The sequence below is a fragment of the Macaca thibetana genome, chromosome 3, assembly GCF_024542745.1.
Source record: "Macaca thibetana thibetana isolate TM-01 chromosome 3, ASM2454274v1, whole genome shotgun sequence".
In the NCBI taxonomy this organism is placed as follows: Eukaryota; Metazoa; Chordata; class Mammalia; order Primates; family Cercopithecidae; genus Macaca; species Macaca thibetana.
Window position 1 is genome coordinate 153,393,329 of NC_065580.1, and position 284,971 is coordinate 153,678,299.

At 49.6% G+C, this 284,971-nt stretch overlaps 4 protein-coding genes and 1 long non-coding RNA gene across 14 annotated transcripts in view; 4 read left to right on the plus strand and 1 right to left on the minus strand.

The window, feature by feature from the left end:
- Positions 1–21,453: 21,453 nt before the first annotated feature.
- Positions 21,454–61,155, minus strand: RRP1B (ribosomal RNA processing 1B). Its single transcript, XM_050784421.1, has 16 exons — positions 60,901–61,155; positions 49,969–50,051; positions 47,223–47,280; positions 45,656–45,741; positions 44,600–44,661; positions 44,131–44,260; positions 42,673–42,737; positions 41,999–42,180; positions 34,482–34,576; positions 33,456–33,553; positions 32,311–32,330; positions 30,904–31,035; positions 29,581–30,305; positions 27,050–27,202; positions 25,987–26,050; positions 21,454–24,352 (listed from the first exon to the last, which is right to left on the minus strand). Exons 1-16 carry the CDS (start codon positions 61,028–61,030, stop codon positions 24,162–24,164), a joined length of 2,274 nt encoding a protein of 757 aa, XP_050640378.1. The 5' UTR covers positions 61,031–61,155; the 3' UTR covers positions 21,454–24,161.
- On the plus strand, positions 33,556–44,026 carry LOC126950678 (uncharacterized). Its single transcript, XR_007724257.1, has 3 exons — positions 33,556–33,757; positions 36,243–36,365; positions 43,931–44,026. It is a non-coding gene; the product is annotated as an uncharacterized LOC126950678 (long non-coding RNA).
- A 43-nt stretch (positions 61,156–61,198) lies between the features above and the next one.
- HSF2BP (heat shock transcription factor 2 binding protein) lies at positions 61,199–178,890 on the plus strand. Of its 2 annotated transcripts, none has more exons than XM_050784466.1 (9): positions 61,199–61,306; positions 62,369–62,635; positions 64,283–64,433; positions 72,879–72,982; positions 84,107–84,265; positions 87,780–87,912; positions 102,279–102,396; positions 123,629–123,732; positions 178,121–178,890. In XM_050784466.1, the coding sequence occupies exons 2-9, from the start codon at positions 62,600–62,602 to the stop codon at positions 178,327–178,329; spliced, it is 1,014 nt and encodes a 337-aa protein (XP_050640423.1). In that variant the 5' UTR covers positions 61,199–61,306; positions 62,369–62,599; the 3' UTR covers positions 178,330–178,890. The 2 variants fall into 2 exon arrangements, with proteins under 2 accessions (XP_050640423.1, XP_050640424.1); XM_050784467.1 differs by having other exon boundaries at positions 84,107–84,256.
- Positions 178,891–231,906: 53,016 nt separating this feature from the next.
- LOC126950672 (putative uncharacterized protein encoded by LINC00313) lies at positions 231,907–236,852 on the plus strand. 9 transcript variants are annotated; one of them, XR_007724243.1, is made up of 4 exons: positions 233,883–234,203; positions 234,898–235,107; positions 235,267–235,319; positions 235,622–236,852. XR_007724243.1 is itself a non-coding variant. In XM_050784541.1 (3 exons), exons 2-3 carry the CDS (start codon positions 233,516–233,518, stop codon positions 236,290–236,292), a joined length of 189 nt encoding a protein of 62 aa, XP_050640498.1. In that variant the 5' UTR covers positions 231,907–232,155; positions 233,501–233,515; the 3' UTR covers positions 236,293–236,852. The 9 variants fall into 9 exon arrangements, 1 of the variants encoding a protein (XP_050640498.1); XM_050784541.1 differs by lacking the exons at positions 233,883–234,203; positions 234,898–235,107; positions 235,267–235,319 and adding exons at positions 231,907–232,155; positions 233,501–233,586 and having other exon boundaries at positions 236,175–236,852; XR_007724242.1 differs by lacking the exon at positions 233,883–234,203 and having other exon boundaries at positions 235,089–235,160.
- Positions 236,853–282,692: 45,840 nt separating this feature from the next.
- Positions 282,693–284,971, plus strand: part of SIK1 (salt inducible kinase 1) — a 12,949-nt gene continuing 10,670 nt past the window's right edge. Inside the window, exons 1-3 of the mRNA XM_050784416.1 lie at positions 282,693–282,872; positions 283,679–283,848; positions 284,337–284,453. Coding sequence (XP_050640373.1) covers positions 283,693–283,848; positions 284,337–284,453 — 273 coding nt within the window. The 5' untranslated portion in view covers positions 282,693–282,872; positions 283,679–283,692. The remainder of the gene's footprint in view (positions 282,873–283,678; positions 283,849–284,336; positions 284,454–284,971) is intronic.

The following is a 284,971-nucleotide window of genomic DNA, read 5'->3' on the forward strand; positions in this document are numbered from 1 at the left end:
TTTTTTTAGTAGAGACGGGGTTTCACCGTGTTAACCAGGATGGTCTCGATCTCCTGACCTCGTGATCCGCCCGTCTCGGCCTCCCAAAGTGCTGGGATTACAGGCTTGAGCCACCGCGCCTGGCCGAAGGCTGTAACACTTTGTAAGAAATAAAGTCTCCTCTCCTTTCCCAAACTTATAGATTATGAAGTTAATAAACTAAGGAGAAGTCAGAGGTTACAGAGTCGGTGACAAGCAGTGCTGGGTGAGAGCCCCAGGAACCCACAGGGGCAGCACCAGCCACTGCCATTACTACCCTTTGCTCATCCTACTCTGTGAGTCTCTCGCCCTTGGGTCTTAGGAGCACCTGATGAATCTCTCTCTCTCTCTGCAGTGGATTTCATCCTTCTGCACTTTGATCCATCACCCGTGGTCCCCTCCCCATCCCCAGCCCCCGCCCTCCCATCCTATCACACCTTTGGTCCCAGGCACTAAGAGGAAAGAGCAGGGGAGACATGGAAGAGAGCTGACCAGCCTCCAGGCCCGTGGGCTCCAAGACCCTCCTTCTTGACAGAGGGCCCTGATCAAAACTCTAAAAATGACATTGTGGTGAGTACATTTTTGCCTGTGGTTTCTTGGGCTTTAGAAAGATCTAGTTGCCCATTCCCAGCTGTTGTGCAGATGGCCAGTGCCTGTGGTTCTCACAGTGGTCATTTTAGAGTCACCCAGGGAACTGGATACACACACCTAGGCCTAGCCCTGTCCTACCTCATTGAGCCTTGCCCTGAACTTCCTTTTAGCTCTGCAGGTGCTTCTGAGACCACCCAAGGGTGAAAGGCACTGTGTGGGCAGATGAGCTAATTTGCTGTTTTTATGAGCACATGTCAGTTGGCACTAATTATCAGTCCAAGAGCAAAGCTTTTTCCTTGATGACTCAGATAGTAAAGACCTTCTAGACACTATGAGTCTACTGAAAAGATGCCCAGTCCTGGCTAGCCAGGAGATGAATGGGATGCCCCACTTCGACTGGGTGGGCTGCCACCCCATCCTGTACCCCTAGGTCAGCCTTTCCAGGAAGAGGGCTCTGGAGGGGTGGCCCTCAGCTGGGTGGTGCCCAGGGAGGCTCCCCTAGGGAAGCTGGAGAGACCCAGAGCTGAGCTCTGCCTGGGGAGGCAAATGGATGGGGTCCCGGAGATAGTCAGAAAGTCATTCACTGAGAAAGAAAAGAGGGGACCCAAGAGAACTGACACCAAGCTTGTCTTCCACCAGAGCATTCCAGGCATGACCAGTTGAGTTACGGTGGCAACACAGTGTGCCCTCAAAGGACGGTGAACCTTGGAAAATGTCAACAAAAAGAGTCAAAGTCTGTAAAATATTGAAAGAAATTTATTCTAAGCCAAATATGAGTGACCATGGCCCATGACACTGAAATGGTAGAGTTCCCTGATCCCCCTTGTAGGATGTGCAACAGGGGTACAGCTTGTCTATTGAGCCACCATGCATGTTCAAACCCCTTACGGGAGGGGGAGCACACAGATGGGCAGGTGCAGGGGCAGGGGCGAGTGCCCCGGGTTCCAGCCCCACAGCAGCATCCAGGGGGTGTCTGTGACTGCTAAAGCCCAAGTGGGCATGGGTTACAGTGCACTCTTTAGTCATGCCATCTGCAGATGGCTTAAGTCTGAACCAGCCAGTGCCCTCTTGGTACCCAGGTCCTTGTCCAGCATCTAGGAAGAACCAGGTCACACACAGACTTGAAGGATGAATGTGGGGGTTTTATCGAGTGGTGGAGGTGGCTCTCAGCGGGATGGATGGGGAGCTGGAGAGGGGATGGAGTGGGAAGATGATCTTCCCTTGGAGTTTGGCCGTCCAGCGGCTGATTTCCTCTCTGACCATCCCCCAGCTGAACTCGTCTTGGTGTTCAGACACTCCTCTCTGCCCCACCATTCTGCTGTCCTGCTCTTCTGTTTGTCTCCTCGTGGGGATTTGGGGTTTATATGGGTAAGGACAGGGGGACATGGCAGACCAAAAGGCAACTTTTGGGTAAAACCAGGAATGCGTGTTCCCATTTAGGGCTGTGGGTTTCCAGACTTGAGGGTGGAGGCTTTCCCAGGGAACTGCCCTCTTCTACCCGGTATTTCCCTGTCTCCTATCTGTATCAACACGGGCCTCAGGAGGTCGAGAACATGTGCCAAGGTGGTCAGGGTGCAGCTTGGTTTTAGACATTTTAGGGAAACATGAAACTTCAATCAAATACATTTAAGAAATACATCAGTTTTGGGCTGGGCACGGTGGTTCACACCTGTAATCCCAGCACTCCAGCCTGGGCAACAGAGCAAGACTCCATCTCAAAAAAAAAAAAAAAAATTAACTGGGCGTGGTGGCGGGTGCCTGTAGTCCCAGCTACTTGGGAGGCTGAGGCAGGAGAATGGCGGGAACCCGGGAGGCAGAGCTTGCAGTGAACTAAGATTGCACCACTGCACTCCAGCCTGGGCAACAGAGCAAGACACCTCTCAAAAAAAAAAAAAAAAAAAAAAAGACCTGGTATCAATAGAAAGGAAGGTCTGCATTAAGATCAAGGATTGTAGAGACTGAAGCTCTTATTTGCAAAGAAAGTCTTCAGGTAGCAGACTTCAGAAAGAATGGGTTGTCACATGTTTCTTATCACACTTAAAGTCTGCATTGATGTTAATGCTGGAGAGGTAGAATAAGGCACATCCCATCCCCACTTCCCATCATGGCCTGAACCAGTCTCTCAGGTTAAATTTTCAGAGTTCCTTGGCTGAGGAGGAAGTCCGTTCAGATGGCTGGGGGGCCTCAGAATTTTATTTTTATTTTACATGACCCATGGTTATGTTGACCACATGTCATGTGATCAATACTTTTTTTAAAAACTAGCTTTTGCCTGGCATGGTGGCTCATGCCTATAATCCCAGCACTTTGGGAGGCTGAGGTGTGCAGAGCACGAGGTGAGGAGTTTGAGACCAGCCTGGCCAACATGGTGAAACCCCATCTCTACTAAAGATACAAAAAATTAGCTGGGTGTGGTGGTGTGTGCCTGTAATCCCACCTACTTGGGAGGCTGAGGCAGGAGAATTGGTTGAACCAGGGAGGCAGAGGTTGCAGTGAGCTGAGATCGTACCATTGCACTCTAGCCTGGGCAACAGGGTGAGACTCCATCTCTAAAAAAATAAAAATAAAAATAAAATAAAATAAAATAAATAAAAAAGTTTGCCTTCAGCCAGTGATAGTAGTTCATGGCTGCAATCCTAGAACTTTGGGAGGCTGAGGCAGAAGGATTGCTTAAGCCCAGTAATTTAAGACCAGCCTGGGCAATATAGTGACACCCCATCTCTGCTGGAAAAAAAAAAAATTAGCCAGGCGTGGTGGCACGGGCCTATGGTTCCAGCTACTTGGGAGGCTGATGCAGGAGAATCCCTTCAGCCCAGGAGACTGAGGTTGCAGTGAGCCATAACTGCGCCACTGTACTCCAGCCTGGGTGACAGAGCAAGACCCTGTCTCAAAAAATAAAATAAGGCCGGGCGCGGTGGCTCAAGCCTATAATCCCAGCACTTTGGGAGGCCGAGACGGGCGGATCACGAGGTCAGGAGATCGAGACCATTGTGGCTAACACGGTGAAACCCCGTCTCTACTAAAAAATACAAAAAACTAGGCCGGGCGCAGTGGCTCAAGCCTGTAATCCCAGCACTTTGGGAGGCCGAGACGGGCGGATCACGAGGTCAGGAGATCGAGACCATCCTGGCTAATATGGTGAAACCCCGTCTCTACTAAAAATACAAAAAACTAGCTGGGCGAGGTGGTGGGCGCCTGTAGTCCCAGCTACTCGGGAGGCTGAGGCAGGAGAATGGCGTAAACCCGGGAGGCGGAGCTTGCAGTGAGCTGAGATCCGGCCACTGCACTCCAGCCTGGGCGACAAAGCGAGACTCCGTCTCAAAAAAAATAAATAAATAAAAAATAAAATAAAATAAAATAAAATAAAATAAGGCCAGGCGCGGTGGCTCAAGCCTGTAATCCCAGCACTTTGGGAGGCCGAGACGGGCGGATCACGAGGTCAGGAGATCGAGACCATCCTGGCTGACATGGTGAAACCCCGTCTCTACTTTAAAAATACAAAAAACTAGCCGGGCGAGGTGGCGGCGCCTGTAGTCCCAGCTACTCGGGAGGCTGAGGCAGGAGAATGGCGTGAACCCGGAAGGCGGAGCTTGCAGTGAGCCGAGATTGCGCCACTGCACTCCAGCCTGGGTGACAGAGCGAGACTCCGTCTCAAAAAAAAAATAATAATAAAATAAAATAAAATAAAATGCAAAACAAAATAGAAAGCTTTCCGTTTGGACACAGGAATGGATATGTTACCAACCATGAGTTCCTGGGCTCTCAATGCAATGAAAATTGACAGGGGGCCAAAGGCTTCATTGGCATAAGGGAGGCAGCTCAAGGGAGAGAAAGAATCCCTGACTGAGTCCTAGAAAGGAACTGGTTGGGACTTTTTGTCAGGCAAAGGGTGGAAACTGATATCAGGGTAGGGTGTGCAGGCTGGGCTAGGGAAGGCCTCCGAGGGCTGGGACAGGCTGGTCAGCACGTTTGGTTGCAATGGTTATTTTGAGTCACAGGCCAGCTGGCTGTCTGACTGGGGCGGCAAGGCGGTAAATCTGTGGCTCAGCATTCCTTCCCAAGGTGGGGACCCTCTACAACCTTGGTTGATATTCTGGATCTTTTAAAGCCAGTTCCTGAAATTGTTTAAGTAAAAGGCCTAGTTAAATATTACAAGAGCACAGAAGAGCAATATAAATGGCTGTTTTCTTTGAACAACCAAAGTCTCAGGGTTAGCGAGTTTGGTGTCAAGCCAGGTAGTGGGGTGGGGTGTGTGATCCGTGCAAGGCATACACTGGAGAGAATGCTCGAGTGGGAGGTGAACTGAGCCAGCCCTGTCCCCACTCGTCTCAGGTATAACTGTGTAAATAAATGGCCGTTCACACCCTGGCAGCGAATGAAATCCCCTCGCCAGGAGACCACGCCCAGAGGATGTTTGAGCGACTGCTTCCCAGCACCACAGGGTTCCTTAATTACCATAAAGGATGTTAAAAGTCATTCAGGATTTGCTTTTGGCCAGAAGTTTGAGTGGTGTCTTCTCTTTTTTTTTTTTTTTTTGAGACGGAGTTTCGCTGTTGTTGCGCAGAGGCTGGAGTGCAATGGCGCCATCTTGGCTCACCGCAACTTCTGCCTCCTGGGTTCAAGTGATTCTCCTGCCTCAACCTCCTGAGTAGTCGGGATTATAGGCATGCGCCACCACACCTGGCTAATTTTTTTTTTTTTTTTTTTTTTTTTTGTATTTTTGGTAGAGATGGGGTTTCTCCATGTTGGCCAGGCTGCTCTCAAACTCCCGACCTCAGGTGAGCCACCTGCCTCGGCCTCTGAAAGTTCTGGGATTACAGGTGTGAGCCACTGCGCCCGACCCTGAGTACTGTCTTAGTTAGCTGGGGATGCTTTAAGAAAATGTCATAGCCTGAGTGGCTTTAAGCCAACAGAAAGTGTTTCTTGCTGTTCTGGAGGCGGAAAATCCAAGTTCAGGTGCCAGCCGATTCGGTCACTGGTGAGGGCCTCTTCCCGGTCCACAGATGCTGCCTTCCAGCGCTGTCTTCACAGAACCTCTTCTTCGTGTGTCCCGGGGTGAGGGTGCTTGTCTCTCCTCTTCTTCTGCCCAGGCTGGAGTGCAGTGGTGCAATCTCATCTCACTGCAACCTCTACCTCCCGGGTTCAAGCGATTCTCCTACCTCAGCCTCTTGAGTAGCTGGTACTACAGGCATCCACCACCACGCCTGGCTAATTTTAGTATTTTTTGTAGAGACAGTTTCACCATATTGGCCAGGCTGGTCTCGAACTCCTGACCTCAGGTGATCTGCCCACCTCAGCCTCCCAAAGTGCTGAGTGTAATTACAGGCGTGAGCCACCGCACTGGCCTCTCCTCTTCTTATAAGGACATGAATCCCATCCCGGGGGGCTCCACCCTCTGACTTCTGTTAAACCAGTCCCCTCCCAAAGGCCCCACCTCCAAATGCCACCATCACACTGGGGTTAGGCCTTCAACATATGAATTTTAGGGGGACACAGACACTCAGTCCATAACAGGTGAGCGCCTCTGCCAGACCAGCCTGTGAGCCCTGTGGCCAAACACCGTCAGAGCAGCACCCTGGGCTGGGTGCCCCTACTTCACTGGGGTGCTGCCACCTGGCCTAGGAGGAGTCTAGTTGGGCCTTTCTCCCATCAGCGTCACTTTGGCTCCGAGGAACATTGCATGTGAGTGGCTCTTACGGCTGAATTATGTCTTCCCTCCAAATGCGTATGTTGAAGTCCTAACCTCCAGCACCTCCGAGTGTGGCCTTATCTGGAAATAGGGTCTCTGCCGTTGTAATCACTTAAAGTGAGGTCATTAGGATGGACCGTCATCCAGCACGACTGGTGTCCTTATCAAAAGGAAGAAAATGTGGGCCAGGTGCAGTGACTCACACCTGTAATCCCAGCGTTTTGGGAGGCAGAGGCAGGCAGATCACCTGAGGTCAGGAGTTGGAGACCAGCCTGGCCAACATGCTGAAAACCCTGTCTCCACTAAAAATATATAAATCAGCTGGGCGTGGTGGTGCACGCTTTTAATCCCAGCCGCTCAGCAGGCTGAGGCAGGAGAATCGCTTGAACCCGGGAGGCAGAGGTTTCAGTGCGCCAAGATCATGCCACTGCACTCGAGCCTGGGCGACAGAGCGAAACTCCATCTCAAAAAAAAAAAAAAAAAAAAAAAAAAAGGTAAAAAAACAAAATGTGAAGACATGGGAAAAATCTACAAGCCAAGGACAGAGTCCTAGAACAGATTTTCACTCACAGCCCTCAGAAGGCACCAACCTTGCTGATGCCTTTATGTTATACTCTGGCCTCCAGAACCGTCAGAAAATGCATTTCTGTTGTTTAAACCACTCAGCAGTGGTACTTTCTTATGGCAGCCGCAGCAAACTCAACCTCCACCTCCCAGGTTCAAGTGATTCTCCTGCTTCAGCCTCCTAAGTAGCTGTGATTACAGGCACGTGCCACTACACCTGGCTAATTTTGTATTTTTAGTAGAGACAGGGTTTCACCATGTTGGTCAGGCTGGTCTCCAACTCCTGACCTCAGGTGATCTGCCCACCTCAGCCTCCCAAAGTTCTGGGATTACAGGCATGAGCCACTGTGCCTGGCCGGAATTTCTTACTACTGGCCTGACAGCAAGAAAAAAAATAACTTAGGCCGGGCGCGGTGGCTCACGCCTGTAATCCCAGCACTTTGGGAGGCCGAGGCGGGCGGATCACAAGGTCAGGAGATCGAGACCACGGTGAAACCCCATCTCTACTAAAAATACAAAAAATTAGCCGGGCGCGGTGGCGGGCGCCTGTAGTCCCAGCTACTCAGGAGGCTGAGGCAGGAGAATGGCGTAAACCCAGGAGGCGGAGCTTGCAGTGAGCCGAGATCACGACACTGCACTCCAGCCTGGGCGACAGAGCGAGACTCCGTCTCAAAAAAACAAAAAAAAAAAAAAAAAAAAAAAAATAACTTAAAATCAAGGACTTTTCTTAGATCCGTTAGAGCACTGAGGTCACATGACACATGCCACCCTTTAGATCTGGGGAGACAGGTGAGCAGAGTCACAGCCCAGATCTGCAGTGGGCGACACCCCTCTGGAGCCCGGAACTGGTGGGAACTTTTTTTTTTTTTTGAGACGGAGTCTTGCTCTGTCACCCAGGCTGGAGTGCAGTGGCCGGATCTCAGCTCACTGCAAGCTCCGCCTCCCGGGTTTACGCCATTCTCCTGCCTCAGCCTCCCGAGTAGCTGGGACTACAGGCATCCGCCACCTCGCCCGGCTAGTTTTTTGTATTTTTTAGTAGAGACAGGGTTTCACCATGTTAACCAGGATGGTCTCGATCTCCTGACCTCATGATCCGCCCGTCTCGGCCTCCCAAAGTGCTGGGATTACAGGCATGAGCCACCGCGCCCGGCACTGGTGGGAACTTTTAAACCATAACTGACAAGTTGCTGGAGGCTGCCCCTGGCTAGCCTGAGGGTTAAAACCCTCTGGGGGCCCAGCCTTGTAGAGGGGCACGCTTCCTTCCATACATTTTACCTGCTGAAGCCCCACCAGGTTCTAGCACAGAAGGGTGGAGAAAAATCCGCAGTGCTTGGGGAAGGGTAAGTAACTGCAGTTGGCCCTTGGTGCTCCCGAGTTTTGCATTCTCAGATTCAACCAGGATCAAAGCTATTCAGAGACCCCTCCCTCCCCTCCACCAGAATTCCAGGCAAAGGGCGGCCGGCAGGGCCAAAACACCACAAGGCTGGCTCTGCTGAGGCTGTCAGATGACCTTCTGGCCAATTACGACGGGCGGGTGGCCGGTGCGGGACTGGAGGAAGCCAATGCCGTATCACTGACGTCACTGCCTACGCCAAGCTTGTCCAACCTGCAGTGCAAGACAGCTTCGAATGTGGCCCAACACAAATTCATAAACTTTATTAAAAAATTTATGAGATTTTACTGTGATTTTTTTTTTAGTCCATTAGTATTATTAATGTTAGTGTATTCTATAGGTGGCTCAAGACACTTCTTCCAATGTGGGCCAGGGAAGCCAAAAGACTGGACACCCGTGGTCTACACCATCCTCAGCAGGGATGAGAAAAAGCAGGTACCGGCCACTGACCCAGAATCTGGCCCTGGCAGTGCTGGACTGGTGAGTTTCTCCAGTGGAATCCTGATGACTTGGACATCACCAAGTTTTCCATCCTCACAGATGTGGGTCCCAGACACTCTCATCAATGAGTCTGTGGACGTGGGAGTCTCCAAATACCCCGTACGTGTACATCCGGTATCAAGGTGAGGTCCGGAACTACAAGCCCCTCCAGGTAGTGGCCGCCTGTAGCCTTGACGTCTGTAACTTCCCCTTCGATGTCCGAGCTGCTCGCTGACCTTCAGCAGCCGCCCCACATCGTCCGTGAAATCAGCATCTCCCTGTGGCGCTTGCCAGAAAAGGGGAAGTTTGACAGGAGCGTCTTTACGAACCGGGGAGCATGGGAGCTGCTGGGGTGCCGCCCTGCTTCCCGGAGTTCATCGTGGAGTCAGTGCCTGCTGTGTAGGAGTGAGGTCCTGCGTGGTCATCGCCGGTGGCCGTCCTCTGTGTGGTCGGCCTGCTGCTGCCCCTCGTCTTCCTCACCGTCATGGACATCATGGGCTCCCACCTGGCCCCCGACAGTGGCGAGAGGTTCTCCTTCAAGATCACCCTCCTCTTGCGCTACCCAGTCTGCCCGATCCTTGTGCGCGACACACTGCCGGCCACGGCCATCAGCGCTCCCCTCAGGGGTGTCTGCTTTGTGGCGTGCATGGCTGTGCTGGTGATAAGTTTGGATGAGACCATCTTCATCTTGCCACTGGTGCACAAGCAAGACCTGTGGCCACGGCAGCGGCAGCAGTTCCTGTCTGGCTGTGTCACCGCGTTCTGGAGAGAATCGCCAGCTACTTTGTCTCAGGGAACAACGTTCCCGCAGGCTCCCAGCCACCTTCTGTTACCTGATAGAGTTGTCCAGGTTCTTGGCATGTTGAACAAAGAATTGAACAAAATGTGCAAAGTAACAAAAGAGCCAAGCCATGAAAGAGAAAGAAACAGGAGGAGCAAGGAAAGCACAGATTTACTGAAGACACTTCAGTGTGGGAGCAGGCTCAAGCAAGCGGCTCAGGTGCCTCTTCTTTAGGGTTTTGTTTTGTTTTGAGATGGAGTCTCTGTCACCGAGGCTGGAGTGCAGTGGCGCGATCTTGGCTCACTGCAAGCTCTGCCTCCCGGGTTCACGCCATTCTCCTGCCTCAGCCTCCCACGTAGCTGGGACTATGGGTGCATGCCACCACGCCCGGCTAACTTTTTGTATATTTAGTAGAGATGGGGTTTCACCGTGTTAGCCAGGAGGGCTCGGCCTCCCAAAGTGCTGGGATTACAGGCGTGAGCCACCGCGCCCAGCCTATCTTTTAAAGAATGTGGTGACTCAGGCAAGAGACATGGGCACCATGTGCTCCATCCTATTTTGTCTTCAAAGCATCTGTCTGGAGAGCCGCACAGTCAGAGCCAGGGGCTCTGTGACGTTTTGCAGGCAAGTGAGCACGCACGGCTCCTTCCGTCTGCTGCTTGTCTCTCAGATAACTCAAGACACCTCTAACCTTTATTTCTGTCTCAGGTAAGGGGCCGGGGGAGAAAACACTAAGAAATGTTTCTAAGGGTCACCGCCCAGGGAGCACTCCTTTTAACATTTCTTTTTTTTTTTTTTTGAGACGGAGTTTCGCTCTTTTTGCCCAGGCTAGAGTGCAATGGTGCGATCTCGGCTAACCGCAACCTCCGCCTCCTCGGTTCAAGCGATTCTCCTGCCTCAGCCTCCCGAGTAGCTAGCATTACAGGCATGCACCACCATGCCTGGCTAATTTTGTATTTTTAGTAGAGACGGCGTTTCTCCACGTTGGTCAGGCTGGTCTTGAACTCCCGACCTCAGGTGATCCACCCACCTCGGCCTCCCAATAGTGCTGGGATTACAGGCGTGAGCCACCGCACCCGGCCTCCTTTTAACATTTCTTACAAGGTTGGTCTACTGATAACAAATTCCCTGAGTGAGTTTTTGTTTGTTGAAGAACATTTTATTTCTCTCTCTCTTTTTTTGAGACAGAGTCTCACTCTGTTGCCCAGGCTGGAGTGCAGTAGTGTGATCTTGGCTCACTGCAACCTCCGCCTTCCAGGTTCAAGTGATTCTCCTGCCTCAGCCTCAGTAGCTGGGATTACAGGCGTGCGCCACCATGCCCAGCTAATTTTTGTATTTTTAGTAGAGACGGGGTTTCACCATGTTGGCCAGGCTGGTCTCGAACTCTTGACCTTGTGATCCGCCCACCTTGGCCTCCCAAAGTGTTGGGATTACAGTGTGAGCCACTGTGCCTGGCTGGCACTTTATTTTTTTATTTTTATTTTTTTGTTGTTGTTGAGACGGAGTCTTGCTCTGCCGCCCAGGCTGGAGTGCAGTGGCCAGATCTCAGCTCACTGCAAGCTCCGCCTCCCGGGTTTACGCCATTCTCCTGCCTCAGCCTCCTGAGTAGCTGGGACTACAGGCTCCCGCCACCTCGCCCGGCTAGTTTTTTGTATTTTTTTAGTAGAGATGGGGTTTCACTGTGTTCGCCAGGATGGTCTCGATCTCCTGACCTCGTGATCCGCCCGTCTCGGCCTCCCAAAGTGCTGGGATTACAGGCTTGAGCCACCGCGCCCGGCCGGCACTTTATTTTTTACACCTTTTTCGTATTTAGATACACAAGGGCCCACCGCTGTGTCACAGCGGCCCACAGTTTTTGGTGCAGTGACATGCTCTGCAGGTGTGTAGCCTGGGAGAAGCAGGTTACAGCACGGGGCCCAAGTGTGTCGCGGACTGTGCCAGCCAGGTTTGTGTGAGTGCACTCTGTGATGTCAGCACGACAGTAATATCGCCCGAGGGTGCATTTCTCAGGACAGGTCTCCTCACTAGGCAACCGTGACTGTGCTTGCTATAGCAGCCAGCACAAATCGTGACTGTACCAGCACAAATCAAGCCACTTCTGGGAAACTCCATCGCCAAATACCATCCCTCTGGGGATTAGGTTTCGACACAAGCATTTGGAGGCCTCAGACATTCGGCCTCTAACAGCCTCCACGTGGCAGGTCTGGGGGCCCTTCCAGGGCCAGAGCTGGGCAGGAAGGGGGAAGGGGGGAAGGGGGAAAGGCCTTCTGGCTGAAGGGTCCTCACAAAGAGGCCAAGGAGCGGGTCAACAGCGTGGAGGTTTGGGGAACTGAAGATAAGCCCGGGGGAGGTGGGGCTGTGACTGGGACTGAGCAGGCAGAGTGGGGACTTTGTCCAGCAGGTTCAGAAAAAGCTATCACACAGCACACACCTGGCTGCCACCCCTGCCCATGCCCATCTTACAGCGTTTTCATCAGCAGATTTCAGCACATAATCATTGAAGATAAAGTTGCCTACTCCACTGTGTTAAAAATAAATAGCACTGCCTGCAGTTGCTTGTGGGGAACAGAAGCAATGCCTCCTTTCACCCGCAGGGAGCCCGTGATGGGGCGGGGCTGAGCGTCAGGGCTGCGCCTCTCCTGAGTGCTCAAGGTCGGCGTGAACGATTTGCCAGGACGTGGCGCTGCGGTGGCGATCAGGGCCACTCGCGGAAGGTACGAATCGAGTAGGAATCAAATCCGGTAGCTGTCAGTTCAGTACATTTTCAACTTTTATTCTTAAAAACCTGGGTGGAGAAATAATGATAGGATTTAAAGATTGACGGACTGAAGGCTTAGTCACCAGGCAGTGACTAACGCCAGAAAGAGCTGCAGCAATTTTTAGACTGGGTTCAGAAAGGCACCGAGTCCTAGGAACAAAACGCCTGCACAGGGCCCTCGGGGAAAACACAGGGACTGAATCACAACAAGACGCAGGTGACTCACCGTTCTCTCCACCCAGACTCTACTGCCTAAAAGGGAATTGCAGCAGCATAATCTGCAGAGAAGGGGCTTCAGCTGCCGTCTGCGGACCCCCCCACACCCCCAGTCAATGCCACCTCCAGCCCCCAGGTAGGGCTGGCCTCCCTGCCTCAGCCCCCACCAGAAACCCAGGGCTGCCCTTTCCTGCAGCCGGGCCTGTCCTCCTGAGACAGCTGCCTGCTGGGCAGCGGCGGCGTGCTGGCCGTGGAGGCAATGTCTCTTCTGGCGTGTGCTCTGAAGAAGCAGTGGAGAGAAAGTCAGAGGCTGCAGTGTGCCAAACCCCAGGGGGCTGGCCCTGGAAGCCTGGGACGCCTGCAAGGGCCAAGTTAGTGGAGGTGAGGACAGAGGTCCTGACTGGCTTCCCAGCTCTTCTCAGAAGGAAAATGTGCCCTTGGAGATGACGTGGGTCAGAAAACGAGGTGGAGAGAGGCCGACACACTCTGGAAGCCTCCCTGTGTTCTTTTCCCCATTCTCCCTGGGCCCTCCCCACATCAACCAGAAGCCCGTCCTCCTCCACTCCTGCCCGCTGAGCTCTGGTGTGGGCCCTGGGCCCGCTGCCCTCCCGCCTCTGGTTGGTCTTGGCCTCTGACCCTTCCTGCCCCTGCTGCCTGGTGGGTGCCAGCCAGTGGCTCCTGAAGTGTGCACAGGACAAAGCCCAAACCCTCCCCACGGCCCCCACAGCCCTCCCTGGCTGGCCCACCTGCACCCTGGCTGCACTGGCTGTTCCCTCCTCTGTGCCTCACTCAGGTGCGGTTCCCTCTACTGAGATCCCCACCCCAACTTGTTCTCTGGACATACTTCCTCTCAGCTGTAGAATTGCCATGGCTAATATCATAGCTGCAACCACATGGGACTCCAGAGTGCCAGGCGACGTGGGCCATCAGCATACACGCCTGGTTTTGGAAACTTACTACAGAACAAAAGCCTGAAAAATATCTCAATACTTTTTCATATTAATTACATGTTGAAATTATATTTTGGAAATTATTTAAAAAGACTGACAGTTTTTTCTTTTTTTTGAGACGGAGTCTCGCTCTGTCGCCCAAGCTGGAGTGCAGTGGCCGGATCTCGGCTCACTGCAAGCTCAGCCTCCCAGGTTTACGCCATTCTCCTGCCTTAGCCTCCCGAGTAGCTGGGACTACAGGTGCCCGCCACCTCGCCCGGCTAGGTTTTTGTATTTTTTAGTAGAGATGGGGTTTCACCATATTAGCCAGGATGGTCTCGATCTCCTGACCTCATGATCTGCCCGTCTCGGCCTCCCAAAGTGCTGGGATTACAGGCTTGAGCCACCGCGCCCGGCCTCTTTTTCTCTTTTAAAAAAAACGTGTCTACAGCTGGGTGCAGTGGCTCACGCCTGTAATCCTAGCACTTTGGGAAGCCAAGGCGGGTGCATCACGAGGTCAGGAGATCGAGACTATCTTGGCCAACATGGTGAAACCCCGTCTCTACTAAAACACACACACAAAAATTAGCCAGGTGTGGTGGTATGCACCTGTAATCCCAGCTACTCAGGAGGCTGAGGCAGGGGGATCGCTGGAACCTGGGAGGCAGAGGTTGCAGTGAGCCGAGATCGCACCACTGCACTCCAGCCTGGCAACAGAGCAAGACTCAGTCTCAAAAACAAAACAAAACAAAAAGTGTGCAAGGAAATCGAAAATGACAGCTGTGGCTTGCATGGTGTTGCGGGTTCCTCCATCTCATCTCCTCTCTGGTCCCTGGACTCCAAGCAGTCCCTGTTATCTTTCTGGCCTGTATCCCAGTGCCTGGCATTGCCTGGGCACTCAGTGGGGGTGCCAAGCATGTTTATCAAAGAAGTACCTGGGACTCCTTGATCTTCACCCACCTTCAGTGAGTCAGTGTGTGGGTGCGTCCGAGGATGGAGCCCTCACCTGGCTGCAGCTGTTTGTGCATTTTTGGGGTTTTATTTTTTATTTTATGAGATAGGGTCTTGGTCTGTCACCCAGGCTGGAGTGTAGTGGTGTGATCTTGGCTCACTGCAACCTCTGCCTGCTGGGCTCAAGCAATCCTCCCGCCTTAGCTTCCCGAGGAGCTGGGACTACAGGTGCGCACCACCACGCCCAGCTAATTTTTTGTTATTTTTGGTAGAGTAGGGGTTTCACCATGTTGCCCAGGCTGGTCTAGAACTTCTGAGCTCAAGCGATCCGCCCTCCTCAGCCTCCCAGAGTGCTGGGATTGCAGGAGGAGCCACTGCGCCCGGCCGGCTGCAGCTGACGCATGTGAGTGTGCACGTGCGTGCTGGTCGGGGCACGGGGGGTGGGCGTTCTCCAGCTTTGCAGGCAGCCCCTCCTTTCCAGACTCCCTGGGAACTTCAAAGCAGGAATGGAACATTCAGAGGCAGCAGCAATGTCCTGGTTCCTGCAGGCTTTGTAGGCTCGGAAAACAAACCTAAATCCAGTCATGTTTCTGCATTCAGCGTCATGTTTTTAAACAAAACTTTGGCTTGGCTCATGTGTCATTTGTAGAAAAGGGGTATGGAGCTGGGGAGGTGGTACAATAATAGTTTATTCTCAGGCGCTGCACAAACCAGCCATGTGTCTGCTGCCTGCTGTGCTAACCCTGGAATTTGTTGATCTCTGGGGTCCTAGGTAGATCCACAGCGTAGAGACTAAAGTTAGATGACAATGTGCGCTTGCAAAGAAGCAGGAGCTCTGGGGAGTCTGCTGTGTCCCCACGGTGCCAGCTCAGCACCCTGGCTGGGTGAGAACAGGCCGTCTCAGGCTGCCCGCCTGGACACACAGGAAGACGCCAGCCCGTGTGCTGCCCTGAGCTGCACTAGGCCCCAGTCAGGGGAACCAGCCTGTGAGCTCTGGATTTGGGTCCTGAGGCTGGGCCGGGGGGTTATCCCTTCCCAGAGAAAGCTGGAAAGCTGAGGTTGGAGTTGTCATAGCAACCAGGCTGTCAATCACCTGGCTGAGCACCTGTCAGGGGTGTCGGATATCCAGGACTTCCCACACAGGGGTCCCTGTGACAGAGTGGACAGGCCACAACCCTGCTAGACCATCCCCAGTGCCATCAGAGGTAACCCACTGGGCTGTGGGGTCAAAGTGAGACACACTTTTCAAGAATACAATATTAGAAGAAATGAGGGGCAGACGCTCTGGAAGAGAAGCTTTAGACAAGAATCACTGCACGTCCTTGGTTATTTCCTGGTGAGGAAAAATGTTTTGAGAACAACTAGGGGGAAATTTGAACATGAACTTGTGTGACGATGTCCTTGATTTAAGTTGGTTTCCTATAACCATGGTGATGTAGTTACAGAGAGGAATGTCACCTGGTAATGCAGGCTGGAGTGTTTGAGGACAATGCCATGTTGTCCATAAATTTTTTTTTTTTTTTTTGAGATGGAGTCTCGCTCTGTCACCCAGGCTGGAGTACAGTGGCCGGATCTCAGCTCACTGCAAGCTCCGCCTCCCGGGTTTACGCCATTCTCCTGCCTCAGCCTCCCGAGTAGCTGGGACTACAGGCGCCCGCCACCACGCCCGGCTAATTTTTTGTATTTTTTTAGTAGAGACGGGGTTTCACCGTGTTAGCCCGGATGGTCTTGATCTCCTGACCTCGTGATCCGCCCGTCTCGGCCTCCCAAAGTGCTGGGATTACAGGCTTGAGCCACCGCGCCCGGCCGTTGTCCATAAATTTTTAAAATTTTTTCCTTTGAGACAGGGTCTCACTCTGTCGCCCAGGCTGGAGTGCAGTGGTGCAGTCATGGCTCGCTGCAGCCTTAACCTCCTGGGCTCAAGTGATCCTCCCACCTCAGCCTCCTGAGTAGCTGGGGCTATAGGCACGTGCCACCACGGCCAGCTAATTTTTGTATTTTTAGTAGAGACGGGTTTCAACATGTTGGCCAGGATGGTCTCGATCTCCTGATCTTGTGATCTGCTCGCCTCGGCCTCCCAAAGTGCTGGGATGACAGGCGTGAGCCACCGCACTTGGCCGGGAACGGGACCTTCTAAAACGAAACATGCACATCCTCTGTCAGCCCAGTCTCTCAGGAACCTGAGGGACATCCTTACACCGGGAGGGCAGGGGCGTGTTTGGCCAAACATTAATCCACACAGAGCACGAGTCCACACTCCTGAAATATTTAGAAACACAAAGTGCTGGCTGCCAGGTGCTGGCGGGAAGGGGAGCAGGGCTGACTGCTCAGTAAGTGCAGGCCTTCTCTTGGGGTGATGAAATGCCTGCCGTAGATGGAGGTGTGGTCTCACAACACTGTGAATATACTAAATGTTGGGGACCAGCCTCAAGACCACCCGTAGGGTACCTGAAGTCCAGTGGCAACAAAAGAATGAGAAAAGACAGGTTAAGAGTTCATAAAGGTGGGAGCCAGGGGGCCAGTTGCAAAATGGAGGCTGTGAAAGGCACCGAGCTCTGGTGTCCATGCTATTTATTGAGTACAATCACTTAGATCTAAGAAGCAGATGTTCAGGGCGAAACGGTATGTCACAGGCGTAATCTATAGCAATAGTGGTTTAAAGGAATCTCCTTTGTGCTCAAACAGCGTATCTTTAACTTATCAGAGAGTAGCTAGTGGGAGCGGCTCGGCTTAACCAGGAGCCTGCACGTCTGTCCACATTCCAGCGCTTTCTCCTTGAACACCGTGTTTACAGATAAGAGAGCGGGTCTCGCGGCCGGACGCGGTGGCTCAAGCCTGTAATCCCAGCACTTTGGGAGGCCGAGACGGGCGGATCATGAGGTCAGGAGATCGAGACCATCCTGGCTAACACGGTGAAACCCCGTCTCTACTAAAAAATACAAAAAACTAGCCGGGCGAGGTGGCGGGCGCCTGTAGTCCCAGTTACTTGGGAGGCTGAGGCAGGAGAATGGCGTGAACCCGGGAGGTGGAGCTTGCAGTGAGCTGAGATCCGGCCACTGCACTCCAGCCTGGGTGACAGAGCAAGACTCCGTCTCAAAAAAAAAAAAAAAAAAAAAAAAAAAAAAAAGAGAGAGCGGGTCTCGCTCTGAGCATGGGAACATGATGGCAACTAGGAGGCTTTCCTCCTCAGAGGCCTCTTGTGGCTTTCCACAACTTATTGTCCCATATTTTTATGGCCAGTTTATATAGGAACCCTACAGGCCCTTTTCCCAACACTAAATGCCACTAAACTGTACACTTTAAACAATGATTATGCCACTGGGCATGGCAGCTCACGCCTGTAACCCCAGCACTTTGGGAGGCTGAGGCGGGCAGATCACTTGAGGCCAGGAGTTCGAGACCAGCCTGGCCAACATGGCAAAACCCCGTCTCTACTAAAAATACAAAAATTAGCTGGGCGTAGTGGCACATGCCTGCAATCTCAGCTTCTTGGGAGGCCAAGGCACGAGAATTGCTTAAACCTGGGAGGTGGAAGTTGCAGTAAGCCAAGATCATACCACCTCACTCCAGCCTGCGTGACAAAGGCTGTCTCAGAAAATAAATTTAAAAAAAGTTATGTGAATTTCACTTCAATTTAAGAAAGGTTCTTGGCTTTTTTCTTTCAGCATTTTGAGTATCTCATCCCCGCCTTCAGCCTTTTTTTTTTTTTTTTTTTTTTTTTTTGAGACGGAGTCTCGCTCTGTCTCCCAGGCTGGAGTGCAGTGGCCGGATCTCAGCTCACTGCAAGCTCCGCCTCCCGGGTTCACGCCATTCTCCGGCCTCAGCCTCCCGAGTAGCTGGGACTACAGGCGCCCGCCACCTCGCCCAGCTAGTTTTTTGTATTTCTTAATAGAGACGGGGTTTCACCGTGTTAGCCAGGATGGTTTCGATCTCCTGACCTCGTGATCCGCCTGTCTCGGCCTCCCAAAGTGCTGGGATTACAGGCTTGAGCCACCGCGCCCGGCCTTTTTTTTTTTTTTCTGATGCGAAGTCAGAAAAAATACTTGAATCAGGTTTAAAAAAAATCTTAATCTTACTGGGGTTCTCTTGTGTGTGATGATGAGTCCTTCTTCTCTGGCTGCTTTGAGGTTTTGTCTTTCAACATTTTGGGTGTCATCATTTCAGCTGTGTTTGGGTGTTGGAGGGTGTGGAGTTACTTAGATGTGTGCCGTTTTTGATCAGTGTACACATCTAAGAAACTCCACACGCTCCAAGGAAGATAAACTTAAAGCTGGCAAGTTTTTGGCCATTGAGTATTTTTTCTCCTGCAGTGTGTGCGCTGGGGCATTTGGCGATCCTGCATTTCTGAGGCTCTGTTCATCAAGAAAATTTTTTTTTTTCAAAGCACATAATTTCTATTAATCTACAAGTTTGCTGATTCTTTCTTCTACTCCCTCAAATGTACAGTAACTGAAATAAAAACTTCACTAGAGGGACTCAAGTCTAGTGAAGTTTTGGTTTCTCTTACTGTGCTTTTTAACATCTATATCTCTATTTGGTTCTTTTTAAAAATACCTATTGGTATTATTTGATGAGACACTGTCATCATATTATCTTTCATTTATTTTTATTTTTGAGACGGGAGTTTCGCTCTTGTTGCCCAGGCTGGAATGCAGTGGTGCAATCTCAGCTCACTGTAACCTCTGCCTCCCAGGTTCACGTGATTTTCCTGCCTCAGCCTCCCTGGCTAATTTTTGTATTTTTATTTTATTTATTTTTTATTTATTTATTTATTTTTTTGAGACGGAGTCTCACTCTGTAGCCCAGGCTGGAGTGCAGTGGCCGGATCTCAGCTCACTGCAAGCTCTGCCTCCCGGGTTCACGCCATTCTCCGGCCTCAGCCTCCCAAGTAGCTGGGACTACAGGCGCCCGCCACCTCGCCCGGCTAGTTTTTTGTATTTCTTAGTAGAGACGGGGTTTCACCGTGTTAGCCAGGATGGTCTCGATCTCCTGACCTCGTGATCCACCCGTCTCGGCCTCCCAAAGTGCTGGGATTACAGGCTTGAGCCACCGTGCCTGGCCAATTTTTGTATTTTTAGTAGAGACGGGGTTTCATCATGTTGGCCAGGCTGGTGTTGAACTCCTGACCTCAAGTGATCCACCTGCCTTGTCCTCCCAAAGTGCAGGGATTACAGGCGTGAGCCACCGCGCCCGACCCCATCTTGTATTTCTTTAAATATGATTTCCTTCAGTGATGTGAACATATTAATAATGGCTGTTTGAAGTTTGTCTACTAAGATTGGCACCTGGGCACCCTCCAAGCCAGTGTCTATTGCCTCTGCTCCTTGTAAGTCTGCTAAGACCGGCGCCTGGGCACCCTCCAAGCCAGTGCCTGTTGCCTCTCTGCTGCTCCTTGTGTATGTGACACTCTTTTGTTTCCCTGAATGTCTTAACTTTGTTGAAAACTGGACATTTTTAATAATACAACAGATTTCCTTCTTTCCCTAGGGTTTTTTTCTTTTTTAAAGACAGGGTCTCATTTTGTCACCCAGGCTGGAGTGCAGTGGTATAATCATAGCTCACTGAAGCCTTGACCTCCCAGGGTCAAGCAATCCTCCTGCCTCAGCCCCCTAAGTAGCGGGGACTATAGGTGCACGCCACCACGCCTGGTTATTTGTATTTTTTTTTTTTTTTTTTTTGAGACGGAGTCTCGCCCTGTCGCCCAGGCTGGAGTGCAGTGGCGCAATCTCGGCTCACTGCGAGCTCCGCCTCCCAGGTTCACGCCATTCTCCTGCCTCAGCCTCCCGAGTAGCTGGGACCACAGGCGCCCGCCCCTGCGCCCGGCTAATTTTTTCTATTCTTAGTAGAGACGGGGTTTCACCATGGTCTCGATCTCCTGACCTTGTGATCCGCCCACCTCGGCCTCCCAAAGTGCTGGGATTACAGGCGTGAGCCACCACGCCCGGCCTGTATTTTTTTTTAAATGTAGAGACAGGGTTTTGCCATGTCGCCCAGGCTGGTCTCAAACTCCTGGACTCAAGCGACTTGCCCACCTAGGCCTCCCAAAGTGCTGAGATTACTGGCGTGAGCTGCCGCGCCCGGCCCAGGGGTTGTTTTTGTTTGCTTGCTTGTTCAGTGTGTGGACTTGTCTGGGATCCAAAGTACAGGTGGAAAAGTTGTTTCAGGGAACGTGTGCCTATAAAGACTGCACCATGCCTGTACTCTGCTTGCCCGACACTGACCACACCCACTGCCAACACCCAGAACAGGCTGTGTGCTGGGTACCAGCCCCCCCGTGCCCGCCTCACCCTAACTGCAGCCCCCTATGCCCGCATCACCCTAGCTGCAGTCACCCGTGCCCACCTCACCCTAGCTGCAGCCCCCCTGTGCCCACCTCACCCTGGCTGCAGCCCCCCTGTGCCCGCCTCACCCTGGCTGTAGCCCCCTGTGCCCGCCTCAGTTTCCGGGCTGCAGTGGGGGATCTCCACCCAGGACACTGGCACTTCTCCACTCCTCGTCACAAGCGCAGGCCTGTGGGTGATGTTTTAGACACAATGATGAGCATGTGTGTGCAGTCAGGCCTTCTTCAAGCACTCAGAGAAGATCCGCCGAGCAGTGCCCCACCGACTCTGGCAGCAGCAGATAGTGATGAAGAGAATGGTACCCACAGTCTTGTTTTCTTTTTTTTTTTTTTTTTTTTTTTTTTTTTTTGAGACGGAGTCTTGCTCTGTCACCCAGGCTGGAGTGCAGTGGCCGGATCTCAGCTCACTGCAATCTCCACCTCCCGGGTTCACGCCATTCTCCTGCCTCAGCCTCCCAAGTAGCTGGGACTACAGACGCCCGCCACCTCGCCGGGCTAGTTTTTTTTGTATTTTTAGTAGAGACGGGGTTTCACCGTGTTAGCCAGGATGGTCTCGATCTCCTGACCTCGTGATCCGCCCGTCTCGGCCTCCCAAAGTGCTGGGATTACAGGCTTGAGCCACCGCGCCCGGCCGACACAGTCTTGTTTTCAAACCCGACCAACACCTTCCGAACTCTGCTGCTCTGGAACAGCTCCCAGAGGCCTGTTTTTGGCGCATACTGAAAGTCAACATCAAACACAAATTGGAGGGCAAAGACTTTTTTTTTTAATTGGACTTGGCTTTGACGAGTACTGACAAACCCTGCAGACACTAGTACAATTTGATCGTAAACAAAGCCCTTGCCAGCACAGTCCAGCAAATTCGGAGAAAACACATACAAAAGTTAAAAGACAGCTCGATTTTATCGTCCTCCCAACACTTGCAACTGTTTCCAGATTTTCTGTGCAGTCTTCTTTGTGCTTTCAGTTCAGTCAAAATTAGAAAGGACAACAAACTTGTAAAGTCAGACGCCTAACTGTGCAAAACTGACCAGACCATGGAGAAGGGGGAGGCACCATTTTACAAAATATTATTAAGATCACCAGCATTAATTTAAATTATTTTCTTTTCTGGACTTCCAAGTCCACTTGGCAATTTTACTTAGGAAAATATCATGCTTAAATAGAAAACTGGTATTCTAAACACATTTTCTTTATGTGACATATTCTTGTGTGTCTATGTAATGAGAATTTTTAAAAAATTGTTTTCTTCCTGCTGTCAAAACTTCGGCATTAAAAATAAGGGACTGTAAACCTAGTTGACTTACCCATAAAAAGGAGTAAGTTCGGAGAATGAGAGAAGGACCAACAGAATCCAAGCACCCTGTCACTCCCAGCCCGGACCTCTCAGGCGTGGTTTTGACAGGAGGTGCGTTTATGGGGCATTCACTGGCTCCTCAGAATGGACAGATAATATAGAAATGCTAGGAAGAAACATTCCTGCAACAGTCTGCAGAACAAATGTGCCAGTTTTGCCTTAGAATGTCTTAAGACATCTCAGCAATGTTGGATCATATGGCCCCTTTGGCTATATGACCCATCTTTAAAGCTGAAATAAAAATTGTTAGAAAAATATTCTAGGAGGAATGAAACTAAAAAAAAAAAAAAAAAAAAAAAAGAAAAGTTAAAAATATGTGCTCACCTTAATTGTTTCACTGTGTCAGTTTTGGTTCTGAATGTGACGTGAGGATCCTATCCAATGCAGCTATTAAACCATGCAGCCACCACAGGTATGTCGTACGTAAGACCTCATTACAGTGACGATTTAACAGCACAAGTTAATTAATTTTTTCATGGCTCATCATGACAAAACGATTACAGAGTAGGCGAAGAACAGAGTGAGTGCTTTCTTCTCACCAGGGCCTTCATCAGTGAGTCAACTGCTCTTGACGCCAGCAAGTCAGTCTGATGTTCCCAGGTGAAACCCGCCCTTGGCTCCGTGAGCGAATGAGACCGAGGTAAACCCAATGCAGCTCTGCAACCCCAGGGACTGAAGCCACGTTGTCCAAAGCCATAGCTGGGACCTTGGAGAACCTGGGGCCCTCTGCTGGGAGGCAGCAGTGAAGGGGACTGGCCGGCTTTTGGTGAAAAACCGGGGCTCCTGTATGGGGCGCATAACGGGAGGCAGGCGGCTTTCACCTCCAGGCCTGAGCAGAGCGCGGCTGGCTGGGAGAGCAGCATGCCAGCCCAAACCGTGCGCCCGTGCCCTCTTGCTGCGCAGGCGGGAGCGGCGGGAGCTGCGGGAGCATGGAGAAGGCGCGCAGCCTTGGCGGCTCTCCTCAGCAGCCGCTCACTCTGAATCTGCAGCTTCTCCAGCTCTCAGGCCCAGGTCAGACGCTTTCTCAAACAGATCGAGCAATCGCTGCTCAAAAGAAGGCCTCATTTCTGTTTCCCCAACGAAAGCCTGAGTGCCTTCCGCCCGTGTTTGTCACGAATTTACAGGAGAATTGTCTAAACTCTTAAGCGCTCGCTTCCGCGTTTGAGAGGAAAGGTCGCGGAGCGGGAGCGCAGGCTCCAGATACACACGGCAGCCTCCAGGGAAGATGGGGAGCTGCCCTGGAGCCGGTCAGGCAGTGACTCGGCTGGAACGTGGACGGACAGAGAGAGAGACGCAAGGGCTTGGAGGAATGAGTGTGCTCCACGCGAGGACCTCAGCAGAGGGCTCAGCACGGGGCGGGGTCCTGGGTAAGAGCTGGGGGCTGCGCGGGCCTCCCGAGAAGACACTTTGGGCTTGCCGTAGAGGTAGGAAAACAGGGAGGGAAACCGGGTAGCGGGGAGGAGAAGAAAAAGCCCCCCGAACACAGAGCCTCTTCTTTCCTCACCCCTACCTGTCCACACCCCCAGCTGAGCACATGTAGAAAAACTATGGTATTGCTGATTCTGTTACAAGAATCTTCCCATCGGTAACCTGCCGAACACCCACAGAACATGGCAATCAAGCCCCACATGCTTTGAAAAGAAAACAGATTGTTCAGAGTAACAGAAACCAACTTAGTACAGCAAATACAGGAATGAGGACCAAATTCCGCAGAACTGGGAGCTCAACAGGAAGTGCAATTCCACCTCTCATGTACCAACAGCACTGACTGATTTAAAGTTCCGACCAACGCGCTCTCCTCAGCTTCAGGGAGGGTCTCACTTCCCACACCAACGGGAATCACTGAGGTTACCCAAAAATGTAAAATCCTGGAGAGCTCGAACACAAACATGGTTTGTAGCAAAAGATTCAACCAAGACGCCCGCAGCCGCTACAGAGGGGCCAGGACGCAGCAGCCCGCGGGCACGTTCAGAACCTCGTGCACACAACTTACGGGAACGTAGAAAACCATAAAAAAGGCCCCACATTCGGAAAGGTATAATTTATAGCGTATTCTGTACAAAAGCAGTCTTTTACAAGGGACTCTGCTGCCCCTCAGAAGAAATCCACAGCCCTGGGCCGTCTCCTCGCTGTGGCGGTCAAGGGCTTCTTGGCCACCAGGGGCGAGCTGGCGGGCGAGCTGGGGGTCTTCAGCACCCCGTGGAGGGGCCTCTGTTCAGGGTCGAAGGCCACTCGGGAAGGGCCCGTGGGACTGACCAAGATACTCTTGTCTGTCTTCTTGAATTCTGTCCCAAATGAGAGCAAGGCCCCATGTTAAGCAGGTCCAACAGCTGTCCCTCCAACAGCTCGGACAGTGTCCTGCCTGGGTGCCAACCCTGCCCGTTTGCTAGGACGAAGCAGGGCCATCTCAAGGCCCTGCAGACAGCAGGCCTGGGAGCCTTCTGAGGGAAGGAGGGCAGTGAGGCCATGTCCCCTGCCTCAACGCACCCTCCCAAGGCCGCCTGTACAGACCAAGCGGAGCTGCTGGTAGGGTGGCTCCTGGAAGGGTGAACATTGAGGGTGGGGGTGTTTTGGACAATGAGTGAACTAGGCATTTGAGTCTGGGACGAATCTGTGCTATGTGGAGCTGCAGGATTCGTCCTGCTCATCCAGTTGTAAAGGCTAGGTGAGCTCCTCAGGCTCTCTGAGAGTCTCTTTTCCCTAAACATACACGCTCACACACTTGTGCATGCACACGCACACACACACATACTGGCACATGTACACACACTCACACATACACACACACACAATTATTTGCAGTTCCCAACAAGAGTCAGGTCCTAAACTCGTTATAATACTTTTTTTTTTTTTTTTGCGATGATGGAGTCTCACCCAGTCTGTCACCCAGGCTGGAGTGCAGTGGCATGATCTCGGCTCACTGCAACCTCTGTCTCCTGGGTTCAAGCAATTCTCCTGCCTCAGCCTCTTGAGTAGCTGGGACTACAGGCTCTTGCCACGACGCCCAGCTAATTTTTATATTTTTAGTAGAGATGGGGTTTCACCATGTTGGCCAGGCTGGTCTGGAACTCCTGACCTCGTGATCCGCCCACCTTGGCGTCCCAAAGTGCTAGGATTACGGGCATGAGCCACTGCGCCTGGCCTATAATACTTTTTAAAACTTTGGTTTCCTTTGTAAAAGCAACTCGAATGGATGGCACCGATATGAAAAGTATCAAGATAGGGGTTACCCTTCTCCGTCCCCCAGGAAGCAAGTTGTTCCGAAGTTTCGCAGAGAGACAGCTACAGCTGATGGACCACTACAATCTCAAATGGCCTCTCTGTGGGACGGCTTTCAGTATTTAGAAAGACACTTGGGAGAACGGCTTTTTGGATCACGTCTCTCCGGGTAGCCTCTCTTAAGAGGTCCCAGGCAACTGGCTGCCCGCTCACCATTGGCACCCCACTCACAGCCCTTTGAGGACGAGGGACACACAGGTGCTTCCTTCTGACTCAGAAATGGGCAGTGAGGGGTGGGCTCGGTGGCTGATGTCTGTAATCCCAGCTCTTTAGGAGGCTGAGGCAGGCGGATCACCTGAGGTCAGGAGTTTGAGACCAGCCCGGCCGACATGGTGAAAAAAGACAAAAATTAGCTGGGCGTGATGGCATGCGCCTGTGATTCCAGCTACCTGGCAGGCTGAGGCAGGAGAATCGCTTGAACCCGGCGGGGGACGGAGGTTGCAGTGAGCCAAGATCTTGCCACTGCACTGCAGCCTGGTTGACAGAGCGGTGAGACTCTGTCTCAAAAAAAAAAAAGAAATGGGCAGTGAGGAGCTCGGACCCCACCTCTCTCCTCAGCGCCTGTGGAACCAGGCTGCGAGCCTCGCCAGGAGCCGCAGCTGTGCTCCAGAGAAACCTGCCGCCGGCAAAACCCACTTACCTGCAGTCATGTTTCTGTTCAGCCCGAAGGTGACTTTCTTGGAGCTGGACGGTGTCTTGTTTAGCTGCAGAAGAGAAATAACAGGAACAAAAGGAGTAATGCAAGTACAACAGAGGCACTTAATTTCCCTGTCAGGTTTTTTTGGAGAACCTGCCCTGGAGGGGACGTCGCCCACACTGCTGCTTACTGAGTGGCACATATAGGGAGAGGCCAAAGGGACCACGGCCAAGACTGAAACCAACCCTGCTGTCCGGCTTCACCACGACCGCCCTCTGTCTTTCCCAGTGTCCCACGCGCCTCCCCCAGCCCAGGGTCAGTGGTGCTGGCACTCTTGGCCCATCTGCTGCGGTCACAGCCTCATCACCACCACAGGGTTCTACGATCCAGGGAAGAAAGGCAACAGTGAAGATGCCTGAACTGTCCAGAAACAGTTCACCACTGAGAACCCATGAGGAAAAATGCCAAGGCTCCCCTGTCTTTGGCTGGAGAGTTCTCAAGTTCTAGCTTGAAGACTATGACATCGATGAGACGATGCCTACAATGGAATCTCACTTTAGTGGCCAATGGACACAGTTCCCAGCTTCTCGTGCACAAGGACTCCAAGCTATCTGCACATTCTAACCGCTCACCACAATCAACCATCTTCTTCCTACTCACATTCCCGGAAGCGGATCCAGCCTGCATTAGGAAGCACTTCCTCAAGTTCCTGCTCTGACCCACATTTCTAGAAGTGTGGACCTCCTGCTGCTGACCTGTACCACCTACGTATTAACACTGACATTTCACGAGAAAACTGGTTTCTGCAAACCCTGAGCTGGAAGCCCTGGGAGGCAGAATGTGTGGATCAGCCGTCCCTCAAAGTCCCCTTCCTGACTGCGATCCCTCAGGGTGGGTCCCAGACCACCCAGACCTCATGCTACCCTGGCTGTGGAACCTGTCTGCTGTGGGCAGGCTCAGAGGGCCACAGTGGGACTCCAGGCCTGGCATGGGAAGCACTGTCAGCTCAAGCCCATCTGTGCCCTTGTGGTGAAACGTGCTTTGTCACTCTGGGGAGGGTGCACACCTGGACGGCTGAGCCTGGGGGGTGGGTGGCAGGGCTGCTCTTGGCTCTTCTGAAGAACAGGGGCTTTGGTAAGAAGGGGGTGTCAAACTTCACAAAGTCGCTTTCTGCCCTCAGCTTCTGCTTCTTCAGGGAACTGAAAGTCCCACTGCTTCCCTATGTGAGCGAGGGGTGAGAAGCAGAGAGGAGGGGTCAGACAACAGAGCCTGCTGTGTTGCCCACACACACAGCAGGGGAAGGCCGAGCCCCACAGCGGATCCAGCCCACCCCAGAGCCTGCAGTTTTCTGCACTGCGCTTGCAGACAGCCCTTCCGTTCGGCAGAGCTCAGGCTTCACATACAACACGACCACCTATCATGGCACCATGCCAAGAGGGGCGATGAAAACGCCTTCTCAGAGTAAGGACCCACTTTTATCTTCATCTTCAAATTGAGGATTTCAGCCTTTCAAAGCCAATCTGTTAGAGAATAATTCACTCTCCCATTTGTAGCTGAATCGTCACTGCCCTGGCAGCCTGGTGTGGAGGGCAGTGATGCCCATATGGGGGCTGTGGGTCCCTCACAGGCAGGCCCAGGACACTCACTGGGTGTGCAGCGACTCACAGCCACCCAGAGAGAGACCGGGTCTCGTTCTGGGCTCTCAGACGTGTAGGAAACCCAGTGCCACTGATGACACACGGGTGGCTCTGGCAGGATCAAGTGTGCCGCCTGGAGGGCAGGGAAGCCTGAGGAGCTTCTCCTGTGTGCCTTCCCTCCGCCGGGAGAGGTGGCAGGGGAAAGCTTCCCTCGTCCCTGGGACTGACTGAGCAACACCCCATCCTCTTTACAACAAGCTGCCAGGGGCCTGAGAAGACGGCAAGAAAGGCAATATCTCTGGCCCTCTTGGTGAGGAAGCAGCACTGAGGGCATGAGGGACAGGCTGCAGTCCAGGGAGATGAAGGCACTGTGAGGAAGGAGAGACTCGAGGCTAGAAATGGGCCTCCTGCCGTCTGGCTCAGTGCACTGCTTCCCCTGGGTAAGGCTTTCCTGACCATAAACTAACTCACTAGCCACTTGCAGACACTGTTAGCCCCAAACCAGTACTTAACCAGGTCCACACGTGTCCACTTCAACAAAGGAGATGTCACAACCTCCGCAAAGCGGTGTTTGCAAAGCAAGATCTGACCAAGGTGTGCAAACTCTGTGAAGGGCAGTGTTACTTTCTGCTTTGCAGACCACAGGTCCCTGTCTCTACCGCTTGCCCCTGCCGCTGCAGTGTGAAAGTGGCCATGGACCTGCCCATACGAGTGCATGTGGCTTTGTTCCAGTGAAACTACGTTTGCTGGCCCTGGCCTGGAAGCCCAGTGCACCCACAGGTGGTGTGAAAAGCGGATCAGGGCCAAGCGCAGGGGCTCACACCTGTAATCCCAGCACTTTGGGAGGCCGAGGCTGGTGGACTGCTTGAGCCCAGCCTGGGCAACAAGGCAAAACGCCGTCTCTACAAAAATAACAAAAAATTAGCTGAGCATGGTGATGTTGTCTGTAATTCCAGCTACTTGGGAGGCTGAGGCAGAAGAATCACTTGAACCTGGGAGGTGGAGGTTGCAGTGAGCCGAGATTGTGCCACTGCACTCCAACCTGGGTGACAGAGCCAGACCCAAAACCAGATCAACAGCTTGGTTCCTCATTTCTATCTGGCTCTAGAGATCCAAGGGGAAGGAAAGTCTCTCCATTAAGAAGATAACTGGTCCGGCTAGTGAAGTTTCTTTGGCAGGGAAGTGGGGTGGTGGGGCGGGGAGCTAACAAAAGAAAAGAATATAGAAAAGAAGGTAAGTGAGGCAAGAGAATTTTGGGTTTCCTCTTTTGCCAAAGGGGCCTGGACTGGCCATGGGCTGATGAAGAAAACCAGACCCGCCTTCAACAGAGGCCTAGACTGGCCTGAACACGCTGGGGCAGCAGTGCCTGGCCCATGGTAACCTTCCCAGCTCAGAGCGGGCCCTCCCGAACCCAAACATGTGGTCTGGGGGAGTGAAGGTGACCGATGAGGAGAACCGAAGTACTGGTCACCTGTGATTTCCTCCTCAGTGAAGGCTGTTGTGAACATGCCCTAATCTTTTTTTTTTTTTTTTTTTTTTTGGCGGAGTCTCGCTCTGTCGCCCAGGCTGGAGTGCAGTGGCGCGATCTCGGCTCACTGCAAGCTCCGCCTCCCGGGTTCACGCCATTCTCCTGCCTCAGCCTCCCGAGTAGCTGGGACTACAGGAGCCCGCCACCGCGCCCGGCTAGTTTTTTGTATTTTTTAGTAGAGACGGGGTTTCACCGTGTTAGCCAGGATGGTCTCGATCTCTTGACCTCGTGATCCGCCCGTCTCGGCCTCCCAAAGTGCTGGGATTACAGGCTTGAGCCACCGCGCCCGGCCGAACATGCCCTATTCTAACTGCTGCTGAGTCCAGAGACCTGGCTGCCAGCCCCCACACTTCCTCTCAGTAGGCAGTGGAGCCCCCCGGACGCGTTTGAGCACCTCTGCGGCGAGCTGGCCTGCGGGTGCTCCCACCTTACCAGAGCCTGGGCTTGCCTGGCTTCGGACTCCAGCGCCCCGTTGTGCTCTACCAGGTCTGACATCGCTCTCATTTTCCTCCTCTTTTTCAAGCTTGCTGTTTTCTGGCTGGACAGGCCACAGAGCTCCAGGCTGCCAGGCCCTGCCTTCTTCTTCTGCAGCCTCCTGCACTGGGGCAGGGTGGTGTGGCTGTTCGCCCTCTCCGCGGGGCCTGTGGGAGGGCCTCCCTGCTGCAGTGGAGGCCAGGCAGGTGTGGACAGGCCACTGCCATTGACAGGGACAACTCCAAGCTTCCGCTTCCTTTTTAGGAGTTGGGCTCCACCTGTTGGGGACCCTCTAGGTCCCTGAGGATGACTGCCACTGGGGCCACTCTGAGACATGTCCTCTGGGGGCAACCCTGCTGATGCCGACATTTCCCTGTGGGCCCTTGGACTCTTCTTCCGCGGTCGTTTCCTTTTATTGTGCATGGGGATGGCTGGAGGATGCTCGGAGCCACTCTCCTCCCCGGTGCTGGACGTGGCCTCTGCGCCTGGCTCGGCCACACGTGCCTTCAGGGCTTTCGGCTCAGCGGCCTCAGACTCCCTGCCCCTGTTCTGTTCCAGGGACGGGGCTGCATCCCCTGGGCCTGGACTTTCAGGCTGCAGGTGGTGCTTCTTCTTCTTCTTCCTTCTTCTCTTTCGAAGACTGCTTTCACTGTCCTCTTCCTCTGCACAAAACACTCTGCTTCCTAAAAACACAGAAACCCATCAATAAGCCTCCCAGTGCCGGCTGGGCCAGAGTCCTGCTGGTGATTCTGAGACAGTATGATTGGCGGACACAATTTCCTGACATTCTACCACCAGGAGAGTTTCTGTCTCCCTTGAGGTACTCGGTGTGCCCACTACCTTTGTCGTCTGGTCCTACTTCCTCCACTCCCAACTGTGACTGGAAGCCCTCCTTTTGTCCATTTATAAACACACATAGAACTGAAATAGTCCGATTTCCACTAATTTTAGGGCTCAAAGGTAAAAACCATAGATCTAGACTGGTCATCAAACAGCTGCCCCCCTTGTGCTCCTTGCAGCTCCTGCTTCCCTGCAGAGGTGCCCTGGGGAGCAGGCGGACGTGAGCGGGGTGAGGTGGGGACACAGTTCCACCGAAACAGCAGAACACTTGGTAAACCACCTTTACCTCTCAGCCATTACAAACCGAAGCTTTGGGCTCTGCTAATGCTTTGTGACGGCATGAGCTCCAGTCTCTGATGCCTCCGTGGTGCACGCCGCTCCCCAAGGGCTCAGTCATGAGCCCTCAAGAGAAGGGCCCTTCTCTTCAGCTTCACAGCTTACCTTTCTCCTTTTCCAAGTTAGTTTTCTCTAAAAGTTTATTTCCTTTCTTCTTATGCTTTCCTTGACGGAGGATTTGGTCATCTTCATCAGCAGAAATGTCCTCCGCAAAACTCAGTTGAGATATACTGCTTCCTAGATGCCAGAGTGACACACTGTCAGCTTCCCCAGGCGCTCGAGAGTCTGCCCCAGGGGCCTAAGAGCCCCCTCCCAATTTCTGCCTCATCATGATCGTTCCTCACTGTTTCTCCCACCCAAACCTGAGCGCCGCTGACACAGGAATTACAGACTTAAAAAAGCTTTGTGGGTTTCTCAACCAAGGCAAGGCAAGGGATCACAAGCCCTCGGTGACACCCTCCATGGCTGGACTCTGGGGGCCTGGCTAATGTGGTCTCTGCATTCCAACCAGCTCACTGGTGCCCTTCCCAATTCCAAGTGTCCCTAGTGCATGAGGGGTATGGGGTGACTTCACTGACTTGTCCAAACGTAACAGCAAATGAAAGGGATCCTGAGAAATTACATTTTACCTTCACAGAGTATCCAATTAAAACCTTCCTAGGCCACTGCAAATCCATCTAGTTAAAACAATAAAAACCAAACCAAAACATCGCAGTATCCACACATGAGAGCAGTCTGCCCTCTCACTTTGGCGGTTAGGGGAGAGCCCAGGATAGGAAGGTGGGCAAGCTGCAGGGGGCCCTAGGCTTGTGTCACTTCCCATGGCTGTACTGTGGTATGACTAGGTAAGGGCTAGTCTTTCTTTCTTAAAAGCTGGGGTCTTGGCCGGGCGCGGTGGCTCAAGCCTGTAATCCCAGCACTTTGGGGGGCCGAGATGGGCGGATCATGAGGTCAGGAGATCGAGACCATCCTGGCTAACGCAGTGAAACGCCATCTCTACTAAAAAAAAATGCAAAAAACTAGCCGGGCGTGGTGGCAGGCGCCTGTCGTCTCAGCTACGCGGGAGGCTGAGGCAGGAGAATGGCGTAAACCCGGGAGGCGGAGCTTGTAGTGAGCTGAGATCCGGCCACTGCACTCCAGCCTGGGTGACAGAGTGAGACTCTGTCTCAAAAAAAAAAAAAAAAGTTGGGGTCTTGCTCTGTCACCAAGGCTGGAGTGCAGTGGCGTGATTACAACTTACTGTATCCTGGACCTCCTGGGCTCAAGTGATCCTCCCCTCTTAGCCTTCCAAGTGCTGGGACTACAGGCTCACGCCACCATGCCTGGCTAATTTTTTCATTTTTAGTAGATATGAGGCCTCGCTATTTTGCCTGGGCTAAGGACTATTATTTCTTATTAGAGGTTTTCAGTAAAGTTCTTTCAATCTCGTTTCTCAGCATTTGGCATCAACGCCCCCAGTGGGGTCCATATTCATGAAAAACACCGTGAATGATGATTCTCGGCGCACCTCACCTTCAGAGAGGTCTTGGAATCTAAAAATAAAAAATAAAAATAAAAAAAATTAAAAAAAAGTAACAAATGTTCATAAAGAAATCCCTTCTGTCTTCTGTAGACATATGTATTTAATTTTTAAAATACAAGCCATAGTTAAATATTTGTTAGTTCACGTTCTCCTCCAGGAGGGGAGGCTAGACAGGAAATTCCGTGAGGGAAAGGTGGTGCAATACAAAGGCCAAAAAGCTCAAGGCCAGTGCCGCCCTCGGTTACTGTCAATACCAGCAAGGACATGGCAGGCCAACGATGCACCTTGGCACACCCAAATCAAACTAAGAAATGCAATTTTTTGTTTCGGAAGGCAGAAGTAGCTTAGATCTCTGCTTCTGTTCAATTCTCCAGTGGAGAAAGGCAAAGCTGTGTTTTGCTTTACACAATTTTTGTGCATTAGAACAAACAAGCAGCATCGAAGCGCAGTGTGGGCAGGTGCACGGGGGAGGAGACACTGGATGGCAGGGACCTCGGGCAAGCTAGGACCACCCTGTGCCCTGGGAACCCAGCTGGGAAATGGGCAGAACTACAGGAGTTACTTTCTGGGGGCTTAACATTGGAATACTTGAATGTATGCAAAGTGCTCAGAGCAGTGCCCGGCTCCTAGAGTGTGATCAGACAGTTGTCACCGATGACAGCAAGCCACGCATGAGGCCCTCCGTGAATTCCAGGTCATCATGTCACTATGGTCAGAGTGATGTCAACACTGACAGCTGAATTAACTAACACTTTTGGCATAGCCACATGGGAGGGAGGGGAGAGGTAAAGAATTAACCCTATCTATCTCAGTAGCACACCAGCAGAAGACACCTAAATAGCAGCTTCACATCAGTTTCTGGTTGGTTCATTTCACACATGAATAGACTTCACATCACTCTAAGGCAGCTAAGAGATGAGTATGGCTGCACTGGAAGAATGGAACCTGAGGGGTGGGACTGCTGTTTCCATTAAGCTTTTCAGTTTACATGTGTCTATTACATTGCTATGCACAAATGCATTAAAGGACAAAAAAAGAAGAAAGAAAAAAGATAAGCATGCAGATGGCTTGTCCCACACCAGGAGATGGGAACTAAAGGAATGATGATGTCAGAACCCTCCCTCCAGTCACTGACTTCTTGATGAGTTTGGAGAGGCGCTTCCTGTTGAAGGGGGGCGTGTTCTTCCTGCTGGTCATTTCCAGGAGTCGATCAGCAACAGCCTTATAGTCAAACTAGGCAGGAAGAGAAACTAAACATAAGTCTGCAGCCAAACAACACTGCCTGACTTGGACATTTACATCTGCTAGTAAGAGAAGCCCCTACTGAAGCATTTGGCAACAGACAGGCTAAACAAGCGTATGCTGGGACTTGGCCACCAGGAGCACAAGCACTACCTTTGAAAAATGCGTGTTCTGTTTATTCTTGGGAGAAGCTGGGTAAGTAATTTTTTTTTTTTTTTTTTTTTTTTAATTGTGATAGAGTACCCACAACAAAATTTACCTGGGTGTGCTTTTTTTTTTTTTTTTTTTTTTTTTTTGAGGCGCAGTCTCTGTCACCCAGCCTGGAGTGCAGTGGCATGATCTCGGTTCACTGCAACCTCAGCCTCCCGGGTTCAAGTGATTCTCCTGCCTCAGCCTCCCGAGTAGCTGGGATTACAGGTGCGCGTGGCTGCGTTTTTGTATTTGTTTTTGAATTTGTAGTAGAGACGGGGTTTCACTGTGTTGGCCAGGCTGGTCTCAAACTCCTAACCTAAGGTGATCTGCCCACCTTGGTCTCCCAAAGTGCTGGGATTACAGGTGTGAGCCAGTGCACCCGGCCGGAGGGTGTGCTTCTTTTTAAACTGAAGCTAGATTTGCAATCTGTACTTGGCAAACTTTTTTTTATTTGACAAGTGCCACTAGAGCTGGCTCCGTGGTAGAGAACAGAGCAAAGCTTAGCCATTCAAAATAAGTGCTACTATCTCTTTCAAAACCCCATTGTATTTACATTTCCTTGCCTCCAATAAGGTTATTCTCAGGAAGGTGACATTTAGTGACTGAAGGGATTAAAAAGGAGTTTACACTTCAGGCCTTACAGCTTAACTAGCTGTGACCCTAATTCTGTAGTCAGGCTACTCCACAGCAAATCCATATTCTATAAAAAGCAACAACTGCCACCCACCTGGAGAAGGGGTCCTGTGTCCTCAAAGGTTCCGCAGTCATCTCTTCCTCTTTCATCACTGAGTCCATCTTTTCTGGAATGATTTTTGCCCAGTGCTGTCAAAATATACCCAGAGACCAAATTCTTGACATATCAAATACACAGAAGTGACTACTTCCACAGAAGCCACTGTCTAATTAGGTGTCTCTTAACAAAAAAGAAGGTTGGGCACGGTGGCTCACGCCTGTAATTCCAGCACCTTGGGAGTTGAGGTGGGTGGATCACTTGAGGCCAGGAATTCTACATCAGCCTGGGCAACACGGCGAAAACCCATCTCCACTAAAAATACAAAAACTAGCTGGGCGTGGTTGCGGGTGCCTGTAATCCCAGCTACTCAGGAGGCTGAGGCATGAGAATCGCTTGAACCCAGGAGGCAGGGGTTGCAGTGAGCCGAGATCGCGCCACTGCACTCCAGCCTGGGTGACAGCGAGACTCCGTCTCAAAAAAATATAAAACGAAAGAAAGGCCGGGCGCGGTGGCTCAAGCCTGTAATCCCAGCACTTTGGGAGGCCGAGACGGGCGGATCACGAGGTCAGGAGTTCGAGACCATCCTGGCTAACACGGTGAAACCCCGTCTCTACTAAAAAATACAAAAAACTAGCCGGGCGAGGTGGTGGGCGCCTGTAGTCCCGGCTACTCGGGAGGCTGAGGCAGGAGAATGGCGTAAAAACCCGGGAGGCGGAGCTTGCAGTGAGCTGAGATCCGGCCACTGCACTCCACCCTGGGCGACATAGCAAGACTCCGTCTCAAAAAAAAAAAAAAAAAAAAAAAAAAAAAAAAACGAAAGAAAATTTCTTTCAGGAGAAAAACTCTGCAAAGACATTTATAATTTCCCAGGACATTTTGATTGTTCAGGCTATGGGAATGGAAATAAGTCTGGGAAAAAGCACATGTTTTGCCTTTTGCACCCATAAAACCCCAATTCCCTGCTGCCTTCGATGATTCCCTCCCCCACACACTGTCCGGTTAGGACGAAGGCTGTGGTGAATGGGAAGCTCCTGTCCAGGGACGCAGGCAAGCGGATGGGACACTGTATCGCCCTGGACCACCAGGGGTAGGAGCATGGATGCAGGAGTCTGGCCCTAGTCTCAGGTCAGTTTAGGGCCTTGGTGAGAACCTGTCACAGCAGTACAGTCACTTCATGAGCATGCTTCAGGAAACACAAGTCAATATTAACGCAACTTTTAGCACTTAAAACATTCAGAGTGTTACAGCTTATGAAGAAGCAGATTAAACAGACTCAGGAGAACTCAAAATTATCTTAAACATGTACTGTTTCTGGAACCCTCTAAGCTTATTAGTGGTGTGGCATCAGGGCGAGGCCTGGGGAGGATGGGGCAGGTGCAGCACGCATTTGATGAACGTAACTGGGAGGGAACGTCTGGAACTGCACTCGGAAGAGAGTCTGTGTCCAGGTTAGGCTGACAGAAATGTGGGGAGCAGAGGGACCCAGAGACTACTCCCATGTGGTCCCATGACCACGTAACACTTGCTCCAGGTCCTTAGTCAACTCTGTTATCTACACCAAACTTAAAATCAGACTATTTCTTTTTTTATTATTTTGTTTTAGAGATGGGGGTCTCGTTATGTGGCCCAAGCTGGTCTCAAATTCCTGGGCTCAAGTGATCTTCCCATCTTGGCCTTCCAAAGTACTAGGATTATAGGCATGAGCCCCCACACCCAGACTAGACTATTTCTTTTATTCTTTCTTTTTTGAGACAGGGGCGCTGGTAGCTCTGTTGCCCAGGATGCAGTGCAGTGACATGATCATGATTCACGGCAGCCTCAACCTCCCAGGTTCAACTGATCCTCCCAGCTCAGCCTTCTGAGTAGCTGAGACCACAGGTATGTGCCACCATGCTTGGCTAATTGTAAAATTTTTATAGAGTCAGAGTCTTGTTATGTTGCCCAAGCTGGTCTCCAACTCCTAGGTTCAAGCGATCCTCCCACCTCAGGCTCCTAAAGTGCTGGGATTATGGGTGTGAGCCACCATGCCTGGCCAGAGTATTTTTTCTTTCTTTTAAAGATTCTTGGCTGGGCACAGTGGCTCACGCTTGTAATCCCAACACTTTGGGAAGCCCAGGCGGGTGGAATACCTGAGGTCGGGAGTTCGAGACCAGCCTGACCAACAGGGAGATACAAATTTTGCCGGGCATGGTATGGTGGTGCATGTCCGTAATCCCAGCTACTCAGGAGGCTGAGGCAGGAGAATCGCTTGAACCCGGGAGGCGGAGGTTGCAGTAAGCCGAGATTGCACCATTGCACTCCAGCCTGGGCGACAAGAACGAAACTCTGTCTCAAAAAAAAAAAAATAAATAAATAAATTTAATTCCTGAAATTACTTCCTGTTGACAAGGTCTAAAAATTAAAAAGAAAAAAAAAATAGATTCTTTATTCTATCTATCTAGCTATCTGTTTATTTATTTTTTGAGACAGGGTTTTGCTTGGTTGCCCAGGCTAGAGTGCAGTGGCACGATCTCAGCTCACTTCAGCCTCTGCTTCCTGGGTTCAAGTGATTCTCCCGCCTCAGCCTCCCAAGTAGCTGGAACTACAGGCACACGCTACCATACCTGGCTAATTTTTTTTTTTTTTTTTTTTTGGAGACGGAGTCTCGCTCTGTCGCCCAGGCTGGAGTGCAGTGGCCGGATCTCAGCTCACTGCAAGCTCCGCCTCCCGGGTTTACGCCATTCTCCTGCCTCAGCCTCCCGAGTAGCTGGGACTACAGGCGCCCACCACCTCGCCTGGCTAGTTTTTTTTTTTTGTATTTTTTAGTAGAGACAGGGTTTCACTGTGTTAGCCAGGATGGTCTCGATCTCCTGACCTCGTGATCCGCCCATCTTGGCCTCCCAAAGTGCTGGGATTACAGGCTTGAGCCACTGCGCCCGGCCACCTGGCTAATTTTTGTACTTTTTGGTAGAGACTTGGTTTCACCATGTTGGCCAGGCTGGTCTTGAACTCCTGACCTCAAGTTATCCAACTGCCTGGGCTTCCCAAAGTGCTGGGATTACAGGCCTGAGCCACTGCACCTGGCCAACCCTGTCTCTAAATAAATAAATAAAACATTTTGGTTTATTCTTCCAGATTTTTAAAAAGCACAAACAGTCCTAGCCAGAGCAATCACACAAAAGAAATAAATAAATGGCATCCAAACTGGTAACGAGGAAGTCAAAGTCGGTGTTTGCCGATGATACAATCATATACCTAGAAAACCCTAAAGACTCATCCGAAAAGCTCCTAGAACTGGTAAATGAATTCAGCAAAGTTTCAGGATACAAAATCAATGTACACGAATCAGTAGCACTGCTATACACCAACAACGACCAAGCTGAGAATCATATCAAGAACTCAATCCCTTCTTTTTTTTTTTTTTTTTTTTTTTTTGAGACGGAGTCTCGCTCTGTCGCCCAGGCTGGAGTGTAGTGGTGCGATCTCGGCTCACTGCAAGCTCCGCCTCCCGGGTTCATGCCATTCTCCTGCCTCAGCCTCCCAAGTAGCTGGGACTACAGGCGCCCGCCACCTCGCCCGGCTAGTTTTTTGTATTTTTTAGTAGAGACGGGGTTTCACCGTGTTAGCCAGGATGGTCTCGATCTCCTGACCTCGTGATCCGCCCATCTCGGCCTCCCAAAGTGCTGGGACTACAGGCTTGAGCCACCGCGCCCGGCCAAACTCAATCCCTTCTACAACAGCTGCAAAAAACCCCTCACCAAAACAACGACAACAAAAAACAAAACAAACAACAAAACCTCAAAAACCTTAGGAATATACCTAACCAAGGATGCAGAAGATCTCTACAGGAAAACTACAAAACACTGCTGAAAGAAGTCACTGATGACACAAACTAATGGAAACACAGAAGCACATCCCGTGCTCACGGATGGGTAGAATCAATATTGTGAAAACGACCACACTGGCAAAAGCAATCTACAGATTCAATGCAATTCCCATAAAAATATCATCATCGGCTGGGCGCGGTGGCTCACGCCTGTAATCCCAGCGCTTTGGGAGGCCGAGGCGGGCGGATCACAAGGTCAGGAGATCGAGACCACGGTGAAACCCCGTCTCTACTAAAAATACAAAAAAAAATTAGCCGGGCGCGGTTGTGGGCGCCTGTAGTCCCAGCTACTCGGGAGGCTGAGGCAGGAGAATGGCGTGAACCCGGGAGGCGGAGCTTGCAGTGAGCCGAGATCGCGCCACTGCACTCCAGCCTGGGCGACAGAGCGAGACTCCGTCTCAAAAAAAAAAAAAAAAAAAAAAAAAAAATCATCATCATTCTTCACAGAACTAGAAAAAACAATCCTAAAATTCATGTGGAACCAAAAAAGAGCCTGCATAGCCAAAGCAAGACTAAGCAAAAATAATAAATCTGGAGGCTGGGAGTAGTGGCTCATGCCTGTAATCCCAGCACTTTGGGAGGCTGAGGCTGGTGGATCACTTGAGGTCAGGAGTTCGAGATCAGCCTGGTCAGCATGGTGAAACCCTATCTCTACTAAAAATACAAAGACATATTAGCCAGGTGTGGTTGCGCCCACCTATAATTCCAGCTACTAGGGAGGTTGGGGCATGAGAATTGCTTGAACATGGGAGGCAGAGGCTGCAGTGAGCTGAGATCGCACCATTGCACTCCAGCCTGGCTGACACAGCAAGACTCTGTCCCCACCCTGCAAAAAAACAAAAAACCCAAAAAAACCCAGAGACATCAGAATACCCAATTTCAAACTATACTATAAAGCTATAGTCACCATAATGGCATGGTATTGGTACTGGTATAAAAACAGGCACATAGACCAATGGAACAGGAGAACCCAGAAATAAACCCAAATACTTACACTCAATCGATCTTCAACCAAGCAAACAAACACAAAGTGTAAGGAAAGGACACCCTATTCAAAAATGGTGCTGGGATAATTGTGAAGCCATATGTAGAAGAATGAAACTGGATCCTCATCTCTCACCTTACAGAAAAATCAGCTCGGCCGGGCGCGGTGGCTCATGCCTGTAATCCCAGCACTTTGAGAGGCTGAGGCGGGCGGATCACGAGGTCAGGAGTTTGAGACCATCCTGGTTAACACAGTGAAACCCCGTCTCTACTAAAAATACAAAAAATTAGCTGGGCGTGGTGGCGGGCGCCTGTAGTCCCAGCTACTTGGGAGGCTGAGGCAGGAGAATGGCGTGAACCCGGGAGGCGGAGCTTGCAGTGAGCCGAGATCGCGCCACTGCACTCCAGCCTGGGCAACAGAGTGAGACTCTGTCTCCAAAAAGAAAAATCCAAAAGCAAATGCAATGAAAACAAAAATAGATGGGACCTAATTAAATTAGAAATCTTCTGCACAGCAAAAGAAATAATCAGCAGAATAAAACAGAATGGGAGGAAATATTTGCCAATTATGCAGCCAACAAAGGACTAATATCCAGAATCTACAAGGAACTCAAACAAATCAGTAAGAAAAAAAAATCCCATCAAAAAGTGGGCTAAGGACATAAACAGACAATTCTCAAAAGAAGATATACAAATGGTCAACAGACATATGGAAATGCAAATGAAAAGCATAATGAGATACCACCTCACTCCAGCAAGAATGGCCATAATTAAAAAAATCAAAAAATAATAGATGTTGGTGGCTAGGCATGGTGGCTCATGCCTGTAATCCCTGCACTTTGGGAGGCAGAGGTGGGTGTATCACCTGAGGTCAGGAGTTTGAGACCAGCCTGGCCAACATGATGAAACCCATCTCTACTAAAATGCAAAAAATTAGCTGGGCCTGGTGGCAGGTGTCTGTAATCCCAGTTACTTAGGAGGCTGAGGCAGGAGAATCGCTTGAACCTGCGAGGTGGAGGTTGCAGTGAGCTGAGATGGCACCACTGCACTCCAGCCTGGGCAACAAGAAGCAAAACTCAGTCTCAAAAAAAAAAAAAAAAAAAAAAAAAAAAAAAAAAAAAAAAAAGATGTTGGCACAGATGTGGTGAAAAGGGAAGACTTTTACACTGCTGGTGGGAATGCAAACTAGTACAGCCACTATGGAAAACAGTATGGAGATTCCTTAAAGAACTAAAGGGAAATCTATCATTGATCCAGCAATTCCACTGCTGGGTATCTACCCAGAGGAAAAGAAGTCACTATATGAAAAAGACACTTGCACATGCATGTTTATAGCTGTGAAAACATGGAACCAGCCTGAATGTCCATTGATCAGTGAGCGGATAAAGAAAATGTGGTATATATACCGTGGAATACTACTCAGCCATAAAAAGGAATGAAATAATGGTATCCACAGCAACCTGGACAGAGTTGGAGACCATTATTCTAAGTGAAGTAACTCAGGAATGGAAAACCAGAACATTTTATGTTCTTACTTAAAAGTGGGAGCTAAGCTATGAGGATGCAAAGGCTGAAGAATGATACAATGGGCTTTGGGGACTCAGGGGAAGGGGTGGGAGGCGGGTGAGGGATAAAAGACTACACATTGGGTACAGTGTACACTGCTCGGGTGACGGGTGTACCAAAATCTCAGAAATCACCACTAAAGAACTTATCCATGTAACCCAAACCACCTGTTCCCCCTAAATTATCAAAATAAATAAAATAACCTTTTATGAAAAAAAAAATAAAAGCACAAAAATAAACGTTTAAAAACAAATCTGATGCACAACTATTATATAGCCATAATAATTAAAGAAAACCCAAACAACAAATCAGGCTCCTTCTCCATAAAGTTGGTGCTGCGCTTTAAAAAATACATATATATGTATATTAATATTCCTTCGGTCCTTAGTTTTTAGGAACTTTGCTTTCAAATGGTTATATAACACTTCAAAAGCAGGTAAACTGTGACCTAACCATTCCCCTCATTTTGTGCATTCAGGTAAAGCACTGAGAGTTTGGACAGGTCTGCAACTTCAAAAGCATATTCTACCTTAAGTCTGCAGACACAAAACAGTAGTAAGAACGATGCCAGTCCACAGTGGGCATGTAAACATCCCAAGAAAAAGAACCTTGAAGGAAGTCGTGAGTTGAGAAAGGACAGCCACAGAAACAAGCATACGTCCCTCGAGTAACCGGTAGGAATGAGGCCACGCTAAAGTGTTGAAATACGTCAAACAAAACAACAAAGCAAACAAAAAGCACCAGAAAGCACTAGCAGCGACAATGTAAAATCCTTGAGGACAGTCCTGAGATCCTGGGAGGTACAGAAAGCACTAGCAGTGACAATGGTAAAATCCTTGAGGAGAGTCCTGAGATCCTGGGAGGTACAGAAATGTGCGTATGCCACATGGGACAGGTCTCAGGTCTCCCTATAGCCCTGCTAGGCACCCTCCAGGCACAATGAACCCACCTCTGCTGCTTCTCTTGGGAAGGGCTGAGGCAGAGTCATCAACTCTAGGTTGCATTCAGTAAGATGCCAACAAATATATTAAGAACTGTTTGTCTGAGGAGGATTTTACCAGAAAGAAAGCTAGACTGACCAAGAACATCCTCCTACCTGTCTTCTTTTTACTGACAGCTCTTCTCATGGACACCTCATTTTCAGGTATCTCCTCAGCAGAGAGGTCACCATCGCCCACTTTTGTCTTCTGTTCCTCCATCGTCTCCTCAGGCACAAAAGGAGACTGATCTACGATAGCTTCGAAGACGCCCCGAGCTATGGTCTGCACCAGGGTGTGGCTGAGGGTAGAAGCACAGTGGAGAGCATGAGATTAGAACGAACGGCCTGGCCTTCTGGCTTCAGGAGCGCAGAGGGAAGCCCTGCACACACGGCTGTGGTCTGGAGTGGCCCCTACGGGCCAGCAAGCATCTTCGAGGAACTGCCTAAGTGCCACCTGACAGGCATGGGATGCCCAGCAGTCAGATCTTTGGGCGTGGGAGGGCATTCCTGGAATGAGTGAGTCAAATACTGAAGCTAGAAGAGCCAAATCACTGCTCAAAGCTTCGGCCGCCTTCTCCAGCTGCTCTCTGCTGTGAAGCACTGTCCTGGGTACCCGGTGCCAGGATGCATGATGGCAAGCAACTCCCCATGAGCAAGTGCCCGGAGCAGTGGGGACCAAGTGCCACGGAGCAGTGGGGACTAAGTGCCACGGAGCAGTGGGGACCAAGTGCCACGGAGCAGTGGGGACCAAGTGCCACGGAGCAGTGGGAACCAACACGAGGATCACTTACTCCTTAGTCTTCGCAGCGATCTTGCAGAATGGATCGATAAACTTGAGATTCTGATCTGCTAAAAGCTGTAGTTTAGAAAAAGGGAAAAATTGAGAACAGCCTTGCCCTTCTTGACATGTCCTTGAAAAAGGGACCATTCACATCTTTGACAAAGGTGGAGTTAGACCAAGCAATGCCTGTCTCACACAGCCCCAAGGAGCCCCTAGGGAATGTCACAGAAGCCGGGAGGCAGGCTGAAGATCGAGGCCGCCCTCCAGCTACTTGGTATCTCAGTGCAGTGGCTGGAGAAAGGCACCCAGCCCAACATGCACGATCCTATCCGCCCAACACATAGAACAAGGGTGACCAATCCTGTGACTTCCCCGAGCCACGCTGGAAGAATTGTCCTGGGCCACACATAAAATACACAAACATTGGCCGGGCGCGGTGGCTCAAGCCTGTAATCCCAGCACTTTGGGAGGCCGAGATGGGCGGATCACAAGGTCAGGAGATCGAGACCATCCTGGCTAACACGGTGAAACCCCGTCTCTACTAAGAAATACAAAAAAATAGCCGGGCGAGGTGGCGGGCGCCTGTAGTCCCAACTACTCGGGAGGCTGAGGCCAGAGAATGGCGTGAACTCGGGAGGCGGAGCTTGCAGTGAGCTGAGATCCGGCCACTGCACTCCAGCCTGGGCTACAGAGCGAGACTCCGTCTCAAAAAAAAAAAAAAAAAAACACACACAAACACTAACAATAGCTGATGAGCTAAAAATAAAATAAAATGGAAAAAAAAAAAGAAAAAAATCTCATAATATTTTAAGAAAGTTTATGAATTTGTGTTGGGCCACATTCAAAGCTGCCCTGGGCCCCATGCAGCTCTCAGGCGGCGGGCTGGACAAACCTGATATAGGACATACGTACACTTCCTCTACAAGAGGGGTCGCAGGGACAGTGCCTCCACGTGTGAGACAAAAGAATTATTGTTTTGAATATAACATATTTTCTTTTAACTCAAAAAAAGATACCTGTTCCCTGCAAAACATCTGTGAAAGAAAAGCAAAATCTGTGCATATTCCCACATCCAGAGAATCATTTGCATACTAAAAAATGTATGTTTCCTTTCCAGCCTTTTGTTTCTTTATGAGTATATACCTTAAAAATGTCTACCATTTGCATAGCTTTTCCTACGGCTTTATAAGCTCCCTAGATCCTGAGCACTCCCGTGTTAGTGAGTTCTTCATTGGAGTCTGTAGCTTGCTTTCAATTCTATTTTACAGGTAAGACGGTCATGTACATCCTCAGTGCACAAATCCCGCCCCACCAGCTGCTTAGGACACATTCCCGGACAGGACTGAAGCAATTCACACTGCTACAGTCGCTGGTCATGCAAAGTGCCACCGCACAGCAATTCACTGGCAACTACTGCAAACACTGGTGGCCCTCTCACCCCATGGGCAGCCTGTCGGCAGCTGCTTACCTCCTTCCCCCCAACTTTGGAGAGTTCATCCAGGTAAATATCAATGAAGTGGAATCTCACTCCATTAGGAGACTGACTCTCAGGACACAGGATCTCCTTCATCAGGACATCCAAGAAAACCTTGATTCGGCTAAAGAACCAAATACATGCTTCTGTTAATGACAGTACGCCAACACTTCTCACTTCCCAAAGAGAAACAAAAATACTCGGTCTGGTACCTACATAGCATAGCAATCAATGCAAGACTAAAATCATTTTACAAGGAAAAAAGCAATCACTTAAATCAGTATAAAATGTTAATTGTCATATATACTTAACTATTTTATGCCTTCTACTGGATTTCAATTCTCTGTAGGTAACAACGCATCGAGCTTCTCATGGTTTTCTACAAGTTCAGAAAACTTGACAGACACTGTACTACCTTTTAAGTTTTAAGGCTACCAGATGCTAACTCGAATAGTTTACTGACCTTTCTTCCCAGCCATTTCGCTTCAAGACTTCAAAGGACTGCCTCAGGACCAGACGAATCAGCTAAAGTTAGGCAATTTTTGTAAAAAAAAAAAAAAAAAAAAAGGAAAGGTAAGAAATATTTATCAGCTCAGCAGAATGAGGGGACCAATGAAATTGGTATGGCCTGGTTCCCAAAAGTAAAAAAACATTCACAACACTCATATTTAACTTCTAGATCAAAAAACATATTCAGAGCCAGGAGCAGTGGCTCACGCCTGTAACCCCAGCATTTTGGGAGGCTGAGGTGGGCAGATCATTTGAGGCCAGGAGTTCAAGACCACCCTGGCCAACATGGCAAACCCTCATCTCTACTAAAAATAGAAAAATTAGCCGGCCGTGGTGGTGGGTGTCTGTAGTCCCAGCTACTCAGGAGGCCGAGGCATGAGAATCACCGGAACCCAGGAGGTGGAGGTCGCAGTGAGCTGAGATCGCGCCACTGCACTCCAGCCTGGGGAACAGAGCGAGACAGACTCTATCTCAAAAAATACCCAACATATTCACTAACGCTCCCCAAACTCATCCTTAAGAGCTGCAAAAGCTAAAACAGAGAAGCTTTCCAGGACACATTCAAATTCTTCCTTCACACTAAGCCTGTGGCGTGTTTTGCTTCACACATAAACCTTTCCATTGCTTTTAAGATAAAGGACATTCTTTTCTTCCCCAGAGTTTTTTTTTTTTTTTTTTTTTTTTTTTTGAGACGGAGTCTCGCTCTGTCGCCCAGGCTGGAGTGCAGTGGCCGGATCTCAGCTCACTGCAAGCTCCGCCCCCCGGGTTCATGCCATTCTCCTGCCTCAGCCTCCCGAGTAGCTGGGACTACAGGCGTCTGCCACCTCGCCCGGCTAGTTTTTTGTATTTTTTAGTAGAGACGGGGTTTCACCATGTTAGCCAGGATGGTCTCGATCTCCTGACCTTGTGATCCGCCCGTCTCGGCTTCCCAAAGTGCTGGGATTACAGGCTTGAGCCACCGTGCCCGGCCCTTCCCCGGAGTTTTTGAAGTAACTGTGGCAGATCTTACCATATAGTATTTGTCCAGGCGCAGCCTGTCTATTCCTTTCCATTCTCGATTCATGGTTTGCCAAAAGGTCTGAATGAACAGGTGTTCTGCAGTGAACAAAAGGCTCTAAATACTTGACTTCCACATCAACATATTAACATATAGCAAGAAAATAATGAAGAGGAACAAACTAGCATTATTTATTATTCACTTTTCTCAGTAATTCTTGGGCAGCTAGAAAATGTTTGATAATTAAAAATACTCAATCATTTCTTTTACATTTATTTTTAAACATCACTTGGACTGTGTAGATCTTTTACTTTTTCATTTTTTAATTTTTGAGACAGGGTCCCACTCTGTGGCCCAGGCTGGAGTGCAATGGCGAGATCTCAGCTCATTGCAACCTCTGCCTCCTGGGTTCAAGTGATTCTCCTGCCTCAGCCTCCCGAGTAGCTGGGATTACAGGTGAGCACCACCACACCTGGCTAATCTTCGTATTTTTAGTAAAGACAGGTTTAACCATGTTGGCCAGGCTGGTCTCAAACTCCTAACCTCAGGTGATCCATCCACCTCGGCCTCCCAAAGTGCTGGGATTACAGGCATGAGCCACCGTGCCTGGCCTTGATCTTTTGCATTTAAATAAAAACAGAATAATAGGAAGGGCTGGCAACCTTGTAATGTTAGATTTGAATGTTCTCTGGAGCATTTTTCCTTTATCCACTGCAAAGCCACGTTCCTTTCAAAATAAAAAGATTCCTTGTTCTACTTCTAGTGACTCTTCCGACTGCATTGGTACCTAACAATCAGTCCAAAACCATTAATTCTGACACTTATGTAATCCATACAGAAACTCATATTTTTGTCTGATGAGAGGTGTCGTCTGGGTGAGCTACAGCACAAAGCACTCAATTTTTCTCTTCTGACCCACAAAACTGGCACTTTTTTATTCAAAAACAATTTTTGTTGAGTTTTTGGTTTTATTTCTTTTTGCCTAATTCTTTTTTTATCTGTGCAAATCCATTATACATCATATGTAGAATTTTGTTCAATGTGAGTCAGTCAATATTCAGAGCACCACTAGGGGCTGTTGAAATCATTAGGATGGTTTTCCGAAGAGCGTTACGCAGAACAAACAAAGTCTGCTGCCTTTTTCTTCCTTTGTAAGCAATCAATGCCTGACACAGAAGCGCCCTAACTCTTTTCTCTTTGGTTGAGACACCAGGAGCGGTGTCTTCTGTGTATTTATTTATTACCAGTGACGGCTCTGTTCTTGGGGAAGATGAACCTGGCATCCAGAGGTCACCATGGACCCTGCATCTGGCTCTCCAGGCTGCAAGTTAAAGTAACTCAGAATTTGAAGATTCTGGAGGATTGTTATTTCTAGAAGCATTTTCTGAAATCTCTGAGATGTCAAATCGATTCTCCCCAAGACACTTCGCCCTCTCACCAAGTCAATGACTAAGTTTATCACAGCTTTGAAAAACAGGAACGGCTTGTCCACTGACATCTACATAATACCGGCACAAGGTTCCCATTAAACTAGCAGTCGGAAAACTTGGAAGGAAGGAGAAGAAATAACAGGACTCACGAGCTGCTGAGTTGTTAACAGCATGGACTAGCTGTGCGATGGTGTTGGCGAGCTCTTCCTGCAGAGGCGGGGTTGGGGAGAAAAATGGGGGTTATCCTGGGCCAACATGAGATGCTCGTGCCGCGGCCTGCTTCCTCCTCCCACTTCTGCTGGCGGGAAGGTCTGCGCCTCTTGTCACTTCCACTAAGAAGTATGTATCTGAATATCTGAATTTTACCAAATGTGTGATTTCTAATGCTGATGGACTGTCATGCTAACTTGGTATGTCTGCAAGAACTGTGTTAAGCTACATGTTTAAAAAAGCATCTCTAGTTATCGGTTCAAATGAACTAGAAATGAAATAATTTAGTTATCAGTTCTTGGCTTTATAACTATATCTGGCCATGTGCGGTGGCTCACGCCTGTGATCCCAGTACTTTGGGAGGCCGAGGCAGGTGGATCACCTGAGGTCAGGAGTTCAAGACCAGCCTGACCAAGATGGCACCCCCACAGCTCTACTAAAACTTCAAAAATTAGCCAGGCGTGCTGGCGTGTGCCTCTAGTTCCAGCTACTCGGGAGGCTGGGACAGAATTGCTTGAACTCGGAGGTAGACAGTGAGCCAAGATCGCGCCATTGCACTCCAGCCTGGGCCACAGAGCGAGACTCTGTCTCAAAACAACAACAACTAAAAAACCCACATCTAAGCTGGGCATGGCAGCTCATGCCTGTAATGGGAGCCCGAGCACTTTGGCAGGCCAAGGCAGGCGGATCGCTCAAGTCCAGGAGTTCAACGCCAGCCTAGGCAACACAATGAGATCCAGTCTCTACAAAAAAATACAAAAATTAGCCAGGCATGGAGGTGTGCACCTGTAGTCCCAGCTACTCGGGTGGCTGAGGCAGGAGGATCAGCTGAGCAATAGGGAGGCTGGGGCTGTAGTGAGCCATGATTGTACCACTGCACATCAGCCTGGGCAACAGAGTGAGACTGTCAAAAACACAAAAACAAAAACAAAAACAGGCCAGGCGTGGTGGCTCACGCCTGTAATCCCAGCACTTTGGGAGGCCGAGGCGGGCGGATCACGAGGTCAGGAGATCGAGACCATCCTGACTAACACGGTGAAACCCCGTCTCTACTAAAAATACAAAAAATTAGCCGGGCATGGTGGCGAGCGCCTGTAATCCCAGCCACTGGGAGGCTGAGGCAGGAGAATGGCATGAACCCAGGAGGCGGAGCTTGCAGTGAGCCCAGATCGCACCACTGCACTCCTGCCTGGGCAACAGGGCGAGACTCCGTCTCAAAAAAAAAAAACCAAAAAAAAAAAAAAAAAAAAAAAAAAAAAAAACCAAAAAAACCCCAAAAACAAACAAAAAAACCACTTCACCATAATCCCAGAAATCCTGTGAAACACAAAGACAGCAAGGCAGACCCCACAGAGGTTAGATGCTGGGATGCTCACTGCACACCACGGGAAAGGCCTCCCCCGGCCTGGTCAGAGACAAGGTGGAATGTGAAGGTAAACCCAGCCTTCTGGGCTCTGTCCTGGGTGAAGGGGTCCCTGGAAACGCATGCCCTGCTGAGGTGCAGCAGGCTCACTCTGGGGAGATGCCCCCTGTTCCTGAGGTTTCGTGAGAAAAGCACACTCCTCATCGGTCTCACTCACACGGCACCCGGTCTGTTTTCCTTTGTGGGAGAATGAGGTTCCTGTCCGTTGGTTTTCTTCCTCCACTAAAGCTGTTGGTTGTTACTTTTGAATGTAATATAGAAATATTTTGCCCTGCTCCTACTCAAAATATGTTCAGTAAAATAAAAATAAATTAAAACAAGTTATTACGCAGCATGGGAGAAATGGCAAGGCTGCACATTAAAACCCAGAAAAGTAAAATCTCGCCCTGAGGACTTGTCATCTGCATCAGAGACCTGCAAGCACTTCTCCTCAAGGCTGGTTCTTCTACCTCAGGGGTGTCCAGTCTTTTGCCTCCTCTGAGCCACACTGGAAGAACTGTCTTGGGCCACACACAGAACACACTAACACTAATGATAGTGATGAGCTTAAAAAAAAAATCTCACAAGGTCCTAAGAAAGTTTACGAATTTGTGTGGGGCTGCATTCAAAGCCATCCTGGGCCGCATGTGGCCCGCGGGTGGACAAGCTTCCTCTACCTCTACAGAGGCAGATCTGATCTACGTTCATGGGTCAGAACAAAGCTTTTAAAAAGTGAAAGTCACTTCTTTAGTGTTGGCTTCGGTGGTGGGCTCAGCAGGCCCTGCAGAGAGAGACCGAGCCTGCTGCATGTTTGGATGACTGCGCAGGCACACTCAGCTTTAACAGGGAGGCTTTTGCGGAGCGCCTACCGCCTGCTCTCCGTGGAACCCGAAGCCCAGAGAAGCGGCTGCCTTGTCCTGGGTTTCACAGGGTCTTCACTAGTTAGTGCCCCTGTCATGCCATCCTTGACCACAAAAAATAAACTTACCAGAAGACAGAAACTTTAAGTAACGTAAAACCTAGCATGGAACCTATGAAATTTTACAGAGAAATAGTAAATTGACAATGAATGCACATCTTTCATTTTATTTGAAAAGACAATTCACCTAACTGTGTTGACACTGCATCCCTTTCTGTTTGGACAAGAGGTAAGAAAATGACTCCTTGAAGCACGACCGTCAGTGTGCGTCAGTGTATTGGGGGACTGGCACAGTGTGAGTGCTCAAGTCTCTTATCCAGCCACAGCAAGCACCAGGGAGCATGACAAAGGGAATGCACGTTACCTGTAGAAGGGGTTCATCCTGCACCCACATGCAGTAGAAGAGCCCCTTCCAGATTTTTAGAAGTTCTTCCTGACTGAAACCTCCTGGAAGGCAAAACAGCACAAACATCTTAAGAGTCTATGCATCTCCTTTCTAAAGTTTAGAAAGTGGTGAAGTACCACATACATTTTAATTCTCTTTCATTTGCACGTCTTTTTAAAAAATGGAAGCAAACATTTCCTTATTATTATAAAAGAAACACAAATAAATTACTATTGTACCTGCAGCTTTATCAGCTACAGGGTAGGGTGGCAGTGGTGGCCTGGCCTCAGCGTGAGGAAGCAAATGTCATCACAACACAAAATTCATGAACAAAGTGGCCACTTAGGAAATCAGCTCCCCCCAAGGCCCTCCCTGCCCACCACGTGCAGCCATCCTGCACACTGACATTTTCGCTGGTCTTGTGAAGTAAAACTGCAAATCTTACAAGAGATGCGGGGGATTTGCTCATATGAAGCCCCAGCAATGGGCAGCCCCACTTCCGAGGAACAGAAAACCAGCCAGGCTGAGGACACAGGAGCTCCGAACAGTACATCTGAAAGTCAAAGGCCTAGGAAAGGGCCTGGGGACACTGACACTACTTTGGAACATTTTTGCAAAAATGACTTTTTAAGGATCCTAGTATAAGGTCAAAAGTGGCTGCCTCCCAATCACCCTCCCTGTAATCGTGATCATTTACTGCAGCATCACCAGGGTTGGCTTTGTTCTGACTCTAGTTACTTAGGGATCTACCTCTGCTTTCATGATCTATGACTAAATGACCAGTCTCGTTCAGCCTTAGATCTCCTGAGTAGATCCCAGGTGTCATAAAGTAGTTGCTGACTGACATAAAGAATCACAAAATGATAAGGTAGGTGTACACTCTTGGAGTTTCCGAGCCTATGGACCATGAAATTAGAACACAAACAGAAACCTCAAGTCTTGATGTGTGTTACAAATGGTCTTTATGAGGATTTTACTAGGAGATCTTAGGAGAAATCTTTTGGAGCAACAAAGTGCTATAAATTAGATGAATGCAAACAAATATTTAGAATCAATGTGATCTTAATACTCCAAAAGATGCTTAAAAAGTGACAAAAAGGGTCGGGCACAGTGGCTCACGCCTGTAATCCCAGCACTTTGGGAGGCCGAGGCGGGCGGATCATGAGGTCAGAAGATTGAGACCATTCTGGCTAACACGGTGAAACCACATCTCTACTAAAAATAAAAAAAAAATTAGCCAGGCGTGATGGCGGGCACCTGTAGTCCTAGCTACTCCGGAGGCTGAGGCAGGAGAATGGCGTGAACCCAGGAGGCGGAGCTTGCAGTGAGCCAAGATTGCGCCACTGCACTCCAGCCTGGGTGACAGAGCGAGACTTTGTCTCTTAAAAAAAAAAAAAAAAGTGACAAAAAGACCTTTTTTGATGGACCAAAGTTTATTTAGTGTATTCAGAGTGCCTTTACCTTAATTTATAGGTATTGATTTCCACTTTACTAAGGGTCTTTCTCCCATCAACAATTTTATAATGGTACATTTCGATTCTTTTTTTTTTTTTTTTTTGGGACAGAATCTTGCTCTGTTGCCCAGGCTGGAGTGCTGTGGCACAATCTAGGCTCACTGCAACCTCCGCCTCCCGGGGTCAAGCAATTCTCCCGCCTCAGCCTCAAGAGTAGTTGGGATTACTGGCGTAAGCCACCACGCCCGGCCTGCATTTTGATTCTGATAGTTTTCCATGTAAAACCAAGATATCAGAAACTAACATAAAACTAGTTTATTAAAGTATATTTCCTTTCGCAGTTGGAAAGATGTACCAACTGGTTCTCTTGCCCTCTTGTTATGAACAAATCACGCCTGGGGATCCTCACATGGCTAATGTAAGTATGGTATGAGTGATAAACCCCACTAGAGCTGAGCCAACTGTGGTCATGATTGCAATAATTTTTTTTCTTGGTCACAGTGACCTGCACTTATATTTAATCATGTTCAAAGACCACATATATCCCCAGTGAATTAAAGGCTTTGGGCAAGATCATAAATGGCTTCATAAAACATTAGATGAAAAGATATCACCCAGGCGTGGCGGCTCACTTGTGCTTAGGAGTTTGAGACCAGCCTGGGCAACACAGCAAAACCCAGTCTCTACAACACTGTACTCCAGTTGGGCAACAGAGCAAGACCCTGTCTTAAACACACACACACACACACACACACCCCAACAACAAAACAAAAAATTGGCAGGGCATGGTGGCATGTGCCTGTAGTCCCAAGTACTCAGGTGGCTGAGGTGGGAGGATGACCTGAGCCCAGGAATTTGAGGCTGCAGTAAGCTATAATCGTGCCACTGCACTCCAACCTGGGCAACAGAGCAACTCTGTCTCACGAACAAACAAACAAACAAACAAACAAACAATATTAAGAAACTTGAAAATGGATGTGTCAGACCATCAACACCCAAACCCACTGACTGATCATTAACATGCACAGGCAATCACTCATCAGATGCCAGAGGTGGTGCCAACAGGAAGAACGCTGCACCAACCTGTGAAGTATTCTTACAAAAGTAAAACAAAACAAAAAAACAAAAACCCAACTGTGTCAAATCTTAACTATTTTTTTTTTTTTTTTTTTTTTGAGATGGAGTCTGGCTCTGTTGCCCAGGCTGGAGTGCAGTGGCCGGATCTCAGCTCACTGCAAGCCCCGCATCCCGGGTTCACGCCATTCTCCTGCCTCAGCCTCCCGAGTAGCTGGGAGTACAGGCGCCCGCCACCTCGCCCGGCTAATTTTTTTTTTTTTTTGAGACGGAGTCTCACTCTGCTGCCCAGGCTGGAGTGCAGTGGCCAGATCTCAGCTCACTGCAAGCTCCGCCTCCCGGGTTCACGCCATTCTCCTGCCTCAGCCTCCTGAGTAGCTGGGACTACAGGCGCCCGCCACCTCGCCTGGCTAGTTTTTTGTACTTTTTTTTTAGTAGAGACGGGGTTTCACCGTGTTAGCCAGGATGGTCTCGATCTCCCGACCTCGTGATCTGCCCGTCTCGGCCTCCCAAAGTGCTGGGATTACAGGCTTGAGCCACCGCGCCCGGCCGAATGCTAATTTTTTTTTGTATTTTTAGTAGAGATGGGGTTTCACCATGTTAGCCAGGATGGTCTCGATCTCCTGACCTCGTGATCCACTCGTCTCAGCCTCCCAAAGTGCTGGGATTACAGGCTTGAGCCACCGCGCCCGGCCAAATCTTAACTATTAATACTAGTTTATAGGAAATACAGGGGACAGAGGAACATGGTAAGTGAGACAACAGGATGCAGTCAACAAACCCCAAATATGTGAAACTCTACAAAGCATATGACCTATGTCCTCCAACAAATAAACTGTACAGAAAAAAAAAGATGTAAGAACTGTTAGAATTTAAGAGCGTCTTGGCAGACACATTAACCAAACGCAACGGGTGGTCCTCATTTGGATTGGTCATAAAAAACATTTGAGATGATGAGAAAAACTAAACAGATTGGATATTTCATGCTATTAAGGATTTTTTTTTTTTTTTTTGAGACAGTCTCACTCTGTCACCCAGGCTGGAGTGCAATGGCGCAACCTCGGCTCACTGTAACCTCTGCCGTCTGGGTTCAAGTGATTCTCCTGCCTCAGCCTCCCAAGTAGCTGGGATTACAGGGACCTGCCACCGCGCCCAGCTATGTTTTGTAGTTTTTAGTAGAGATGGGGTTTTGCCATGTTGGCCAGGATGGTCTCAGTCTCTTCATCTTGTGATCTGCCCGCCTTGGCCTCCCAAAGTGCTGGGATTGCAGGCGTGAACTACCACGCCTGGCTGCCACGCTAGTTTTAAGGGGGAAAGTGAAGCACAGCTTTGTGCAGAAGCTCAACTGCTGGTGCCAGAACTTTGTTTTTCTCCACTGCAACCTCTGCTGCCCCAAAGACTGTCTCTATTCTCAGACAGGATCCACTTGTGTTACAAGGTGGCTGGGAGCAGGTACAAACTGTGTGTTCTCTTCAAGTCCAGTAAGGAGAGAGCTAGAGACTCCTAAGGACTGAGCAAGAAGATTTTTACCTGCAGAGGGTCGCTTGGCTTTCCTTGAACCTGTCCTGTGGCCAACGGAATTCTGCTGACTTGGCGGAAGCCGCCTCCTCTCCATGTGGGGTAAGCCCCACCCAGACCACAGAGTCCCTCCACACCCTGCTTGAAGGTGGAGAGCCTTGGAGAGGAATCACAACGTAGCTGCCCAGCAAGGACAAGGAGTGCCCCGAGCCTGACCCCACACAGTCACCTGGGTCCTTTAAATCCTCTTTTTGTGTTTAAGTTGATTAACGCTCCTGCCCTTCCAGTTACATCATTGTCTTAGTCTGATGCATTGCTACAAAGGAATACCTGACGCTAAGAGGTTTATTTGGCTCAGGGCTCTGCAGGCTGTACAAGCATGGCTCCAGCATCTGCTTCCGGTGAGGACCTCAGGGAGCGTCCTGTCTTGGCTGGAGGGGAAGGGGAGTTGTCATGTCACATAGCAAGAGAGGAGGAAGGTGCCAGGCTCTTTAACAGTCAGATCCCATAGGAACTAGGAGTGAGCACTCACTTAATCCCAGGAGAATGGCACCAAGATTCTCCATGAGGCAGGAGAATTGCTGGAACCTGGGAGGTGGAGGTTTCAGTGAGCCAAGATCGCACCACTGCACTCCAGCCTGAGCGACACAGCGTGACTCCATCTCAAAAAATAAATAAACAAATAAATAAATAAAATAAAATAACTCTAGCGTGGTGTGGATGTTCTGTCAAGTTGCAACTGAAAGAGTCCTAATTAATAAAAACACGTTTATTGCAAAGAACCTTACCACCACCAAAGTGATATAATCACAAGCTTGTCTTGCTCCCTGCCTCCTGAATCCCAGGCTCTGAACCAGAGGGACTGATGCAACCTGTCTGATGTGCATCTTTCCAGATCTTTCCTGTGCATTTATTTACAGAACAGTTACATGTAGTGCAGAAAAGCACAGTTGTGTGTGTGACCTAAATGGCAAAATATTCTGTATTCTGGTCTTTCTCACTTAAAAACAGCACATTTATCTCCAGATGGTTTTGTAAGTAGACCATCGGGTCAAGCCAACGGTAAGTGATAATGTGGTCTGCCCAGTATCTACTATGGACAGCCCACACCTATAACAGGCAAAGGCACAGTATGATGTGCTACAGAGGCGTTCATAATGGAAAACAGTAGATTCTGACAGTGACAATAGACCCTGGACAGTGGGCAGCAAAGTGGGCTGGGTGAGTAATATGGGTTGGCTATGTCCCCACCCAAATCTCACCTTGAATTGTAATAATCCCCACATGTGGTGGGAGGGACCCAGTGGGAGGTAACTGAATCACGGGGATGGGTTTTTCTCATGCTGTTCTCATGAGAATGAATAAGTCTCATGAGATCTAACGGTTTTATAAAGGGGAGCTCTCCTGCACATACCCTCTCGCCTGGCTGCCATGGATGATGTGCCTTTGCTTTGCTTTTCCTTTGCTGTCTGCCATGATTGTGAGGCCTCCCCAGCCATGTAGAACTGTGAGTCCATTAAACCTCTTTCCTTTATAAAGTGCCCAGTATCCGGTATGTCTTTATTAGCAGCGTAAGAACAGGCTAATACAATGAGAAAAGATATTCTGATTGTCTCTTTTCTAGGAGGCAACAGAGTAGCACGGAAACAAACCTTAGCTCAGGCCCCAGCTTCCTACCAACAAGTGCCCAGTATCAGAAAACTGTCAACTGACTTTTGGGCCTCAGTTCTATCACCTATACTATATGAAAGATTTATCGTTAGGGTCAAGCCCAAGATGTGTGAAACACTGTAAGAATAAAGCACTATTCAGTTGGTGAGATATTACAATAATAATTGTCTTACTTTCTATTCCTAGGGTCTATTTACATTTTGTTCCCTTTTTTCTTTTTCTTTTTTTTTTTTTTTTTTGAGACGGAGTCTTGCTCTGTCGCCTAGGCTGGAGTGCAGTGGCGCAGTCTCGGCTCACTGCAAGCTCTGCCTCCCGGGTTAGCGCCATTCTCCTGCCTCAGCCTCCCGTGTTGCTGGGACTACAGGCGCCCGCCACTGTACCCGGCTAGTTTTTTTTTTTTTTTTTTTGTATTTTAAGTAGAGACGGGGTTTCACTGTGTTAGCCAGGATGGTCTCGATCTCCTGACCTCATGATCCGCCCGTCTCGGCCTCCCAAAGTGCTGGGATTACAGGCGTGAGCCACCGCGCCCGGCTCTTTTTCTTTTTTTTTGAGGTGGAGTTTTGCTCTTGTTGCCCAGGCTGCAGCGCAATGGTACGTTCTTGGTTCACTGCAACCTCCAACTCCTGGGTTCAAGCAATTCTCCTGCCTCAGCCTCCTGAGTAGCTGGGATTACAGGCATGTGCCACCACACCTGGCTAATTTTGTACTTTTAGTAGAGACGGGGTTTCTCCATGTTGATCAGGCTGGTCTTGAACTCCCAACCTCAGGTGATCCACCTGCCTTGGCCTCTTGAAGTGTTGGGATTACAGGCGTGAGCCACCACACCCCACATTATTTGGTTCCCTTTTAAAACATCTATTTTCCATTTATGTGTGTGTGTGTGTATGTGTATGTGTTCACTTAGGAATTTAATAAAAACAAGCCACCAATTTTTGAAGTATTCAAAGTAAAAGAGAGAAATACTCATTACTGAATTACTTTCAAAACTCTGAAAGGCAAAGTACATTATCTGAAGCAGTTTGGTTTCACCAGTCTTTTCTTCTCTATTTTCTTCTTGGGGCTAAATGACTGAAACTTAATACAATTACGTTTTTACAACAATACAATATAGGTTTAGTTATTTCAAAATGAATGAGGTAGGCCAGGTGCAGTGACTCACTCCTGTAATCCCAGCACTTTGGGAGGCCGAGGTGGGCAGATCACCTGAGGTCAGGAGTTCAAGAGCAGCCTGGCCAACATAGAGTGAAACCTCGTCTCTACTAAAAAAATACAAAAATTAGCTGGGCGTGGTGGTGCACGCCTGTAGTCCCAGCTACTTGGGAAGCTGAGGCAGGAGAATCGCTTGAACCTGGGAGGTGAAGGTTGCAGTGAGCCGAGGCTGTGCCACTGCACTCCAGCCTGGGCAACAGAGCAAGTCTCTGTCTCTCAAAAAAACAAAAACAAAGGCCGCGTGCGGTGTGGCTCACACTTGTAATCCCAGCACTTTGGGAGGCAGAGGCGGGCCGGATCGCGAGGTCAGGAGCTCAAGACCAGCCTGGCCAACATGGTGAAACCCTGTCTCTACTAAAATTACAAAAATTAGCCAGGCGTGGTGGTGGGTGCTCCCAGCTACTCAGGAGGGTGAGGCAGGAGAATCGCTTGAAACTGGAAGGTGGAGGTTGTAGTTAGCAGAGATCGCGCTATTGCACTCCAGCCTGGGTGAAAGCACGAAACTCTCTCTCAAAAAACAAACACACACAAAACAAATGAGGTGAACATCAAAGTGAGACATGTAGACATGTGAAATATCAGTAGGTTTTGAAATCAGCAAATCCAACAGCTACTCTCACCATGTAATGAGCCCAGGAGCCATTTTAGATGGGGGTAAAGTGTTATACTTGAACACGCCCCAGGGTCAGAACATCCACAACTCCTATTTATTATAACTCTTGGGCGGAGAGAACCCTAACCCCATCATTACAAAAAAACACTTTCTTACTGAATCGAATATAGCATTAACCATAAGATGTACTGTTATTTTGTATGTTGCCAAAAAGAAAGCAATGATGCAAATTAAATTGTCACCAGGTTGATTTTAGGATGCCTCTCCATTTTAGTTTAGTTTACTCCCTCTTTATTTTTAAAGTCGCAGAACTGGTAAGATAGGCAGGGACTGTTTTGTCCACTGCTATATTCCCAGTGCCAAGAGTAGCGTACATAATAGTACACGGTTGGCACTCCATAAATGTTTGCTAAATATATGAATGAATGAATGAATTGGGACAAATAAGCTCTTACGAATGAAAGCCATGGAGAGTGATCACTTTAGGACTGTGAGTACCTAACTTGAACAGTTAAAGCATGAGCTCAACATTCTGTTACTTAAAGTAATACAAAGATTTCCAATTTATTTTTAAAATTACAAAGGTATCTATTTATGTTGCTGCAGAACAGCTCATGTTTCAGGAAGAGTGAAATCTCAGATTTCCTTTAGGATGCCTAAGACAAGATGCAAAAAAGTTTGAGCCTGTCAATGGGAATCAAATGTCAGGCCAAGTTATTTCCAAATTTGTGTTTTAATTGTGGTGGGGCATAGCTGTGGCGGAGACCGTGTGTTTTCTTGTCCCATTATCACTGTCCATGACGTTCACGCTGCAGAGTTATTTTTTGAAGGCCCAGTGTACTCCATGCCATGTGGTGGTGAACAAGACGTACAAGACAAGAAACTCTGGGTGTGACAGGCACTAACCAGACAGGACTCTGGAGCACTGGTGTAAACTGGTCTTAGGCCCCCCGCGTAACCTCAGCATCTGCAAATCCTGGGCTGGCTCACCAAAGGGTTTGAGCAAAAGGCTCTGTCTAGGCTGTTTTAGCACCATAAGTATTGCTTCTTGTCTTCTACTTTTGTATAGGCCAAGACCTTTCATGGCTGCATGTACTCCCACTTCTGGCTAAGAAAACAGATGGAAGCTTACACTGTTTTGGGAGTAGAATGGCACATTGATAATTAAGCAGCAATGTAGCTAAGTGCTACAACAGAGACACAATGGATGTTTTAGACCCTGGAGGAGTAGGGCGAGATGCTAGGGGAGGCTTTTGAAGGAAGTGATACTGAACTGAATGCTGGGAGTGAAGAAGGTGTGGGATTCTTTGCAGAGTGAACAGGAGAAGCAAAGGCAGAGAGGTGAGAAATTGTGTGCTATACACCAAGATCCATGACTGGTTCTGTTGACAGAACATGAAGCAGTCACATGGGGCTTAGGGAGGAAGAGCACCTGAGGACAGATCATGACTTGCAGACACTGAATTTCAAAAAATATTGGTGATGTGGGATCAGATTTGTTTTAGGAAGATGACCCTGGGCTGGTCTGTGGAGGACAGATTCGGGGGGACACAAATGAAGTTAAGGAGACCAGTTAGGGAATATGCAGGTGCAGAAGTTTGGGTGAGATGCAAAGGGCCCACAGTCAGAGAATTTATTTCATCAGGAGGCGAAGGAGGGAGGACTGAGGGACACTGGATGTGGGCCAGGGGAAGAGGATGAGGAAGACAGAGGAGTCCAGGACAATCCCCTGCGTCCAGCTGGAATCCGAATGGCTGGTGGGAACTAGCAACCAAAAGAAGAGAAAACAGGTGGTAGAGGAGCAGCAGCAGACAACAGGCTTTCGGGGAAAGAAAATATGACGTTTTTTGGCATCCTGAGTGTGAGGTGCCAGGTAGAGAAGCCAGGCTAGCAAGGCACATCCCAGTTGCAAGTAGGAAAGGGCTGGGTCAACAATTTAGGTTTAGAAACCCCCAGCATATATGGACTACCTGGAACTGTGAGAGTAAACAAAATCTCTTAGGGACATCCCTAACAGAATCAAAGTCAGGAATTTTGGTCTTCATTCCTTTTTCTACCAGACTTCCCAGGAAAGTTTATTTTCTTTTTTTGGGTAGTCTGGTGATTTTTCTTAAAACAAACTGAGAATGTCAGTAATGGGGGAGATAATATCTGTTCTTTTAAGCAGATTCTAAATGTATTAGTACCATCAGTAACTAAATCAAACTTTATCTTAAAACCTCTGTCACACATTGTAGTTCATATCGTATGGGCTCACTCAAGAGTTTACAGAAAATATTCTTGGATCAGGTAAATGAAATCATTCAACAGCAGTGCCGTTAAAATCTACACTACAAAGCCCTGTGTGATCTGGCCACTGCCTACAATCTCCAACTTCATCTCATCACACTCTCCCCGCCCACCCACAACTTAATTGGTCTTTCAAACCACTCCTAGGGCACGTGAAGCTCTTTCCTGCCTCTGCATAGGCGCTTTCCGCTCATCTCTCTTCAGATTTCAGCTGAACATCACCCGAGAGGCCTTCCCAGAACAGTCTATCAAGAAGAGCAACCTCCTTCACTTCTTGCTATTACCTGGTTTTCTCTCTTTCTCTCTTTCTTTCTTTTTTTGAGACGGAGTTTCGCTCTTGTTGCCCAGGTTGGAGTGCAATCGTGCGATCTCGGCTCACCGCAACGTCCGCCTCCCAGGTTCAAGCGATTCTCCTGCCTCAGCCTCTCGAGTACTGAGATTACAGGCATGCGCCACCATGCCCGGCTAATTTTGTATTTTTAGTAGAGCCGGGGTTTCACCATGTTGGATTGGCCTGGCTGGTCTCGAACTCCCGACCTCCGGTCATCCGCCCGCCTCGGCTTCCCAAAGTGCTGGGATTACATGCGTGAGACACCGCGCCCGGCCTACTACCTGGTTTTCATTTCCTTTACTACACTTACACAAGGTCTACTTTATTTGCCTGTTTGCCTCCTTGCTTTATTACTAACAAATCCTCGAGAGTAGTGCTTCTGTCTTCTCTCCTCCAGCCCCGGCACGTAAAGGTGCTGGTCAAAGAAAGGCGGCAATCACCGACCGGACACCAGGGCAAATGAGGGCAGCCCAGTGATTCGAGATGCCGGCTGGGGAATCGGACCCATGTGGGTCTTTTTTCAGCTTTCCCGCTTACTGTGACTTTCACAAGTAACGGAACACCCTCAACCCGTTTCCTCAAGTGTAAAAAGGCACTAGACACAGCAAGAAGCGGTTCTGGCAGCGCGGAAACCTAAGCACACGCTGGGTGTCACGACAACACGTGGAAGCCGCGTTCCGTGCCAGGGCCCTGGCCCCAGCCCCGGCCCCCGGCCCGCCATGTGGCGCGGCTGACCGCCGCCGTGCGCCCACCTGTCTCCCTCTGCGTCTTCACGCTGATGTACTGGCGCAGCTTCTTCACCGCCCGGTCCCGAATGCCCTTCTCGCTGGACGCCAGCCGCTGGGCAAACTGGATCTCGGCCGGCTGCATGGCGGGGGCCATCGCGCCCGCTGGAGCATCCCCGGCCGCGCAACCCGCGGTGCAGCTGCCGCCAGCCGAGCGCCGCGGAGCAGCCAGCCGCCGTCCGCCAGGGCCTCGACTGCACAGAAGGCGGCGACGGCGCGCGGGTTGATGGCGTCACAAAGGCGCCGCGGCTCGCAGCGCGCTCTGGGAGTGAGCGCGGCCGTGGCCCTGGCAGCGGGCGGAGCGGCCCATCTCTTGTGCGAGTGGCGCCGGCGCTGCCTTTCGGTTGCCAAAATTCAGGCTGTACACGGCGAGGTTAGCCAGGGTTAGGACTTGGCCAGGAAGAGACGGACGGCTGTTTGTAAACGGTCTAGGATTTTTTGTTTTTGAGACAGGGTCTCCCTCTGTCGCCCAGGCTGGAGTGCAGGGGTGCGATCTTGGCGGTGATCTTGGCTCACTGCAGCCTCGACCACCCAGACTCAAGCGATCCTCCCATGTCGACCACCCAAGTAGCTGAGACTACAGGCGCGCGCTATCACGCCCCACTACTATTTATTTTTGTAGAGATGGGGTCTCGCTATGTTGTCCAGGCTGGTCTCAAACTCCTGGGCTTAAGCAATCCTCCCGCCTCGGCCTCCCTGAGCGCTGGGATTAAGGGATTGAACCACCGCGCCTGGCCACAGTCTAGGATCTTTAATCCCATTTAGCACACCCCGTTGAGCCAGCAGCTCACCTGCGATCTCCGTGGCACGGAGTTTTTAACTGTGGAGCCCCCGGGCCCCCGGGTGGAGTTGAGACTGGAAGGAAAGGCCGGCACTGGGGCCTGTTGAGCGGGTGAAGGGCTCACCTTCCGCCAGCGCCTGCAGAGGCTCGGGCAGGTCGGCGCGCCCCTTACTCTGGAGCCCTAGTGCCAGTGCTGGGGCACCCGCGCCGGCGTCCCGAAGCCTGGAGAGCACGCGCGCTTCCAGGGGAGTTGGGCAGGGCGGGCTGCTTGCTGACTCCAGAGAGGGAAGAAATCTTAGCTTTGGGTTCATCTAAAACCCAAGAACATCCTATATTTTGCGGACTCAGCGGGCGTGCCGGGGCAAGCTAATGGACTAGGTCACTCCACACGTAGCGGGGGTTATCTCAGTTGCTCCGCTCAGTTATGTGGGCGACCTCCCGAGGTGCCTGTTGACACAAAAATTCAACCCTTAACATAAAAGCGCCTGAATCCGAGCGAGGGAAGGCGAACCGCGGAGGCGAGGTTTCCAGCAAAGACTGCCAGTTTGAAACAGTCCCCCTTAGTGTAGCATTCCTCGCCAAACAGGAAAGGACTCATCCGATTTATTTTACTTGACACTTACATCAGGGGCTGACTTTCCTTCTGCTTTGCAGATAACCCCGGCTAAATTTAAAACCCCGGCTAAGCCAGAAGAGCCAAAGTGGGACCTCGCCAAGACCACTCCTTGCGCTCTCGGCCGAGAATACTGCGCAAATTCTGCGAGGTTTGAGCCTCGCGCCTCTCCGTTCCCGACCCCCGGCGTGGACACGTTCCCGCGCTTTCTGGCGTCAGGGGTCAGAGGGCACGCCGCCGCGCAGGAGAACGGAGCCGAGGCCGCGGCTGCTATGGGCGAAGCGGGCGGTGCTGAGAAGGCCTGCAGGGTCAGTGAGGAAGCCCTGCCCACCGCCAGCGTGTTTGAGCCGTCGCCATTCGCTCCCCTCAGGGCCGCTCCCAGTGCGCTCGGAGACGGCCTGCTGTCGTGTGCTTGGGGGAGGCCTGGAGACTTCCTCCCCGGACAGCGTGAGCTGGGCCGGAGCGGGGCGAAGACGTGGGTGGGAGGCGACTTTCGCCTCAAACCCACGCGGGGACCCGGTCTGTGAGGCTGCGCGCGGTGGGGGCACTCAATGGCGCCAAAGTGGGCATGGGAGCGTGGGATGGATGGTCACCTCTCTCTGCCCTGTGGAAGCCCAGTTCCCTTCCGAAGGCCCTGGCCCCGTGCTCCGGGACTTAGCGAGACAGCGTCAGTCTCAGAATCTGCCCTCCATCGATTTTTTATTTATTTTATTTTATTTTTTTTTGAGACGGAGTCTCGCTCTGTCGCCCAGGCTGGAGTGCAGTGGCCGGATCTCAGCTCACTGCACGCTCCGCCTCCCGGGTTCAAGCCATTCTCCTGCCTCAGCCTCCTGAGTAGCTGTGACTACAGGCGCCCGCTACCTCGCCCGGCTAGTTTTTTGTATTTTTTAGTAGAGACGGGGTTTCACCGTGTAGGCCAGGACGGTCTCGATCTCCTGACCTCGTGATCCGCCCGTCTCGGCCTCCCAAAGTGCTGGGATTACACTGCGCCCGGCCGCTCCATCGATTTTATAACTAACTGATTGCATGGGATGGAGAAGGCGCTTGGACTCTGGGGCCAGACCCGTGTTCACATCCTGCTTCCACTCCTTATTATTTGTGCTGCATTGAGAGTCACCAAGCTCCCGTGACTTAATTTCCATCTGGACGATCTTGGAGGCTTGGGGTGAATAGATGAGATCACGGGCAGAAGGCTTAGCAAACCCAGTGGGAAACCAGTCTAGATGACTTCCTTTTTCTCCTGATTAGTTTGGTGCTGCAATGATAAAAAGTTGCAGGCGTTTTCTTTGACTTTTAGGAATAGAGCTCTTGTATGACTTTCGTTTTTCGTGTTCTTGCTCTGTTGCCCAGACTGGAGGGCAGTGGCATGATCATAGCTCACTGCAGCCTCCAACTCCTGGACTCAAACCTTCTTCCCGCATCAGCCTGCTGAGTAGCTGGGATTACAGGTGCATGCCACCACGCCTGGCTAATTTTTGTATTTTTAGTAGAGATGGAGTTTCACCATGTTGGCCAGGCTGGTCTTGAACTCCTGATCTCAGGTGATCCACCCGCCTCGGCCTCCCAAAGTACTGGGATTACAGGCGTGAGCCATCGCGCCCGGCCTCCTGGGCACGTTTTCATATTTTTGTAGTGACAGGGTCTCTCTATGTTGCTCAGACTGGTGTTGAACTCCTGGCCTCCCAAATTCCTGGGATTTCAAGTGTAAGCCACCATGCCTGGCCTGTTTTCTCTTATTATTTCTAACGTGTGGCTCCCTTTTTGAAGGCTGAAGCTTCAGCTTTCAAAATGTTTACATATACATAAAATAGATCTATAGCAGAACATACAGTAGGTAGAGACATGATTTGAAATAACAATGAACATAAGAGGTGTGAAAGAAAAGCAGGTTGACTTGGGCTGTTTTTTTTTTTTTGTCATGTGAAGAGAAATAAAAGATCTGCTTGTTCTTTTAGCACATAGGTACTAAAGAGGAATTTGTTAAAGTCAGAAAGAAGGACCTGGAACGGCTGACAACTGAAGTGATGCAAATACGGGACTTCTTACCCAGAATACTAAATGGGGAGGTGCTGGAGAGCTTCCAGAAATTAAAGATTGTAGAAAAAAGTGAGTCTTCATTTTCAACAGTCATTGGTGGTAACAGTAATTTGTTCTAGCAGATTTACCTTAGGTAAATAATTGTAAACCAATTTTAAGGTACTCTTGCAGTCCTTGCGATGATACTTGGGAGAGTCTGATGACCTAAGAAAGGGAGGTTTCCTCAATGTAGTGACTTGGACATATGTAAGTTGGTATAAGTTGGTTGCCAGTTTCCTGAGCATCTATTATCAGCTTCTATTTCTCTCTCACTTTCTTCATTGGCAGAAGAATTTTATACTTTTGATAACTGAAAAGCTCTATTCTGAAAATTAAGTACTTACTGTCATAAGTCAAGGTTCTTGCCATCTGGAAACCTTGCATGGAGTTTACTTGTCAGTACAGATAGCTGGAATTGTGTTCATTTATCTTTAGGTAGATGGGTGAGCCAGTTTCTAGAACTGATTGAAATTTAGGCTTTCTGGTGTCCATTCAGACTTTTGAGATTTGAGCTGAGCCATTGTGTTGAATACCAGTTTAGGAGCCTATTGAAGTTCCTGGAGATATTCTGAGATTGTCTCAGCACTTGCCTGATTGAGGCCAAGTCACGATTAAATCAGCCTTTGACGGTTAAGGCCAATTTACTGCATGACATTTGGTTGTTAGCCCTCACTGTGTGCCCTCTAGAAAAGGTGCATCCAGGGGGCCCAGGTAGGTCTAGCACTCATCCAGACAAGAAGATAGGTCACCCCAAGAATATGAGTTTCTGGCATGTGCAAATGTGTCTGGTCAGTGGGCCAGCCATATCCAGTTAGAAGGGACAGTTCTCATGGTTACCGCAGTGCCTCGCCCTGTTTGTATTCTCTCCGAAGTCCTCGGATCCGTTCTTCTCTGCCCTGTGGTGTGCTCTGGGAGGTAGATTCCTGCAGACGGGATTTCCCTGGTTCCCTTGCTGGCTGCCAGTGGGGCTCACCAATGGAAGGTATTGCTGGGTGGAGAGAGAGGTTGGAGTGTTTCTTCCCGCTCCCACCCTGCTTTGCTACTGTTCTGTGGCAGTAGCTGCATCCCTCCAGAACAAATACTCCTGTCTAGAGGCCTCCTCCATAGTCCTAGCTCTTGCTGGACTCCAGGAATGCTGTTTTCTTCCCCTGCTGCTTTGGCTGTAGGGCTGTTGCTGGTCCCTGGGTACCTCAGTGTCTCTTGATGGTTCCGTTATCTCTGCTCTCCCCTCTGTAAGTGGTCCTTTCAGAAAAGTCTCAACATCTGAGTTGATTTCTCTTTCCCACTGGGACCCTGCCAGATGTATGCCATGTCATTGGTTGCCAAAATGTCAGGTCATTGACTTCTTACTTTCCCTAGTTTTGATTTCATGCTCATCCAGCAACTTTCTGAGATTAGTCATTCCTTGTGCATTTGTCTTCAGGAAAGGAAGATAAATAGGCACACACCAGTAGCGGTGCATGTTATAGTCTCACTGTAAATTAATAAACTGGCATTCTAAAAAGTACATCAGGGTCTCATGAGTTAGTTAACATGAATGTCTTTAGTGATCAGTCTCCCTGCCAAAATCAAACTTGAGTGAGGGCCACAAACAAATCTGTGGTCACTTGATCACGGTGGGACTTTGGGAGATCTTATCTCATAGTCCTGGCCTCCCCCAGGCTATAGAGTCACCTTTTCCCCCATAATCTCTCTGGCAATTCCTGCTTATTCCGCTTTGCTGAAATTTATCCTTCTGTTTAGCAGCCTTCAAATAGAGCTTGAGGCTCAGGCCTAGGCCCCCCTTCTTGCCTCACCCCATGGCTTCTCTCTAGGCAGTCTCATGTACACTCATAGCTTCAGTTACCATCCTGATGCCAGTGGCTGCTGGATTTAGTCTCTAGCCCAGAACTCTCCAAGCTCAAGGCCTTGTGCCTGACTCCTACTTGGCATTTCTTCCTGCTTATTTCATGATTATTTCAAATTCTAAATGTTTGCCCTAGCCTAATCAGTCTAAGGTCACCAGGAACAGACCCACAGTCTGACAGAGTGAGGTTTATGACTCTGCAATGAGGAAAACCATACCAGAACACCAAGAAACTGGGGGGGCATCTCAACGAAGAAGAAGATAGAGTTGTTATAGGACTTAGAGAGAGAGTGGTATTAGGTGAAGCATAAATGAAGCAAAATAGAACTGTGTCTAAAGGGATCATTATCAAGTCTGACTGTGAAGTGGACCCAGGTCCTGTTTCCTTGAAAACTACAAAGTTCAAATAGACGTGGAACATTGTTCTAGAAATCCCTTACTTGAAGCTCTGCAGTAGCTGGAAATAGGGTTCTTTTCTGTGTCACAGTGACTTAGATCCTGCAGGCAAGAGTGGGATCTTCTTTCTTGTGTAATTTCAAACAACCAAATTTCTGCGAGTCTGGTATTTTACAGAATCAGGCTTCTCGGTGAATAAGAAGTAGGCAGTCATTCAAAGAAGAGGCCGTTACGACACTTTACGGTTGCGTTGTCTTTGAGAGAGATTTTCTGTTAACTTGGCACCCGACTTTATCTGTGTGTGTTATTCCAGCCGGACAGAAGTCAGGACAGACTTTTGCTTTCTCGGTGCAGGCTAATGTTTACTTCCTGTTGTCATGTCTGCCTCATGCTATCCATCCTCTGCCCCTGTCTTACACTGGCCTGTCTCAGTCTCCTCAGAGCACCCCACCCAGACTAGAGACCCAGGAGTCTTCCTTGTTACCTGTCTCTCTTCCTCACCACTCCCCATGAAACCTGTCCACCGGTAAGTCTTGTGAGTGTTACTTCATGGATGCATCCTGAATCATCAGCCTGCGTCTGTCTCCACTGCTGTGTTCTGTCTTCCACTGGCAGTCTCCTCACTGCCACTCTCCAGTCACTCGGATACACCGTAGCCTGAGTAGTTTGTGACAGTTCAATCTGATGATGCTATTCACCTGCGTAAGTCTTCAGAAGCTTCTCTTTGTTTTTCGGATAAAGAACAATAACCTAAAAAACCCACCCAAACTCACTATCATCCAAAAACCTAAACAAAACCATGCTACAGCTTAAAAACCTTTATGTTACTGGGCACAGCCTTGGCCCAGAGTCGCTGCCTAATCTGACTACCTTGATGTGATCCATCTTCCTTTGAAATGTTGTCATGGTACCCTATGCTTCTCCTTCAGACACATGGTTTTATTTCCATTTTACTTTATAAGTTGTTGGGAGTGCAGGGCCCCTGATTTTGTCTATCATTATCTCCCTGGCTGATTATAGGGAGCACCCTACTGCATCTGCATGCCCTTCTTTCTTTCTCTCTTTTCCTTCCTTCCTTCTCCCTTCTCCCTTCCCTTCCCTCTCCCTCCCCTCTCCCTCCCTTCCCTCTCCCTCCTTTCCCTCTCCCTCCCTTCCCTCTCCCTTCCCTCCCTCTCCCTTCCCCCTCCCTCTCCCTTCCCCCTCCCTCTCCTTTCCCCCTCCCTCTCCCTTCCCTTTCCCTCTCCCGAGTAGCTGGGACTACAGGTGTGCACCATCATGCCCGGCTCATTTTTGTATTTAACATTTTTTTTCAAAAAAAAAAAAAGCAAACTCCCAAAAAACAAAAACAAACAAAAGGCCAGGTGCTGTCAGCACACCTGTAATCTCAGCTACTCTACTCAGGAGGCTGAGGCAAGAGAGTCGCTTGAGCCCGGGAGGCAGAAGTGACAGTGAGTCGAGATCGTGCCACTGTACTCTAGCCTGGGCAACAGAGGGAAGCTCCATCTCTAAAAAAAATTTTTTTTAAATTAAATAAATGATGAGCAAATGAGGCAAACAAAATGTTAATGGTAGGTAAGTCTGGGTAAAGAGATATATGGGCATTTTTTTTTCTGTATTAGTTTTTGTGAATTTGAAATTACTTCCAAATAAAAAGTTTAAATAACATTGTAAAATAGGGTATTAATTAAATGTTTATGAGACTGTAATTGTTCCCCGGGTACTGTTAGATTCTTAGCAGTAGGATTTGAAAACCACTGCACTATGTTATTTCTAAAGTGTTTGTAGGATATTTTGAGATTAATTTACAGAGTTTGATATGAGGTACCCCCATTTCAGTTCTGGGAAGAATTATTTGTAGTCTGTAGAAATAAGAACTTGAGAAATGTCCATGAAGAGTGGAACCAAAGAGTGAGCACCAAAAAAGGATTATTACTTTGACTCAGAGTTTATTGTGGCCCAAATGAAAGAACATCAAGAGTTTGTCACATCCATATCTTGGCAGGGAACAAAAGGAGTAAACAGTAAAGTGAAGAGATTAAAGTGTGATCAGGGTTCAGGGAACCAGTGCCTGGAGAAAGAAGCATCCAGGAACTGACGAGTGGAGCGCCATCGCCTCCCCTAGGTTGAAGGAGCAGGAGAAGGGAGAGAGGTACCAGACTTGGTGAGAGGCGTTGCTCTGGACAAGATGCTTGACAGCACCTGTGGCCTCACTCAGAAGGATGAAGCCCAGCAGGGAGGATGGAGTGGGGAGACAGGTCCCACCCTTAGTCATCTCCTCCTGTCCTCCAGTTTCCTGCAGGGCTGCTACTGCATCCAACAAGAAGCCATAGGACGAGGGAGCCCTGTTGCTATGGGACTTCACATCCGCCTCTTGGGGCACAGATCAGGGTGGAGATTATCTAGAACACAGGAAAGTAGAGAAAAAAACACTTGGGGAGCTTATGGACAGAGGAGGTGGAAAGGTGGTCAAGATGGAGGGGGAAGAGGCGTGTAGTGCTTGAATATCACCCCTGACCACCCTACTATTCATGTCATGTATGTGTGTCAGTGAATGGAAAGCAAAGTTCCCTGACTCTGGTTTGGGAAATCAACAGAATTAATTTGAGTTCAAGATTGATCTTAGTTTTTTTTTTTTTTTTTTTTTTTTTTTTTTTTTTAATGAGATGAAGTCTTGCTCTGTCGCCCAGGCTGAAGTGCAATGGCATGATCTTGGCTCACTGCAACATCCGCCTCCCAGGTTCAAGCAGTCCTCACAACTTAGCCTCCCGAGTAGCTGGGACTATAGGCATGTACCACCATGCTGGGCTAATTTTTGTATTTCTAGTAGAGATGGGGTTTCACCATGTTGTCTAGGCTGCTCTTGAACTCCCAACCTCACATACCAGGTGATAAAGAAATAGTAAGATAAATTGATGCCGTTTGTGCAGTTTTCTTTGATTAGTGTTTTAGAAACCCTTCTTTTCATTTCTAGCTTTCTGTACCCTCCCTGTGAATAAGTTGAGTATTAAGAGATACAGCCATTCTCATGTTATTAGACCTGTATTAAGAAATGATTATCAGCTGCTTGCAGCAGCTCACGCCTGTAATCTCAGCACTTTGGGAGGCCAAGATGGGCAGATCACTTGAGGTCAGGAGTTCAAGACTAGCCTGGCCAACATGGTGAAACCCATCTCTACTAAAAATACAAAAATTAGCCAGGCGTGGTGGCGGGTGCCTGTAGCCCTAGCGACTCAGGAGGCTGAGTTGGGAGGATCGCTTGAACCTGGGAGATGTTGGTTGCAGTGAGCTGAGATCGTGCCATCTCCCCACTGCACTCTAGCCTGGGCAACAGAGCAACTCCGTCTCAAAAAAAAAAATAAAATAAATAAAATAAATGTTGTTTCAGAAGATACATAGATGTTTTAATGGTCTATGATTTAGGTTGTTTGTAATATTCACTGTTCATATTATTTCTGTCTCTTGGGTTTAAAAAAATTACAAAAGTAATATATTCTTATTGTGTAAGAATGAGACATACAGATAACCAAAGTAGCTGTGTGTTTTTATTGGTTCAAAGATTAGCAGAAGGAATGTATAAAGAAGTGAAATAAATTTATGTGACAAATATTTTTGTATTGCCTACTATGTTCCATATAGACATTTGGAGGGTAGGCATAGAAGAAAACGTATGCAAATCCCTGCCTTCAGGGTGCTTTTAGGTAGCAGGCACACAGCGGGCCAAGTTGAAAATGCAAGGTCAGAGTTGTGTTCCAAGGCGGCAGCAATGTTCCCATCTGGCCACAAGGCGGCGGCCTCACACAGCAGAAGGGCACTTGCCACCTCCCCAGGATCCTAGCGTGGATGGGTGTGGCCTCCCTGACTGACCGGAATTCTGAGATTGCCTACCGTAGAGTCCTAGAGTCGGATGTTTTAACCCTGTCCTTTTGGTGTGTTAACTTACACTAGGGTTGCGTACAGCTGTCTAGAACAAGTGGTTATGAAATTACCATAATGCAAGAGAGCCCTTTTGGGTGGTCACAGTTAATTCCCACAGGTTTTTATACATAATAAGGCTTGTAGAGATTTCCTATCTCCTTTATCATGTTTGAGTAATATATAGTTTAATAGTAGAAGCCAAATTTAACAGTTAAATGCAAAGAAAAATTTTAAATCACAGAAATTTCGTCTTAGTTTTTCAGTTTGTTCTTTTTTGTCTATGACTGTAGGTGGTATTTCATATATGATGATTGTAGTGTGTATGTGTATAAATAATGTATTTCCATTTGACATTGTTACAAATAATACAAGTATGTAGTTTTTAAAGCATAGTGCTTGCTAGTTGATTTTTTTGGCCAGGATTAGGATAAAATCAAGAATTCCAGTAAAAGTCATTGTGGCATAATATTTCTTAAAAGAGCAGAAGATGAAACTGTGATTTGAGGGAGAGGATATAGTCCAATGGCACTTTGCTCTATTTCTGAGAAACACTTTTTTTTTTTTTGAGAGATGGGGTTCTTACCCTGGCTGGTCTCGAACTCCTGGCCTCAAGCGATCCTCCCACCTCGGCTTTCCAAAGCCCTGGAATTACACAGGCGTAAGCCACCGAGCCTGGCCCCTGAGAAACACATTTTATAAGAAGCTTTGCCAGCCAATTGTATACTGTTTAGCTGGTCTGAATATTTACTTTTAGGTTCTAATCTTTCTTCTGGGACAGGGTCTCTAGAAAATTTAGAGACTAGCTTTATTTCTTCCTTCCTTTATTAAAGTTTCCTTTAGGGCTTTGGGGATACACATGTGTTCTAAGCAGTCCCCATAAGTTTCTTATTCGGGCTTCCTCTTGTCCTCTCGGATCCCTAGATTCGAAAGCCCTACCCCTTCTCGTTTGTTTGCACATAATTGAGGAAGTGTTTGTGAGCTTTTTCTCCTCTAGGGTGGAGTAATGTTCCGTTTTCCAGGCGCCTGGCTCTTTGAGGCTTTCTCACTCATCCCAAGTGAGAGTATAAGAATGAGACAGATAAGCAGAGTTGCCTTGTGTTTTTCTCGGTTCAAGGATTAGGAGAGGGAATGTGTAAAGAAGTGAAATTCCTTCATGTGACAAATAATAGGTAGCTGCCTTCCATTACTCTTCATTTTTTTTGCTCTTTCACATTCCTGTGGATGGATTCCCTTGTTTGCTGTTGCTGGTCATGTGTTGCATGTTCATTTTATTTAATTGGTGATGAGAGACCAGGTTATTGCCCAGAAGTAGTTCTTAAAATGTGGGTCCCAGACAGGCAGCATGAGTCTTACCTGGGAACTTGTTAGAAATGTAAATTCTCAGGCTCACCTCAGGGGTTCCAAATTGGAAACTGTGGGTGGGACCCAGCCGACACTGTATTATCAGGTCCTCCAGGGATTCTGATGTACACTGAAGTTTGAGAATCACTGTCCTAAAGCATTGCTACTTTAATCAGAGAAGTTAGACCATTAGCTCTTAGCACCCTCAAATCTTGGTATATGTTGGCATAAAAACTGATGATTTCCTAGCTCTTGAGATCAAACACTTAAAACTTTGTATTATGTATTTGATTTTTTTGAATGTCAGTATTTCTGCAACATAATATTTTAAATTTAAAGTTGATAATGCTTTTGCTTGGTTTATTGACATGGATTTTTTTGAGATTTTTGTTGGTTGTTGTTGACTCATCAACTAAATGAATGTGGTGGAGAGGAAGTACTATGTAGTTCCCACTCTTTCACTGTAGCATTTTCTCTTTTTTATCACTGTTATTTCCCTCCTCCAGTGCCGACTACTGCAGTTGTTCCCATTGAGTCAGTCTGCCAGTGGGTGACACTAGCTTTGTGAATCAGCCTGTGCTGGCGCCGTGCACTCCCTGAGCTGCCTTCTGCTTTTCATGGAGTAGCGACAAGTCTGTGCCATGAGACAGTCGGGCTTCTCAGCTCTGCTTTCAATCCTTTAAATAACACATTTTCTTGAAGCCTTGAGTACTGTCTGGCAGTAAAGCGAAGCCTTAAAAACACAGAACAGAAAACCAAAGTCCTTTGTGCTATGGGCTAAAAACTGAGATGAATTTAGAGAACAAGACTTTTAGAATATTGATTATTCAAGAACAGGTTAGAAGTCAAGAAATGCAGATGTTCTTACCTAAGTAATTAGTGCATGTTTTAATAAGTCAAGACTGGGCAAAATAGGTGCTTAGGGAGAGATTAGTGACTTGAAATATCTTAAGAAGTTTTATGTCTCTTTCTCCTAGACCTGGAAAGGAAAGAGCAAGAACTAGAGCAGCTGAAAATGGATTGTGAGCACTTTAAAGCCCGCCTGGAAACCGTGCAGGCCGACAGCATAAGAGACAAGAAGGTACCATGCTTAGGGACAGGCTCTCACCATGCCAGAAAGTGGGATTGGTTTACAGCCTTTCACTTATGATAAGCAGTGGGTCTGAATTTTTTACTCTTAATCCTCAATAAATTGTATTTGTAAATGTGTGTATTCTGAGTGTGTTGGAATGTAGTTGAACAGATGGATTTTGTAAACATTTAACACATAGGTTATTCACTTGGTATGTTTTAACTTTTATGTTTAAAAATCTGCCCTACAACATAAAGGTTCATAATTATCTGAGTTCATTTTGTGTTGCTGTAACAAAATATCTGAGACTGAGTAACTTATACAGAAAAGAGGTTTATTTATGTCGAGATTTTGGTGGCTGGAAGGTTCAAGATTGGGCATCTTTTTCTGGTGAGGGCCTCAGGCTGCTTCAAATGATGACAGAAGGGGAGCGGGCTGTGTGACGAGATCACATGATGAGAGAAAGCAAGAGAGAGAAACTGAGGAAGCCAGACTCTTTACCAGCCTGCTCTCAGGGAAACTAATCCATTCCTGTGAGAGCAAGAACTCACTCACCCTCTAGAGAGCACATTAATCGATTCATGAGGAATCCACTCACATGACCCATACACCTCCCACTAGGCCCCACCTCTCAAGAGTGCCACATTGGGGATCAAATTTCAACATGGTTTAGATGGGGACAAACCACATCCAAACCATAGCAATAAGAATCTTGAGGGAAAAAAATGTACATAATATCTTATAGTTGGAGATAGGTGTATTAAATCAGAAGTACATGTAATTAATTTGGGGATTATTATATTTTAGCCAGTTATATTTTATATAAATATTAGATAAACTAATATTTCTTAAAAATTGCTTAACTTTTTGTGTGGCATAACTTCCTTTTCCATACAACTAGAAATATTCCGACACTATAAAATTTGGGGCCTGGATATATTTTTGTTTTGAATAATAATGGTACTAACAGGCCAAGTGCAGTGGCTCAAGCCTGTAATCCCAGCACTTTGTGAGGCCAGGGTGGGCAGTTCGCTTGCGGTCAGGAGTTCGAGACCAGCCTGGCCAACATGATCAAACCCGGTCTCTACTAAAAATACAAAAATTAGCCGGGCATAGTAGCAGGTGCCTGTAATCCCAGCTACTTGGGAGGCTGAGGCAGGAGAATTGCCTGAACCCGGGAGGTGGAGGTTGCAGTGAGCCGAAATCGTGCCACTGCACTCCAGCCTGGATGACAAAGCGAGACTCCATCTCAAAAAAAAAAAAAAAAAAAAAGAAGCCATTCGAGTAAATGCATACTGAGAAGGAAGAAACAGCCACGGTAAAGTAGCTTGAAATCACTAGGGTTTTGTTGCCCTGGAACTTTGACCTTAAAATGTGGGAATATTTCACCCAGCTATTCCCTATGTATAGTTAAAAATCTTGTTCAGTAGTCCAATTTAATACAGAGGGAAGCTCCTGCAAGGTGAATACAGAGAAGCTCCTGCAAGGTGCCTACAGAGGGAAGCACCTGCAAGGTGAATACAGAGGGAAGCCCCTGCAAGGTGAATACAGAGAAGCCCCTGCAAGGTGAATACAGAGAAGCCCCTGCAAGGTGAATACGGAGAAGCCCCTGCAAGGTAAATACAGAGGGAAGCCCCTGCAAGGTGCATACAGAGGGAAGCCCCTGCAAGGTGAATACAGAGAAGCCCCTGCAAGGTGCCTACAGAGGGAAGCACCTGCAAGGTGAATACAGAGAAGCCCCTGCAAGGTGAACACAGAGGGAAGCCCCTGCAAGGTGAATACAGAGAAGCCCCTGCAAGGTGAATACAGAGAAGCCCCTGCAAGGTGAATACAGAGGGAAGCCCCTGCAAGGTGAACACAGAGGGAAGCCCCTGCAAGGTGAATACAGAGAAGCCCTTGCAAGGTGAATACAGAGGGAGGCCCCTGCAAGGTGAATACAGAGGGAAGCCCCCTGCAAGGTGGATACAAGAGGGAAGCTCCTGCAAGGTGAACACAGAGGGAAGCCCCTGCAAGGTGAATACAGAGGGAGGCCCCTGCAAGGTGAATACAGAGGGAAGCCCCCTGCAAGGTGGATACAAGAGGGAAGCTCCTGCAAGGTGAATACAGAGAAGCTCCTGCAAGGTGAACACAGAGGGAAGCCCCTGCAAGGTGAACACAGAGGGAAGCCCCTGCAAGGTGAACACAGAGGGAAGCCCCTGCAAGGTGAACACAGAGAGAAGCCCCTGCAAGGTGAATACAGAGGGAAGCCCTTGCAAGGTGGACACAGAGGGAAGCTCCTGCAAGGTGAATACAGAGGGAGGCTCCTGCAAGGTTGCTGTAACAAGGCCATTTCTCTTCTAGCAGCTGCCTTATCTGTAGCCTTTGCTGTAGTCTCTGTCCAGGCCTGTACAGATCATAAGGAAGGACTCTAGAAACTTATTTTATTTTTTTTATTTTTTTTGAGTCAGGATCTTGCTCTATTGCCAGGCTGGAGTGTAGTGGTGCAATAATAGTTGCGGTAGCCTCGACCTCCTGGGCTTAAGCGATCCTCCTCCTTGACCTCCAGAGTGGCTGGGACTACAGAGATGTGCCATGACACCCAGCTAAATAAATTTAATTAATTAATAAATTTTTATTTTTTACAAGAACAATTCTATTGAAGTACAATTTTTAAAACAATTTTAAAAATTTTTTATAGAGATGGGGTCTCACTATGTTGCCCAGGTTGGTCTTGAACTCCTGGGCTCAAGTGATCCTCCTGCTTTGGGCCTCCCAAAGTGCTGGGATTACAGGCATGGGCCACTGCACCTGGCTCTGGAAACTTATAGAATTGAGGACCCAGGAAAGAATCCAGGGACTAGATCCTAAGTTAAATTATTGCTAGAAAGTACTTTTTTTTTTTTTTGAGACAGAGTCTTGCTCTGTCGTCCAGGCTGGAGAGCAGTGGCGCAATCTCAGCTCACCACAACCTCCACCACCTGGATAGCTGGGATTACAGGCGCATGCCACTACTCCTGGCTGATTTTTGTATCTTTTTAGTAGAGATGAGGTTTCGCCATGTTGGCCAGGCTGGTCTTGAACTCCTGACCTCAGGTGATCTGTCCACCCTGGCCTCCCAAAGTGCTGGGATTACAGGCGTGAGCCACTGTGCCTGGCTGCTAGTAAGTACTTCTGTATGAGTGAAAAATCACTAGGAAAAGGCATAAAGTATTGAGTTCAATATGTGAGAAAAGGTCAGAAACAAAGTATGGAACCAAAATCATAAAGTGTGATGTATGAGCAAGCAGCTTCCGAACCCCTAGAGAAAGGCTACTCAAACAAGGAAGACTTTGTTCCTGGCCATGGTGGAGATGTTTCCTCCACAGAGATTTTGTAGGGTCAGTGGAGGAGGTGCACTGGGTCTTGATACCTGCTTATGATGTGAGGAGGCTAGGCCAGGAAAGAGTCCTGGCAGTAGCAATGTTTGGACTCTCGAGGGAAAAGATCCCAGCTTCCTGGTGAAGGCAAAACAGTTGCAGAATATTGGCCAGGCGTGGTGGCTCATGCCTGTAATCCCAGCACTTTGGGAGGCCGAGGTAGGCGAATCACAAGGTCAGGAGATCGAGACCATCTTGGCTAACACAGTGAAACCCCGTCTCTACAAAAAAAAAAAAAAAAAAAAATATATATATATATATATATATATATATATATACACACACATACACACACACAAAATTAGCTGGGCGTGGTGGTGGGCACCTGTAGTCCCAGCTACTTGGGAGGCTGAGGCAGGAGAATGGCGTGAACCCGGAAGGCAGAGCTTACAGTGAGCCAAGAAACTTTTAAAAGAAAAATTGTGGTTAAGCTAAAATAAGAAATGAACTACAGAAAGATATTGAAGAAATCTTGGGAGTTTTGTGCTTGATAAACTTGTTATGTATGAGTATTCCATTAAACTGGAAAATATACCAGGGTTTGATTATTGTTTCTTTAAAACAGGATTATTGAGGTATATTTTGTACAACAACATTTTTTCCATTGTAATTGTATATATTGTAATTGTATAGTTTGATAGTTTTTAGTAAATTTATATGACTTTTTTTTTTTGGTTAAAATTTTTGGTCCAATCCCACTGGAAACAAAATAAATTTTTGTATATACTTACAGATTCACTAGAAGTTGCAAAAAGTCCAGGGAAGTTACCTATACCCTTCACCCAGTTTCCCCTAGTGGTGACATCTTGCGTAACTGTAGTAGAAGATAAAAACTAGGAAATTGGAATTGGTACAATTAACAGAGCTTTCAAGTTTCACTAGTTTTCACCTGCACTTCTTTGTATTTCATCATTCCTGTATGTACTCATTTGTGTGTGTACATATGTACATAATTCTGTGCAATTTTATGACATTTGTAGATTCATGTAGCTACGACCACACTCACAGAACTGTTCCATCACCATAAGGCTCCTTGGTGCTACCCCTTTATGGCCACATCCACCCCATTCCCTCTGCGTAGCCCCTGGCAATCACTAATACATTTTCCATCTCTCTAATTTTCTTATCTCAAGAATGTCATAACGTGGAATAACCTTTTGAGACTGACTTTTCCTTGAGACAGGGTCTCACTGTGTCACTCAGGCAGTGACATGCAGTGGCAAGATCATGGCTCGCTGCATCCTCAACCTCTTGGGCCTAAGCAATCCTCCCGTGTCAGCCTCCCAAGTAGCTAGGTCCACAGGCACATGCCACCATGCCCAGCTAATTTTTTTTTTTTTTTTTTTTTGAGACAGAGTCTCGCTCTGTCACCCAGGCTGGAGTGCAGTGGCCGGATCTCAGCTCACTGCAAGCTCCGCCTCCCGGGTTCACGCCATTCTCCGGCCTCAGCCTCCCAAGTAGCTGGGACTACAGGCGCCCGCCACCTCGCCCAGCTAGTTTTTTTTTTGTATTTCTTAATAGAGACGGGGTTTCACCGTGTTAGCCAGGATGGTCTCGATCTCCTGACCTCGTGATCCGCCCGTCTCGGCCTCCCAAAGTGCTGGGATTACAGGCTTGAGCCACCGCGCCCGGCCTGCCCAGCTAATTTTTAATTTTTTTGTGGAGACAGGTTCGCTATGTTGCTCAGGCTTGTCTTGAACCCCTGGGCTCAATTGATCCTTTGGCCTTGTCCTCCCAAAGTGCTGAGATTACAGGCATGAGCCAAGGGTGTCTGGCAGAGACTGACTTTCACTCAGATACATCCAAGTTGCATGTATTGTTAGTTTCTTTCTTTTTATTGCCTCATATTCCATGGTATGTATATGTTGCGATTTGTTTGCAATATGTTGCAATTCCTCCACTGAAAGAAGTTTGAATAGTTTCTACGTTTTTTTTTTTCTACTACTGATAAAGACACTAGTAACATCCATGTATAGGTTTTTGCGTGAATGTGTGTCTTTATTTTTGTGTGATAAATGCCTGAGAGTACAGTTACTGGGTTGTATGGTAAGTGGGCATTTAGTTTTGAAAGAAATTGCCAAATTGTTCTCCCGAGTGGCTGTACCATTTTATATTCTCACCAAAAATATATAAGTGATTCACTTTCTTCATGTCCTAACCAGCATTTGGTGTTATCTCTATTTTGAATCTTAGTCATTTTGATAGGTGTGTTTTGGTTTTAATTTGCATTTCCCTAATAGCTAATTATGTTGAACATCATTTCATGCATTTATTTTCTGTCTGTGTATTCTTTTTTATGAAATGTTTTTTTCATGTCTTTTATCCGTGTTCTAATTGGATTTTTTCCCTTTTCGCTTTTGCGTTTGAGCTCTTGATATATTCTAGACACAAGTCCTTTGCTGAATACATGTTTTGCAAGTCTTTTCTCCCAGTCTGTAGCTGCTCTTTTCATCTTCACAGCTTCTTTCAAAAAACAAATGTTTTAAATTTTGATGAAGTCCAATTTACTGATTTCTCCTTTTTATAGACTATTTTCTTGTTGTTATATCTAAGAATTTTTCACATAGCTCTAGGTCCCCACAATTTTCTCCTGTTCTTTTTTCTTAATAGTTTTATAGTTTTACATTTTGCATTTAAGTCTATGATTTATTTTGAGTTAATTTTTGTAGAAAGTATGAGGGTTAAGTCCAGGTTAATATTTTCTTCTTTGGCTTATCATTGTCCAGTTGCTTCAGCACTAATGCTCAAAAAGACTCTCCTTCGTTGAATTGCTTTGGCACCTTTGTCAAAATTCAGTCATACCGACCTGGGTCTGTTGTGGGTTCTCTACTCAGGTGCTTTGATCTGTTCCTCCACCAATGATACATTGTTTTGATTACTGTAGCGACATAGTAAGCCTTGACACTGGATAAAATGATTCTTCCCATTTCATTCCTCTGTTTCAGAGTTGCCTTAACTATTCTAGCTCCTTTGCTTTTCCACATACATTTTAGAGTCATCTTGTTTGTGTCTACAAAAGCCTTGCTGGAATTTTAATAGAAATTGTGGTGTATTTGTAGATCAGTTTGTAGAGAATTGATATCTTTACTATATTGAATCTTCCAATTCATAAACATAGCATGTCTCTCCTTTTCTTTAAGTTGTCTTTAATTTCTTTCATCAGCAGTTTATAATTATTTTCAGCATCTAGATTTGTGTTAGATTTTTACCTAGTTATTTTCAGCATAAACATTTGTATTAGATTTTTACCTAAGTATTTAATTTTATTTGGAGTAACTGTAAATGGTATTGTGTTTTTAATTTTGGTTTCCATTTTTTAGTTAGTACATAGAAATGTGATTGCTTTTTGTTTGTTTATCTTGTCCCCCAGGCTGCAGTGCAGTGGTGTGATCTCGGCTCACTACAACCTCCACCTCTCAGGTTCAGGCAATTCTCCTGCCTCAGCCTCTTGAGTAGCTGGAATTACAGGTGCACGCCTCCATGCCCGGGTAATTTTTGCATTTTTAGTGCAGACACGATTTCACCATGTTGGCCAGGCTGGTCTTGAACTCCTGACCTCCAGTGATCTGCCCGCCTTGGCCTCTCAGAGTGCTGGGATTACAGGCGTGAGCCACCGCGCCCAGCCCCTGTGGTCTTTTTGAACTCATTTATGACTTCTAGGAGTTCTTTTATAGATTTCTTGAGATTTTCTACGTGGACAGTCATGTCATCTACAAATAGGGGCTGTTCTAGTTCTTCATTCTGCTTTGTATACCTTTTATTTCTTCCTCTTGCCTTCTTGCATGGCCAGAACTTCCAGCACTATAGCACTGTGCTGAATAACAGTGGTGAGAGTAGATGTCTTTGCCTTATTCCTGATCTCAGGGGAAAGTATTCAGTCTTTTAGCATTAATTATGATTTTAGCTGTAGGTTTTTGCAGATGCATTTATAAAATTGAGAAAGTCGGCCGGGCGCGGTGGCTCAAGCCTGTAATCCCAGCACTTTGGGAGGCCGAGACGGGCGGATCACGAGGTCAGGAGATTGAGACCATCCTGGCTAACATGGTGAAACCCCGTCTCTACAAAAAAATACAAAAAACTAGCCGGGCGAGGTGGCAGGCGTCTGTAGTCCCAGCTACTCGGGAGACTGAGGCAGGAGAATGGCGTAAACCCGGGAGGCGGAGCTTGCAGTGAGCTGAGATCCAGCCACTGCACTCCAGCCTGGGCGACAGAGCGAGATTCCGTCTCAAAAAAAAAAAAAAAAAAAAAATGAGAAAGTTCCCCTCTATTCCTAGTTTGCTGAGTTCCTTTTTTCTTTTTTTTTTCTTTTTCCCCAGAGACAGGGCCTCACTCTGCAGCCCAGGCTGGAGTGCAGTAGTGTGATCATAGCTCACTGCAGCCTTGAACTCCTGAGCTCATAGGATCCAGTTGCCTGAACCTCCTGAGTCTATAGGCATATGCCACCATGGCCAGCTAATTTTTTTTTTTTTTTTTTTTTTTTTTTTTTTGAGTTTTTGTAGAGATAGGGTCTTACTGTGTTGCCAAGGCTGGTCTCTACCTCCTCTCTCTTGTCAAGTGAACCTCCCACCTTGGTTCCTTAAAGCGCTGGGATTACAGTCATGAGCCACTGGTCCTGACTGAGAATTTTTTTTTTTTTTTTTTTTTAATCATGAGTGATTGTTGGATTTTGTCCAATAAACTTTTAGAACATTTCCATCACATATCTGTTGCAGTTAGTCCGTGCTCTCTTGCACAGCCCCAGGCAAACACTGATTCACTTTCTGTCTCTTTAGATTTGCCTTTTCTGAATATTTTGTAGGAACAGAATTATATAATATGTAGTCTTTTGCATCTGGCATACTGTTCTGAAGGTTTATTCGTGTTATAGCATACATCATTTATTCTTTTTTATTGCAGAACAAGATTCCATTGGGTAGATGTATCACATTTTCTTCATCCATTCACCACTTGATGGCCGTTTAGATTGTTTGCAGTTTTCTTTTTTTCCTTTCTTTTTCTTTTTTATTTTATAGATATAGGGTTTCGCCATGTTGGCCAGGCTGGTCTCGAACTCCTGGCCCCAAGTGATCTGCTCGCCTTGGCCTTCCAAAGTGCTGGGATTACAGGTGTGAGCCACCTTGCCTGGCCTGTTCCAGTTTTTGACTGTTATGAATAATGCCACTACAAACATTTGTGTACAAGTTTTTCTGTGGTCATATGTTTTCATTTTTCTTTTCTTTCTTTTTTTTTTTTTTTTTTTTTTGAGACAGGATTTCGCTTGGTCACCCAGGCTGGAGTGCAGTGGTGTGATCTCCACTCACTGCAGCCTCCACCTCCCAGGTTCAAGCAATTCTTCTGCCTCAGCCTCCTGAGTAGCTGGGATTACAGGCGCGCGCCACCATGCCAGCTAATTTTTGTATTTTTAGTAGAGACAGGGTTTCACCATGTTTGTCAGGCTAGTTTTGAGCTCCTGACCTCAAGCAATCCACCTACCTCCACCTCCCAGAATGCTAGGATTACAGGTGTGAGCCACCACATCCGGCCCTGTGATTCATTTTGAATTAACTTTTTTTTGCATATGAATATTCAGTTGTTTTAGCATCAGTTGTTGAAAAGACTTTCCTTTTTCCATTGAATTGCATTGGCACCTTTGTTAAAATCAATTTTTTCAGTGTTTCACTGATCTATACGTCCATCTTTATACCAATGCCACACTGGTTCTATTTTGGTAGTTTTATAATTAGTTTGTTTTTTCCTCTAAATCAGGCACTGTTAGTCTTCTAACATTGTTCTTCTTTTTCAGACAATTTTTTAGATATTCTGAATCTTTTGCATTTCCATAGAAATTTTAGAATCAGATTATCACTTTGTACAGAAGTCGGCTGAGATTTTGATAGAGATTGTGTTGATCGGTTTGGGAAGAATTGACATCCTACCAATTTTTGAACATGGTATATCTATTTAGCCTCTTCTTTACTTTCTCTCAGTAATGCTGTGTAGTTTTCATTGTATAGGTCTTGCACTTTAAAAAATTATTCTTATTTTTGATGTTACTGGGAATGCTATGATTTTGAGTTTTTTTGTTTTTTTGTTTGTTTTTTTTATATTATTGTACTGTGTGTGGAACCCTGCATTGGGGAATATCCTCCTGCACCTACCAAATGTGACTGTAGTGAGGAAAGTCCTGCCTGGTTATTCTCAGTAGTCATTTTGTGGTCGTGCAGAAGAACCACCATACCCTGACTAATTGAGATGCAGACTGCTTAAGTTGTGAGAAAAGCTAGAATTCCAAAAGGAAGTGCTGTGACATAGTTTTCTTGATGTGTCACCATGATTTGTGTTCAGCTACATACACTGGAAGGATGAATCTAGGAGTCCAGATTGTTGTTATAATGAAGACATTAAAAACTCAGAGTTGACAGGTCACATGATGCAGTATTAGCATGTGCCAGAGGTTCAGTGGCCGTTTTTTTCTTAAATACATGTGTGTATATATGTATGAATGTGTATGAATCTCTGTGTGTCAAATGCATTGTCTCCAGGTAACTATGAGCGGGCCACCCTAATCCAAGTTACGAGGTCAACAGTATTGATTTGTGGCCCCAAAGCTCTCTCTTTCCTCCAGGGGGTGAAAAGCCCCCTCTATTTTTGTCTTGTATTCATCTCTGTAAAAGAAAATCTACAACATTTAATATACTTTAACTTTGTGGTTTATGTAACTCATTATATTTGGTATACATGAATTTGACTAGGGTTTTGTATTTTTCAGTTTTTGTCTTATTAAATCAGGAAATGCTATCACCTTTTGAGGGAATTTTAGGTACCTGGTGCTGGTGGTTGGAGAGGACAGAAAGCCCCACATCACTCCAGTAGTGCACTCAAGGTGAATCCTCCAAGTGTGCTTGTGTTGTTCAGGAGGGCCATCAGGATGGCCATTCCCCGTGTTTCCCCTGTGAAGAGAGCCATGGCGGAGACTTACCCAGCTACAGGTCACCTCAGACACTGCTGGTGGGAGAGTAGGAAACTCTTCCTAGCCTCCATCTTCTTGTTAGACTGGCACTGGCTTGCTGCACCAGGGCATGAATAGGACTCCCAGCCTTCACAATTCTTTTTGCCCCTCCTCCCATCTTTCCTACCTGGTCTTAGGTTTTAGGTTTTCTTTCCCTGTTTAGCTTCACAGATTATATTTTATGTTTACTGGCACTTGTGGCAATATTCTCATGAGGACTTAAGGATATGTTTATATAGAATGAGTTTTTCTAAAGTACTTTTTTTTACAAATCCTGATGTCCAAGTGCCTTTTATTTGGCGTCTGCCTCTGGCAGATGGTGTTTTTTCAGTGGAGTGAGCCATTTGGAGGAGGCAGTCTCCTGTCTTAGAAATGTTGCTCTCTGGGTAAACTGCTTTGTGAGGTTGTTTTTGTTCAGAAGCCTCGGTTGGTGCTGGTTCTGAGTATAGTCACTTGGGGCTTGAGATATTTCATGTAGTTACTTAAAGCAGATGAATTCAGCTCTGTGGGTTTATCAACCAGAATATAGTAGTATGTTCTTTCCTCAGATATTTCTCAGATGTTTTTGCCTTTGAAATTTCTTCTGTAGATATAGATTATGGCTCTCTTAGGACTGGCTTTCATTTGCAACTATTTTCTATAATTATACATGCATTTCTTTAATAAATACCTTTGTGAAAGAGGAAATGTAATAAAGATATGTCACGGTTGAATGCTATTATTTATTTTTCGATTTTGTTTTGCTTTCAGGAGAAACTGGCTCTTCGACAGCAGCTGAATGAAGCGAAGCAGCAACTTCTGCAGCAGGCAGAGTATTGTACAGAAATGGGAGCAGCAGCTTGTACCCTCTTGTGGGGCGTCTCCAGCAGCGAGGAAGTCGTCAAGGCCATTTTGGGAGGAGTAAGTATGGTCAGTGGGCTCTCTAGATATTGTTGATTAATGCTTGTATAACTTAGAGCATATAGCTTATTAAGGCATTTAAAGACTAAGTCCCTATCTTTCCATTTTCTTGTGTTCGTTCATCAGCTAGTTATTGAATACCTGTCGTATGTGGTTCATTGTAACCTGATGCAAAGTGAATGAAATAAGCCCCCTTCTCTCCAGGAGACCTTGTGGTATATGTGGACATATTACCACTTCAGTATTAATACTTTATATGTGTTTAATAAGATCAAAAGTGCTTTTATATATATTATCTCATGGTTAATATAGTATTTAATTTATTGAATATATGTCCTCTAACATATATACATGTATGTAGATGTGTGTGTTTGTACACACACACACGTACATATAGATGCAGTTGAACCTTGAGCAACATGGAGGTTAGGGGCGCTGACCTCCTGTGCAGTCGAAAACCACATAGAACTTTTGACTCTACGGTTGGCTGGAAGCCTTACTGATAAATAGTTGATTAACACATTTTTTGTATGTTAGATCATCATAAAGATCTTCACCCTCATCATCTTCAAATTGAGTACATTGAAGAGGAGGAGGAAGAGTTGTTGGGTTGGCCTTGCTGTCTAAGGGGTGGTAGAGGTGGAGGAGGTGGAAGGGGAGGCTGGAGTAGCAGACACACTCAGTGTAACTTTTACTGAAGAAAATTCTTGTGTAAGTGGACCTGTGCAGTTCAAACCCTTGTTTTCAAGGTTCAGCTCTGTGTGTGTGTGTGTGTGAGCGTGTGTGTGAGACTGTGTGTGTGAGCGTGTGTGTGTGACCGTGTGTGTGGGAGCATGTGTGTGTGACTGTGTGTGGGAGCATATGTGTGTGTGAGTGTGTGTGTGTGTGTGAGACCGTGTGTGTGGTAGCGTGTGTGTGAGAGACTGGAAGCCTGTGTGTGTGTGACCATGTATGAGGGTGTGTGCGTGAGCTTGTGTGTATGTGAATGTGTGTGTGTGGGTGTGTTTGTGGGAACGTGTGTGTGAGAGGACGTGTGTGTGTGTGGAGCGTGTATGTGTGTGAGGAGTGTGTGTGTGAGCGTGTGTGTGTGAGTGTGTGTGTGTGTGAGCGTGTGTCTGTGTGGGGGCATGTGTGGGAGCACCTGTGTGTGTGTGGGGAGCGTGTGTGTGTGTGTGTGTGGGGGGAGCATGTGTGTGTGTGAGACCATGTGTGTGTGTGGCCGTGTGTGTGGGAGCATGTGTATGGGAGTGTGTGGGCGTGTGTGTGTGGGAGCGTGTATGTGTGGGAGCATGTGTGTGGGGGAGCGTATGTGTGTTTGTGTATGTGGGAGCATATGTATGTGTGGGAGTGTGTGTGTGTGAGAGCATGTGTGGGTGGGTGGGAGTGTGTCGGAGAGCGTGTGTGTGGCGTGTGTGTGGGTGCGTGTCTGGGGGGGAGCCTGTGTGTGTGTGAGCATGCGCACGCACATGTATGCATGCGAGCGGGTGTTTATCAGGGAACTTCACGGAAGGGGATATATTTGAAATGGGCCTTGATGAATAGGTGGAAATGGCAGAAAGTGGGTGGGTTTGTTTTAGGACAGTGAGTACGTCAGTTGACACAGTGGAGAGTTAATGTAGTAGAGTAGTGGGGAGATAAAGCTTAGACGTAGGTTGGGATGTGACTTTGGGACTTTGAATACCGCGTTGATGATTCATCCTGTAGGTGGTAAGACTGGATTTTCCCTAAGGGTTTTTCAGTAAAAGAGTGATAGGATAAGAGCAGAATTTTAGGAAGATTCATCTGACAGTGAGTGAGGATGGATTAGGAGGTGGGGTTGTGGCACATCGGGTCTAGACAGGATGACCGATGAGGTGGTCATTCTGGCTGGTCTGGCTGGAGTAAGCTCGGCCCTCTGCAGGGGAGATGGGAAAGAAGGAACATGTATGAGAGCCATGGCAGTTGAGGCAGATGTGATGGCCGGGCAGAGTGTGTACCTGGAGGGGACAAGAGGAGCCAAAAAAGATTGGTGTTTGACTCTGGGAGCACGGCGTGATCATGACTGGAAATGAAGGTGAAGGGGGGATGTGTGGCAGGAAACCAGTGGGAAATTACTTACTGCTAATAGAAATAACAGTTGTGTTTGACTTTAGGTGGAAAGACTAAATGTGTTTTTAAAAGTTTGTTGAGCTTTATTAGGTTTAATTTACATACTGTAAGACTATAAATACACAATTTAGTGGTTTTTAGCAAATTTCTAGAGTTGCATTAACCATCACCACAACCCAGTTTTAGATTATTTGATCATCCATGAAGTTTTCTTGTATCATTTGTAAATGCAAATATTTCCATTTTTTTAACTGGGTTAAAATGTGCATTGGTTTTAAAATTCTTCTTCAGAACTCTAGCACCCCGAAGGAAGTATCACAAAGGTTCAAACCTGGAAATGCTTTTTGCCAAGTGATGAAGATTTAAACTACCAGAGGAGCTAGTCTTTATCTCTTCTACATGTTTCCATTAAGATTTTGTTTTTGAAAAAAATTATGCTAAAGGTTTGAACACCTCTGGTTTAATGCTCAGAACAAATAGACAGCATGTTTTTCTAGTATATTTTTAATTACATTTTGAGTGAATTCTTCCCATTTTCTTTCATTATCATGTACGTTTGTCCTGTTTCATGTATCTGCATATGAAGAGCCCACCAATCTTCAGGGTAGTTTTTGTTGCTCCTGCATGCCTCAAGCTGTTTTCTCTGTTCTTTTATTTTTATTATTTATTTATTTATTTATTTATTTGAGACGGAGTCTCGCTCTGTCGCCCAGGCTGGAGTGCAGTGGCCGGATCTCAGCTCACTGCAAGCTCCGCCTCCCGGGTTCACGCCATTCTCCTGCCTCAGCCTCCCGAGTAGCTGGGACTACAGGCACCCGCCACCACGCCTGGCTAATTTTTTATATTTTTAGTAGAGACGGGGTTTCATCGTGTTAGCCAGGATGTTCTCGATCTCCTGACCTCGTGATCCACCCGTCTTGGCCTCCCAAAGTGCTGGGATTACAGGCTTGAACCACCGTGCCCGGCCTCTCTGTTCTTTTAATGGGAACTTTTAATGAGGGAATAGATTTTTTTTTTTTTTTTTTTTTTTTTTTTTTTTTTTTTTGAGACGGAGTCTCACGCTGTTGCCCAGGCTGGAGTGCAGTGGCGCGATCTCGGCTCACTGCAAGCTCCGCCTCCCGGGTTCCCGCCATTCTCCTGCCTCAGCCTCCTGAGTAGCTGGGACTACAGGCGCCCGCCACCGCGCCCGGCTAATTTTTTGTATTTTTAGTAGAGACGGGGTTTCACTGTGGTCTCGATCTCCTGACCTTGTGATCCGCCCGCCTCGGCCTCCCAAAGTGCTGGGATTACAGGCTTGAGCCACCGCGCCCGGCCATGGGAATAGATTTTATAATATTCTATAATTAAAACTAGAATCTTCTGTATCCTGAACTTTTAAAATGTTTTCACACTGTGTCTGTAAAAGGATATGACACTTTGATTTCCAAACTTTCAGGATAAAGCTTTGAAGTTTTTCAGCATCACTGGTCAAACAATGGAGAGTTTTGTGAAGTCACTGGATGGTGATATCAAGGAGCTTGATTCGGATGAAAATCAGTTTGTTTTTGCTCTGGCTGGAATTGTAACAAGTAAGTGCAAGCATACCTTAGAGATATTGCATGTTTGGTTCCAGACCACTGCAATAAAGGAAATACTGCAATAACAAACGAGTCATATGAATTGTTTTGCTTTCCCAGTGTATATACAAATTATGTTTATACTATAGTCTGTTATATGTGCAATAGCATTATGTCTAATAAACAATGTACAAACTTTAATTAGAAAATTCTTTATTGCTGAAAATGCTAATGATCATCTGAGCCTTCAGCGAGTTACAAGTTTTTGCTGGTAGAGGGTCTTGCCGTGATATTGGTGACTGCTAACTGATCAAGGTGGTAGTTACTGAAGGTTGGGGTGGCTGTGGAAATTTCTTAAAATGAGGCAACAATGAAGTTTGCCACATCGATTAACTCTTCCTTTCATGTAAGATTTCTATGTAGCGTGTGATGCTATTTGATAGCATTTTTTCCACAGCAGAACATCTTTCAAAATTGGAGTCAGCCTTCTCAAACTTGTCAACTAGGTTTATGTAATATTTTGAATCCTTTGTTCTCATTTCAATGATGTCTTAGCATCTTCACCAAGAGTAGATTCCAACTCAAGAAACCACTTTCTTTGTTCTTCCATAAGAAGCAACTCATCAGTCGTTTCTGTCACCACGTCTGTAGTTACTTACTCACACTGAAGTCATGAACCCTTCAAAGTCATCCATGAGGATTGAAATCAACTTCTTGCAAACTCCTGTTAATGTTGTTATATTGACTTCCTCCCATGAATCATGAATATTCTTTTTTGTTTTTCTGTTTTTTTGAGATGGAATTTTCACTCTTGTTGCCCAGGCTGGAGTGCAATGGTACGATCTTGGCTCACGGCAACCTCTGCCTCCTTGGTTCAAGTGATTCTCCTGCCTCAGCCTCCTGAGTGGCTGGGATTACAGGCGTGTGCCACCATGCCCGGCTAATTTTCTATTTTTAGTGGAGATGGGGTTTCTCCATGTTGGCCAGGCTGGTCTCGAACTCCTGACCTTAGGTGATCCGCCTGCCTTAGCCTGCCAAAGTGCTGGGATTACAGGCGTGAGCCACTGCGCCCGGCCGAATCATTAATGTTCTTAATGGCATCTAGAATGGTGAATCTTTTTTAGAAGGTTTTCAGGTGACTTCATCCAGATCCATCAGAGGAATCACTGTTTATGGCAGCTGTAGCCTTATGAAATGTAGTTCTTAAAAAAATAGGACTTGAAAGTTGAAATTTCTTTTTGATGTATGAGCTGAAGAATAGATCTTGTTTTAGCAGGCATGAAGTCAACATTACTCTCTTTGCACCTCTCCGTCATGGCTCCTGATTGACCAGGTGCATTATCAATGAACAGTAGTATTTGGAACGAAGTCTTTTTTTCTGAGCAGTAGGTCTCAACAGTGGGCTTAAAATATTCAGAAAACCATGCTGTGAACAGGTGTGCTGTCATCCAGGCTTTGTTTTTCTATTTCTAGAGCATAGGCAAGAGTAGATTTAGCATAATTCTTAAGGGCTGTAGTATCTTCGGAATGGTTAAATGAGCATTGACTTTAAATGAGCATTGACTTCAATTAAAGTCACCAGCACCTTTTGCCCCTAACAAGAGAGTCAGCCTGTCTTTTGATACTTTAAAGTCAGGCATTGACTTTTCTGTAGCAGTGAAAGTCCTAGATGGCATCTTCTTCCAATAGAAAGCTATTTTGTCTACATTGAAAATCTCTTGTTTAGTGCAACCACCCTCGGCAATGATCTTAGCTAGATCTTCTGGATAACTTGTTGCAGCTTCTCCATCAGCACTTGCTGCTGCATGTTGTACCTTTATGTTATAGAGACAACTTTTTTCCTTAAACCTCATGAAGCAAGCTGTACTAGCTTTCAGCTTTCCTTCTGCAGCTTCCTCACCCCTGTCAGCCTTCATAGAATTGAAGAGCATTAGGGCTTTTCTCTGGATTAGGCTTTGGCTTAAGGGATTTTTGATGATTTTTGATCTTCTATCTAGAATACTTGGGCTTTCTCCATATCAGCAATAAGGCTGTTTTGCTTTCTTATCATTCATGTGTTCACTGGAATAGAGCTTTTAATTTCTATCAAGAACTTTGCAATTATAGTCGTAACTTGGCTGTTTGGTGCAAGAAGTCTTAACTTTCAGCAGGTCTCAGCTTTGGCCATGCCTTCTTCACTAAGCTTAATCATTTCTAGCTTTTTCTTTCAGACGTGTACCTCTTTCTTTTGCTTGAACATTTAGAGGTCATTGTAGGGTTATTAACTGACCTAATTTCAATATTGTTGTGTCTCAGGGAATAGCAAGGTCCTAGGAGAGGGAGAGAGATGGGAATGGCCAGTCATTGGAACAGTCAGAAGATTAGTAACATGTATTGATTAAATTTGCTGTCTTATGTGGGTGTGGTTCATGGTGCCCCAAAACAATTACAGTGGTAACATCAAAGATCACTGATCGTGGATGACCATAACAGATGTAATAATAATGAAAAGTTTAAACTATTGCAAGAATTACCAAAATGTGGCACAGAGGCATGAAGTAAGCACATACTGTTGGAAAAATGGCACCAACGGACTTGCTCAGTGCCGGGTTGCCACATTCCTTCAATTTGTAAAAAAACAGTGTCTGCAAAGCACAATAAAGCGAATGTAATAAAATGAAGTGTGCCTGTAATTCTTTTCAGCTATAGTGACTGTTGTAGAGACTGGTGTTTACAGTCAGGGTTGAGAGAGTGTAAACATCTCTGGAGTGTTTTCAGATATTAATGCTGGGGAGCACCCTGGAGAATCTGATTCCATAGATCTGGGATAGGTACCAATAGGTACCAGGTGTGTTTATTTTGGAAAATCACCCCAGGTGATTTTGATAAATATCAGTTATTAAGAATGAATGATCTGAAGGAAACAGATGAGTTTGCATGTTCTGCATAGTTACGTACCTTGACAGAAAAAAACAACTAAGTTTAGCTGCTTTTATTCAGAATCATAATTTTACTGTCTAGCTAGCTAAAGTAAAAGCTGTAAGCTAAGCGGAAACTGAGCTCTTTGCTATTGTTTTAGTATAATAATTATATAATCTCAAAAACCGAAATTGCCTCTTCAGCAAAATTCTCCTAAAAGATAATAAAGTAAACCTTTCCCTGAGAGTTATGATAAAATTCCATATCAGAACTATCATAAGGGATAAAGTCCAGGGACTAAATAATTTCTTAGTATAGAGGCCAGGCACAGTGGCTTATGCCTGTAATCCCAGCATTTTGGGAGGCTTGAGGTGAGTGGATCACTTAAAGTCAGGAGGAGTTCGGGAGCAGCCTGGCCAACATGGAGAAACCCTGTCTCTACTAAAAATACAAAAAAATTAGCCAGGCGTGGTGGTGGGCACCTGTAATCTGAGCTACTCGGGAGGCTGAGGCAAGAGAATCGCTTGAACCTGGGAGGTAGAGGTTGTAGTGAGCTGAGATCGCGCCACTGCACTCCAGCCTAGGTGACAGAGCAAGACTCCGTCTCAAAAAAAAAAAAAAAAAAAAAAAAATGGGTATAGAAAGGTGGAATGTACTAGTGAGTGTTGAGACTCTTTGTTCTGAAGTCAGTGAAATGGTTCAATACATTGCTGTGACTTATCAGCCTTAAATAATGAGATTCAGAAAATAAGACGAAGTACAGAGTTTATTTGTGCACAGAGCTTGACAGTGGCCACTCAGAAACACTGACTTCAAACCATTGGGGTCAGGGTTCCAAGGTGAAGAAGATTTCACTGATATAGGCAGAGACAGAGAAGTTCCAGCAGGATTAGAACATTTTCCATACAAGACCAGTGTGTGTGCCACAGTGATTTGACTGTTTACAGATTGCTACATTCCAAGGAGGGTTATCTGAGGAAGTCTTATTTCCAGCAGTGTGGTCTTAATTATTTACAGGAAAGAAAAAGACAGAATTTGCAGCTGCATAGCTACATTCCTCACAAGGGTTGGGATAATTTAAAGTCCCAACAGCTTTAAGTTTGAATTATTTAATTTCAGACTGTTTATATTTTACATTGATCTTTAATCTCTGCTTTATTATTATTTTCCCATGCTGTTCTTAAGAAAATCCTCTGCTGTTAAAGAGAGAGAAAATTTTATTTTCCTTATGGTATTATCCTTCTTTTATTGAAATCCTAATGGGGCAGGTCCTGTGTAGACATTTGTTTCTTAACCCCTTAAAACTTGATGATAGTTCTTGCGGGGCGGGTGCTGAGATCGTGATGTTTTCTGGCTCTTACTCCAGTGCAGGGCAGCATTCTGCACGTTCATCTTGGCACCTACAGTTGTAGCAGGCTTGCGTTGCCCTCCCTGTAAAACAATTGTTTGAAGGCTGTCTTTTAACAGAAGGCATTTGCAAATTTAATGATTTGCATTTTCTTCTCTTTGCAAGTGACCCCAAAGGCTTATGACCTATGCGACTTGTCGTTTTGCTGGTTGTGAATTTGAGCTGCCTGAATTGCTGGCTGGTGTGCTGGTGAGGCGGTGGACTGAGAGTGAAGCTGCTCTGTTGCCCAGCATTCAAGCTCAGCGTGGCTTTGTTTTCCTGTGCTTGTGGTGGTTTACATAGGCACTCTTAGGAAGAGTTGGATAGTGGGCACTTGTATTTGCACGTTAATGAATTTGACTGGGAAGAATGTTTTATTAAAGTGCTGATTTGCAGAGGCCTTGGGGGCTTATGAGTCTCAAATACCAAGACTGTTCTGTGGGGATAGGTAATAGAGACCATGGGTTAGCTGTCAAATGGATTCTTTTTAAAATTTTACATACAGTGAATTCATTCTTTAGTTGTTTTTTTTTTTTTTAACTTTTTGCCATTCTATAAATTTCTACAAAAGTGTACAGTCATTTACCTACCACAATTAGGTTGTGGAACTCCTATTCCTTCCCCCAGACTGCCTGCACCACATCTTTCTGTAGTCCAGTTCTCCACTCATCACCAGCCCAAGGCAACCACTGATTTTGTGATTTGTTCAATATTTTAGCTGGATTTTTTTTTTCTACCTTGTATGGTGTCCAGCGTATGCTCCAGGTGAGCAAGTGCTTGCTTCATGTATCTGCTTGGAGGCTGCTGCCTTTCCTTATTTTTCAGATTGGTTGGCTGATGTCCAGCCTTAGCTCTCTAGTATATTCAAGAAAACCTGTGATTTTGGTAAATTATCTCTCCCTCTGCCCCCGGAAAGAATGGGGTAGCTATCACCAGTTTTTCGTATCCTAAGCTGAAGCTGGAAATCAGGAATTTATGTAAACATTGAAATTGTTAAATTTCCACCCAACTGTAGTCACTTGTTTAGTGATAGGTTAGCGTAGTGCGGAGGAGGTTTGGCCCAGCAGATTTGCTTCCCAGGATGTCAGTTCTCTGGACATCTGCAAGGTGGTATAGTAACATCTGCTCTAATTACTTTACATATTGTGAATTTTCTACTGAACCGTGATGAACGATAGCACATTGACAGCAATGTGATTGTTTCCAGTAACTTGGAGAAGAGGGCAAATGAAGAGCATGAAAGAGATGGAAATCTTTACAATCCTGTGAAGATTAACTGCTTAACTTGCTAGTGAAAACTTTTCTAAATGGTTTCTCTGCTTTTCAGTGATTTGAAAATCATGATTGTATTCCTTGTCTGTGGTTCATGTATTCAAATAATATTAGATAATAACTGTAGCATCAAAATTACTTTTTGATGATTGATACTTTGGGGGCAGGACTGGATCCAGCTTAGTCTTCCAGGGACCTTCCTAGTTACAAAGTTACCAGCAGAGCACCTTCGTGTCAGTGACCATGGCTGTTCTTGGTCTGCCGATCCTTCCTCCTCCACACACTCACACCAACACGTGGAGGCAGTGTGGTGTGCAGAAAAGGCCAGGTGGGACTTGAGGCCCCATGTCCACTGCTGCTTCTGCCACTGACTAACCCTGTATTCTTGAATATATGACCTTCGGTTTTTGTGTTCTGAGAAGAGTCTGACACTAGATGACAATTATGGTATCCCTGTCCTAGAATTGTGTGACTCTGCCTGTGGAAGAATAAGGTGCCAGTTTTGACCTTCAACTTACTGGTCTTCTGTAGAGTCTAAGTCAGCAGTGAAGGGTCAATAAACAGGCATTTGGGTTGTTGCCACCTTTTGGCTGTTATGGATAATGCTGATATGAGCATTCGTATAGAAGTTTATGTGTGGATGTATGTTTCAGTTTTTCTTGGTATCTACCTTGGGGTCAGAATAGCAGGGTGTGGTAACTCTGTTTAGCTTTTTGAGGAACGGCTAGACAGGTTTCCACAGTGACTGTACCATTTTATGTGCTGGTGGCTGCCTTTCCCCATGTCTTCCGAACAGCCCATCTTTTTCTAGGTGTGCAGGAGTCCTTGTTGCCGTTTTTGGTTCTTTGAGCACCCATTTGTTTCTCATGTACCTTGAACTCTAGGAGAGATCATTAGCGTGGTCCTGGTTTCCCCATTGTGGTTGAACCTCCTGAAAGGTAAGGTTGGTTTGGAGAGAGTTGATTTACAACTTGAGCACTGATCAACATGATTTTTTCCTCTTTTTTTTGGAATCATCCGTTGAATCATCTGTCAGGACAATAGCTGAACAGAAACTTTTAAGACTCTAGGCAACAGGTAGCAAACAAATATAATTTGAGGCACTATAAGAAGGAAGACCGCTCTGGAACCTTGACCCAGGTGACTGCATCACCAGCCTGGTATTGACTCTGTACTTTTAACATAAGACCCTCTCAACAAACAGCATGAAGTCAGGCTTTTGTATGGGAGTGTCGTCTACAAGATCTCTTCTGGGCATGGACACTTGTTGGACTATGGAGATAACCTCGAGGCTCTCTGGCATCAGGCAGGTGTAATAAAGGGCTGGGGTGAGAGTATTACGTTGATGTACTGTCATGAGAAGGAAAAAGTAATGCTGCTTCATAATCAGTTGACTAGAAGAAAAGTGTCAGGTTCAATTAGCAACAGGGATTATCTGGTTTGTGGTGCCATTAGGTTTCAAGGTGATCTACTACGAGGCCTGAAGACTTTTTTGAGTGTAGCTGAGCTGCAGTGGCTCTGAGACAAGGCAGCTGTACATCCTGGCTCCTGGATCCAGGGACAGGCTGATGGGCAGTGGACTTTTCAGGTGTGCCCTGGAGCAGCATGGCTCACCCTTGACACCATAATTCTCTGTTTTGGGGCCTGTCCTATGCGTTGTAGGTTGTTTGGCATCATCCCTGGTCTCTCCCCATTAGAGGCATCCCCTAAGTGTGGCAGCCAAAAATGTCTCCAAATACTGCTTGGGGCAGAATCATCTCCCTTCCTCCTCCCATGCCACTTTGAGAACCACTGCCCCAGAGCATGGCATAATCTTTCATGTGTGTAGATGGAAAGATTTATGATAGTCTGGGATATTAGAGGCCGTCATTGAGAGGATTTTGAAAGCACCGAAGGTTTTTAGGTCTCCGTTTTCCATGGACGTGGTTCTTACGTTTTCAATGTAGTCTAATCATATAGCAGTCTTCGTAATTCAGAAAAATTGGATATCTATTATCTACAATATCCAATAAATCACAGAAGTTTTCTTAATTGTCTTTCAGTGATTGGTCTTGGAAAATTTGTAGTCTTTCCTTAGATAAGGTCCTTCCTTCTGTTGACAGAGTATAGATTCGATACAGGTCATTGTTCTGTGGAATTGGAGTTTTTCCTTAAAAACATGCTTCTTTTTAGGTAGCTCAGTGAGAAGATAAACACAGCGTTACAGGTTTCCAGATTAATGGAATGTAAGAAGAGATCATGTGTGTTTTAGGTGAGAATGACCCCATGGGGCTCTAGGTGTCCTTTGCATGGGTATAGCTGGGTTTAAGACTTGAGAGAAGTAGGCCTGGTGTGATGACTCACGCCTATAATCCCAGCAGTTTAGGAGGCCGAGGCAAGTGGATCACCTGAGGTTAGGAGTTTGAGACCAGCCTGACCAACATGGTGAAATCCCATCTCTACTAAAAATACAAAAATCAGCCAGGCGTAGTGGCGGGCGCCTGTAATCCCAGCTACTCAGGAGGCTGAAGCAGGAGAATCACTTGAACCTGGGAGGCAGAGGTTGCAGCGAGCCGAGATTGTGCCACTGCACTCCAACCTGGGTGACAGAGCGAGACTCCATCTTAAAAAAAAATACTTGAGAGAAGTAGAATAGAATTCCAGTGAGTGATATAACTTCCTGGGTAATCGTTGATTTTTCCAGGTAAAGGCAAATAAGTTTGCCATCTGTTTTTTTTTTTTTTTTTGAGACACAGTCTCACTCTGTCACCCAGGCTGGCATGCACCACCATGCCCAGCTAATTTTTGTATTTTTAATAGAGACGAGGTTTTGCCATGTTGGCCAGGCTGGTCTCAAACTCCTGACCTCAGGTGATCTGCCCACCTCTGCCTCCCAAAGTGCTGGGTTTACAGGCGTGAGCTACTGCGCCTTGCCAAGTTTGCCATCTTTATCGAATGGGACACTAAAGAAACCTGAGCACCACTCTATTCTGTAAAGAATTAGGCTTCAGGTGGGGTGAAGAGAGGATGGTGTTTGGGTAAGATATGACATTGAAGTGCAGAATGATTATTTTGCTGCTTGTTTGCAGATCTTGGACAAATCAATATCCCTGACCACTAGTTTTTTTTTTTTTTTTTTAACAGGTAATGTTAGGTGATTGCAGGGACTGGTAAAAGGAATGATTAGTCTTTTTTTTATTAAGCTGGTCACAGCTGGCCTAAGAGCTTCCATAGCTTTAGTTCTAGATGGTATCAAGGTAGTTCAGGCAAGCTGGGCATGGTGGTACATGCCTTTAGTCCCAGATACTCAGGAGGCTGAGGTGGGAGGACCACTTGAGCCCAGGAGTTCAATCCTACCTTGAGCTATGATTGCACTTGCATTCCAGCCTGGGCAACAGAGTGAGGCCCTGTCTCTTAACAATAACAACAAAGTAGTTTAGGTAAAGATGTAGAAGACTCCATCTGGACTCGTTTGGGCTTTGCTCCAGTTATTCGTGTATGTCCATAGAAAAGATTCTTTTCCTCGTAGGGATTCTGGGACCATAGTTAAATCTTCGGTTATTTCTTGAATCATACATAGTGTGGGCAAATTAACGTTCAGATCAGCTATACTTTGTATATTTGAGAATTTTCTGTAATTTCTTAAAATCATCTTTCTATAGTACCATTTATCTGCCAATTCCATTTGCAAAATAAATTTGTATCTATTAAATTTTGCAGGGGTTGTGTCCCGGAGAAGGAAGAAATATTCTTCTAATAACGGCCCAGAGTAACAGTTACAGGTTGGGAGAGATGAGTGGGATCTTGCTCTGTCACCCAGGCTGGAGTGCAGTGGTACAATTCTAGCTCACTGCAACCTTGATCTCCTGGGCTTAAGCAATGCTTCCACCTCAGCCTCCCGAGTAGGTAAGACTACAGGCGATCACCACAGTGCTTGGTTAATTTTTTATGTTTTTTGTAGAGATGGGATATTGCTATGTTGCTGAGGCTGTTCTTAAACTCCTGGCCCCAAGGCCCCTACCTCAGCTTCCCACAGTGTTGGGATTACAGGCATGAGCCACTGTGCCCAGCAGTTTGATTGTTTTAAGTTTCAATCTCTTTATTAAATTTCTCTGACAAATTTCTGAATTACTTTTCTATGTTGTCTTGGAAATCACCGAATTTCCTTAAAACTATTGTTTTGAATTCTTGGTCAGAGAGCTCACGTATTGCCATCCTGTTAGAGACAGTCACTGGTTCCTGGCTTTGTCTGTTTGGGGAGCCATGGTTCCCTGTTTCCTGTTGTTTCTTATGGGTATATGTCTATGTCTTTGCATTGAAAGAGTATTTATTCCAGTCTTGTCTGTCTGGGTTATTTTGGTTTTTATTGGATATGTTTTCTTAGAGATTCTTTGTAATTTACTTGTTGAATTTCTTCCTTTTTTTTCTGCAAGGTTGCTGCCTCTTTATAGGCACTAGATGGTGCCTTAAGCCCAGGTTTACCTTGGCTGTAGAAAACCATCAGAGTGTTGCCCATCCCGAATAGGGGAGGTCACAAAGAGGATAACCTGGCAGTGTGGAAATACTGGCAAGGTGTCTGTGCCCAGGGGACTTGTGGGACATACCTTGTACTGTGTGCATCTGCTGAACGACCGCTCTGATTTGGTGTCTTCTCTGGCCAAGTTACAGAGCAGAGTTTCCAGGGCTGGGAATGGTAGTTCTGCTTCCCCACTTTGCCTCTGGCTATCCTCAGGGATAGTTTCCCTTCAGGTACTTACAGTGCTTCCCGTGGGTTGAAGCAGGGACAGGTCTTCTGCCAAGGAACCTAAGATGGTGGGGACAGTAGTTGTTCACCTCCTTCTGACTTTTTCCAGTGTAGAAACTGAGTTGGGGAAATTTTCCTCACGCTTGGTGCTGGGCACATTATGGAGAGGGGTATCACAGATATGAAAGTCCAGTTGTCTTACTGTGTGTTCGGAGTTTTTTTCACTTGTCTGTTGCCATGGGAGCTGTCTGATCCTCATATTTGAGTTCCGGGATATTGCTGCTGATAATCTTGGAGCTACTGTATGTTGGTTTTTGGTTTTCTGTTGGGAAGCAGTGAAGCCAACTTACTTCTATGCCACCATTTGGAACCAGAAACTCCTGGTTGCCCATATTTTAATTGGGTTACTTTCCTTTCTGTTACTGAGTGGTGAGAAGTATTTGTAATATGCTAGTACCTTATCAGAGATAGGATTTTCAAATGCAGCCATACCTCAGAGATCCTGTAGGTTTGGTTCTAGATTACTGCAATAAAGCAAATAGCACAATAAAGTGAGTCACATGAATTTTTTGGTTTCCCAGCATATATAAAAGTTATGTTTACAGTGTACTTTAGTCTGTTAAGTATGAAATTAGCTAGGTGTGGTGGTGCAGACCTGTAGTCCCAGCTACTCAGGAGGTTGAGGGTGCAGTGAACTGTGATTGTGCCACTTCACTCCAGCCCGGGTGACAGAGTAAGATACAATCTCAAAAAAATGAAAAAAGAATTTTATAGGTTTAATTTTTTTTTTTTTGAGACGGAGTCTCGCTCTGTCGCCCAGGCTGGAGTGCAGTGGCGCGATCTTGACTCACTGCAAGCTCCACCTCCCGGGTTCACGCCATTCTCCTGCCTCAGCCTCCCGAGTAACTGGGACTACAGGCACCCACCACCATGCCCGGCTAATTTTTTTTTTTTTTTGTATTTTTAATAGAGACGGGGTTTCATTATATTAGCCAGGATGGTCTTGATCTCTTGACCTTGTGATCCTCCCGCCTTAGCCTCTCAAAGTGCTGGGATTACAGGCGTGAGCCACTGCTCCTAGCCAGCTTTAATTCTTATATTCAGATCTTAGATCCATTTTGAGTTAATATTTGTATATGGTATGTGGTAGGTATCCAACTTCCTTCCTTTGCATGTGGATATCCAGTTGTTTTAGCATCATTTATTCAAAAGATTATTGTTTTATCATTTTTCCATTGATTTGTCTTGGTACTTTTGTTGGAATTCAGTTGACCATAAATGTGAGGATTTATTTCTGTACTCTCAATTCTACCATTGATTTATATGACTATCATTCTGCCAATACCCTATTATTACTTTTATTGCTGAAAATAAGGTGAAATTATTACAGTCTAAAGCAAAAGTATCAGATATAGTACGTCTCAACTCTGTATATCCTTTTCAGCATAAATAATTGACACCAGAATCTTTTTTTTTTTAATGGGGTCTCACTCTAATCGCCCAGGCTGGAGTACAGTGGCGTGATCATAATTCACTGTAGCCTCAAGCCCCTGGGTTCAAGCAATCCTCCCACCTCAGCCTGGGTAGCTGGGACTATAGGCATGAGCCACTACACCTAGCTAATTTTTATTTATTTTTTTGTAGAGACAGGGTCTCACTATGTTGCCTAAGACTCATCTCAAACTTCTAGGTTCAAGTGATCCTCCTACCTTGGCCTCCAAAAGTATTGGGATTATAGGTGTGAGCCACTGTGCTTGGCCCAGATTCATTTCCTTTTTTTTTTTTTTGAGATTGAGTTTTGTTCTGTTGCCCAGGCTGGAGTGCAGTGGCACCATCTCGGCTCACTGCAACCTCCACCTCCTGGGTTCAAGTGATTCTTCTGCCTCAGCCTCCTAAGTAGCTGGGATTACAGGTGCATGCCACCACATTTGGCTAATTTTTGTATTTTTAGTAGAGACGGGGTTTCTCCGTGTTGGCCAGGCTGGTCTCAAACTCTTGACCTCAGGTGATCCACTGTCCTTGGCTTCCGAAAGTACTGGGATTACAGGTGGGAGCCACTGTACCTGGCCCCATTTCTTAAATTATGTAATTACTGTGCTAACCTCTAGAATTACCTATAAACACTTTTAATGAAAAATGAACCTAGAAAAACCATTTTAACAGAAAAATTAACTGGCAGTGTTTTAGTTTTGGTAGATGGTAACAAAGTCAATTCTATAGGCCTTGAATTGACTCACAGGCATTCTAGATAGATTAAATATCAGTAAGCAAAGTACAAATTACCATGTAAAACAAACAAATTCCAACAGATTGACAAGTACTGAAGCTGTCTGTGTAGGAATTTATTCACATTTATTTTACTTTGTAGTTCATGTTTTAGTGGTATTTAGTGAAATGCAGCATTGGCATTTGCAGTTACAATACTGGATATATGATACAGACTTCATTTACCAGTACATTTGTTGTGTTGGGCATTGTTGCTTGCTATTTTATATATATATATATATATATATTTTTTTTTTTTTTCTTCAGCGATGTATTAGTAATGTTTTTGTTTTCTGTTGCTGTGTAACAAACCTCCTCAAAATATAAAGTCTTAACATTTATTTTGCTCATGGGTCTGCAGTTTGGTCAGGCTTGGCAGGGACAGTTTGCTGCTCTCCAGCGTCTGGAGGTGTCTGCAGCGCTGCCCATTGGGAGCAGTGTAATTACTTGGTCTGGTCTTCAGGCCGATTTGCAGGGTCTCAGGCATGAGGAAATGGGATACTTGCTGATCCACAGTGGGACATAAAATTGAGAAAATAAGTTTTCTTCAAAATCAATTTTCTTTTTTTTTTTTTTTTTTTTTTTTTGAGATGGAGTCTCGCTCTGTCGCCCAGGCTGGAGTGCAGTGGCGCGATCTCGGCTCACTGCAAGCTCCGCCTCCCGGGTTCACGCCATTCTCCTGCCTCAGCCTCCCGAGTAGCTGGGACTACAGGCGCCCACAGCCGCGCCCGGCTAATTTTTTGTATTTTTAGTAGAGACGGGGTTTCACCGTGGTCTCGATCTCCTGACCTTGTGATCCGCCCGCCTCGGCCTCCCAAAGTGCTGGGATTACAGGCGTGAGCCACCGCGCCCGGCTTCAAAATCAATTTTCATACTATTTTTTGACTACATATAATTTCAGTTTTGTATCATGGCTAAAAGTTACTAGCAAATATAGATTGAATATTCTTTATCTGAAATGCCTGGGACCAGAAGTGTTTTGGATTTTGGAATACTTGCATTATACCTGCTGGTTCAACACTCTAATTCAAAAATCTGAAATCTGCAATGCTCTGTGAGCATGACCTTTGTGCATCTTTGTCAGTGCCCAAAAATTTTTAGATTTTGGAGCATTTTGGATTTTGGGTTTTCAGATTATGGATCTTATTAAAAGTGAATTTTCACATCCTCAGTCCCAGATAAGACAGTTAGCCCCCACCTTATGTTTGGACTCTGCCTGCCCACAGCTGGTTAATGCAGCACTCCGGAGCATAGTGACTGCAGACATGGTTAGATTCCAGGGCTCTGTTTCACTCTTTAGGTGCTTGCTAATTACAGTGCACATTACTTAATATTTCAGTAACTCTTATGGTTGTCAGTGATTCTTTCTGGGCTGTCACTTTTGTTATAATACTTTTTTTTTTTTTTGAGACAGAGCTTTGCTCTGTCACCCAGGCTGGAGTGCAGTGATGTGATCATGGCTCACTGCAGCCTCTACCTCCTGGGCTCAAGCAATCCTTCTGCCTCCACCTCCTGAAAAGCTAGGACTACAGGTGCACACACCATGCCCAGCTAATTTTTAAATTTTTTGTAGAGATAGGGTCTTGCTATGTTGCCCAGGCTGGTCTTGCACTTGTGGACTCAAGCAGTCCTCCCACCTCAGTCTCTCAAAATGTTGGGATTACAGGTGTGAATCATCATGCCTAGCAGTTTCATTTTTATATGTCTCATTGTCAGCTGTGTTTTCATTAGGTCTTTTGGAAGAAAAACAGCAACAAATATTCTGTTCTGCACAAAATTGTCTAGGTTCTGAAGTCATCTGATCTTGATGCTTTGTTTCATTTTCTGTTGCAGATGTTGCTGCCATAGCATGTGGTCGTGAATTCTTGGTTAATTCAAGCCGGGTGCTCTTGGACACCATATTGCAGCTTCTGGGAGACTTGAAGCCAGGACAGTGTACCAAACTCAAAGTGTATGGTGGATAATGTTAACAAGTTAATTCTATGTACATATTAATTAGACTATGCTGATTGGGCCTCTCTTCAAGTAAACACAGTTAATTTTGGTGGTAGTTCTAAATACTCGAAGAAATAAATTGACTGGAGAAGTTAAGGGAGTATACTGTCCCTTAAATAGCATTTTAGAAAATAAATTTAAGGAAGGAATGTTTTTACCTTAGAGCAATCAGTGAGTCCCAAATACTATTGCATGATACTTCGTGGTTATGTCAAAATGACTTTAAATAGGTATTTGTGGTGGTAGCACCCCACTTCCAGGTACTAAAATCTGTATTTGTTTTCTATTTTTTATGTAACAAATTATCACCAACTTGATGGCTAAAACACCACCATTTATTATTTCATAGTTTGGTAAGTCAGAAGTCTGAGTGGGGTTGAGAGTTTCTCTGCACAGGTCAAAAGTGAGGTGTTTTCCAGGGCGGGATCTTTTCAGAGACTCTGTGGGAGGAATCTACTTCTGGGCACTTTGAAGTTGCTGGCAGAGTCCAGTGTCTTGGTTTCTAGGACCAAGTTCCCTGTTTCCCGGCTGGCTGGTCAGCTGTGGGTCAGCTGCTGAGGCAGCTTGCATTGCTTCTCACAGGGGCCCCATCTTCACGCCACAGTCACTCATTGAATCCTTCCCACGTTTCCAGTCTCTGAGACTTCCTCTTCGTCTACCAGCAAGGTGAAACTCTCTCTGCTTTTATTCTTTTGTTAAAAAATTTACTTCAAGAAGGCAAAAACTCTGCTTCTTATAGATTTGTGTGTTTAGGCATACCTGGATAAACTCCTTTTGATAACTCTTGAGTCAGCGTACCTTAATTACATCTACAGAATCCCCCTTTCCAGGCAATGACATCATCAGCGTGTGGTAATTTATAGTCCCAGAGATTAGGGCAGGAAATCTTGGGGAGAGGGGCAGTGTAAGATTCTGCCACTCACACCGTTCGTTCTGAGTGTTGCCTTTGACTTCTTAGAGCATCTTTACGTTTTAATTTTTTTTTTTTTTTTTTTTAAAGAGACCGAGTCTCTACATACATTGCCCAGGCTGGCGTCAAACTCCTAGGCATTCAAGTAATCCTTCCACCTCAGCCTCCTGAGTAGCTGGGACTACAGGCATGTGCCACAATGCCCTGCTGTGGAGCACTTTTTAAAAGTAAGAGCTTCTGTCAAGTCTGTGCCAGGTGCTTCCGACATCTGTGTCATCCTGGCCGCGATGTCTCTTGGTTGTTTTTCCCATGTGAGTTTAGATTTTCCTGTTTCTTCATATGCCAAGTAATTTGGATTTATCCTGGACATTTATGTGATCACTGGTCTTGTTTAAATCCTTGGGAAATGCTGGTGTTTATATTTTCACAGGCAGTCAACCCCTTCGGGTCAGATTCCAGCCAGCCTTTTCTCTGTTTGCTTTGAGTGTGTTGTCCTGTTTTCAAAGAGTCTTTACAGTGCTATTGGAACTGCCCCTTGTGAGTGCCGCCCAGTGGCCAACAGTTAAGAGTCTTTCAGACGCTGTTTGTGATCAGATCCACACAGGCACAACTTGGGATGAGGCCAGGAATTTATAAACAACTTTGTGGGGTCACTTTTCTGAGCTGTTAACTCTCGGGTACATTTTAGTTGTCTGGGACTGCCTTTTTCAGTCCCCCACCTGCAATGCTGGGGTTTCATATACCCTGCTGTGTCTAAGTGCCCGCAACTGTGCCTTCATCCTGCCCTGCAGCAGGACTTGAGAAGCTCTTAGAGCTTTCAAGTGTAAGGAAAAGATGCCTTTCTCACAGCGTTTGAGTTACCTGGGGGATGCCCCCACTGCCACCGTGCTTGGTTGCTGCCAGGAGACTCCTTTCCCACTCCTTGAGCCTCACTAGAGACCTTCTTCTGGTGCTGTCTGTGTGGCTCAGGGCTACTTCTGGGTTTGGAGCTCCCTTGAGTCCAGGCCAAGGACACTAGAGGAAAAAGTGGTAAACTCACTGCTGGTTTAGTGGTTCTTAAAATTTTCATCATCTTCCCCTATCTGCCTGCTACTGTTTACTTTTCAGAGTCCTCAAATAGCTGCTTCATGTATTCTCTTTGGAATTTATAGCTGCGTTCAGTGGAAGCGAGAATGGAGGGTGTGTTCAGGCCATCTTATCCAGAACCAAGCTTTCTAGTCCATTTCAATATTTTGTACTAACAAATATATTTACATAAGTAATACATATATACATATATGCAATTTTTTTTTTTTTAAAGACAGAGTCTTGCTTTGTAACCCAGGCTGGAGCATAGTGGTGTGAACATGGCTGACTGCAGCCTTGACCTCTTAGGCTTAAGTTATCCTGCCAGCTCAGCCTCCTGAGTAGCTGGGACCATTGGTGCACGCCACTATGCCTGGCTAATTGTTAAATTAAAAAAAATTTTTTTTTTTTTTTTGAAATGGAGTCTCGCTCTGTCGCCTAGGCTGGAGTGTAGTGGCGCGATCTCGGCTCACTGCAGGCTCCGCCTTCCGGGTTCACGCTGTTCTCCTGCCTCAGCCTCCCGAGTAGCTGGGACTACAGGCGTCCACCACCACACCCGGCTAATTTTTTATTTTTATTTTTTTAGTAGAGATGGGGTTTCACTGTGTTAGGCAGGATGATCTTGATCTCCTGACCTTGTGATCCACCTGCCTTGGCCTCCCAAAGTGCTGGGATTACAGGGTGAGCCACCGCGCCTGGCCAAATTAAAAAAAATTTTTTTGTAGAGACTAGGTCTCTCCATGTGGCCCAGGCTGGCATGGAGGGTTTTGTTTGGGGGTATAATTTTACCAATTGCTTGTGGATCTAGTTCATTCCTTTTAAGTACCTTGCATCAAAGGAGATGTAATATTTGGATTATCCTTCCCTGACTTTAAGGTTTTACTTGACAAATATAATGCTGTAGTGAACATCCTTGATAAAGTATTTGCTAACCTGTCTGAGAGTTCCTCTAGGAGTTTTCCCAGAAGAAAGATTTGAGAAGTAGGACATGGACATTTTCAGTTTGATAAGATACTGCCAAACTGGTCACCATAGTGTACATTTCTACCTGCACCATGTCACTATTCATGTTTCCCACGTCCTTGTCAGCACTTCGCTATTTATTATATTCCTCTAAAGAAAAAAGAAAAAAAAAAAATATATATATGGAAAGAGGGAGAGGTGCGGGGGGAAGAAGGTGAGAGACCGGGTCTTGCTGTGTCACCCAGGCTGGAGTGCAGTGGTGCAATCATGGCTCACTGCAGCCCCGACCTCTGGGGCTCAAGTGATCCTCCCATCTGAGCCTCCTGAGTAACTGGGGTCCCGGCTACTTGGCATGCCACCATGCCCAGCTAACTTTTTTTTTTTTTTTTTTGAGACGTAGTCTCACTTTGTCATCCAGGCTGGAATCCAATGGCACGATCTCACTCACTGCAAGCTCCGCCTCCTGGGTTCCCACCATTCTCCTGCCTCAGCCTCCCGAGTAGCTGGGACTACAGGCGCCCGCCACCATGCCTGGCTAATTTTTTGTATTTTTAGTAGAGATGGGGTTTCATCATGTTAGCCGGGATGGTCTTGGTCTCCCGACCTTGTGATCCGCCCGCCTCGGCCTCCCAAAGTGCTGGGATTACAGGCGTGAACCACCGTGCCTGGACTTTTTTTTGTATTTTTTGTAGAGACAGGGTCTCATCTTGTTGCCCAGGCTGGTCTCAAACTCCTAAGCTCAAGTGATCCACCTACCTCGGCCTCCCAGAGTGCTGGGATTACGGCGTGAGCCACTGCACCTGGCCTTAAAGAGTATTTTTATCATCCGCCTATCATCTGTGTGTCTTTGTCCTTCTCTCCCTTCCTTCAGATTTAGATTGCCAGTGAGGTTGAGACTCTTCACATGTTTGTACCATTCCAGTTTTTCCTTTGAGTCGCCCGTCTGTGTCTTGTGCCCACTTTCCTGTTGGGCTGCATTTTTCTTAGTGATGTGCTGTAGTTGTGTGTTCTGGATACTAATCCATTGCCTCTTTTGTTTCTGTGGTCTGTACAAGGTCCATATTTATGGGCCAGCTAAAGTCCCCCCTTCAACTTCCAAGGTGAAGCTGTGTGTGAGGGCTGGGTCACTTCTAGCCTCTCTGGTTCCAGTCCCTAGGGCTTTGTGCCTTTGGGTCCTGCTGAGCTCTTGTTGATTTCAGTGGGAAATGGGGAGAATTGCCTTCTGAGCCATTCACTGACTTTCTTGGCAGTCTTCCATTTGGCCACTGAGCAAAGCCGCGTGTTTAGCCTCTATCCTGACTCGGGATCTCAGCATGCACCAGCCTGAGAGAGGCCTTCCCGCTGGGATCTTTGGCTGCCTTCCAACATGCTCATGGCTTGTTCCCTCTCACTCTCATCTCCAAGGCACTGTTCTCTCCTCTTTTCACCTCCCCCACTTCACTAACGCCCACCCTTGAGTCCTCTGGAGCCCCAGGACCTCCTTTCTCCTGCTATAAATCAGCCTCTTTTCTTCCTGGCCGCCCCCTGCCTTCGGTATAGCTTCTCGCTCTCTGGAGAACTATACTTTCACTGCCACTTTTGTGATCGAAGGTTACTAATTTTCAGCAGTTAGTACCTTAGACCCAGAGATAGGGGTTATTTTTTTCCTAGTTGCTCATTTTAAAAAAAAATTTTAATTTTAATTTTAAATTCACGGGGTACATGTGCAGGTTTGTTACAAGAGTATATCGCATGATGCCGAGGTTTGGGCTTCTATTGAATCTGTCACTCAGATAGTAAACATAGTACCCAATAGGAGGTTTTTCAGTCCTTGTTCCTCTCCCTCCCTCTCTCCTTTTGGAGTCTTCAATGTCTCTTGTTCCCATCTTTATGTCCATGTATACCAAGGGTTTAGCTCCCACTTACAAGTGAGAACATGCAATATTTGGTTTTCTACTTCTGGATTAATTCATTTAGAATAAATGTTGCTGCAAAGGACATGGTGTTGTTCTTTTTTTTTCTGCCTGTGTAGTATTCCATGACTTATATGTACCAGATTTTCTTTATCCAATCCACTATTGATGGACACCTCAGTTGATTCTATGCCTTTGCTATTTTTGTTTTGTTTAGTTTTGTTTTTGAGACAGGGTCTGGGTGTTCCATCCACACTGGAATGCAGTGGTGCTGTCTTATCTCACTGCAGTCTGAAACTCCTGGGCTCAAGCAGTCCTTCTGCCTCAGCCTCCCAAGTACCTGGGTGCCTGGGATTACAGGCATGTGACATAACACCTGGCTAATTTAAATTTTTTTTTTTTTTGGTAGTGATAGCGGTCTCACTTTCTTGCCCAGGCTAGTCTTGAACTCCTGGACTCAAGTGATCCTTTCACCCCAGCCTCCCAAAGTGCTGGGGTTTCAGGCATGAATCACCACTTATCTTTGCTATTGTGAGCAGTGTTGTGATAAACGTATAAGGGCAGGTGTCTTTTTGGTGGAACAATTTTATTTTCCTTTGGCTATTTACCAAGTAACGGGATTGCTGGGTTGAATGCTAGGTCTATTTTTAGTTCTTTGAGAAATCTCCAAACTGCTTTCCATAGGTGCTGAATTAATTTACATTCCCACCAACAGTGTATAAGAGTTCCTTTTTTTCCATAGTTTTGCCAACATGTTGTTTTTTGACTTTCTAATAAGAGCCATTCTGATTGTTGTGAGATGGTATCTCATTGTGGTTTTGATTTGCATTTCCCTGATGACTAGTGATGTTGGGCATTTGTTCTTTTTTTGTTGGCTGCTTATATGTCTTCTTTTAAGAAGTGTTTGTTCTTGCTCTTTGCCCGCTTTTTAATGAGGTTATGTGTTTTTTTCTTGTTGATTTGTTTAACTTAACTTCCCTATAGATTCTGGGTATTAGACTTTTGTTGGATCCATAGTTTGTGAATATTTTCTCCTATTCTGTAGGTTGTCTGTTTACTCTGTTGATAGTTTCTTTTGCTATGGAGAAGTTCTTTAGTTTAATTAGGTCCCAACTGTTAATTTTTGGTTTTTGTTGCAATTGCTTTTGAGGACTTAGTCAAATTCTTTGCCTAGCCCGATGTCCAGAAGACTATTTCCTAGATTTTGTTCTAGGACTTTTATAGTTTGAGGTCTTACATTTAAGTTCTTAATCCATCTTGAGTTAATTTTTATCTGTGGTTAGAGGTAGGGGTCCAGTTTCATTTGTATGCATATGGTTAGCCATTTTTCCCAGCACCATTTATTGAACAGGGAGTCCTTTCCTCATTGCTTATTTTTGTCAATTTTGTCAAAGATCAATTGGCTGTAGGTGTGCAGCTTTAATTTCTGGGTTCTGTATTCTGTTTCATTGGTCTATGTGTTTATTTTTGTACCAATGTCATGCTGTTTTAGTTTGTGTAGCCTGGTAGTATAGTTTGAAGATGGGCAATGTGATGGCTCTGGCTTTGTTCTTTTTTCTTAGGGTTGCTTTGGCTATTTGGGCTCTTTTTTGGTTCTATAAGAATTTTAGAAGAGTTTATTCTAATTCTATGAAAAATGATGTTGGCAATTGAATAGCAATAGCATTGAATCTGTAGATTGATTTGGGCAGTATGGACATTTTCATGATATTCATTCTTCTAGTCTATGAACATGGAATGTTTTTCCAGTTGTGCCATCTATGATACTTCTTTCAGCAGTGTTTCGTAGTTCTTCTTGAAGAGCTCTTTCACCTCCTTGGTTAGATGTATTCCTAGGTTATTTTTTTGTGTGTGGCTGTTGTAAATAGGATTGTGTTCTTGAGGATTGGCTCTCAGCTTGAACCTTTTTTTTTTTTTTTTTTTTTTTTTTTTTTGAGACAGGATCTCACTCTTTTACCCAGGCTATGGTGCAGTAGCATGACCACGACTCCCTGCAGCCTCGACCTCCTGATCTCAAGCGATTCTCCTGCCTGAGCATCCTGAGTAGCTGGGACTACAGGTGTGTGCCATCACACCTGACTAATTTCTGTATTTTTTTGTAGAGACAGGGTTTCGCCATGTTGCGCAGGGTGGTCTTGAACTCCTGAGCTCAAGTGATCTGCCTTCCTTGGCTCTTCCAAAAGTGCTGGGACTACGAGTGCGAGCCACCACACCTGGCCTTCAGTTCTGTGTTGAATAGGTGCGGTAAGAGTGGATATCTCTGTCTTATTCCAGTTCTTAGGGGAAGTGTTTCTTCTAGCTGCCCATTTTTATTTTTAATGAAATGTCCCAGAATGCTCTTTAAAAGGCTCTTTCTCTTCCAATCTCATACAAAAATTTTTCCTCCTTGAAAATTCAAGCAACCAGTTGGCTCTCTTCACATCCAGCCTTTCTCATCACTGCACTTTTCTGACCACCCAGGCATTTCCCTTGTTCACTGACTACTGGCTTGTTGGTGTCCCCCTCCCCATTTCCCGCTATCTTGAATGACTTGAACATGTTTAGGAGTGATTCATTCAACAATCTAATTTCAAGGTCACATGCCTTTCTCAGCTGCCAAGATTTGCTGTGCCCTTCACTGTGGCAATAGTCTGCCTTGGGCCAGACCCTGCACATGGTCATCACGTGGACTGTCTGGTAAACACTGCTCTAGCACTCAGGCAGTACCTCCTCTCCTCCCTGCCTCCTTTTCCTACCATTATTCCCTCTAAACTGCAAGACCTCCTGCTCCTCCTCCTTCCTCCTGCTGACACCATTGCCTCCATGGCCTCCCCTCCCACTAGCTCACCCAGCCCCAGTGTCCATTACATTTCCTGATGCTTTCAACCTTGGACCAGCCCAGCCATCCTCCTTCTCTGTTCCTACAGCTGGGGCTGCTTAGTGAGGTTTGGGAAGAAGCTTTCCTGTGTGCACGGACTCTTGTCATTTCTCCTGGTTTCCAGCACCTTGGGATCCTCCTCTATGTCCTTACTTATCTCCCACTCATTTCCATAGTGGTGGAGGCAGACCTCGGGTGTGACCCTCACGGCCTCCCTGCTCTGCTCTTCCTCTGCAGGTGGGTGTCCCAGCAGGCGGCTTTACTTCCTGCTGTACGGAGTCAAGGGTATGAGTGTGGCCACCTCAGCTTGGCCCTCCCTTGTTTATTCCACTCACCTTTGCTTTTTCCTTTTACATGTCAGAGGCACATATGGCCTGGATGTGTGTGTGTATGGTGTGGGTGTGGATGTGTGTATGTGGGGGGTGTTGGGGGGTTGGGATGTATTTTGTGTGTGGTGTATGTGTATGTGGGTGTTTTTTGGGGTGTCTGGTGTGTATGGTGTGTATGTGTTTGGGGCATGTTTATGGTGTGAGTGTGAGGGAATGTGTGTGGTGTGTGTGTGTATATGGTGGGGGAGGTGGGTGTCATGTGATGTGTGTGACTGTGGTGTGTCTGTATATGTGGGACTATGGGGGATTGGGATGTGTGTATTTTGTGTGTGGGGGGAGATGTGGATGTGGTGTGCTTGGTGTGTGTGGCTGTATGAGGGGGATGTGTGTGTGTGGTATGTGTATGTTGGGGGATGTTTGTGGTATGTATATATATGTGGAGGGTATGGGGTATGTGTGTGTGTGGAAGGTGTGTGGGGGGATATGTGTGGGCGTGTGTGGTGTGTGTGTGGTGTGTGGGTGTGGTGTGTGGGGGTGTGTGGGCTGCATATGTGGGGGTGTGTGTATGTGTGTTGGAGTGTGTGTGGGGTGTGTGTGGTGTGTGTGTTAGGTGGGTGATGTGTGTTTGTGGGCTCTGTCAGTCAAGGCTGGAGCAGTTGGTGCAGTCAGCTGGTGTGTTGTGTATGGTGTGTGGGGTGTGGTGTGTGTGTGATCTGTGGTGTGTGATGTGTGGTGTGTGTGTGGTGTGTGATGTGGGTGTGTGGTGTGTGGTGTGGGTGTGTGGGCTCTGTCAGGCAAGGCTGGGGCAGTTAGTGCAGTCAGCTGGTGTGTGTGTGGTGTATGTGGTCTGTGGTATGTGGTGTGTGTGTGTGTGGTGTGTGTGATGTGTGTGTGGTGTCTGGTGTGTGTGTGGTGTGTGATGTGTAGTGTGTGGTGTATGGTGTGTGGTGTGTGTGGCGTGTGTGTGATGTGTGGTGTGATGTGTGTGGTGTGCGATGTGTGTATGGTGTGTGGTGTGTGTGCAGTGTGTGTGGTGTGCACAGTGTGCAAGTGGTCTGCGTATGGTGTGTGTGTGGTGTGAGAGATGTGCGTGTGGTGTGTGTGTGTGCAGTGTGTGGTGTGTGTGGTGTGTGTATGGTGTGGGGTGTGGTATGTGTGTGGTGCAGTGTGTGGTGTGTGTGTGGTGTATGATTGTGTGTGGTGTATGATGTGTGTGTTGTGTGTGTGTGGTATGTGTGGTGTGTTTATGGTGGTCTGTGTGGTGTGTGGTGTATGATTGTGTGTGGTGTGGTGTGTGTGTGGTGTGTACGTATGGTGCACGTGCTGTGTGGTGTGTGTGTGGTGGGTGTGTTGTGTGTGTGGTGTGTGATGTGAGTGGTGTGTGGTGTGACCGGTGTGTGACTGGTGTGTGTGGCGTGGTGTGTGTGATGTGTGCGACAGGTGTGTGTAACGTGTGTGTGGCGTGGCGTGTGTGATGTGTGTGACGGGTGTGTGTGACTGGTGTGTGTGGTGTGGTGTGGAGTGTGTGCTGTGGGGTGTGTGTGTGTAATCTTCCTGCCTCTGTATTGAGCCTTCCTCTGGGATGTGCCCTGTTGCCTGTCACCTCTTGCTCCAGTATTTCTAGCACTCCTGCTCCACTGGCTCCTGTTCAGCCTTTTGTCTCCCAGGCCATGGCTGCCCTTTCAAACCACTAGCCACCCTGGGTTTATCATGACATGTTGCATTTTCCCAGAATGCAGAGCTGGCTCATGGTGTATTCCTTCTGCTTCCACCTGAAATCCCTGTGGGCCCTGTAGGTCAGTGGTGGATCAGACTCGATTCTGCCATTGGGCCACATGTCCATCTCTTTTGTGGCAAACACTCATAGGGTTGTACATGGGACAATGTTGCGACTCGGCCTCTGTGAGTTCTTTCAGTGGCATAGCCTCCCCAGCCATATGGTTTCAGGCTGTTGCTAGTTTATCTACCTTTTTAGTGAAGACCCTGTTTGTTACTCTCCAAATCTAGGAACTTCCAGCATATGGTGGCCAGACACACCAGCTGACCTTGGAGACCCCTCAAGGTGGTTGGTGCTGCTAGCAGGCTGGCTGGATTCTGTTTACTGTAGTGGTTGTAGCTTTTCAATCTTGACAGCCATACCTCACGGGTAATTTTCCCCATTCCCGTCAACCTCTCAGGTGTCTGCTGGAAATGGCCACTTGACAGAACTGTGTGCAGGGTGAGCTGTGTCAGCCAAGGCTGGGGCAGTTCAGTGCAGTCCGCTGGTGGCATGCCCCCGGCAGGGTCCTGTCTGTTTCTTCTCTGTGTATTTCTCCTTAGTCATTCAGCCATGGGATGACACATGTCAGGAGCGTCCCGCATCGTCACTGCCTCAGTCCATTTCCTTCCCCTCTGGCCACTGGTCACCCAGGCTTGTGCTCCCAGGGCCTGGTGTGGGCAGGATTTGTGCTGTGCCTGGACCTTGGATTGCAGGGGACCCTGAGTGCTGTCCTGGCACTGAGCTGCATGTGGAGGGCCCAAAGTCTCCTTTCTGTGGCTGTTTCTCCACTGCTGCCACGTGACACTGGCGTTTCCATTCGCCTTGACACTTGGTAACACTTAGGCAACTGCAATTATTATTATTTTTTATATTAGATTTGTGGATTTCTCCAGCCTTTAAAGTTTCCCTCCCTTTTTTTGTACTTCCTTATGGAGGCCAGGTTATTTTTTTTCCTCACTGCCCATGCTGCCTATGATTTTACCAGTCCTTGTTGAGTAGGCCATGAAAGGCCTTTTCACATCTTTGCTAGTGGCTCCTCAGGTCGGACCTGCTGGAGGTGTTATTGAAGGGGATGGCGGAAGGCCCAGAGTTTAAGGTGGTTCTTCACCTGGAGTGAGGAGAGAGGCCTCCAGGGCGGGAGCTACCCACATTCCTAAATGGTCACTTGGTTCTCAGGATGACGCTCTCCCTGGATTTGCAGTTGGGGTGCAGTGTCTATGACGAGACCACCTCTACTTTTACCAAGCCGAGGTAACTGACATAGTGGATTTCACTGTCAGGGGCCGGGGAGTATTTGGCCTGTGTGGGACAACAGTGGCTCAGCAAGGTTGTCTCATCCAGGCACAGGGTGGAGGGTTACAGAAATGCCTCTTGGAGTTTGGGCTCTATACGGTTCCTGTTTCTTTAAGTTACTATTGGTTTATCCTCGCCCAGCATCTTCCCCAGGTGTCACCAGTAGGATGTCATCAGTGTGAGGATGGCTTGTGAGAAGTTTCTGGGTTCTTTGTGCAGTTGACTTCAGAAGCAGCTGTGAGCTGTGTAGGAAAAGCAGCTCACCTCTGTGGGCAAATCAGGGTGATGGTATTGTCCCACCTCTCTGTGGAGTAGATGTGTGGCTGCATCTGCAGGGCGGAGCCACCCACAAGCTCCTGTTTTCCAAAGAATTCGTCTGGAATAGTCACAATGCAGATTGTATTTTTCAAAGATGCTTCCAGAAGTGTTTCCACAAAATGTCTTAAGACAACAGCAGCCTTTTAGAACTAAGTGTGGAGAGGAAGCTGTAAAGCTTGTACCACACTTTGTTCACTGGTTGCTTTGTCTGTCTGTCTCCCACTTCCTGTAAACTTCTGGAGAGCGTCGAGTCCAGGACAGAGAAAACGCTCAGTAAATGTTACATGATGAGTGAGAGCAAATCACCACTTTCTGGGTGTGGTTCTCCCTTGTTTGTTATTAAAAGTTCTACAGAACTTTTTTAATGTGCATTTTGGTGGCCCAGTCCCTTTTTCACATATGTATTGGCTGAAAAGAAATCTTCAAACATGATGGAGTTTCTAAACAGTTTCCAGTCAAAGCTTTAGTAATTCTAGATAGGAAAGTTATCATCAGGAATCTTGTAAGATAATTTTAAGACATTGCATTACCGTTAATTGTTCTGATGAAGGAAGTATGTTTTCAAGACAAACTCTATCTAGATAATGTTCAAATTCCTAAGTTTAGAGTCCTCATCATTTCCAGATATTAACAAAAGTCAATATCTGGAAGTCATATGGGGCCTGTGAACTAATGTGTATTATTTCCAGGTGGTACAGCTTTCAGCTGCAGTGTGCTTACCCGTCACTGAATTGGTCTCTGTTGAGTTATAAATTGGTAGATGGTACTGTGAACATCAGCTCTTCTGAAAGGCATTTTTGGGTTTTACCCTTTCTAGTTTGGTCATTCTGTGTACGTTAAAAAAAACTCGTATAACTAAGTCATTTGCTTATTTGGCCTTTTCAATAAGGAAAAGGCAAATAACCAAATACACAAATAGGTAAAAGAGAAAATCAGGCAATTTACAGAATAAAACACGCAGCAGCTTCATAAACACGAGAAAGATTCTTGCTCTCCATAGTAATCAGGGGAAAGCAAATTATAACCCATAAGATGCCTTTTCAGTGCCTCTCATTGAAAAAAATCACAGTCTGATGATTACAAGCTTCCGACTGGACGTGAAGCTACAGTGAAGCTTACACCTGTCCATGTGCTGCTGGAGGGTATGTGGAGCCAGCTGGCCTGCGTCTGTGGAGGCTATGTCTGCACATGCCGAGGACAGAGTCCCCGTCTGCGTGTGTACTTCAGAGAACGTTTTCCATAGGACACCGGGATGCTTGTACAGAAAATGTTATAGCAGTGGTGTTTATAATAGCACAAACTAGGAAGTTACCTAAATGTCCAGAAGCTGGAGAATAGATAAATAAATTGTGATTAGTTAAAAAGTTGGCATATATCAGTGGAAATAGGTTGGAGCTATAGAAATCAACATAAACGGATCTCGCCATGGTGTGGAAGGTTGCCTGCAGTATGCTGCTGTTGATGCAGACATACAAAGAAAAATGATTCTGCACCTAAAGTATTAGCACTGCATGGCTAGTTTAAATATCAGACATAGCTGTGGTTACACCTCCCTGAAGCACACCTTTGGGTAGCGTTCACAAAGGGAATTCAACTCTGGTTACAGGGTTTCTTTCTTAACCAGGGGGGTGAGTATTGTATTATTCTTTATCTCCTTTTGTATGTCTTCATTGTAACATAATATATACGAATTAACATACAGACATTTGAGGATGACATGGTAGAGACCACAGGTTTTTAGGTTCTAACTTGACTGAGGAAAGAGTCACAGAATCTAAGTCTGTTAGGTCATTAGTTACTGTATTCGGTCTAATGAAAAATTGGTAGGCCTCTTAAGTGTCTGTCAAGAATAATTTGGTCTAAAAATGTAGTATTGCTGTGCCAGTTGCTTTCTCAAATTACATGCAGTCTTTTGTAGGAATTTTATTACTTATTGTACTGTAGAATTACTTTATGGTGCTAATTTGGCTCTCTTAGGTTTTGGTCAGTTTAGCATGACTGACTGGCTTGTTTCTGGGCAGTGAACCTCACAGATACTACTTTTTCTTGCTTATTTTTATTGCTAGTTTGTTTTGAAGTACTGGGTGTGTTTATTCTGTTACTCGTAGGTTACAAGTTATATTTTCTTTCAAGATGAAGAATAAGGTGGTCAAGTTGTCACTTTTACCTTTAGTGACTCAGTTGTGTTGGCCTATGGAGGAGTGCTGTCTTGCTTTTCACACTTTGAGCTTGTTCAGCCCTGAGACCTTGTGTATTTAGGTAAAGAGAATTTGCTTTTTATTGAAGATGAGTTACTCGTGTTGCTTATGTAGCATTTCGAGTTCACCAGTACTTTTATTTTAGCCATCTTTTCAGTTCTTTTAAATGTCAGATGGATCTGAGATGATCGAGACTGCAGAGACTGGGAAGTTGCTCTTTTGGAGCCCATTAGCCCCATTTATAACAGGCTTTCTGCTGAGGTTTGTGGTAGGAAGCAGAATTTGCCTACTTTTTTTTTTGTCATTGGAAGGAAAAGCCTAACTCTTAGTACACTAGTTTGAGAAGTAACATTTTCTTTCTTTCTTTCTTTTTTTTTTTTTTTTTTTTGAGACTGAGTCTCACTTTATTGCCCAGGCTGGAGTGCAGTGGTGCCATCTTGGCTCACTGCAACCTCTGCCTCCCGAGTTCAAGTGATTCTCCTGCCTCAGCCTCCTATAGCTGGGACTACAGGAATGTGCCACCATGCCCAGCTAATTTTTGTGCTTTTAGTAGAGATGAGGTTTCACCATGTTGGCCAGGCTGGTCTCGAACTCCTGACCTCAAGTGATCTGCCCGCCTCAGCCTCCCAAAGTGCTGGGATTACAGACCTGAGCCACTGCACGTGGCCAAGAAATGACATTTAATATTTCAATACTAGAAGAGTAAAATGAATGGGCAGTCTCTTTAGACTTGATAATTGGAAACTCGATACACTATTTACAGATATTTTTGGTTGGAATAGAAATATTATATTAGACAAAACACTTGCATAAGAAACAGAATCTTTTGGGTTTATTTTTTTGCTAACTCTTGTGTGACCTAGTGTGACCCAGAAGTCTTTGGTCTTCTGTGAGATGTATCTTGGCAGTGACGTGAGGTCTCAGGTGGCGACATGGTTGTTGTAAGTATGTGTTTCGTTTTAGCTTCTTAAGGATAACTGATTTTGACCAAATATAAAAATGTAAAGACCTCTGCCAACTTGGGGGTTGTTTTTGCCACCTTAAATCTAAATGGCAGTCAGCAAAGAATTTCAACTGGCCATCTTTTCAGAAGGTTGCCCTACATTACAGTTATTACCAGATGCTAGCTTTGCTTTTTAAGACATACAAAAGATTGGTTTATCTTATTTTCATGCTGTAAGGCAGAGGTCAGCAGACTTTTTCCATAAAGTGTCAGACAGAAAATATTTTAGGCTCTTGGGGTCATATGATATCTGTTGCAGTGACTCAGTTCTGCTGTTACTGCCTGTGTGAAAGCAGCCGTGGGCAATATATTTAATTCTAAGGAATTCCACCTCTCTGGGTTTGTGATCTGAAGCAGGAAGTTTTCTCTTCTTGGAACACTGGATTCGACACCTCACTAAATTCTAGTTAAGGTCCTGAATTTTCCTCATGAACACTACATTTGAGTAGCCCTTACTACCTCATTAAACAGGTTACTAGTGAGTAGCTTTTGAATGCGTGTAAAAATTGTCAATGAAACTTGGAAGAACTTGCAGTGTGGCTTATTTTGTAGCCCGCTGGGATGCTGAGGACCTTGTTTTGAGAACTGAGCACCCTGCTCTGGAGGGTGCATGCATAGCTCTGTCTTTTCTGGCTCCATAGCATTGCCAGGGACTTTGAAAGTGCCCATGGTCAGCCAGGGACGGTGGCTCACACCTGTAATCCCAGTACTTTGGGAAGCCAAGGCAGGCGTGTCACCTGAGGTCAGGAGTTTGAGACCAGCCTGGCCAACATGGTGAAACCCTGTCTCTACTAAAAAAAAAAAGTACAGAAATTAGCCGGGTGTGGTGGCACAGGCCTGTAGTCCCAGCTACTCACGAGGCCGAGGCAGGAGAATTGCTGGAACCCGGGAGGCAGAGGTTGCAGGGAGCCAAGATTGCACCACTGCACTCCAGCCTGTCTGTCTCACTTGGCCACAGAGCGAGACCCTGTCTCAAAAAAAACAGCAACAGAAAAAGAAAGTGCCTATGGTCACATGGGAGAGAAGGAAGACCTTGGCTTTTATATATTTTGATCTTAATCACTGGCAGTTGATTCACTTTTCAGTAAAAAATTTGAGTCCTTATTGCATCCAGTCTTACTATACTAGTTTATGAGATGATAAAGACAAGGCCGGGAGCTTGCTTTTGACAAAATTTAGTGGGGAAACCAGAGATTTTAATAGAAAACTATAATAGAAATTTTCCATGGCACGCATGTGTTACATGTACCATAGTATGTTTAGTTAGTCCCTTAACAATGAACTTGGTCAGTGTTATGATTTTTTCCTTTTGCCTTAGGCTCCAGTATGTCTTGGCATGGCACTGTTAACCAGTTCCATCTTTATTTAAAAATTTGGACTGGGCACAGTGGCTTGTGCCTGTAATCCCAGCACTTTGGGAGGCTGACGTGGGAAAATTGCCTGAGGCCAAGAATTCAAGACCAGCGTTGGCAAGATGGCAAGACCTCATCTCTACAAAAAATTGAAAAATTAGCTGGGTATGGTGGCACGTGCCTGTAGTCTCAGCTACTCAGGAGGCTGAGGCAGGAGGATTGCTTGAGCCTAGGAATTCTAGGTGGCAGTGAACAATGACTGTGCCACTGCACTCCAGCCTGGGTGACAAAGTGAGACCCTAGCTGTAGGAAAAAAAAGTAAAACATTAAAGTTTTGCTTATTAGGGCATTTTTTATATATTTTTTAAAATATTGAATTACAGTTGTTAAAAAATATGGGCTACTGGGCATTTTGATACTCCCTTAAATTTACACCCAAAGCAAGTGGCTTACTCTCCTCATCCTAGCCGGCAGTGCTAGTTCAGTGTTTATTTGATAGCATGTGTAGTGGAGGTGGCAGAAGGTAGGTTGTGGGGGCTCTGGACTCTGTTATCTTTTCCTGAAGAGAATTATGTGTGTTCTAGCTGGTCGTCAGCTTTGCCTGACTCATACCTGAGCTCTGGCTCCCTGGACATGGTCTGAAGCAGAGCTGTGCCTCATTCCTCTGCCTTGCAGCTGTCCCTCTTTCTCTGCCTTACACTTGTGTCATTTAGAGGTCGGAACCTTAGAGGGTTTTCGTGCACCTTTAGTGCTCACTTGTTCTGAAACCCTCCTTTCTAGGTATCTTCTTCCCTTTCTTTCCACCCTGGTGACCCTGGACTCTGGTTTTACTTCTGAAACTGGGCATCCCCAGGTTTCTGATTGAGGGCTGGCTGCCTGGTGCTGTGTAGCCCTGCCTAAACCTCAATATATTTGCCCTCTTTATCTAAAAAAAATTCTTTTTTTTTTTTTTTGGGACAGGATACTGCTCTGTCACGCAGGCCGGAGTGCAGTGGCTGGCACCATCACAACCCTGCAGCCCTTGACGGCCCCGGGCTCAAGTGATTCTCTTGCCTCAGCCTTTCGGGTAGCTGAGACTATAGGCATGTGCCACCATGCCTGTCTAATGTTTTTTTTTCCTGTTGTTGTTTGTTTTTTAATGAAGTGATGGGATCTTTTTGTGTTGCCCAAGCTGGTTTTGAACTCCTGGGCTCAAGCAGTCTTCCCATATTGGCCTCCCAAAGTGCTGGGATTACAGGCATGAGCCACCCCTCTTCTTTCAAGGGGGCACTTCTCTTCATTTTCTGCCTGCCTTCGGCTGCTTTCCATTCCCCTTAAATGGTTCCTATATTTTGTTCAGAATTTGTGATTCTTACTAGTGGGACGGTTAGTCCAATGCAAGTTATTCTGCCATTGCTGCAGCTATTTTTTTCTGGAATAAGTATTTAAGGCTGTGTGTGTGTGTGTGTGTGTGTGTGTATTTCACTAGCATCACAAGTTTTATTTTTGTATATTCATTCTTGTTCAGTTGCCCAATTTTCCTCATAATTTCTTTGACTTACTCTTATAGAAGTGTACTTTTAATTTTCTTTTTTCGTTTTTTTTTTTTTTTTTTTTTTTTTTTTTGAGACAGAGCCTCCCTCTGTCACCCAGGCTGGAGTGCAGTGGCGCGATCTCAGCTCACTGCAAGCTCCGCTTCCCGGGTTTACGCCATTCTCCTGCCTCAGTCTCCCGAGTAGCTGGGACGACAGGCGCCCGCCAACGCACCCAGCTAATTTTTTGTATTTTTAGTAGAGACGGGGTTTCACCGTTTTGGCCCGGATCGTCTTGATCTCCTGACCTCATGATCCGCCCACCTCAGCCTCCCAAAGTGCCGGGATTACAGGCGTGAGCCATCGCGCCTGGCCACTTTTCTTTCTTTTAAAATTATTATTATTTTTAATTATTATTTTTGAGATAGGGTCTTGCTCTGTCACCCAGGCTGGAGTGTAGTAGCACTATCACAGCTCACTGCAGCCTTGACCTCCTGGGCTCAAGTGATCCTCCCACCTCATCTGCTCCAGTAGCTGGGACCACAGGGGTGTGCCATCACGCCCAGCTGTTTTTATATTTTTTGCAGAGACGGGGTCTTGCCATGTTGCCCAGGCTGGCCTCCAACTCTTGAACTCAAGCCATCTGCCCACCTCAGCCTCTGAAAGTGTGATTATAAGTGTGAGTCACTGCACTTAGTCTATTTTCTTTTCTGTTAATGTAGCTACCTCAGCCTTCTCTTTCTTCTTTTTTCATTAGTATTTGATATATCTTTTCCCATTCTTTTACTTTCAACTTTCCACAAACTTTTTTTTTTTAGAGTCTCACTCTGTTGCCCAGGCTGGAATGCACTGGTTCAATCTCGCTTCATTACAACCTCCGCCTCCTGCGTTCAAGAGATTCTCCTGCCTCAGCCTCCCTAGTAGTTGGGACTACAGGTGCACATCACCACATCTCGCTATTTTTTTCATATTTTTAGTAGAGACAGGGTTTTGCCACGTTGGCCAGGGTGGTCTTGAACTCCTGGCCTCAAGTAATCTGCCCGCCCTGGCCTCCCAAAGTGCTAGAATTACAGGTGTGAGCCACCACTCCTGGCCCCTTTCTGGAGACTTTTGTTTCAGGTGTGTTTCTTTGAAACAGTCCATGGTTGCATTTTGTTTTTCCTTTAACAATCTATAATCTATGCCTTTTAATAGGAATATCCTGTTCATTAACATTTGTGATTAATGAAGTAATTGGATTTATTTATTCTGTCATATTTTGTTTTTCTTTTTATTATGTTTTTTCTGTTATCTTTCCCTCCCTACTTCCCTTTCTCCCTCGCTTCCTGCCTTCTTCCCTTCCTCCCACCCTCTTTCTTCCTTCTGTCTCTCCCTTCTTCTTACTCTTTTTGTTCCTTTTTTATTCTTTCTTTCAACAAGGTCTTACTCTGTTATCTTTCTTTCAAAGTCACTAAGTTCTGAGTTCATTTTATTCTTCTAGTGTCTCGAAAGTTTACCCTTGTTTCTTTCAGTGATAGCCCCTGTTTTACAGCATGATTTGATGCATTTGGTATACGTGAAAGTAATTAACGTCTTTCTCACCTAAACAGTTGAAAGATCTTAGAATGCTCTAATATTTACATCCTGGATTACATGGATTCATGGACTGTATCTTAGCTCTGTTGAAAAGTTTCAGAAATCCCATAGAGTAGACATTTCAATGACTGCTTTTACCCCCCAGTGTTTACTTCTGTACACTCACATCCCTTTACTTACTCCCTCCTGGTATCTCAGAACATTCTTCTGACGTCATTTTCCTTTTTCCGAAGTCTGTCCTTCAAATTCTTTCACTTCAGATCTGTTTGTTTAAAAATGTCTGAGATTTTCTTTGACAGTATTTTTACCTCTTTTGTTGAAACTCTTTTTGCTGGGTTTACAATTCTGTGTATTATTTTCTCTTTATACTTGGTAGATATAGAGAGCCTAGCTTTTGGTGTAATTACTCTTTTATTGGTAATATATCCTTTCTCTCTGGCTGTTTTACAAAATTCGTCTTTAATTTTCTAAAGTTTGATTGTGATGTGTGTAGATTTGTATTTATTTTGTATCTTTCTTGAGATTTATTTGTGCCTCCTGAATCTGAGGGTTTATATTTACTCATTTCTGGAAAATATTTTTGAAATATTTTTTTCCTTCATTCTTTCTGTTCTTTCTTTGTGGACCGTATTTGGAAGAATACTGAACTTTTCATCTTCCTCTCCTTGTACTTTAACCTCTCTTTCATCTGTTTTTCTTTCTTGCTGTAGTTTCTTAAGGTCTATTTTTCTGTTTAGTATTTCTGCTTTTCCATGTGTCTAATTATCCTTGAGTTTTACATTTTAATTATTGTTTTCCTTTTTTGTAAATTCTGTTGTTATTTTTGAATTGGCTGGTCATTCATAATAGTAATCCTAGCTTCTTGATTATATTTTTACTTTCTTTTAAAATTATCTTCACCCATTAAACGTATCAGTTTTCTCTTCTGCAGTTGATACTTCTAGTATCTGAAAAATTTTTGGTTCTAGCCCTGTTATTGGTTCTTTGCGCTGGCTGTTACTCACCTGGTCTTCTTTTTCTCATGAGTCAGATTATGATTTTTGTTATGAACTCTCATTTGCTAGTATGTATTTGGGGGAATTATTTGAAGACCAGGTTGAGGATCCTTTCCTTTAATGTCCAGGAAGCTGGGGGAGCTTCTTTCCCACTCTGTTTTATGTTAGAATTACTGGCCTGGGGATTTTGAGGCCTGCCAGAAAGTGAATTCCTGCTAAGCTTGAAAGTTCTGTCTCTTCTGGTGTCTGCGGGGCCTGTGAACTGAATGCCCATGTCTCTCTGAGGCTTTTCCCTCTGTCCCTCTGCGTGAAGCCACTGTAACTGAAGCTCTGGTCTTTTGGAATCGTAGCATCTTTTGCACTTTCCTCTGAGATTTTGTGCTCTTACTTTGTTCCTGATCAGAGATGTTTTCCTTTCATTTCTTGCAAACTCATTCTTTATTTCAAAGGCTTTACAAAAATATTTGTCTAGCCTTTTTATTGCTCTGCAGTGTAAAGTGTTTGGGTTCTCTGTATTTTGCAGTATTTGCAGAAACCGAAGTCCTGTAGTTTCTGGCTTTCACTAGACTCTGCATTGCCAGCCATGGTTCAGTCCTGAAACAGCTTGTAAAGTCCTGTCCTATTCAGTAAACTGCTCTGTTGGTTTGAGGGATGGTTGGGTTGTAGTACTCTTCGTTCCCTGTACTGTGATTATGCAGTCCTGTGGCCTGACCTGGCTACCTGGATGTCATGTGTGATGTTCGTTGAATGAAAATATGTCATTAGGTTTTAGATGGCTGAATTGAACTTTGAGAGTACAGTACTCTTACAAATTGAGAGTAACCTCTTAATGCAGGATTGGTCATAAAAGAGATGAATCAATAAATATGGTTTGTGAAGTTTCCCGTGGGACCCTCTCTGCGTTCGAGACTCTTGATTATGTGAGCGTATGAAAGGCGGTATTATGTGATATCATTGCTGAAGTTTCCCATTTTCCTGTAGCCTCACATAGACAGATATTACTTCACATACGTTATATTACAATGCTCATTATCCAGATTGTAGAATTGGACATCTAAAATGTGAGGGAATAACTAAGTATGTTAAGTTCCTCTTAACTAGGAGATATGTTTAGGGTGAAATGTAGTGTGGATGGAGCATTCCAACACCTTTTTCTTTTACATTTCAGGCTGATGCTGATGTCCCTGTACAATGTAAGCATCAATTTGAAAGGCCTGAAATACATCAGCGAGAGTCCAGGATTCATCCCGTTGCTGTGGTGGCTTTTGAGTGGTAAGCAGGGTGGTTATCTCTACAGCTGCTTGTATGGTTTATGCAGTAGTCTTCCCTTATCCACGGGGGATACGTTCCAAGCTTCCTAGCAAGCTTCCTAGCAGATGCCTGAAACCAGAGATAGCACCAAACCCTCTATGTATACTGTATTTTTAAACATTCATACATCTGTATGATAAAGTTTAATTTATAATTAGGCATAGAGATTATCAACAACAATAAAATAGAACAATTATAATAATAAGCCAGCACCGCTACTCCTGTGCTTTAGGGCCATTATTAAGTAAAATGAGGGTTACTTGAACACCGTTGCTGTGGTACTACAGCAGTTGACCTGATAACCTAGATAGCTACTGAGTGACCTAAAGGGCGCATAGCATATGCTGGACAAAGGGATGATTCATGTCCCTGATGGGATGGAGTGGAATGGCAGCATGAGATTTCATCATACTATGCAGAATGGTTTGCAATTTAAAACTTAAGAATTGTTTATTTCTGGATTTTTCCATTTGGTATTTCCAGACCTTGGTTGACTGTGGCTAACTGAAACTGTGGAAAGTGAAACTACAGATAAGAGGGGCCTACTGTATACCTGTTCTTCTGTAGCTGAAGGAAATTTTTTTTGTTTGTTTGTTTGTTTTTTGAGACGGAGTCTCGCTTTGTCTCCCAGGCTGGAGTGCAGTGGCCGGATCTCAGCTCACTGGAAGCTCCGCCTCCCGGGTTCACGCCATTCTCCTGCCTCAGCCTCCCGAGTAGCTGGGACTACAGGCGCCCACCACCTCGCCCGACTAGTTTTTTGTATTTCTTAGTAGAGACGGGGTTTCACCATGTTAGCCAGGATGATCTCGATCTCCTGACCTCGTGATCCACCCGCCTCGGCCTCCCAAAGTGCTGGGATTACAGGCTTGAGCCACCGCGCCCGGCCTGCTGAAGGAAATTTTAAAGTATTAGAAAGTAGGATTGATTATAAGATGTTATTTCTTTTTAAAGAAGTCAAATTTTAGAAAATTCCTTGGTATGTTAGATTTACTCTAGTTCTGTTTCTGAAGTATTGCTTTCAATTTGGATATGATTTACTGGTGTCCCTACAACACAAAGAAAAATTGTCTTATAAAACAGCTGATAAACAGCATTAGCCTATCCCATTCTCTATTAACAGCACAGTACTATATGTGGATATGTGGCTCTATCAGATAAAATAGAAGACCCATTGTTAAATAAGTTGGGTAAAAAGAAATTGGAAAGACACCGCAGCTCTGAAGGGAAGTACACATGTAGAGTGTGTATGTGTTTTAAACTTTCTTTAAAAAGCTGTCTTTACTGCAACCTTTCCTCTTCACCCTGAACTACCACTCTAACCTAAAGTTCTGTCCCAATTTCATCATAATTTTTAACACTGTATGTTGTTTAATGAGTATATATTTGACCCATGTATAAAAATAAATTAATTTTCCTTATTTTTTCATAATTCAAATTAACCTCTAATTTTTAGAGTCAGTTCCATTTGGTGGTGATTGCTTTTTTAAAATAATAGCTTTATTGATATATAATCAACATGTAATAAGTTGCATATATTTAAAGTGAACAATTGATAAGTGTTGATATAAATGTCCACCTGTAAAATTATTATCACAATCAAGGTAATACACAAACCCATGACCTCCAAAGGCACTTTGTGCCCCTTCGTGGTCCCTCCTCCCTGCTCCTCTCCCTGCCTTCTGGAGAGAGACTTGCCTTCTTTCTGCGCTGTAGTTAGTTTTCATTTTCTTTGATTTTATATAAGTGGAATCATAGTTTGTATTCTTTTTTGCCGAGCTTCTTTCACTCAGCATAATTATTTTGAGATCCATCCATGTTGATTTTGAGATCCATCTGTGTGTCTATTAATAGTTCATTACTTTTTATTGCTAAATAATATTCCATGTTATGGATATACCACAATTGGTGTATTCATTCAGCTAGTGATGGGCATTTGGGTTGTCCCCAGCTTTTGACTACTGTTCATAAAGCTGCTGGGAGCATTCTTGTACACATCTTTGCATGGGCATATGCTTTTGTTTCTCTTGGGTAAATTCCTAGAAGTGGGATCTCTGGGACATGTGGTAGGTGCATGTTTTTATGAAACTGCCACCTTTTTCCAAAGTGCTTGTACCATCTTACATTCCCAGCAGCAGTGTGTTAATGTATGGTCATTCTCTTAAATTTTAGACATTCCAGTAGGGATACTGTGGTACTTCACTCTGGTTTTAATTTGTATTTTTGTTATAACTAATGATGTTGAGTACCTTCTCATGTTTTGCCATTCATGTAACTTCTTTGATGATAGCTGTTCATATATTTTACTTATTTTTTAAAAATTGCATAGATTCTTACTGAATATTGAGAGTTCTTTGTGTTTTCGGTTTGTGTCCTTTGACAAATGTGTTGGAAAAATAATTTTTCCCAGCTTGTGGCTTGTCTTTCATTCTCTTAAGAGCATCTTCTGAAGAGCAGAAGACCTATCTTAATTGTGATAAAGTTTATAATTCTTTTTCTTCGAAGAATCATGCTTTTGTTTTAGAAATTTTTTCCCAGATCAGTGTCACAAAGATTTTCTAATGTGTTTTCTCCTGGTAGCTTTATAGTTTTGCATTTCACATTTAGTTACATGATTCGTTTTTAATTGGTATCTGTTTGTGTGAGAGTTTTTTTGTTGTTGTTTTTATTTTTATTTTTTGGTTTGTTTTTTGCATAAAGTTTTCTATCTAGTTGATCCAGTACCATTTGTTTTGAAGACTTTATTCTCCAGGGAATTGCCTTTGCACCTTGTCGACAATCAGTTGACAATACATGTGAAGGTCATTTTGGATTCTGTTCTGTTCCAGTCATCTATTTTTGGATCATTATGCCAATACCATGCTTTATAATAAATCTTGATAGCTTTATAATAAATCTTAAAGTCAGGTAGTATAAATCCTCCAACTTTGTTCTTCTTTTTCAAGGTGGTTTTGGCTATTTTTAAACCTTTGGCCTTTCCATATGAATTTAAAAATCAGCTCGTCACTGGCTACCCAAAAGGAATCCTGTTGGAATTTTTATTGGGATTGTGTTGAGTCAACAGTTCATTTTGAGGGAGAATGGACACTTTAGCAATATTGAGACTTACAATCCATGAACACAAGTGTATATCTTCATTTATTTAGATATTGTCGAGACACAAGGGTCTGTCCTGTTTCTTCATGTGTTAAGAGCAGAGGAACTGACCTTTGTTTCTGGCTAGCTTTTAAAGGATGTGTGTATAGCAGACATCCTTAGAGGACAGAGATGCAGTTTCCTTCCAGAGCAAAAAGGGTACGTTTGTTTATATCTATCTAGTAAAGATAATGTTTCCCTCTAGGGCAAAGTTCAGCCAGAGCTTGGGGTTCCTCTCCTGTGACACAGCCACACAGCATGTGTGTGGCCTTGTGGAACTGGATCTTAAACTGGCATAAATGCTGCTGCTCTGGCTATGGCTGTTGCTGTAACAAGTTCTTAGTCTCAGACTCAAGAGTTTGTGTCTTCTGCCAGCGTCTGTAAGACTCTAGCATGCTAGCTTGTTAGCTTGCAAGTAGGGTAAAGCCCTAGACCTTCCATAGTTTGAGGGCAGGTCCAGGGGGCTATGCTTGTACTCCGTTGATAACACTTACCCACCAGGGTTGGATACTTGACCAGACAGCTTTTTTCCTCTCAAGAATCGTAGAATCAGAGGTGATTCCTAGACCTGACCTATAAGGTAACTATCCGAGCTGGCTGTTATGGGCCATGAGCCAGCAGACATTGCCAGTTTATGGGAGAGGATAATTAAATAAGAATACCTAGTACTTCTTGAGTACCAGTCATGGTTTTAAGTGCATTATGTTTGTTACATTTATGTCTCTCAGTACCCCGTAAGGTAAGTATTGTTTCTGTATCATAGATGAAGAAACTGAGGCACATAGAGGTGAGTAAGGCGCCAGGGTTATATAGCTATGGGGTGGCGGTGGTGGAGCTGGGATCTGAGACCCCGACTGCCTGGCTCCAGACCCTGTTTCCCAACCATTCTATAGGACTGCTGCTCAGCAGGACACATCTCCGGGGTGGAAGCCTTAGTGCTGGATGACTTCTTATTTTACTTTATTTTTTTTGAGATAGAGTTTCGTTGTTGCCCAGGCTGGAGTGCAGTGATGCAATCTCGGCTCACTGCAACTTCTGCCTCCTGGGTTCAAGCGATTCTCCTGCCTCAGCCTCCCAAGTAGCTGGAATTACAGGTGCCTGCCACTACACCTGACTAATTTTTGTAATTTTAGTAGAGACTGGGTTTCACCATGTTGGCCAGGCTGGTCTCAAACTCCTGACCTTAGGTGATCCACCCGCCTCGGCGTCTCAGAGTGCTGGGATTACAGGTGTGAGCCACTGTGCTGGGCCAGTGCTGGGTGACTTCTCATGTTTAGTTGACATTAGGTCTGGCTTTGCTTGACTTCTGAGTCAGTTGCCCTGAAACAATATGCCCGTCTCTACTTAGGCTAATTTGTACCCAGTAATCCTATTTTTTCATAGAAAGAGGAGTTGAGGCTAAATATTCTCGATGGCCCTTTTAGCTCTGGTCCTCTGGAAGTTTCTGGGGCTGAGTGAAAATTGTGATGAGTTTAATCTTAATTTATGCAGCTCTGTCTGTGGCAAGCAACCCAAGTTCCTGCCACTCATCAGAGATTGTGTTCTTTGACTCAGGTGGGCTTTTCCTGCTTAAGCTTTGGGTTATGGATAATATGAGGTGTTTGTTAAGTTGTGTTAATGCAATTTTTTTGCTTCTGGGACATCATCCCAGGCTTTCTTTTCCTTTCTTTCTTTTTTTTTTTTTTTTTGAGACAGAATTTCACTCTTGTTGCCCAGGCTGGAGTGCAATGGTGTGATCTCTGCTCACCACAACCTCCACCCCCCAGGGTCAAGCAATTCTCCTGCCTCAGCCTCCTGAGTAGCTGGGATTACAGGCACGCACCACCACGCCCGGCTAATTTTGTAGTTTTAGTAGAGAAGCGGTTTCTCCATGTTGGTCATGTTGGTCTTGAACTCCCGACCTCAGGTGATCTGCCCGCCTTAGCCTCCCAAAGTGCTGGGATTATAGGTGTGAGCCACCATGCCCAGCCATCCCAGGCTTTCTTATCCGTGAAGATAATTACTGGTTCTTTCAACACAGTGAGCACAGCCCAACCCTCATAAATTCATTTCTAGGTCGTCTTACTTTAGAATCATTTGTTCTAAAGTCAAACAAAACAAGATGTGTTTAAGCCTAGGATGTTTGACTCCTGAGTTATGTATGGGATTACTTTAAATTTTAAATGATAGAATTTCATATGTGTTTTAGAAGGTGAATATACAGTTTACTATAGAATAGGAAAATAGGAACAAAAATAGTGCTTGGTGGTGGTGCTGGTGGTAGTGGGACTGTTCTCAGAATCTAGACTGTTTTCAGAATCTAGAATCATAACTGCTTAGGACTGAGAGATAATTTGAAAACTGGCTTCCTCTATTCCTTTGCTTTTAGATAGATCTGGTTTATGAGAATATACTGGACAGATAAGAATCTCTTCTAATTTTTAAAAGATCGAGGAAAAGGAGAATTGTTTGAACCCAGGAGGCGGAGGTTGCAGTGAGCCAAGATCATGCCACTGTACTTCAGCCTGGGCAACAAGAGTGAAACTTCGTTTAAAAAAGATCAAGGAAAAAAAAGATCTCATTATCCTTTTCAGTAATCAGTTCCTACTTGTATCAATTTCTGTTAAGAAATTTGATATATTTTAATAAGAATATGAGCTTTGGACTCATTCGACCCAGATTTGAATTGCAGCTTTCCTGCTTGTGAACTTACCTAAACTTTTAGAATCCTCCTTTTCTGATCTATAAAATGAGAATTTCTACCTCAAAGATCTTAATGTATATTAAAATGCAATAGTGTTTAGGCCAACACCTAATGTCGTAGGTGTCACATAGGTGCTAGTTTTCCTCTTTTATTTCTAATCTAAATATCTCATGCTTTTGGGATAAAAGACTTGAAATGAAAAAAAGAAATCTCATGCTGCAGTGAAAGCTCATTTTCTTTTGTTTGCTTGCTCTAAAGGTGGCAGGTTACTTTCAAGTATCTAGACTTCTCTGATTCCGAGTATGAGACCAGTTGCTATTAATCATCCCTGACTAAATCGTCTTGTTTCCTTTAACCTTTGCTAGATTTCATTTGTCTTCCCTTTGTTCAGCTACATGGCTGGCTTTTTCCCAGGCTTTGTCCACATTCTTCACATTCCTCTTCAGCCACAGAACTGGCATAGAACTCTAGCAAATAGCCGATGAGAACAGAGTGTATCGAGATGGTGGCCACATGTTATGTAACTGTTAATGCAGACTAGTATTGTGATCACAGGAAACTGCACTTCCTACCATGTTTTCAATGCTAAAAAGGCAGATAGGCGGTTATTTCCATCTTACATCTATTTGGCTTGTCTGAGTAACACGAAGCATTGATCAGGTTCTACCAGATTTGTGTCTTCAACCCAGACCTCTGTCCCAAGCTCTAGCCTCATAGATTGAACTGTCTACTTGATATCTCCACATGAACATCTAATAAATGTTCACATTCAGTGTGTTCAGACTAAACCCCTAATCTTCCCTCACACCAAATTCTAATCTCTGTTGATTACAATTCTGTTTTTCTAGTGTCTCAGACTTTTAAAAAACCTTTGAATGATTCTTGACTCCTTTTAATCTCTTACACCTACGTTCAATTTGTTAGGAAGTCCTGATGGCTCTGCTTTCAAAACATCTCCAGAATCTAGAATCTGGTCATCAGCTAGCACTCCCACTGAGCGTTTCTTTCTTTCTTCTTTTTTTTTTTTTTTTCTGAGACAGAGTCTCGGTCAGTCACCCAGGCTGGAGTGCAGTGGCGTGATCTTGGCTCACTGCAACCCTCCGCCTCCTGGGTTCTAGCGATTCTCCTGTCTCAGCCCCCCAGTAGCTGGGATTACAGGTGCCCGCCACCACGCCCAGCTAATTTTCTCACCTGGTTTTGAGCCACCATCACCTTGGGTTGAGAGCTTCCTCTAAGTCTCCCTATGTTCCATCCTTCCAGGCCATGAATTGGGAGCCAGGGTTATGATAGAAAAATTCCTGACCACCTCTCCTTACTGAACATTCAAAATGCTGGGTGAGACGCAAAAAAATTTTTACTTATTTGATAGTGTCTTGCAGTGTCACCCAGGCTGGACTGTAGTGGAGTGATGCTAGCTTACTGTAAAGTCAAATTCCTGGGCTCACGGGATCCTCCTGCTCCAGCCTCCTGAGTAACTAGGACTACAGGCATGCACCACCATACTTGGCTAGTTTTTAAAACATTTTTGGTAGAGACGAGGTTTCACTGTGTTCCCCAGGCTGGTCTTGAACTCCTGGTCTCAAGTGATCCTCCTGCCTTGGCTTCCCAAAGTGCTGGGATTACAGGTGTGAGCCACTGTGCTTGGCCGCAAAAAAAAAACCAAAAAACTATCTATAAAATATATATTATATGCAATATATAATATGTAATATATATATTATATGTGGCATATATTACATGCAATATATGTGATATATGCAACATATATTAGATGTACTATATGTAATATATATTATATATAATATGATATACAGTATGTAATACATATTACATATATAATATATATAATAGATTACATGTGATATATATGCAATATATGTAATATATCACATGTAATATATGTAATATATATTATAATATGATATACAGTATGTAATACATATTACATATATAATATATATAATAGATTACATGTGATATATATGCAATATATGTAATATATCACATGTAATATACACACACACACATACCTAGAACATGAAAGTCAAGTGAAAGTGGGAGGACAGAGAGGTTAACAGAGAAATTAGCTTCTTGCTTTGAGGGTATTTTTCAAACTTGTCCTTTAGTTTCAGTGGCTCCCAGGGTGTGGGGAATAGGAGACGAAGCCCCGGTCCCACCCTCAGGTGAGTAGCCTGAGAGGAAACTCCCAAGGGTATTTCCCAACAGTGTAGGGGTAAACTGAAGATACTCGCTTAATCCTGAGGTTTTTTTAGGAAAATTGTTTTGACTTTTGGCATTGGGTGTAGTGGTGGAAAAATCTCTTCTGAGAATTAGTAGGCTGGTTTTCATGCAGGTTTGAAGCTTTTATTCAAACCACCTAGGTGGTCCCTAAGAGAGTTAATTTTTGTTATCAACTTGATTAGACTACGAGATGCCCAGACATTTGGCCAAACATTAACTCTGGGTATGTCTGTGAGGATGTTCTGGATAAGATTAACATTTGAACCAGGAGGCTGAGTAAAGCAGATTGCCTTCAGCTAGGTGTGTGGCTCTCATCCAGTCAGTTGGAGCCCCAATAGAATAAAAAGGCTGAATAAGCTTACTCTTTGAGGTGGGATGTGGGCCTTTTCCTGCCTTTGGGCTTAAACTGAAACACCACCTCTTGGGTCTTGAGCCTGCTGACTTTCACACTGGCACTACACATTGGCTGTCCTGAGTCTCCAGTGCATGGACTGCAGATACTAGGACTCCCTCATCTCCCTCTGCAGGCCCTCATCTCCCACAGCAGGCCCTTATCCCCCACAGCAGGCCCTCATCTCCCACAACAGGCCCTTATCCCCCACAGCAGGCCCTCATCTCCCACAGCAGGCCCTCATCTCCCTCAGCAGGCCCTCATCTCCCTCAGCAGGCCCTCATCTCCCTCACCAGACCTTCATCCCCCACAGCAGGCTCTCATCTCCCAGAGCAGGTCTTGATCTCCCTCAGCAGGCCCTCATCTCCCTCAGCAGGCCCTCATCTCCCTCAGCAGGCCCTCATCTCCCACAACAGGCCCTTATCCCCCACAGCAGGCCCTCATCTCCCACAGCAGGCCCTCATCTCCCTCAGCAGGCCCTCATCTCCCTCAGCAGGCCCTCATCCCCCACAGCAGGCTCTCATCCCCCACAACAGGCCCTTATCCCCCACAGCAGGCCCTCATCTACCACAACAGGCCCTTATCCCCCACAGTAGGCCCTCATCTACCTCCGCAAGCCTTCATCTCCCACAACAGGCCCTTATCCCCCACAGCAGGCCCTTATCCCCCACAGCAGGCCCTCATCTACCACAACAGGCCCTCATCTACGACAACAGGCCCTTATCCCCCACAGCAGGCCCTCATCTCCCACAACAGGCCCTTATCCCCCACAGCAGGCCCTCATCTACCACAACAGGCCCTTATCCCCCACAACAGGCCCTCATCTACCACAACAGGCCCTTATCCCCCACAGCAGGCCCTCATCTCCCACAACAGGCCCTTATCCCCCACAGCAGGCCCTCATCTACCACAACAGGCCCTTATCCCCCACAACAGGCCCTCATCTACCACAACAGGCCCTTATCCCCCACAGCAGGCCCTCATCTCCCACAACAGGCCCTTATCCCCCACAGCAGGCCCTCATCTACCACAACAGGCCCTTATCCCCCACAACAGGCCCTCATCTACCACAACAGGTCCTTATCCCCCACAGCAGGCCCTCATCTCCCTCAGCAGACCCTCATCTCCCACAGCAGGCCCTCATCTACCTCTGCAGGCCTTCATCTCCCACAGCAGGCCCTCATCTCCCACAACAGGCCCTCATCTCCCTCAGCAGGCTCCCATTTCCCTCAGCAGGCTCCCATTTCCCTCAGCAGGCCCCCCATCTCCCTCAGCAGGGCCCCCGTCTCCCTCAGCAGGCCCTCATCTCCCTCAGCAGGCCTTCATCCCCCACAGCAGGCTCTCATCTCCCAGATCAGATCTTGATCTCCCCCAGCAGGCCCTCATCTCCCTCAGCAGGCTCCCATTTCCCTCAGCAGGCTCTCATTTCCCTCAGCAGGCCCCCCATCTCCCTCAGCAGCCCCCCCGTCTCCCTCAGCAGGCCCTTCATCTCCCTCAGCAGGCTCTCATCTCCCTCAGCAGGCCCTTCATCTCCCTCAGCAGGCCCCCATCTCCCGCAACAGGCCCTCATCTCCCACAGCAGGCCCTCATCTCCCGCAAGAGGCCCTTATCCCCCACAGCAGGCTCTCATCTCCCATAACAGGCCCTTATCCCCTACAGCAGGCCCTCATCTCCCTCAGCAGGCCTTCATCTCCCAAAGCAAGCACTCATCCCCCACAGCAGGCTCTCATCTCCCAGAGCAGGTCTTGATCTCCCCCAGCAGGCCCTCATCTCCCGCAGGAGGCCCTCATCTTCCCCAGCAGGTCCTCATCTCCCTCTGCAGGCCCTCGTCTCCCTCAGCAGGCCCGCATCTCCCTCAGCAGGCCCCCCATCTCCCTCAGCAGGCCCCCCATCTCCCTCAGCAGGCCCCCATCTCCCTCAGCAGGCCCCCTCTCCCTCAGCAGGTCCCCCATCTCCCTCAGCAGGCCCCCTCTCCCTCAGCAGGCCCCCCATCTCCCTCAGCAGGCCCCCATCTCCCTCAGCAGGCCCTCATCTCCCTCAGCAGGCCTTCATCCCCCACAGCAGGCTCTCATCTCCCAGAGCAGGTCTTGATCTCCCTCAGCAGGCCCTCATCTCCCACAACAGGCCCTTATCCCCCACAACAGGCCCTCATCTACCACAACAGGCCCTCATCTACCACAACAGGCCCTTATCCCCCACAGTAGGCCCTCATCTACCTCCACAAGCCTTCATCTCCCACAGCAGGCCCTCATCTCCCACAACAGGCCCTTATCCCCCACAGCAGGCCCTCATCTACCACAACAGGCCCTTATCCCCCACAGCAGGCCCTCATCTATGACAACAGGCCCTTATCCCCCACAGCAGGCCCTCATCTCCCACAACAGGCCCTTATCCCCCACAGCAGGCCCTCATCTACCACAACAGGCCCTTATCCCCCACAACAGGTCCTTATCCCCCACAGCAGACCCTCATCTCCCTCAGCAGACCCTCATCTCCCACAGCAGGCCCTCATCTCCCTCAGCAGGCCCTCATCTCCCACAGCAGGCCCTCATCTCCCGCAGCAGGCCCTCATCTCCCACAACAGGCCCTCATCTACCACAACAGGCCCTCATCTCCCACAGCAGGCCCTCATCTACCTCTGCAGGCCTTCATCTCCCACAGCAGGCCCTCATCTCCCACAACAGGCCCTCATCTACCACAACAGGCCCTTATCCCCCACAACAGGCCCTCATCTACCACAACAGGCCCTCATCTCCCTCAGCAGGCCCTTCATCTCCCTCAGCAGGCCCCCATCTCCCACAACAGGCCCTCATCTCCCTCAGCAGGCTCCCATTTCCCTCAGCAGGCTCCCATTTCCCTCAGCAGGCCCCCCATCTCCCTCAGCAGGGCCCCCGTCTCCCTCAGCAGGCCCTCCCTCAGCAGGCCCTTCATCTCCCTCAGCAGGCCCTCATCTCCCTCAGCAGGCCCTTCATCTCCCTCAGCAGGCCCCCCATCTCCCGCAACAGGTCCTTATCCCCCACAGCAGGCCCCTCATCTCCCTCTCCCTCAGCAGGCCCCCCTCTCCCCCCCATCAACAGGCCCTCATCTCAGCAGGCCCCCATCTCCCTCAGCAGGCCCCCCCATCTCCCTCATCTCAGCAGGCCCCCCCTCATCTTCCCCAGCAGGTCCTCATCTCCCTCAGCAGGCCCAGGCCCGCATCTCCCTCTCCCCCAGCAGGCCCCCCATCTCCCTCAGCAGGCCCCATCTCCCTCAGCAGGCTCCCATTTCCCTCAGCAGGCCCTCTCTCCCTCAGCAGGCCCCCTCAGCAGGCCCCCCATCTCCCTCAGCAGGTCCCCCATCTCCCTCAGCAGGCCCCCTCTCCCTCAGCAGGCCCCACATCTCCCTCAGCAGGCCCCCATCTCCCTCAGCAGGCCCCCCTCTCCCTCAGCAGGCCCTCATCTCCCTCAGCAGGCCCTCATCTCCCTCAGCAGGCCCTCGTCTCCCACAACAGGCCCTTATCCCCCATAGCAGGCCCTCATCTCCCCTCACATCTCCTCAGCATCTCCCTCAGCAGGCCCCCATAGCAGGGCCCCCATCTCCCTCCAGGCCCTCATCAACAGGCCCTTATTCCACACAGCAGGCCCTCCATCTCCCTCAGCAGACCTTCATCCCCCACAGGAGGCCCTCATCTCCCTCAGTAGGCCTTCATCCCCCACAGCAGGCTCTCATCTCCCACAACAGGCCCCCATATCCCACAACAGGCCCTTATCCCCCTCAGCAGGCCCTTATCCCCCACCGCAGACCCTCATCCCCCACAGCAGGCCCTCATCTCCCTCAGCAGGCCTTCATCTCCCACAGCAAGCACTCATCCCCCACAGCAGGCTCTCATCTCCCAGATCAGTTCCTCATCTCCCTCAGCAGGCCCCCACTCCCTCAGCAGGCCCCCCATCTCCCTCAGCAGGCCCCCATCTCCCTCAGCAGGCCCCCCATCTCCCTCAGCAGGCCCCCCATCTCCCTCAGCAGGCCCTCATCTCCCTCAGCAGGCCCTTATCCCCCATAGCAGGCTCTCATCTCCCTCAACAGACCCTCATCTCCCTCAGCAGGCCCTCATCTCCCTCAAAGGCCCTCATCTCCCTCCGCAGACCCTCATCCTCCACAGCAGGCCCTCATCTCCCTCAGCAAGCCCTCATCTCCCTCGACAGACCCTCATCTCCCACAGCAGGCTCTCATTTCCCTCAACAGACCCTCATCTCCCACAGCAGGCTCTCATCTCCCTCAACAGGCCCTCATCTCCCTCCGCAGACCCTCATCCCCCACAGCATGCCCTCATCTCCCTCAGCAGGCCTTCATCCCCGACAGCAGGCCCTCATCTCCCACAACAGGCCCCCATCTCCCACAACAGGTTCTTATCCCACACAGCAGGCCCTCATCTCCCTAAGCAGGCCCCCCCATCTCCCTCAGCAGGCCTTCATCCCCGACAGCAGGCCCTCATCTCCCACAACAGGCCCTCATCTCCCACAACAGGTTCTTATCCCACACAGCAGGCCCTCATCTCCCTAAGCAGGCCCCCCCATCTCCCTCAGCAGGCCCTCATCTCCCACAACAGGCCCTTATTCCACACAGCAGGCCCTCCATCTCCCTCAGCAGACCCTCATCCCCCACAGGAGGCCCTCATCTCCCTCAGTAGGCCTTCATCCCCCACAGCAGGCTCTCATCTCCCACAACAGGCCCTCATCTCCCACAACAGGCCCCCATATCCCACAACAGGCCCTTATCCCCCTCAGCAGGCCCTTATCCCCCACAGCAGGCCCTTATCCCCCACAGCAGACCCTCATCCCCCACAGCAGGCCCTCATCTCCCTCAGCAGGCCTTCATCCCCGACAGCAGGCCCTCATCTCCCACAACAGGCCCCCATCTCCCACAACAGGTTCTTATCCCACACAGCAGGCCCTCATCTCCCTCAGCAGGCCCCCCCATCTCCCTCAGCAGGCCCTTCATCTCCCTCAGCAGGCCTTCATCCCCCACAACAGGCCCTCATCTCCCAGATCAGGTCTTGATCTCCCCCAGCAGGCCCTCATCTCCCTCAGCAGGACCTCATCTCCCACAACAGGCCCTTATCCCACACAGCAGGCCCTCCATCTCCCTCAGCAGGCCTTCATCCCCCACAACAGGCTCTCATCTCCCAGATCAGGTCTTGATATCCCCCAGCAGGCCCCCATCTCCCTCAGCAGGACCTCATCTCCCTCAGGCTCCCATCTCCCTCAGCAGGTCCCCACTCCCTCAGCAGGCCCCCATCTCCCTCAGCAGGCCCCCATCTCCCACAACAGGCCCTTATCCCACACAGCAGGCCCTCCATCTCCCTCAGCAGGCCTTCATCCCCCACAACAGGCTCTCATCTCCCAGATCAGGTCTTGATATCCCCCAGCAGGCCCCCATCTCCCTCAGCAGGACCTCATCTCCCTCAGGCTCCCATCTCCCTCAGCAGGTCCCCACTCCCTCAGCAGGCCCCCATCTCCCTCAGCAGGCGCCCATCTCCCTCAGCAGACCCCCATCTCCCTCAGCAGACCCTCATCCTCCACAGCAGGCCCTCATCTCCCTTAGCAGGCCTTCATCCCCCACAGCAGGCTCTCATCTCACAGAGCAGTTCTTGATCTCCCTCAGCAGGCCCTCATCTCCCGCAACAGGCCCTTATCCCCCACAGCAGGCCCCCATCCCCCACAGCAGGCCCCCATCTCCCACAATAGGCCCTCATCCCCCGCAACAGGCCCTTATCCCCCACAGCAGGCCCTCATCTCCCACAATAGGCCCTCATCCCCCACAGCAGGCCCTCATCTGCCTCAGCAGGCACTCATCCCCTACAGCAGGCTCTCATCTCCCAGAGCAGGTCTTGATTTCCCTCAGCCGGCCCTCATCTCCTGCAGTAGGTCCTCCATCTCCCTCAACAGGCCCTCATCTCCCTCAGCAGGCCCTCCACCTCCCTCAGCAGGCCCTCATCTCCCTCAGCAGGCCCCCCATCTCCCTCAGCAGGCCCTTCATCTCCCTCAGCAGGCCCTCATCTCCCGGAGCAGGTCTTCATCTCCTTCAGCAGGCCGTCATTTCCTGCAACAGGCCCTTCTGATCACTGGCCCAAGATGAGACTTGGCAGTGCCAGCTATGTAGCTGTGACCACAGTGGTGATTTTAGTGGTGGGTTTGTGCTCTGAGCTAGGCCAGAGTCTTTCTCCAGGAATTGTCTGACTTGAGCTGCTGAAGAACAGTGTTTTTTCCCCATTTTTGGGCCATGGAACTATTGAATGTGACTCTAGAGCTGCCTGTGGCCATGTTCCTGGCCACCTGGAGAAAATTTATCTGTGTTCTCAGTTGCTGATGCCAAGACATAAATGCTGACCTGAGATGCAGAGGAGCCCTATGGCTTGCAGTCAGCTTCATCCCTGCCCAGGCTGTGCTGTTTAGCTTTTCCTCAGATTTTGAGTTACTCCAGCATCTTTCATAAGTGACTCCTTTGATGTTTCTTTCTTTCTTTTTTTTTTTTTTGAGATGGAGTCTCACTCTGTCGCCAAGGCTGGAGTGCAGTGGCACGATCTTTGCTCACTGCAAGCTCCGCCTCCCAGGTTCACGCCATTCTCCTGCCTCAGCCTCCTGAGTAGCTGGGACTATAGGTACGCGCCACCACACCTGGCTAATTTTTTGTTTTTTTAGTAGAGATAGGGTTTCACCGTGTTAGCCAGAATGGTCTTAATCTCCTGACCTCGTGATCTGCCCGCCTTGGCCTCGCAAAGTGCTGGGATTACAGGTGTAAGCCACTGCGCCCGGCCCCCTTTTACCTTTCTTAAGCTAATTTAAGCATCATTTTCCTTCCCATGAGGGCAGTGTGCCCACTTGCCCAACTTTGATTCCACATATTTTCCATGGCACCAATTGCCTTTGATAATGGTATCTGAATCCCTTGAGTGTCTGGAATTTGGCTATATCACATAACAGAGAAAGGCCGAGGGGTTTAGTAACTAGTGAATATTCAGCAATGTGTTGTCATAATTCTTTTCAACCCAAGTACGTGGCATTGTCAGTGTATTGTATATGTTATGATTCTATTAAGCAACTTCTTTATTCCACGAGCTGTGGATGGCCATTTGATAGAAAAGCAAAATATTTAATATCAGATCTTCACCGACAAAGAATTTTACATGTAAATGTTTTATTATGTTGGTCAAGTGTTTCTCTTAATACTTTTGTATTAGCCCAGTGTTTAGTCTGTTAGTCTAAACACTGGGCTAATACTGTGAGCTAATACGAGATGTGATTTGTATCTTTTAAAAAATTTCTCAAACATTGTTATCTTGAAACTTGTCCTTCAGAAGGTCCAGTAGAACAAAGATGTCAGCCTTTCCACAAGAGAGTGCTGGGACTGTTTTCTTTGATTAATCAACGCTTACATGATAGCTTTAATAAGAAACATAATTTAAATGTTTGATTTTTCACTGTTGATATAATTGAGTGGTCAAATGGCCACTTTGTATGTCAAAGGATGTCAAAAAACATTTGGCTTGCATATGTCCAGTCCAAGCTGAGCGCAACTGAAACTTTACTGTAGTCTGGTCAGGATACAGTTAACTCATAGGCACGTTGAGAAAGGGGAGTGAGTTTACATGAAGATGAATTTAGTGTGTGACATGGTCAGTTTGATGTCATGGTAAAACAAAAATCCAAATGGAAATGTCTAAAAAGTAGTTGGAGACAAGAAGCTTAGAGTTCACAAGAAACTTGCTATTGACATGGGTTTGGGAGTCATTCTGAAAAAAAGTGACAAACAGAGAGACTGGCAGTGTAGGGAACATCACACAGCCAGGCTGGCAAAGAGGCCTGAGCAGAGGGATGGAGGGCTCATCAGAGCCCTGAGCTAGGAGACACAGGTCGAGGCATCAGAAGGCAGGCTGGCCCCTCTTCTCCTGTGTTCTGGTTTGTGGTTCTGGGTGAGTCCCTTCACTTCCGTGATATTCTGTCATCCACAAAATAGAGATAGAAACACTGTTCTTATCTCTATTTGGAACAGGGTGGCTGTGAGAATTTAGTGGAATAGCAAGTGGAAATGCTTTATACTTTTTAAGAAGAGGGACAAAAACCATTTCTTTGAGAAGAATACAATGGTTGTTAGAGTCAGAACTCAAAGAAAACAAGAATGAAGACAAGCCTTTGGCAACAGAGAATTATCAATGAACTCTGAAAAGGTTTCCCAGAGAGCACAGGGTCAGGCACAAGGGCGGCTTAGGAGGAATGGGCGGAGAAGAAAGAGGGGTGGGTAGTAAGGGTGATGCTGCTTTGGGGATTTGTTGGTGAAAGGAGAGTTTTGGGTGTTTGTATTAAGGGTAATCAGATTCTAATTTTCAGCATTTCAGTCTAAAATGAAAAATAAGAACAAGAGTTAACTATTTTACTTCAAAATACACTGTGACTTTCTTCATACTTTCTTGGGCTAGGAGTTCACTGTCCCCTGCAGTTCATCTTTAGACAGTGGCATCTGTGGCATCAAAGTAGGTTACTAAAAGGTAATGCTTGCTCCATTTTTGTTGTTTGTTTTACTATAAGCCACAAATATTGGAATAATTTTTACAATGATTCTTTCTGCATGAATTCTTCATTATTCTTTAAGAAAAGATGTCATCGAATGTTCTTCAGTAACTCATTGATGAAGGATCCGTGTGCTTAGGATTATTGTTCTTTGTGAGATTAGAAAACCACAGCTAATGAAATCTTCTGTATGGTTTGTAAGTCTTCCAGCTGTGCACACAGTCAACTGATGACAATCTTAGTTACATAATGTCTTGGAAACCCTTTCTATTCAGATGTCAAGGGAAATCCTTTAGGAGATGAAAATTGGGGAGTTAGCATTTGTCAAATATTTGTGGATTACGTTTCTTGGACACAAATATACCATATGTGTAAGTGCTAAAATTGTTAAGAAAAACTTGGACATCCTGAGCCCTGTCAAAGTCCTGATATCCCAGAGGCAGTCCCGGCCGGCTGGAAGGTACACAACTAGTCTTCTCTTCTGGCTCATGCCCCTCCTAAGCCAGAGTGCCCTGCCAGGCCACAGAGACCTGGGTGGAGCAGACTGCCATAGCCCTGGACAGTCACACAGCTTCAGCCCAGAAACAGCACAGGGTGGGGGCCCCAGCACCATCTCATCTGGGAGGCTGTGCGGGAGAGCTCTGCTTACATTCTCTGGGGCTGTAGGACCCTTCAGAGGCTTTCTTATAGTGTCAGGTGACAGCACGCTGAGGTTATCACCTATGTGTTGCGCAACACTGAGCCATCCATGAGAGAGTGGTGAAGGTGGTATGGTGCCTGAGCCCGTCACAGCATAGAGAAGGACCTATGTTGCCTTTCTTCATGATTGATTTGGTTGCATCTGTGTAGAATGGACACCATGAATGGCTTATCCCTCACCCTTTTTCCCTTTCTTCATTTCTAACAGAACCCCAACTTTATTCAGGGCTCCATCCTCTCTTTCTGGGTCGTATGGATCATATGACTCAGGGAAAGAGAAAGGGGTTTCAGAGAGAAAAAAAGAGAATGCACACAGACACACACATCCATCTCTAGGGAATCTGCATCCTCTAGGGAATCAGCATCACCCTTACTACCCGCCCCTCTTTCTTCTCTGCCCATTCCTCCTAAGCCGCCCTCGTGCCTGACCCTGTGCTCTATGGGAAACCTTTTCAGAGTTCATCAATTCTCTGTTGCCGAAGGCTTCTCTTCATTCTTGTTTTCTTTGAGTTCTGACTCTTAACAACCATTGTATTCTTCTCAAGGATTCTAATATGTGAGACAGGGTTGAAAATGAATGGTCTGAGCCAGCTAGCCATCTTACTGTGTGCCAGTGATGGGTTTAGGGTTCAAGGCATAAGGTTGTCAGTACATCGCATCCTTCTGCCAACAGTACATGGTCCATGTCACGCGTGTTCGTGTGAAGACAGTCCACCAAACAGGCTTTATGTGAGCATCAAGGCTGTTTATTTCACCTGGTTGCAGGCGGGCTGAGGCTGAAAAAGGAGTCAGCAAAGCGTGGTGGGATTATCATTAGTTCTTCCAGGTTTGGGATAGGTGGTGGAGTTAGGAGCAATTTTTTGTGGGCAGGGGGTGGATCTCACAAAGTACATTCTCAAGGGCGAGGAGAATATTACATACTGCCTTCTTAAGGGTGGGGGAATATCACAGAGTCCATTATCGCAAGGGCGGGGAGGGTGTATTGTCATAAGGTCAGTTGATCAGTTAGGGTGGGGCAGGAACAGATCACAATGGTGGAATGTCATCGGTTAAGGCAGGACCTGGCTACTTTCACTTCTTTTGTGGATCTTCACTTGCTTCAGGCCATCTGGATGTATACGTGCAGGTCACAGGGGATATGATGGCTTAGTTTGGGCTCAGAGGCCTGACGGTCCAGAGGTGGGTACATGACCTGAGTAGCTACATCTCCCGAGGGATCAGGGAGAGACTTCTTCGCTGGAGATGAATAAGGAAGCCTGTGGCCCTGAATGCCAGCCTTACAGTTGATGCTGTCGGGGCAAGCAGAGAACATAACCCAGGCCTTCCCTAACATAATCAAGACATTGGATACATCCCTGGACTTCTTGTTATAAAAAATAATACATGTGATTACATTTAAGCCACTTTGAGTTGCAGTTTTGTACTTTCAGCTGAAGTACTTTGTATTTTTAGTTGAAGTATTTTGACTGTTTCTGTAGTAATACAGTCACGAAGTGTCCTAAATCAATTCCAAGTTTCTTGATATGCAGAATAGAGGGAAATAAAGAAGGTGTGATAATTGGAGGTAACACCTTCATTTTCTTAAAAACATATCCTGCCAGCACCAACTTACTTGCTTTGCTTTTCTTAAAATATGAAGACACCAAATGCAAATAGAGAGGTGAACAGAGCCCCCCGCATGTGGTTGAGAAGTGGAGGTCGAGGGATGGGGTGCTGGAGTGCCAACCTGCATGTCAGCTGTGGGTTTGGGGCAAGCTCCTTGACCACCTGAAGAATGATGTTGCTGACATCACTTCAGAGCAATTATGAGAATTAAATTCATTGACCTACATAGAGCACCCAGTCCAGGCACTGGTGATAGGCTTAGGTTGAACCACATGAAATTGCTAGTATTTATTCATTTTAGACTTATGAAAATGACAATTTCACGTGGTTTAGCTGAATAATTTCTTTAATAATGATAGCTGTTATTAATAGTAAGTGAAATTGGGAATTGAGGATGTCCGTGAGCATAACCAAAGCATTAATTTAGCTTCAAATAATGTTTGGTGAAAGTTTTTAAAAACTGAAATTCTCCATGTTTCACCTCACTTTGCATGTTTTAAGACCTTAGTCAAAGAACCTACAAATTTAATTTTTCAAGACTATGCAGAGTATTTAATTCGTAGGAATATGGAAGGTTATAACTGTGTCATTCTTTAAAATGCTTAGTGTTACCAAGGCAAGCTTTTCATCGATGTGCTAGTGGAGGGTTGCCTTCTATATAGGGCTGTGCAGACTGTACATGACTGGCGCTTTGTCGTGAACAGCAGTGGAAGCAAACGTGAATATATCACATTCACTTGTGTATTTACTATGTGACAGCCCTGGACTAGAGCCTTTCCTTATGGGATTGGTGTAATCTTTATGCCAGACATATTTTATATGTGGGGACACTGAGGCTTAGTAGTGTAGAGGCTCTGTGTGACAACTAGTTATGACTAGTAAGAGGTGAAGATGACTTAAATTCATGGTTATAGACAAGTTTAAGGCTTGCAGACAATCAGGAAGTCACAAAACAAATAGGAAACCATTAACTTCTTTTACCCTTAGAAATTGAAGTCACTGAGGTCTTGGCCCAGGAGGATGGCCTCACATCTGAGATTGATATCATTACATACTATTGAATATGAGAATTGATGCCATTACATACTATTGAATATGAGAATTTGGAAATGACTTTTTTTTTTTTTTTTTTTTTTTTGAGACAAAGTCTTGCTCTGTCATCCAGGCTAGAGTGCAGTGGCACGATCTCAGCTCACTGCACCCTCTGCTTCCCGAGTTCAAGGGATTCTCCTGCCTCAGCCTCCTGAGTAGCTGGGATTACAGGCGCCCACCACTATGCCCGGCTAATTTTTGTATTTTCAGTAGAGATAGGGTTTCGCCATGTTGGCCAGGCTGATCTCAAACTCCTAGCCTCAGTGAGCCACCCACCCTAGCCTCGCAGAGTGCTGGGATTACAGGTGTGAGCCACTGCGCCTGTCTGACTTTTGAATGATATTTTAAATATTCTTAGCACTAATCTTGGCTATTCTTTTAACTATAAATAGGAAGAAAGCTAGCTTTAGGAGTTTTTTAGTCTATAGTGGGATCCTAACATTAGCTCACGCTGTTGTCCGGCTGGGTTTGTTAAGATGCACTTCCTATTTATTTGGCAGGATTACTTAACAGTAGTGTGTTTCATTTTCTTTTGGGCTAAAGACTTCCCTCCCAAAGTAAAAATGCAGTAATATGTGTGAAAGTAGTTTGTAAGTGGTAAATTGCTAGTCAAGTGTAAGTTATTTTTATCATCCTCTCCTTCTGGAAAGAATCAGGCCTTCAGAGGGTGCCGGCAGTTTGTCCCACAGTGTTAGGTATTGGCTCCCCACTTCTTGCAGTTGAATAGCTACAGTATCTTCTAAAGTTTTTAAAGGGAGTCTGAAAGCTTAGGTGGCGGGTGTAAATCTCTGTGACAGGTTTATGAGTTTTTCCACGGAGATGTGCAGGCTTCACAATAAATTGCCCTTGTTGTCCGCATGAAAGGATGAGGCTGCGTCACCCCGAAAGGTGAGCATGCTTGTGCGGCCCAGTGGAGCCTCGTGTTTTCTTATTCTGTAACTTTTGTGGCTGACTCAGTGCACCTGTTATCAGAACTGTGACATAAATATCCTGTAACATTTGAGAAATTCCAAACCCCGGAGGTCCAAACATTTTGAGTTCCATTTCTTAAAACAGGAAGAAGACATGAAGGAGCTGCCTGAAAAGCACAGCAGGAGCCCTGTGAGCAGCAGGAAGGGGAGGGAAGGGCCTACTGCTCCTGTGCCCTGGTCGCCTGTGCGCATGCGGTGAGCCCTGCGGGTTCTATCTGGCCTGGGAGTGGAAGGAAGCAGAGCCTGAGGCCCTGAGCTGTGTGTCCGCCGTGGCTTGTCCTGCTGGCACTTTTGAGCCATCCCCTCATTGGGAGAGAAGAGGAAGCAGCTGGGTTGACGGCACCCCCTGTCCCTAGGAGGCTGAGCCGTGAGGAAGCCATTGCAGAGGAGGGAAAAGCAAGATCAGCCTCAAGGACAGCTGCTCCCCACGGAGGGTGGCCCTGTGTGCTCTGGGGTCTCAGTGTGCATGGATGTTGGGGTTGGGGAGGACTGGGCCCCAGCTTTTACTGGAATTGAAAGAGGGCTTAAACTCAAAAAGAGGTTTAAGAACCATTGCTCCCAAGATAATCACCCAACGTGTAGATTTGCTGTCTTCAGAGGAGTCAGCTAGTGCATGGCAACTGATTGATTTTTTTATTGTTTCAAATTTAAGTGCTAAATCGAATAGTTACAGGTTGAAAGGGCGAGATGACATAGTTGTGCTGTTTTCCAGGGGAAGGCAGGATGCTGGCAGTCTGGTAAGAGATCCTGCTGGGCCTGTGGTCTGGCCTCCTCTCCCTGTGAGGGCCCCACGGTGGTCTTGGTCATGAAAGGCTGTCCCGGCCCTGCTCTCACAGAGTCTCATGGAGCAGAAGCCCGTTGATGGCTTGACCTCGAGGCTGCTTTGCTAGTGACTGGGATGCTCTTGTCCCATGTAGACAAGATGACTTCTTCCTAGTTTCCAGCGACTTAGCAAATGAAGCTACTCATCATGAGGTTGCCCCAAAAGGATGGGAATTGGGCAAAGTGGAAGGATGTGGGGAGCCAGATGCAGATGAGCCCCGAGGTGCCCAGCTGTCACCCTCCCCCAGCACAGTGCCCACTCCAATGATGGCCCCTTCCCGTGCTGTCCTCCACGCCCTCCCCCATGCTGCCAGGTTTCCCTTCAGTTCACAGGGCCTTCCCCCCAGGGCGCCACCAGCACAGTTTCTCTGTCCCCTGTGAGGGAGAGGGCAGAGACCGAGTCCTGGTCGTTGCCCTGTGCTCCGCTGTGACCCGGAGCTGGGGAAGTAGCAGTGTTTCATCTGCACTTATCACATGAACGAAGGGATTTTGGTCTGGCCTTCTGAAGGTTACAGCAGGGTCATTTTGATTGGAGTTTTGGGTAATTCAGGACTCTTCATATGTTACCGGTTGGATATCTAATTTATTTTCCAAGATTTCTAATTATGTACCTTCTAAGTTTGTGGGTTTTCCTAATTTCACTCTGAGATGGTAGCATCGTTGACAGGTTCTCAGGGGGAGCCTTGTGCTCCTCTGGGCTGTGCCTGTAGCTCTGTGAATGGAGCACCCCCACATGGGCCCACCACACAGCTGGCTCGGCGGTACAGCTGCAATGGGGAGTGGGCAGCGTCAGCCCCCCTGTCACACTGGGTAGCAGCAATGGAAAGGTGGCTTTTCGGTAGAGCTAGTAGGCTCTAGCCTTTCCCTTCACTCCCACCATGCAAGTCCAGTCAGGCCATGTGTCCTCTTTCTCCTGGCTGTTGTAACTTCCAGAATGTCTCCTGTGTCCTGCAGACTCTCACTGGGTCCAGACTGTGAGCATTTCTTGTTGAGTTACCATGGGATCTGTTGGTGGTTCCCTTGGCTTTGGTCCTAGTCGCTCTGATTCAGCCCTCTCTCTCCCCTGGCAGGGGAGCCAGGATCAGCCCTGCTTTTCTGACTCCAGAGCACCATGCTTGGCTCACCCATGCAGAGCCGTGGCAGCGGACAGCTGGGGGACACACGTTCTTTCATTCACTCACTCATGGGCTGATTCGTGGATTCACCAAACACTTAGTGCCTCGTAAGGACCAAGTGCGCCGCTAGTGTTGTAGAACAAGGGAAACTTCTTAACGCTCACAGATTTAACGTCTGTTCATTGGTGTACTCCAACCTAAGTGTGTTTTGTTATTGTTTAGCATTGTGAAAGTGGAATTGATTTGGGTCTAATCCAAGAGTTTTATAGCATAGAGAAGAAAAGTCAAAGATATCAAGAACATCTAAGCCCCGATGTCCAATTTATCCAAAGACTGGAACTTTTTCACTTTGCTAAACTTTCAAATATAGGAAAACGTGTGTGTGTTTCAGAGGGCTCTGACTCTGAAGACAGCTCATTGGAAAAGGCAGCATCTGCAGCTGTCATTTTTGCCAGACATCGTTGGTTAGTTTTCCAGCAGAGAGGAGAGAGCTCAGCAGCACTCGTCCTTGTCCTCTCAGACACCTGAGTGCCAGGGAGCAGCTCGAGAGGAGGCGTCGCTGCTGAAGCCCTGAGGGAGTTCTGTCCACTGGCTTTGTGGTGGGCCTTCCCTGTGTGCTCTTGTGCTGGGTGTAGGAAATGTGGGTGACTTCGCATGCTCCCTCTCTGCTGCACTGCACATCTCTGTTTCTCTCTCACCTGCTTTCCTGAGGGTGCGTCTTGCCCCAGGCTCCTGTCCACAGCAGGCCTCTTCTCCAAGGCTACGTGTTCTCTGGGCAGATCTTTCTCCCAAGCTCTGGGCTAGCACGTCCAGTGCCTGTGCCTTTCCTTCACGTGGATGTCCCACAGCGACCTCATACTCCCAGAGCTGGACGTGTTGTGTTTCCCCTGGGGCTCGCCCTGTGCTCTCTCTTCTACATCCTGGCTAATGGTGTCCCCTCTCCTCCCCCAGGCCTGGCCTTTCCCTTCACTCCCATCATGCGGGTCCAGTCAGGCCATGTGTCCTTTTGCTCCTGGCTGTTGTAACTTCCAGAATGTCTCCTGTGTCCTGCAGACTCTAACTGGGTCCAGACTGTGAGCATTTCCTGTTGGGCTACCAGGGGATCTGTTGGTGGTTCCCTCGACTTCGGGCCTAGTCACTCTGATTCAGCCCTCTCTCTCCCCGCCGTTTTGTTAGACCGATCTTTCACAGTCAGATCACATCACTGACATCCCTACTGAAAACCAGAAGGGGCTCTGATCAGAGTCCATGATCCGGCCTCCTCTGGCCTCACCCCTGGGCATCCTACACAGGCTGTGGTCACGCATGACCACATCCTCATCACCATGTCTCTCTGCTCACACTCCTCAGATCGCCTTGTTGGGTTTGGACTCAGAAAGGTGAGAGCTTTTCAGGAGAGAAACACTCAAAATGTGAATTTGAGAGAGCTCTATTTTGAGCTGTGATATGGAGCAGAATTGATTCCATCTTCAGGGTAGAGCATGAGCGTGGCAATGAATGGAGGAGGCTGAGCTGCCACACACTCCTACTGGCCTGTAGAAAGGGAAGGCAGAGTTGCTGAGGGGTTCGGAGTTGCTCAGTGAAGGGAGAGCCTGGAAAAGGAGGGGAAAACAAGACCAAGAGGCTGAGGACTGAGTAGAGGCCCCGAGAGCCAGTGTCCAGATGTCCGGGTTCCTTGAAGAAAGCAGAATCAGTGGCATCGTGGTGCTAGAAGCCATATTGAAGGAAGGCTAGGGATGACAAGCACGGAGGGAGGGCCCCGCGAGGTATGCAGTGGCAGCAGGCAGGAGGGAAATGACCCAGTGGCAGGGCAAAGCTGCGTGGACAGAGGGTGGAGGGGCTGCCCAGGTGTGAGTCAAAGCAGAGGGACTTCCACAGATGCTGTGGGGTGGGAGAGGCTTTGTGGACTTTGTGGGACAGCATTTGTATCTGGGTACCTCTGGAGGATTTCTGATCCAATTTGCAATAAAGAGAATGCTTATATGTCTTTGTTTTAAATATACACAAATAATTCAGTATACGTGACTAATCTAGCATATGTACATATATTTAAAGTGAGGGATATAAGTATTGCTTTGCCCTGCATTGTGTTACCACAATAAACAGAAACATATTTGCTGACACAAACTCTAATATTTAAAACGTATTCTCCACAAACTAAACTTCCCAGAAAACCAAACCAAAAGGTAATTCTTGAAAAGATAATTATTGCAGGCCATAAGTATGTGATAATCTGCATGGCCAAAGGAAGCAGAGTAGCCAATGAGAGCCCTAATAGTTACTATTAAATTTCTACCTGTTTTACGTGTATTATCCAATGTGCTATATAAAACTCTTTGAGATGGATGTACTTTGTATTATATTGACAAGGAAACAGGTTCAGAGAATGTAAAAGCTTTGCTTGCCAAGGCCAGTTAGTTAGGCAGTACCCCATTTGGCATTCATATCCTGGCCCCTGATCATAAACCCTCTACCTCAGCTTGTGTGTTTTCTCCTATGCCATGCCGAATTTATAAATTAAACCTACATTTAATTTGAAATGTAAAAATTATATATTGCCTTCATTTTAATAGATGATATACCATTCTGAGAATTCTGCTTGCCAGTGGTATTTCTGTTATGGTTACTGACATCTGCTTACTTTAATGTATTTTGACGTGTGGAAGTGGGACTAATCTGGTAGTGGCTCAGGCTCTGCATATGTATCAGGGCTGACCCATCTGCCGTGCAAGTGTGTTTTAGAAAAGGAGCAAATTCCTGGCTGGGCCAAGTAACACCTTTTCCACTTCTCCTCTGTGTGTGATCTGTTGTCTACAGTATCATGTTGAAAAAGTTGAGAAGCGATTTTGGAAAGAGGGAAGTGAGGAATCTGTTGCCAGAGTGTAATTGAGAAACAGATGAGCTAATGGAAGAAGCCAAGATGTTACATTCCATTATAAGGGAGTTTTAATTTACTGTAAAGGTTGAGGGAATAGCATCTTTTTGGAAAGAAAAAGTCAGAAATATAAAATAGCCTACTATATAAAGTTTTACGAGTCCATCTCATAATCATTTAAATGGGTAGATACTTTATGTTCCTAGACCTTCAAAAGCCAACTTGAAACCACTTCCCGGAGAGCCTTTTCAGATTTCACATCCTCAAGTTTGATCATTCCTTCTTCTGTATCCCATGGTGAATATTACAAATAGAGTCGTAGTTATACCTTCTGAAATGGTTTCATTGGAAAATCCCTTGCTGGGCCTGGTAGCTCATGCTTGTAATCCCAGCAGTTTGAGAGGCCGATGCAGGCGGATCACCTGAGGTCAGGAGTTCGAGACTAGCCTGGCCAACATGGTGAAACTCTGTCTCTACTAAAAATACCAAAATTAGCCAGGCGTGGTAGCGAGTGCCTGTAGTCGCAGCTACTCGGGAGGCTGAGGCAGGAGAATCGCTTGAACCCGGGATGCGGAGATTGCAGTGAGCTGAGATCATGCCACTACTGCACTCCAGCCTGGGCGACAGAGGGAGACTTGGTCTCAAAAAAAAAAAAAAAAAAAAAAAGAAAAGTCCCAACTAGGTAAGAAAGTAAGGATTCGGTAAGGGAGTAGTTGTGTTTCTTTTCTGTCTTCCACAAAATACGCTGAGGGAGCTTTGTGTCCCACCTTCAGACAATGCTGCTGAGCCAGGCAGGGGCTGAACCTGCCCTGGTCGGGGGTGGTGCCATGGGAGGGTGCACTTCAGCTTGGAGCACACTCACGAGAGTTAGTCTGCAGGGAGTGGGCCCGCCTGTTTATTACCATTGTTGTCGAGCTCCCAGCACTTGGGTGGGTCAGAATGCAGGGAGGGAAGCACCCCCATTTGTTGTAGTTGTCAGGCTCAGAAGTGAGCGAGACAGAGTTCTTTCCCTATGGAACTTATATTCAGGTAAGGGGACTTGACAGTAAACACATGTAATGGCATATATCATATAGTAATGCAAATAAAAATGGAGTGTCGTGAGGAACAGGCTAGAGAGTGTTGGGCGGAGCTGCTGTTTTGGATATTTGAGTGGATACCTGAATGAAGTGAAGGGCAGCCTGTGCCGAGATCTTTGAGCAGAGCATCACAGGCCAAGGGTGGCAGGGGAAGGGTCTGAGGCAGCTATGGGCAAAGGAATATTGTAGGAGTGACTAAAGGCCAGTGTTGCTGGAGGGGATAAAGAGGGAATTTCAGGAGTCGGGGCCAGAGGAATAGCTGGTGCTGGGAATCATCATGGTCTAGAAGGTATTTGTAGCCATGGCAGGGGACTGCATTGCTGAGGGAGTGATATGGGGCTGAGGATGAAGCTGTGGGGCCAGCATTTTCAGTGCAGATGAAGATGATGAGGGAGCACAGAACAGCCAGGTGAGGTCGGAGGAAAGCCAGGAAGATGCAGTGTCCTCCAGGGCTAAATGGAAATGGTGTTTCCACACGCAGCTAGGGACTGTCTTATGCTCCTGAGCTGGGCAGGTAAGCCTACAGGCGGGCAGGTGAGAGGGCCCAGCTGTGTGAGTGGGGCTCAAGGCAGCCACTTGGTCTCTTCACCTTCATTAGTGACTCATAAATGAAACTCACAGTAGCCAGCATGACTTTTATTTTTTATTTTATTTTTTTGAGATGGGGTCTCACTGTGTTGCCCAGGCTGGAGTGCAGTGGTGCGATCTTGGCTCGCTACAAACTCTGCCTCCTGGGTTCAAGCGATTCTTCTGTCTCAGCCTCCTGAGTACTTAGGACTATAGGCATGTGTCACCATGCCCGGCAAATTTTTTTTTTGTATTTTTAGTAGAGGCAGGGTTTCCGTATGTTGGCCAGGCTGGTCTCGAACTCCTGACCTCCTGGCCTCCCAAAGTGCTGGGATTATAGGCGTTGCACCGCTCCTGGCCACCAACGTGACTTTTAAGTAACACTCTCAGTCTTAGAATCCTGATGGGGAGGTGGTGTCAGAATCTAAGATGGTAACACTGATGTTTGTGTGTGGCTCACAGATTGAAGGCTATTCTAGGAGGAGTTCCAAAAATGTTCTGAATAATGACAGTATTTTGTGTGTACTTATCACACACACAGCTGAGTGCCTTGAAGGGGAGAGCAAACTTTGGTTTTCTGTGAGTTCTGGTACTCTGGTGAACGTGTAGTGCCCTGGAGACCTCCTAGGCCGTTTCCATTTCGGATGTTGGTCATCGGGCAGGACTCTGTGGAAGGAAGAGGCAGTTTTCCCAGCAAGGAAGGGATAGCCGCCAGCCCACACTCTCTTCTGCCGCATTGAATTATTGAGGGAGAGACCGGTTTTCTTCTGGATGGTGTTATTTTGTTTAGCAGATTCTTGATGAATATTTGATTTTGGTAGAGAGAAATTTTCTTCTGTAGAGGACTTTTCAGTTTATTATTACTTGTTCTCTTCATCCTTCTTAGTTCCACACAATGGCAACTACCTATTCTTTTTTTTTTTTTGAGAAGATTGGCTGGAATTCTTTTTGTAATCTCTAAATTCTTTTTTAAGAATTAGCTAGATAATTTTTCTCCAGGGAAGGGATTCTTTTGTTTTGCATAAGCGTGTCTTAATATATATGACTTTAAAAATCAAATTATGTTCTAATTGTAATTTAACATCTTTTTTTTATTATACTTTAAGTTCTAGGGTACATGTGCACAACGTGCAAGTTTGTCACATATGTATACATGTGCCATGTTAGTGTGCTGCACCCATTAACTCGTCATTTACATTAGGTATATTCCTAATTGTATCCCTCCCACCTCCCCCCACCCCACGACAGGCCCTGGTGTGTGATGTTCCCCACCCTTAACAGGGTCTTGTGGTTAGTACTTTTGTTAATTTGCCTTGAAATTGATCTGTTTTATCAAGCGCCCTTTTTATAGTTTAAATGTTTTCCAAGAACAGGCTGAAAGCACACCTGCTCTCCCATTTCCCATGCTTGTGTGTCAAGGATTATTGTCGATTTCCACAGGCATGTTGCCTTTTTGTGTTAGTTTCACTGTTTGTCAGCTCTTTTAGATAAGACAGGGTAAGGTGTTGAACCGTCCAGAACCTCATTGCAGATGGCAGCAGCAAGACCAGTGCACTTCGGTGAGGGTCACTCATAAAAAGAGCAGAAGTAAACATCATCTATGAAAGTATTATTCTTACATGATAGCACTAAATCTACTCAAATTGCTACTTTAATACAAAGGTTCCTATGGCAATATTAAATGTGAATCTTATTGGTTTTAATATTTAAAGCTCAATAACTTTTTTTTGGTTAGAGAATCAAATAATTAGTTTTGGTTGGTAATATGGTTTGGCTCTGTGTCCCCACCCAAATCTCATCTTGTAGCTCCCATAATTCCCATGTGTTGTGGGAGTGAACTGGTGGGAGATTATTAAATCATGGGGGCAGGTCTTTCCTGTGCTGTTCTCCTGATAGTGAATAAGTCTCATGAGGTCTGATGGTTTTAAAAATGGGAGTTTCCCTGCACAAGCTCTCTCTTTTCCTGCCGCCATCCATGTAAGATGTGACTTGCTCCTCCTTACCTCCTGCCATGATTGTGAGGCCTTCCCAGCCATGCATAACTTATAGTCCCTTAAACCTGTTTTTCAGCAGTGTGAAAATGGACTAATACAGTAAGTTGGTACCAGGAGTGGGGTGCTGCTGAAAAGATACCCAAAAATGTGGACGTGACTTTGGAACTGGGTTACAGGCAGATGTTGGAACAGTTTGGAGGGCTCAGAAGAAGACAGGAAAATGAGGGAAAATTTGGAACTTCCTAGAGACTTGGTGAATGGCCGTGACCAAAATGCTGATAACGATATGGACAGTAAAGTCTAGGCTGAGGTGGTCTCAGATGGAGATGAGGAACTTGTTGGGAACTGGAGCAAAGGTGACTCTTGTTATGTTTTAGCAAAGAGACTGGTGGCATTTTGCCCCTGCTTTAGAGGTCTGTGGAACTTTGAACTTGAGAGAGATGATTTAGGGTCTCCGGTGGAAGAAATTTCTAAGCAACAAAGCATTCAAGAGGTAACTTGGGTGCTGTTAAAGGCATTCAGTTTTATAAGGGAAGCAGACCATAAAAGTTTGGAAAATTTGCAGCCTGACAATGCGATAGAAAAGAAAATCCTATTTTCTGAGGAGAAATTCAGACCAGCTACAGAAATTTGCGTAAGTAACAAGGAGCTGAATGTTAAGCCCTAAGACAGTAGAGAAAATGTCTCCAGGCATGTCAGAGACTTTTGCAGCAGCCACTCCCATCATAGGCCTAGAGGCCTAGGAGGAAAAAGTGGTTTCGTGGGCCAGGCCCAGGGTCCCTGTGCTTTGTGCAGCCTAGGGACTCAGTGCTCTGTGTCACAGTCACTCCAACCATGGCTGAAAGGGGCCAGTACAGAGCTTGGGCCATGGCTTCAGAAGGTGCAAGCCTCAAGCCTTGGGTGCTTCCATGTGGTATTGAGCCTGTCAGTGCACAGAAGTCAACAATTGGGTTTTGGGAACCTCTGCCTAGATTTTAGAGGATGTGTGGAAATGCCAGATTATCCAGGCAGAAGTTTACTGCAGGGATGGGGCTCTCATGGAGAACCTCTGCTAGGGCAGTGCAGAAAGGAAATGTGGGGTCAGATCCCTCACACAGAGTCCCTACTGGGGCATTACCTAGGGGAACTGTGAGAAGTGTGCCACCATCCTTCAGACCCCAGAATGGTAGATCCACCGACAGCTTGCACCATGCACCTGGAAAAGCTGCAGACCCTCCACACCAGCCCATGAAAGCAGCCAGGAGAGGGGCTATACCTCACAAAGCCACAGGGGTGGAGCTACCCAAGGCCAGATGTGAAACATGGAATCAAAGGAGATCATTTTGGAACTTTAAGATTTGACTGCCTTGCTGGATTTTGGACTTGCATGGGGCCTGTAGCCCCTCTGTTTTGGCCAATTTCTCCCATTCAGAATGGCTATATTTACCCAATTCCTGTACCCCCATTGTATCTAGGAAGTAACTACCTTACTTTTGATTTTACAGGCTCGTAGGCAGAAGGGACTTGCCTTGTCGCAGATGAGACTTTGGACTGTGACTTTTGAGTTAATGCTGAAATGAGTTAAGACTTTAGGGGACTGTTGGGAAGGCATGATTGGTTTTGAAATGTGAAGACATGAGATTTTGGAGGGACCGGGGCAGAATGATATGGATTGACTCTGTGTCCCCACTCAAATCTCATCTTGTAGTTCCCATAATTCCTATGTGTTGTGGGAGGGAGCTGGTGGGAGATAATTGAATCATGGGGCGAGTCTTTCCTGTACTGTTCTCATGATAGTGAATAAGTCTCACAAGATCTGATGGTTTTAAAAATGGGAATTTCCCTGCACAAGGTCTCTCTTTGCGTGCTGCCATCCATGTAAGGTGTGACTTGTTCCTCCTTACCTTCCACCATATTGTGAGTCCTCCCTAGTCATGTGAAACTGTAAATCCATTAAACCTCTTTTTCTTCCCAGTCTTAGGTACGTCTTTATCAGGAACGTGAAAATGGACTAATATAGTTGGTTTATAAAAGTAGTTTTAAAAAATTCAATGGGATTTTTTTTCTTGACCCATTGAATTTTTTCTTCTTTACTGCAGAGAAGTATTGTAGAGATGTCCTTCATGTTGTTTCCAGAGTAACACACATTGATATTTATGTGTAAGAGCTGGTGGGTACGGTAATCATCTGAGAGAAATAATCAGATGTCAGTGTAGGGCAAGGGCAGCTGCCATCAGAAGAAACAACACTGTGAAAGGCCAAAAAGATTTATGAAGAACTTGACAGAAATAAGAGATTTTTTAAAATGCTTGCTGGTCACTTGGAACAAATAGCAGTGTACAAGGTGTGATTTGAATGAATACTTCTTAGATTGTAGTTGAGAACATTGGTGGCTTTCAGGATATTTTAAAATTATAGTTTGATGCTCAAGGCACCTATTTCTTTAGCTTAAAGGAAAAGAATCTGCAAGGAGCAGAGGAAAACCAAGTAGATTTTATTGTTTGACTGAGTGTGCTGTGGCAGATGACATGTAGCTTATTTCAAATATGTTTGGCATTGTTTATTTTTAGAATTTACCTGATATTAGATCTTAGTCTACTAGACAGTGTGGGAGCACGGCATTGATAGACAGCCTGGGCTGGCACACCCCATGAACAGTAGTCCCTGATGCAGGGTATGGACAGCAACTCCTACCTGACTGGGAAACTCCACGCACTCCACATGCATTAGGCCTCACTGTGTTGCAGGCACATCTCAATGGGTCCAGCCAACCCTGCTCACCACAGTGGTATGTGTTCAGGTGCAATGGCAGCCGGGAGTGTACACAGCACTGGTTTGGATCTGTGAGGGTTACTGCCTTACATAACTAGATTCAGACAGTACAAAGTACTTGATGAGATGATAGTTGTGATCATGAGCAGTTCTCAGTGCTTCCTCTGTGCTGAACCCTATTAGAGCACTTTCCACGCAGTAACTCGCCAGCCCTGCCAGGTCAGTGCTGATTCACCCAGGGAGCAAGTGGCAGAGCAGGATGTGAGCCCAGGCAGTGAGGATCCTGGTAGAGCCAGGAATCAGAGTGGACATGTCAGTAAGGGCTAGGATGGGTGGGCAGGGGTTGCTGAACCCTGTTGCCGAGTTCATGGGTCTGGGAACACGAGTGCAGTTGACCAGGAGATATGGGAAGGACTTCGGCAAATCTTTCTTTTTCTTTCTCCTTTCTTCTCTCTGTCCTCCCCTTCTATCATCCTTCTCTTCCTTTATCCTTCCCTTCATTCTGTTCTCAGACTTTTAAAATATATAATATTTTACATATTTATGGGGTGATATGTGATATTTTGTTGCACACATAGAATATATACTGATCAAGCTGATCAAGTCAGGGTATTTGGAGTATCCATCACCTTGAGTATTTATCATTTCTTTGTAATGAGAACATTTCACATTCTTCTAGCTACTTTGAAATACAGTATACATTGTTGTTAACTATCATCACTCTACTCTCAAACATTAGTACTTACACCTTCAATCTAACTGTGTTTGTGTTGACCAACGTCTCTCATCCCCCTTCAACCCACAGACCCTTCCCAGCCTCTGCTGTCAGTCACTCTACCTTCATGAGATCCCTTTTTAGTTTCCACATATGAGTGAGAACATGCAAAATTTGTCTTTCTGTGCCTGGCTTATTTCACTTAATGACCTGCAGTTCTATCCATGTTGCTGTAAATGACGTGATTTCATTCTTTTCTAAGCCTGAATAGTATCCCACTGTGTATATATACCACGTTTTCTTTATCCATTCACCTGTTGACAGACACTTGTAGGTTGACGCTCTTGGCTGTTATGAACAGTGCTGCAATAAACTTGGGGGTATCCCTTTAACATATTGATTACTTTTCCTTTGGATAAATATCCAGAAGTGGAATTGCTGGATCACATGGTAGTTCTATTTCCAGTTTGTTGAGAAATCTCGTACTGTTTTCCGTAGTAGCTATACTGATTTACATGCCTATCAACAATGTGTGAAAGTTCCCTTTTCTCCATATCCTCACCAGCATCTGTTTTTTGTCTTTTTAGTGATAGCCATTCTAACTGGGGTAAGATGATATCTCATTGTGATTTTGGTTTTCATTTCCCTGATGATTAGTGATATTGAGCATTTTTAATATACTTATTGGCCATTTGTATGGCTTATTTTGAGGAATAACTGTTCAAATCGTTTGCTCACTTTTTAATGGGATTATTTGTTCTTTTATTTGAGTTGAGTTCCTTTTAGATAGATACCCTTTCAGAGGAATAGTTTGAAAATATTTTCTCCCATTCAGCACATTGTCTCTTCATTCTGTTGTTTCTTTTGCTGTGCAGAAGGTTTTTAGTTCAATATCATCCCATTTATCTATTTTTGTTTGTTGTCTGTGCTTTCGAGGTCTTAGCCATAAAATATTTGCCTATACCAAATGTCCTGAAGTGTATTCCCTATATTTTCTTCTAGTAGTTTTTAGTTTTGGGTCTCTAACATTTAAGCTTTAATACATCTTTAGTTGCTTTTTAAATATTTGGTGAGAGATAGGGATCAAGTTTCATTCTTCTGCATATGGATATCCAATTTTCCCAGCACCGTTTATCAAAGAGACTGTCCTTTCCCCAAGGTATGTTCTTGGCATCTTTGTTGTAAATAGTCGGATTTATTTCTGGATTCTAGATTCTGTTCCATTGGTGTGTGTGTCTGTTTTTATACCAGTACCATGCTATTTTGGTTACTAAAGCTTTGTAATCTGTTTTGAAGTCAGGTAATACGATGCCTCCTGCTTTTATGTTTTCTTTTTTTTTTTTTTCTTCTCACAATTGCATTGGCTATTTGGATTCTTTTGGTTCCATGCAAATTTTAGATTTTTTTTTCAATTTCCGTGAAAAATGACATTGGTATTTTGATAGAGACTACATTGAATCTGTAGATGGCTTTGGGCAGTATGATGATTTTGATGCTATTAATTCTTCCAATCTTTGAACATGGGATGTCTTTTTGTTTGTGTCCTCCTATTCAGTTTCTTTCGTCAGTGTTTTGTCATTTTCCTTGTAGAGATCTTTCACCTCCTAGGATAAATTTATTCCTAGGTATTTTAATTTTTTGGTAGCTGTTGTAAATGCGATTTCATTCTTTATTTCTTTCTCAGCTTGTTCATTATTGGTATATAGAAACACCGCTGATTTTTGTATATTGATTTTGTATCCTGCAGCTTCACTGGATTTATCAGTTCTAACAGTTTTTTGGTGGACTCTTCAGATTTTTCTAGGTAGAAGATCATATCTTTAGCAAAGAAGGACAGTTTGACTTCTTTTCCAATTTTGCTGCCTTTTATTTGTTTATCTTGTCTATTGCTCTAAGACTTCCAGTACTGTGTTGGATAAGAGTGGTGAAAGTGGGCATCTTGTGTTGTTGCAGTTCTTGGGTGAAGGGATTTCAGCATTTCTCACTTAGTATGATGTTAGCTGTGGATTTGTCATATGTGGCTTTTATTTTGTTGAGGTATATTCCTTCTATCCTTAGTTTTTTAAAGGTTTTTATCATAAAAGGATGTTGAATTTTACCAAATGCTTTTTCAGCATCTGTTGAATGATCATATGGTTTTGTCCTTTGTTTTGTTGATGTAATGTATCATGTTTATTGATTTGCATATGTTGAGCCATCTTTGAATCCCTGGGATAAGTTCCATTTGATAATGTGTTATTTTTCTGATGTGCAGTTGGATTCAGTTTGCTAGTATTTTGTTGAGAATTTGTAAGTCTATATTCATTAGGAATGTTAGCCTATAAATTTCTTTTCCTTTCCTTTTCCTCTTCCTCTTCCCCTTCCCCTTCCCTTTCCTTTCCTTGTTGATGGAGTTTTGCTCTGTCACCCAGGCTGGAGTGTAGTGGTGCTATCTTGGCTCACTGCAACCTCCACCTTCCAGGTTCAAGCAGTTCTCCTGCCTCAGCCTTCCAAGTAGCTGGGATTACAGATGTGTGCCACCACACCCAGCTAATTTTTGTATTTTTAGTAGAGACGGGGTTTCACCATATTGGCCAGGCTGGTCTTGAATTCCTGACCTCATAATCCACCCGCCTCGGCCTCCCAAAGTGTTGGGATTACAGGCGTGAGCCACTGCGCCTGGCCTAGCATATAATTTTCTTTTTTTGTTGCATCCGTGTCTGGTTTTACTGTCAGGATAATGCTGACCTCATAGAGTGAGTTAGGGAGAATCCCTTTCTTTTCATTTTTTGGGAATGGTTTTAGGAGAATTGGTGTTAGTTCTTTAAAAGTTTGGTAGAATTTGGTAGTGAAGCTATCCAGTGTTGGACTTCATTGGGAGACTTTTTATTACTGATTCAATTTCATTTCTTGTTATTGATCTGTTCAGGTATTCTATTTCTTCCTGATTCAATCTAGTAGATTGGTAGATTGTATGTGCTTAGGAATTTATCCATTTCCTCTAGGTTTTCTAGGTTGTTAGTGTATAGTTGTTTATAATAGACTCTGGTGATCTTTTGTATTTCCATGGTATCAGTTGTAATGTGTTCTTTTTAATTTCTGATTTTGTTTATTTGTGTCTTCTCTTTCTTGGTTAGTCTAGGAAGTGCTTTATCAAGTTTATCTTGTCAAAAAAACAACTTTTTTTGTTTTGTTGATCCTTTGTGGGTTTTTCTTTTCTTTTTTTCTTTTTTCTTTTTTTTTGCTCTGATCTTTATTATTTGTTTCTGCTAATTTTGGGTTTGGTTGATTTTTGTTTTTCCAGTACCTCGAGGTGCACTGCTAGATTATTTATTTGAAATCATTCTACTTTTTTTTTTTTTTTTTTTTTTGAGACGGAGTCTCACTCTGTCGCCCAGGCTGGAGTGCAGTGGCCGGATCTCAGCTCACTGCAAGCTCCGCCTCCCGGGTTTACGCCATTCTCCTGCCTCAGCCTCCCGAGTAGCTGGGACTACAGGCGCCCGCCACCTTGCCTGGCTAGTTTTTTGTATTTTTTACTAGAGACGGGATTTCACCATGTTAGCCAGGATGGTCTTGATCTCCTGACCTTGTGATCCGCCCATCTCGGCCTCCCAAAGTGCTGGGATTACAGGCTTGAGCCACCGCGCCCGGCCGAAATCATTCTACTTTTTCTGATGTAGGCATTTGTTACTATAAACTTCCATCTTAGCATTGTTTTTGCTGTATTCTATAGGTTTTGGTATGTGTTTCAATTTTCATTTGTTTTCAAGACTTTTTAAAAATTTCCTTCTTAATTTCTTTCTTGACTCAGTGGTCAGTCAGGAGCATATTATTTAATTTTTATGCATTTGTAATTTCCAAAGTTCCTCTTGTTATTGATTTCTAGTTATATTCCACTGTGGTCTGAGAATAGACTTGATATGATTTTGATTTTCAAAAATTTGTTGTTGCTTGTTTTGTGTCCTAACATATGGTCTATCCTGGAGAATGTTCTATGTGCTAATGAGAAGAATGTGTATTCTGTAACTGTTGGATGAAATAGTTCTGTAACATCTGCTAGGCTTATTTGGTCTAATGTGCAGTTTCAATCCAATGTTTCTTTGTTAACTTTTTGTCTGGGTGGTCCAATGCCAAGAGTGGGGTGTTGAAGTCTTCAACTATTATTGTATTGGCTTCTGGCTTTCCCTTTAGATCTAATAGTATGTGCTCTATCTGGTGCTCTGGTGTTGGGTGCATATATGTTCAGAATTGTTATATCCTCTTGCTGAATTGATTTTTTAACATTATATAATGACCTTCTTTGTCTCTTTTTATAGTTTTTGACATAAAGTCTATTTTAACTCATATAAATAAAGCTACCTTTGCTTGTTTTTGGTGTTCATTCGTGTGGAATATCTTTTCTTTATCCCTTTGCTTTCAGTCTATATGTGTCTTTACAAGTGACATGAGTTACATGTAGGAAATACGTAGTTTCCTTTTCATTGGGGTCTGTTACTAGAGAGTTAGTATTTTTTAAAATTAATTCAGCTAGTCTATATCTTTTAAGTGGAGGAATCTAATCTGTTTATATTTAATTTTATTAGTGATAGGTAAGGACTTAACTCCTGTCATTTTGTTGTTTTGCAGTTGTTTTGTATAGTCTTTGTTTCCTTCTTCCTATCTTGTTTTTTATCATTGAGGTTTAGTGTGTTTTTTTAGTGAAATAAGGCTTGATTCTTTTCTCTTTCTCCCTTGTGTATCTGCTGTACCAGTATGTTTTATACTTTTGTGAGTTTTTAAGAGAGTGTTTATCATCTTTTCACTTTCAGATGTAGGATTTCCTTGAGCATTTCTTGTAAGGCCAGTCTAGTAGTGATGAATTCCTTTAAGTTTTTGCTTGTCTGGGAAAGACTTTATGTCTCCCTCATTTCTGAAGGATAGCTTTGCTGGGTATAATAATCTTGCCTGCCAATTTTTTTTTTTTTTTTTTTTTTTTTTTTTTTTTTTTTTTTTTGAGATGGAGTCTCACGCTGTTGCCCAGGCTGGAGTGCAGTGGCGCGATCTCGGCTCACTGCAAGCTCCGCCTCCCGGGTTCCCGCCATTCTCCTGCCTCAGCCTCCTGAGTAGCTGGGACTACAGGCGCTCGCCACCGCGCCCGGCTAATTTTTTGTATTTTTAGTAGAGACGGGGTTTCGCTGTGGTCTTGATCTCCTGACCTTGTGATCCGCCCGCCTCGGCCTCCCAAAGTGCTGGGATTACAGGCTTGAGCCACTGCGCCCGGCCTTGCCTGCCAATTTTATTCTGCCTTCACTTTGAATATTACATCCCCTTTTCTTCTGGTCTGTAAGGTTTTTGTGGAGAATTTTCTGCTAGTCTAATGAAGATTCCTTTTTATGTGACTTGCTGCTTTTATCTTGCTGCTTTTATAATTTTATCTTTGTGTTTGATTTTTGACAATTTGACTACAGTGTGCCTGGGGAATAATTTTTTTTTTTTTTTGGTTGAATCTATTTGGGGACCTTTAAACTTCCTGGACCTGGATGTCCATATGTCTTCCCAGACTTTTGAAGTTTTTCGCTATTATTTAAGTAGGATTTCTATACCTCTTCCCTTATCTGTCTTCTCCTTCTATAATTCTCATTATATGAAATTCATTTGCTTAATAGTGTCCCATAAGTCTTGTAGACTTTCTTCACTCTTTTTCCTTCTTATTTCTTTCTTTCTTTCTCCCCTCTTGACTGGGCAGTTTCAAGTCACCTGTCTTCATATTTAGAGATTCTTTCTTCTGCTTGATCAAGTCTGCTGTTGAAGCTCTCTATTGTATTTTAAATGCAATTCATTGAATTCTTCAGCTTCAGGATTTGTTTAGTACTTTCTTATGATTTCTGTCTTTTTGTTGAATTTCTTGTTTAGATCATGAATTCCAGATTTTGTTGAATTGTCTATATGTATTTTCTTATGTCTCATTGAATTTCCTTAAGATCATTTGGAATTTTTCTTTTTGGCAATTCACTGATTTTCTCTTTGTTGCAGTCTTCTGTTCCTAGAAAGTTATTATGTTCCTTTGGTGGTGTCCTATTTCCTTGCTTTTTGATGTTTCCTGTGTCCCTGCATTGGTATCTGTACATGTGGTAGAACAATTGCCTTTTCCAAATTTTCTAGCATGGTTTTTGTAGAGAGAGACTTTTACCTGCAGTTGGGTTTTAGTGTGCCGTTTAGTAAGGGTGTAGTGACTGTTTCTGGTTAGGTGCAGTGGTATAGTTTCCATGAACCTTTTTCAGCTGTGTTCAGCGTTAGCCTCAGTGGCCCAGGCTATAGAAGTTTGTTATAATGGTGGTGACAGTGTAAGTTGTCGATGTCCTTGGTATCAAGGACTTTTGGGGTCATCCTAGTCTCATTTTCCCTGCAATGGGGACACTTAGCTGAGGGGAATCCCTTTGATGTCAGCTCTGACATGGCCTACAAGCAGCTGCCCTGGTGCTGGGTTCCAGGTGTAGGTGCTTGTAATGGTTGCAGGGCTGGGTCACAACCCCTGTTGTGGCATGTGGGTCTTGGGGTACAGGTTTGCTTTCTACAGCAGGGTTGGGTGTAGGTGGCCCTCAGAGCCAGGATCTGTGACTCTGAGGCACCCTCTAGCAGCTTGGGCCCAGGGGGCCAGATTGTAACTATGACTCCACCCCAGGGGGCGGGGCAGGGTACAGCACTGGCCGAACTCTGAGGAAGAAGGGGTGCTCTAGGGGCTTGGGCCTAGGGAGCAGGGTGTGGCTGCAGTTCCGGAACCTAAGCCAACAGGTCCCAGGGGATGTGACACTGTGTAACGATGACTCAAGACCCTGGGATGGTGGGGCTTGTGAGTATCCCAGACTCTGTAAGGCCATGTGTGGCAGGAGAACGTACCCCAGAATGACAGAGCACAGTTGCCATTGGGGCCCTGAGGAGGGTGGGAAGCAGTGTATCCATGATTCCACTCTGTAGGGGGAGAGGTGTCTCAGCAGCTCACACTGGGGTTGGGGCTAGTTCAGCTCCAGGGAAACAGGCGATTGAGTTGTTTGGCCTGTAAGGTGGGATGTCTGGGTTCAGCTACTTCTGTTTCTCTGGGATGTAGGGCACTGCCTCAGCTCAGCCCTGGGGTGTGCAGCTGCTCCGCTCAGCCAGGGCTCTGATTCCCCTTGGGGTGGTTTGTTGCTTCCGCTCGGGCCTGAGGGACGGGACTGTCCTGGGTGGCCCAGGCATCATTTTCCTGGATGCAGAGTGCTTCTTCAACTTGGGTTCCAGGAGGTACAACTGCTCTGAGCAACCAAGGTATTGTTTTCCCCGAGGCAGTTTATGGCTTTAGCTCCAGCCTGAGGGGGCGAGAGCGGGTAGTGGAGTGGTCCCACCTTTGCTTGGCCCCACAGAGAAGGTGTAACAGCTGCCTGCAGCTTGGCTGGGGGATGTGGGGCCACTGGGCTGGGGTGGTTGGGCAGCGGGTTAGCCTCAGGGGTGAAGGGGAGCTGGGGCTGCTCCCCCAGGAACAAGACACTCCACGGTAGTTCCAGTTCCAGGAGGGCACCGCGAGGGCCATGGGGGCAGACACAGTGTCGATTCCTTCTCCGGTGGGAGCACCGCCGTGTGGCCTCCAGGCAGCTCGCTCCACCCTGGGCTTCGTGCCTGTGAGGACTGCAGGGGACCCCAAGGGTGAGGGTGGTGGGTGTCCACGGTGTTGGTGGGGGCTGCTGGGGTCCTCTTGATTACCTCCTCGCTGAAGGGAGATATTTTCCTGGCTTCTAGCTGACCCTGGTTAGGGGATGGGGTGGCAGGGTTCCGGCGTTTCCTTATGTTCTTTTTGTGACTCTCATGAATTTCTGGGCTCGCCAGGGTTTCCATCACTCCTCTAATGCACTTTAGCATTCTCCCTCAGTTGTTTCTCTTAACATGTAGTTGTGTATTCATTGTTCTGGCTATCTCTGTGAGGGGATGAGTGCCAGGCACTTCTAGTCGGCTATCTTGATGATGTTACCCAGATTGGGTAGTTTTGATTGTCCTATCTTCCAATTTATTGATTTATTTATTTTTAGTTTTTGCCTCTGTCCCCTCCATTTGGTCTTCACCAAGATTTTAATTTAAGTTATTTTACTTTTTCCGTTTTAATTTTTCCATTTTGGTTTTCTTTATATGTTGTTTTTTTCTCATTGGTTTCCAGCATAGTTGCTCACTAAAGAAATTTTATGAGGGCCGATTTAAAACCACCATAAATAATATCGGATAATGTGAACATCTGTGTCATCTCCGCTGGTGTCAGGCAGTTTTCTTTTTCATTTAAGTTGCCTCATGTGTCTTTAAACTCAAAGTTCAGCCATGACTATTGTAAATGTTCTCAGTCTCAAGTAATGAGGTTTTTCATGATTAGACCTGAGCTCTGTGTTATTCTCCTGCCTATGTTATGAGCAGAGTTTTGGTGCATATCAGCCATTGACATCCTTTTCATCTGTGTTCTCCTCAAAGGCTGTCACCCTGCTGCTGTGTTTTCCTTAGGATGATGTCCTCATGAGGTTGTTCCATTTGGGTTGTGCCCTTGACAGCATTTGTCTTATGGCTAAAGTGGCCTGTTTTATTTTACCCTTTCATGGGGCTCACCTAGCTATCTCTTCAGCTTGACTAGTGATTCGATTTGTCCAGAAATTTCCTTATCATTTGTATACCGTGCATCCCAACAGCCTTAGCCACATAAAATAAATCCTTTCTATTCATTTAGCAAATATTTACTGAGCCCTTACTGTAAGGTGGTGAACAACGCAGCCAATGTTCCGCTTTCATGAAGCTTTCAGCCTAAGGAAGAATACTTTTTTTTTTTTTTTTGAGACGGAGTCTCGCTCTGTCACCCAGGCTGGAGTGCAGTGGCCGGATCTCAGCTCACTGCAAGCTCCGCCTCCCCGGTTTATGCCATTCTCCTGCCTCAGCCTCCCGAGTAGCTGGGACTACAGGCACCCGCCACCTCGCCCGGCTAGTTTTTTGTATTTTTTAGTAGAGACGGGGTTTCACCGGGTTAGCCAGGATGGTCTTGATCTCCTGACCTCGTGATCCGCCCGCCTCGGCCTCCCAAAGTGCTGGGATTACAGGCTTGAGCCACCACGCCCGGCCTAAGGAAGAACACTTATTCCTATTTCATAGAATAATTATTATTGAGAGAACTAAAATAGGTTAATGGGCTTGACAGTGAGTGAGTGATAAGAGACGGCCTCTCTGAGGAGAGAATATGTAAGCTGAAATTTGATTCTTTTTTGGAATTTCCATTTCTGTTTATATTACACATCTGTTCTTGCATATTTTCTACTTTGCCATTAGAATTTGTTATATATTGAATAATATTCTCCCCCTCCCCACCCCCCGTTTATATGTTGAGGTTCTAACCCTCAGTCTCTCAGATTGTTAATGTATTTAGAGATAGAGCCTTTTCATTAAAGTAAAATTGGGCCATTAGGGTGGACCCTAGTCCAGTCAGACTGGTATCTTTATAGGAAGAGAAGATGAAGACACATGGAGAAACCCCAGGGGCCTGTGTGCCCAGAGGGACGGTCACATGAAGAGGCAGCAAGAGGGTGGCATCTGCAAGCCAAGGAGGGAGGTCTCAGAGGAAAGCAGGCCTTCTGAGAGCTTGATCTCAGACTTCCAACCTCTAGAGACTGTGAGAAAATAAATTCCTGTTGTTAAGCCACCCAGTTTGTGGTATTTTGTTATGGCAGGCTGGGCAAACTAATAGCCATTAACATATTAATCATAGTTATTTTAAGTTCCCTATCCGATACTTCTAAAATCTGACATCTCTGCAGCTGGTTCGGATGCTTAGCTTGTCTCATCAGACTGTGATTTTTCTTTCCTTTTAGAATGCCTTGCAATTTCTGGTTGAAAGCTGGACATGATTTATTGGGTAATGGGAACTGAGGAAAACAGGCCTTTAGTGTGAGGTGTTTTGGTAATCTGGCTAGGAGTTGGGCTGTGTTTACTGTAGGGGACAGAGGTTTTATACTCTTCTAGCATCCTTGTTTATGCTCCCCTGTTCCCTTTAGGTTTCCCTCAAATTCCTCCTTAGATAGAATTGGTGTCTTTCAGCTGTCTCAGCTGTAACCCCCTGTTTTAAAAATCCCTGTTGTGTGTTATTATGCTCTCTCATCTCTGTTGGTATGATTCAAAGTGTGTGTGGGGAGGAGAAGTATTTATCATCTCAGTCTTTTAGTGGGCCTGTGTCTCTGGGCTTTGATCTTCAAAAGTGTTTCTTAACCCCCTCTCCTGCTTAGGTAAGTCAGGGATGGCAGAGAGGCCTGGAGTGGGAGAAAAGCCCTTCCCTTTAGGTGAGATAAGGCTCTGGTGAGGCCTTTCCCTGGAAATAGGGTGTATTTGTAATGGCTGCTCTGCCTTTCCCCCTGTCAGAGCCATGAGGGAACTTTCTTGGCACTTTACTTTGAGAACCTCATGGGATTCCTAGAGACAAAATCCACAGAAATATGGGGGCCCCTTAAGGTCGTGACCCCCAGGAGTTCCTGATTCTCATGGTTGTCTACCCTCAGCTTCCAACAATTTGTCATTTAAATGTTCCCACCAGTATGACTACAGCAGCTTTCTCTCCAGGGAAGCAGATCTTGCTGTGACTCTCCGGATTTCATGGTGGCATGATTTCATGGTAATTCTGTGGCTTAATTTTTTGATGGGTCCAAGAAAAGTCATTGATTTGTTTGTTCTGCTTTTCTTAGTGTAAGGATTGAAGTGCTGATTTCTAAACTCTTTGCATTGTTGACAAAAAGTGTCAAACTCTGTAAAATATTTGAAGGGATTTATTCTGAGCTAATTATGAGTGACTGTGGCCTGTGACACAGCCCTCTGGAGGTCCTGAGAACATTCAGCTCAAGGTGGTTGGGGTATAGCTTGGTTTTAGGTATTTTAGGAAGGCCTGAGACATCAATCAAATATATTTAAGACTTACATTGGTTTAGTTTAGAAAGGTGGACAACCCAAAGCGGGGGCTTTCAAGCAATAGGTAAATTTAAACATTTTCTGGGTGACAATTGGTTGAGGTTGTCTGAAGACCTAGGATCAACAGAAAGGAATGTTCAGGTTAAAGATAAAGGATTGCGGAGACCAAGTTTTATTGTGCAGAGGAAGCCGTTAGATAGCAGACTTTAGAGAGAGCAGGTTGTAAATTGTTTTTTATCAGACCTAAAAGGGTACCTGGCTCTTAGTTGATTATCTCCTGGATCTGCAAAGAAATGAAGGAAAACAAAGTGGGAAGGGGATTCTCTGTAGAATGTGGATTTTTCCCACAAAAGACTTTGCAGGGCAATTTCAGGGCATGGCAAGGAAATATATTTTGGGGTTAAGTATTTTGTCCTTGTCTCATAATGTTATGCCAGAGTCAGAATGAAAAGTAAGTCACAGTACACAGGGTCAAATAAAACTCATCTGCTGAGAATCCATGGTTGGTAGGGCATGACTCCCCACACCCCTTGGGTAGGAATTTGGGCAAGATTAAAAAAATCAGAGCTTAGTCCTCAGCATGTGGGAGTTGGAATTGCTGCACTGCGTGAGATTTGAAAGGAGCAAGACATGTGAAGATTGGGGCAGGAACATTCTGGTTAAGAAAATGGAGAGCAGGCTGGCGCTCCTGGGGCATGGTGCAGATAGATGAGTGATGTGATGGGAGCGCTGGGAAGCAGCAGGGCTGGATCTGGCGGGGCTTCATCAGCCAGGACGAGGACTTGGGGCTCCATCCTGAGTGCAGTGAGGATCTGTGGGAGAGCAGGGAAGGTATATATTCTGATTTCTGTTTAAAAAGTTTAAAATACAAAAATTAGCTGGGTGTGGCGGCACATGCCTCTAGTCCCAGCTACTCGGGAGGCTGAGGCAAGAGAAATCACTTGAACCTGGGAGGCGGAGGTTGCAGTGAGCTGAGATCATGCCACTGCACTCCAGCCTGGGCAACAGAACCAGACTCTGTCTCAAACAGACAAGCAGTTGAATTCTGGCTGCAGCATGGCAGATGGATAGGGGTAGGAAGAGGCAAGAATGCAAGATTAAATAAGCATACCACCGAGAAGACTATTACAGTAGGGGAAGCAGAATAGCTTAGACTAGGGTGGTGGTTATGGGCTTAGGGCGTGTTGGGAGGTAGAGTTGATAAGATATGTTGTGAGAGGAGAAGAGATGAATCAATAACAATACCTGCGTCTTTGGGTGGGCAAATGGTAATGTTGTTTACTGAGATGGGGAAGATGAGGGACAAGCACAGAGATTCAGGAGTTGGGGGTTGGCCTTGTGAAACCTGAGTTGGCAGTACATTCCCAAGGGGAGTTGTCCAGGCAGGTTTTTGTGGCTATGAAGTCTGGAATTCCAGGGAAAGGCCGCAGTTGGAGACATGGTTTTGAGAGTCACTGGTAGATATATGGGATTTGAAGTCACGGAGTAGACGAAGTCACCTAAGGAGAGTAGAAAGATAAGGAAGCCTAGGACAGAGCCCTGGGCTAGCATCTAAAGGAGAAGTATAAGGAGGAAATGGCGAAGAAGGAGTTCTACGGAAGCCAAGAAAAGCCAGAGGAGTCAAGTGAGATGAAAGCTGAACAGTGGCAACATGGAAGACATTGGTGACCTTGAGAGAAGCTGTCTCAGGAGTGAGCAGATGGTAGCATGACTGAAGGGTGAAGGTGAGGTGGGGCGGTAGCAACAACAGACAACTCTTGGAATATTTCTGGGAAGGGAGTCAAAAACTGGGCAGAACTGGAGAACAGTCTGGGGTCAAGGAAGTTTTTTTTTTTTTTTTTTTTTTTTTTTGCCTTCTTGTTCTTTGAAGCTTGGAGGAATGGGCTTATGTTGCTGCTGGATGACTCCATGTTCCTAGGTCCTAGGGAGCATGGGGCATTGCCTCAGATGTGGCTGACATGCTCTGGAATCCATACGTGCTTTGGAGGTGGCCAGGGAGCCCACAGGAGGAGAGAATGCTCAGTGTGTGCCCTGAGAGCTTTGCCACTGTCAGGAAGCACCTGACAGGAACAAGTTTGATTGTATTTGACACATGCTAGCATTACCACAGAAAGTTTTAGCAACAGGTAAGAGGGAAAATCTGTACTCTCAACTTCTTTTTTCATACTTCCTATTGAAGTTTTCATCTCTGCTCTCAGGCATGTAATTTCTAAGACTACTGGTTGTTTTTTAATTGTCTTAAAAAATAGCATCCCATTCTTGTTTAACAGATGATATAGCTTCTTTTACCTCCTTGAGGAAGATATTAATAATAGTTTTTTAAAACTTTTCTTCTCACTGCACAATCTTTTCTTTGTCCTCCTTTTGTTCTTGTTTAAAATGATAGCCATCTATCTTTTTCTCAGGTGTCTGGCAATGTGTGGTTGTCTGGTCATGTTTAACAGTGGGGTTTATAATGCTGATTGGAAGCTGTGAGCATATGGGTGGAGCTTCTGAATTTTTCTGCAGTGTGAGCTGGTGCATCAATTAATTGGGAACCCATAGGTCAGTATCTTTGACTGTGTTGTCTTGGATTGTTCAGATTGTCCAGAGAAGACTCACCTACCTTTCTTTCTGGAGGGATGAAGGCCTATAAACTCTGGAAACAAAGTAGGGATAGAGGGAATGTCCTAGAGCTTGTAGGTATGTGTTTATCTAATCCATGTGTTTTCCAGACAGAACCTCCATCCTCAATTGTGCCTGATATTTCATCTCCAGAAATTCTTTAGAAAATAAATGTCCAGGCCGGGTGGGGTGGTTCACACCTATAATCCCAGCACTTTGGGAGGCCAGGGTGGGCGGATCACCTGAGGTCAGGAGTTCGAGACCAGCCTGGCCAACATGGCGAAACCCCGTCTCTACTAAAAATATAAAAATTAGCCGGGCATGGTGGCAGGTGCCTGTAATCCCAGCTACTCGGGATGCTGAGGCAGAAGAATCACTTGAACAGGGAGGCAGAGGTTGCAGTGAGCTGAGGTTGCGTCATTGCACTCCAGCCTGGGTGACGGAGTGAGACTCCATCTCACACACACAAAAAAAAAGAAAGAAAGAAATGTCCAGTCTCTACTAGGGAAGGGGCATTTGTCCAGAGGCAGGGAGTAGGGGAGAGAGTCCAAGGATCTAATTTCTTATTATTTTTATTTTTTAATTTTTTTTTTTTAAATTTTTGAGATGCAGTCTTACTCTGTCGCCCAGGCTGCAGTGCAATGGTGTGATCTCAGCTCACTGCAACCTCTGCCTCTGGGGTTCAAGTGATTCTCCTGCCTCAGCCTCCCAAGTAGCTGGGATTACAGGCGCCTGCCACGACACCTGGCTAATTTTTTTATTTTTAGTAGAGACAGGGTTTCACCATGTTTTTCAGGCTGGTCTCGAACTCCTGACCTTAGGTGATCTACCAACCTTGGCCTCGCAAAGTGCTGGGATTACAGGTGTGAGCCACCATGCCTGGCCACCTTCTTATTTTTAATATAAAGCCAGATTTGTTGAGTTATAATTTACATAGAACAAAATTCACTTGTTAGTAGACAGTTCTGTGAGTTGTGACATAAAACTGTCTCAGCATATAACTCATATGTTGAGTTACATGGTAAGTATGTGTTTAAATGTATAGGAAATTGCCGAATTGTTTTCTCAGGTGGTTGTACTATTTTATTTTATTATTTTATTTTTATTTTTATCATTTTATTTTATTTTATTTTATTTTTTAATTTTTGAGACAGAGTCTCGCTCTGTTGCCCAGGCTGGAGTGCAGTGGCACGATCTCAGCTCACTGCAACCTCCACCTCCCGAATTCAAATGATTCTCCTGCCTCAGCCTCCCAAGTAGCTGGGATTACAGGCGTGCACCACCACGCCCAGCTAATTTTTGTATTTTTAGTAGAGATGGGGTTTCGCCATGTAGGCCAGGCTGGTCTCAAGCTCCTGATCTCAGGTCATCTGCCCGCCTCGGCCTCCCAAAGTGTTGGGATTACAGGCGTAAGCCACTGCGCCTGGCGTGGCTGCACCATTTTAAATTTTCACCAGTAATCTATGAGCATTCCATTTGTTCCTCATTCTTGTCAACACTTGGTATTTTCAGGTTTTTATTTTTTAATTTTACCCATTCTAATAGGTGTGGATTTAATTTCCATTTTTCTAGTAGCCATGATGCTGAGCATCTTTTTGTGTGCTTGCCATTTATGTATCTCCTTTGGTGAAGTGTCTTTTCAAACACTTTGCCTATTTTTATTGGGCTCTTTTGTTGCTGAGTTTTCAGAGGTGTATGTGTATTCTGGATTCAGGTCCTTTATCAGATACGTATTTTGCAAATGTTTTGTCCTCATCTGGTGGCTTGGCTTTTCATTGTAACTATCTTTTGAAGAGCAGATTTTAAAAATTTTGGTGTGGTTAATACATTTTTTGGTTGTGTGGCTTATGCTTTTGGTTTTGTGTCTAGGAAATCTTTACCTAATTCAAGGTCACAAAGATTTTTCTCCTGTTGTCTTCTAGAAGTTTTAAAATTTGGGGTTTTACATTTAGGTCTGTTATTATTTTTTGTATAATTTTTGTATGTTAGGCAAGGTATAGATTGAAGTTCTTTGTTTTTGCATATGGATGTTCAATTTTTTCCAGTACCATTTGTTGTAAAGGTTATTCTTTCTTGATTGAATTGAATGTATACCTTCGTTGAGAGTTCACAAAGCTGTGGTTCATTTTTGGATCCTCTAACTTTATTTCACTTATCTCTTTGTCTGTCACTTGACCAGTACCACACTCTTGATGACTGTAAATGTTGAAATCTGGCACTGTGATTCCTCCAACATTTCTCTTTCTCTAAATTGTTTTGTCTGGCCTAGTTCCTTTGCTTTTCCAAATAAATTTGAGAATCACTTGTTGATTTCTGCTAAAATTTCAACTTGGATTTTGGTTGGCATTGCATTGATTATATAGATGAATTTGGGGAGATCTGACATTTTAACAATATTGAGTCTTCTACTCCATAAATATGGCATATTCTCTCCATTTGTATGTCTGTGGATCCTTATATCTGTTTTGTCATTTTTCAGCATAGAAATCTTGCACATAATTTCATGAGATTTATACTTAAGTGTTTCATGTTTTGGTGCTATTATATAATACATGGTAGTTTTTAAAAAGCATTAGATTTTCAATTTTTTTTATTACAAGTATGTGGATACAATTGACCTTTGTATGTGTAATTTGTGTTCTGTGACCTTGCTAAACTCAATTAGTTCTGATAACTTTTTTTGTAGTTTCTTTGAGATTTTCTGTATAGACAGTCATGTCATCTGCAAATAGAGACAGTTTTATTTCTGCCTTTCTAATCAATAAATCTTTTATTTCTTTTTCTTGCCTTACTGCACAGGCTAGGATCTCTACTATGATTTTTGAATAGGGGTGTGGTAGGATATTCTTGCATTGTACTTCATCTTAGGAAAGAAGCATTCAGTCTTCTACCATTAAGTATGATGTTAGGCCGGGCGCGGTGGCTCAAGCCTGTAATCCCAGCACTTTGGGAGGCCGAGACGGGCGGATCACGAGGTCAGGAGATCGAGACCATCCTGGCTAACACAATGAAACCCCGTCTCCACTAAAAATACAAAAAAATTAGCCGAGCGTGGTGGCGGCGCCTGTAGTCCCAGCTACTCGGGAGGCTGAGGCAGGAGAATGGCGGGAACCCGGGAGGCGGAGCTTGCAGTGAGCCGAGATCGCGCCACTGCACTCCAGCCTGGGCGACAGAGCGAGACTCCGCCTCAAAAAAAAAAAAAAAAAAGTATGATGTTAGCTGTTTGTTTTTTGTAGATGCCCCTAATCTGGTTCAGGATGTTCCTTTTTATTCCTGGTTTGCTGAGGGTTTATTATAATTATTATTATTATTATTATTATGAACAGGTGTTGAATTTTGTCAAAAGACTTTTCTGCGTTTATTGAAGAGATAATTTTTTTTCATCTTTAGTCTATTGTTATGGTAGGTGACATTGACTGATTTGCAAATAATGAGCCAGCCTTCGATTCCTAGAATAAGTATCTATTGGCTGTGAAGTATTATCCTTTTTATATATTGCTGAATGCAATTTGCTATTTTTTTGTTTAGGATTTTTGTGTCTTTGTTTATGAGGGATATTGGTCTGTTCTTTATTTTAACATCTTTATCTAGTTTTGGTGTCAGTGTAATTCTGGCCTCATAAAAAAAGTTGACTTATTTCCCCCTTTTCTGTTTTCTGGAAGACTTGTTTAAAATTTCTATTATTTCTTTTTTAATTGTTTGATAGAATTTGAGAATGAAGCCCTCTGAAATGTTATGCATTGCATGACTGTTTACCTTTAAATAATAATCTGCTGCTTCAGGTATAGTGTAAGTACCTTAAAACAGTGTTTTCCCATCTATTAATCATATTTATTTCAGATTCTTTTTCTGAAATTCGTGTATTATTATTCCAGGTTATCTGTGTGTCTGCTTCTGTTGATTGTCACTTGACAATGAGCCTTTTGTTTCCTTTGCCTTCTTGTTTTGTTTGTTTTTGAGATGGAGTCTCACTCTGTCGCTCAGGCTGGAGTGCAGTGGCACAATCTTGGCTCACTGCAACCTCCTCCTCCTGGGTGTCTTAATTTAATTTAATTTAATTTGGGAGAGCTAAATAGTTAAACATGAGGCCAAAGTACATAACAAAGCAGCAGCCTTTTATTGCAAATATGCACACACTCTCAGGCGAGGTTCTCCGGTCCTCAGGTATGGGGCCAGGGAAGTCGCGCCGGCGCTCTCGGGCGAGGTCCTCCGGTCCTCAGGTATGGGGCCAGGGAAGTCGAGCTGGCATTCTCGGGTGAGGTTCTCCGGTCCACAAGTAGGAGGGGACGAAGAAATCACGCCGGCTCCTGCGGGCGGCAGACTTTTATGCATTGGTACTGGAAGGGGGAGGGCAGTGGGCAGGATAAGGGTGTCATAGGGGCATCTCCGTAGGCGTGGCCGGGTAAGTTTCGATCTCTTCGGATTGACGTCACCTGGCGCATGCTTGGTTGTCCTGCACTTTCCTGGGCACGGGAAAGTTGGTGATGAAGAACCCGGAAGCAATCGGGACTGTGCCATCTTGTTCACTTTCCTCCATTTTGTCCCTTCTCCCTCACCCAAACACTAGGTTCAAGTGATTCTCCTGCCTCAGCCTCCTGAGTAGGTGGGATTACAGGTATGTGCCACAACACCCAGCTAATTTTTGTATTTTTAGTAGAGATGGGGTTTCACCATGTTGACCAGGCTGGTCTCAAACTCCTGACCTTATGATCCACCCGCCTCGGCCTCCCAAAGTGCTGGGATTACAGGCATGAGCCACTGCGCCTGGCCTCCATTGCCTTTTCATTGTAATTTTTGATTTCAGTGTTGGACATTGTGTGGAGGGCTGTAGGCAAGGTCAACAAACGTTTTCTGTAATGGGCCAAATAAGAAATATTTCGAGTTTTGAGGGCCACATGTAGTCCCTGTTGCATATTGTTCTTCTGGTTTTTACTTTTAAAAAATTACCCTTAAAAAATGTAAAACCTGGCAGGGTGCAATGGTTCATGCCTGTAATTCTGGCCCTTTGGGAGACTGAGGTAGGAGGATTGCTTGAGCCCAGGGGTTTGAGACCAGCTTTGGCAATGTGGTGAGACACCATCTCTACAAAAAAATACAAAAAATTAACTGGGCGTGGCCACATGTACTGTGGTCCCGCTTTCTTGGGAGGCCGAGGTGGGAGGATGGCTTGAGCCCAGGAGATTGAGACTGCAGTGAGCCATGATCGTACCACAGTACTCCAGCCTGGCAGACAGAGCAAGAACCTGTCTCCAGAAAAAAGAAGAAAAAAAGTAAAGCCATTCTTAGCTTGCAGCCTGTACAGAAACAGGTCATGGGCTACATTTGGCCTCTGGGCCATAGCGTACCCTCTCTGTAGGGGGGAATGAGGTGGGTAGATGGTGTTATACTCAGGAATGGCCACTCCTCTTGTTCTGCGGGGCTGTCGTTGTTGGGGAGTTGAGGTGGGTCTGGGTTTTGTTGTTGTGTATGTACCTTCCATCCCACTGGCTTCAAATTCCTCTAACCTTTCCTTGAGCTTAGGATGAGGGCTCAGTTGCCAAAGTGTCTTCACCCATGGCTTTTGGCCTTGCCTCTGTGTCTGCCTTAGCTGCCCCTTATCTTTGGCAGGTCTCTACTAGAGAAAGTTCCTCTCCCTTCCCCCAGAGTAGGAGGACTCTAACAATCTGACTTAAGATGGCTCCTAGACCCTCCCTGAGGGCTAGAGCAGATTGCCTTTTAGCTTCCCTGGCCACAGCAGTCTTCTGATTCTGTAGGTGAGAAGCTTCTTGTTAGGGCTTAGTGCTGTGGCGGCTCCCACTGAGAGACTGTTCAGTCTGCTCTTTCAGTCTACGTCTTAAAAGGTTTTTTTTTCTTTTTCTTTCTTTCTTTCTTTTTTTGTTAAGTAAATGTGCTAAGAAAGAGATGCTGATTTTGAGCCTGGTTCCAATTACAGTACCCAGTCAAGAAGTGAATTTACAGCATTGTAAAGGCTGCCAGTAGAGAGGAATGGTAAGGAAAGTTGGCTCCACTCTGGTGATGAATTGAAGCTTCTAGTGGGTTGTCTAGCTATTTTTTAGTGGTTGCTACAATGTATGCAAAGCTACCAGATTCTATGACTCCTGGGGCCATTCCCATGGAAAATAAACAATGTGAATTTTATATACCCAGTGACATTGTGTAAACTCAGTGGCCCTGATACGTGCTGCATGTGTATGTGGCCCCCGAGGGACGTGCTGCAGTTGGAGTGAAAAAGAAGTAATACTTTTTAAAACAATGTTATAAGTGGACAGAATGCTAGTGTCAACAGAGTAAACTCTATAAAATAATTGAAGAGATTTGTTCTAAGCCAAATATGAGTGAGGTCGTCAGAACATGTGCCCAAGGTGGTTGGGGTGCAGCTTGGTTTTATACATTTTAGAGAGGTGTGAGACATCCATCAAAAACGTTTAAGAAGTACATTGGTTTGGTCCAGAAAAGTGGGACAACTCAAAGCCGGGGGGTGTGGGGCTTTCAGGCTGTAGGTGAATTTAAACATTTTCTGATTGATAAAGACCTGGGATTGATAGAAAGGGAATGTTCAGGTTAAAGTAAAGATTGTGAACATCAAAGTGCTTTTTGAATTCTTATAGTGGCTGCCTTAGAGACAATAGATGACAAATGTTTCTTATTCAGATCTTAATCTCTTTAGGACTGGGAGGGTCTCAAAGAAAAAGATCTAGCTATGTTAGTAGAGATTCTTTACAAATGCAGATTTTCCCCCACAAAGAACAGCTTTGCAGGGCCATTTCAGAATATGGCAAAGAAACATATTTCGGGGTAAAATATTATTATTTTCTTCCTTGTCTCATATTGTTATGCCAGAGTCAGGTTGGAGAGTCACGATATATAGGGTTAAATAAAACCCATCTGATGAGAATTTATGATTTGTAGGACATGACTCCCCAGACCCCTTAGATAGGAATTTGGGCAAGATTTAAAAAAATCAGAGTTTAGTCCTTACTAGCAAACGTAGAAAGCCCTCATCTTTCTAGTTTAGCACTTTAAAATTGTATGACTGTAGTATTTGAAGATGATGGTTATTAGACTATTGAGTTTTTTGATGCTGCTTTTATGAGCTAAGCTTTTATATCATTGACTCTGTTTCTAGATTAGCCTGTAGTTTTCTAAACTGTCAAACCTGTTATTCAGAAAGGCCAGGAACCCCTTGAGGGGTAGATTGCAGTAGAAAATTTTATTCTAGGCCGGGCGTGGTGGCTCACGCCTGTAATCCCAGCACTTTGGGAGGCCGAGGAGGGTGGATCACTTGAGGTCAGGAGTTTGAGACCAGCCTGACCAACATGATGAAACTCCATCTCTACTAAAAATACAAAAAATTAGGGAGGCATGGTGGCACACACCTGTTATCCCAGTTACTTGGGAGGCTAAGGCAGGAGAGTCTCTTGAGCCTGGGAGGCGGAGGTTGCAGTGAGCAGAGATCATGCCACAGTACTGCAGCCTGGGTGACAGAGCGAGACTCTGTCTCAAAAAATAAAGCAAAAAGAAAAAATAAAATTTTATTCTAACCGGAATCATTACCTTCCCCCTAGACCCAGATGCAGAGGTGTGCCTTCATGTACTGAGGCTTGTCCAGTCTGTGGTTCTGGAACCTGAAGTCTTCTCCAAGTCGGCCTCTGAGTTCCGGAGCTCCCTGCCCCTGCAACGCATCCTGGCGATGTCCAAGAGCCGCAACCCCCGCCTGCAAACCGCAGCCCAGGAGCTCCTGGAAGACCTCCGCACCCTGCAGCGTGATGTGTAGGTGCGCTCGGCCACCAGGGTTTTGGTGACAATGCCGGTGTCCCTTCTCCTCCCCAGATCCCTCATTTGATACTGCAAAACCGTCACATGTGCCATGTGTTAGAGTTGGCAAAATGTGATTGGCTAGAGATGGACCTGAATTGATATGTATCCCACATAACTTGCCTTGGAAGTGAGAGTACTTGTAGGTGGTTGGTTAAGCCTGCCAAGGAAGAGGCCATGAAAGAACCTGGCCTTCCAGAAAAGTGGTCCATGTCTGCTGGCTGGCAGAGGGCTTGCTTAGGGCAGTTTCTTGCTACTCAAAAGACCATGACTGATAGGTTCACCTATAAAACAGGGAAATTAAATAACCATCTACCCCATTGGTGAGCATTTTCCTGAGATACATTTCTTTGAAAAGCAATTCATTCTCTCTCTAGTAATTGTAATCAATCACCCCAAAATGTAAGTTTACTTTAATAACCTTTTGGTGAACCTGCCATTTCGGATGACACTGGACATTTTAGTTCTATATTTTTTGTGCCTGTTTTATTTTTGAATAAAGAAAGTCAGAAGAGTTGTATTACAACCCCTGCTGTCTAAAATCTAAACTTGATACTAGGAAGTTGATCTTTGCATGTTACTATGTTACTCTTGGTTGGTGGAAAAAAAACTCTCCTTAAACTGTTCCGGGCCCTCTGGCTATAAACTTAGAAGTCCTATTTTTCTTACAACAAATACTGTAAAAACAACTTGTATAATAGATTAGAACACATGCAGTTAGTTGAGATTCTGTAAATGAAATGATAGTTCCAGCTCCGTTTTTGTGCATGGGTGTGCCTGTATGCCAGGGCCCTGCCGTATCTGTCTTATCTACCTACTGGTTGCCATCCAGCTTGTTTTCTAGGCCACTGGCAGAGAACAAGGGAGAATGCACTTCATTTCTCACGGATACCATGATTGGTGAGAGTTGCCATTTGTATTAGTCTGTTTCATGCTGCTATAAAGAAATGCCTGAGACTTGGTAATTTATAGAGGAATGAGGTTTAATTGACTCACAGTTCACTGTGGCTGGGGAGGTCTCAGGAAACTTACAATCATGGTTGAAGGGGAAGCAAGGCACCTTCTTCTCAAGGTGGCAGGAAGGAGAATGAATGCAGGAGAACCTACCGAATATTTATAAAACCATCAGCTCTCTTGAGAACTCACTATCTTGAGAACAGCATGGGGGAAACCACCCCCATAATTCAGTCACCTCCACCTGGTCTCTCCCTCGACACATGGGAGTTACGGGGATTATAATTCAGGCTGCGATGTGGGTGGGACACAAAGCCTCACCACGTCACCATTTAAATCAATCCTTAGAGTCACGTTAGTGAACACATTCCCTCCTTTTCCTGGGCCGCTTCCTTCGGTGTGATGCTGAAGGGCTGCTGGGCTCTGGGCATGCTGTAAGAGCAAAACAAATGCAGGTGCACTCCACCAGTGGCAGCCCCATCTACAAGAATAAGCTGTTTGGTTGCATATGGCATTTAGAGTAACTTCATTTTTCTTTTAAGTAGATTTTTATAGGCAGTGTGCAATTTAAGGCTGAGGCTGAGTGAAGAAGTGTAGAGGAAGGCACAGTTGCTTGGATTTCACGAGCCAGCATATTGTGGAACACTAGCTCATCTGAGCCAGGGGAATGTTGCAAAAGGCAATTTAAAATTCATGGAGGCAGAAATCGATCCATCTGTGCTGTGTGCTTCTGTAGGTCCTGATTATTGGTGAATAAAATTGAGAATGTTGTGTTTCTATGCTTAATAGCATGGTACTATCTTCTTTTTGATTGCTGTTTATTTAATAAAGTAATGAGAGATGCTGCCTCTAGAACTACAGGACCTTTTCCTGCCAAAGATGGGGTCAACAGTGTATAGAGAGGAGTGAGCGTTGGCCAGACTCTTGGATGTTGTGTAGTTTGGCTAATTAGTGGATGGATGTGATTAAGAAGGATCATTGATTTTCTCCTGATTTTGAGGTGCTAAGAATAGCGAGAGTTCTCATGAAAACTCTCTCAGGAAGAAACATACAACAAATCCGTATTTTGAATGTATGTCCCAGGAAAAGTACATAAGGCCAGTTTTAAGGAGTGACCTGCCTCCAGCTCTTCATATGAAGGTCAACAGGAATACATAGGTTCTTTAATTTTTCTACAACTAGTGATCTAAAGAAAATGTCAGTTTTTGAAAAGGTATTCATAAAAGCATGTGCTTTGCAGAACTTGTGAATTTTAAAATCAAAGTGAAATAGTGCATATATTTTGAAATGTTTGTTTGTTTGTTTTAGACGGAGTTTCCCTCTTGTTGCCCAGGCTGGAAGTGCAATGGCGTGATCTTGGCTCACTGCAACCTCCGCCTCCTGGGTTCAAGCGATTCTCCTGCCTTAGCCTCCTGAGTCACTGGGATTATAGGCACCTGCCACCATGCCCAGCTAATTTGTGTTACTTTTAGTAGAGACAGGGTTTCACCATGTTGGCCAAGCTGGTCTTGAACTCCTGACCTCAGGTGATCCACCCACCTCGGCCTCCCAAAGTACTGGATTACAGGCATGAGCCACGGCGCCTGGCCTATATTTTTATTTTTTATTTTTATTTTTGGAGACAAGAGTCTTGCTTTGTCGCCCAGGCTGGAGTACAGTGGCGCCATCTCGGCTCACTGCAGCCTCTGCCTCCTCGTTCAAGTGATTCTCCTGCCGCAGCCTCCTGAGTAGCTGGGATTACAGGCTTGTACCACCATGCCTGGCTAATTTTTGTACTTTCAGTAGAGACGTGTTTTCACCATGTTGTCCAGCCTGGTCTAAATTCCAGATCTCAAGTGATCCGCCTGCCTCGGTCTCCCAAAGTGCTAGGATTACAGGCGTGAGCCACTGTGCCCAACCTTGAAATGTAATTTTAACAGAATTCCTCTTACGTTTATTAAGTTAAGGAACTATTTTTCTCCTTGGCACCGTCAGTTTGTATGTAAAGATGTGAAACCTGGCAGGCCAGACGTCAGACTTGACTCCCTCCTTCCTCACCCCTTCCCCCACACAAGAGGCTCTGAGCAGGCCTCTTGCTGTCTGGCAGCTCATTAACCATCAGTGCTGCTTTCTCTTCAGTCTGAAAAGAGCAAACCCTTGTTCTGACTGTGAGCAATATGGAGACTTTTTGTGTGGCTTTGGAGACCTATGCCTCCTCATGGCATAGCTTGGGATAAGCCTCATGCCACAGAGTTCTTCTTGTTCCATACAGTTATATCGCCTGTGCCATTTACTCATTCCAGAGGATTTTAAAGTTATAGTACCAAGCATAGGATCACAGGTCTGGAGCCTGAAGAAAATTAGAACAAGGCTGGAAGTCAGGCCGTGGTCAAGGAAGTGTTGACGAAAAGAGTCAAACTCTGTAAAATATTTGAAGAGACTTATTCTGAGCCGAATGTGAGTGACCAGTGGCCTGTGACACAGCCCCAAGAAGTTCTGGAAACATGTGTCCAAGGTGGACGGGCCACAGTTTGGTTTTATGCGTTGTAGGAAGACATAAAACATCAATCAATAGACGTGAGATGTATAATACATTTGTTTTGTCTGGAAAGGCGGGACAATTGGAGGGGGCGGGTGGTGTGTTCCAGGTCACAGGCAGATTCAAAGATTTTCTAATTAGCAATTGATTAAAAGAGTTATTATCAGAAGACCTGGAATCCCTAGGAGGGAGTATCTGTTGTGGGGACCAAGGTTTTTATTATGCAGATGAAGCCTTCAGGTAGCAGGCTTCAGAGAGAATAGATTGGAAATGTTTCTTGTCAGACTTAAAAAGGTACCAGACTCTTAGTTAATTCTCTCCTGGATCAGAGAAGAGGAAAAGAATTCTCTACAGAATGTAAATTTTTCCCCACAAGAGACAGCTTTGCAGGGCCATTTCAAAGTATGTCGAAGAAATATATTTTTGGGTAAAATATTTTGATTTCTTTCAGGGCCTGGTATCTGTCATGTGATGCTATACTAGAGTCAGGCTAGAATTTGGTGTCTTATTGCAACAAAAAGTCTCAAGATCTCTGTTTTAATGTTTATACCAGTCAGTTGTACCTGGATTCCAGAGGGCGGAGGGCATAATGAGGCATGTCTGACCTCCACTTCCCATCATGACATAATGAGGCTTGTCTGACCTCCACGTCCCATCACGGCCTAAACTAGTTTTTCAGGCCAACTTTGGAATGCCCTTGGCTGAGAGGAGGGGTCCATTTGGATGGTTGAGGGACTTAGAATTGTATTTTTGGTTTACAGAGTTTTTGAATAAAGCTTGTAAATGTGCCTGCTCATTCCATTGATTTGGCTGGACCTGCCATTAGCTATTTTGCCACACATTAATATAAATGGAAAAGGTTGATAAAAACTTTTGCAGACTTACTAATTTTCTGAGAAGTCCTGAAGTTTGCTTTGCTGTCTTCCATGGCATAGATGCTGAGAATGCCTCAGAACTTCTCCAGCTAGTGTAGGATCCTGAGTAAAGACCCTGATACAGTGTAGGATGTGGCATCCTGTAGGGCATTGCAGGGTCTTTGGATGCTTTTTGAGTCCAGGCTCAGGTAAGAAGGGCAAGAGATAACTGTACACCTCTGTCTTCACAAACTCTCTCTTTAAGAGCTATGGCTGCCTCTCTGCTCTGAGAACGCACACATTTAAATTTATCTCCAGATGTAGAATAAGAAATCGGAGTCTTTGAATGTGCTAATTAGTGCATGCTACAAAATGAAAACTGTTGTTACTGTCCTTTTTAATTTGTAATTTAAAAAGTTTTAAAATTGTTAAGTATGCCTAACATAAAATTTATGTTTTAACCATTTTAAAGTGAAGAATCAGTGGCATTAAATATGTCACAGTGTTTTATAATCATTACCATTATCTGTTTCTGAAACTTTTCTTCATTCCAAACAGAAACTCTGTACCCATTATATAACAACCCGTTCCCTAAACCTTTCTCCCCTGGCCCCTAGTATCTGCTCTTCTCTGTCTCCATGCATTTGACTACTCCACGCACCTCATAGAAGTGGAGTCATACGATCTGTGTTCTTTTGGGTCTGGCATATTTCACTTAGCATCGTGTCCTCAAGGTTCACCCGTGTTGTAGTGTGTGTCAGAACTCATTCCCTCTTACGGCTGTATCATCCAGTGTGTGGACGCAGCACCTGTCGTTCATATATCCATCTGTTGAGGGACCCTTGGCTTGTTTTCACCTTTTGGCTGTTGTGAATAGTATTGCTGTGAACACTGGGGTACAGGTATCTGTTTGAATTTCTGCTTTTAATCTTTTGGGGTGTGTACTTAGGAGTGAAATTGCTGAATCACATGGTAGTTCTTTGTGTAACTCTCTGAGGAACTGCCACCTGCTTTCCACAGCAGCCGCACCACTTTCCATCCCCACCAGCAGCAGTGCTCGAGGGCTCCGGTTTCTCCACGTGTTCATCAACATTTGTTATTTTCTGTTTTATTGATAATAGCCATTGATAATGGGTGTGAAATGCATCTTATTGAGGTTTTCATTTGCATTTCCCTAATGATGAATAATGTTGAGCATCTTTCCTTGTACTTATTGGCCGTTTGTATCTCTTCTTTGGAGAAAAGTCTATTCAAGGCCTTTGCCCATTTTTGAGTTGGATTGTTTGCTTTCTGTTGTTGAGTTACAGAAGCGAACGCCTTATCAGATGTGGGATTTGCAGGTATTAACTCCCATTTTCTGGGCTTCTGCATTCTATTAATAGTGTCCTTTGATGTGCAAGAGTTCATTTTGGTTAAGTCTAGTTTATTGATTTTTTTCTTTTATTGCCTACCTTTTGGTGTCATATCCAAGAAGTCATTATCAAATGATTTGGTCACAAGAATTTTCTCCTGTGTTTTTTTCTTCATTTTGTAGTTTTATCTCTTCATTTTAGATCTTTGATCCATTTTGAGTCAATTGTTACATACCATTAAGCTAAGGGTCTAGCATCATTCTTTTACATGTGGATATTTCAGTTTTCTCACCACCACTTGCTGAATTTTATAATTACTATTTGAAAATGTTATTACAAATGTGATTTTCAAAACTCAAACACTTATGAATACTATGCTCATATGCTCGCCATATTTTTAAATTATTTGGTTTCATGAATAGCCTTTTTTTTTTTTTTTTTTTTTTTGAGATAGGATCTCATTCTGTCACCAAGGCTGGAGTGCAGTGGAGTGATCTCGGCTCAATGCAGCCTCTGCCTCCTGGGCTCAAGTGATCTCCTGCCTCAGCCTCCAGAGCAGCTGGGACTCTAGGTGTGTGCCACAATACCTGGCTAATTTTCTGTATTTTTGGGGGGAGATGGGATTTCACCATGTTGTCCAGGCTGGTCTCTAACTCCTGGACTCAAGTGACCCACCTGCCTCAGCTCCCCAAAGTGCTGGGATTATGGGCATGAGCTACTGCACCCGGCCATGAATAGCCTTTATTATAGGATTTTATATTGTTCCAGTGGAGCTCCCTAAGTTGCTGCTTTTCCCACCATAAATGGGTGTTTAATGCTCTTGGATCATACTCAGCACAAAATGACTGTTAGCTGGAAAAAATGACTCCCACTCACATAGTCTTTTTTAATCGAAGTCATACTTGCAGCCCAACTTTTCAGAGTAATTGGTATTATGCAAAATATTACTGTTTCGATGTCTGAGAGCAGTGCAGGCTTTGGGAAGAAGTGCAGAGGCCCTGTAAATGTGGGCTTGGTGTATGTTTGAAGGGCAGCAGAGAGTGCTCGGGTGCGGGTTGGGAGACCTCTCGCCTTGCTCTGTGCAATGGCTATAGGGCCTGGGGCAGGAGCAGCCTCTGATTCACACTTAAAAATGTAAAAAATAAAAAAAAATTTAAAAAAGTAGAATCTGCTCTTAAGATTGTCCGATGACCACACTGTCAGCCTCTAGTCATTGCTACCCTCCTGACCCCTAACACCTCAAATGGCAAAAGTCCTGGAGACTGCTGAAGTGAGTTTGTTTCCAAACGTGCCTCCCCAGGGTAAAGCTTTCACTCTCCCCACAGACTCCAGCCACACCCAGATCTGAGGCCCAAGTGTGCACGTTCTCACTGGACACTGTGCCCAGCTGCCATACACACACTTGGTCCTGCATAGCGTGGGCTGACGTGAAGGTGATAGGTCCCTGCTGGAGTGGGGCCTGCCACCTGCCCACCGGGGAGGAAAGCATCTCCTCTGCCATCCCGTGCCTTCATGCTCAGTCACTGGCACCAGCATCCTTTCTTCTGGCCATGACTCGTACCTACTCTCTTTTTGGATCATAAGCCCTAGAACTGTGGTTCTTAGCTGTTATAGGGTCATGGGCCACTCAGAGAATCTGAGAAACCTTCTCTATACAAAAATATATGGACATGCTTATCTGATGTTTCATCTGCAATTTCTGGGGGTTTGTGGGATTCCCCTCAGGATCATTTACTTTTTGATAAGGAGCCCTTTGCCCTGGGCTTGTGGAATTTGTGTGGCTTAGTGTAGTACCAGGCACATAACCAGGCACTGGAACATTGAAAGCATTTAATGATGTCTACGATACTGTAAGGCGTCCCACATTAACGGCAGTCCCATAGCTGAAAACAAAGCATTGGCTTCCTGGTGGCAGTTCAGAACCTCTGCCTGATATCCTTCAGTTCAGTCAGTCCTCACAGCCATCCCGTGAGGTCGGCATCACCAGCCACACACTGCAGGTGAGGACACTGGACTCGAGTGACAGGATGCGGTTAGATCTGCGCCTCTTGGTGTCACCTCCCTTTCCCTGGGCCCATAACCTTATCTAGGGTCCTTTGCCTCCAGGCCAGTGTCTGTCCTGCGCCTGGGCATTTGCAGTTCTGGCGATGAGCTGCTTCACCCCCTGGCAGAGGGTCTGCAGCCACTCTGGCCAGTGTGCTGCTCCGTTTTCACCAGCAGGCCCATGGGGTCAAGAGGGAGGGAACAGAATGGGGAGTAGATGATGTGATGGGGGGCAGTAACCCTTGCTCCCCACCAGGCTGGTGTTGAGACAAGATGTGCTGATACATGACAGGTTCTTGTGGCTGCCTGATCACACAGGAACATTTAGAAAGAAGAGGGAGAGTTGGCCAGGTGCGGTGGCTCACGCCTGTCATCCCAGCACTTTGGGAGGCTGATGCTGGTGAATCACTTGAGGCCAGGAGTCCAAAACCAGCCTGGCCAACAAGGGGAAACCCCATCTCTACTAAAAATGCAAAAATTAGGTGGGCATGGTGGCATATGCCTGTTGTGCCAGCTACTCAGGAGGCAGAGGCAGGAGAATCGCTTGCACTGTGGAGGCAGAGGTGGCAGTGAGCTGAGATCACAGTACTGAACTTCAGCCTGGGCAACAGAGCAAGACTTCATCTCAGAAAAAAAGGGAGAGGCCGGGCGCGGTGGCTCACGCCTGTAATCCCAGCACTTTGGGAGGCCGAGGTGGGCGGATCACAAGGTCAGGAGATCGAGACCACGGTGAAACCCCGTCTCTACTAAAAATACAAAAAAAAAAAAAAATTAGCCGGGCGCGGTTGTGGGCGCCTGTAGTCCCAGCTACTCGGGAGGCTGAGGCAGGAGAATGGCGTGAACCCGGGAGGCGGAGCTTGCAGTGAGCCGAGATCGCGCCACTGCACTCCAGCCTGGGCGACAGAGCGAGACTCCGTCTCAAAAAAAAAAAAAAAAGAAAAAAGAAAAAAAGGGAGAGACAGAGATTAATTATCAGTATCAAAAGCCTTGATTTTTAAAAGGTTCTGTTCAGTATCTACAGCAGGAATGATAAAATTATCATTCCTGTCTCCATGAACTGCATGCTCAGGGATCACTACAACCTGTCTTACCTTGCTTAGAATCATTGAGTAGTCCTCTCTTTCAGCCTTTCTTTTAGATTCCACAGAGCTGAGACAAACTAGGGCAGGAGCAGGACAAATTCTCCTCCCTGCTCTAGGCCAGAAAGCCAGCACAGGACATCACTAGGCTTAGAGTTAACAGGACCTCTCCCTTCGAGATGTCCCCTGCTCTGGGCAGGTGGGTGGTTGCAGCCCAGGGCTGACATGACCAAGCCAGAGCGGGTGGGGAGAGGGGTGGGTAAGAGCATACCTTGCAATAGCAGGTGCTTCTGCTCTGTTCTTTTTTTTTTTTTTTTTAAATCCAAATACTGATAGAAGAGAAATAAAGAGGCATCTGAAACTTAGACGAGGTTAAGATTACTTAAGGACAGAGTGGAGTGAGCATACAATTCACAAAGTGTGCATTTTTCCTGGGAGCTGAAGCTCACCGCTTAGGCATCAGAGCTGTTTTTTGAAAGAACCATTTTAATGGAAATTCTTAAAAAATATATCGCATGCTTACTTTTTATACACTGTACTTGGAACATTTTCCTCTTCTTGATGAATCAGTGTCCTTCCCTCCACCACCCTCAGCCAGGGAAGTAAGTTTTCCAGAAACTTAGTGCTACACTTTGGCATTTGAGCACACTTCCTTCAATTATGAGAGTAGAAGGCTGTTTTCTCACATTTGGATGAAGTTTCTTACCTCTGTGTACCTAAGGTTCTGTGAAACTCATTGTAAAGGGGCTGGGGGTGCATGTGTTGGCTTAGGTATCTTCGAGGTAGTTTTGGTTTGGTCCTGAGCCCAGGACAGGGAGGCAGCACCTGAATGTTCCATGAGCTATTCTGCTGCTTGGAGCAGTAGCCTGTGTGTGTGCTGTGTTGGGGTATGTGTGCTGTATTTAGGGGCATGTGGGTGTGCTATGTTGAGGGTGGCAATCAGCAGACTGGGGCCTTTCTGTTCTCTCATCAGGTTGTGAACCCAAAAGTATCTGAGACTTGCCTCAATCAATTGAGAAAGCTAATTTTGCCAAGGTTAAGGATGAACCCGTGACACAGCCCTGGGAGGTCCTGATGACATGCGTCCAAGGTGGTCGGGCCACATCTTGCTTTTATACATTTTAGAGAGATATGAGTCATCAGTCAATGTGTGTAAGATGTACATTGGTTCAGTCCAGAAAGATGGGAGACTGGAAGCTGGGAGGAGTGGGAGGGCATTCCAGAGCATAGGTAAACAAGAGACAGAAGGTTGCATTCTTTTGGGTCTTTGATCAGCCTTTCACTGAATATACAATTTACATGTGAGAGGCAGGTAGAGGAATAATCACTTATGCCTAAGTCTGGCTCAGTGAATCTGCACTTTTTTTTTTTTTTTTTTTTGGAGATGGAGTTTTACACTGTTGTTGCCCAGGCTGGAGTGCAGTGGCACAATCTCGGCTCACTGCAGCTTCTGCCTCCTGGGTTCAAGTGATTCTCCTGCCTCAGCCTCCTGAGTAGTTGGGATTACAGGCACGCACCACCATGCCCAGCTAATTTTAAAAATATTTTTAGTAGACACAGGTCTCAACATGTTAGCCAAGCTGGTCTCGAACTCCTCACCTCAGGGGATCCACCCGCCTCAGCTTCCCAAAGTGCTGGGATTACAGGTGTGAACAACTGTGCCAGGCCAAATCTGCATTTTTATACATAAACAATAGGGCAGAGGAAGCCATCAGATATGCATTTGTCTCATGTGACCAGAGGGATGACTTTGAGTCCTGTCCTTTGTCCCACACCTGTGAAGATAACTTACCAATTGACATTGCCAGGGTGAAAATCAACAGAACTGTTTTAGGGTATAGATCTTGAGGCAAATTGTGAAGGAGGTATGTAGCTTTTTTTTTTTTTTTTATCTTTGTAGCTATCTCATTTAGGAATAAAATGGGAGACCTGACGCAGTTCCAGTGTCGACTAAAAGAGTCAAACTATCTAAAATATTTGAATAGATTTATTCTGAGCCAAATATGAGTGACCAGTGGCCCGTGACACAACCCCAGGAGGCTCTAAGATCATGTATCCAAGGTAGATGGGGTACAGCTTGTACATTTTAGGGAGACATGAGACATCAAGTACATGTAAATGTACTTTGGTTCTGTCTGGAAAAGTGGGACAACTGGAAGGTGGGGGCTTCCAGGTCTTAGGTAGATTCAAAGCTTTTCTGATTGGCAGTTGGTTGGAAGAGTTAAGTTATTGTTTAAAGACTTAGGAATGTCTGGGTTAAGATAAGGGTTTGTGGAGACCCTAGGTGAAGCCTCCAGGTAGCAGGCTTCCAAGACAATAGATTGTAAATGTTTCTTATCAGACTTAAAGACCCTGTTCTAGCAGTAATTCCAAAAGGGAAGAGGGTATAATGAGTCATGCCTGACTTCCCTTCTCATCATGGCCTGAACAAGTTTTTCAGGTTAGCTTTGAAATGCCCTTGCTGAGAGGAGGGGTCCGTTCTGGTCAGGGGACTTAGAATTTTATTTTTGGTTTACACCAGCTTGACTTTTCCCTTTGGCTTAGTGATTTTGGGGTCCCGAGATTTATTTTCTTTCACAAAGTCTTCCTGGTCTTCAAGAAGGTGCCTTGAGAGCCCTTCCTTGTGCCGCTTTCTCCTCGGGGACCCCTGCCCCTGTGGCTGCGGTTTACCCTGGGTGGAAAAGGCACCCATGCCCAGGCTGGCTAGAGCCCCTGCCACTCAACTGGCTGGGCCCCAGTATTCCTTGGGTGTGCTTTCACTACCTGTCCAAGTCACCCGCCAGGGCCCCAGACTCCCCTAGCACATCTCCTGGGCTGTGTCCTTCCCTGGAGGCTGCTGAGCTGCCCTGGACTCTCCCCACAGTCACACCGTGGTGGGATCCACCCACAACCCCGGCCCTGACCCACAGACACTTATTGCCTGAATCAGGTGTGGACAGAGTTTAAGTTGTTTCAGTGATGTTCCTGGCAATTCAGTGGAGATGGCCACAGATCTGTGTGTGTGTCTCTGTGTGTATGTGTCTGTGTGTGTGACTGTGCCTGTGTGTGTGCCTATCTGTATGAGTCTGCATGTATGTGTGCATGTATGTCTGCATGACTGTCTGAATGTTGTTTCTGTGTCCTGTCTGTATGTTTCTGTGTGTCTCTGTGTGCATATCTCTCTCTGTGTCTGCGTCTCCGTGTGTGGGGACTGCCATACCTTCCTTCCCATGCTAAACATACCTGCGTCTTGACTCTAGTCCGGCAGGCTCCCCTCGCTACACCTCTGCCTCAACCCTCAGGAATCTGGCTGACAGGCATACTAAGGTTTTCTAAGGGGGAGTCGGCTTTTGGCAGTGTGGGCTGGAACTAGGGTTTAGGGGAATGTTTCTCTCCCATTTGCTTCTGGCTCTGCACCCCTGTGTATGAGGGGACAGGAGGGCGCTGTGACTGCATCCCTCCCATGAGCCCAGAGGATACATTTTACCCTGTGGGCATTGAAGACAGGGCCAGGTTTCTAGGGCTGTATAAATCTTTTTAACTGTTTTTGGCTACAGGTCAAGTGTAGATGTGTCAGGGGTCAGAGACCTCTGGGTCCTGCAGGACAAACCTGAAGCTGTCTGCTTATGGGAGTGGAATGTTCATCAGATGTACATTTCTCTCTTAAAACCCAACCACCTTGTCACTGGAAACCTGGGTGGAGGTCTGGCTCAATGCAGAAGCCACCATGCTCTCCTGCCAGCTCCGGAGGCTGTCTTAGGATCCAAAGCCCCTTGCTTAATCCTGTTTTCTCTGCTGTGCTGGGAGAAAATCCCCTTCCTGGGAAATTACCAGAAGAAAAGCTCCGTCTGAAGGTTAAAGGAGCTAGAATCACAAGGGGAATCAGTAAACCCCGCTCCCAGGCCAGGGACGCAGGCTTTGGGATGAGCGATCTGGTCTTCAAGGCCAAACGCTTGCTCACCAGCCTTCTTTCTCCTCCGCACTCTGTCCAGGTTTGGGGACACTGTCTTAGGCCCCTTTGACGTCATCAGCACAAGAGACTCAGAGCAAGGAACAAAACTGCCTGTACTCGCCAGGGCTCCTGATGCTATCGTCTCGTAGGAAACCCTGAATGAGGTCTGGGCAGGTGAAAAGCCTTCCTGTTTGTCCTCTCAATTAGTCACACTTGGTTCTGAGCCAAGCCGTCTGCTCCCGTGTTAATCCCCAGCCTGGGAGGGCAGGCTGCAGCCGGCAGGGTTTGCACAGCCCACACTCCAGGCTGCAAGGTGGCTTCTCTTCCCTGTGTTTTGCAGACCCTGCCCTTATTCAGCACATACTTTCTTGTTTCTGAGTCCTTCCGAAACATTCTGGTCTGGGCTGCACTTTGTGCTGTTTGGGAGAGACAGCCCTCACCTCAGAGGGCAGCTGGAGACCTCCTGTGTGAGGAGGGCTTGGCCTCCTTCCCGGGGTCTCTGCTGCTCAGGCAGGGGGCTCCCTCTCCCTCTCCATGTGCTTGTGGGTGGGGGCAGAGCTCCCGTCCTTGCCTCATGTAGAAGAGATGGTTCCAGGCCACATAGGCCTGAGCTCGTCTGCAGCATGGAGTGGCCTGACCACCAAGCAGAGAGCAGGAGAGGCAGAGGCAGCGCTTGTGCTTCGGGGTTTTTAGGGATTTATGAATGTGCACACCAAGAACAACAAACAAACCAAAGTTCAAGTTATTTCTCTTTATTACAAATCTCCATGTAATATAGTCTCTTTCAGAGGAAGTTGATTAAACTCTATTGCACCAGCTTCTGAAGAATGCATTGTACGAAATAGCAGAGCATTTCTTGTGGCTCCCAGATCTGCCACCTGCAGTGGGGCCAGGCTACCCCACAGCTCCCAGGCCTCTGGGCGCCATAGCTGTCTTCAGGTGCTCCAGCTCAGGACGTGGCCATTCAGAGGCGAGATTCAGCAAGCTCCTTCCAGGCTGGGGCACATCCTGAAGCCCCATCAGAGTAGCCCCATGACAGTGGCTTAGGGGTGTGGGCTTGTGTCCTCTTCACGGAGGAGGGGAGCATGTTTTCCCAGCAGCTCAGGTTTCCAGGGCCCCTCACCTGCCAGGTGTGACAGTTTTTTGTACTTAAAACATCACTTAACTATCAGAGCGGTATACTGGGGCGAGGCAGGGCTGTGACAGAGAGCTGAAGTGATGTGCGATAGTCACAAACAGTGTTCACCTTTGACCTTGGGACATGTGACATGTTTTGCCCAAGTTTTCATTTCTCCCTGATTGCATTTAGCTTGGGATCCTGTTAGAATTCATCTGCATTTCCATAGCACACCCTGAGCCCTCGAGAGGCAGGACGAGGGGTTCTAGCCAGGGACTCAGATGTTCCTGCAGACACTGCACGCTGGAGGCAAGCGACACCACCAGGGTGAGCCTGTCCTGATGCAGTGTCCCCAGAGAGGCTGGGCCAGGGCAGCAGATTTCCCCTGCAACAAGGCATGGGGCCCCTCCTGTCCCCTGCCCCTTGGGCCTGGGCCTCACAGTGTGAACTTGTCTGGAGTTTACCTGGTGCTCTGTGGCGGCATGGAAGCCTGTTCCTCAGGTGTCTCTGCCATTTACCCCTCTGTCCTCTAGAGAGCGCCCACTGGGTGACAGGCCGACAAGGGTCTTGCAGAGTCTTTGGTCAGGCACCCTGAGAGCTTGGAGCCCTAGGGTCTTTCTCCACATGACACCAACAGGCCTGTCTCTTGTGGAGTGATGGGTCTGGGCACTGGACACTTCTTATACCTCCTCACAGCTTCCAGGCCTATCTTTGCGCCAGCCACTGCTGTATGCAGGTATCACCAACAGCCCCGTTTGCCCTCTCCTGGGCTTCTCAGATCGGGCAGGGTAGGATACCAGGACCATACCAGGCCAGTACTCCTATGAGCAGAGCATGTGCAGACAAGCTCCATTCTCCCCAGCTCCTCAGAGGGTCCCTGAGGGACAGAGCCTCAGTTGTCCACAGAGGAGACCAACTCAAGAATGCAACTTTGGGGCTGACATTTCCTCCTTTCTGCTCCCCTGGCCATTCCTCTTCCTGGGGGTGGTTTCTAAAAACCACAACAGAGCTTTCTGCATAGGAGGAGCCCTGCCTTGGGCTCTGCTCTGGTGGAAGCCAGGTCCAGGAGGAAGTCCTGTTCCTGCCCCAGTGCAGGTCAAAGTATGTATTCCTGATCATTCGTGCACTTGCTACATAATTTACACTTATCGAGCCCAAACAACCTGAGGAACGAAATGCACAAGCCAGTAAGCACATGCGGCAGCGACCCAGCTCTCCACAGGGCAGTCCCCCTCCTCCTCCCCGGCAGCGTTCTCCAAAATGCTGGGCACAGTGAGTGTGACAGATCAATATCAGAACCTCTGTGCTCTGGCCCTGGGTCAGACCCTACAGATTCAGGGATCCACAGCTCAGGGGGTTGAACTCAAACCAGTCATCAGAATATTCAGCAGATGTTTTCTAAGCGCTAGTGTGTGCATGTACCACACATGGCCTGTTATCTGAATGGTCTCACGTGCGCCTCCCTATACACATACTCAAGTTCAGTTGAATACAGATGTTCAGCTTAGCAACCATTATTATTCTGTAGATGAGGACACAGATTTTGAGGTTAAATTTTAGAAAGAGTGGCTGGGGTTTGAATTGGGCAGTTGATGGTAGATGCTGGCCATAATGGAAGGATTTTGGGGCTTGGAGTGAAGCACAGATGCAGAGGGGACACTTTTGGTACGAAGAGGCTCTGGCAGTTGGGGTGATGTCTGAGCTGGACTTGGAAGGACACACACGCTCTGCCAAGGAGTCAGAGAAGGAGCTGTGGTGGGAAGAGGGGCTTCTGGGCAGAGGGATAGGATGTGCACCGTCAGGGTGTCACTTGGAGGGGAGGTTGGGGCCAGCAGACTGGGAGGGCCAGCGTGGCCTCATGGTTTCTCTACCTTGTGCCCCCACCAGGCTGTGTTCTTTACGTCCCCAGTGTCTGGACCAAATAAGTGCCATGTCCAATAAATGTTGCCGAACTCAAGTGAAGGCCACTTTCCAAGAGGACAGAAAGTTCTAGAGGGAGGCCATCGCAGAGGGAAGTTGGGGAAACAGGAGGATATCTAGCTTTGGTCTTGTTCTGTTGGAGTTGGATTTTTCTTTTCTTTATTTTTTTGTTTGTTTTTTTCTTTTTTAGAGACAGGGTCTCACTCTGTCATGCAGGCTGGCGTGCAGTACCACAATCATAGCTCACTGCAGCCTTGAACTTCTTGGCTCCAGTGATCCTCCCACCTCAGCCGCCCAAGTAGCTGGCACTACAGGTGTATGCCATCACACCTGGGTAATTTTAATTTTTTTTTATAGAGACGGGGGTCTCACTGTGTTGCCCAGGCTGGTCTCAAGCTCCTAGCTAGGCCTCCCAGAGTACTAAGATTACAGGCTGACTTTTTCTTTTCTTTCCTATCTTTTTAGAACGTCTGAGATGTATGTCACAATGGATGGCCAGATAAATTGCTCTGGTGAGGCTTAATTTTTTGGATAATTACCCGGCCTCCATTGGTCACCCAGTGTGGATGCCTCACCACCACATTGTGGAAGAATGATTGTGTGTGTTGAGGTTGTGAGCCCAGAAAAGGGAGAAGAGCAAGGCCTCCAAGTTCTCGCTCCAGAAATTCAAGGTCATTGGACCAGCTTCTCAACCCAGCATTTCTTGTCTTGCCACCTGGGAAGCAGTGGCTGTCACACTTTGACAGGGTTAGTGCAGTGGGAATGACGGAAACAAGCCCATGGTTGCCTTCTTTCTTGGCAAAAATCACCTTGGCATAAATGCTTTTTCTCTCAATATGGCCGGATATAAAGGGCTGGGCAACCCTGGCCCCGTGTGTGGGAGAAACTGGCTGGATGTGAAGAATGGGGAGGACAGAGAGGCCAGCTGCAAGGTCATGAGGGCTGGCAGACGCCTATGTGGAGGGCACTGTCTGAACTCTGTACAGAGGACTGACCTTCTCCTTGGCGACAGAATGTTCTAGCATCATACTGGAGCCTCCCACTGCCCTTGGACAGGCTGCACCTGAGCTCAGTTCCTCCTGGAGCCCAGCCATTCATTCCCAGCCCTCAAGACCAGCCATCACCAAAGGCCTACTCTTCCTAGAAAGTTGTCACTAGAATTTTTTGGAAGGCCTAATCCTTTCTTGGGATATGGGAGGGCTGAGTATCTCCATAAACACTGGCTTAATACCTGCATCTGTTTTTCATATTTAGGATTATAGACCCATTCAAGTTGGCGATGAATGGTTATTGCAGCATTTTGGGGAACTCATTTCTTATCCCCTTGTGTCCCAAGTGCCTCTTCCCCATTTCACTGGTTGGGATCTGCCCTGGCCCTGAGGACCAGGAAAGGGCCTGAGAGCTGGAGGAGGCTGAGGGAGGCCCCCAGAGGGGCCCTAGCTGGAGTCATGCTCTGGGCAGTCTGGAGAGTGATTTGGGATGAGCATAGCTGGGAGCTGGAGCCCTGGACAGGCTCGAGGACCTGCACCCAGGAACCTCTGGAGTTCGAGGGTGGGTACCTGGTGCTGGGTGGGGGTGGCTGCATGTACGTGTGAGTGTATGCGCATGTGTGCTCATACACATAGACTTGTGAGTGTGTGGAGGTTTGTGCATGTGTGTGCACGTGTATGAGTGTATGAATGTGTGCATGCGGGTGTGAGTTGCAACTCCACAGGGAGGTACAGCTTCAGCTTCACAGAGCCCCTCTGTCAGGAGCCTTCTCTCCCAGTGTGCCACCATGGGATGCTCTGAAATGGGGTTCTCTGTGCCTCTCGTGCCTTGTGTGCTCTCGGAGGAGCTGCTCCATGGCTACTCGCCCTGTGCACAGATGTATGTCAGTCATGGTGCTTTCATCTAAGCGGGGACAGTTCAGAAAGGAAATGCCCTGGCTGCCCCTGCCGCCCCCCATCAGCTTCTCTTAGTGGCCTCAGCCACCTGGTGCTAGCTTCTGGGCAACCTGAACTAGTCCTTGTGGCCCTTCCAGGCTGCCCAGCCCCTTGGCCTTGCCACCCCTCTGAAAGGTCCCTTTGGGAACCCCTTGCCTGCCCGTTTCTATTTTTCTTCTCACTGGTTCTAAGACCACACCCCAGCAAGCTGGCTGCACACCCGGACCTGGCACAGCTGGTCCTGCCCATTGGCACAGCAGCCCCCTGTGCCTCGACCCGGCTGGCCTTCTTCCTCCCTAAAAAATTTCCATGGCTGCGCCATGTTAGAGCCACTCCGTTACGAACACCCTTCATGTTCTCACTGCTTGCCCACTGTCGCACTTGTCTGGCAAAGCTGGCCCTGGTGTCACTCAGCTCTGCCCCTTCTGGGCTGTCCCATGCAGCTGCACCATGGCGGGAAACAGCTGCCCCATCTCAGGAAATATTGACAGCACATGTCCCCCATCAGTCCACTCCTGCCCTTCGGATACCAGCACCCCTTCTGCCACCCCTTGCCTCCCCTGACACTTGGATACACTGGGGTCAAAGTTCCCCTGCCCCCAGCACCAGTGCTTCTTCCTCTTTTCGCCTGAGCCAGCTCCCTCCCAGGACTCCTCCAACCACACTGGCCTCCTTTCTTGGGTATCTCAATGTGGGCACTGCCCTGGGCTGGACCCATCTCCAGAGCAGCCCCCACACTCAGTTCCAGCGACAAATGCCACCAAATTCTGATCAATGTAAATCTTTTTCTTTGGCACATTTGGATGCTAAACAGACGTTTCATGCTTAATGTGGCGCATCATATATGGTGGGGAACTGGCTTATACAACTGTGGGGGTGCTGGTTAGGCAAGTCTGAAATCCAGGGCAGATGGGAGACTGGAAACTCTCAGGCTAGAGCTGACATTGAGTCCACAGGAGGAATCTCTCCTTCCTCAGGGAAGTTTCTCTGTCGCTCTCAGGGCCTTCAGCTGTTGACAGGAGGCCCACCCAGATGTTTGAAGACAATCTCCTTTACTCAAAGTCACCCGGAGCTACCACATGCCCTCCTAGCAACTCCTAGAGTAGAGTTTGGCTGAGTAACAGGGTTCTGTGTCCAGGCCCTGTGGACTCATAAACGGCAGAGCCATTTGATTTCCTCCTTCAGTGTCCGTCTCACCAGACTCTGTTTTTCCACTCTCAGTCATTCTCTCTCCAGCGGCTTGTTGGATCTTTTAGAAATAGAAATCAGAGCAGTCATTCCTTCCCTGGCTGAAACTTCCCAGTGCCTCCCCAAGGTACCAGGAGTCAGCTGGGCTGAGCCTGTACTCTGGGCCACACTGCACCTGCTGACTCAGCTAGCCCTGATGGTTTGGGGTTTCCCTTCCCTGCTGCTGTCTGAGTCAGTGTCGGGAGTGAGCATGTGTCACCCACCAAGGACCCTGCCTCTTGGCTCCCTCTAGTCACACCTGTTCAGACTTGCCTGTTTTGGGGCTTGCCTGTTTTGGGGCTCCCTGTTTAGCAGGGAGGGGGTTGTGGCTGAGGGAGGAAGGCTCTGACCCAACGCAAGCTGCTGGTGGGCCAAGCTCTCAAGCTGAACGGACCTGCCTGGCTCCTCTCTGGCAGTTGGAACCTCACCAGACCCCACATCCTTTCTGCCCTTGAATTGCAAAGATTCCCCTGGGGACCTTCTGGAAGTGTCTGTAAAGCACCCCCTCCCCCGCATGGATAGCCCCATCCTGGGCCCCGTGCTCTCCTGCACTGATCGCCTGGCTGGTATCAGTCAGTGGCTGCCTTGCAGGGAGGCAGTTAAAAGGCTCAAGGGAGCCTGAAGTTTTTCTTTTGAAGCAGCTCTTCCTGCCTTCCCCCTGTGGTCTCGATTTGTTCTCTGGCTCCACGTAAGGGCACCTTCCGGGTCTCAGCAGAGCCTCAGCAAGTGCTGTTGGTGCCGTAAGGGACCCTCACCCACTAGGGAACCTTCTGGGTCTCAGCAGAGCCTCAGCAAGTGGTGTTGGTGCCATAAGCGACCCTCACCTCCTGCATCAGCCAGTGTCTCCCAGCCTGTCTGTGAATGTTGGCGGCTTGGGATTGTGGAGTCCTAGGTAGGGAGAAGGAGTCAGGCTGGCAGGACCAAGGGCAAGCAAAAAGAGAAAGCAGATAAGCTATAGATCTGACTTTCTTCATGGTCCAGGACACGCAGGTCTCCTGCTCAGGTAACTCATGATCTTCCTGTGCCGAGCTACATCCAGACACCTACAGGTTAGCTCCCGGCTGCCTTGGCATTACCAGTTCTGCATGTCGCCCTCTGCAGCCTAAGAAACACCCTATAAAATCCCCAGCAAGCCTTTGTTTCTTTACAGTTGGCTCCTCTTCTGCTGATTCTGCGCATTGCAACCTTGCAACGCATTTTCATACTTTCTCTCATAAATCTGCCTTTCTTTGCCTACGACTGTCTTGGTAAATTCTTTTACCCCAGCACCACCGGCCCAGATTGTTGCTGCTCACCCACCACAGGGATGTTACCTGATGTTGCAGATCAGTGGCTGCAGGGGCAGAGGAGCCTAGAAGCCCTGTTGCTCTCTCAGAGATTCGCAACAGGCACCAATTAAAGGCTGAGAAATCCACGGCAGAGACGCCTGCTTACTCTGCTTGGCCCAGCATTTCCCAGGCCTGTCTGACCATTGGGCCACCCTAGTCCAGCCCCTTCTAGTCCGTGGAGCATGAGTTGGGAATCACTGATCAAGACCAGACTTTCAATTTGCAGGAAATGTAAAGGAGACAGAGGTGCCAGAGGTTCAGGGACTCCCCAAGGCTTGTATAAAAGTCAAGAGTGACATCGGCCAGGGGACAGTGTGCAGTGTGGCAAGGAAGGCATCCACAGGGTGTCCCAAGGAGGTCATGCCAGCCAGTATGAAGATGCAGGGCAGATGGCAAGCTTTTGTGCCCAGGGGACAGTATAGGGCTGAAAAGGGACAGTATGATGTGCAGCTGTGGATCTAAGACTCACTGGCGAGAGGAACTTCCACCTCATCCTGTCTGTTCTTGGAGAATTCTCACTGTTTAAAGTTCTCAGCACGGAGTTGAAAACACCTTTGTCTGACTCTTCCCCAGTCATCCTGGCTATGTCTTCTGGAGTTGCAGAGACAGTTTTGGTCCCTCTCACACCTGGCAGATTCTTGAGCATCTGAAGATGGCTTTCCTCTCCCCTCCTTCTCACCAGCAGCAACGGCGCTTCACGGAAGACACTAGGGAAGACAGCCCTGGAAGAGTGACTCCTCGAGAATAATTGCCACCTGGAGGGAGTGCTGTCCTGAGGCCCTAGCTCTGACCCACATCGGGGTCTGGTCCATAGGAAAGAAAAGCCACCTCACCTACTTTCCCTGCACACCCCTGGGCCGGGCAGAGGGCAGGAGATCCTTGGCAGGACTTTGCATTTGCGCTGGGGACTTGCCTGGGCTCTTCTCTTGTGTGTGCACGAGCAGGATGTCGCCACCAGACTGTACCCACCTACCTCCAGAGGGGCCTCCTCTGGGGCACACATTCAGAATGATGCTTGTCAGGGGGGCCTCTCCTGCCAGACTCCTCTGTCCCTGGGAGGCTTCTTTTACCAGGCATCTCTGTCCCTGGGGGGCCTCTCCTGCTGGACACTGCTGTTCTTCGGGGGCCTCACCTGCCGGACACCTCTGTTCCTGGGGCCTCACCTGCTGGGCTCTGCTGTTCATGGGGGTCCTTGCCTGGGAGTCTGAGCATCTCACGAGTCTAGTTTTCCTTCTGTTGAGGCCAGTGGGGTAGGTAGAGGGTGGGCCCATCCAGGTGTTCCTCCCAGGGTTGGGAAAGAACAGAGAAGCCTGGGGAGGGGCCTCCCTGCCAAGCTCAGGGCCCTACCAGCCACCCACTGCTGTGCCAGGGCCAGGACGTTTCCTGGGCTCAGGAAGCTGACCTGAACAGTAATGCTGCACCCGCAGAGTGGGTCAGAGCGTTTCATCATGGAGCTTCACCACGTGTTTCTGAGACGGGCTGGAGAAAAGGAGATGAGCATTAGGAATGGTTGCCACATCTATAGCTCAGAGTGGGATCCAAGAGAAAGGACTTCCTTCTTCCTGCCTCTGCTTTTGCATCTGCCTACTCCGTGGGCACAGGGGAGGCTGCTGGCCTGGGTTCCAGGTGTTTATTAGGAACAAGGGGTCACACAGGCTAGGTTACACCCTGAAACCTCCCTCTGGCTCTCAGGTGTGATGCTGCGTCTGCGACCAGGAACTCGGGGATGAGGGGCAGAGTGGGAGCCTCCTGATGCCCCAGGCTTCCAGCACTGAGCATGGAGCACAGCCTCACCCCTCGGGCTCCTGGAAGCCTTTCCCATCCTGGGCACAACATGAATTCCTCTCTGGGTAATTCAGCAGTGAAAGGCATCTGCTGTTCATTGAAGGTAGCTGTGCACAAACCTCAAGGCTGAAGAGTCTAAGGTGTCTTGTGAGCACAGGGTCAGCTCACAGCAGTTGGGAGACAATCCCTCGGGCTGGCTGGGGGAGACCTCAGTGTGAAAGACACAGCCCAGAGCGGACGCCGTCTCGTAGCAGGGCTTTTTAAGGAATCAGAGAGACCGATGGGGTACAGAAGGGTGTTTATGATTCAGGTGCACTGGCCCAGTCAGGTTAACATCCAAAGGGCTGAGCCCTGAACACAGAGTTAAGTTTCCTTTTAAGCATCTCATGGGGTGGGGGGGAGATCTGTACAGGGGGAAGCATGTTACACAAATGAGAAAGACAGTTATTTAATTAATTGAGACATGCATTATGTCATTTCTTACTTTTTAAGGAGAAACATGTTTTGCGACTCGAGTTTATCTGTGACCTCGCAGCTGCACAGCTAGGGAATCAGGGTCTCCACACTGCCTGGGAAAGGGAGAGAGAAGGCTCACTAGCCACAGAAAAACAGGCCGTTAATTAACAGGCCGTTAAAAGAGACTCCAGCTCTTTCTCTTCCTCAGGGGGAATCGGGTTTTCTTACATACAACTGAGTTTCTGCTTACACGTTCTTTAATTTCTCTTCATTCCTGTTCCAGTCTCACAGGGGCGTTTTAAAGTAAAAGAGCCAGGTGACTGCTGTCTCAGCAGTGGGGACCTCGCCACACGTGCTCTGTGAGGGCAGGACCGGCTGTCCTTTAGCCTGGCACAGCAAAGAGTGGTCCAGGGTGGCGCAGTGCCAGGGTGCCATTGTCGCCGTCTCTCAGCCTGCACAGGGAGTGGGGGTGGTGGAGCCGGGCTGTCTTGGGGGGTGCTTGCCTCTGGCGTTGTCTTCTGCCCTGGCCTGTCTAGATGGGATGAGTCATGGTCTTCCGGAGAGAGCCTTGCCTGCCCTGTGTGTTGTTTTGAATGGCCTTGCCTGTGTGCCTCGGGGGCCTGTGGTGGCTGTGGGGCATCACTGATGCGCTCCTATCTTGTACAGATGCTGCAGCACTGAGTTACTTGGCTGAGAGGGAGGGAGGGACAGTGGGTCCGCAAGCAGCTGTTCTGACGCTGCTGCCTCCCGGGGCTTCTGCACCCACGGGGCCGTTCTTGGTGTTTCAGTTCACTTGTTCCTTGAGGCTGCACTGTCCTGCTGGTCACATGCCTGTGAGAACAGGGCTGGCCCATCCTGGCTCTGACCTTCGAGTGCCAGTCCAGAGCCTGTGTCATCACAGGCCACATGTGTGTCTTGCCGACTGCGCCTATGAGGGGCCACTTGGCTGGCCTGGCCTTGTGGTCACCATAGTCTGGTCGGCTCTGCCCCTACCCAACGCTCTGTCCTCCTGAGCCTGGGCTTTGGTGCACACTGGCCTCCTGAGTGCTGGGTACCTCAGTCCACTTTGGGCCACTGAAGAATCCTGCCCTTTGGGTCCAGCTTGCATTTGTTCAGTTTGTTTTGGGGTACCCCTTGAGGCCCCTCCCTGCCTTGTGAGATCAATGACTCCCCACAGAGGTGTCCTTTGTGGTTGCCATTTGCACAGACGGGTCCCTTGGAGCTTGCGGTGTGTCCTAAGTCACGAGCGGAAGGCAGGGCCTCTCCCCAGTGGTGCTTTTCTGGGAAGAGTTTCTCCCACGAAGGAAGAGCCTGCACACTTGGCGGCAGCGGGGCAGACCCGTGCTGCCTTTCCCCAGAGCAGGGCACCAAGCGAATAGCCACGGACCTGCAGCGAATAGCCACGGACCTGCAGCGAATGGCCACGGACCTGCAGCGAATAGCCACGGACCTGCAGCAGCGAATAGCCACGGACCTGCAGCGAATAGCCACGGACCTGCAGCGAATAGCCACGGACCTGCAGCAGCGAGGTGGCTTCAGCAAGACCCAAGAGCGGCAGCCAAAGACGAAAGGGTTGGTACAGTCTGAAAGTTTGCAAGCTACGAACACATGCTTACCAAAACCACCTGAAAGAAATTTAAGTAAAACATCCCACCAATCAGTAAGAAAAAGACCTACAACCCAATGGAGAAACACACGTATGCGACTAGCAGGCATTTCTCAGTGACTTGGCTGGCAAACATGGAAAGAGATGGTCAACCTCTTTCGTCTCCAGGGGCACGCAAATCTGGATGGTAAGGAGACCACTGTGCACCCACCAGATTGGCCGAGCCTCGGAAGTGCAACCTGTGGAGCCTGAGCAGGGTGTGGCTCTACCAGTGCTGCTGGGAGAGCAGCAGTCTGAATATTTGGGAAACCCGTTTGGCGCTCTGTGTGGTGCTGAACATCACGTGCCCTTTCTACAGCAGGTGTCCTCCAGGCACCCCCGGGAGAAGCTCAGGCATGTGCTCACATCTCAGGGCAGCTCTTTTGGGAGCAGCCCCAACCAGACACAGCCCAGCGCCATCCCAGAGTTAAGGAGCACATCATGGCGCGCTGCACACTGAAACCCTACATGGCTCTGGCCTTGGTGAGCGAAGGCCACAGCGACAGCACCAGATAGCATAAGACTGAGTGAAAATGACAAGTCCTGAAGACTGTGTGACTCTGTCCCATACGGCTTAGAAACAAGCACAACAAGCCGTGTGTTTTTCGGCAAGTGTGTATATATGTGGTAAAACTTTTAAGAAAAAGGAGAAGGAGAAAACTCCAGATGAAGGTTGCCAGGCAGGGTGGGAATGGGAGGGAAAGAAGCATGTTGATTGCTTTCTCTGCTGTCCACTTCTTGGAGGGGGATAGGTTCACAAGTGCTTATCACGTTATTAAAATGAATGAATGAAAATACAAGGGAACCTTACATGAACAAACGATGAACCAAGGATGGCATCGGTTCACTTGAGCCCCAGGATCCCGAGAGAAATGCAGGGAGGACTCGCAGGTCCATCCCGAAGAAACAGCCACAGTGTGTTCCTTTGCGGTTTCCCATTATCCGCCATGGCAGGGCAGAAGTACAGAGGGCCCTGCCACGTGGGGACCCACAGCCTCTATCTCTACTGCTCCCCCTCATCTGCGAGCACGGGGCTTGTAAAGTCAGGGCCTGTCCTCTGCCCTCCCCCAGAATGACTGACGCGTGTGAACGAATGCCTGGTTCTGGTAGGGGCTGCTTGCTGGGCCTAGGTTCTGAGCGTCTCCACCCTGTGTGCCTGCAGGAGGCTTCAGTGGATTATTGCTTTCTGTCCTCAGAGCAACTGGGTGAGGGCACGGTCGCCGTGTCCCGAGACAGATAGGGAGACGGAGGCTGGGTGAGCTCCAGGGCAGGCTGGCAGATGGGGGAGCCCCTGTGATGTGGGCGCTGGCAGGCTGAGGACCACCTCGTGGCAGGCAGCACCCCTCCTTCCTTGGTTTCTCTGCAGTGGAGGCCCTCAGTCCTCCTGCAGCCTCCACCACTCCTCATACTGCAGCCAGAGAACTGTGCAGGCCTTCAAAAGCCCGAGCGAGTCTCCTCTGCAGCCAGTGGGGGTTCTGGGTGACGCAGGTTCTGCAGGCTCTGGGCCTGTTCTCTCTGGAAGGTTCCAGGACAGAGGACAGGATCCAGGAGGGGAGGGGAGACTTGTCCGGTTTTGTGGCTGGGGAATGTGAAGCACAGCAGGGTGGTGGTGTTCCCCCAGGGCCCAGGCTGCTGGGAGGCTCATGATTCTTGTCTCTGCTCCCTGCTGGTTCTGGGAACAAAGGAAACTGGGGAAGCTGGGCGTTTCCTAGAGAAATTTCTTTAGAAACCCAGATCGGGTGTTGGATGTAAACCTGGGGGAGTCTGCCTGGTCTCCTGGGCTGTGACCTTGTGGAGCAAAGGTGGCAGGAAGTGGAAGCAGAGGCAGGCGGCCCGAGGTGCAGAGTGGGCCAGCGGGGTCCTGCTGCCCCTACTGTCCCCAGGAACCACTGCCTGGGGGCAGCTTCTGTCAACACCCCAGGCCAGAGGCCAAGGCCTCCTTACTGTAAACCTACCATAATCACAGTGTGGTGTTGAAATTAGGATAGACAGTGTATCAGTGGAACAGAATGAGTTCACAAATAGACCCACAAATACAGACACACATTTCCAACAAAGATTCAAAGATGATTCAGTGGAAAAGGGAAGTCTTTTTAACAATGGAGCAGAGACAATTCACTGGCACAAAAATGGAACTGCATACTTTTTCACTACATACAGAACCTTAACTCAACAGATCATAGACCCACATATGTGATCTAACACTATTAAATTTCTGGAAGAAAACAAAATTTTTGTAAACTTGAGTTAGGAAAAGATTTCAGTACATTGCTGTCAGAGGACGTTTGCAGAGAGCTCTGTTCACTGCAGGGGGAGCTGCATGTCTGCACTGCTTTGTTCTCTTGGGGCAACCACCCAGGCCCCCTCTGCTCTTAGGGGAAGCTGCCACCCTGGCCTTCGGGGCTGACTGGAGGCACATATCACTGCTTTGCATCCTGTCCACCTGTGCCCAGCTTTACACACCTGCAGCAGGGGCTGCGAGGGGCGAGACGCCAGCTCAGGGCTGTGTGACCAGCAGGTGGATTTAGATCCTCATCTGTTTATGCCAGCGCCTGCCCCTGGCTGCTGCCCACCCCCTCGCCTTCTCCGGCTCTTGCTTAAGAGGCCAGAGTCTGACTCCACGGAGGGCACAGCACATTCCTGAGTGCCATGCTCACTTGGCATCTCTGAGCTACATTTTCTGCAGCTCGAAAAGGAGGTGTGAGGGATGTGTCCTTTTCCAGCAGCTAGCGCTTTGGAACGCACCACACATCTTCCTCTTTGCTTGTAGATGTGACTCTTTAGAAAAACAAGGTAGCATTCCCCAGAGCAGGATCCTTGGAGAGAGTGGGAGGGGGTGATGGCACTTGTTGGACATGGCCATTCATAAGCATAGGTCATGGAAGGGGACAGCAGCCAGGATGGAAAATTAAAGCCCACATCCCTGGGAAGGCGAGCCAGGAGGTCTCACAGCTGCTCCACCTGCAGCAGGCACCGGTCTTCACAGTGTCCACAGAGCCTTGGCCTGGGAGCTAACGACTCCCCTGTAGCCCTGGAGCTTGCTATAGTGGGGAGCACCACAGACCCCAAACTTCCTGATTGCTCTCGGTACAGACGAAATGCGCACGAGTCTTCCAGTGGACATGTGGGTAATTTAGGCAGGAAGCATTGTGAACGAAGACAAAGAGGATTTTGGTTACATGTTTTCTTTGTCCAGCGTGGCTACCTAAGGTGACCACGAGTTCTCGTTCGGCTGGCTGAATCACTGCAGGCAAGGGGCAGGACAACACCCTTTGCAAACACGTCCTCTTTTGGCCTTGGGAGGCAGCATGGGAGTGTCTGCTGAGCTGCCGTGGCCTGTTTCGGGAGGGGCTGGTTGTTGAGCCTCAGTCCCCTGCCCTTGCTGTGCAGCCTGCCCGGGGCTCACCAGGGTTCCTGTGACGGCTGTCTGTGTTCCTCAGAGCTCCGCGTGAGACCCCAGAAGCAGAGTAAAGAGCCCCAGGGGTGTACGTGGGCAGCAAGGAATGAAATGCTGAGTCCTCAGGGGCAGTTTGAAGATAGAGGGATAGAGGCCAGTCCAGGTGGAAGAATAGAGAATGGTCTTCCAATAGCAATGTGTTCTGAATATTTTGAAACATAGTTAGGTTACCTTGGTGAATTCCCCTGTTTTCTCCAGAGCACTTCTCAATCTGAAGTTACATATTTACTTGGGAATTTACTTACTTGTTAATGGATCGAACTGTATCCCCTTGATACTGAATTCCTAACCCGCAGTGCCTGTAAGTGTGACCTTGTTTAGAAAGAGGGTCTTTACCGATGTAACCAGGTTAAGTTGAGGTCAGACTCAAGTAGATGGATGTTCGTGATCAAAAGGGGAAGTTGGACATGGAGACACGTGGAGAAGACACAAGACGTGTGAAATGGAGGCAGAGATCAGGGTGATGCTTCTAGAAACCAAGGAATGCCAAGGGTTGCCAGCAGCAAGAAGCTGGAGGCTGGGGTAGCTTCCTCCTCACAGCCACAGGGGGAACCAGCTCTGCCAACACCTTGACCTTGGGTTTTCCGACCTCCCAAACTGCAAGACAGATCCATCCCTGCTGTTTGGGCCACCTGATCTGGGGTGCTTTGTTATGGCAGCCCCAGCAGATGCAACACTACATCACTACCCGCCTCTCCTCTGGACTGGGGACACCATGCAGGTGGCAGCCGCATCCACCCGTCACCAGGCACTCAGGGGTGACTCCAGAGGTTTGCAGACTGGACAGACACAGGACCCTCCGTCCAGCCTCCTGCGGATTAGACGCCTCTCAGTGATGCCTCTGCACCTGGGTTGGTGAGGGGGGTTGTGCTCTCTGTGTGGGGCTGGTGGGGAGCAGGCTGTCGGCTCAGGCAGCCTGCGCTAGCACCGGGGTTTCATGTGCTGAAGGTGGTCCTCTACTGAGAGTGACCTGACATCCAGGGGTGGTCTCTAACTTCCGGGAGCAGCACTGCCACACTCCTGCCCTTCATGGTGGGGGCGGGGAGCTGGCGTGGGAGTCATCTTAAAGGCCCTTTGAGCCCCTGCTCCTCTGCATGTGTGTGTAGGTGTGTGCTGGGCACAAGGGGTGGGGCAGTTGTTTCCTGAGCCAGAATGTGTGTGGCCCACGCTCCCTCCACTCCAGCTGCATTGAGTTTCCGTCAAGCTTGCTTTCCAAGGTGGCATCCACCCCGGAACTCCTTGCCATGCCTTCTGGGAGTACTAGGCTGCTGCTGGGAGGCCATGCTGGGGTGGGGGTGGGATGGGGGTGCAGAGGCCCCTGGAGGTCAGTGGGGGTGCAGGGAAGGCTCCCTGACAGGAAAGAACACAGGCAGCACCCCCAGGGCCTTCTGTACCTGCCTTCACTGTAGCCCCATTCTGCCCCAGCAGAGGCTGAGAGAGGAATGGCTGTGCAAAGCCCTGATTTCACCGTGTCTGGCTTGCAAATGTGCCATCGGTTTGAAAACCATTCCAGTGAAAACATGGTTAAACATTTCCTAGAGACGGGCTGCTCCTCACTCCCCAGCCTCCCCTTGGGGTCAGTGAATCCTTAAGCAGAATGAGGGCTGCCCATGCTCTACTGGGAAGAGCTGCGGTGATGGGGGCAGGCGGGGATCAGGTGTTACAGCTTTGGTTGTGTGGCTGGGAGTCTTCCTTAGCCATGCCCTCCTGAGACTCAGCCAGACAGTTGTAAAATGGCCATTTCAGGAAGGGCCTGGCTGTGGAATGGAGCTGAACTCTGAATGCAGGTGACAGCGCTCTGAGGGGCGCGCACAGGCACACGCGGAGTCTGGAAGCTTTGCCTGGTGGGGGAATCTAAGCCAGACAGTCGACCAGTTGCTGCGGCGGGGCGAGGGTCTGGAGCCCAGCACGGTGGTCTCATCAGTTGGCCCCACTCCCAGGCCGCAGGTAGATGGCCCAGGGCTGATGCTTTGAGTCATTGCCAGGCAGTGTGCAGCATGTCTCTGACCCCTCAGATGTGTCCGTAATTACTTGGCATGCCCCGTGGGCTTCAGCGTCAGGCTCTGCCATCTGGCCATGTTCTCCTTGAGCGGAGAGTGCCAGTTTTCATACACAGGCTGTGAGTCCAGACCAAAAGGGGTCCATGGCGAGGGACAGAGGCTGGCCTCCTTGACAGCTCACTTTGAAGATCCAAGTAGGCCACAGTCTCCGGCCTGACCATTAGGGCTTTGGAAACAGAAGGAAAACTCCACCCGTGGACCAAAGTTTTCCTGCTCTTTGAAAGGATCTTGGTTCCAGATTCCACCCTGGGGAGGTTCTGGAATCAGCCCATCCTAGAGGCATTCTGGGGAGGGGTGGGAAAGTCAATAAGCAGGGGTGGGTAATTTGTTCCCTGGAAGCTCCGATCTAGCCCCAGGAAACAGCCCCACTGGCCACCCCCAGGCTCCAGGACACAGAGCAAAGGTGAATGGGACCTCACTGCCTCTGGGCAGCAGAGAGAGGCTCAAGCTTCCCATGTGATAGAGGCTGCGGCTCCTGCAATGTACACACGGACATCCTTGCCTGGCCACTTAGAGGGTGGCCACCTGAGCCTACGACCTGCTCCCCACCAACCCCACCAGCACATGCCACTGTGCCATGTGCTCAGAGAGCCCTGGGGCCCCCACCAGCCTCCCACACGCTCCAGCTGCCCTCGCTGGACCCGTGTGTGTTTCACTCCTCTCATTTGCGCAGTAGAGATGCTGCTCACGCCCTCCAGCAGGCTCACGGAGACTGTAAAGCTGAAGCGTGCTCACACTTAGCTCCTGGAACAGTGCCCAGCATACCCCTGGTGCAGTCCAAGTGTGGCCCGTGGAGGTGGAGTCCTTTGCCCAAGGTCATGGAACGGGCAGTAGTTGAAACCGAATTTGAACCCACAGCTGTCATGGCAGCAACTGCTTTTGGGTCTGCATGCTCTTATGGGAGAGCTCCAGTTTGGCCTCCGCCCTTTCCGCCCCCACTCAGCCTTTTGCAGGCCTCACATCCCTCCAAAGCCCCTGGTCTCGTGCCCTTCTTTATTCCAAATTCATGGACATCTCATGTTCACATGCATGCAGGGACCGTGTCCCAGTAGCATTCATGCACATTGGCACTGACTGAGCCAGGCTGCGGTCCAGCTGCACGGCGGCAGCCTGCAAATGACTCACAGGTAGACTCAGCCCTGCAGATGCCCTGGGTGGGCCTCAGGTACAACTTGGACAAGGTCTTCCAACTTCTGCTGGGGGCTTTTTGAGTCTCACCCAAATTCTCACTCTTCTCACTCTGGGCAGTGTCCCTGTTCTACCCTCGCCCCATTCTAACCGGGCTTGGGGAGGAGCGGGGAGGCTCCTCTCACAGGGCAGCTTTTGTCCCTCTCTTCTCCCACCCCAGAAGGTGCACCTGGCACCGCCCACCCTGGCTTCCTTGGTTCTGAGCCTTCCGGGGACATAGACATGGGGCTGACTTTGTCTGGGCCATGGGAGCCCCAGGCCAGGCCGCATCCCTCTCCAGGCTGTGCAGCCGCCGTCCCTGCTCTCAGCCGTCAGTCGCTACATGACAGATGAACAGCAATTGGAGGCTCAGTGCCCAGGTACGGTGCCCTCTCTTATCCTCAGGGGATGCATTCCAAGACCCCCGGTGGATGCCTGAATCCGCAGATAGTATTGAACCCTAGATAGACCATGTTTTGTCCTGTACATGCATACATGTGATAAAGTTTAATTTATAAATTAGGCACAGTAAGAGACTAACAACAGTAGCTAATAATAGAACAATTAGAACAATAAGCCAGCATGACTCCTCTTCTGCGTTGGGCTGTTATTAAGTAGGATAAGGGTTACTTGAACTCAGGTGCTGTGATACCTCGAGACTTGGTCTGATCATCAGGGCAGCTGCAGCCGGGCACGGTGGCTCACACCTGTAATCCCAGCTCTTTAGGAGGCTGAGGTGGGCAGATCACTTGAGGCCAGGAGTTTGAGACCAGCCTGGCCAACATAGTGAAACCCCATCTCTACTAAAAACACAAAAATTATCTAGGTGTGGTGGTGCGCACACCTGTAATCCCAGCTGCTCTGGAGGCTGAGGCAGGAGAATCACTTGAACCTGGGAGGTGGGGGTTGCAGTGAGCCGAGATGGTGCTACTGCACTCCAGCCTGGGTACAGAGCAAGACTCCGTCTCAAAAAAAAAAAAAAAAAAAAAAGCTACAATGTGACTAGTGGGCAGGTCAAATAGACACTGTGGAAATGCTGGACAAAGGATGCTACACGTCCCGGGTAGGACAGAGCAGGATGGCAGGGATTTCATCACGCCACTCAGAATGGCGAGCAATCGAAAACTTGTAAATTGTTTATTTCTTGAATTTGTTACTTAATATTTTCAGACTGCAGTTGACTCAGGACACTGAACTACGGAAAGTGAAACCATGGATAAGGGGGAACAACTGTGCTTCCCAAAGTCACAGTGTGCTTAGAGGGGGCCCTCCCACCCCATCCTCCCCTCAGACAGAGACTGGGTGTTGTGCGGGTTTCTACTGGGTCCTCTGGGAGGGCAGAGCCTGGGGTGAAGCAGCCCCCAGACTCCGTCCACCCCCTCCTGCCTCTGGAATGTAGCAGGGGGAGACAGGCCTCCAGTTCCATGAGTTCCTGCCCTGGACCTGCCCAGCACCCTCATGCCCACCCCCATTCTCACTTGGCCAGCACCCTGACCCCAGCATACTCACGCACATGCATGTTCCCTGTGCATATGCTGTCCATGCACATACATCCTGAACCAGGCACACACATGCACACACATTATACACACACGTGCGTGTGTGCACTTGCACTGTGTTCACACCCCGTAAACACACCTGTGTAGATACGTGCATGCATAGACATGTTTCTGTACTCGAAGTGGGTTCTGAGACAGTTAACAGCAGGCATTCGGGTTCTTGGGCAGGAGCACTGCTGTGCTAAGGCTGGGAGGGCCTGGGTCCCTGCAGGCATCGCGGCCTTCCTTTTTCCAGACTCGCTCTAGGTCGCCCCTGCTGTTGACACCTGTGTCAGTGCAGACACAGCCCTCCCAGCTGGGCAGCCGAGTCTGAAGGCTGCCTGCGCGCTGGCCCTTCTATCTCTGCTCCAGCACATGGCTCCTCTGCAGAGCCACCTCTTCGTTGTCACCTGCTTCCTCCTGTTCCAGAAGCCACCCCTGAGCCACGGGAAGCTCCCAGCACCTGCTCTTTTACTTCCAATTTGCTCCTCTTCCGCCCTCCTCTTTTATTTCTATTTGGAGAAGTATGGAAAGCCAAAAAGTACAGTGACTAAGAGCAACGCTCATATTCCCGTCACCCAGAATGAATAGAATAGCCTGTTATGTGCGTGGGGCGGTGGGAGGTGGTGTGCATGTGTGTGTGTGAGGGGTGGGGGGTGCATATGTGGTATGTAGAGTGTGCGCGTGTGTGGTGTGAGGGTGTATGTGTGGTGTATGTGTGTAGTGTGAGTGTGTGCAGTGTGTGGGTAGGTATGGTGTCTGCATGTATGGTGTGTTTGTGGGGGGGGGTGTGGTGTCAATGTGTGTATGGACTGTGTGTTGTGAATGTGGTTGTGTGTCGGGGTGTGTGTGGTATATGTGTGATGTGTGTGCATGCATGGTGCGTGGAGTGTGTGGGGTGAGTGTGGTATAAGTGGTGTGATCACGTGTGGTATACGTGTGTGCTGTGTGTGATATGTGTGCATGTATGTTGTGTGTGTGCGTGTATGGTGTGTGATGTGTCTGTGATGAGTTTGGTGTGAGTGTGCGTGTGTGTGTGAGCATGTGTGGTATAAGTGTGGTGTGAGTGTGTGGTGTGTGAGCGGGGGGGGACAGGAAGGGATCAGGCCAGTGCTGTTGTTACAGCTCTGACTTCCCCGTAAGTGATTTCTGCTGCATCCCAGACACCCCCCAGCTGGCCCTAAGTTTTGGAAAAGTGATTTGGGGGTGAATTGCACTACCTTTAAGTGATTCTGAAGTTCTCAGTGGCTCAGAAATGCAGGGAGATGACGTTGGAAGCTTCCCTCCCTCTTGTTAGGACAAATCCCGTGATTTGCAGACCTTGAAAGTCTGGATCTGGGACCTGGACAGACCCTGGTGCCCCTGGGGCCCTGGCTGCAGGGGAGGAGAGGCTGGCAGTGTGGTGCACTGGGATGGAAGGTCACAGGGTGGGCACAGTGTCCCCTGCAATCCGTAGCGCATTCCTGTGGTTCCGTGGGTGGGTGGGCAGGACAGGGAGAGTCACAGGTGGGAGGAGGCCTGGCCCCCTGTCCTAGCCCTGCATCAGTCCTGGCTGGTGGCATTTTGGCTGCCCTCCCCCACAATACCAGCCTTGCCCCTCCCCCAAGCCTGGCTGTGTCCGGAGCTGCCCTCTGGGCTCTGTGGGCAACGTGAACATGTGGCCGCCAAGAATAGCGCCTCATATTTAGACAGCAGCCTCCTCTGCTCCCGGCCTGCCCTTTCAGGCCCTCTGAGGGCGGACTGGCCATTTGTCCCAAGTCCCTTTCAGGGTTCTGTTGGTGGAAGGGCCTCTGTCCTGCCCACCCCTTCAGCTAAAGGCGTCTGTCCTAGGATCACACCCCATGCTTCAAACAGGACTCAGAGGGCCTTGTCCTCCAGCCCAGAAGCCACCGAGTTCTTTTGTGTAAAGTGTAAAAAATGTTTGCACACCCAGCAATTTGTGTGTCTGTGTACATTTAAAGTGATGTATTTGTTGTATTCCCATTAGCTAACGTCTTAAGGCACAGTGTATGCTTACGGTGAAGTTTATAACAGCAGATGTAATGCACCATGTGAAAGTGTTAACCCGGTCATCTCAGAGGTGACTTCCTATTCCTGGGTTCTCAGATTGGCCTGAGTCTGGGTGGTGATGGAGATAGCAGTGGCTTCCGGGAGGTCCCTGCACTGGCCCCACCCAGGGAACCATGGAAGGATTGGATCTGGGCCACCTGGGTCTCCTCTGGCCCCTTGTCCTGGCACCTGGGAGCAGGGGTGTTGGGAGGAGGAGGCTGGGCCTGGGCCAGGGCCAGTGGCTATGTCTCAGAGGTCCAGGCTGCCTCCTGCCCCATGTTCCAGAAATCTCTCCCGTCCCCAGGCTGCCCTCATTCAGGTCCCTTTTCACACTTGTATGACTCCAGCGGGCTGATTCAGTACCGAAGAGTGTTCCCAGCAGCTGACAATGACTGGAACTTGGGGAACGTCTCCATGGCCAGACAGGGCCCTGTTGAGGTGGCTGAGGCCACAGCTTAACACCAGCAAACCATTTGCTGGTGGTCACAAGACGGGGTGAGTAGCAGCTGCACATTCCTGCAGAGTGAGCAGGCATTCCCAGCTGGGTGGATGAAGGCCCTCCTGCCTGGATGTGGGAGCTCGAACTGTCCCCTTTGCCCGGCACACACTACTGCACCCCATCGGCTACAATGCATTGCCTACCACGGGGTCTTCACCCACCTGCAGCTCTGCTCCGATTCCAGGCTGGGCCCTTCTTCCTCTGGCCACTGTACCTTTATTTTTTTAGCCTTTGGCATATTTGTTTTTATTACTGTAAAATACACAACACAATTTTTACCTTCATGGCTGGGTACGGTGGCTCATGCCTGTATTCCCAGCACTTTGGGAGGCCAAGGCGGGCAAATGACTGAGGTCAAGAGTTCAAGACCAGCCTGGGCAAGGTGATGAAACCCCATCTCTACTAAACATAGAAAAAATTAGTTGGGTGTGGTGATGGCCACATGTAGTCCCAGCTACTTAGGGGGCCGAGGCTGGAGAATCACTTGAACCCAGGAGACGGAGGTTGCAGTGAACCAAGATCGTGCCACTGTACTCAAGCCTGGGTGGCAGAACGAGACTCCATCTCAAAAAAAAAAAAAGTTACCATCTTAAACCTTAAGGCTCATCCATGTTGTAGCATGTGTCAGAATTTCCTTACTTTTTAAAACAGAGTAATATCCCATTTTGTGGATGGACCACATGTGTTCAGGTGAGTACCTAGGACTACAGTCAGAGATGGAGTCTTACTATGTTGCCCAAAGCTGGTCTCAAATTCCTGGCTTCAAGTGATCCTCCCACCTCAGCCTCCCAAAGTGTTAGGATTACAAGTGTGAGCCACCACGCCTGACTGAGTTAATTTTTGTATACAGTGTAAGGTAAAGATCCAACTTCACTTTTAGAAAACATATAAATGGATTTCCAATTTTCCAAGCACTATTTGATGGAAAGACTGTCCTTCCCCCATTAAATGGTGTTGGTACTCTCATCAAAAATCATCTGACCATATATGCAAGTGTTTATTTCTGGGCTATTGTATTCCACTGGTCCATATGTCTGTCTTTATGCCTGTACCACACTCTATTGATTACTGTAGCTTTGTAGTAAGTTTTCAAATGTGGAAGTGTGAGTCTTCCAACTTTATTCTTCTTCTTTCCATATTGCCTTGATTGCCGGGCATGGTGGCTCACTCCTGTCATCCCAGGACTTTGGGAGGCTGAGGTGGGAACGTTGCTTGAGGCCAGGAGTTTGAGAGCAGCCTGGGCAACATAGAGACCTTTTTTCTACAATAAACAATTTTTTAAAATTGGCTGGGCACGGTGGCTCACACCTGTAATTCCAGCACTTTGGGAGGCTGGGGTGGGTAGATCATGAGGTCAAGAAATCAAGACCATCCTGGCCAACATGGTGAAACCCTGTCTCTACTAAAAATACTAAAATTAGCTGAACATGGTGGTGCACACCTGTAGTCCCAGCTACTTGGGAGGCTGAGGCAGGAGAATTGCTTGAGCCTGGGAGGTGGAGATTGCAGTGAACTGAGATCACGCCACTGCACTCCAGCCTGGGCGACAGAGGGAGACTCCATATCAAAAAAAAAAAAAAAAGTGGAATGGTGGCATATGCCTATAGTCCCAGTTACTCAGGAAGCTGAGGCAGGAGGATCAACTGAGCCCTGAAGGTTGAGGCTACAGCGAGCTATGATCGTGCTACTACACTTCATACTGGGTGACAGAGCAAGGCCCTGTCTCTAAAAAAAAAAAATGGAAATACATTTTTTAAATAAGAAAAGATTGGCTTGACTATTCAGAGTCCCTTGCAATTCCATATGAATTTTAGAATGGATTTTAAAATTTCTTTAAAAAGTGCGGTTGGATTTAGGTAGGTAGTTATTGTGTTGAATCTGTAGATTGCTTTGAGTAGTATTAACATCTCAATATTAAGTCTTCTAATTCATGAACATGGGATGTCTTTTAATGTCTTCTTTAATGTTTTTCAGCAACATTTTGTAGTTTTTATCGTAGAAATCTTTCACCTCCTTGTTTAATTTCTAAGTGTTTCATTCACTTTGACGCTACTACAAATGGACTTGCTTTCTTCATTTGGTTTTGGGTTGCCATTTGTTAGTGTACAGAAATGAGCTTGATTTTTGCAGGTTGATTTTGTATGCTGCAACTTTGCTGAATTCATTTATTAGTTCTAACGGATTGTGTGTGTGTGTGTGTGTGTGTGTGTGTAATCTTTAGTTTTTGGTGCACAAACAGGATTTTACTTCTTCCTTTCCAATTTGATGCCTTTGTTTGTCAGCATGTGTGAGTGATAGTGTGTGGCAGGGGAGTGCTGTGTGCATGTGTGTGTGCGCGCACGCATGTGTGTTTGAGAGAGAGATGGGTGAAGTCAGCTGGCTGGCCTGGGTGCTCTCTGGGGCTAAAGAGCATCACTCCTGGGAGTCCCTGCTCCACAGGACGAGGGAGTGCGCTGGAGTTCGGGGTCCCTGCTGACAGGACAAGGGAGTGCGCTGGAGTTCGGGGTCCCTGCTCACAGGACAAGGGAGTGCGCTGGAGTTCGGGGTCCCTGCTCACAGGACAAGGGAGTGCGCTGGAGTTCGGGGTCCCTGCTCACAGGACAGGGGAGTGCGCTGGAGTTCGGGGTCCCTGCTCACAGGACAAGGGAGTGCGCTGGAGTTCGGGCAGCAGGTTCACATTAGGGGTGTTTTCGTAGATGTCTCTGGATTTCAGTAGCTGGATCCCAACCAAAGCAATTGGTGGCAGCTTTGAATTGTAAAATTTCAGTGCTTCTGAAAGACCTCTCCTTCTGTGTGTCTTCTCCACATCCTAGGCGAGAAATCGTTTCAGAGCGAATCTCAGGAGGGGCTGCTGCCACTGGAATGTGGGCCAGTCTGCCCGGGACAGATCCCTCTTTCAAGCAAGCATCTGCCCTTCTCCCAGTTCAGTTGGAAACTTGAGTTTGTCCAGGCGAGGTGGCCTCCGGGAGAGGCCAGGTGGAAGTCCTGGTGTGAGCCGAGGAGTTTGGTCTCCTTCTCACAAGCAGTTGCCAGCCATGGGCACATGCACATTCTCGCCTTCTCCGTCATTCTTCCCTTTGGAGGGAGAACCCAGGAGTGCTGCGGTGCCCCGTGGAGGGTGGGGGAGAACCCGGGAGTGGTGCGGCGCCCCACGGAGGGAGGGGGAGAACCCGGGAGTGCTGTGGCGCCCCATGAAGGAAAGCAGGGGCGGGAGATGTCCACGGGTGAGGGCGTTCTGCCCTGCCCCTCCATGGGTCACTGCGCCTGCCTGGTCGGATGGCGGAACTTTCTGGGCACAGAGGAGGGGCTGTAACCACACTTACTGCACAGTTGTTGCAAGAATCAAATGTCAGCTGCTTGGTGCCCGGGAGCTCGGTCCAGGTGAAGTGCTTTGTCGGGGGCAGATCCTGCCGTGAATCTGAGTGGATAGAGGCTCGTGCAAGAGGCCTCCAGCAGCACAGGTGGTCTGACACCTGCCCCAACACACTTCTGCTTTGCTTCCCAAACCCACTGGGTTGATGGAAGCATTTCCGTCCTCTCCTGGTGAGCACCCCTGTGCTCTTCACTGCAAACCTCCTTTTTAAGAAGGTTGAGTCCTGAGAAACTCCGCGTGCACACACATCCGCCTGCGGCCACCTGTCAGGATAGCCTGGGTGTCAGTGTCGACAGCTGGGTGGCGCTGCCCACGCCGGACATTCTGCTAATCACTGGGTGGTCATGCCTTCCTCTTCCGAAGCAACCTCACTCGGAAGCTCAGCGCAAACCCTGCCAGTCACCCAGCAGCCGCGGATGGGTGAGTCACTGTGATAAACACAGATGAGGAAATACAGAGTCACCTCCCCACAATTCTGTACTCCGTGTGTGAGGGAGACAGAGAGCCGGGTGGGCGGAGAGACAGAGAAGGCTGGGGAGGAGGAGGAGGAGCCCAGAAGGAGCTGGAACGGCCTTTCTGGGTGAGAACACAGCGTGTACCAGCCTGACCCTGTGGACCACAAGGCTCACGGTGCCCACCATCATGGGCCTGGACTCGCCATGGACTTGCCCAGTGGGTCCTGAGGGCTTGTGTGGCCCCCTCACTCTGACCTCACTCTGACCCAGGACAGCCCGAGGGGTCCTTCAGCGTCAGACCTGTTCTCCAGGCAGGACCCAGCAGAAACCCCTCCTCTGTCTCCACCCACAGGCCTCCTTGTCCTTTACAAAGTACAGGGGTCACGCTGGAGGTTTTCCTTAGGGGCTACGAAAGCCACACTCCGCGATCACAGTCAGGCTTGATGGGGTCAGACAAGCACGGGGTGTGCTAGGGAGTGTCTAGCAGTTGCTCTTCGGGTGTGAGGAGTCCTGGTCTGCTCCCCCACCAGCGGGCTTCCAGCTTTCAGCGCGAACTTGCTGGCTGCAGAGTTGGTGTGAGATACTCGCCTTGGAAGGCAGATGCACCCTCAGGGCATCAGGAAGTCTTGGTCAGGGGATGGTGTTAGGGGAGAGACCAGCTTAGCTGAAGGGGATTTCCAGTATGTGGTTCTGACCTGGCCTGCTGCACAGGCTCAAGGCTCACAGGACGTCCTTCCTCCAGGGTCGCCCTGGGCCCCTGCACTGCAAATCTATAGCACCCATGGGCAGCAGGGCCTCCCCAGACAGCCCATCACACAAAGGACCACCTGCGGCCGGCCCCTCACCTGGAGGTGGTAGCACAGCTACAGCCACACTTTACCACAGGCGGGGCGGAGACCGAGGGCCCTGCGGACGGCCAGTCCTTCCCAGGCTCCCACTCAGGGGCAGCCCCAGAAACAAGCACACGTGTACTGTTAGAAACATCCAGGGGGAGGCCGCATAACTGGAGGACCAGGAGGAGCATTGCGGCATCTCGGGGCAGTCTGTCCTGTGCCCTGTGGCAGAGCTGAGCCGTGTGGCAGAGCTGAGTCACGTGGCAGAGCTGAGCCGTGTGGCAGAGCTGAGCCGTGTGGCAGAGCTGAGTCACGTGGCAGAGCTGAGCCTCGTGGCAGAGCTGAGTCACGTGGCAGAGCTGAGTCACGTGGCAGAGCTGAGTCACGTGGCAGAGCTGAGTCACGTGGCAGAGCTGAGCCTCGTGGCAGAGCTGAGCCTCGTGGCAGAGCTGAGTCATGTGGCAGAGCTGAGTCGCGTGGCAGAGCTGAGTCGGCTTCTGAGAGGGAGCATCCTGTTCCCTGCAGCCCTGGCAAGAGCCGCCAGGCCAGCTCGTCCCATCCGGAGGAGCCTTCCTTAGGTGATGGCTAAGGAGGCCCAGGGTCTCTGCTGATGGTCGGTTTATCCAGCTGTGCTGCTGACCCTGCCTTCTCTTTGAGCCAGAGACACTGCCACCCAAGGGCCAGGCCGCAGTGGGTAGGGGTGGCGGTGGGGATTGGTGAGGTCCCCCAAGGTGTGGCAGACGCTGGAGGAGGGTGTCTGGGCTCCGACTGCCCCCATGTGGAATCTTGGGCGTGCTGCTCAACCTTCAGCCTCGGTTTCCTCTTCCACGAAAGGGGAAAACAGTGGCTCAGGCTGGCAGTGCGACTAAGGAGGTGATGCCTACATGGTGGCTATTGTTAACGCCACAGTCGCTCTTTTGCTTTAGGAAATTGTCTCAAGGAAGTTCTTGTTAAAATGCAAATGTTGGTTGTAAATTATCCCCCCTCCTACCTGGCACCAGCTGACTCATCAGAAGGGCTAGGGGAACAGAAGGGGCAACAGTGGGGGGCACAGGGAAGCCCTGGCTTGCAGCCCTGGGGAGATGGCACTGCCCCTCAGGACCACGAAGCTGCCACCACACATTGCCCCTGCCTCAGAGCTGCCCGTGAGGCCCTCCCGAACTGTCAGGCCAGCCTGGCTGCCTTGGCTGGGCTCCTCAGCGGCCCCTTCATGGTGTTTGTTCAGCCACAATGCCTGCTGGTTTCCCATGGCCCTGGAGTGCTGTTTCCCTGGCCCTCCCTTCCCTCTTCGGTTCAGGTTGCACGGCTGTCCTGTTCATCACCAGTCGAAGGGCCCTTCACTTGTGTGTCTCTCACTCCCCCGGACTTGCCGGGAAAGCCTCTCCCTCGAATTCTCTGTGCCCCGGGCAGCAGCTGCAGCTCCAGCGCAGGCAGAGTGGGAGCCGAGACGAGAGCCCCGAGTGTCTTCTCTGCCCGTGTGACTGTCCTGCAGGCTCCAGCCACCTCCATTGCTGTGCCAAGTAACCTGTTCCACACGTCCATCTTCAGGTCCCCCTGCCTCGGGACCTTGGCACGTGACGTCCCCTTTCCTGCCAGGCTCAGGCCCTGGCTTCATTCAGGTCTCCATGGTGCGGTTTCCTCCCTGGACTCCCTCCATGGCTGTGGCCTCCGCACACCCAAGCCACCTAGCCTTCTGCTGCGTGGCCTGCGCTGCTGCTTGCCATCATGGGTATTTTTTAAAAGGTGATTAATAACTCCTTCACCTTGAAAGAGTTAGGGGACCACCTTATTCTGAGAACTCATAAAGGGACAGAATCAAGTATGTATCCTGCTTGTCCTGGCAAACAAAGAGTTGATGACGGAAAGTTCTTTATAGAAAGTTAGCTAATAGGTCGGGCACGGTGGCTCACGCCTGTAATCGCAGCACTTTGGGAGGCCGAGGCGGGCGGATCACAAGGTCAGGAGATCAAGACCGTCCTGGCTAACACAGTGAAACCCCGTCTGTACTAAAAATACAAAAAATAGCCGTGGTGGTGGCGCCTGTAGTCCCAGCTCTTTGGGAGGCTGAGGCAGGAGAATGACATGAACCTGGGAGGTGGAGCTTGCAGTGAGCCAAGATTGCGCCACTGCACTCCAGCATGGGTGACAGAGCCAGACGCCGTCTCAAAAAAAAAAAAAAAAAAGTAAGTTAGCTAATAACTGAAGAATGAATTAAAATATTGCCATTTTGCAACTTCAGTGAAATCTCAGATGTGGGCATTGGTCCTCAATGGCTGCGGAAATTAGGAGGCGAAAGGCCGATGGGGGCGTTCACAGTGTGGGACAGGTTGGCCATAGATGGACCCCAATCGATCTAATCAGAAGGACAGGGCCAACCAGACCCCGTGCGCCTTTGGATGGGACATGCTGAGAATCGCACGGCCCGACTGGGACCAGCCTGAATGAGGTCAGCCTTCAGTTCTAAGCACTGGTGTACCAGCACAGAGGGGAATGTGCTGAACTGCACCCAGCCACGCAGAGGCCATGAGACCCGGCAACAGCCTGGTGTCCTGTCCTCAACAAATCAATGAAAGGAGGAGAAGGAGAAGGAATCTCGTCTATTGATCAAAAAAAGATGAGCTCTCGTCACCAAACACAGCACGCAGACCTTGTCTGGACCCTGTTGTCATAAGCCAACCAAACGGAGGCTGCCAAAAGCATTGATGAGGCCATTGGGAACTTTGGTGGTTTGAAGGAATTACTTACTTTTGGGTGTGATAATGGGATCGTGATTATTTTTTAGAAAGAGCTGTCATTTAAAGATTCTACTGCACTGTTGGTGGTGAAATGAGAGATTTACTTAAAAATATGCCAGTGGTGCTGGCGTGGGGATGGGGCTCGGGGTGCCATGGGGTGCAGATGAGAGGTCACTGGTCACTAGCCATTGTGATAAGGGCAGCAGGGCTGGCAGGTACAGAGTGTTTAGTATACTTTGCTTTCCATTGGTATGTATTTGGCAATTTCCTAATAAAAAGTTAAAAATTGGCCGGGCCCTGTGGCTCCTGCCTGTGATCCAGCACTTTGGGAGACTGAGGCGGGAAGATCACTGGAGGCCAGGAGTTTGCGACCAGCCTGGGCAATAGAGCAAGACCCTATCTCTATGAAAAAAAAATTAGCCAGGTGCGGTAGGACATGCCTGTAGTCTCAGCCACTCGAGAGGCTGGGGCAGGAAGATTGCTTGAGTCCAGGAGCTTGAAGTTGCGGTGAGCCAGGATCGGGCCATTGCACTCCAGCCTGGGTGACAGAGTGACGCCTGTCTCAAAAAGATGTTTTTAAGTTAAAAATCAGCCAATAGGTGGATTATTCATCCCATAATCACCATTAGGCTGAAAAGGTAACGTTTTTCCTTTGGGTCACAAAGGGCTTCTGTAACCCCAGCAAAGTATCAACGTAATATTACTTAAACTCCAGGAAGCCCTCAAAATAGGCAGTGTTATAAGCTAGGATGGTTTGCACAAGCATGGAAACAAATAAATGACATAAACCCTGACATAAAATAAGTGTGGAACCCATTTTATATGTTTGTGTGTTTTGTTTGCTTTCAAGAAGTTTAAGGTGTTTGGAAGAATCACTCACCCTAAATCATTGATTATGGTTCTGATGGTTTGAGGAGATGTAGTTACACCGATAAGCCTTAAATGATAAGAAAACTGCTTTTCAAAGTTCCTCTTATTCTTACATTAACTTTATTATTTTTAATTTTAATTTTTATTTTTGAGACGGAGTCTCATTCACTCTCACTCAGACTGGAGTGCAATGGCGTGATCTCGACTCACTGCAACCTGCACCTCCCAGGTTCAAGTGATTCTCCTGCCTCAGCCTCCTGAGTAGCTGGGATTACAGGCATGCACCACCACACCCAGCTAATTTTTGTGTTTTTTTTTAGTAGAGTTGGGGTGTTGCCATGTTGGCCAGGCTGGTCTCGAACTCCTGACCTCAGGTGATCTGCCCGCCGCAGCCTCCCAAAGTCCTGGGATAACAGTTGTGAGCCACTGTGCCTGGTTGCATTCACTTTAATAACTGAAACGTTACAGAGCTATAGGGCTGTGTTGAACACATCCAGGGCTGGTCCTGCCTTGTGCTGGCTCTGTTTCTCCTTCTTTTCGTTTGATATTGGTCTCTGGCTGCTCTGAGCAGCACACAGTGGGGAGCCTCTGCTCCTCCCTGTTGATATAGCTTGGATGTCCCGCTCCAGTCTCATGTGGGGATGTAGTCCCCAGTGCTGGAGGTAGGGCCTGGTGGGAGGAGCTGGGTCATAGGGATGGCTCCCTTCTGGCTTGGTGCTGTCCTTGTGATAGTGAGTTCTTGAGAGAGCTGGGAATCAGTCTGTGGCATCTTCCCCACACCACCTGCCCTCCCACTCTTGCTGTGCAACACATGGGCTCCTCCTGTGTCTTCTGACATGATTGGAAGCTTCCTGAGGCCTCATCGGAAGCCAAGCAAATGCCAGCGCCATGCTTCCTGTGTAGCCTACAGAAACTGAGCCAGTCAAACCCCTTTTCTTTATAAATTACCCAGTCTCAGTTTCTTTATAGCAATGCAAGCATGGCCTACCTACCACAGGGAGGAATGGGCGTGTCGGGGAGGTGGGGTAAAGGCCAGGACCTGAGGGCTCCTCAGTGTTGTGGATAAAAAGGGGGGTGGACATTTCCTGGGTCCTTGCCACCCCCTGCGAAGTCATGGGGTCTTCCTGAGTGTACAGGATGCTGCCTGGCCCGGCCTCAGCCCTCCTGTCTCCACCCATGCAGGACGATGCCTGCAGAAGTGTCCCTGGGTCACAGCCCATCAGAAGGAGGATTGGGCAGTGGTGTGGGGGCCCACACGGCCGAGAGCCTGTCTGCACAGAGATTCTTGGGGGGCTCAAGGCAGCCCTGCACCCCAGCCAGGAGCTCCGTGTGTCACCCTTTTTGTTAGTTTATTTGTTTAAGGTTTTCTTGTTTGAGTCACAGAAATAAGATTGAGAAAGGGGCGTGCTGCGGCTCCCCTGCTGTGTCCTAGGCAAATGTCATGGAGCCCGGTCACCCAGATAGCTGTGTCCAGGCATTGGCAGCCAAGCCTGCCCGGGAAGACTCCCAGCGGGGGCTCACCCCACCCAGTTCCCACCAGCAGGAGCAGGCAGTGCCCACCGCTACCCCCACTTGGAGGTTCTGAGGTGTCAGTCACCTTTTTGTTGTTGTTTTTAAAAAATTTTATTGAGGTGGAATTTGCATGCTACACAAGTCACCTGTCTCAGGTGTATGATTTAGTGGTCACCGCATCATGCAGCCACCAGCACGATCCACCATCGGTATTGGGAGAACCCGCCCCCAATGGTTAACGTGGGTTATTTTCTATTCTCTAAGCATCTGGGCTGGTCTGAGAAATAAATGGAAAGAGTACAGGAGAGAGAAATTTTAAAGCTGGGTGTCCTGGGGAGACATCACATGTCAGCAGGTTCCGTGATGCTCCTCGAGTCATAAAACCAGCAAGTTTTTATTAGCGATTTTCAAAAGGGGAGGGAGTGCATGAATAGGGTGTGGGTCACAGAGATCACATACTTCACAAGGTAATAAAATACCACAAGGCAAGTGGAGGCAGGGGAGATCACAGCACCACAGGATGGGGCGAAATTAAAATTGCTAATGAAGTTTTGGGCACGCATTGTCATTGATAACATCTTATCAGGAGACAGGGTTTGAGAGCAGACAACCTGTCTGACCAAAGTTTATTAGGTGGGAATTTCCTCCTCCTAATGAGCCTGGAGACCGGAGCTTATTTCATCCCTTCGACTTTGACCGTAAAAGGCAGCTGCCTCAAGGGGGTCTTCTATAGACCTACCCTCAGGGCACATTCTCTTTCTCAGGGATGTTCCTTGCTGAGAAAAATAATTCAGTGATATTTCTCCTATTTGCCTTTGAAAGAAGAGAAATATGGCTTTGTTCTGTCCAGCTCACCGGCAGTCAGAGTCCAAGGCCGTCTCCCTGTTCCCTGAACATTGCTGTTATCCTGTTCCTTTTTTCAAGGCACCCAGATTTCATATTGTTCAAGCACACATGCTCTACAAACAATTTGTGCAGTTAATGCAATCATCACAGGGTCCTGAGGCGACATACATCCCCCTCAGCTTATGAAGATGACGGGATTAAGAGATGAAAGTAAAGATAGGCATAGGAAATCAAAAGGGTATTGACTGGGGAAGTGATAAGTGTCCATGAAATCGTCACAATTTATGTTCAGAGATTGCAGTAAAGATAGACGTAAGAAATCATAAAAGTATTAATTTGGGGAACTAATAAATGTCCATGAAATCTTCAAATTTATGTTCTTCTGCCATGGCTTCAGCTGGTCCCTCCATTCGGGATCCCTGACTTCCCGCAACACGTCAGAACATTGCATCCTTCCAGATAGACCCCGTGTGCCCCTTCACGGCTCACCTCATTCCTGTCCCAGGCCTGGCAGCCCTGGCATAGCTCCCGTCTCCATGGACGCGCCTGCTTCAAATATTTCGCAGCAGCGGAGTCAGACAAGATGTGGCCTCTTGCTGAGCAGCACGTCCTGAGGCTTGTCTGTGCTGTGGTGTGAGTCAGAGCCTCCCTCCTTTCCATGGCTGAACCAAGTTTCGTCGTATGCATGTACTGTGCATCTGCCCAGCAGCTGATGGATGCTGGGGTGCCCACTTTGTGGCTATTGGGAATCAAGTGGCTGAACACTTCACGGCCATTTGTGTTCACGACACCGGGTGCACATGTGTTTCCATTTCTCTCGCACAGACACCTAGGAGTTGATGTCTTTTATGAAAGAGTAAGTTTTTGAGTAAGTTAGGTATGCCCAGGGAACAAGGTTCAGAAGGCACAGAAGCAACCAAAGGAAGAGTGAGTAGTAAACATCTTGCTGTGTCTCCTACTGGTGTCTCCCTAAAGGCGGTCATTGTCGCCAGATTCTTGTGTTTCCCCTGAGGCCTTTCCATGTCTGTCAGCAGAAAAGCACACTGCATTTGATGTAAAAGAGATGTGTCTTGGTTTGGGTTCCCCTGAAGGCAGAGCCCAGGCAGGGGCTTGGGTGCAGGTGGATTACCTGGAGGGGACCCAGGAAGCCCGAGGGAACGGGGGAGCAGTGGGATGGAGAGGTGGGAAGAAAGAAGGAGTCTGTGCAGCCGAGTTGCTGAGCAGTTCCCACGGAGGGCAGCCATGTTCATTTCTACTAGGCACCTCCACGGGCTGTGCCTCTGAAGGATGGGAGGTTGGGTTATTTGTGGGAGGACCTGGACCCCTCCTGGCTGAGGCTGGCCCCAGGGATTGCCACCTCCACTTTCTGCGGCTTAGGTAGGATCTTTGTGTAGATGTTTGCACAGACAGTAGCTTTGTCTGTTCACAGTTCACTTGACCATGTATCTTGGGAACGTACCTCAATTGTTTTTTTTTCTGAGATGGAGCCTTGCTCTGTCACTCAGGCTGGAGTGTGGTGGTGCCATCTTGGCTCACTGCAACCTCTGCCTCCCAGGTTCAAGCCATTCTTCTGCCTCAGCCTCCTGAGTAGCTGGGACTACAGGCACCGGCCACCATGCCCGTCTGGTTTTTGTATTTTTAGTAGAGACAGGATTTCACAATGTTGGTCAGGCTTGTCTTGAGCTGCTGACCTCTGGTGATCTGCCCACCTCAGCCTCCCAAAGTGCTGGGATTACAGGCATGAGCCACCCACCCAGTCCCATACCTCACTCTTAAATGGAACATAATATTTCCTTGTATGGATACGCTGTGGTTTATTTACTAGTCTTGCCTAATGATGGACCTTTAGATTTGTGTTTTTCTGTGAGAAATATAACTTACTTTGAAATGCATCAGAAGTAAGATAGGTGGATGGACGTGGGCTAGGCAAGGTAGTGCGGTGTGAATGGGAGCGTCTGGGGGCCCATGGATCTTCACTGCACAACTGGTTAAATACATTGCCATGTGTTTGAAAGGTTCAAAAAGTAAAACGGTGGGGATAGTGCTGGTCTTTTAAGTGTTAAAGCCCCAAGACAGCGGTATTGTGGGGTACAGGATCCATCAGCTCAGCTTCTTCCCAGATAGGCAAGGGCAGGGAACCTGAGACCCCTGGACCCCTGGCAGGAGGGCACCTGGAAGGGTCGTGGGAAGCCCTGGAGTGCCTCGGAGCAGGGAGCCCAGTACAGAGCGTGATTCTGATGCCCGAGCCTCGGGCTTGGTGAGGTGGCCCCTCGTAGAAGCCTTACTCCCTACTCTTTGCCCTATTTCTGCTGGACAGGAGCACTTGAAATTCAGGGTCTATCACTGTATCCGCAATAACAGGAACATGTGGAGACCCCTCACCACGCACGGAGCTCACTTCTGCTCACAGCAAGCCTGTAGGTGCAGCCCCTGCAGACCCCATGCATAGGTGGGGACGTGGAAGCCCCAGGATGCAGGGGGACAGGTCAGTGGGTGGTCCTGTCCAGCCTGCTCTTCTGCCCTCACGTCTGCTGGGTGACTTGGCAGTGTGCAGCGTCAGTGCCGGTCCCCCTGGTCCCCCTGGTGGGCCTGGGGCCAGCTGACTCTGCCAGGGAGGGGGTGGGTTTTCAGGCTGAATAGGCTGGGAGCAGGGACAGAGACAGAGGTGAGATGGGACTGGGGCTGGGTGGACTGTGCCTGTGTGGGGTTTGTGTCACCTGCTGTGACATGACATTGTGACATGACATTGTGATGTTGGCTGCAGCAGCAGAGGGCAGCTGGGAGGTACTGTTGTGGCGGCTGCAGCTCCCTGCCTGGGTGTGGCATGGCCTGAGCCTGAGGACCCAGGCCAGTCTCAGCCAGTTGTCCAGAACCTGCAGGAAGTGCTGGCTCCACCAAGAACGGGAGTGGGGGCCTGGCCACCCTGACGATGGGAATAGAAGAGGCAGCTGCGAGGGCGGGAACCTGTGCATTGCCGGGGTAGAACCAGCCACCTAGAAACTGAACACTAGACAGGCACTGAGTGACGCAGATTTCCCCGTATGTTGGCACCTGTGCTGCCAGCTGTCTTGGGGCTGAGTTACAACGAACACCACTAGCTCCCAGCGGGATGTGGGACGTGCAGGGCTGAGCTGGACGTGTGAACAGGCCTTTCCTCGTGGGATCTGAATCCCTTCCTGTCCCTGCTGTGGGAAGGGCTGGGGTGCATGTGGATGGCTGGGCAACAGCAGGAGGGCGGCAGGCTTGCGGGCCACAGTAACAGCTGCTGAGGGCTGGGCCCTCATGTCCCCCAAAACTCATGGGCGGAAATCCTCACGGCCAAGGCAGTGGCATTAGGAGGTGAAGCCTTTGGGAGGTGATGAGGCCTGGAGGACAGAGCCCTCATGCTGGGATTAGTGCTCTTAGGAAGGAGAGGTCCCTTGCCCCTTCCACATGTGAGGACACAGTGAGAAGATGCCTATCTGCAAGCTGCAGGTGGGCCCTCGCCAGAGCTGGGCCATGCGGGCACCTGGTCTGAGACTTCCAGCCTGCAGGACTGTGAGAAATAGGTTTCTGCTGCTGAGAAGCTGCCAGTCTGTGGGATTTTGCTGTAGCAGCCAGAATGGACTAAGACAGTAGGGGAGTGGGAGATTCACGCTGGAGCTGAGAGCCTGACGTGGGAACGTGACAGGCCAGCGAGGCTGTAGACACGGACACACATCACTGCTCGTGGGGCGCCCGAACTTAGAGCACAGTGAACCAGACAGCGATGAAGCAAAGCCACTGCCACCAATTCCGAGGTTCAGCCAGCAGGCACTGAACACACCAGCAACTCAGTGGCACCCAGCATGCCCGGTGGCATGTCCCTTCAGCGGACGGGGCAGCAACCGGGCGTGTGTGTGGTGGAAGTGTGTGGTGTGAGCACACCCGGCGGGAGCTCCTCTCTTGCCGTTGTGTGGCAGCAGCTGCTGCGCACAATGCAGCTGAGTTTGCCCCCTGCACCCTCGGTGTCCCCATGTCTGTGTCCAGTGGGCAGCTGTGATGGGACATCTGGAGTTGCCGTTGCCTGTCACAGGAACAAGCATTGGTGGGCAGACCCTAGCCCAGAGGAGGCCCCAGGGGCAAGCCACCAGTCTGGGGGGGCAGAAGGTGGGGAGGGTGAAGGGCCCACCCTCTTCTGGTTCCTATCATGCGTGGATCTCCAGTGCCCACCTCATTCCTGGTGGACACCGTACTATCGGGTTCAGTGGGCTTTGGGAATGCCAATATGGCTGATTGCAGGGTGGCCTCAGGCAGCCCGTGACGGGGTCAGGTCAGAAACGGGAGAAAGAGAAGCTGCTTTAGAGACACTGCTACTGGAAAGAAGGAAAGGCAGGGACTGTCAGACTGGGGCTGCCAGGAGGGCGTGGTGGCCAGGATGGGGGACACGCTGCTGTCATGTCCCTGCATAGGTCCACCGATCAAGGAAAAGGAAGGGAAGAGAGCCGTGCTCCTGGGGGCTTTTGCGAGAGCTCACCTGGCTTGCCTCCTCCCCAGGGCTGGGCATGGAGAGCTTCTACAGAGGTCATTTTCTCCTGAAACCTAGGGCCCAGAGTGGCATCAGCTTGTGAGGAGAGCTGATGGTGCAGGCCCTGGACAGCCTGGAGAGCTCTCCCACTGGGAGTGTTACTAACCTCCACCAACACCTAGGTGACCTCATTTAATCCTTACAGGAACCCTGAGGGGCAAACTGAGGCACAGAGAGGCTTGGCGACTTGCCTGAGGTCACACAGCTAGCAGAATTTTGTGGAAAGCCGGGATTCCACCGCACCCTCGATGTCTCCTTGCCTCTTTGTCTTCAGAATTAGATCAATTTACTAAAACTCTGTTTGCCCAGAGCTGGATGGACCCGAGCCGACTCCCAGAGTGGTCTAGTTAGTGAGTAACAAAATGGCCCCCAAAGGCTTCTTGCTGTTTTGTGGCGGCCACTTTTCCTGATATGCATTGGTGCAGCTTGACTGAACGTCTTTTCTTCTGAATGTGCCCTTAACCCTGGCTCACGTATTTTGCTGGAATTTTCAGCCCCTGCTCCTGCCTGTGCTGCCAAATGGCTGTGGCCAACTGCCCAGACAAGGTTTAAAGTTTCTGTCTGAAATCTTGGGAAAATGGGTTGTTTAGAGAATTGATTTTCAGCAAACTGACCAATCAAGGTCATTTTGTGAATTGACTTTCAGAGAATTGATTTCCCATATCCTGATCCAATGACTAAACTTTTAAAAACAAGTCTGCAAGCCCCAATTCAGAAGCACGGGATTTTGCATGTTAAGAAACAGTTATGGGAACACAACATCCTGAGTGTATTAAATGCCACTAAATTGCGCACTAAATTTTAAATGGCTGATTTTATGTTATCTGAATTTCACTGCAATTAAGAAACAGCTAACAAAATTCATACCCAGAACATGAATTCATTCCAGACAGAGTTAAATTTATGGAGGAATCTAATAAAGACTCTTAAATAATCTACCAAAGAGATAAGAAAAAGGGACCACAGCCATCAACGTAAATACATTACAAAATCTGAACGGCAGATTCAAGACAGGAACAGATAGGTATGAAAATGGCACATCCTGGAAATGAAAAATACAGTCACCGAGACAAAAGGCTCAGAAGGTGGCATAGGATCAAGTACACAGCTGAAAAGAGAATTAGTGAAGTAGAAGAGAGAAATAAGGAATTTGACCAGAATGTAAAACAGGGAGACAGAGATGACAGTTTCTTTCTTTCTTTTTTTTTTAAACAAAGTCTCGCTCTGTTTCCCAGGCTGGAGTGCAGTGGCACCATTTCCGCTCACTGCAACCTCCGCCTCCTGGGTTTAAGCAATTCTTGTGCCTCAGCCTCCTGAGTATCTGGGACTACTACAGATGTGTGCCACCATGCCCAGCTGATTTTCGTATTTTCAGTAGAGATGGGGCTTTGCCATGTTGGTCAAGATGGTCTTGAACTCTTGGCCTCAAGTGATCCACCAACCTTGGCCTCCCAAAGTGCTGGAATTACAGGTGTGAGCCACAATGCCCGGCCTGAGATGATTTAACACGTGTGCATGCATGTGCACACACAGACGTGCACACAAAGCAACTGAAAGCCCTGGCAAGGCTGGGCTGAAAGCCCCCAGGAATGGAGACTCCTGGGCCTCAGGGTCCTCATCCATACAGGGGGAGGGTTGGGCTGGTGTGACTTGAGCTCACCGAGAGCGTTTGGCAGGGTCTTTATGTCATCGCTCCTGAGGGTCCTGTGGAGCCTGTTCCTGCTGGCGCATTGGCAGCTCAGAGCCACACGCCTTTCCCGAGGGTGCTCTGGGCCCATCTGCCCCTGGCCCTCCCTCCCTCGGTCACCCTAACAGCTGCACCTGCAGCACAAGGTCCCTTGAAAACGCACAGCGAGGCTGGAGTCGCTGCAGACAGGACACGGCCCTGCGGGTGTTTCATCTCGTTGTGAGAGGTTTTCAGTTGGCACAGGTAGTGTCTGCTTTCATCCGTCCTTCCAGAAACAAGGGGCCCTGGGCCACGGGAAGAGCGCACCCTGCACTTCCATGCCTGTGTGGGAGTGGCCTGTGCCCCCCTAGCAAGACCACGCTCATTTTGTGAGAGCTGCCGCCATCCTGTGGCACTTGGGCCTGGAACTCGCATTCCACTCCATTCTGAGGGCCAAGCGATGTTGCTAGATGCAGAGAGATGGGGGCCTGCGGTGGCCGACACCCAAAGCATCCTTGGTGGCTCTTTTTTTCTGAGACAGGCGTGGGAAGGCCCCCCTCCTGCCCCCTGGATCTGCCTGTGAGCACAGGGTGCCCCTGAGGGTGTCCAGAATGAGAACAAATTCTGTCTGGGACAGAGCCTTACTCTGTTGCCCAGGCTGACCTATAGTGGTGCAATCATGGCTCACTGCAACCTGGAACTCCAGGGCTCAAGTGATCCTCCCACCTCAGCCTCCTGAGGAGCTGGGACGACAGGGACACACCACCATGCCTTCCTAATTTTTTTTTTTGGAGACAGGATCTTGCTATGTTGCCGAGGCTAGACTCAAACTCCTGGCCTTAAGTGATTCCCCTCAGCCTTCCAAAGCCAGGTGGCTTTTGATTGCAGATTCTAGCTAGGTTGCAGGACATGAGGAAGTGGGGGTGTGGAAATCACAGCAACACCCTCTCCCAAGGGTGCTTTCTGTGGCCGTGTACACAGCCCACCTGGCCGGCTCTGAGAGCAGCGACACTTCTGTGGACGCTCCAGGCCATCACTGTGCGGGAGCCCGGTGTGTCATAAGTGAAGGACAGCCGTCTTTACCTTGGGGGAGACCGTTGTGGGTGCCTCCCTGCAGGCTCGGACATCTGTAATTCCCCAAATGTAGGTGCCGTGTTGAACAGTCCCTTAGACTTCACCGAGGCACCGTGTGGTCACTGTGCACATCCTTCCCAGGTCAGCTGCGGAGTTCCGTGGAAAAGGTTTTGATGAATAATTCCAACTCAGCGGTCCAGGAGCTCAACCTTCTCTTTTCAGAACAGTGCCCCCCATTGTGGAAATCCTCAGTTCAGCCACTGGGAACTCCCCAGTTTTGAGGGCAGGCGTTGGCAGTTTCATTTGGTCCAACACCAATTCCACATTCCTCTGCCCCCTTCAACAGTCTGCGCAGCCTCCCGGTGACGCAGCCTCCCGGTGACACGGCCTCGCTAGCTGCTGTCCTGTACTGGGCCCAGGTGACACCGTGGGACGTCTGTTATTGAGGCGCCCCCTGCCTCTGCCATGGGGTTTCCCACTTTGGGGTCCTTGCATCTGCGTGGCTTCTTCCTTGCTCTCAGCGGTCACCTGGTTGTCAGTGGCCCACGTCCATCAGACCCCCATCATTCTGACTTGTTATTTTGATCATCTGCCGGAAAGCCAGACAGCCGGCCTTGCTGGACCATGTCTGCAATGGGAATTTCGAGGCTGAGAGGGGCCCCTGGGAGTGCACCACGTAAATGGGGGCTTGCACACGGGGAGGGAGGCTCTTTTTCTGATGTTCTGGGATATTTTCTGCCCCTTGCAGAACCACAGGTGTGTGCAGGAGCCCTGAGGAGGCCAGAGAAGGGTGAGCAGGGGGCCGAGGGTTCTGTGGCGAGGCCAGGCTGCGGATGGAGCTGGGGCTTGAACTCAGGAGCTGGTCTTCCCTGCTGGGGCCGCGACGCCCGCCGCTTTCCTGCCGGCTCTCTGGGTCAAGGCCTGGAAAGGCTTTCTTCTCAGGCTTCTCATCAGCTTATCGGCCCATTTAGGTAACGGCACTTCCTGTCCATTAACCTCAGCCGCACTGAGATCAGCTCTCCACACTCGCTTGGCGGGAGCCTTCCTATTTGGAGAGTAAAAAGAGCGTGGCCTCCGCAGCGGCCAGGAAGTGGAAAGCCCTGGCTTCCTGGTTCCAGAGAACAAACAGGGGATGCGGCTCCCAGATGCAGCCGAAAGTGCTCTGGGGACGGGGACAGTCGGCTGCAGCCTGTCCCAAGCGGCTGCCCTGTTGCACTGACGTCCTGGCCCCTGAGAACACATCAGTAGGGCCTGGCCGGACCCTGGGCCGATGCCACTCTTAGGGGTGAGATGGGGAGCCTGGCCCAGGCTGAGACCCCCACCCTCCACCCAAAACGTGTCCGGGCCTCCAGGCCCTGCAGAGCACACTGGGGGCTCAAGACGGTGCCTCTTCTGTGGGACTTGGCCACAGCCTGTCTGATGCCTCACTTCTCTGACTCTTGGAGGCATGGTGCTGGCCTGTCTGTAAGTCCCAGACCCCCCCACAGAGCTCGCTCCAGGGCCAGGCCCGGCCCCCTCACCGCCTCTCAGCCAGGCTCAGCTGGTGGCTGGTTCTGCCAGGGAGAAGCCCGGTCTCTCTCTCTCTGCCTCCAGCTGCCTCTCCCGGGCTGCTGTGGCATCGCCCCAAGCCTGGGCGCCAGTAACAGCCTCTGTCCCTCCAGCCCGTATGATGGCTCTGTACTACCTGGGGACTCCCTTCAGCCAGGCCAGACATTCTGGGCAGCCAGGGTCCCTGGGAGCCCCTTGATAGGGACTGATGGCAGGTGGGGGATAAGTAGCCAAGTGTCTCCTGCCAGCGGGGGCAACTCTGCAGGTGGCTCTGCAGCCTCCCCAGTCCCCCATGGGTGGCTGCCCCCCAAGACCCCCATGGGGCACCTGCCCCTTTGTCCTGACTCCTGCTCCTTCCCTCTCCCCTCCTGGGGTGGCCAGGGGTCACCCACCATGTAACCCTGAATCCTGTCCCAGCCTCTGCCCCCAGGGAACCCGCCCAGCAAGCCATCGCCCTCACGAAGGTCCAGGCCGGCTTCCATGGTCCCCTCACCACCTCATTCTTTCCGGCCCCAGAGGCCATCACCATTCAGGCACAAGGGGGCCTGCCCCTTGGCCAGGCGGCTGCCTGTCCTCTGACCCTGGGCTGTGGACAGGGGGAGGGGAGAGCTGGAAACCGGGGTCAGGAGGATGCCAGCAGGTCCGTCACTCCCTGCCTAGATCCGGCCAAGTGCGGGGGACCTTGGCCAGTGTCCTAGAGAGCTGGCGTACCTCCTGGGCCTGACGCGGGCTTCCCGGATTGCATAAAGGCTCCTTCTCCTTACATAGCCAGGGCAAAGGTGCATGACAACCCTGAGCAAGTCAAAACAACCGTCAGCGGCGGGAAACCTCGGTGAACAAACACCGGGAGAGTGGTGAGTAGCTGCCAGGAAAGCCCCAGCCTCCGGCAGGAAAGGGACTCTGGGTGGGGCGGCCCCAGAGAGAAAGTGGTCAGATGTATGGACAGACAGATGGCAGGGTCGGCCAGGCAGTGCTGCCTGCAGGCTGTGCAGTTGGCCTGGGGGTCTGGAGCCTCCAGGACCCACAGATGCGCCCCCACCCTCATCCCTGGCTTCTTTCGGCCCCGCAGCGGGGCAGCAGCACCACACCAGGTGCTGGCGTGTCCTGGTAAAGGCCTCGTGCATTCCGTCCTGCTGGTGGGGGAGGCTGGCCTCATGCGCTTGTCCTTAGAGGGCAGCATGAAGGTGCTGCACCCCACCTGGGAGACGAGGGGAGTGGACCCCACACGAGATCCAGGCCGCATGAGGCAGGGGCTGCCATGCCAGAATACTGCATGCTGGGGGCCTCATGCAACGGAAATGGACTCTCTCAGAGTCCTGGGGCCAGACTTCAAAATCAAGGTGTCGGCAGGGCCACCTCCTGCTGAAGGCTTCAGGAGAACACCCTTCCTGCCGCTCCCAGCTTCCAGTGGCCCAGGCAGTCCTTGGCTTGTGTCTGCATCGCTCCAGTTCTCTGCCTTCATCTCACGTGGGTGTGTCTCTGCACCTTTCCCACTTCTCTTCTAAGAACATGTCCTTGGATCTCAAGTCCACCCTCGTCCAGGAGGCTCTCATCTCAGAATCCTTAACTTAATCCCATCTATCTGCAAAGACCCCTTTTCCAAATCAGGTCCCATTCTCAGGTTCCTCGGGTTAGGACCTGAACAAAGCTTTTGGGGGCGTCGTTCATCATCCAACCGCACTTGGCATGGGACGGCCCCCCCCTGCCCCCTGGATCTGCCTGTGAGCACATGGGGCCCCTGGGGCTGTCCAGAGTGAGAACGAATTCTGTTTGGGACAGAGCTGGCAGAGGCCCCGGACGCTGGCCTCCCGAACGGGAACGGGGCTGTGATGTTGGACCCTGTTCTCAACACCAGACCCACGCCACCAATTTGTGCTTCTGTCTGGGCCAGGCTCTCCCTTCCCCCTGCCCCAGTCTCAGGAGGGTGTCTGCAGGTTTCTCTCCCTGGGGGACAGAGCCACGTGTGGGTTCCACTTCATTCTCCAACTGCCCTGGTGCTGAACAGAAGCTGAGTCTGCCCCCCTCCCATCTGTGGGGTTGGAGAGCCTGGGGTATCCTGGCCTCAGAGGCAGTGATGATGCGGGAGGGAGATAGATGGGAGAGGGACCTGGGATGCCATTGGAATCCCTTGGGGCTTCATCTGAGCTGTCTCTGCCCCCTTCTAGCATTCCCAGGTGAGTTTCAGGAGGCCTATGGCCCCTCCTCTACTGGCCTCCACCGTCCAGAGCCTTCCAGCATCATGTCTTCCCCTTGGAGCATCTGGAGGCCCCAGACAGCACCCACCTGATGTTCAGCAGAGGAGGAGACAGAGGCCTGCAGCAGGTGTTTTGTTGGATCTGACGCTCAGCAGAGGGGGAGACCGAGGCCTGCAGCAGGTGTTTTGTTGGATCTGACGCTCAGCAGAGGGGGAGACCGAGGCCTGCGGCAGGTGTTTTGTCAGATCAGGCGCTGAGCAGAGGGGCAGACCGAGGCCTGCGGCAGGTGTTTTGTTGGATCGGATGCTCAGCAGAGGGGCAGACCGAGGCCTGCGGCAGGTGTTTTGTCGGATCGGACGCTGAGCAGAGGGGCAGACCGAGGCCTGCGGCAGGTGTTTTGTCGGATCGGACGCTGAGCAGATCGGGCAGACGAGGCTGAGCAGGTGTTTTGTCGGATTGGGGAGCAGAGGGGCAGACCGAGGCCTGCGGCAGGTGTTTTGTCGGATCGGACGCTGAGCAGAGGGGCAGACCGAGGCCTGTGGCAGGTGTTTTGTCGGATTGGATGCTGAGGGGCAGAGGGCCTGTGGCAGGTGTTTTGTCGGATTGGATGCTGAGCAGAGGGGCAGACCGAGGCCTGCGGCAGGTGTTTTGTCGGATCGGACGCTGAGCAGAGGGGCAGACCGGCCTGCGGCAGGTGTTTTGTTGGATGCTGCTCCCTGGCCGGGGAGTGAGAGGGAACCCACCTAGAGGTGCTGGATGGGGTGCCTGGCCAGCGTGACCTGCAGGCCCCTCAGCTCCTCACAGCCCCTGCCCCCAGCCTTCCTGGGCCCAGAGATCTCCTTATTCCCCTAGTCCAGGGACAGAGGCTCAGATGTCATGCTTGACCCCACAGGTACAGGGTTAGGGGTGAAGGTGGCTCTCTCTTCATGTCTTCACCATGGCTTCTCTGCCTGCCCCCTGCTCCTGGTGGCCTATGTCCTGCCGCTCCTGATGCCCGACTGTGGTCTGCCCTGGGCTGGTTATGATGCATATGTGCTGTTGTTGTGAACCGTAACACTGAGGTCTGGTCTTACGGTTGGTTTTGATTGTCCCTTCTGCTCCCTTTTCTTGTTTTAATATTTTACCATTTTCCGTTTTAATGTATTTGTTGTCTTTTTGGCTAAATATCTTTTCAGTTTTATTTTACTGTATATCTTTTCTGAGTGATTGCTTAGAGATTACAATATACTAAACCTAGCCTTTCACAGTTTCTGTAGATCCTGCTTTGTGACTTCAAGGGAAGTGTGGAAGCGGTGGAAGCACTTAGACCCTGCCTGTGAGTTGTCATATAGCATGTCTGCAAACATTAAAAATCTCACCAGATGATGGGGTGTGTGTGTGTGTTGTGTGTTGTGTGTGTGTGTGTGTGTTTTTAGACAGAGTCTTGCTCTGTCACCCAGGCTGGAGTGCAGTGGCCTCTCGGCTCACTGCAACCTCCACCTCCCGGGTTCAAGCGATTCTTCTGCCTCAGCCTCCTGAGTTTCTTTTACTTTCCTTGAGGAGAAAAAATTAAAGTTCCGAGCAAACGCATGATAAGGGAGCTCTTGCTTTCCTCTCTTGGAGTTCTAGGCGGCTGGTGTTAGTGGCACGTGGAACTGATCACATACGTACACTGGGTCTTGAGGCCATCTCCTCCTTTGTAAGTCGAAAGGTTGGTGAGAACGGAGGTGTGGTGTGATCTGACAGTGGCTGGTGGCCTCGTTCGTCCCTGTGCTGCTGGCCTGCCATGTCTCCAGCTCTTTTAGCGGAATGGCCTGCCTTTGAAAGAGGAAGTGCCACTGACGAGTCTCGTTCCCTGGGGCCACATTCCCACATGGCGAAGGTGGGCAGCACTGAGTTGTGCCTGTGCGTTCACCACCGTCCCCACCCTGCATCATCCCTCGTGGCATCCGTCCCTGCCTGGCCTCCCTGGGCACTGGAGGTGGCACTTCTTGTCTAGGTGTCTCCGGCCTGGCGAAGCTCCGCGGCTCCGGCCTGAACGACAACCTGTAAGCACAGACTGGGCGCTGAGCCCGCCTGAGCTGAGTCAGGGCCGGAGAGCCAGCCGAGTGGCACACTCCCGAGAGCACAGCTGGCCGTGTGGTCAGGGCCTTGGTGGACACGCTGTCCGCCTGGCATGGGCATGGGGACACGAGGGGCAATGCCAGAGCATTCCCAGAGCAAATGTGTGGTCGTCCCCCAACACCTCCTCCCTCGAGGTCCAGCTGCTGCCAAATGTCCCTTAAAACCCCAGGCGGGACTCCAGCAAGAGCCCCGGGAAGCTTGATGACGAGACTCCCGGCCTCGCCTCCCGGCAGTTTCCCCCACTGTGGCAGGCCTGGGCTGGCCTGGACATTTGTACAGGCCCCTCAGTGACTCTAACCCCGGCCAGGTTTGGGGACCACAGGGGACTCTGGGGCCCTCTTTGCTTGGTGACTTGGAGTTCTGGCCTCGTACCCCCAAGATAGCAAAGGCCTGGCCCTCCTGGTGTCATTGCTCTCCTGGGTCCCAAGCTTGCCTGTCCCCATGGGCCAGGGCAAGGCTGTGTGCCACATAAGTCACCGTTCCATGGAAGGGAAGACTAAGAAGTCACCTGCACCCAGGTCAAGTGGGTCTGTGCAAGTGGACGTCCTTCCTCTTGCTGTCTGCGTGGGTCACGTTGACCAGTTTGTTAAGCCCAGGCCAGAGGAGGCTCACTGCCTAGGCTGGGAATGAGTTTGGTGTGGCTTCACACACACATACTGCACTCACACACTGCACTCACACACACACCACATTCACACACACGCCACACTCACACACCGCACTCACACACACACCCTGCACTCACACACCGCACTCACATGCACTCACACGCCGCACTCACACACTGCACTCACACACCGCACTCTCACACACACCGCACTCACACACCACACACACACACACCGCACTCACACGCACTCACACGCTGCACTCACACACCGCACTCACACACACACCATACTCACACACCGTACTCACACACCGCACTCACACACCACACACACACGCTGCATTCACACACACTGAACTCACACACAAACACTGCACTCACACACCACACTCACACACCGCACTCATACACTGCACTCACACGCCGCACTCACATACATGCCGCACTCACACCGCACTCACACACTGCACTCACACACATGCCGCACTCACACACCGTACTCACACGCCGCACTTACACACACACCGCACTCACACACCGCACTCACACACACACTGCACTCACACACACCGCACTCACACACACCGCACTCACACGCCGCACTCACACACCACACTCACACACACACCGTACTCACACACCGCACTCACCACACACATGCCGCACTCACACACAAACGCCGCACTCACACACAAACGCCGCACTCACACACAAACACTGCAGTCACACACACACCGCACTCACACACCACACTCACACACCGCACTCACACACATGCTGCACTCACACTGCACTCACACACTGCACTCACACACCGCACTCACACACACACGCCGCACTCACACACACCGCACTCACGCACTCACACACACGCCGCACTCACACACCGCACTCACACACACACCGTACTCACACACACACCGTACTCACACACACACGCCGCACTCACACACACGCCGCACTCACACGCCGCACTCACACACACTGCACTCACACACACACACGCCGCACTCACATACACACCGCACTCACACACACGCACTCACACACACGCCGCACTCACACACCGCACTCACACACACACCATACTCACACACCGCACTCACACACCGCACTCACACACCACATACACACACACGCCGCACCCACACACACGCCGCACTCACACACGCCACACTCACACACGCTGCACTCACACACCGTACTCACACGCACACCGTACTCACACACCGCACTCACACACGCCGCACTCACACACCGCACTCACACACCGTACTCACTGCACTCACACACCACACTCACACACACACACACGCCGCACTCACACACAAACACCGCACTCACAAACACTGCACTCACACACACAATGCACTCACACACTGCACTCACACACATGCCGCACTCACACACATGCCGCACTCACACTGCACTCACACACCACACTCACGCCACACTCACACACAAACACCACACTTACAAACACTGCACTCACACGCCGCACTCACACACACACTGCACTCACACCGCACTCACACACTGTACTCACACACCGCACTCACACACACACGCCACACTCACACCGCACTCACACACACACCGCACTCACATGCCGCACTCACACTGCACTCACACACACCGCACTCACACACCGCACTCACACACACACTGCACTCACACACCACACTCACACCACACTCACACACACACCGCACTCACACACACACCGCACTCACACTGCACTCACACACCGTACTCACACACCGTACTCACACACCGCACTCACACACTGCACTCACACCACACACACATGCCGCACTCACACACAATCACCGCACACACACAAACACTGCACTCACACACGCCGCACTCACACGCCGCACTCACACGCCGCACTCACACTGCACTCACACACACCGCACTCACACACTGCACTCACACACACACCGCACTCTCACACGCCGCACTCACACACACACCGCACTCTCACACGCCGCACTCACACACCGCACTCACACCACACTCACACACACACTGCACTCACACACTGCACTCACACGCCGCCCTCACGCACCACACTCACGTGCCACACTCACACACATGCCGCACTCACACACCGCACTCACACACCACACTCACCACACACACACACGCCACACTCACACACACCGCACTCACACTCCACACTCACACTGCACTCACCACACTCACACTCCGCACTCACACACCGCACTCACACACCGCACTCACACACCGCACTCACACACCGCACTCACCACACTCACACACACACCGCACTCACACAAACACTGCACTCACACTGCACTCACCACACACACACACACCGCACTCACACACTGCACTCACACACTGCACTCACACACACGCCGCACTCACACACCACACTCACACACACACCACACTCACACCGCACTCACACACCGCACTCACACACACTGCACTCACACACCGCACTCACACACACACCGTACTCACACCACACACACACTGCACTCACACACACCGCACTCACACACATACCGCACTCACACACACTGCACTCACACACACACCGCACTCACACCACACTCACACACACACCGCACTCACACCACACTCACACACATACCGCACTCACACACCACACTCACACACACTGCACTCACACACACCGCACTCACACACACACCCTCTACTCCATATGATGATAAGTGAGTGGCTGGAGCAAGCCGCAAGGAGCTTTTGAGTGCACACCAGAGCTGCTTCCGCTACCTCCAGGCCTCTGATGGCTGCGGCTGCAGACACAGCCTGCCTCGCGGTGTGTAAGAGCCAGCAAGGATGACACACAGGCACAGAGAGACGAGGCTGGGCTTCAGGAAGCAGGTCTGTGTGGGATGGAAGTGCTTAGAAAGTCATTTCTGGAAGGCTGACACCAGTCAGCACTCCCTGAGCGAAAGGACTTGGGGACGTGTGGATGCACTTCTTGTATCTCCTAGGAAATGCGCCCCGAGGATTTGCGATGTGGAAATGGAACGGGGCTCTGGAGTGCTGGGCGCCCCGTACCTCGAGCAGTACAGGTGGACGTTTAGCTCAGCTCGGGGTTTGTGGCTTCAGGGGGTCACGGTCCACAGGGGTGCCAAGGGGCTAGGTGGGTCGGGGAGAGGAGGCAGGAAGTGCTGAAGAGGAGGATCGCTTGAGCCCAGAAGGTCAAGGCTTCAGTGAGCTAAGATTGCGCCACTGCACTCCAGCCTGGGGTGGCAGAGCAAGACCCTGTCTCAAAAAAATAGAAATAACATAAAATTGAGGTGGGACAGGGCCTTCCGTGGTTTGAGCCTCCTGCCAGTGCCAGGGCTAAGGGAGGAAGCTCTCCAGCCTGGGTGTGAGCAGAGGGGAAGCAGGAGCACTGAGGCTGCAGCCCTGACAGCAGCCAGGCATCAAAGATGGAGTTGGAGCGGGGGCGGGATGGGAAGGGTCAGGGACGCAAGTGGCAGGAGGTGCTGGGCAGCTGGCCCCGTGCTTCCTGGCTGACTGCAAACTGTCCTGACCATGGCCTGAGACCCGCAGGGGCCCCAGGATCTAACAGGGAGAGGGGGCTTCACCGCTCCAGGTGCAGTGTCTCTGGCCCCACAGTGCTTTCTGGCTGCTGCTTTCTGGACCCTCAGATCCGCCAGGAGGCTCACTGGCCCCACTGCAGGGGGCTCCATGGACAGAGCTGGAAGGTAAGAGAGAAAGGCAAACAGGACGCTGGGCTCGGAGACTCCATGCAGGACGACCGGCCCCTCCAACCTGCCTGAACCCTCCATGGCTCCCCACCGCTTTTGGGGTCCGATCCAACTCATCATGCTGGGGATAGCTGCTGCTGTGTCTGCCCCTCCTCTTCCCCACACCAGCCACATGTCTTTAGAGGGTGACACAGTCCTTCCCTGCGTGATTATCTTCAGAATATTTCATGACTGTGGTAATAACTATGCAATAGATGGATCCCAGCCAGTGGGACCTAGGTCCACGTGGAGGGGGTGCTGCCGTCGGGTGGGGAGGGGAAGGCACAGTGTGGACGGTTAGCTCATCTAGAAGGCTGGCGTGGGCAGGATGACTGCGGGGCCTGGGGCGCTGGGAAAATAGGTGGAACAGGCAATTCCCCGTGGGGAAGGGCATGTGGGGAGAGGCAGGGTGAGACGTGGAGAGTGGCAGTCAGAGGAGGAAAGGGAGTGGGCATTGCCCAGGTCGGGCCCTGTCCCTGCGCATCACACACATGCCCTGTGCTCAGAACAGAACGGGTTCACGCGCAGGTCAGGGCGGAGGAGGGTCCTGCCCAGACCCAGGCAGAGGTCCTCAGGCCGACCATGGGCTCCAGGCAGCACCACCCCTGGGACACCCCTGCCTTCCCCTCCTCTTTGGCTGATGGCACAAGGCGTCCGCCACCCCCTCAAGCCACAGGTGCTAGCATCACAGGCCGCCTGCCGGGCCCAAAGTTTCTGCCTGAGCGCTTGGCCGCACTCTCCTCGGCCCCTCCTGGCGGCCCCGCTCCAGAAATGTCTCTGGGTGGGAGGCACAGACCCTCTAGGGGACAGGCTGCCTGGAACATCCCATGCCTGGCCCCCAGGCATCCCCATCCCTGCCTGGTGACAGACCCAGGAGCCTGTCACCAGCCCGAAGCCCACCAGCACCAGATGAGGTCCTGCAGGGTGGGCGGCCCCACCGGGTGAGGAGGGCCCTTCTGAGGACCCCTAAAAAGTTCTCCCGACTTCAGTGACTCTGGAGGTCAGGGCTCCTCTGCCTGCTGCAGGTGCTGCTCCGTGTTGGGGTCCTGTCCCCTCCTGGTCCTACTGAGCACACATGGTACACATACACACACACCACACACACACCACCTACCACACACACCCCACATACCACACACCACACAAACCACACTCTCCACCACACACACACACCACCCACCACACACAAACCACACCACACACCCCCACACCCCACATACCACACACACCCCACCTACCACACACACACCACCTACCACACACACCCCACACACCACACACCACACAAACCACACTCTCCACCACACACACACACCACCCACCACACACAAACCACACCACACACCCCCACACCCCACATACCACACACACACCACCTACCACACATACACTGCATACATACACCACCCACCACACACTCCACACACCACACTTACACCACACACACCACCTACCACACACACACCACCTACCACACACACACCACCTACCACACACACCCCACATACCACACACCACACAAACCACACTCTCCACCACACACACACACCACCCACCACACACAAACCACACCACACACCCCTACACCCCACATACCACACACACACCACCTACCACACACACACCACCTACCACACACACACACAGCACACACCACACACCACACACAAACCACATCCTCCACCACACACACACACCACCCACCACACACAAACCACACCACACACCCCCCACACCCCACATACCACACACCACACACAAACCACACCACACACTACATACATACACCACCCACCACACGCTCCACACACCACACAGGCACAACACATACCACCCACCACACACACATCACCCACCACACATACACACCATCTACCACACACACATCACCAACCACCCACACACCATACCCCACACACCACAAACACCACCCACCACACACACACCCAACACAGCCCCCACACACCACACACACATATCACCCACCACACACACATCCCACACCCCACACACCCATATCACATGCCACACACACCCATCCCACACATCACACACCCTACACACCATACACATCACCCACCACACACACACACACATCTACCACACACACATTACATCACCAACCACCCACACACCATACCCCACACACCACAAACACACCACCCACCACACACACACCCAACACGGCCCCCACACACCACACAATCACCCACCACACACACCCCACACCCCACACACCCATATCACATGCCACACACACCCCACATCCCACACATCACAAACCCTACACATCATACACATCACCCACCACACATACCACACACACCCACACACCACACACACATACACACCCCACACACCACACACACATACCACACACACCCCACACACCACCCACCAAACATACCACACAAGCACACACATACTGCACATCAGACACACACCACACACACATCACACACCACACACACATCACCCACCACACACACACCCAGCACACCCCCTGCACACTGTGTACATACACACCACCGATCACACACACCACCCACACCAAACACACCTCACATACCACCCACCACACACACATACCACACAGGCACACACACACCACACACACTCCACACACCACACAGGCTCACGCACACACACACTCCAGCACTTTCCCGCGTCCCATCTGCCGTGCCTTCTGGGGTCTGTCCCACCCTTGCAGTCTCCCCACAAGTCCTGGGGGAGGCGGGAAGGCGGGCGGTGGCTCGGGCTCTAGGGGGACCGAGCGTGAGGGACAGGTAGGTGACAACCAGTTCCAGGACTGTGCGGGCAGCGACTTCAAGAAGTGGGCTAGGAGCCCGTGAGTGAGTGGCAGGGTGGGTGCCAGGCAATGTGGGGGACGCGGGGGAGGGTAGACACGCCTCCAGTAGAAGTTGGTGGCCGGGGTAGCTGTGAGGAGCTGGGGTGGGGGACGCGGGGGAGGCAGACACGCCTCCAGTAGAAGTTGGTGGCCGGGGTAGCTGTGAGGAGTTGGGGAGCCCCATCCTGTCCAGTGGAGGGAGAGGAAGACACAGCCAACGCGGGGGTGCATGGCGGGTTCAGGGGACAAGGCCAGTGGCAGCAGAGGCTGTGCTGATGGCCCTGGTCTCAGGGGGGCAGAGGGTGGGGGCCGGGCTGCGGGGGAAATGGGGTGAATTTGGGGAGCGCAGAGCCACACAGGAACAGGGTGGACAGCCTTGGAGGTGTGTGCCTTCGTGGGGACTCATGGGAACAGCAGTGTGGGTGCGTGGAGATGGCTCTGCAAGGAAACGTGTGAGGGGTGTGGTGTGTGTGCACTGTGTATAAGGTGTGTGAGGTGTGTGGTGTGTTTGTGAAATGTGTGAGGTATGCAGTATGTGTGTGAAGTAGGTAGTGTGCGATGTATGTGTGTAGTGTATGGTTGTGTGAGGTATGTGGTGTGTATGTGAGGTATGTATTGTGTATGTGTGATATATACTGTGTGATGTGTGTATGTGTTGTGTGTGTGAGGGATATGGAGTGTGTGTGGCGTGTGTGTGAGGTAAGTGTGTGTTGTGTATATGTGAGCTATGTAGTGTGTGGTGTGTGGGGGTGTAAGGTATGTGGTGTATGCTATATATGTGAGTTGAGATGTGTGTAATTGTGTATGGTGTGTGTGGGAGGTATGTGGGTGTGTGTGGTGTGTGCTGTGTGTGAGATATATAGTGCATATCTGTGTGTGAGGTGTGTGAGGTATGTGGTGTGTAGTGTGTGGTGGGTATGCAATGTGTGTGAAGTATGTGGTGTGTGATGGGTGTGATATATGGTGTGTGTGAGATATGTGGTGCCTTGTGTGTGTAGTATGAGGTGTGTTGTATATATGTGTGGTGTGTGATGTGTGGTGTGTGATTGTGTGTGTGATATATGGTGTGGTATGTGTGGTATATGGTGTGTGTGAGGTGTGTAGTGTGTGGTGTATGATGTGTTGTGAGGCGTGTGGTGTGTGTGATGTGTGTCCTGTGGTGTGTGTGTGATGTGATGTGGGTGTGTAGTGTGTGGGTGGTATGGCATGTGGTGTGTGTGTGATATGTGATGTGTGTGTGTGACATGGTGTGATGCATGGTGTGTGGTGTGTAGTGTGTGTGGTATGTGGTGAGTGCGGGGCGTGTGTGGTGTGGTGTTGGTGTGGTGTGGTGTGTGATGTGTGTGAGGTATGTGGTGTGGTGTGTGTGGACTGTGGCCCCCATCCCCATCCCTGCGGAAGGACTCACCCCAGTCCCTGCACATTTAGTCTCCAGTTTCTGGGTGCCAAGCTCAGGCTAAGGGGATTTCCCACGGGCTGGACATCTGGGCTTCAGCCCTGAAATAAGAGTTTTGAGAATGAAGAGTGCGGTGTTGGAACCCTCACCTGTCTTTTAATGAAGGGATTTGGCTAAGAAGAAATGCCAGGTACTTCCGCGTGCCATCCTGAGGTCAGGATGTGGTCGGTGTGTGTCTGGCCCTGAACAGTCAGACCTGCTGGTGGCCAGAGCTCTGGAAAGCTCGGGACCCCTCTAGTGTCCTAGGCCTTCTGTTTTCCTTCCTGCTCCAGCGGGCGGGACTGGCACATTCAAGGAAGCTTTCAGAGGGGTTAAAAAGAAGGGGTGTGCTCCAATCTGCCAGCCTGACGTCCTTCACAGGACCACAGACCGGGAACTGAGATTCCCTGCGAGGGGTGGATGCTGCCTTCTCTGAACCTCCCCACCTTCTTGAAGGCAAGAGCGCCCAGAGGTGTTCACTTTTGGTGTTGGCCTTTGAGCTGGGGCCTGCAGCTGTTTCTCTGAATTCCTTCTGCTTGTTTCCTTGTGCTCTTGCCTGGGAAGAATTAAATGAGAATGCAAAGCCCAGAACCTGGCCGAGATGGGATGCCCCAGGCCAGAGTGGGCAGGGCCGCACTCTCAGCCCACTCTCAGCACAAACGCTGCCCGTTCTCCACCTCTCCGCGCTTGCTGCCAGAGCGTGTTAAAGGCCCCGAAGAATGAAATGACTTCGGAAGAGGAGGCCACACACCCGTGAAACCAGCTGGATCTGCGGCGGAACATTCTTTACGTGTTTTGGGACATTTCAAAGAATGATGGCGTGCTGCCTTTGTGATGTGCGATCTGAAGATTCCATCAAAGAAAGTGTGTCCTTTGTGTGAAAGTTGTGATTCTTGGCATCTTCGTGGTTTTGGGTCCTGAAAAAATACCACAAGGGCCCTCCCTTGTGGCCTCTCCAACCATGGGAATGCGGGTTTTGGAAGCGGCATTTCAGGCACGTCCAAGTAGGAAATCAGAAGAGGCCTCAGGACTCTGATGTGGGTGGAAGTAACAGCAGGGAGGTCAGGGGTGCCTCGTTGGGGATCCTCCAGCACCCCACTGTGGTTTCTCTTGGGGGTCGCTTGGACATACTGTTGGAGGGCTTTCGTCCCCAACTTTCTATTGGCAGGTCATTTTTCAGAGACAACCTGAAATGCAGCCCTGTGGTTCTGCCTGTTGAGAACCCAGCACCGAGACTCCAGGGGCAACAAAGAGTCTGAGAAGACCGTAATTTGCGGAAGAATCTCAGGGCGATGCCGGCAGGGCAGGGGTCAGAGCTAGCTGGGACCAGGGTGGGCTGGGCATACCGTCGTGGTGGCTGGTGGTCACAGCTCATGGAAGTCCACCAGAGTGCGTAGCTTTGGGCCTACAAGGGCAGGGTTCTAGAAGCGTGGTCTCCAAGCTTTTGTGAAACCTATCCTTTAACAATCAAAAGAGTTTGAGTGCACACTCCCGATACATGTACACACATTGATTTTTTTTTTTTTTTTTTTTTTGAGATGGAGTTTCACTGTGTCACATGGGCTGGAGTGCAGTGGCGCGATCTCAGCTCACTGCAATCTCTGCCTCCCGGGTTCAAGTGATTCTCCTGCCTCGGCCTCCTGAGTAGCTGGAGTTACAGGCACACACCACCACGCCCAGCTAATTGGTGTATTTTTAGCAGAGATGGGGTTTCACCATGTTGACCAGGCTGGTTTCAAACTCCTGACCTCAGGTGATCCGCCCGCCTCAGCCTCCCAAAGTGCTGGGATTACAGGCGTGAGCCACCACGCCCAGCCTGACACATTGATTTTTTAACGCTTGTCAAATGGACTAGCTAATGGTGAAATATTACATAGATTGTAGAATATAGGCATCTTAAATACTTTTAAAGATGAGATTTTGAAAGAAGAACAAGTATTAATATTTTCCTCCTGCACCTCCCTGGGGCCTGTGATCCTCCCTTTTGTTTTTGACCCCTGGGCTAGAGTTAGAAGACATGAAAGAGTTTAGCCTCACTGTAAGGACAGGCTTGGTTTTGTAATTATTGTTAATTTTGGGCCATATACCTTTAACTTTTTATCATGCATTTTTTCCAAACATCAAGAACTTGAGAGGGAGCAGCATCATGGCAGCCCCGTCTGACCTGTAACCCTTCTTCCCTCCTCCAGCCCACTGTCCCTCACCCCTCCTCTCCCTGGATTCTTTTAAAGCAACCCCTGACCTTATTTCAGCAGAAAAATGCTTCAGTGGGTAGCTGTACAGAATAGGGACTCTTACAAAAACATAACTGTACTACCCTTATCACACCTAAAAAATGAACCACGAATTCTTTGTGATAATCTGCTAGCAGTGTTGAAATTTCCCTGGTTGTCTCCTGTCTTTTCAGAGTTGGTTTGTTTGAGTACAAAGTCCAAGGCTCGCTGTGACTCTGAAGTCCCTCTGGAATGCCGAGAGCTTCCGTCCCCCTCCCCCATCATTCTCATTTATCTGTTGAAGAAACCTGGTCCTTTGTCCTGTAGAACTTCCGACACTCTGGATTCTGCTGGCCGTCTCTGTAGTGTTGTCTACCATGTTCCTCTGTCCCCCAAATCCTGTGGCTCTGACAATGATGGTGAGGTGGTGGAGATGCCCTCACAGTTGGGCCACCCTCCCATCAGGAGACACGTCATGTCAGTTGCTCCCTCTGGAGTCCTTGTGAGTCAGGCTTCTCGAGTCAGCACCACCACCTCCTCCTGACACACACCGCCAGGCTCCACGCTCATGGCCTGGCCTGGCATCTCACCAGGCTTTTCAATGGACTAGAGTGCGGGGCTGCTCTGCCTGTGGGAAGGGGTGTCCTGCTGCCGGGCACAGGCCCAGAGAGGAAGTGGCAGAAACTGGGCATGGGAGGCTGGTCCTTGAAGGAGTGTGTGGGGGCCACTGGGTTGAATACAACCCGCTGCAGCCCTGCGACCTAGAGTGAGTCCCTGTGTGACCGGGTGGGAGGACATCAAGACACAGACTGAGGACAGGGACTCCCCTGGGCTCTCGGCTGGCCTGGTCATCACCAACAGGACCTCGCAGGCCCTTCCCCTCCACGGGCCCCAAACCCCATCTGTAAGAAGGGGCAGCCCAGCTTGTTTCAGTGAATCCAAGAGAAACACTAGTTTTTGTCCTAGAGGAGAGGCCTGGCATGTCCCTTCGCACTAGTGATCTGGGAGGGAGTGAAGGAGTGGAGCTGATGCTGGAGACCCCACGAAACTACCTTCTTTCCCCCGGTACCTAGAAAGGGCCTGGCTCCCACCACCCTTGGTGAACCGAGGACAGCCACTCAAGAGCATTTTGCAAGGCTTTATTATTTTCTGGAATCCCGGCTGAGAAAAAGCTGGCTGAAGGAATGATCTGGAGAAAAGAGTTGTAGGAATGTATGTGAGAGAGTGTGTGCATCTGCCTAGAAAATGAATTTACTCTGAAAAATGGGCCGTAGGCCAGAAATAGCAGCTCTCCTGCCCTGGTCACTCCTGTCAGGAGGACAATCTGGTATGTCCTTTCACTCTTAGGGCACCTTTGGCTGCTAGGACTGGTGGGGACCCCTCTACAGGAGGTCGTCGTCCCTCTGGGCTCACCGCTGGGCACGGAGCTCCCATGGGCAGGTGGAGTGGATACAGTGGCTCTGCTTTAGGACTTGGGGCCCTGATCAGCTGGCAATGCCCCATAGTGAAGTCCACCCCTCAGTGAAAGCCAAAAGCACTGGTTGACAGGCAGGCCTGGCTACGGGAGCTGTAGTCATCACACGCCCAGTAAATCACGCTCCTGGAGCCTCCACGAAGAGTGGTGATTTGTCAAAGCAAATGCAAGCAAATACCCGCCCACTGCCGGCCTGGCAGGCTGCCCTGGGTGCATTCAGGAGTCGGAGAGCTGGGGAGAGCCTGGACACACTGGTGGCTCTGAGAGCCCCGGGCACAGACTGCCCAGGGCAGGTTGCCCCTACCCTGGGAGGGGACTCAGGCAGCTGGGAACCCACAAAACTAGATTTGTTCAGAAAATGGCCAAGCCCTTGGCCTAATTATTCTCCTCCTTTAAGTTAAAAGACTATTTTTAGAGCAGTTTTCATTTTACCGATATATCGATCAGAGAGTACAGAACTTCCTATATTGTTTCCCGCTCCCCATAGCGGGTAGAGGCACCAGCCAGGCGCCATCCCTTACGAGCTGTTTCAGCAAAATATCCCTGGAGAGCAAAGTTCTTTCTGTAAGAAAACATGTGGTCCCCACAGAGGGAAGTGCTGGGGGTTCACACACTGAAGGGGGCACCCCTTCCTTCCCCGTCCAAGGCGGGTGCATGTGGGCTGGGAGCTGCGTCCCTCCCAGAGATGGGGAGGATGGCAGTCGCCCCCTGACCTCACCGTGGAGTAGCCTCCTGGAGGCGTGGCCATGCAGGGCCCACAGGGGCTCTGTTCAGTCGGCCATTGGGCAAGGCAGAACCGAAGGCCTAGTGGGGTCAGCAGGTCCTGGAGGGCAGGTGGGGTCTCAGGCCCAGCTGGTGCCCCACCCTGCCGCGCACAGCCCTGCCTCCAGAGCACAGGGAACCCCCAGGAGCAGTGTGAGGCGGAGCTGGAGGTGGAAGTCCCGCAGCCCTGCAGGGCTAAGAACACAAGCATCACTAACCCAGTGTTTCAAGGCTTCAGCCATCTTTTTTTTCTTTTCTTTTCTTTCTTTTTTTTTTTTTTTTTGAGACAGAGTCTCACTCTGTTGGCTGGGCTGGAGTTCAGTGGCGTGATCTCGGCTCACTGCACCCTCCGCCTCCCGGGTTCAAGTGATTCTCCTGCCTCAGCCTCCCAAGTAGCTGGGATTACAGGTGTCCACCACTACACCTGGCTAATTTTTATATTTTTAGTAGAGACGGGGTTTCACCATGTTGGCCAGGCTGATCTTGAACTCCTGACCTTGTGATCTGCCCACCTCAGCCTTCCAAAGTGCTGGGATTACAGGTGTGAGCCACTGCACCCGGCCTTCAGCCATCTTTAAAATGCCTTTTTTCCCCTCTTTTGATTCAGGGTCTTAATGAAAGTCCAGGCAGTCCAAGGACAATTAAATATTTAAACAGCAGCTTCCCTTTGAAGATCAGCCCAGAGTGTGGGGTGTGAGACGGCCAGGCCCAGAGTGTGGGATGGATGCCCTTGCTGGCAGGGGCACAGGCTCATGGGGGAAGGGATAGGTTAGGACTGGGGGAGGGCAAGGGGGCCCAGGAGGGTTTCCACTCTGCAGGTGCCTGGCCTCTCTCTAAGAGCTGGCTCTATACTTGCCTCCACCCCAGGGAAGGAAATGACCGCCGAAAGGGGTGCAGCGTGGGGGGCAGGAGGCGCTGCGGCCAGTGGGCAGTGCTGGGAGATGAAACCAACAGTGGTGATTGCCCCAGAAAGAACTCGGCACTGCTAAGGCAATGGTGGCCGAAGGAGGCCCCCGACCCCGTGAGGAGCGGCCACCGCCTCCGGCCCGGGACTCCCTCGCCTGCGTTTCCCAGTGACTCCGCAGCCCCCTCTGGAGTCTCTCCCCCTGCCCCGCACCTGTAGGGAGACCCTGGGAAATCAGGCTGGTTATAGTTGCAAAAAATAAACTGGAGCCCCCCCAGAAGCTACACATGGTCACAGGCCTGTGGGGACCCCCCTCCCGAAGCCACATGTGGTCACCGGCCCGTGGGAGACCCTCACACCCATGGCTGCCCACACCTGGTCCTGGTGCATCCCACAGTGTGAAAACCACAAAGCCCAGGAGAGCCTGGCTGTGAGACCCAGTGGGGCTTCTCCCAAGTCCTTTTTTTTTTTTTTTTGAGACAGGGTCTCCTCTGTCACGCAGGCTGGAATGCAGTGGCACCATCTCAGCTCACTGCAGCCTTGACCTCCCAGGCTCAAGCAATGCTCCCCCATCAGCCTCCTGAGTAGCTGGGACTAAGGTATGCCACCACACCCGACTAATTTTGGGGTTTTTTGCTTTTTAAAATTTTTTGTAGAGACAGAGTCTCGCAGTGTTGCCCAAGCTGGTCTCAAACTCCTGGGTTCACCCGCCTCAGCCTCCCAAAGTGCTGGGATAATAGGCGTGAGCCACCACACCCAGCCCAATTCCTTTATATATCTTCTCATGGGGTCTGTGTCTTAAAAAGGAAATATTCAAACGCCCTTTCTCTAACTAAAGTATAAGGTTTTCAGATTACTCTTATGTTTGTAAGATCACTGTCCATGCCTCTGTCTGGGGGCCGTCCCCTCCAGGGCTTTGAGCCTCACCAGTGTTCCGCCCCACGGCTTGGAAGGTGGTGCTTTTCCTCCAGGGAGCTCAGGCCTCGGCAACATGAGGACACCACAGCCCGGAAGCACTCCATGCCGTGCTGAACTGCCCACGATCCAGACCCTAAGAGGGACCGTCAGCAGGCGGCCTCCTGGCTCTTGGGGGTCCACACAGGCCTGTGGGAGCCCTGTGAGTGTCAGCGCCTGCATAGAGCCCTGCCTGACTTCCCAGTAAGAGGGTGCTGCCTTCTGGGGACTCTCAGCCAGACGGGGACCACTGGATGGGTTGGCCACGCTGGCCCCATTGCTCTGGCAGGGATGTGGCATGGTGCCAGCGCTGCCCGGCCACTTCCTTCAGGAGGCTGGGTGGCTCCCTCTGTGGAGGCCGTGGGCTCCCCCACTGCCATGCTGCTGACCCAGCCCCTCGCTCACCCTCATTCTTCCACAGGGGAGGCCAGGACCAGAGGACCCGTCTCCAGAGGGGTGGGCAGGAAAGAGAGAGAGGGCTGAGGGTCTGCAGGGCGGGCACGAGGAGTCGAGCCAGGTGTGCGTGCAGGTGCCGAACCTGCCGGCCCTGCCCCGTCCACAGGAGGAGGCCATGAGAACCATCAAGAGGTTCATGGACTCAGGAGAACGTCGTCAGCAGCGCTGAGGTCTTGGAATGTGGGCTCGGACCTTGTGTTTGGTGACGTCCTGTAAGTACTCAGCTTGCTCAAGCTAACTGCCCGGCTGGGATCACCGTCTAGGAGGATTCAGAGTTCAGACGAGTGGTCCAGGGGCCGGTCAGTGCTGTGCCCCTCGCCCCCTGTGGGCAGGGGAGGAGCCCGGGGACTTGGCCCGCCCTGGAGGAGCCCTGAGGCCAGACCCTGTGGTGGGCACCATGGCTTGGGGAGGTGCCTGGAGGGCTGGAGCCCGCCTGGGGGGCCTTGGTCAGTCAGGGCTGCAGAAGCAGAGAGATGCGGGGTGCACGTGCGTGTTGGTACCCACTGCCCTGCACGTGGTGAGTGAGGGAGAGAGGCAAAGCACCTTTCCAGGGGTGCATGGGAGGCTGCGGTCGAAGGTCCTGCACACACACATGCGTGCTCACATCTGTAGGGCAGACATTGACCCTCAAACGCCCCCAAGCTCGTGTGAGGCTGGTGCAGGCGTGGGGCTGACGCTGGGGCGGTGTGAGCTCCTCCTCTTCCTCCTCGACGTGCTTGACGGGGTTGGGGTGGCCCCTCCCCTTGTCCTGGGAGCTCCGGCACCCTCTCCACTCTCCCTGTGGCCCCAGTAGACAGAGCCCTGGCCCCTGCCTCGGGCCAGGTTTAGCAGAGGTTGCCTCCTCCAACTGCAGGCAGATGGAGGGGAATTGGGGTTGTGGGCTGGCCGTGTCCCCCAACCCCTACACAGCCCAGCTCTCCTCCTGCTCCGCCTGGATGTTCTTCAGGCTGGGGTGGAGGTGCTCCAGGACCCCCCGCACAGCCTGGGGCCACACACCCCTGGAGCCATCCCTATCTCTGTCTGCGCCCTGGCCTCTTTCCTGCCAGGACCCTGACTGAGTCAATAGGCTTGACTTTCATAAACTGACCAACAAGATGGAGACCACACTTGGAGTGGAAGATGAGGCTGTCTTAAGCGCTCACCCCCTGCACGAGCCAGCCCGCGGCCAGCGTCCTGGGCCGAGCCTCCTCTTCTTGCCCCATACTCTTCCCACCCTGAGAGGGGCTTGGTCTGGGTGGGTCTCCTGGGACCCCTGATGCGCAGGGCCGGGGGAGCGTTCGTAATCCTCCCAGGACACACGTGTCTGCATTTAAGGGTGTGCCTGCCGTGAAAGGAAATTTATTCAATGACCTTCGCTAAAGACCGGAAGGGGACTGACTACTCAGGACCAGTGCGGTGGGTGCTGGGACCAGGGCAGTGGGATTTCGCGGTGGTGGAGAGAGACTGGGCTCCACTCTGAATACAGCCCCAGCGAATGGGAGTTGATGGCCCAGGAGCAGAGTGGGGTCCGTGGATGGAACATCACTAAGAAGAAACAGCAGGGGGGGCGGATTCTGGCTAAACTGGCCTCACAGGATTCTGGCTGAGGGGAGGCGGGGTGATCAGTCATCACCTGGGTGCCGGAGGATGAGCACGTGGTTCTGATGAGGATGATCAGATGTGGGGTGGGGCAGTTCTGGCTGAAGTCACTTAGCAGTGTTCTTGCTAAAACTGGATTTTGCAGGGAAGTGTGCAAGTGGTCTAGAAGGTTCAAGAGCCTCATAAAGTTTGGCCAAGCAAAGAGTCTTGTCACTGAGAGTTAGAATCGAGGGCAGGTGGCTAAATAGTGTCTTGTGGATTCTCTCCAGCTTTTGCAGCCCCTCCCTCCACTTCCTGCTCTGGGTAGCCCCTTTCCTGCAGCCATGACCCAGATTCCTGAAGAGGGGATGGCTGTACGGGGGGCCTGGATGCTGGGTGCCGGCCTCAGGGGTGGGAGACACCAGGAGAGGCCTGGCCAGAGAGCCGCCGGGACCCAGGTCAGGTCAGGACCCAGTGTGTAGTGGAGCTTGGGCTCATGAGGTCAGAGCTGGAACCACTGCACTCCGTCTCCCAGGGCCGGGGCTCCCGGAGGACATGCAGTGTCTGCTGTTCCCTGGGGTGCCCCAGTCCTCCACGTGGCACTCTGCGTGTTGGAGGGCCCACTGCTAGCTTCTCATCCTGGCTTGGGAGCAGCACGGCCTGAGCAAGGGAGCCTGCCCAGGACCGGCGCCTGTGAGGCAGGGCTGGTCCCAGGGTCTCCGTCCCCGAGGGCTGATTCCTGCTGAATGCTTCAACTGCCAAGGGTGGATCCCTCTCCTCCCAGCCTGAGGCTGTTTCAGGAAGAAAAGGTCAGGCCCGGGCAGGTTTCCCTGCCCAAGGGGAGGGTCCGAGGAGGGGCAGACTCGGCGGGGGGAGCAGGGGACCACTTTCAGTGAGTTTGTGTTCAGAACTCACTCCGGGGCCCTTTCCTTTTGGGGCCAGGCAGGCAGCACCGTGTGGGACATTATTAGCCAGGAGAGGAGGGGCCCAGGAGAGCTCACAGGGCGTTTGGGGAGCTCCGTAGGCAGGCAGGTCCTGAGGACTTTTGGAAAGGGTAGAACAAGGTCCCGGGTGGCTTTGTGGTGGTTGCAAGTGAGGGAGGAGGTGGCCTCCCTGAGCGTGGATGGCTGGATGCACACCCCAGACCCAGGAGCAGAGGCCGAGAAGGGAAGGGCGGGGGCCCAGGAACCACGTTGGCAGGGTGGAGGGGGCAGGGGAAGCCACTTGCTGGGGAAACTTCACCAGAAGATCTGGGCTGAGGACACGCGAGTGTGGAAGAAACGGCGCCTCCCGCGTGCCAGATGCTGCCCACTGCCTGCACAGGGTTCCCTGGGGGAGCTTGGAGGTCACAGAGGAAATGCGAGACCAGATGCAGGCAGGGGGGCCCTCCGGAGCCTGCAGGAGTGGGCCGCTGGCTCGGGGGCACCGGGAGACCCCCACGTGGACAGGGTGGAAAGGGCTTTCTTCAAAGCCAGGATCTCGTCCCCGTATCAGTGTCCCAGCTACGCGTTTGCTGCCGGGAGGCTCCCCAGTCCCGCAGCAGCCCCTCAGCAGCTGCCCTCCAAGGAAGGGGCCTCACAGACACTCTGAAGGCTCCACAGCACGTGGGCCAGGGGCCGGATCTACCCCCGGGGCAGCAGGACTGATCGTGAGCCCAGCCTGGGACATAGCCCCTCTGACTGCGTCCTTGCTGGGGGCCTTCTTGGAGTGGGCAGACCTAGAACCAGGCCTGGGGGGTGGGGACGTGCCTGGATGTGCATTGGGGGGGTCTGAGCCCTTAGTTAGGACTGGGGGCCCTCCTTTCCACTTCCTTCAGTCTCTGGGGTCTGGGGCATCCTAGCCACATGTGGGGCCTCCTCGCTGGGGCTGGAGACCTCCTGACAGGTGGGGCTGGGGGCTGGTCCCAGCATCTTTGCTTTTCCCCCAGGAGGACTTGGACACAGGGTCTCCTCTCCTTCCCATCACACAGAGGGTGGCGTCCCCGGATGGGAACTCTGATTATCACCAAACCAAAAGATGGGGAAACCGACAGAGAAGTGGCTGCAAGCAGCTATGGCAGGGCGGTGTGTGGAAGCAGATGGGATGGGCAGAGGTGGGGGCCAGCATCGCTGCCTTCTTGCCCCTCCCAGAGGACCCCAGGCCCCCAGCTCGGGCGCCCCACCCAGGCTGGTAACACCTGCGTCTGCCGTGTGGCACCGGGAGATGAATCACTTGCTTTTCAAATTAGAATCTTCCTTGATGTCAGAAACGTTTCTTCTTTACAAGGAAATGGAGGTGAAATTTTTATATGGGAAGGGTAGCTCCCTTGGTGAACTGCAGGGCAGTGGAGGGCGGGTTCGGGGAGCCGAGTGCAGCCTGAGGTACAGCTTTCAGGCTGGGAGGAAGCAGCTGCTTCCGGCTCCTCAGGACATGAGACGGGGACAGTGTGTGCTTGGCGGGTGGGAGTGACGCTGCCCACCTGCGGGCGTCTCCTGGGGAACGGGGCATGTGGGCTGTGTGGCAGTATGGAGCCCAGAGCTGATAGGAGGCTGTGCCGTCAGGCTGCATTTGACCATTTATGGAGCCAGGCCCCGAGGAGGCCCTGAATTAGAAAGGCATCCAGACCCAGGCTGCAGCCTCAGGCCGGCACCGTCCCCTGCATGGCCCCGGCGCCCCAGCTTGGTGTTATCAGCACACAGAAGTTGAGGCTGTGGCTCCGTCTGGGCTGTTAGCACAGAGAAAAAAATACCCAAATACTTGGTAAAGGGCGGGCTTCCTGGCCCCATGGCTGCAGGGTGGGCTGGCTTCCTGTGTTTGCTAAGATTTCTTTGAGGCAGTCCCACGGCAGAGTCCACTCTGGGTCCCGGCCCTGCGCTGGGCGCTGTGCTGAGCGCCTCTGTGGCTTCTGTAATTGAATTTTCACTGCACTCGGAGGCAGGCGCCAGGCTTCACTTTAAAGATGGGGAAGCTGAGTCTCAGGGAAGTGGGGCCCGTGCCAGGGTCTTAGCAGGGCTTCTGGGGTTGCTAGGACCCCCACAGGGCTGGGCAGGGGGTCTTCACGCCAGGCCCCCCTTTACCATAGTCCCCCCAGCACCACCCAACATGTGGTCTCCGGTCATCTCGCGCTGTCTCCACCCCTCCCTCAGCTTCTCTGCTGGGGTTGTCCCTGTCGCCTTGCCCTAGACCCTTCTTTGTTCTTACAGTCCCAGACGGAGGGCCCTGTGTACCTTGGAGCACACTCTGTGGCCTCTGGCTCTCCCTCCTAAGGCCACCTCCCCGGCCAACTGGGCTGTGTGGTCACTGTCCTTAAGACCTTGTGTGCCATGAGGGCTCAGAGCCCCGAGCCTCAGCACAGGAAGTGCCACCCAGGCAGCCAACACCTGCTCAGCGGGCAGACGGCCTTGCCGACTCGGCTTTGCTCCCGGGAGCCTCTCGGAGAGGAAGCCGCAGGGAGACGATAGCCCCGGGCAGCCCCAGCTTGCCAGCTCCACATCCAAGGTCCTCCTTCTGGTGTGGGGTTACAGTCTGTTCAAAGCACGTGCCCAGAATAACATTTTTGAAAGTCTTTAAAAATGGGGTAAAGCTGACATACCATGAAAGACACAAATCCTGTCTTACGCTCAGGTCTTCTTTGCATGTCTACACCCGTGTCATCACCATGCGTGTCAATGAGTCTCCCCAAGAGCACGCCCAGCACCACAGGGAGCCCCTGGTCCCCCCCAGGGACTCCCCAGAGTCATAACCCCGCGGCGACCTCTCCTCTGATCTCTGACTTCCCAGCCTGTGGGGATCTTGGGGGCTGTTCTGCTGCTGGGGTGCACAGGCCCTCCCCAGAGTCATAACCCCGCGGCGACCTCTCCTCTGATCTCTGACTTCCCAGCCTGTGGGGATCTTGGGGGCTGTTCTGCTGCTGGGGTGCACAGGCCCTCCCCAGAGTCATAACCCCGCGGCGACCTCTCCTCTGATCTCTGACCTCCCAGCCTGTGGGGATCTTGGGGGCTGTTCTGCTGCTGGGGTGCACAGGCCCTGTCTTTTCTTGGCTATGCAGGGAGGGAGGGGAGACACCACAGGGTGTCCTTTCCACCGAGGGCGCCGGTGACTCCAGCTTGTCTTTCTGTGGTTTTCATGTGGCTCCGGTGGGACCTGCACGCAGCAGCAGAGGCCGCCCCTGGGGACTGTGTGAAGCTTTGCTGCTATTCCCCATTGGGTGGGGGGGTGCCGGTTACCCTCCCCCGCAGCTGTGGGGACTCCCAGGACCTTTGTCGTCAACCTTTGCCATCTCAGCCCACCTGGCAGGGGCAGAATAACGTTTGCAGGAAAGTTACAGACTTCCCGTCCCCTCAACTCTGCAGAAGAGGAGTTTGGTGGGGAGTTTTTCTAGAGTTTTCCCTCGGTCTGGGGCATAGCGTCACTGAAATGCCAGAGCAATCAGGGGCCAGCCCTCAAGTGGAGGCCTCTCCTCCCTACCGAAAGGCCAGGCCCGTTCAGGGAAGACCCCGTTCAGAGAAGACATGGGGGTGTGCGGGCTAGGCGGGGAGGGGCTGAGCGGCCGGGTGTCCAGCAGGGCCTTTGGGAACAGAGGGTGGGTCCCTAGGGAAGGTGGCAGTCACCATCAGCCTGGCGAGCAGTGGAAAGGGGACTTCAGACATGCTCGGGAGATGGAGAACCCCGTCCGTGAAAGAGCTCCCGAGAATTAGGGGCCAGGCTCAGCTCCCAAGGCTGCCCTGACAGAGGCCACAGGCTGGGGGGCAGAGAAAGATGCTGAGCCTCTCACAGTTCTAGAGGCTGGAATCAGGGATCAGATCAGGGCATCCTCAGGTCCCTGCCCACTCTGGAGGCCAGAGGGAAGGGTCCTCCCTGCCTCTTCCAGCTCCTGGTGGCCCCAGGCATCCCTCTGCCTGCGGCTATGTGGCTCTAGTCTCTGCCTCCACTGAAATGTGGCTGTCCTCCCTGCGTCTGCGGGGCTGACTTCCCTCTTCTTACAAGGATGCTGTCATTGGACGAGGGCCCACCATACTCCAGTGTGAGCTCACCCTCACTTGATTACATCAGCAAAGACCCTATTTCCAAATAAGGTCACATTCTGACGTTCTGAGTTGACATGAATTTTTAGGGGGGCCTGTTCAGCCCAGGACAGTATGTGGTTTAAGAAAGGGACTTCCCCAGAATGATCTGCCTGCCATCTGCATCCAGCTGCAGACCCTGGTTCCTGCCGTCTGGTCAGGGTTGGCCCTGGGTGACTGGAACCCTGTGTCCCTGCACCCCCAGCACTGCCACCCAAAAGGAACTTCGGGGACAGATACCATGGCTTAGGGTACCCATGGGGTCTTCAGAGGCTGAGCTGGTGCCCAGCTTGTTTCATCCCTCATAGACGCAGCCAGGCAGTGAGCGGCTGACGGGTGCCTCAATGTCCCATGCAGTGCAGCCTTGCAGAGCGGGTGGAGGCCAGCCCCCCAGGAGAACCACTTGTCCCTGCCCGAAGTGGGACAAACCTCAGCACCGAGTGTGTCCACAGATGCCAACGCCTCTCAGACGAAGTGAATTGACTGTTAAATGTAACAATAAAAACGGTCTTGTATTTGGTATATCTTTCCTTTTTCGTTTTCTTTTTCTAGCTGTTCTTCTTTACTCTATTTTGCAAAAGTTAGCAGTCTGCAGGGTGCTTCCTCCTGGCTGGCTGGAGAAGCCCCATGTACCCAGCCTTGTCCGAGGTCCTCTGAGCCCCCACGCCGCCTCGATACGGTGCTGTGCCCTGACCCCAGTGTGGGAGGGGCCCTCAGAGCACATGTGCCTTCTTTTTTTTTTTTTTTTTTGTTTTTTTGAGACGGAGTCTCGCTCTGTCGCCCAGGCTGGAGTGCAGTGGCGCGATCTCGGCTCACTGCAAGCTCCGCCTCCCGGGTTCACGCCATTCTCCTGCCTCAGCCTCCCGAGTAGCTGGGACTACAGGCGCCCACAACCGCGCCCGGCTAATTTTTTGTATTTTTAGTAGAGACGGGGTTTCACCGTGGTCTCGATCTCCTGACCTTGTGATCCGCCCGCCTTGGCCTCCCAAAGTGCTGGGATTACAGGCGTGAGCCACCGCGCCCGGCCAGCACATGTGCCTTCTATGTGGTGAGGGGGGCATTATCTTGGGGATGCAACTGCAGTAATCAAGAAACTTACAAATATTTAGGATAAATTAACTGAGAACGCGTGCACTCACCGGCATGGCCACCTGCTGTCACCCGGGGCGTGCCTCCAGCCCTGGCTCTGCCCCCCCAGTTGGTGGAATCATGGAAGCAGGGGAGGGGGTGGTCCCCGGCTCGGGTTTGTGCCATGGAGACGCCCGCACATGCCAGGACACTTGCACAGAATGCTCCCGACGCTCTCCCGTCTCCAGGGCTGTGTGTAAGGGTCAGTGACAGAACTGTACACAGCGTGCAAGAGACAACTGCCCTCACTGCCACCTTGAAGGGCAGCCTGGACACATACTATCGAGAGACAAAGAACTCGCTGACGGCAGAAGGCGTCATGCCACATGCTTCGGTCTGTATACAGCCCAAATCCGGCGATGTGGCACGCAACATTGTCCAGGGGTTCGCTGCACATGGCAAAGACATCCTAGAGGGTAAGGGTGACAGACACCTGTGCAGGAGGGAGGTCGCCTCTGGGGACCCTGGGGGAAGCAGGAGGGATGTGTTCCAGCTCACCTGGGTGCCCGTCTGGCCTCTCTCTGCCCAGAGTCCGCCCCCACGGCAGCAGACATGGGATGGGGTCCTAGGCCAAGGAGCACTCCACCCAGTGGGGCGTGGGGACTTCCCTCCTCTCAGGAGCTCAGAGTGAGCGGGGCCCCAGGGACCAGCATGCAGCTTTCGTCCCCAGCCACGGTCTGCTTCTGGCCCTGCCGGGACTTGGGGCTGCCTGCACATTAAATGGCCTGGGTTTGTGTCCTGGTAAGTCAAGACTGAGAGAGCTGCCACCCTTGTGGGTCACAGCTGCAGGAAATCAGGCTGTCGCCCAGGTCCAGGTGGGTCTGCCAAAATGCCCCGAGAGGCACGGCCTCGAGGTCAGCACCAGATGGGGCTACTCCTGCCCCTGTGCCCAGATCAACCAGCCGCCCCCACTGGAAGGAGACATGCTCCCCGCGGGGGTCCGGAGCCCACTTCGGGCTCCTCCCCACCCAACAGTGGCTCCCTGGAGACTGGATGCCCCACCCATGCCCTCTGCTCCACTGCCGGGACCATCTTTGCTCTCAAGGACTGTGGAAGCCAGTAGAGAGGGGCACCCCGTCAATGCCAGCCGGACTCTGTCCACCCCTCGAGAGCCAGAGCTTTGGGCTCACTGTCTCCCCCCGAGGAACCCTCGCTGGGGCCACAGGAGGCTCAGGTCTCTGTTCCTCAGGGCCCCGGGGGACTCCTGCAGGCAGCAGTGTTTGCTCCGCAGGGCCTGCAGGGTCAGGCAGGGAGGCAGAGGTGACCACAGGTGGAGGCAGGTTAAAGGACAAGGATTCTGAACATGCCGGGGCTGGGTCCAGGCACCATCAGAACCAAGTCACCGGCTCCCTCTGGGAGGACAGAGCCGTGAGGGTTTCGGGGCTGAGTCACAGGTGGGCTGGGGTGGAAGGGAGGTGAGGGCGACACCCCACCCTCACCAGGTGAGGACCCTTCGGGCCAGGCAGGCTTCCAGTCAGTGAGGGCACAGAGCGGAGGGAATGCGGAGGGGCTGGTGGGTCATGTGGGGGGTAGGGTGGAGGTACTGGCTGCGCCACTGCAGCAGGCATCGCCCCGGAATGTGCTGGAATAACAAGCAGAGGCAGCATGGAGCAGGATGGAGGGCGGAAGCGCCGAGATAGGAGTGTATGATCCTGGGTGGAGGCGCTGAGGCCTGGCCGGCATCTGGAACCTCCCTGAGGCTGGATCTGGGGGCACCAGGGGAGCCCACCACAGGGGGCCCCAGGTCACAATAAGGGGCAGCTCAGACCGGGATGGGGGCCCCCAGGTCGCCCAGGAGTGGGAAGTGGCTTGTGATGCTGTGGCTGCTGCGCTGTGAGGGGCTCCTGGTCCTGCTGGCCTCCGGGCTACGCGTGGCCCACTCGCCTCTGCAGCTGCCAAGCCTCCCTTGGGGCTCCTGCTGCAGGGCTGGGCTAGAGAGGCCTGGGAATCCCAGCCGGCAAGGAAGCCAGGCCCAAGGGGGAGCAGCATGCTGGGTCAGGAGACCGGTCAGGGGCCTGGCCGGGCCTGGAGGCCAGCGGGCAGGGGCTGGCAGGGAGCGGTCAGAGTGCCCGCCACTGCGGGGGCCACCATGGAAGACTGTCTGGGTTGGGTTTGCCGCGGAGGCTCGCCAGCAGTGTTTTGACTCCAAGCAGGTTTCAGAGTGTGAACAGCCCCCGAGTCATCTGCTGGGTCCCTCTGCCAGAGGGTTTCTGAGAGACAGATGGCCACACGCGGAAGCCGTCGGCGGCGTGTGGGCCCAGCGATGACGGGGGTGCGAATCCCGCTCCGCCTCCCTCGGCGGTGGCAGGCAGTCTCTAAGTCCTCTCCCGTGTTCTCACTGTACCCTAGAAAGCAAAGCCCGAGTTCCTCAGCACGCTGCTAGGCGAGTGGGCAGAGCCAGGCCTCCCTGCAGGCACACACAGCTGTCCCTGTGCCTCCATGAGCGGGGAGGGACGCTGGCGGGAGCCCCCACCCAGGCGGCCTCCCCATCTGAGCCCCCACACAGGCGGCCTCCCCATCTGAGCCCCCACACAGGCGGCCTCCCCATCTGAGCCTGCACCCAGGCGGCCTCCCCACCTGAGCCCCCACCCAGGCGGCCTCCCCATCTGAGCCCCCACCCAGGCGGCCTCCCCATCTGAGCCCCCACCCAGGCGGCCTCCCCATCTGAGCCCCCACCCAGGCGGCCTCCCCATCTGAGCCCCCACACAGGCGGCCTCCCCATCTGAGCCCCCACCCAGGCGGCCTCCCCAACTGAGCCCCCACCCAGGCGGCCTCCCCATCTGAGCCCCCACCCAGGCGGCCTCCCCATCTGAGCCCCCACCCAGGCGGCCTCCCCATCTGAGCCCCCACACAGGCGGCCTCCCCACCCGGCCCTGCACCCAGGCGGCCTCCCCACCTGGGACCCCCCCACGCGGCCTCCCCACCTGGCCCCGCACCCAGGCGGCCTCCCCACCCCGGCCTCCTGACCTCATGGAGCTGGGCTTGGCCACAGGGGGACCTTGCAAAGGGCACTTTGCATGGAGCCTGAACCCGGCCCGACTTTGCCTCCATGGTTTTCGGATTGAACAGCAGGGAACCGCACGGGGGAGGGGCCGGCTGAATTCCTCCGCGGGATCCGAGGGGCTGTGCAGACACGGGCCGTGACTGCGGGTCCTCCGTGGAGAAAATCAGTACCAAGTCGGAGCGAGTCCCCAGGGCTCACGTGTCACTCTGCACCCGGAAGGAACTTTCTGGAAATGCAGTACATCCCTGCAGAGTGGGACTCAGGGGCTCTTTGCTGTCGCTGTGCAGAAGGCGAGGTCTCAAGGGGAGAAGATCTGGAGGCTGGGAGCCCGCCTGGGCCTGGGTCCCCTCTCAGGGCTGAGGAGCCGCGAACCCAGCGCCCACGGTCGCTGTAGCCAACCTCACAGGTCCCACCTCCTGCCTGGCCATGCTTTTGCCATGCATTTCGCCCCAATGTGGCCCTGAGGCCAGTCCTGTGCTAGCCTGTATTGACACGCTGGCTCACTCAAATCGATTCTTGTCAAAGGCACTGCGGAAAGAACAGCTTTCCAAATAGAGCCGAAGAAGACGCTTCCGCTGTGGGAGCCCGGGTGCTGGCGGGCTGCCCAGGCGCCTCCTCTCTCTGCGGCCGGGCATGGAGCTCCACCAGCAGCTCCTGGCTGTTGCAGGGCTGTGAGATGTTTTCGTTTGTTCAGCAGGAAGGTCTAGAGAAAGAGGCTGAAGGGGATGCCTGAGCGTCCAGCCTCAGCGAGGAGGCCAGGACCGAGGCCTGGATTCATTCCTAATGGGTCCTGAGGACAAGCACACGGAACCGGCTGTGTTCTGGCTGCAGACGGGCCTGGGAGTGCCCTGGCTGGCATAGGAACAGGCTCTGTGGGGCAGAGCGCAATGGACCTTCTGCCTGGGTGGAAGGGGCTGGTGTACGGCTCCGCATCCCGGAGTCCCCATCCCAGCCCCTCAGCCAGCCCCTCTGCGGTGGCAGTTTCTCTTCTTGCCAAGACCTTGGACGGAGTCTGCACCCATCCCTGCACGCTGCGGAGACAAAACCCACAACCAGATACTCAGGAAGGGCCAGGGTCCTGCCACCTGCACGTTAGACCCTGAGGGTGACGTTTGCTCTTTGATCCTCTGGTCCTGTGTGCTCTGGGGGCCTCGGCCTGGGGTGGAAATGTTGATTCTTCCCTGTCTAAGACAGTGTGATTTTCAGACCAGCAGAGAAGGAAATGTCCTGTGGGGGTCCACCCACCCTCGATACTGTTAGGGGCCACGTGTCTCCCCCCGGCGGCTGTCCTGTGGGGGTCCACCCACCCTCGATACTGTCATGGGCCGCGTGTCTCCCCCCGGTGGCTGTCCTGTGGGGGTCCACCCACCCTCGATACTGTTAGGGGCCACGTGTCTCCCCCAGATCTGTATGCTGCAGCCCTAAGCCCCAGTGCCTCCACAAGGGACCGTACTTGGAGATGGGGTCCTCGCAGAGGTGGTTAAGGTAACATGAGACTAATGGGGTGGCCCTGGCCCAATCTGCCTGGTGTCCTTATACGGAGAGGAGATGCGGACACAGGCCCACACAGAGGGATGACCTTGTGAGGACAGCAGCAGGAGACAGAGCCAAGGACAGAAGCCTCAGGAGCCAGGGGTGCCACACCCTGACCCGGGATTCCGCCTCCTGAATGGTGAGAGAGCCGTGTCTGCTGAAGCCCCCAGGCTGGGGGACTTGCTACAGCGACCCGGGAAGTCACACGATAGTCACAGCATGTTGCAGCTGACAAAGTGAGCTCCCTCCTTGGACACGCTCCTCCCAGCATTCCGGTGAGGTGGGGGCTGGCATGTCACCCCCACTCTGGATGAAGAGGCTGCATCACGCGGGGTGGGCACAACCAGCCCCCCAGCTCACTGTGGGCTACGGCACAAGTTCATTGCCTGCACTTTGGAGTGGGCACTCACTTGCCCCTGTTCCAGCCACTGTGCCTGCCGTGGCTCCCTCCTCACCAGGGCCTGTGACTATGAGGCATCCGAAGAGGATGTGCTGGGTGGAGACACCGCAGAGACTGACGGTGAGACTGGAGGAGGGGAAGCCCCCATTTCTTCTCGAGAGCCCTGCGGGGTCAGGCCAAGGAGCCCAGGTGGCTGTGCGGGAAGGAGCCGCACTCTGCTAGGTGTGGGGGCTTCCCACCTGCGCTCCCAGGTGAGCTGTGGCCCTGCCACACAGGCCCCTCAACCCTGTGCCTGCCACGCGGCCCTCTCGAGGAGCCTCCGGATGTGTCTGGGGAGCCCTGCTCAGCCTGGCCCCAGTGGAGTCTCCACAGCAAATCAGCACACGGGAGCAGTGACCACTGTGCGCCTGTGGCCCTGAGAGGCTGCGAGCACACAACGTCCTGGCTGGAAAGAGGGGAGGCCTGGGGTCCGGGCAGCTTGCAGGGCCAGCTGTGCACCCAGTGACATCCTCATCACCGCCCACGCCGAGCACAGCAGAGACCCCCAGCCAAGGGCAGAAGGAGCACACGGTCACAGGAAACCTTTCCTTCCAGCTCTCTGTGCCTGCACCCCGCACTTCGTGTCTGGGGATGAATTTAATCTGCACGGTGACCTCTGAGGTGGGCACCGCCACTGTCCGAGCTCTGTAGACACGGAATGTGGTGGGCAGTATGGTGAGGAAGCAGCAAGACTTTGAGTGGAGGGGGTCTGGCTGTGGCTTCCCCTCTTTGTTGAATGGTGTCTCCACAGAAAGATCTGTGTCCCAGAACCTGTAAAGATGACCTTATTTGATAAAAGGGTCTTTGCAGATATAATCAGGTCAAGACCCGGCGGCGTGATCATCCTGGGCTGTCAGGCTGGACCAGCGTCTGATGTGAAGGACAAGCGCCTTTATCAAGAGAAGAGAAGACTCAGGGAGAGCCACATGGAGAGGGGCCAAGGCCATGGGAGGGCCAGGCAGGGATTTGAGGGAGGCAGCCACAAGCCAAGGAACGCCTGGGACACCAGAGGCTGCCAGAGACAAGGAAGACCCCCCTGCAGAGCCTCCGGAGGGAGCACAGCCCTGCCCACGGTTTAATTTCGGGCTTCTGGTCCCCAGAGCTGTAAGGGAATCAGATTATTCTGATGAATAATTCTGATTATTCTGATCAGATTATTATTCGTTGAGGCCACCTGGCTTGTTGCGGGAGCCCCAGGACACGTGCCCACTTGGCCACACTGCCCCGGCGGATTGTGGTCGAGTGCCCAGGGTTCCGGCCCCAGCGCCTGCACTCCCGACCACACAGGAGGTTGACGCCCGCTGGGAAGTCTGCGCACGGCACCCTCGCTCTTTCCGGATTCCAGTGCTTCCTGCGGTGCTCTGTGCACGGGAGAGCTGCCGGCTCCCATCCCCAGACTCTCAGGGCTGAAAGGTGACATCCAGCAGCAAGCAGGGGCCCCGCTCTCTGCAACAGCGTGGTTGAGAGTTGGTGCCGGCCAGACCAGGTGTGTTGGCTCATGCCTGCAATCCCAGCGCTTTGGGAGGCTAAGGTGAGAGGATGGCTTGAACCCAGGAGTTCAAGGCTACAATAAGCTATGCTGGCGCCACTGCACTCCAGCCTGGGCGAATGTGAGACCGTCTCTATAAAATACAATAGAGGGACAGCGAGTCAGTGCCACACGATTGGCCCTTGGTGTATTTCCCCTGCCCATCAGTGCTACCCCAAGGAACTGAGTGAGCAAATGTGTGCCTGTCTGCTCACCTGCTTAACACACAAAGCATCTTGAAAGCAGGGCCGCACCCAGCATCTTCCCTCCCTCAGGTGCCTGGAGTGTTGGGCTCCTGCCGCCCCAAACCAACGCGACTCAGTGAACATAGGTGAGCACTGGCTGACCAGATCATGTTTAAAGGAATCCTTTAGGGGAACCACTCTGCAAAGAAAAGAACCCTCAGTAACTCACTTTTAGTTAAATGTGGACTTCACCTTATCAGGCTTCCGAAGGTGGATTTGCAGGAAGCCGGGGTGGTGGCGTGTGGGGAGGCGTGGGTGCCGGTGGGATTCTCCGCAGGTGCTGCTGGGCTGGGCAGTGGCTCTGGTGGGGAGCGCTGTGGCTCCAGGCCCTGACCCAGCTCCCGCTGGGCTGACTGTGGCAGGGAAGAGCCATTTTTCACAGTACGTGGGTGGCTTCACACTGGCCCAAGGCCAGTATGTTCCATGGTTCTTTTCGTGGATGGAATCAGCCGTCAGCTCAGCCCAGGTGACTTCCGACCTAATCTAAACAAGGTGGGGTCGGTGGACTCAGTTCTCACAAAGAAAGACATGGTGACGCTGGGCGTGGCCGGGTGAGGCAGGGGTGGGGAGAGGCTGACAGCCTCTGCCTCTGCCTCTCCCTCCGCAGGCACCACCCGCCCCAAGCTCACGTGGCCCTTCCGGGCGTCATGTCTTCACTTGGTTGTGCCAAGCAGCAGGGGCGCGGCTGTCCCAGTCCTCACACCCTGCCCTCCTCGGGCAGCCTGGGCATCTGCTCCTGTGCACAGAGCCCCCTCCGCCAGGCACCCCCCATCCACACCCCCCATCCACACCCAAAGGCAGGCCCAGGTGCATGGCTTGGGAGACGGAGTCTATTTGGGGCAATCCCTGAAAGCCCAGTGGGAAATTGGGGTGGAGGGAGCGGGCAGGGCCAAGTGGCCCCGTGAACGAGTGGCCTGCCTCCCAGGGGAGCCCCGGGTCCTCTCCCTGCTGGCTGGCCCTGTCGTGGACATGAGCTCTCAGGTTTCCGACGGGCTGAGCATAGCGGCTGAGGGCGCCCTCAGGCAGGGGCAGGTGGGCTTGGGCCAAAGAGAAACCTCTTGCCCCATAGGGGACACGGCAGACAGCCACCAGGAGCCGGAGCGGAGGGGCCAGGCTGTGCTCAGCCTCACGACACACGGACGTTTGCTCACAGCTGGCGTTAGGAGGGCGCTTCGGGCACCTCCAGAGCTGGGATGGGGTCAGAGGCTGCCCCTGCCCAGTGAGAATGAATGCCCTGGGGCCGTGTGGGCTCTTGGCCAGGTGGTGCCAGGATATGCCTGGATTTCAGAGTAGGTGGTCAGGGCGGCCCCCTGCTGGGTGTCTGGACAGGGACCATGGAGCCGGGGCGACTGGGCTTCAGCTCCAGTAGCCGCACAACATCCAAAAGCAGGGGGGCCTTGAGGACCCAGCCCTGCTCTCCAGGCAGCGGGCACTTGGCCCCAGAGCCCCCCCTCGCTCGGTGCGAGGCCGAGCATCTCCCGAGCCTGGTGCCCACCCCGCCACCTTGGCCTCTGCCCACTCTGTGCCAGCTCTTACTCTGCCACAGGCCCGGCCCCTCTCCCTTCCAGCCTGGGCCCCACTGTTGCCTCCCATCATCGCCCTCCTGGGTGACAGCCTTGGGGAGGGTCTCTGGCCTGGGCTTTGATCCCAGGACACGGCTCTTCCTGCTCCTTGGTGGCCTTCCTGGGCCTGCAAGTCCGAGACCATACCCATGGCCTGCTGCCCGCTGCTAGTGGGCCTCAGATTTTTCAGAAAGAGGGAAGAGGCTTGGACCAGCCCAGAGCAGCTTTCCAAGTGAGGCCATGGTCACGAGCAGTCCAGGGTCCACTGCCCGGTGAGGGTGGGACTGCAGGCTGGGCAGGGACAGCAGGCAGGGGTCCTTCCCCCAACACAGCCCCCCCTGCTGTGTGGGCCTCTGGGGTCCTGCCTTACGGGGGTCCTGTGTCACCTCAGTGGGGAGCAGGAGATGGGCCCGGGGCTCGGGGCTGCCATCTCCACCCTTGGTCTGGGGCTGAGCTGTTGTGGAGCAACTCAGGGACCACATGTTTGTAATTTGGGGACAATTCTGCCTTCCTGTAATTTTATTGTATTTAGTAAATGCGGTTTAATTTTCTTCCTGTATAGACTTCTCAAATAACTACAAATCAAAAAAGAGCTTGCAGGCCCGTCGGGGCAACCCTGGCCTCCAAGGACCCAACACCAGGCCCGTGGCACACACTCATGCCCGCTCTCACTCCCACACACTGTCACACCTGCACTCACGCCACGCACACAGCCACACACACAGTGGGCACACTCACACCCCAGTCACGCACAAACACACATCCACGCATCTCACTCTGTGGCTTCCTCCCGCAAGTCCCCGCACCCCCATGCACCCCCGTAGAGTCCCCATCAGGGCTGCTCCCCCTGCCCCCCACCCGCAAGTCCCCGCACCCTCATGCACCCCCATAGAGTCCCCATTAGGGCTGCTCCCCCGTCCCCCCCCAACCTTGTCATTTCCCACTTCCGTTCCCAGCACCGGCATTCGGCATTTGCCGTGGGCCGAGGGCTGGTGCGACAGAAGCCCTGCCAGCGCCACGAGCTGACGCCCGTGTAAACACGGCTGTTCGGCGCACACAGGAGCCGCCTCTGGCCTGCCAGACACTTCCTGCTCAGAGGACCACAGACCTGAGGCCGGCTAGGACGAGAGGACCGCGGCTCACCTGCCATCAACAGGCTTGCAGGGGCCCCTCGCTGCACCCAAGGGGCTGGGGCCGGGCCGACCACCGAGAGAACTCACCGTGCATCCCCTGCCAGCCTCCTGCTCAGGGGCAGCCGGGACGTGGGCAGCCGCCTCCCAGACTCCAGCCAGGGTCCCGGATGTGGGGAAGGCCACCCATCAGGCGAGTGTGTATGAGACATGGGGACAATGGGGGCACCCCGCGGAGACACCAGCTTGTCCTGCCACGTTTTCCGTGTGCTGGATCGGGGGTGGCTGCAGGCCGGCTGCTTCCCCGGCTCATCTGGCTCGCAGGTGGTCACGGCTGTGCGGGTCTGTTCCTCAGCTTCCGGGGGTGCGAGGCAGTGGCAGTGCAGTGGCCCTAGTGGCTTTATGCTCCCGGCACGGCTCCGGGGGGGCTGCCGTGGTGACGATGCCTGGTGGGGCAGCACTCTGTGCCTGAGTCTCCCAGGAGGCCCGCCTGGAGTCTGCAGCCCGTCCTGGGTCCTGTGATACCCTTTCCCTGTGTTAAATCCCTTCCTGCTCAGAGTCCTTGGGGCCACTCTGCCCTGCTCAGACCCATCTGTCATGAACCCTTGAGTGAGTGGTGCTGCTGGGGGCTGGTGCCTGGAGGTACTGGGTCACCTGGAGCTGGGAGGGTGGGCAGAGGAAGTGCCACATGAGGAAGCTGCAGGGGTCTCCATTCTGGCCACACAAAGTGCCCAAAGTGGATAATGCTTCCGGGGGAGTGGGGATGACTGGAGGGTTGGAGGGATATCTGGGACGGCTCCCTGGGGGCAGTTCTCTTGTGAGCGTCTGTGGGTGTGAAAATCCCTGTCATGTCACCTTCCGGGATGTCCATTCTACTTCAGTGCCAAGTGTAAGTACACAGTGCCTGACTCACACCCTCTGGGCATCCGCTCCTGTGCTCAGAGCACCCTCCGCCAGGCACCCCCCATCCACACCCAAAGGCAGGCCCAGGTGCATGGCTTGGGTGATGGAATCTATTGGGGGCGATCCCTGCAACTGCAGTGGGAAATCAGGGTGGAGGGAGTGGGCAGGGCCGAGTGGCCGCGTGAACGAGCAGTGTCCTGCCTCCAAGGGGAGCCCCAGTAGATGACCAACTGTGTGAGATCATCTACCTGTTCCCCCAGGTCACAACAAATCCATCCCTCCCCAGCCCGTTTCCAACTTGATTGAAACACCCCTAAACGCTCCACAAAGTACCTGCGCAGCCCTGGGCTCCAAGAGGCTTGGTCAGGGGTGAGCTTAAAGGAGAGCACGCATGTGCACACACACAGACCCACCCACACAGACACATGTGCACACGCATGGATCCACACACACACACGTACACACAAGCTTGTATACACAAACACCGCTCACAAAATCACACACGTGCACACACACTTGTGCACACAGTAACTCATACACACGAGTAAATGCCTGCATTCACCTGACAACACAAACATGCATGCATATAGCAGACACACATGCACACACCTGTGCATACCCATGAGCACACAGCAAATATCTGTACACAGCCGAATCCATAGGTGTGCATGAGAAAACACATACACAGATACACATGCATGTAGTGCACACAAACATACACAACACACATACACAAGCACACATGAGGGCACACACGGAGAGATTTTGGTTCTTTGCTCGTAAATCACTAATTACAATTTTGTAATTATAATTACTAATTTTGGTTCTTTGCTCGTAAATCACTAATTTGCTCGTAATTAACTAATTAATTCACTAAGTAATTCACTAATTAAATTCACTAATTAATTCACTAAGTAATTCACTAATTAAATCACCCATCAGCTCCTCCGACAAGAGTGGCATGGGAGCCTCCTGCATGCCAGGTGAGTTCTGAGTGCTGAAGCTCCCACAGGAAACGGTACGTCCCAGGAGCAACAGTCTTGAAGACTATGGATGGCTTCCTTGTCTTGCCCTGGCCAGAGGCGGGGCCCTGGGTTAGCACAAGGCTTTCTCAGATGAAGTTCCAAAGTTTCCCCATAAAAGGAGCCACTCCGAGCTAGCATCGCCCACGACATCCTTCCAGGCCTGGCTCCCCTGGGCCACGTGGAGGGAGCAGGCAGGCGGGTCTGTGCAGCGGACGGGGGCACCCTCCCCATGTAGGGAAGGTGCTCTGCTCTTCCCACCCTGGGGCTCCATTCCCTGAATCTGGCCCCCACCACCCTCCGTGGCACCCAGCTACGCCCCTGCCGCTGTCCTGTTCATCCTCTCACACTTTTGGGGGTTTGGTGGCTTTAGCATGGCCTGTCCCCTCCAGGGACCCACCGACCCGCATGCCAGGGTTTACTTCAGCCTCATCTGGGAAGGGAGCAGCCCTCGGGAGGCCCCTCGAGTACACAGGAAATGAAGAAGAGAGAAAATGAGGCTGAGCTGCTCTGATTGGCCCAAGGGTCCTGAGTTGGAAGATGACAAAGAAACCCCTCCCTAGAGTCTGGACTCTGCTTCCCCAGTCCATGGCCATGTGGCTCAGCAGCTGGCGCGGGGGCACCCAGGAGGATGGGGACCCTCACCCTCTGGGGACTGAGGGCCGGGAAGCCCACTGAGCACTCAGGGTGTCCTGCCCCGCCCTGGAGAAAGTGGCTGGAGCCTGCATCCTGGGTTAGAGGGTGAGGCCAGGGAGCCAGGCAGGTAGCAGGCCAGCTCCTGCTAGGCCACCCTGCAGGCCATACCTGTCTCTCACGTCACTCAGGCCTGGGAGCCTCTCCCTGTGCTTCCTCTGCCAGCACATGTGTGAGTGTGTACATCACACACAGATGACACGTGTGCACAGAGATGTATGCACACAGAGGGATGTACACACACACTTACACAACATCGTTATGTTACAATGCCCTCTTATGCCTGGAGACATTTGGGAAGATGCTTGAGTTGTTTGGTTACCCCTTTCTAACTCGCCCATCTCCCAACCGTTCACACCTTGTCGGCCCCCAACCCCAGAGCCTCCAAGTCACCTCCCAGGTGCCACTGTCAGCCCTGACACCTCCTTCCTGGGCAGGGGCTGTGAGGAGACGCCTCCTTCCAGGACGGGGCACCATCCGGGCAGTAACATGGGCCACAGTTGCCCCGTGACCCTCCCTACACTTTGTTGCTGTCCCAGCCGCAGGCCCGGCCATGACACACAGCAGCTTCTCCAGCCAGCTATGCAAAAAAGGAACGCGTCCTCCCTGGGCCCACGGCTGGATGGCCACATAGCAGGGGTTCCTCCACGGCTCAGTGGTGTTACCCTGGGATCTGAACATGGCAATGGCCTGGGGCCGGATCGCGAAAAGGGAAAAGCAGTGTTACCAGGGACATCCTCCTGGGGGCTTTAGAATCTCCCCCTTGGAGGGGAGGAGAAGAAGAGGGAGGGAGAACTGCCGGCCCAGCCCCACGAGTGGAGGGTGCACCGAGCCACTGACCTCTGGTCCCTGCCCACCTGGGAGCTCCTCCCTCACAGGCAGTGCCAGTCTGTGGCAGGGGTCAGGCCACCTGTTCTATTTGCCTTTAGTTCATAGCCTGATCAAAAGGTTAATGAGTTCAAAGTTACATTCCTTATCTCATTTTTAAGATTGAATGAGGACTCAGAACCTGCACCTGGACCAGTGACCCTGGGCATTCTCTCCCATCATTGCACAACCACAGAGGCTTATATCTCCCTGCCGGCCTTTTATTAGGTGCAGCCACGGGTCCTTTGCTTTCTTATTCACCGCTGACGTCTGTACTAATGACGACACGCTTTCGAATGCCAATTGGCTGACTGAAGTACTAGCCACAGGTTTGTTTTTTTTTGTTCACACCCAGAGAATATGTCCTGGCAATACGCTCCTGTTGGGCGTTATTATGCAGTGATGCTATATGGCAAATGTGCTCCAGGAATGACACACTCACAAGGCAGTGTTTACCTCCTGTAAAAAAAACCCACAGAGACAAATAACTAAGAAAAAAACGTGGAAGAAAGATGTAAAGGATTCATGCCTTTAATATATAAAGAGTTCTCAGAATAAATAAGCACTTCTCTACTAGAACCACCCCCTCCTGCCCTTAGTCCAGATTATTTGGGTGTGCTGACCTAAATTCTTCACCTCCAGAGATTAAACATGACATAAACCTGGCCAATGAAGGGCTACCCTGGGACAGTGGCTGGAACTATCAGGGAAAAGATGTGCTTTCTCTGCAGACTGTGAGTTGGTAAGATGTTAGCTACCTGTCTTAGTCTGCTTTGTGCAGCTATAACAAAATATCAGTCTGGGTAATCTATAATGAACAGAGATGTATTGTGTGCTCTCCGTGGCATCCCCCGCCCCGCCCTCCGCTGTGTGCTCTCCCGTGTTGTCCCCCGCCCCCCCCGTGTGCTCTCCCATGTCATCCCCTGCCCCGCCCTCCGCTGTGTGCTCTCTGTGTCATCCCCCGCCCCGCCCCCCTCTGTGTGGCTCCCATGTCATCCCCCGCCCCACAACCCGCTCTGTGGCTCCCATGTCGTCCCCTGCCCCACGACCCACTGTGTGCTCTCCCGTGTCGTCCCTCTTATCCTGGAGCCCTCTCCCAGCCCCACTGCTTAGTGGGTGTCTGCTGTGCTGGGATTCTCCTCTCCACTCTCCCTTGCCCCTCAGCCCCTGCAATTGAGATGTGCCTGTTCTGCCCATGTCTCAGAGCAGCCTGGCCCGACTTCGCCGTTATTTCAAGGGTGACCATCAGTGTGTGCGCCCTGGGCCTCAGCTTCATCTCTGTGCCCTGCCCTCTTCGATGCTGGTGTTGGTGGAATCGAGTCTCCCCAAAACTCACATCCCCCGGATGCTCAGAATGTGACCTTATTTGGAAACAGGATCTTTGAAGATATCATCAGTTAAATGAAGATGAAGTCAGACTGGATTCGGGCGGACCCTCATTCCAGTGGCTGCTGTCATTATAAGGAGGCCGCGGGAAGACGTGGAGACGGAGGCAGCGATAGTACCTGGAGAGACGTGTCTACAAGCCACCGGACGCCAAGGCTTGCCAGCAGCCACCAGGAGCCAGGAGAGGCATGGGACAGGTCCTTCCCCACAGCCTGCAGAGGAGCTCGGCCCTGCCAACACGCATTTGGGCTTCTACTTTCCAGAACTGTGGGGGAACACGCCTCTGTGGTTTTAAGCCCCTAGTTTGCATTTCAGCAGCTCTAGGAAGCCAGTACAGTACTGAAGTCAATATTGATTTAATCGAAGTTTCATTTTTAACTGCATGGTACATGGCATCTCCTGTTTTTCCCTAAGCCGGTCGAGCCTGGTTTAAACAGAACAAAAAGAACTCCTGAAGAGTAGCATGTGGCCCGCTCAGGAATGCAGGGGCAGGGGCAGCCGCCGGGACAGGGGCAGCCACAGGGCCCTCTGCGCCGGGGCCCGCCCCAAAGCCGCCCCACCTGCGCCTCACACCAACTTCAGGATGCTGGGACCACACACTGCCCCATAAAGAAATGGAGGCCGGGCGCGGTGGCTCACGCCTGTCATCCCAGCACTTTGGGAGGCCAAGGTGGGTGGATCACCTGAGGTCAGGAGTTCAAGACCAGCCTGGCCAACATGGCGAAACCCCATCTCTACTAAAAATAGAAAAATTAGCGGGGCGTGGTGGCGCGTGCCTGTAGTCCCAGCTACTCGGGAGGCTGAGGCAGGAGAATCACTTGAACCCGGGAGGCGGAGGTTGCAGTGAGCCTGGGTGACAGAGCGATTCTCTGTCTCAGAAAAAAAAAAAAAAGAAAACAGAAATGGAGGCCCAGGCTAATGACATCCCTGCCAGGGGTGCCCAGCAGGGACAGTCGGAGCGGGGCTGTGAGCCGGGTCGAGGAACCCAAAGTCCACCTCTTCCCACTGCCCAGAAGCTGACCAGCCCCAGGCTCGTGAGCCAGCTCCGGCCAGCAGTGATCGAAGAAAGAATCTTCCAGCCCTTGTTCCAGAATCAGCCGGGCATCTCCCTGGGATCTGCCAGGCATGGAGTGAGAACCTTCCCTGAGGACATGGACTGTTCCAGGAGAGGGAATGATGAAGATTGGGACATCCAGGCCCTCCACTGCTTCCTGTCTTTTAAGTGCTGGAGCTTCTGCTGGATTCCATGTTACAGATCATATCACATCCTCCATTCTGTGACATCTCACCTCCGCTGTTGGGACATCACCCTGGGAAACCAGGGTGGCCCATCCCACCTGAGAAAACTGAAGCAAACCCAGCTAGTTTGAGGATCTGAGACTCCCGTGGTTCCAATCCTGTGGGCCCAGGTCCTGAACCTTCTTGCTGATTTCAGATCTGCAGTTCATTTGTGTAAAAACGGTTCTGGAAACTTTCTTCCAGGCCTGGGAGTGACTGAGAAATTCCTGGCCCTGAGGAAGAGCTGATTGGACCCTCCTGGTCCAGCTGGTCCCAAGGGGCTCTGCCCAATTTCAAACTGTCACCTTGTTCTCAGTAGTTTTGAAATGAGCTGTGTTTTACAAGAAACACGTACTTATTTTTCCCCATCACACTTTCGTTCTTTCTGGTTTAACAGGGACCACAGTGGAAATGCCAGCAAGCTGGTGGTGTGCTGATGCCACTGGGCCTGGTCCCACATCACGGCCTCTCTGTAAAGTGTCACTTCAGAATACTCTGTCATTGTCATTAGCCGATCCCAATGACGTCTGTACTTGCTCATGCCATACGCAGTCCATGTGTTTTCTTTTTAAACAAACAACAATACCACCCAAAACCACAACAGCCAGGTCAAAATGAATGACACCCCAGCAGACCACACTGCAGGGGCTGGGGCTGTCCTTAGGGCCCTGTGTCCTGCTCAAAGTCAGGGGCTTCCATGGGTTGCCTTGGCAACCCAGGGACTCGGCTCCCTACTCTTTTTTCCTTCTTTCTTTTTTTTTTTTTTTTGAGATGGAGTCTCTCTCTGTCACGAAGGCTGGAGTGCAGTGGCACGATCTCTGCTCACTGCAACCTCCGCCTCCCGGGTTCACGCCAGTCTCCTACCTCAGCCTCCTGAGTAGCTGGGACTACAGGTGCCTGCCACCTCGCCTGGCTAATTTTTTTGTATTTTTAGTAGAGATGGGGTTTCACCGTGTTGGCCAGGATGGTCTTGATCTCCTGACCTCGTGATCCGCCCGCCTCGGCCTCCCAAAGTGTTGGGATTACAGGTGTGAGCCACCACTCCCGGCCCTTCGCTCCCTACTCTCTGTAGCTCCCAGACCCTGCACGGTAGCCAGGCCCGCGGGTCCCAGGAGGCATCTGGGGCCCTCTGCTTAAAGATCCCTCTCAGTGGCTCTGCCTGTGGTCTCCGGAGACCCCTCCTCCACAGGCGGTGCTGGCCCACAGGCACCAGGCCGGGCATCCAGTCTCGACTCCGACGGCTCTCAGATAGCCAGGCTGTCTCAAAACAAGCTCTTGAAATGTGGAGACATGGCTCATCGAGTGGCAAATGTTGGCATGGGACCGGGGACTGTGAGAGAGGCTGGGGCTGGATGAGCTGGGTCAGGCGGGGCCACAATCTCACGCTGAGCTGTGGTGTCTGTTCCACGGGGCCTTGCACGGCATGAAGAGAAAAGGGCCCCCGATGCTGCCGCGCCCCCCGCATGCTGCCGCGCGCCCCCCGCCCATGCTGCCGCGCCCCCCGCATGCTGCCGCGCGCCCCCCGCCTATGCTGCCGCGCGCCCCCCGCCTATGCTGCCACGCCCCCCCGCATGCTGCAGCGCGGGGCTGTTCAGTCGGGACACTGAACATTGCCACAGTGGAATTCTAGGCAGACAACTTCAGCTAACGGTTCTGCTTGCCATTTGGTGACCTGGCAAGACACTTCCTAGATAAGTCTGGAAAAGGCAGGACGCCTCATCCTGTTTTAATAAAAAGTGAGTAAGAAAACGTCAGCTTTGAAGAGCATTTCTGGTGCTTTTTGTTTTCACCTTTACATACTTACTTTCTTGATTTTCTATGGAATCTTTTCTATTAATTTTTAGACTTAGAAAAAACCGGCTTCATAAGAGAAGGCCCGGCAGTGGAGGGAGCATTTCATCGTGTTCCATAGACGCAGCTGAAATGGACGGAGACCCATCCGGAAGCCGTGGAGAGAGCCAGTGTCTCCTCAGCCCGCCCCAAGACGGGGGTCCTCCTCTCTCCCCCACGATCCGGGCTTGGCCTCTCTGGGCTGTGAGACTCACAGGTGAAATGCTTCAACCTCGGAGGCCACAGGGACCTTCCACCACAGGCCTCACGTTCGTTCCTGCCACCCGCTTCCCATCCCAGCTCCTTCCTCCTCAGCTTGGCTCCAACAGCCCCGAGTCCCTGCCTCCCTTTCCCTATCATCCTTGTCTGGCCGTGCCCAGCGCCGTGAAGCCAGAACAGACCACACTGCTCTACGCACACCATGGGCAGGCAGGCAGGCAGGCACTGGGCAGCAGGTTGCAGATGGATGTGGATGGTGCCGAGGACCCCCACTGGGTCTGGCTTCCCAGTCTTGGCCTCTGCTCTTCTTTCTCCTCTGCTGAGAGCCTCTGCTCAGCGTTCAGAGAGGAAAGGTGTGGGTGGCTGCCTCCTGCCCCATGCCCCAGCCTCGGCCCCCACCTCTTCCCTCTCCTGGAGCAGTTAGTGTCCTCAGAGAAGGTCCTCGCTCAGTCCACGCCTGGCAAATCCCACGGAGAGGCCCGGAAGCAGTTCCCTCCACGGCCAGCATTCTTTCCTTACTCATCATCTTATGCTGTTACTGTCTCCTAACTGGAACCGACGGTCCTTGAGAGAAGGTGTCTTGTCCCTCCCACCGTGCCCACAACCTTCACGCGGTGCCTGACACAGAGCAGGGCCTCTCGAGCCTTTGAGGACATCTGGAGGACGACTCTGAACTCACCCTCGCGTTGCACCGTCTCACCTCTCTCTAGGGGCCTGTCCCTTCCCACGGTGACCTTCGAAGCATGTCTGTCTGTCACCATGTCCCGGCACAGTCTGGCCATGCTCACTCATGTCCACCCGCTGACTCATTGCAGCTGGCACGCTTCTTGCAAATGGCAGAAACTCACACATTTTTTGCATGAGTAAATAGTAACCAAAAAAAAAAAGATGGTTTACGTGCTCTACACTAGCAGCCAGCACGTCACCTGGAAACACCGAGACGAGAGCCGCCACTCAGACATCTCCATCTCCTGGGATCCGCGCTCCGTGTGGCCCTGGCAGAGTGCCCAGGATAAAGGGCATGGCCAGCACCTGCGGCCTGCTCTGGGCCCCAGTCCTGGTCCCCGCATCTGGATGAGGCTGTAGCATCCCAGAGGCTTCTGCTCTGCCTCTGGGGACCTTTGCTCCATTTGCAGAAGGTTTCCTTCTTCCTGCAGTGAGGCGGGTGGTTACTCCAGAGCTGCCCGCTCAGCATAGGGTGACCCCCTGCCAGGCTGTCCATGGTGCTCTTCCTAAGTGAGCCCCCCCACCCCCGGGGGAACCCCTGGCTCTGTTTGGGGCCTGGCAGACTCTCCCTAGGGCTGGCCCCTTCCTGCACTCCCCTCCCCTGCCCTCCGACCTCAGCATATGGCTCAGGGACACAGACACCCAAAGGCCTCCTCTTGGGTCCTCAGCCTTGATCTCGGCCACGGCCCTGCTTAAATATCAGGAAAACGCATTGGCCACATAAATAATTCCTCACTAACGGCAGCGACAGAAATCGGAACCAGCAACCCTAGAGGGCTGGAGGGGGGGGCCACCTGGCCTGTGAACAGGCACATTGCTGCTGCTTTGCTGGCCTTCGTGGTTCATTTAAGCGGCCTGCGGAAGGCCTCGCCTGAAAGTGGGTGCTGTCTGAGATGGGGAGGGGCCCTGCGCCCAGTAGGACCCACACAACTGTGGCAGCCACAGAGCCACAAGGAGCCTCAGTGTAGGAGCGAAGGAGACAACGTCCCGGGGGCAGACGCTGGGACTGGGCAGTCTCTGGTTTGACCTGTTCACCATGGGTTATTGACTTAACCTGTGGACAACTGGGCCATTCTTTGAGGGTGGAGGGGGTTGGGGGCTTTTCTTCTACCTGCCCTTCCCAGGCCAGGGCCGCGGCTTCCTGACCTAGTGCACACGTCTGTCAAGCTCTCCAGATACAATGGGGCAAAATGACCAATGTGGCCCCCCGGGTCCCTGAGAAGGATGCCACTGCAGTGGTTAATCTGATTTTCTGGCACCTAAAGCCACTAGGCTGAAGCCTAAAAAAAAAAAACGAAACAAAATTTAAAAAGTACAAAACCACCTGAAGCAAAGCCAGGAGCATAGGGAAGGGCCTTAGGCATCAAAGAGGGGAGGGTCGGGTCGGGAAGAGGAACCTGTCTGACTCCTGGCTGCACCGGGAGATTCCTTCCTCACCGAGGGCGGCGCTGGGGCCAGCTGCGCACCCATCCCTCTGTAAAAATGCTGCCCCACGCTCCACTCTCTGTTTATCAATTTATTTTGAGAGTTTTATGACACGCTTGTGGCCCACGCTGCAACTATGAATATTAAACGAACCCATTTCCTGCTGGGGTTTCCAGTCTTAAGGCCTAAAACACAAGATGAACTCCAGAAACATGGCAATCATAAGGCAGGCTGAAGAAACTCCACGTGGAAAGGAAAACTGTTTTCCACAAATCTGTAATAATATGCAAACCATAATAATAAAGTACCATTCCTGCAGACTTTGGGAGCATTCCTTCCATTACGTTCAGTGAGGAGTTTCTCGAATCATTTGCTTGTATCCTTAGACTCACACCATGTGTTTTATTTTTCCTCATAATGTGTTAAAAGCATGGAAGACCAGAAAACAGCAAATCAAAGCTTCTGAAAGGAAATACAGCTTCCGGGGGTCAAGGACACAAATAACAATGAAAGACAGTGGGTAGCAGAGGCCTGGTTGAAGCACAGACTTAGTTATGAGGGTGCCAGGGGTTCCCCCACTGGGGAGACAGGACTGCAGTTCCAAGCTTGCCTTTTCCTCTGTGCTTCCTGCCTTTCTCTGCAGAGCAAGCTCCTCGCCCGCGGGGCCAGGGAAGGGAAAACAGGATGGCCATGGTTGGCACAGGGCTGTTCGGGGTTTTGGAAGCTCAGGGCTGGGTCGAGGTGAAAGGTCAAGGGCACCTGAGTGTGGGGACCTGTTCTGCGGAGGCAGGTTTGGCTGCAGTTTTTATTTGGTGCTGATGAACTGTTTCCAAACAGCCAGCCAGGTGTTTGCAAATACCTAAGACCTTTTGGAAGACGCTGGCTAGGGTGGGAGGGGTGGGGAAGCCTGGTTCCTGTATGAGGGGGGCAGATATTTTAAGTCACAGGCTGAGGGACTGAATGGTGAGTGTGATCAGGGGCCTGGTTTCTCCCCCACCCCGCCTTTTATCTTTGTTCTTTTTTGAGACAGGGCCTTGTTCTCTTGCTCAGGCTGGAGTGCAGTGGTGCAATGACAGCTCACTGCAGCCTCAATCTCCCAGGCTCAAGCCATCCTCCCACCTCAGGCTCCCAAGTAGCTGGCCCCACAGGCCTGCGCCACCGCACCTGGCTATTTTTTAAATGTTTTATAGAGGCGAGGTCTTGCTATGTTGTCCAAGCCGGTCTCACAGAGCTCAAGTGATCCTCCTGCCTCAGCCTCCCAAAGCCCTGGGATTACAGGCGGGAGCCACGGCGTCCAGCCTTGTTTTTGTTTAGCTCTCCTAGGAGATTAACAGGGTGTTGGGGCCTCCAGAAGAAAAAAAGGCAGATGTCAACTGTTCAGCTGAAAGGAACTAAAAACATTCCCCTGTATACTTGGTGTATAAACCTGGGACAAAGGAAAAAGCACTTTGAAGGATTAAGGGAAACTTTGGGACTCTTCATTTCCTTGAAAGCCTTTGAAAACCAACTGACTCCCAAACAACCCCCGTGTGTGTGTGGGAGTTGCGGGGGGGCGATTGGGAAATCTGTAGTCAGACTGCCGGGGCGAATCAGAAGAAGCTCATCCTAGTTTCTCCGGGCCCTCCTCCCAGGCGTCCGCCCAGGCAGGAAAGCCTCCCGAGAAGCGTTCCAAGTTTTGTGCCAACTTCCCTGAATTCTCGTTCCCCCTTCTGTGAAGTTGTGTTATTTAACACAAGGAAAAGTGACCCTAGGCGCGATCCAGAATCTAACTCCCAACTGTGTCCTCAGGCTTAAAAAATACCTTCGCCCATAGCCTCTGTCTGCCCTGGAGAAAACGTTTTACGTTCGGATGAGGCAGCGGCCGCGGGCAGGGAAGTGGTCCCGCGTCCCCGTCCCCTCCCCAGGCGGCCGGCCTGGCTCTGTCACCGCCCGCAGCGTCCGCCCGGGCCCGCGCGGGACCAGGGTCCCAGCCCCATATGCTGCGGGAGCAGCCCCGGGGCGCGCAGACGCCAGCGCCGCTGAGGGCCGGGGCCGGGACCGGCTGCGCGGCTGGGCTTCCAGAGCGGCCGGCCACGCTTCCTTAGGTTTCAAGTTTCTAACTTGCTGAACATGTGAGATTATAACAGCAAAAGCGGCTGACGTCCCCGAGGGCAAGCGGCCTCTCGGGGCCTAGGGCGCCCTGGGTGTGGCCGGGCGCCTCGCGTGGCCCCGCGCCCCGCAGCGCCCTGGGGCCTCTGCGCCGCCAGCCCCACGCGCGAGCCCGCGAGGTCCCCGGGCCCCCACACGTCCGGAGGCTCCGAGCCGGGACGAACGCGGGTCACGTGGAGGGGCCGGTGACCCCTGCCCGAGAGCCATCCCGTCCCGAAGGGAGCGAGCATAAGGCGCCCGCGGGGCCCGGCCCGAGTCCCCGCGCGTGGAGGAGCGGGCGCGCCCGCGGCGGTGGGGCCGCCCGCAGTGCCCCCAGCGCCCGGGAGGGGGCGCCCGGCGGAGCACAGGCGGGCGGGCCTCGGGCGGCGGGCGCCCCTGACGTCACCGGCCCGCGGTCGCCAGGGCAACGGCCTCATCCCGCGCGCGTCAGAGCCGCCAGTCTCTTGGCAACCGCCCGATCTCCCGCTCTCCCTCCTCCCGGCGCTCGGCCGCGCGTCGCTCTGGCGTCAAAGCGACGTCAATGGGCGGCCCCCGCCCGGGCGGCGGGGGCGGGGCAGGGGGCGGGGCCTGCGGGGGGCGGGCCGGGGCCGGCCGGGGCGGGGCCGGGCGCCGCGTGCGGCTGAGCGCGGCGGCTCCGGGCTGACATGCGGCGCGGACCCGGAGGCGGCAGCAGCTGCGGCAGCGGCCGGAGAAGTAGGCGCCCGAGCAGCGCGAGCGGCCGAGCGGGCGGCTTCCTGGCCTGGGCGCTCCGGGGGCGGCTGAGGTGAGGCGGCGGCAGCGGCGGGCTCCGGGCGGGCGGAGGTGGCCGCCGTGGGGGCTCCGCGCTGTCGCCGGGCCGGGGCTCGGGGTTGCGGCCACCGCGCAGGGTCCCCGGCCGTGAGCGCGCGGGGGGTCGCGGGCGGTGTTGGCGGCCCCGCTGCCCTCGGGCTCCCCTTTGTTACGGGGGCCGGAGTAGGAGTGGGTCCGCGGGGTTCGGGGGCTGGGGAGCCGGGGGTAGGGTTGGAGCCGACCGCGGGCGGAGGGACCGGGTGTGGGGGGCGGGTCCGCGAACCCCGAGGTGCCTGGGAGGTCGGGGGTGGGGACGGGACGGATCGCGGGCGGCGGGGGCCGGGTGTGGGAGCGGGGCTAGGGGCGGTCCTGGGATCCGGATCGAGCCGACCTCGGGCGGCAGGGCCGGGTGTGGGAGCGGGTCCGCGCCCAGAGGTGCTAAGGGGTCGGGGGTGGGGACGGAACCGACAGCGGGCGGTGGGAGGCGAGTGTGGAAGCAGGGCTCAGGGGGTCCCGGGATCGGGACGGAACCGAACTCGGGCGGCGGGGGCGGGTTTGGGAGCGGGTCCGCGCGCCCCGCGGGGCTCAGAGGGTCGCGGGTCCGGGTGGAGCGGACCGCGGGAGGCGGGGGCGGTTCCACACTTCCCAAGGGGCTGGAGGGGTCCGTGGATAGAGTGAGGGCGACAGGCGTGGGAGCAGGTCCCCGCGTCCCGTAGGGACTGGGGGCTCCGCGGGCACGGGTGGAGCCGACCGCGAGCGGCGGGGGCGCTGGTGGGCTCTGAGCTCTGTGCGGCCCCGCAGGTGCGCGCGGAGCCATGGTTATCATGTCGGAGTTCAGCGCGGACCCGGCGGGCCAGGGTCAGGGCCTGCAGAAACCCCTCCGGGTGGGTTTTTACGACATTGAGCGGACCCTGGGCAAAGGCAACTTCGCGGTGGTGAAGCTGGCGCGGCATCGAGTCACCAAAACGCAGGTGCGTGGGGGCAGCGGGACCCAGCCGGCGGGGCCTTCCCACTGGGCCTGGGGCGACCGACCCTTGGCGGGTGGACCCCATGCGGATTCAGTGCTGCAGGCTTGATTGTCGTGGTGGGTGAACAGTAATCGTTTTTAGTTCGGTAAAGAAAAAAAATGCTTTATGTTGCTGCATAATTTGCACATATATTGGGAGAAAGCAGAGAGGATAATGGCAAAAAAAGGACCAACCTGAGAGTGCAGTGGTTCATGGACTCAGAGCTAAGCCCTGTAAACTGAGCCTGCAAATACTTAATGCACTTACTTAACTCGGATTATTTTAAATAACATTAGTGGTTACTTTGGTTATGTTTTCCCAACTTCTTGTGATCCTTTGTAGACAAAGTGTTGAGAAATTAACTTGCAAAAGATGAAATGTGTAAATTAGGTTGAGGGTTTTTAAAAAAAAAAAACAAAACAAAATATCCTTTTTCTTTCTAAAATCCGTAGGTTGCAATAAAAATAATTGATAAAACACGATTAGATTCAAGCAATTTGGAGAAAATCTATCGTGAGGTTCAGCTGATGAAGCTTCTGAACCATCCACATATCATAAAGCTCTACCAGGTAAGGGGTCAGCTTGCCTTTCTCTGCTAATCCTGGCAAATGTGTTGTATTTTATTTCCAACAACGGAAGTCTGCAATTTCTGAAGGTGGCTTCCCTTTTGGGGGGTGTGTGGAAGTTGGGCATTTGGTTATATAAGGTAAATAGACTGATTTTTATGGGCTGTGCAGATATATTTGCAATTATTGCTTTTGGATCATAATTGAGATTTGCTTCATTGGAATTTTATTTAGTATCCTAACCTGATCCAGTTTTAAATGTGTATAGATCTGTTGTAAATTTGCTTTACTATGAAAACAGACAAATGCATCTGTAGGTATTGCCACAGGTCACACATTTAGTATAAAAGGACAAATTTGAGTGAAACTGGAAACTTCTACCTTTGCAGATAATTATTAAACTTTAAAGCCAGCTGCTCTTACCGGTTTTCATTAGTTTATTTTTGCAAGGACAGTAGAGAGCATTTGTTTTCCCTATTTAAACTCTTCCATGAAAAACGGAGAGATGAAAATACTTTTCC

Excerpts from the sequence above, each read along its gene's own strand:
- RRP1B (XM_050784421.1), bottom strand. The coding sequence starts at position 61,030 with ATGGCCCCCGCCATGCAGCCGGCCGAGATCCAGTTTGCCCAGCGGCTG. Across the intron at positions 42,181-42,672 it reads ATCGCTGCGAAGACTAAGGA|CCACACCCTGGTGCAGACCA; the intron begins GTAAGTGATCCT and ends TTCTACCCTCAG. Across the intron at positions 26,051-27,049 it reads CCCCAGGCTCAGCCGTCCAG|CTAAACAAGACACCGTCCAG; the intron begins GTGTGCACCCTC and ends TCTCTTCTGCAG.
- HSF2BP (XM_050784466.1), top strand. The coding sequence starts at position 62,600 with ATGGGCGAAGCGGGCGGTGCTGAGAAGGCCTGCAGG. Across the intron at positions 72,983-84,106 it reads ACAGCATAAGAGACAAGAAG|GAGAAACTGGCTCTTCGACA; the intron begins GTACCATGCTTA and ends TTTTGCTTTCAG. Across the intron at positions 84,266-87,779 it reads TTTTGGGAGGAGTAAGTATG|GATAAAGCTTTGAAGTTTTT; the intron begins GTCAGTGGGCTC and ends CCAAACTTTCAG.
- LOC126950672 (XM_050784541.1), top strand. The coding sequence starts at position 233,516 with ATGACAACCCTGAGCAAGTCAAAACAACCGTCAGCGGCGGGAAACCTC. Across the intron at positions 233,587-236,174 it reads GAACAAACACCGGGAGAGTG|TTTCTGTAGATCCTGCTTTG; the intron begins GTGAGTAGCTGC and ends AGCCTTTCACAG.